This window comes from Bombina bombina, chromosome 3 (genome assembly GCF_027579735.1).
Source record: "Bombina bombina isolate aBomBom1 chromosome 3, aBomBom1.pri, whole genome shotgun sequence".
NCBI classification, from domain to species: domain Eukaryota; kingdom Metazoa; phylum Chordata; class Amphibia; order Anura; family Bombinatoridae; genus Bombina; species Bombina bombina.
Window position 1 is genome coordinate 993038335 of NC_069501.1, and position 288358 is coordinate 993326692.

Consider the following 288358-nt stretch of genomic DNA (forward strand, 5'->3'; position numbering starts at 1 on the left):
TCTGCAAGGCTAATCCACCTTTCTAGTTGCTCTATATCTGCTGCACCTCTCTGCGAGTCCCTTCATTTGGTCCCCATTCACTGCAGAATTAAATTCAAAATTCTCACCCTTACATACAAAGCTCTAACCAACGCCGCACCCTACTACCTATCCTCTCTAATCAACAAATTTACTCCAGTCTGCCCACTAAGATCCAACAATGACCTTCTCCTGCTTCGACTATCACCTCTTCCCATGCTAGACTGCAGGACTTCTGTCGTGTAGCACCTACCCTCTGGAATGCTCTCCTTCATGCTGTCAGCTTTCCCCTAATCTTTCTTCTTTTAAATGCTCCCTGAAGACATTTTTGTTCAGAGAAACCTACCACCCAACATCCCATGGGAATAGGGCCCTCAATTCCTCCTGTATGTGTTTGTCAAATTTTGTCTTGTCTCTTAAAAGTTTTATATCATTGTTTTATTTAAATGAATTAAACCCATGGACAGCATTGTGGTATATGTTTGGTGCTTCATAAATAAACTATAATAATAATAATACATTTTGCCACTACCTTTTATTGATGGTAACCCCACCACTAAGGGGAACTACCCTCCTTAGGGGCCCACACACTACTCAAACCTTTACCCAAGGGACCCCCCTAAAGGGAACACCGCACTTAAATAAACACACCCTAAAATATAAAAAACGCCCAACTGATTTACATAAAGGTGTCTCTCCACCGCTGAAGGTCTTCTCCACTGGTGGTTTTTACTGTTGTTGCAATCTTCGCACTCTGCTTTTCAGGGTCTTCCTTGATCTGTTCCCATCAAAGAATGACTTCTGGTAATTATATTTTTATTTGTGTGCCCTATTTTCACCTCCCATGATTCTCAGTCATACATATAGCACTTCGGCCAATTGAACAAAAAGAAAGTGTGGGGCTTGAGTTCATGAGTCATCACGTGTGGGAATCTATATCCAAGCAGTAAAGTCCACGAGATCACCATGAAATAGATGGACAAAAAGTAAAGGCAGGAGATTACTAATCAGGCACTATGGCCCGCAGAACTTTTTGGCCAAAAGAGGCATACACATCCAAGTTATAAAACTTTCAAAAGGTGTGCAAAGAAGACCAAGTACCTGCCTTGAAAATCTGATCAATAGAAGCCTCATTATAAAAAGCCCAAGAAGTGGCACTGCTCTAATAGAATGCACAGTAATACGCTCACATGAAGCCTTCCCCACCACTAAATATGCCTTACGAATTAAGGCTTTAAACCAGGCAGCTAAAGTAATAGCCATACCTTTCTGACTTCTTGCTTGTTTAGAGTTTTTAGTGGATGGGCAGAAAGGCCGAAAGCACAGTTTCCTGGTTAATAGTATCTGTAGATACTACCTTCAGAAGAAAACTACTAGTATGAAGAGCAGCCTTATCTTGATGAAAAATCAAAAAAGGAGGTTTGCATGACAATGCTGAAAGCTCAGAAACCCTTCTATTAGAAGAAATTTCTAGAAGAAAAAGAACATTCCGGGAAAAAAGCTGAAGGTCTAAACCATTCATTGGCTCAAAAGGAGAAGTTTAAAGAACTCCTAAAACCAGATTAAGATTCCAGTAAGTAGAAACTGGAATAATAACTGATTTAATTCTGTTATTAAGGTCTGAAAATATGGAATTTTAAAATTTTCCTACTGAAACAAAACACAAAGAGCCAGAATCTATTAGAGAACTGTCTGACAAACCCTTTTCCAGTTCCTGCAGGAACTCAAGAAGTCTGTGCTATCCTTTATGAGAACGCCACACAAAAAAGGTGTGAAAAAATGCTGTAAAGTAAAAATATTTTCAAAAATAGAAATGTTTGTTTTATTTTTATCAATTAACGAATTGCAGGTGAGCGAACAAAAGACAATTCTAATTAAAATTAATATTTGGTGGGACCACCCTTTGTCTTCGAAACAGCATTCCAAAGATAATCTTTACGAGAACACCACACAAAAAAGGTTTTCCAGACGTTATGATACATACAGTACTGTGCAAATGTTTTAGGCATGTGTAAAAAAATGATGTTAAGTAAAAATGCTTTTAAAAAATAGAAATGTTAATGGTTTAAAACCATTTATCAATTAACAAAGTGAGTCAACAGAAGAAAAACAGCATCAATTCTTATTGGTACACTTGCACAAAGTCAGGTGAGGTTGCTGACGGCAAGACTAAGCAAAGCCATAAGAGACAAGGTAGTTATTAGGGATGAGCGAATGATTCGCAACATTCGAAAAATGAAACAAATTTTAACACATTCATTTGTTTGTACAACATTATAACATTAATGTAATAGTATTTGTAATGCTTTCTTTAAATGTAATATTCAATTAAAAAAAATGTAATAATTCGATTTGAATTATGCAATATTCGAATTTGAAAAATTCAAGTCTATATATTTGTAATAGTATTTCTAATGCTCTCTTTACATGTAATATTCTAATTATGCAATATTCGAAATATAAACATTCAAATTGATATATATGTATCTATTATGTATCAATTTACTAAATTTAATTCCACATGAACTATTGAACTTCTGAATTGTATTTGTTAAAGGGACAGTCTACACCAGAATTTTTATTGTTTTAAAAGATAGATAATCCCTTTATTACCCATTTCCCAGTTTTGCATAACCAACACAGTTATAATAATATACTTTTAACCTCTGTGATTATCTTGTATCTAAGCCTCTGAAAACTGCCCCTTTTTTCAGTTCTTTTCACAGACTTGCAGTCTAGCCAATCAGTGCCTGCTCCCAGATAACTTCTCGTGCACTGGAGCAAGAAAGGGAAAGAATACACTTGAAAGCACTCACAGGTCACTTGTTGAGTGATATTAATATGAGGAAATCAAAAAATGAAATCCAAGATTAGAGGAGACACAAACTTAGCTATGATTAAAATTTAACTTTTATTGGGGTCTAAAAATAAAATAGGAAAAACTTTAAAAACACACTTATGTACCGATTGTAGTCTGCTTGGCTTAGCGTGTCACTGTCACGTGATACTTAGAATTCTTCTGCAGACACTCTTATCTGCAATTTAGGTTGCAGTTGATTTACCTGCTTGTATTCAGTTAACTAAACGTGTATGTTTACACTTATAATAAGTGTAAATTCTATGCAGTCATAATTTATAGAGTATCTTTGATTGAAAGTCTCTAGTGGTGAGAAAGTAGTTAGTATGTTCGTAAAAAACTGGAGTTCAAATAATATTGTAATAACTTTTACTGGTATTACCACATTTGTCTTCAACAATGTCTAAAGGTTATATTCATAAAGTGATGGCTAGATTATCAACCTATCTCGCTTGAGCAGTTATGCTGCAGATACGTTCTGACTGAATAAATTTAATAAAGAACTTTATCTTTCATATGTTCAATTAGCAGATTCTGAGTATGGTATTTATTGCTTGCTCAGTTGTATAAGAGGTTGGCTGTGTCTCTAGACCCACACACATGCGTGTCACAGTCTAAGTTTTTCTCATATACTCTGTTATGTGTCAGTAATTCATCAAAGTATTTGTGCCTTTAGAGTGTGCCGACATTCGCTGCTTTCTGTGTGTAATATACTTATATATACCTTAAATTAAGTATGACCGTTTTTCGTTAAGTTAGATATATTACCAGTTTTAACCATCTACAGAATATGAAAGGGCAGTTTTTAAGTATAATCTTTATTTGCTCAGTTGTCTGAGAGGTTGACTATATCTCTGTTCCCACATATATACGTGTTTCAGTCTGAATATTTAGTAATAATACAGTGTCTCGAATACACTGTTATGTAATAGTAATTCACAAGACTGTTTGTGTATTAGCGTGTGCTGATGTCACACCCACAAGCATATCAGAGATTAACTATGTCTCTGTTCCCACACGTATACATATTTCAGTCAAATTATTGAGTAATAATACAGTGTCTCAAATACACTGTTAACTATTAGTAATTCACAAGACTGTTTGTGTATTAACGTGTGCTGATGTCACACCTACATGCATATCACAATCTAAATATTTCTCATCTACTCTGTTATGTATCAATAATTCAGCAAAGTGTTTGTGCATAAGAGTGTGCCGGTATTCGCTGCTTTCAGTGTGTAATATACTTATATATACCTCAAATTAAGCAAAACCGTTTTTCGTTAAGTTAGGTATATTACCAGCTTTGACCATCTATAGATTATACAAGGGCAGTTTATAAGTATAATATTATTTGCTCAGTTGTCTGAGAGGTTAACTATGTCTCAATTTCCACACACATTTACAATTTCAGTCGGAATATTTAATAATAATTACAGTGACTCGGATACACTGTTATGTAGTAGTAATTCACAAGGCTGTTTGTGTATTAGCGTGTGCTGATGTCAGCTGCTTTATAAATGTAATAGATTTGTATATATCTCCATTTAGACAGAACCGATCTCCATTCAGTTCGGTATACTAACAGCTGTGACCATCTGCAGATCTAAAAAGGCAGATACTGAGTATAATACTTATTTACCTGCTCAATTATATAAGAGGTTGGCTGTGTCTGTATTTACACACACTCGTGTCTCATAGTTTAAATTTTTAACAATTTTGCAATGACCCAACTGCACATGTGTGACCGTAGTTCACAAGACTGTTTATGCATTAGCGTGTGCCGACATTTGCTACTTTTTGTCTATGATATGCTTATGTATACCTCAATTATGAACATAAACATAACCTGTGAGTTTCGGTATACTGGCTATACTAACAGCTGTAACCGTTACCTGCCTGAAAGAGTAATATGCTCTCAAGCGTTCTCAAGCACTAGGTTAATTAATAAAACATGATTGCCAGTGACACTTAGCTAGCCAGATAAATGTTGATATTTAAGCATTAATAGCCATCAGTAGACTCTGGATAGATACAGTGAAAAGACTACAGTAATTGAATCGGTAGCTTAAGGCTTACTAAAAACACAGGAGCTCCTAGGACTCCTCACCATTGCCCTAACGTCCCTGACATGTTTCGCCACGTAACGTGGCTTTTTCAAGCGTTTAGTTAACTGAATACAAGCAGGTAAATCAACTGCAACCTAAATTGCAGATAAGAGTGTCTGCAGAAGAATTCTAAGTATCACGTGACAGTGACACGCTAAGCCAAGCAGACTACAATCGGTACATAAGTGTGTTTTTAAAGTTTTTCCTATTTTATTTTTAGACCCCAATAAAAGTAAAATTTTAATCATAGCTAAGTTTCGGCTAGATTTAGAGTTCGGCGGTAGCCGTCAAAACCAGCGTTAGAGGCTCCTAACGCTGGTTTTGGGCTACCGCTGGTATTTAGAGTCAGTGATTAAAGGGTCTAACGCTCACTTTACAGCCGCGACTTTTCCATACCGCAGATCCCCCTACGCCATTTGCGTAGCCTATCTTTTCAATGGGATCTTCCTAACGCCGGTATTTAGAGTCGTTTCTGCAGTGAGCGTTAGAGCTCTAACGACAAAACTCCAGCCGCCGGAAAATAGCAGGAGTTAAGAGCTTTCTGGCTAACGCCGGTTTATAAAGCTCTTAACTACTGTACCCTAAAGTACACTAACACCCATAAACTACCTATGTACCCCTAAACCGAGGTCCCCCCACATCGCCGCCACTCGATTAAAAATTTTAACCCCTAATCTGCCGACCGCCACCTACGTTATACTTATGTACCCCTAATCTGCTGCCCCTAACACCGCCGACCCCTGTATTATATCTATTAACCCCTAACTTGCCCCCCACAACGTCGCCGCAAGCTACTTAAAATAATTAACCCCTAATCTTCCGACCGCAAATCGCCGCCACCTACGTTATCCCTATGTACCCCTAATCTGCTGCCCCTAACATCGCCGACCCCTATGTTATATTTATTAACCCCTAATCTGCCCCCCACAACGTCGCCGACACCTACCTACACTTATTAACCCCTAATCTGCCGAGCGGACCTGAGCGCTACTATAATAAAGTTATTAACCCCTAATCCGCCTCACTAACCCTATCATAAATAGTATTAACCCCTAATCTGCCCTCCCTAACATCGCCGACACCTACCTTCAATTATTAACCCCTAATCTTCCGATCGGAGCTCACCGCTATTCTAATAAATGTATTAACCCCTAAAGCTAAGTCTAACCCTAACACTAACACCCCCCTAAGTTAAATATAATTTTTATCTAACGAAATAAATTAACTCTTATTAAATAAATAATTCCTATTTAAAGCTAAATACTTACCTGTAAAATAAATCCTAATATAGCTACAATATAATTTATAATTATATTATAGCTATTTTAGGATTAATATTTATTTTACAGGCAACTTTGTAATTATTTTAACCAGGTACAATAGCTATTAAATAGTTAAGAACTATTTAATAGTTACCTAGTTAAAATAATAACAAATTTACCTGTAAAATAAATCCTAACCTAAGATATAATTAAACCTAACACTACCCTATCAATAAAATAATTAAATAAACTACCTACAATTACCTACAATTAACCTAACACTACACTATCAATAAATTAATTAAACACAATTGCTACAAATAAATAAAATTAAATAAACTATCTAAAGTACAAAAAATAAAAAAGAACTAAGTTACAGAAAATAATAAAATATTTACAAAGATAAGAAAAATATTACAACAATTTTAAACTAATTACACCTACTCTAAGCCCCCTAATAAAATAACAAAGCCCCCCAAAATAAAAAATTCCCTACCCTATTCTAAAATACAAATATTACAAGCTCTTTTACCTTACCAGCCCTGAACAGGGCCCTTTGCGGGGCATGCCCCAAGAATTTCAGCTCTTTTGCCTGTAAAAAAAAACATACAATACCCCCCCCCAACATTACAACCCACCACCCACATACCCCTAATCTAACCCAAACCCCCCTTAAATAAACCTAACACTACCCCCCTGATGATCTTCCTACCTTGTCTTCACCATGCCAGGTTCACCGATCCGTCCTGGCTCCAAGATCTTCATCCAACCCAAGCGGGGGCTAGACATCCACTGAAGAAGTCCAGAAGAGGGTCCAAAGTCTTCCTCCTATCCGGCAAGAAGAGGACATCCGGACCGGCAAACATCTTCTCCAAGCGGCATCTTCTATCTTCTTCCATCCGATGACGACCGGCTCCATCTTGAAGACCTCCAGCGCGGATCCATCCTCTTCTTCCGACGACTAGACGACGAATGACGGTTCCTTTAAGGGACGTCATCCAAGATGGCGTCCCTCGAATTCCGATTGGCTGATAGGATTCTATCAGCCAATCGGAATTAAGGTAGGAATTTTCTGATTGGCTGATGGAATCAGCCAATCAGAATATAGTTCAATCCGATTGGCTGATCCAATCAGCCAATCAGATTGAGCTCGCATTCTATTGGCTGTTCCGATCAGCCAATAGAATGCGAGCTCAATCTGATTGGCTGATTGGATCAGCCAATCGGATTGAACTTGATTCTGATTGGCTGATTCCATCAGCCAATCAGAAAATTCCTACCTTAATTCCGATTGGCTGATAGAATCCTATCAGCCAATCGGAATTCGAGGGACGCCATCTTGGATGACGTCCCTTAAAGGAACCGTCATTCGTCGTCTAGTCGTCGGAAGAAGAGGATGGATCCGCGCTGGAGGTCTTCAAGATGGAGCCGGTCGTCATCGGATGGAAGAAGATAGAAGATGCCGCTTGGAGAAGATGTTTGCCGGTCCGGATGTCCTCTTCTTGCCGGATAGGAGGAAGACTTTGGACCCTCTTCTGGACTTCTTCAGTGGATGTCTAGCCCCCGCTTGGGTTGGATGAAGATCTTGGAGCCAGGACGGATCGGTGAACCTGGCATGGTGAAGACAAGGTAGGAAGATCATCAGGGGGGTAGTGTTAGGTTTATTTAAGGGGGGTTTGGGTTAGATTAGGGGTATGTGGGTGGTGGGTTGTAATGTTGGGGGGGGGGTATTGTATGTTTTTTTTTACAGGCAAAAGAGCTGAAATTCTTGGGGCATGCCCCGCAAAGGGCCCTGTTCAGGGCTGGTAAGGTAAAAGAGCTTGTAATATTTGTATTTTAGAATAGGGTAGGGAATTTTTTATTTTGGGGGGCTTTGTTATTTTATTAGGGGGCTTAGAGTAGGTGTAATTAGTTTAAAATTGTTGTAATATTTTTCTTATGTTTGTAAATATTTTATTATTTTCTGTAACTTAGTTCTTTTTTATTTTTTGTACTTTAGATAGTTTATTTAATTTTATTTATTTGTAGCAATTGTGTTTAATTAATTTATTGATAGTGTAGTGTTAGGTTAATTGTAGGTAATTGTAGGTAGTTTATTTAATTATTTTATTGATAGGGTAGTGTTAGGTTTAATTATATCTTAGGTTAGGATTTATTTTACAGGTAAATTTGTTATTATTTTAACTAGGTAACTATTAAATAGTTCTTAACTATTTAATAGCTATTGTACCTGGTTAAAATAATTACAAAGTTGCCTGTAAAATAAATATTAATCCTAAAATAGCTATAATATAATTATAATTTATATTGTAGCTATATTAGGATTTATTTTACAGGTAAGTATTTAGCTTTAAATAGGAATCATTTATTTAATAAGAGTTAATTTATTTCGTTAGATAAAAATTATATTTAACTTAGGGGGGTGTTAGTGTTAGGGTTAGACTTAGCTTTAGGGGTTAATACATTTATTAGAATAGCGGTGAGCTCCGGTCGGCAGATTAGGGGTTAATAATTGAAGGTAGGTGTCGGCGATGTTAGGGAGGGCAGATTAGGGGTTAATACTATTTATGATAGGGTTAGTGAGGCGGATTAGGGGTTAATAACTTTATTATAGTAGCGCTCAGGTCCGCTCGGCAGATTAGGGGTTAATAAGTGTAGGCAGGTGTCGGCGACGTTGTGGGGGGCAGATTAGGGGTTAATAAATATAACATAGGGGTCGGCGATGTTAGGGCAGCAGATTAGGGGTACATAGGGATAACGTAGGTGGCGGCGGTTTACGGAGCGGCAGATTAGGGGTTAAAAGTGTAATGCAGGGGTCAGCGATAGCGGGGGCGGCAGATTAGGAGTTAATAAGTGTAAGGTTAGGGGTGTTTAGACTCGGGGTACATGTTAGGGTGTTAGGTGCAGACGTAGGAAGTGTTTCCCCATAGGAAACAATGGGGCTGCGTTAGGAGCTGAACGCTGCTTTTTTCCAGGTGTTAGGTTTTTTTTCAGCTCAAACAGCCCCATTGTTTCCTATGGGAGAATCGTGCACGAGCACGTTTTTGAGGCCGGCCGCGTCCGTAAGCAACTCTGGTATCGAGAGTTGCATTTGCGGTAAAAATGCTCTACGCTCCTTTTTTGGAGCCTAACGCAGCATTTGTTTGAACTCTCGATACCAGAGTTAAATTTATGGTGCGGCCAGAAAAAAACCCGCGGAGCGTTAACAGCCCTTTTACCGCCGAACTCTAAATCTAGGCCTTTGTGTCTCCTCTAATCTTGGATTTCATTTTTTGATTTCCTCATATTAATATCACTCAACAAGTGACCTGTGAGTGCTTTCAAGTGTATTCTTTCCCTTTCTTGCTCCAGAAATCAATGTTATACACATAGCACCAAACTTAGCCATTTAGTTGGCTGATAACACAAAAGGCCTCACAAGTTGGCCAGATATTAAATAAATCAGGTCCTATATATAACTGTAGTGCCATTGGTAACCTTTTTTTCATAACTTCTCGTGCACGAGCACAGTGTTATCTATATGAAATACGTGAACTAACACCCTCTAGTGGTGAAAAACTGTTAAAATGCAATCTGAAAGAGGTGGGCTTCAAGGTCTAAGAAATTAGCATATGAACCTCCTAGGTTAAGCTTTCAACTAAGAATACCAAAGTACAAAGCAAAATTGGTGATAAAAGTAAATTGGAAAATTGTTTAAAATTACATGCTCTATCTGAATCATGAAAGTTTATTTTGGCCTAGACTGTCCCTTTAAATTGAATGTTACAGTCGAAATTTCGAATGTGTATATTCGATTTACCTATGAACATTCAATTACTAATGTAACATTCGAAATCGAAAATCGGAAATAAAATTCAATTACTGAATTTGAATGGATTTTCATTCTTCTGCCAAACGAATTACACTTTCAGCACATTCGCCCATCCCCAGTAGTTATAATGCATCAGCAAGGTCTTTTTACAGGCCCAATATTTGGCTGTAGCAGAAGGTAGTTTGTTCGCTAAAAGGCTGGAGAGCAGTACAAGAATAAGTATATTCAGGCAACAGAAAAGTAGGAAGGTTGGAGATTCCTTGCAAGTTTGGGGCTGCAGTTTTGCAAATGCAGTTGGGGATTTATTAATGGTTGGAGTCAGAATGAATGGTCTCCTAAATGCTGAGAAGAACAGACAGATACTTATCAATCATGCAATACAATCAGAGATGCATCTGATTGGCCCAAAATTTAATCTGCAGCATAATAATAGCCCCAAACATACAGCCAAAGTAATTAAAGGAATGTTAAACAGTAAATACATGCTTGGCATAATTAAGTATTCAAAGCAAAGATTAGTCTTAGAATAATATGTAGATTCATTTTTACAATTATATTAGTTGTTTAAATATTGAAAATATAAGTGTAAAGGTTTAGTTTCTATAAAGTACTTTTGTTTCGGTAACGGATGCCGACATGTTTAAACTAGTTTTCTATTTATCTTTGTTTGTACATACAAAGATGTGTGGAATTACTTTTTGGACAGTCTCTTTTATTGCCTAATTGTCTTCAGCAGGGGAAACAGATAAGGGGCAACTTAAGTTCAAACATGGCAGCCCTTATTACTTTACAGAAACAAAGTGGAATTTAGAAAACCAACAATTTTGAAAGTTAAATTACAGGAAAAGGGAACAAAATAAATAATGTAAGTATATTGCAAAGTTTTTAACTACACATAACTAAACATTTTATATTACAATCTCATACTTTTTGATATCACTTTAAGAACTATACTCAGTGTAAAGAAGAACACTGAGTCTTGGAAGTAATGGTATGGCCCTCACAGAGCCCTGATTTCAACATCATTGGGTCTGTCTTGGATTACATGAAGAGACAGAAGCAACTGGGATTGCCTAAATCCACAGAAGAGTTAGTTCTCCAAGATGTTTGGAACAACCTACCTGCCAAGTTCCTTAAAAAACTGTGTGCAAGTCTACTTGGAAGAAATTATGCTGTTTTGAAGGCAAAGGGTGGTCACATTAAATATTGATTTGATTTAGATTTTTCTTCTGGTAATGTTTCCTAGCCTGAATCAAGATGTCAATAGCCTTGTCAGAAAAACCTGAGACAAAACTAATCAGTCTAGAGTCTGAGCAAATCTACGGGTTTTGGCAGTGTTCCCTGCCTTTATCAAGACTTTGACAAAGGCGGGGAACACTGCTGAAATATGTAGACTTGCTCACAGACTCTAGAGGAGTTGATTAGGTTTAAAGAGCAGGACGGGGGCATCGATCACTTTGTGAATCACAAGTGATTCAGGTATGTAAAAACCTGTTATGACGCTCACATCTTCCTTTTCAACACACTCCTGACCACTTTGTTTGCCAATAATACAGAGCAGCACGGGCTATAAAGGACTATATCAAGCCTGATGGAGGTGCGAACTGGCAATACGGATCACTGTGATTTGCTCATACACTCTAGAGGAGTGGATAAAGTTCATAGAGCAGAACGGGGGCTTAGATCACTTTGTAAGTCACAATTGATTTGTGTATGCAAAACTTGTTGTGACGCTCATACCTACCTTTTCAACACACTCCTGACCACTTTGTTTGCCATCAATACTGAGCAGCATGGGCTGTAAGGACTATATCTAGCCTGTTGGAGATACTTTGTTTCATATTTGTTTACTCGAAGACACAAATATTAAATGCTCTACCTAAGATCCCTCTGATTGGATCATCTTAGGTCACGTGACCGGGAAGAATCACACACGATTGGATTACGTCATCAGAGATTTTCAGTTAAGCATTGTATCGATTGGTAAAGGTACCTTTATAAAAACATTCACATTCTCCTCTTACAGCCATCTGATCCGCACATCATTCCAGTGCGTCGAGCAGGAACTCTGTTCCCCTATTTAGGTTAAGTACAGACTTTGTTAAACCACACTGTTGCTTTTAGCAGCAGTTTTTAACATATGCTCTAGTCTGTTCAGATGCCGGCATCTTATCTGCACTGTTATAATTACAGTTTTTATTAAATATTGTTTTCGTTAAAATAAGTATTTTTATTTATATTTTTAGCATATCTTACCACTTTATTGTTTTTTTTGACAGTCAGCTCTTCTTTTTGTATTTTACAGTACCATAAATGGAGTAAATATGTAAATCAGGTTTAATGACTAGAAAACCACTAGGGCATCTATTAGATTCGGCCAAGGGTCACGATACCTTGCACAATACAGAGGCAGTTTGTGATGCAAGTGAGACGCCATGAGATCTATCTCTGGTAGACCCTAACATCTCACAATTTGATCAAAAATGTACTGATTCAGAGACCATTCTCTTGTGTTAAGAGAATGGCAACTGAGAAGGTATGCCTCCCAATTGTTCACACCTGGTATGTGGATGGAATAAATCATGCAATGATGGCATTCTGTCCAGGCTATGATGTGGGACACTTCCCTCATCACTAAGGAACTGCAAGTTCCTCATTGATGATTGACATAGGCCACTGCTGTGATATTGTCTGACTGGAATCATAGAAAAGATTTCTGTCTGAGGTTGGATCAACTCTGGAGAGCTCTAAGGATTGCACTAAGTTCCAGTATATTTATGGATAACCACACCTCCTGAGGAGACCCAGACGGCACCCCAGCATAATAGGGTGGCATCTTTGAAAATTACTATTCACACTGGCCCAAGAAAGTAGGCCCCCTGAACCAACAAATGGTGAGGCTGCCACCAAGTTAGGGAATGTCTTGTCCTGCGATCTAACAGGATCTTCTGAGACAGATCCTTTTGATCCTCATTCCATTGATGTTGCATATGCAATTGGAGGCCCCAAAGAAGAAATCTGGCAAATGGAACTGCGTCTGAGGTAGCAACCATGAGACTGACAACTTCCATGCACTGAGCTACAGAAGAGAGGATTCCTCTGCAAAACGGCACAGGCCTGTGCAACTGATCTGTCAGGGACAAACATAAAGTCACTGAATTGATTATGAACCCCAGAAGAAACACATGGGACTGAGAAGTTAAGGAGCTTTTTCGAAGATTAATTTTTCAACTGTGAATTTGTGTGACACAACCAGATGAAAAAAGGGAGCCTGATAGTTAAAACCTCTTTTCAATAAAGGATGCTAAGAGAACTGAGAAAATTTGATAATAGAAGTAAATTGGAATGCTCTCTCTGAGGCCCGATGATTGAAAGTGCCAAGAGGTGGCAAGATGTTCAAAAGGGATCAGCATTGCTCAGAGGCGTTTTAATATACATCTCAATGAGTGGCGATGTTTGTTATATATTCCACATCATCTCCACCTACATTGATGATGTAAAGTAAAGAATCCCTTTTAAATATATCACCAAACCTAATCAACATACCTATGAATTCCTAAACCGACATAACCCCTAACCACAATAAACTCCCTACACTACTTGATGCCCTAACCGCCAATTCCCTATTGCAAACTACCCCTACACTACATAACCCCCTAACCACCAATACCCCACTGCAAACTATCCTAGACTACTTAACTCCCTAAACGCCAATACCCCACCACAAACTACCCCAACACTACTTAACCCCCTAAGCACCAATACCCCTTGGCTAACTTCCCCTGCACTACTTAATCCCATAACTGTCAATACCCCACCACAAACTACCCCTACACTACGTAACCCCCTAACTGCCAATACCACATCGCAAACTATACCTACACTACTTAACAACCTAACAGCTAGCACCCCCCAAGACCCCTAAACTAAGACTCCCTAAGTTGCACAAAATAAAAAACACTACCATTACCAAAAATTAAAAATTGCCAAAAATAAAAAAAACCCAACCAATAAGCCTATTCTAAAATGAATGCCCCCTTTAAAAAAGTCCACCCCTAAAAAAACTATACTAACACTAAAACCTACTCTAAAAATAGCCATAAAAATGGAACTTGACAGGCAGTACCCTAGTTGAAGTAATCAGCACTTGCATCCAAAATACCCTATACTAAAACCAAAGTAAATCCCACCCTACGAAAAAAACACCTACTCTAAAAATTGCCCTGATCTAAATCCTAATCTACATTCTGTGCCAGAGTTTACGTCCCCACTTTTCAACAAAGAATACCAAGAGAACTAGAAAAATTTGATAATAGAACTAAATTAGAATGCTGTTTAAAATTGCATGCTTTCTCTGATGCCCGGATGATTAAAAATGCCACGAGGCGGCAAGATATCAAGAGGCTTTTAATTATACATCTGAATGGGTGGTGATGCTAGCGATATATTCCAAGCAGCATCCCTACCTACATTGACGATGTAAAGTAAAGGCTCACTTTTAAATATATATCACCAAACGTAATCAACATACTTATTAACCCCTAAACAGACATAACCCCTGACCGCAATAAACTCCCTACACTACTTAACCCCCTAACCGCCAATATTCCACTGTAAACTACCCATACACTCAGTGGAGGCTCCTCCATAGGCGCACGTGAACCCCCAAGAGACAAAAGGAACCCCCAAGAGACAAAAGAAAAACATTTTTTTGCTGAATAAAATATAATTTTTCCAATAGCCCTCCTATTGGAAAAATTATATTTAATTACTCACCAAAAAAAGTAAAAAGCAAGACTGTGTTTTGAATTATTATTTTTTTTTTAAAAACTTTTAAACCGCACGTGCAGTAGAGCCTAGATGCCTGGCATATTCCCTCTGCACTTTATTCATGTGCCTGCAGGCGCAGCTCCAACCTAGCCCCTATACTTGCCTAACCGCACAGTTCAGCCTGTGCGAGTGAGATGCCTACGTCATAATTGAAGTCACACGATGCCGAGAGTATGCTCACACTGGCCATGAATAGCACAGGCAGGGGCGGAACAACCAGTGTCTCAACATCGCGGCTGCGACTGAGCCCTGGAGGTCCACAACTCTGGGAGGGGCCTGTTGTTGCTCCTGGCTTGCAATGCTGCCCAGCAGATTTAATAACGGCTACCGCTTCTGGAATTACGGTGCATTTTTACAGGTAGCTGTTCTGCTGCATAGAGGCCCGTGGTAGTGATGCCCCCACCCTGTAAAGCAAAATAGTTTAAGTTAAGAGCACCCTGCCATACCTCCAGGAATCATGTAATTTGAGTGCAAATACTTTTTTTTAAAAAAACTATAAACAAACTTAGCAAACAAATTAAAAACAAAATTGAGGCCTCTCTAAGAACCTGCAGATACCTCAGAGAGATGTTCCGTCTGGTCTACGGGCTTGAGGTGTGTTTTTTATTTTTTGTCTGAAAAAAAGTAAACATAGAATATCGGTGCATTCTAAAATGGCTATACGATAACACATTGCCATAATTGAATGTCATTGCTGGGTAAATCAAAGCAGTTCAACTTCACAAACGGAAATATTATAGTTTATTAGGGAAGAACAGTTACTAGTTCAGAGGCAAACATTTAAAAGTTCACTCAATATATATAATGATAGGGAAAAAGACACAATTTTACTCGTCCTCTGCAATGTTTTATTCGACTGGGGCTAGTTGAAAAATGAAGCCTTCTAATAATGGGAGTGAAGATCAGCAGATGATGTTGAGCAATTGATGATTTTGGCAGAAGCAGGACAACTACTTAGGAATAACAGTGTGAGTACTCACGTAAAATTAAACCAGTTTGAGTTTGTATGGGATAAATAGGCTTCAATGCTACACAGGAACTCTGTACACGTGTGCTTGTTATTGCCTTTGTTATTATTGCATTCATCTAAAATGTCATCAGACTTTGAACAAAACCCACATAACTGCACATTTACTAAAATTAGTGGCGAATTAGGAAACTTCCCAATATATCAATGCACCCAGGGGAGTTAATCTTCCTTCCCCAGGGTAAAAAGAAAACCTTTACAGAAATAAAGTTTAGATGTTTATATATATATATGTCACTATCGAAGAAAAGAAAGTAACTCCTAGTCCAGCACAATGGTATCTCACAAAATTGAACTGAAAGATTAAAAGATCAAACCCTCAAGTATATGAAAGCAGACACATAGAGAGAAAAAAACATTAAGGATATATGTTTATCATAAATCAAATCATAAAGTTATATACATGTATTATATGGCAAACAAATAATTCATCCGGATATTCCCTTGTAAATGAAAAAAGTCAAAAATGGTGTTAACCCTTATTAGAGGCCTCTATGATAGGGTGTAAACTAAAAGTTCATTGGCTATAATTCTCAGCCAAAGATTACATCTTCATAAGGTCTCCAAAAATATATCTATTGCACTTGATATACTGAAAAGCAAAACCAAGTTCATTTGATTGTAGAAAATATAAGGAGCTGAACCAGGACAGCAATTCCAACAATCCAAAGTGCTCTTAATAGCGTATCTTTAATAGTGAATAACAAGGATAAGGCAATTGTGTAAGCTTGATTGCAGTGATTTTCTATGCACCTAGGCTTTTGCTCAAAGCGGCGTTTACAACTTTCATGTGTACTTGTGCTTGTAGAGAGTAGAGGCCCGTGGTAGTGATGCCCCCACCCTGTAAAGCAAAATAGTTTAAGTTAAGAGCACCCTGCCAGGAATCATGTAATTTGAGTGCACATACTTTTTTTAAAAAAAAACTATAAACAAACTTAGCAAACAAATTAAAAACAAAATTGAGGCCTCTCTAAGAACCTGCAGCTGTCCTGGTTCAGCTCCTTATATATTCTACAATCAAATGAACTTGGTTTTGCTTTTCAGTATATCAAGTGCAATAGATATATTTTTGGAGACCTTATGAAGATGTAATCTTTGGCTGAGAATTATAGCCAATGAACTTTTAGTTTACACCCTATCATAGAGGCCTCTAATAAGGGTTAACACCATTTTTGACTTTTTTCATTTACAAGGGAATATCCGGATGAATTATTTGTTGCCATATAATAAATGTATATAACTTTATGATTTGATTTATGATAAACATATATCCTTAATGGTTTTTTCTCTCTATGTGTCTGCTTTCATATACTTGAGGGTTTGATCTTTTTAATCTTTCAGTTCAATTTTGTGAGATACCATTGTGCTGGACTAGGAGTTACTTTCTTTTCTTTGATAGTGACAATTAAATTATTAACTCTCCTTGCACAAGTGGGAGGCTATTTTTTGGGGGGTTCTTACCCCATCTCCCTTCCACTTTTCTGGCTCACATTACTTAGGAATGTAGTGCTGATACATTATTTCAATATATATATATAAACGGTTTATATTAAATTATCCATTACAACTCCAAATAACTGTCTTAAAAAAAAATGACAGCTCCAATAAACGCTACATTTTAAAATGAATCCAGATATTCCGAAATACGTTGTATACAGGGAAGTACCTAAGCTCCCCTACAATTAATGCTGGCGACAAATTATTGGGATACCATTTGTTGGGATGGTGGGAGCCTGGGATATCTTAGTTAAGTTTAAAAAGCTAGTTTAAAAGTCAGTTACAAAATTAAGACTTATTAAGCAGGCCCCCTTTTTTTGTATTGTGAACCCCCATTTAAATAACCCACGAGCCGCTACTGCCTCCACTACTTAACCCCCTAACAAAAATTCCTTGAGAAGGGCATTTTCAGCTTTTTTGCACCACAAAATATAAAATGTTTAAAAAAAATCCTTATCTAAAATCCCTATCCTAAAAAAAAAAAAATTCTAAACAAAAAAAACATTTAAAAAAATCCCTGGCGCTAAAGCTCAAAAGTACTCACCAATTTGAATTCAGTGGCTCCTTAGGTGCACAGCTATGGTAGCTCTCCTTTTCTGTCTTCTCCTCTGTCCACTTCAATCCGATGTCCACTTCAATCCTCCATGTTCCACTCGATCCGTCTTCTTTTTTTTCCATCCAATGTCATCTTCATGCTGTCCCTGCAGCACGCAGAAGATTGAATGCAAAGTTCCCCCTTATATAAAGGCGCCATTGCATTTCTATTGGCTGATTTTCTAATCCAAATTCAAATCAGCCAATAGAATGAAAGCTTTTTCTATTGGCTAATTTGGATTTGAAGAAAAAAAAGGTTAGGGGGTTAATGGGGTTTTATGACAAATTGGGTTTAATAGTGTAGCAGGATTAGGTTGCGCTGGGGAAAAAGGTGCATAAGGTGTTGATAGTTAAGAGGAACATTATATGTACATTTAATGGTTTAATGATATGCTTTTTCTTCTTTAATGCATATTATTTTAAGTATTGTAGTAGTTTTAAACAGCTGCATTTTTTTGAGTGTTAATTAAAAAAAATATTAAATTACAAAAGTCAGTAGCCGACACGTCAAAACATTATGCAGTTAGGTAAAACTATAGTCGCCACTACATTTATAACATATTTGTATAGCGAAAAATATTAATGTTTAAAATACATAGCATCGCATTATACAATAGGATACATATAAATGATACATTGTATATACATATATTGACATAGTTCCTATAGTTTTAAAAGAAAGGGTTTTTTGTGTCTTTATTAGTAAGGTAGATCACAGACATGACATAGATGTAGGAGTTAGCTGGGTGCTCCATGGGCGTAACCTGCATTTTACTTCAAAAACATTGCCAGTAGTGTGATATATTCCAAGCACTGCCCTGCAGGTTAGGTACAGGTATTCAGCCATATTTGTCAGTGGCAGATTTTCCAGTGTGAGGCATGTAGTGTAGGTATAGTAAAAGTAAGGTTACAATGTATTTTTGTTTCAGAGAATACAATGGGGCACATCGATAAATGCTTGTGCAATGCCACCCCCTGCACATTTGCGGCCAATAGGCTGCTAGCAGAGGGTATCAATCAACCGATCGTATCAGATTGCTGTCCGCCGCCTCAGAGGGGGCAGACGAGTTAAGGAGCAGCTGTCTTAAGACCGCTGATTCTTAACTCCTGTTTCCACAAGCCTGAAGGCTTGCACGAAAACAGGTGCATTCAGGCCTTAATAAATCGGCTACAATGTCTTTGCTGATATTGCAGACGAGTGATGATGTGGGCGGACTTTTGCTGAAGCCACAATCGGTATTTCTTCCTATGGGAGACACATTGGCACTTGTAGGCACAGCAAGATTGAACCCATTTTTTTAGTTTTTAATATCGGGGCATGAATCATGACAGAAAAAAATTGGGTTTCATGTTCATTAAAGTATCAGAGATAGACTTAGGCAAATAAGCAGTACGAAGCATATATAGTGAACCCGAAGAGAAGAAAATGCACAGCTGTAAAACTGATTACCCCTTAAGAGGGAAATAGTTACATTCATAAGGTCCTGTCAAATAAGTGCAGGTAAACTGTGAAAAAACTGTGCAAGGCTTGCACTATAAATAGCACAGTACATAAAGGGTTAAATATAATTTGTACCCCAAATTTAAAATCAAGCTCTGTTAATCAAAGTGCCTTAACACCTCCACCAGTCCTTTCACAGAGCCTTTTTTCATGGTGAATAGGTTACAGCAACACAGGAATAGAAAAAGGATTATATGTCAGAAATGGCGCGCTAAAAAGCTTGCTAAAATTGTTAACCCTTAGCACACCTATGCTATGGTGAATGCTAGAGCCAATAACTTGTAGGGAGATTTAGCACAGGGGAAGGAATATTCACTGGGCTAGATTTTATGAGTGGAGTGGTAAGTAAGCACTTTGCGCGCGTCGGGTTGCTCGAGTATTACAAGTTGAAAGTAAAAAAGTTTCACTCACACTCTAACCCGATGAGCAAAAGAAACAAACTTCAAATATCGCAACTGCATTAACGCATTCCCCATGGACTTTAATGGAGTGGGAAAAACACCTATACTCACGCGCAAACCCGATCGCATTTTACCAAGTGCACTAACCCGACATGAAATAGGAATGTTTCACATTACAGTATTCTTCACATAGCAGAATATGTTATTTTTATTCTTGTAAAAATAAATTATGCTTATCTGATAAATTATTTTCTTTCGGAATGATGATGGTCCACAGTCCTCCATAACTTATGGGATATATTTTCCGCCACTATGAGGAGGTCAAAAACCTATATCAGAGCTTAACATCCCTTCCATCTCTCTCTAGTTTAACGTATAGACGAGTAGAGAATAGGAAACATATACACCTAGATTACGAGTCTTGCGTTAGCCTTAAAAAGCAGCGTTGAGGGGTCCCAATGCTGCTTTTTAACGCCCGCTAGTATTACAAGTCAGGCAGGAAAGGGTCTACCGCTCACTTTTTTCCGCGATTTTAGCTTACCGCAAATCCCCTTACGTCAATTGCGTATCCTATCTTTTTAATAGGATTTGCCTAACGCCGGTATTACGATTGCCTGAAAAAGTGAGCGGTAGACCCTCTCCTGTCCAGACTCTTACCGCATATAAACGTCAGTAGTTAAGAGTTTTATGGGCTAACGCCGTAACATAAAGCTCTTAACTAAAGTGCTACAAAGTACACTAATACCCATAAACTACCTATTAACCCCTAAACCGAGGCCCCCCCTACATCGCAAACACTATAATAAAATTATTTAACCCCTAATCTGCGGACCGGACATCGCCTCCACTTTAATAAATGTATTAACCCCTAAACCGTCGCAATCCCGCCTCGCAAACACTAGTTAAACTTTATTAACCCCTAATCTGCCGTCCCTAACATCGCCGACACCTACCTACATTTATTAACCCCTAATCTGCCGCCCCCAACGTCGCTGCTACTATATTAAATTTATTAACCCCTAAATCTAACCTTAACCCCCCTAACTTAAATATAATTTAAATAAAACGAAATTAAATTACTACTATTAAATAAATTAATCCTATTTAAAACTAAATACTTACCTATAAAATAAACCCTAAGATAGCTACAATATAAATAATAATTACATTGTAGCCATTTTAGGGTTTATTTTTATTTTACAGGCAACTTTGTATTTATTTTAACTAGGTACAATAGTTATTAAATAGTTATTAACTATTTAATAACTACCTAGCTAAAATAAGTACAAAAGTACCTGTAAAATAAACCCTAACCTAAGTTAAAATTACACCTAACACTACACTATAATTAAACTAATTACCTAAACTACCTACAATTAATTACAATTAAATAAATTAAATTACGAAAAAAATCAAACACTAAATTACAGAAAATAAAAAAAGAATTACAAGAATTTTAAACTAATTACACCTAATCTAATCCCCCTAATAAAATAAAAAAGCCCCCCAAAATAATAAAATTCCCTACCCTATACTAAATTACAAATAGCCCTTAAAAGGGCCTTTTGTGGGGCATTGCCCCAAAGTAATCAGCTCTTTCACCTGAAAAAAAAATACAATACCCCCCAACATTAAAACCCTCCACCCACACACCCAACCCTACTCTAAAACCCACCCAATCCCCCCTTAAAAAACCTAACACTACCCCCCATCCAGACCGGCAGAAAGCTTCATCCAGGCGGCATCTTCTATCTTCATCCTTCCGGAGCGGAGCAGGTCCATCTTCAAGACATCTGACGCAGAGCATCCTCTTCATCTGACGGCCTACGACTGAATGACTTGTCCTTTAAGTGACGTCATCCAAGATGGCGTCCCTTGAATTCCGATTGGCTGATAGAATCCTATCAGCCAATCGGAATTAAGGTAGGAAAAATCCTATTGGCTGATGCAATCAGCCAATAGGATTGAAGTTCAATCCGATTGGCTGATCCAATCAGCCAATAGGATTGAGCTCGCATTCTATTGGCTGTTCCAATCAGCCAATAGAATGCGAGGTTAATCCTATTGGCTGATTGCATCAGCCAATAGGATTTTTCCTACCTTAATTCCGATTTGTTGATAAGATTCTATCAGCCAATCGGAATTCAAGGGACGCTATTTTGGATGACGTCACTTAAAGGACTAGTCATTCAGTCGTCGGCCGTCGGATGAAGAGGATGCTCCGCGTCGGATGTCTTGAAGATGGACCCGCTCCGGAAGGATGAAGATAGAAGATGCCGCCTAATCTAATCCCCCTAATAAAATAAAAAAGCCCCCCAAAATAATAAAATTCCCTACCCTATACTAAATTACAAATAGCCCTTAAAGTGAAGGTCAATTTCTGCCATTCGCAATACACTGTTTTAAACCTTATCTTCAAATTATTAAAGTCGCTGAGTTTATATTTATAAATAACTAATCCATTTAAAATAAAACATATATATAAAATACCCCGTTATCGTGATTAGCTCCGCCCCTACCACACTTCCTTACTTCTATGCTGTGACGGCGCATTGCTTCCGACAAACGGACTACGCTCGTGCACAAGTGTCTCTTTGAAATGCGCATGCGTCTCTTCAACTCAATAGCGCATGCGTTTCATTACCGACGTTACTTTGTATTCAACAATTCTGAGAGGGGAAAAACGCATGCACGTTTCATGAACGAGCATGACCAGGATGACGCGCTGTTTGTGAAATGACGAAACAGAAAAGGGGCTGGACGCCACGGGGGTAAACAATAGATTGGATCCAAAAACTGTCAATCAAGAACGGCAGTATGGCGGGCGGATTATACAAGTGAAACGGAGCTGACAGAAAAGGTTAAAAATAAAACTTTTACTATTATTTGTAAATAATTTGATGAATGAACATCATACTTAATTTAGTGAAGCTATTGAAAAATGATAACCACAACCCCAGACTTGACCTTCACTTTAAAAGGGCCTTTTGTGGGGCATTGCCCCAAAGTAATCAGCTCTTTCACCTGAAAAAAAAATACAATACCCCCCAACATTAAAACCCACCACCCACACACCCAACCCTACTCTAAAACCCACCCAATCCCCTCTTAAAAAACCTAACACTACCCCCTTGAAGATCACCCTACCTTGAGCCGTCTTCACCCAGCCGGGCACAAGTGGTCCTCCAGAGGGTCCAAAGTCTTCATCCTATCCGGCCAGAAGAGGACATCCAGACCGGCAGAAAGCTTCATCCAGACGGCATCTTCTATCTTCATCCTTCCGGAGCGGAGCAGGTCCATCTTCAAGACATCTGACGCACAGCATCCTCTTCATCTGACGGCCTACGACTGAATGACTTGTCCTTTAAGTGACGTCATTCAAGATGGCGTCCCTTGAATTCCGATTGGCTGATAGAATCCTATCAGCCAATCGGAATTAAGGTAGGAAAAATCCTATTGGCTGATGCAATCAGCCAATAGGATTGAGCTTGCATTCTATTGGCTGTTCCAATCAGCCAATAGAATGCGAGGTTAATCCTATTGGCTGATTGCATCAGCCAATAGGATTTTTCCTACCTTAATTCCGATTGGCTGATAGGATTCTATCAGCCAATCGGAATTCAAGGGACGCTATCTTGGATGACGTCACTTAAAGGACTAGTCATTCAGTCATCGGCAGTCGGATGAAGAGGATGCTCCGCGTCGGATGTCTTGAAGATGGACCCGCTCCGCTCCGGAAGGATGAAGATAGAAGATGCCACCTGGATGAAGCCTTCTGCCGGTCTGGATGTCATCTTCTGGCCGGATAGGATGAAGACTTTGGACCCTCTGGAGGACCACTTGTGCCCGGCTGGGTGAAGACGGCTCAAGGTAGGATGATCTTCAAGGGAGTAGTGTTAGGTTTTTTTAAGGGTGGATTGGGTGGGTTTTAGAGTAGGGTTGGGTGTGTGGGTGGTGGGTTTTAATGTTGGGGGGGTATTGTATTTTTTTTACAGGTGAAAGAGCTTATTACTTTGGGGAAATGCCCCGCAAAAGGCCCTTTTAATGGCTATTTGTAATTTAGTGTAGGGTAGGGAATTTTATTATTTTGGGGGGCTTTTTTGTTTTATTAGGGGGATTAGAATAGGTGTAATTAGTTTAAAATTCTTGTAATTCTTTTTTTATTTTCTGTAATTTAGTGTTTGTTTTTTGTAATTTAGTTTATTTAATTTAATTGTAATTAATTGTAGGTAGTTTAGGTAATTAGTTTAATTATAGTGTAGTATTAGGTGTAATTGTAACTTAGGTTAGGGTTTATTTTACAGGTACTTTTGTACTTATTTTAGCTAGGTAGTTATTAAATAGTTAATAACTATTTAATAACTATTGTACCTAGTTAAAATAAATACAAAGTTGCCTGTAAAATTAAAATAAACCCTAAAATGGCTACAATGTAATTATTATTTATATTGTAGCTATTTTAGGGTTTATTTTATAGGTAAGTATTTAATTTTAAATAGGATTCATTTATTTAATAGTAGTAAATTTATTAGATGTATTTAAATTATATTTTAGTTAGGGGGGTGTTAAGGTTAGGGTTAGACTTAGGTTTAGGGGTTAATAAATTTAATATAGTTGCGGCGACATGGGGGGCAGATTAGGGGTTAATAACTATAATGTAGGTGTCGGCGATGTTGGGGGCAGTAGATTAGGAGTTCAAAAGTATAATGTAGGTGGCGGCGGTGTCCTGAGCGGCAGATTATTGATTAATAATTATAATGTAGGTGTCAGCGATAGCGTGGGTGGCAGATTAGGGGTTAATAAGTGTAAGATTAGGGGTGTTTAGACTCGGGGTTCATGTTAGGGTGTTAGGTGCAGATATAAATTTCATTTTCCCATAGGAAACAATGGGGCTGCGTTAGGAGCTGAACGCTGCTTTTTTGCAGGTGTTAGGTTTTTTTTCAGCCAACTTAGCCCCATTGTTTCCTATGGGGAAATCATGCACGAGCACGTTTTGCCATCTTACCGCTACCGTAAGCAGCGCTGGTATTACAGTGAGATGTGGAGCTAAATTTTGCTCAACCCTCACTTTTCTGAGGCTAACGCCGGCTTGAAGAAAACCTGTAATACCAGCGTTGGCTTAAGTGAGCGGTAAGAAAAAAAGGCTTGTTAGCCCCGCACAGCCTTACCGACAAAAACTCGTAATCTAGGCGATAATAGGTAGGAAAGACAAAGCAGGGTCTGTAGAGGTGTCACAAGAACTGTCGCCCAAACATTAAACGGGCAGGGTCTGTAGACCATCATCATTCTGAAAGAAAATAATTTATCAGGTAAGCATACATTTTTTTCCTCATAAAATTATGATGGTCCATAGTCCTCCATAACATATGGGATTAATACCCAAGCAGATGGTCTATGTTATGGAAAGGTTGGGACAATTTTTCTGTCAGTTCTTATTTAGCCAACAATGCAGCCTGAAGGATTTTCTTGCCAAAAGCTGCTTGCAAATAAAAAAAACTCAAAGCAATAAACTCTGAAATAAGTAAGCAGAGAAGACATGTAGCTTTGTAAACCTGCTCCAAAGATGCATAATTTTTAAAAACCCACAATGTTGCAACTGCTCTTGTAGAAAAGCTAAATACACTAGGTGGTGACTTTTCTGCCTTCAAGTAAATCACTTATTTGAGCCAAGAGGTCAGTGCTACCTTAGTAGCTTTCTGCCCCTTACAAGTCCAAGAGTAGTAAAAAACAAACTAAAAGTTTGTCTGAAATATTTAGTAGCTTGGAGATAGATCTTCAAAGAGTTGACTACCTCAAGATTATGTAAGAGCCACTACTCAGAGTTTGCAGGATCTAAACACAATGAAGGAACAACCATTTCTTGATTAGTGTTTTCTTTTGAAACTACCTTACGAGGAAAATCATATTTAGCACATTAGTAGTATTCTTGTGAATAATTAGAAATAGAGAAACTCAAGACATGGTTAACAACTCAGAAACACTTCTTGTTTAAGATATTGCTAATAGTAAGAGTACTTTACAAGGTAAAAGTAGATATCAGTGGAATGCACTGGATCAAACAAAGAACCTTTTCATGCAGAGAAAAATAGATTCAGATTCCAGGGTGGAGAAATAGGAATCACAATTGGCCTAATTCTAACGAACACTTGGACAAAAGGCTGATCCTCTGAAAAAGACAGATAAAGCAGAAATTTGATCTTTTAGAAATTAGCAGAAAAAACATTGTCAAGGCTATGCTGAGAAAAATTGTAGGAATCCTAAGGGAATACACAGAAAGAACACCATTTAAAAATGCTTTGCAAATCCAGTAATATATTCTTTGTGTTATAGGCTTTCTGGCCTGCATCAAAGATTCAATAACCAAATCTAAGAAAACTCTATGGGGCTGATTTATGAAGGCCCGTATTCAGCCTAATGCTGCTGTTTCCACACGGAAACAGGAGTTAAGAAGCAGCGGCCTAAATACCGCTGCTCCTTAACTCGTCCGCCTCCTCTGAGGTATTGCATACGATTGGGTTGATTGACACCCAATTGGCCGCAAATCGATTGGCCTGCTTGTGCAATGATAACTGTCGGCATTTATCGATGTGCGACGGACATGATTCGCTACAGCCGATCATGTCTGCTCACACTTTGTTAAATCAGCCCCCAAGACTCAAAACTAAGAAATGAGAATAGTGTGCCAAAGCACACAAAATCCCATAGGGGGCGCTTCCCCCTTACTCCAGAAATCTAAACTACACAGCATATACAAACTGAACAAGAAGTCCATATAATCCCGGAAAAGGAAGCTCTCTGTTGAAGGATGGTCAAATCCTGGTACTTGGTAATCTGGAAATAGAGAGAGAAACAGAGGCGCCACAATGGTCTAGTACCACCGATACAGATGATGTTGTTGAAACAAGTTGGAAATATACTCACAAATGTGATGCTCCCAAAGGTGCTAGCGAAGCAGACTGGAGCTTTGCAGTAGTCCAGCTCACTGTTACCAACCGACAGTCTTATCAGGTCTGTTAATCTGAGCGAACGGTCCCATTATCTGTGTAAGGATAAAGAGCAAAAAACCATAGCCCAATACCATATAGACAGGGGTGAGAGAATGAGACAAATGTTTGCACTTGCAGATATAAAGCACCTCCAGGTGCAGTAAGAGCAGGCTGGGATATCACAGCCTCCCAGCTGACTGAACTCCACAGCAAACACTAGGATATGAAAAAACCTGCGGCTAGATTTAGAGTTTGGAGTTAGCCGTCAAAACCAGCGTTAGAGGCTCCTAACGCTGGTTTTGGGCTACTGCTGGTATTTAGAGTCTTGTAGGTAAGGGTCTAATGCTCACTTTCCAGCCGCAACTTTTCCATACCGCAGATCCCCCTATGCCAATTGCGTATCCTATCTTTTCAATGGGATCTTTCTAATGCTGGTATTTAGAGTCTTGGCTGAAGTGAGCGGTAGAGCCTCTACCGACAAAACTCCAGCCGCAGAAAAAAGCCAGGAGTTAAGAGCTTTATGGGCTAACGCCGGTTCATAAAGCTCTTAACTACTGTGCTCTAAAGTACACTAACACCCATAAACTACCTATGTACCCCTAAACCGAGGCCCCCCCACATCGCCGCCACTCTAATAAAAAAATTTAACCCATAATCAGCCGACCGCACACCGCCGCAACCTACGTTATCCCTATGTACCCCTAATCTGCTGCCCCTAACACCGCCGACCCCTATATTATATTTATTAACCCCTAATCTGCCACCACCAACGTCGCTGCTACCTTACCTACAATTATTAACCCCTAATCTGCCGACCGGACCTCACCGCTACTATAATAAAGTTATTAACCCCTAATCCGCCTCACTCCCGCCTCAATAACCCTATAATAAATAGTATTAACCCCTAATCTCTCCCTAACATCGCTGACACCTAACTTCAAGTATTAACCCCTAATCTGCCGACCGGACCTCACCGCTACTATAATAAATGTATTAACCCCTAAAGCTAAGTCTAACCCTAACACTAACACCCCCCTAAGTTAAATATAATTATTATCTAACGAAATAAATTAACTCTTATTAAATAAATTAATCCTATTTAAAGCTAAATACTTACCTGTAAAACAAACCCTAATATAGCTACAATATAAATTATAATTATATTGTAGCTATTTTAGGATTTATATTTATTTTACAGGCAACTTTGTATTTATTTTAACCAGGTACAATAGCTATTAAATAGTTAAGAACTATTTAATAGCTACCTAGTTAAAATAATTACAAAATTACCTGTAAAATAAATCCTAACCTAAGTTACAATTAAACCTAACACTACACTATCATTAAATTAATTAAATAAAATACCTACAATTAAATCTAACACTACACTATCAATAAATTAATTACATGAAATACCTACAAATAAATACAATTAAATAAACTAAAGTACAAAAAATAAAAAAAGCTAAGTTACAAAAAATAAAAAAATTAATTACAAACATAATAAAAATATTACAACAATTTTAAGCTAATTACACCTACTCTAAGCCCCCTAATAAAATAACAAAGCCCCCCAAAATAAAAAAAATGTCCTACCCTATTCTAAAATTAAAATAGAAAAGCTCTTTTACCTTACAAACCTTAAAAGGGCCTTTTGCGGGGCATGCCCCAAAGAATTCAGCTCTTTTGCCTGTAAAAATAAACACAATACCCCCCCAACATTACAACCCACCACCCACATACCCCTAATCTAACCCAAACCCCCCTTAAATAAACCTAACACCAAGCCCCTGAAGATCTTCCTACCTTATCTTCACCACGCCAGGTATCACCGATCCGTCCAGAGGAGGCTCCAAAATCTTCATCCAAGCCCAAGCGGGGGCTGGAGATCCATCATCCGGCTGAAGTCTTCTATCAAGCGGCAAGAAGAAGTCCAGAAGAGGCTCCAAAGTCTTCATCCCATCCGGGCAGAAGAGGAGATCCGGACCGGCAACCATCTTCATCCAAGCGGCATCTTCTATCTTCATCCGATGACGAGCGGCTCCATCTTGAAGACCTCCGGCGCGGATCCATCCTCTTCTTCCGACGTCCTAAGTCCGAATGAAGGTTCCTTTAAATGACGTTATCCAAGATTCTATCAGCCAATCGGAATTAAGGTAGGGAAAATCTGATTGGCTGATTGAATCAGCCAATCAGATTGAGCTCACATTCTATTGGCTGTTCCGATCAGCCAATAGAATGCGAGCTCAATCTGATTGGCCGATTGGATCAGCCAATCGGATTAACTTGAATCTGATTGGCTGATTCCATCAGCCAATCAGATTTTTCCTACCTTAATTCCGATTGGCTTATAGAATCCTATCAGCCAATCGGAATTCGAGGGACGCCATCTTGGATGACGTCATTTAAAGGAACCTTCATTCGGACTTAGGACGTTGGAAGAAGAGGATGGATCCGCGCCGGAGGTCTTCAAGATGGAGCCGCTCGTCATCGGATGAAGATAGAAGATGCCGCTTGGATGAAGATGGTTGCCGTTCCGGATCTCCTCTTCTGCCCGGATAGGATGAAGACTTTGGAGCCTCTTCTGGACTTCTTCTTGCCGCTTGATAGAAGACTTCAGCCGGATGATGGATCTCCAGCCCCCGCTTGGGCTTGGATGAAGACTTCAGAGCCTGGACCGATCGGTGATACCCGGTGTGGTGAAGATAAGGTAGGAAGATCTTCAGGGGCTTAGTGTTAGGTTTATTTAAGGGGGGTTTGGGTTAGATTAGGGGTATGTGGGTGGTGGGTTGTAATGTTGGGGGGGGTATTGTATGTTTTTTTTTACAGGCAAAAGAGCTGAATTCTTTGGGGCATGCCCCGCAAAAGGCCCTTTTAAGGGCTGGTAAGGTAAAAGAGCTTTTCTATTTTAATTTTAGAATAGGGTAGGGCATTTTTTTATTTTGGGGGGCTTTGTTATTTTATTAGGGGGCTTAGAGTAGGTGTAATTAGCTTAAAATTGTTGTAATATTTTTATTATGTTTGTAATTAATTTTTTTATTTTTTTTAACTTAGCTTTTTTTATTTTTTGTACTTTAGTTAGTTTATTTATTTGTATTTATTTGTAGGTATTTTATGTAATTAATTTATTGATAGTGTAGCGTTAGCTTTAAGTGTAGATAATTGTAGGTATTTTATTTAATTTATTTATTGATAGTGTAGTGTTAGGTTTAATTGTAACTTAGGTTAGGATTTATTTTACAGGTAATTTTGTAATTATTTTAACTAGGTAGCTATTAAATAGTTATTAACTATTTAATAGCTATTGTACCTGGTTAAAATAATTATAAAGTTGCCTGTAAAATAAATATTATTCCTAAAATAGCTACAATATAATTATAATTTATATTGTAGCTATGTTAGGGTTTATTTTACAGGTAAGTATTTAGCTTTAAATAGGAATAATTTATTTAATAAGAGTTAATTTATTTTGTTAGATTTAAATTATATTTAACTTAGGGGGGTGTTAGTGTTAGGGTTAGACTTAGCTTTAGGGGTTAATACATTTATTAGAGTAGCGGTGAGGTCCGGTCTGCAGATTAGGGGTTAATACTTGAAGTTAGGTGTCAGCGATGTTAGGGAGGGCAGATTAGGGGTTAATACTATTTATTATAGGGTTAGTGAGGCGGATTAGTGGTTAATACATTTATTATAGTAGCGGTGAGGACCGGTCGGCAGATTAGGGGTTAATAAGTGTAGGTAGGTGGCGGCGACGTTGGGGGCGGCAGATTAGGGTTTAATAAATATAATATAGGGGTCGGCGGTGTTAGGGGCAGCAGATTAGGGGTACATAGGTTGCGGCGGTGTACGGACCGGCAGATTAGGGGTTAAAAAAAATATGCAGGGGTCAGCGATAGCGGGGGCGGCAGATTAGGGGTTAATAAGTGTAAGGTTAGGGGTGTTTAGACTCAGGGTACATGTTAGAGTGTTAGGTGCAGACTTAGAAACTGTTTCCCCATAGGAAACAATGGGGCTGCGTTAGGAGCTGAACGCTGCTTTTTTGCAGGTGTTAGGTTTTTTTTCAGCTCAAACTGACCCATTGTTTTCTATGGGGGAATCGTGCACGAACACGTTTTTGAAGCTGGCCGCGTCCGCAAGCACCGCTGGTATTGAGAGTTGCAGTGGCGGTAAATTATGCTCTACGCTCCCTTTTTGGAGCCTAACGCAGCCCTTCTGTGAACTCTAAATACCAGCGGTATTTAAAAGGTGCGGGGGGGTAAAAGCCAGCGTTAGCTACGCGGGTCGTTACCGACAAAACTCTAAATCTAGCCGCTAGTGTTTGCTCACAAGTTCTATACCAATACACAGCACCTAAACCTATTATCACTATTAAATTGAGATAAGATATTAAAAAGTGAAGGAGTCCACATTATATACCAGGTAGTGCCATTGGTCACTGTATCTTTAATAAGCTCATAGCAATTTGTATATCCCAATAGTGTACAAAAAACTTGCATAGGGCTCCATGTACGAAGCAGCGAAAGCTGCGCCGGAGCCTTTGCGGGGCAGGTTCGCATATGTGAGCCTGCTTCCCGCAATGTAAGAAGCAGCGGTCATTAGACCGCTGCTTTCTACACCCTACGCCACCTCTTAGGTGGCGAGGCAAAATCACCGAGAGCACGCTCGCTCTCTGTTATTGACAGCCCCTTCAGTCGCGTGATTGGTCGCACGATTGAAGGGGCGGACATTACACACTCCGATGAGTGTGTAATGATACATACGGACAAGCGGATCAACAGATCCGCTGCCCGTGTGTAGCGAAGGCGGGCGGACAGCTTCGCGAGTTTAGAAGCTGTCCGTCCGCCATTTAGTACATGGAGCCGATAATGTACATACTGCAAATAATATTCCAAAGCATGAAGTACAACAGTATATAAAAAAATATCTGTTTGCATCCCCTGGCAATTATGGGAGTACAATGCTTAATTGACTTATAAATGAGTTTTAATAGTGCAGATATTATAATAAAAGATAACAGCACCACATGTCATTATGTTCAGTACAATATAAAATTGCACATATAGTAAACTGGGTACTCTGTAGATCACATAAGAATGTGATGTGGTGTACAGCTGCCTAAGGTCCTTGCAAAATACATCTTTATATAGGGTATCAAATCTGCACCTATTGGTAAGAAATATTGTGCACATTTACCTCAGGAGTTAACGCCCCAGATGTATGCTTATGCTTACTTATTTCACGGATCCAGCGCTGCGGAATCTGTTGGCGCTCTACAAATACCTGATAATAATAATAATAATAACGGATAGACATTAAATAAATTGTCAATATTTTTTATGTTATTTTTAGCTTCAGGAGTAAAAAGTAGTTTCCCCCTGAGTGACAAATACAGGGCAAATTTCCTTAGGAAAATGTACTGCTGCGGCTGATATGTATGAGAAATATGAGGTATACAATTCTCACAGATTTGAATGACCTGGTATACTGGAACATATTTGTAAAATAAACATATATATGTAGATAGAGGGATCTCAGAAAACTGATTCCTTATTAGAGATATCTGTGGGGAAAGAGGCATTTTGTTCCAGATTTTACTTATAACAAAGTATGCAAAGACACTGTATATAAGTATAAGTAGAGACAATACTTGGTAGTACACTATTTTACACTCCCTAAGACACTTTAATTATCTTTCAGTGTAGAAATTACTACAGCCCCTATATATATTATATAGCACCTGACTACCCATTGGCAGATCCTGTATGGTACTTAACCCCTTCCTGAGACTGGCAGGCACATAGGTTTAAACTGATCCGAACTGTAGTAGTAGAGAATCTAGTTACAGAGGCTCCATATAGAGAGAGAGAAAAGCCAGGCAACACTGAGGTGGTGGAGCTACAACAGGGAGCAAATATGGTGGCCATGTTAAACACTTAAAACAGTTTTGGTCCTATTTTAAATAAAATATAGTGCACCAACCATAAAACCCCCATAAAAACTATAAAACACTGGTCCCCAGCCTAACCAGAGACTTTTCTATCAAACTGCATAGTGCACTAAGCAAATGCCGGTGTTTATAAAGGGCCATACAACTACATTTTAAAAGTGCCCCCAAAATTTCCCTAGGAGCTGCCAGAGTGCTGTAAAGGGTTAGAGGCTTCCCTGATATAGTTCCCAATGATGATAGAACATTTAGGGACCTGATAGGTAGAAAACATTGTGTCACGAGGAGAGCCGATTAAGTCCCCTAGCTATGCTGTACCTGTGTCAGAGGACCTACAAATAGCCTCTGGGCTGTATCTGTGCTGTGTAAAGGCACTTACCTTATGCAGCACCCCTCCACTGGCTTACCAGCTATTTCAATGTCAATGCAGCTGCAGCAGTATCCAATAGAGAGCTCATCCAGTACAGGTATCGAGTACAGCAGAGGATTGCAGTAGGAAATAACTGAGTCCCTCAGGGGTAGACTAGGGACGAGTCCCTGCGACGCCTGGGGGTAGTTATGGCTGAAGTCCCATTAGGGAAATGCTGCGCACATAGCAGGGTATTCCTGTGTCCCTGTATTATTCAGCTGCTGTGAAGTTTCTCTTCTATTTCCTTTGTAAATATTACTCCCTAGGGACTCTGGGTCTCACATAGGTCTGAGCTCCCAATTTATAATCCATAAGCAAGTAGCTTGAAAAACCTCTATTCTCAGGCGAGGCCAAGAACAAAACTAAAAAGAGATGTGGGGGGGGGGATAAGAGGGATTTTAAGCTCTTATATGGGTTCTTAACCTCCTCCTACTGGCAGGAAATATATCCCATATGCTATGGAGGACTGTGGACCATCATCATTTTACAAAAGAAATATATATTTCTACATATATATATTTTTTTGGTACATATATATATATATATATATATATATATATATATATATATATATATATATACTGTATATATATGAATATCTATTTAAAAATACTTAGAACATATTACCCTATGTTAAGAACATTGGAATATGAAATATTTACAGTACAAGTACATACACAGTTAAACACTATGAAATATGAATATTGCATTTAACTGCAAAGGGCTCCAATGCACTTATATATATATCTTTATATGTATACCTATGTATTTATGTGTTTATATGTGTATATATATATATATATATCTGTAAATACATATATACACATACAAATTCATATGTACACACATTTAGACATGTATTTATCTCTATGTTAAAGCACTTTGCATGACTTTTTTAAACTATTACCTGAGACCTCATATCTTTGAGTACTTATAAACTTTTTATTCAATTTAAAAAAAATTTTTTTATCAGTGTTATTATGAGTGTAACTGTACTTTTAAATGTATTTATTTTTTTGTCTCCATAACAGTTAACCATAGCTTTGAGGTTTCGCTATGCCCCAACGCAGGTTAAATTTAGTTGCGCTCAAGTGAATGCATGTACATTTAACTCGTAATAAACATGCTCATTCCAACATGCTCAAAGAGCCCTGATAACCCCCTTTTTGAATTTCACGTTTTTTTACCTACACTTGTAGGGTACTACTCACAGTACTACACTTATTAATTATATATGCTCCTAGCCTAAAATCCTGAGATTTTCCTAAAAATAGTATAACCATTATAAATATTATCCTAGACTAGGTTGCTAACCGTCCACTTTATAAGACACAACTCACTTATTGTATATAAGCTGCACTCTTTAGAATAAATATAGTTACAAGTTACAACTAATTACAGTTATAACTACGCAACTCACTTTTTTTTTTTTCTACACACCCTCACATTTTTTTTTTCTTTATTAATTATCAAGGGCTGTGTTCATGGAGAGATTTATTTCCCAAGGAAAAGGTAGTTCTCCAAATATGCCTCCTAAACTTAGGGGAGACAGAAAAGGCAATAAACAAATAGATGGGTGCTCAGACATCTCACAAGATAAAGGAGGTCTTAATGTATCTAACTATGATATGATGGAATTAGTCTCAGAAATATCTAAAATGATTACACCTCAATTTGATTTACTTAAGGAATCAAACAAGAAATTAATGTGTTAACAAATGAGGTGAGACAATTTTCTTTACGATTAGATGAAGCTGAAGCCAGAGTTTCAGAACTAGAAGACAGGCTTAACCTGCAAGATCCTACTGTAACAGCCCATGCAAAATTAATATCTACATTACAAGCGAGAGTAGAGGATCTAGAGGACCGATCTAGGCGCAATAACCTTAGGGTTATTGGTCTACCCGAAACACCTGAATATCAGGATCTTATGCAATTTGCTTCCTCCAGTCTCCCCCAATCTTTGAATATTGAACAACCCCCTCAACCAGTTCATATTGAAAGGGTTCATAGAGTAGACCCAATTCGTTCTAATTCAGATGGTAAGAGCAAACCCAGACCCATTATTATTAAGTTTCTAAATTTCCAAGATAAGGTATTATACCTTAGACACTATAGAAAACTTAATCTATTCCTAATTGGTCACCATAAGATTATGCTGTTTCAAGATTTCTCAAATGAGACACTAGTGAAAAGGAGAGAGATGTCCCCTTTCTTTCTCAAACTTATGAAAGCCAATTTTAATATAAGATTAATATATCCAGCCAAACTTATTGTTTTAAGGGATGGAAAAACTACAATTTTGAATAATGTATTGGAAGATGATGCGTTTTGCAGATCACTTGGTTTGGTATAAATTTAACTCTAACTAACATAGAAACATAGATATTGACGGCAGATAAGAGCCATAGGCCCAGCAAGTCTGCCCAACCTTACCTAACAGTATAAACGTATCTAGTTCGTAGGATAGCCTTATGCTTGTCCCATGCATTTTTTAAAGTCCCCCACAGTGTTTGTTGCTACTACCTCTTGAGGAAGTTTATTCCATAAATCAATCACTCTTTCTGTAAAGAAGTGCTTCCTCAAATTACTCCTGAATCTACTACCCTTTAGCTTGAGCTCATGACCCCTTGTTCTTGAATTTTCCATTTTATGTAAAATACCCACAGCCTCAGTTTTACTAAACCCTTTAATGTACTTGAAAGTTGCTATCATATCACCTCTTTCCCTTCTCTCCTCTAAGCTATACATATTTAGGTCATTGAGCCTATCCTGGTAAGTTTTATTTTTTAGACCATGTACCATTTTGGTAGCCCTCCTTTGCACAGATTCAAGTTTGTTAATATCCTTCTGAAGATATGGCCTCCAGAACTGCACACAATACTCAAGACGAGACCTAACTAATGATCTATAAAGTGGCATAAGAACCTTACTATTTCTGCTGCAAATACCTCTACCAATACATCCAAGCATTCTGCTAGCCTTACTCGCTGCATTACTACATTGTTTACTAAGTTTTAAATCATCTGAAATAATAATTCCCAAGTCCTGTTCCTCATCTGTAACAGTCAGTAAAGTGTCATTGAGTCTGTAATTAACATTTGGATTTTTCTTCCCTAAATGCATTATTTTACACTTTGCTGTGTTAAACTTTAGATCCCAGTCGTTTGTCCAATCCTCCAATTGTTGTATATCACTTCTCATTTTGTCTACCCCCCCTGGAACATCCACTCTGTTGCAAATTTTTGTATCATCTGCAAAGAGACATACTTTCCCCTGTAGCCCTTTGCTGATATCGCAGATAAATATGTTAAACAAAACAGGCCCCATAACTGACCCCTGAGGAACACCACTAGTAACAGCCCCCTCTGCTGAATGAACTATATCTTTAAAGGAGCGTAAGACACAACGAGCTGGAGTTTAAAAAAAAAAAGAGAATTGTTTTGTTATGTTTAATTACCCGTTGTATTTTTGGTTATGGATTGTCCCCTTCTTTTTTTTTTTTTTTTTTTTTGCTCTGTCTTATTCTAGTTCTTTTATAGTTTAATGGGAACTGAACCACTCAAATTTCTTTCTTGGAATGTAGGGGGTATAACCTCACCGATTAAAAGGAAAATGATCATTAAACAACTGGGGCGATATAAGCCCGATATTGCAATGATCCAAGAGACTCACTTAAAAGATCTGGAAACAGCTAAACTTAAAATGAGGTGGGTTGGGGAGGTTATTGCCGCCTCCTATGATGGTAGGAAGAGAGGGGTGGCAATTCTTCTTAGTAAGAATTTAAATTATAAGATAGAAGCCTGTGAAATAGATCCTGGAGGGAGGTATTTGGTTCTTGAGATAACCATCAATAAAACACAGTTTGTCTTGTGCAATATATACGGTCCAAACAATTTAGATTGTAAATTTTGGAATGATTTGTCAGTGCAATTGTCAAAATATGTTGGTCAAAATCTGATAATAGCCGGTGATATGAATATAATATCTATGCCCAACCTTGATAGGTTGAGCCCAAGAATAGCTTTTAAGAGAGATAAGAAACAACGCATACTGCAGAAATTCTGATTTGAATCAGGCATATGGTGTGTACAGAACCCTGATACTAGAATGTATACATGTGTTTCAAAAGGGCATTAAACATTCTCTAGATTGAATATGTTCTTAGTATCAGAGGCACTTATTGGAATGAACATGATACCCGATATTAAAGAAATTACAATTTCAGACCATGCTATCATCTCCTTAGAATTTAATATTAGATCTCTGCGAGCTCGTAATCCTTCCCTAAATATTTAGTTAATAATTTTAAATTCCAGAATTGGCTTAAGAATAAGTGGGGGGAATTCTATAAATTCAATTCCTTATACCTGGAAAAGATTGAAACTTTCTGGGAATCGGCCAAAGCAGTTTTACGGGGGGATATCAGAGCATATCTTTGTCAATTAAAAAAAAAAACTCGATATGAAGAAACTCAATTATCTAATAATGTCAAAAATACATATAATGCTTATGTAGCTAATCAAACTCAAGTACTATGGCAGAAATATATTGATGCCAAATCAGTCCGGGATGCTTTTCTAAAACAAAAAACAACACAAGAGGATATCAAGCAGAGGGCACTTTATGGAGGTCATGCAAAATATTTAGCAAAGATTACTAAGATCACAAATAAGCACAATATCACTGCTATAAGGAATGGCACGGATAGATTTACAAATAATGTAGATATTGAAAAGACCCTTTTCAAGTTCTTTCAAGATTTATACAAAGCAGACATACTAACATCAGATAAGAAAAAATTATTTTTGGATCACATTACGCTACCTAAACTTTCATCTGCTATTATAAAACAATTAAATTCCCCTATCTCCTAAAAGAGGTTGTAGATGGAATACAGTCAGCTAAACTGAACAAAGCGCCAGGACCTGATTTTCTTCCTGCGGAGTTCTACAGAATTTTGCAGGACCAAATTGCTCCCACACTTCACAAATTATTTAATTTTTATTATTCTGCTAACGCTAAGTGCTCTCCTTATTTTACAGCCTCTAATATTTCATTAATTCTCAAGAAAAATAAAGATCCTGAATTGCCGAGTTCATACAGACCAATCTCACTATTAAACTGTGACTATAAACTCTTAACTGCCATTCTAGCCATTAGGCTTAAACCACATCTTAATCAAATAATCCACGAGAACCAAACAGGATTTATGGTTGGTAGAAATCCAGTTAAAAATATACGTAAACTTATGTTAACATTAGATTTTTTTTTTAATAAGTTTAAACATCTTTAAAAAAAAGCACAACGGATCTAGCCATATTAACACTAGACGCAGAGAAAGCATTCGATTATATCAGTTGGGAACATCTTTTTTTTACTTTGGAGCAATTTGGTTTTGCAGGTCAGTTTGCTGATTGTATTAGATTGATATATAGTAAACTGGTATCTTCAATTATTATTAATGGTTCAATAACTGAGCGCTTCAGTTTACAAAGAGGAACCAGACAAGGCTGTCCAATCTCCCCGCTTCTTTTTAATCTCTCGATAGAACCCCTTGTGATCCTTTTCCGTCAGAATTTAAATGGCATACTGGTAGGTCGGGAGAAATTTGTATTATCACTCTATGCGGACGATCTACTCTTGTACCTCAGTAATCTTAGTGTGAGTCTTCCAAAATTACTCTTAGATATTCAGTTGTTTGGTGCAATATCAGGATATAGGATTAATATAGTCGGAACTTCTATGGATCAATAAATTACCCGGTAACAAAATTAATCACCCGTTCAGAGAAACAACGCAAATTACATATTTAGGAATAGCTCTAAGTAATAATCCACAAGATTGGTATAAATTAAATTTCCCAGAAGTATTTAAATTTTGTAAAAAAAAACTAGAAGATTGGGTGCATTTACCTATTTCCTTAACAGCTAGGGCGATGTTAGTTAAAACTATTTTATTCCCTAAAATATTGTATCTACTTCAAAATATTCCAGTATTTCTATATCAATCTGATATCCGATTATTTAATGGTCTATGTACTCGGTTTATTTGGAAAGGTACCAAGCCACGTATAGCATTAAAGCGTTTAATGAACCCTAGATTAGTTGCAGGTTTAGCATTCCCTAATCTAAAACATTATTATTTAGCAGCATTAATAAAAATAGTGTTAGACTGGATTACGGAAAAAGAATACAGGTTGCCCTCATTTTACAACGGTTCAATTTACACCGTTTCAGAATAACAACCTTTTTTTCCAGTCATGTGACTGCTATTGAAAAGCATTGAGAAGCAGTGCATTTATTAAAATAGCCAGTAGGTGGAGCTGTCCGCTTGTGTTGCAGCAAAGCCAAGCAAGCTGAAATTAATCCGTTTAACCAGACCTGAGCTATCAAGCAGATTTCAAAGGAACAAGATCTTCCTGTCTATAAATCAGTCCAGATTGGAATGCATAGAAAGAACTGTTTGCAGAAAAATGCAAGTGAAGTCTGTGTTGTGTGGTTATTTTATTAGGTTTATAATGCTGTTTAGCAAATGTTTTTGTTCATTTAACTTAGTTTAATTATATATTCTGTGTTGTGTGATTATTTTATTAGGTTTATAATGCTGTTAAGTATTTAAAGTCTTCATTTCAAAGCTTTAAAAATATTGTATTAGGTGTTACTTATGACAATTTTGAGAGGGACCTGGAACCTTACTCCCTCACTTCCCATTGACTTACATTATAAACTGGGTTTCAATTTACAACGGTTTCGATTTACAACCATTCCTTCTGGAACCTAACCCCGGCGTAAACTGAGGGCTACCTGTATATTTCTTTTCTGCAGTGTGAATCTAACCTAATAGCGCCCTTTGATCTTAAAGCAATTTTACATTGTCCATTAACTCAGTTACCATCTAATGTCTGTAATTTAGTAACTATTAAAAACATAATTAGGGCCTGGCAAGAATATTGCTTAGAATGCCACATACTCCCCTATGTATCTGAGTTCCTCCCAATTAGGGGTAACCCTAATTTTATTCCTGGCTATTCCAATAGTATCTTTATAGAATTGGAGAATAAAGGCCTGAAATGGATTTATCAATTAATTAGACCAGATCTATCTGTGGAATCCTTTGCTGATATCTGTCTTAAATTTGGTCTCCTAAGGAGAGATTTTTATGCATACCTACAGATACGTCACTATATCGATGAACTGAAACAAGTATATAACCCAAAACTGGTCTCTAGGGGATTTATCCCCTATAATTAAATTATATCAAAATGGTATTTATACTATCTCTCCATTAGACACTATGCTGAATGCTCTCTCCACGAATGCACAATTAGAATTTCTACAAATTAAGTGGCAATCTCATTTTGCAAATATTACCACGCAAGATATATCTGATAGTCTTAAAATCGTAGAAAACTCATGGGTTATGACATCCTGGCGGGAGACACATCATAAACTATTGTTTGACGTATATGTTACACCAGAGAAAATGTCTAAATGGTATAAAACAAATAACTTGTGCACACGGTGTAGTACCAGTAATGCCAATATCTTTCATTGCTTCTGGGCTTGTCCAAAAATTGCCCAATTTTGGGCGAAAATTGATTACTGGATGAATATGGTGCTTCACTTAAATTTTAAGATAACCCCATTGACTGTGTTTTTTTTTCTTAAATACTCGGATCACTGTTTAAATTATAGTTTAATTAATACTATGGTTTTTATTGCACGGAACCTTATCTTAAGATCATGGAAGTCCCATAAAGCCCCCAGCTTTGTACAATTTAAAAAACATTGATAGCCCAAAGTACAACAGAACAGATGCTGATTTCTAATACTAATAACGCCCAACTAGAAATATATTTTAAAAAGTGGACAGTGGTCATTAAAATCATGCCAATTTTGGCCCAAAGACAACTAGTTAAGCCCCTGATAAACTCTGAGTTTGTCCAAATGAACATATACGCTGGACATCTCCCTAGTAATTGGCTTGATTAAAAATAATATGGCCTCCCGTTTCTGAGATAGTAGACTTCACAATCTTCTTTTCTTTTCCTTTTATTTTCTTCTCTCCCCTCTCTCTTTTCCCCTTTTTTTTTTGTTTTGTTTTGTTTTGTGTTTTTATTGTTTTTGTGTCTAATATATGTATAAAATACCAACATTGAGCACACATTATATTGAAGTAGCAATAAGGCTACTTATTATTGTTATCTATTTAATCATTTAACCATGGATAATTTTTCCTTTTCTTTTGTATTATGATAATAAGCCCTGTGCGGCATACTCTCTTGTGATCTTTACGTTTTGTACTCAATGTTGATTTAGAAAAATAAATATATAAAATAAAAAAATGATAACCCCCTTTTTGCTTGTGCACAACTGTTAGCGAACCACTCATAATCTAGCCCACTGTGTACAGCTCAGAAGTAACTTCTAAAGGAGCTAAACTGACCGAGGTAAATTTAAAGGAACAGTAACCTTAAAAAAAATCTACATTTTTAAATGTGAAATAAACTGCTAATATAAGGTCATGGTGTAAAAATATATGTCCTCAGACTATATGAAATATGTACATGTTCATACTACTGCTGGGCTATGAAGGTGCAAAGTACTTCCCTTAAGAAGCAAAAATGTTGATTCCAGCCTTAAAGCTGGTTTAAAAAGGCACTTTATTGCTCCATATCAGGGTCCAGGAAAAGAACAAAGTTTTGGGACTACAATCAGCCCTTAATCATCAGACATGAGTCCACAAGGGTCCTGGCTGACTCAGAGAGGTACCTTCCCTTTCAAATGAGGCTTTATGAATATTTACTATATACACATACTCTCTCACAGTTTCCCTATTATACTCGTATACTCCCATATAGGGACTGATTTTCAAGAAAAATCACTGGGATAAAAAGAAATTATCAGCTAAGACAATGTGCTCGATCAAATACGTCTCACACTTTCAGGTGATGCATTCTTTAACACATACTTATCCACATAAAAATATAACATTTCAAAACATGTTAAACACTATGAAAACACAATATATTCTATTAACTGCTTGCAAAAAAAAAATTGCACTGCTCTGAATAGTCACTTCCACAGGAGAGAGAGCATCTGTTCTTTACTTGCACATGAGGGCACTGGGTTGGTGAGCTTGCAGATCCTCACTTGGAACATGGGTAAATTTGGTTACATACACTTCAAAAATGCTTCCGACCACAAAGCTGAAAATGCCGCTTTTACATTCAAAAGTGGCATTGCAGGAGTGTGCATAAATATGAATGCTGCTGCAGACTCACAGAAAATTGTTATGACTCCAGGTTGCCATGACACTATTTTGATGCCAGATTGCTCCGTCTCGCATCACCTGTGATGCATCGCATAGTCTGTGACACGTTGCACCGCCTGTGACGCATCTCGTCACCTTTGGCACACTTTTTCCTTTAATTGCCATTCAGTTTCTTTATTTCATTGCCCTTGTATTGAGTTTATCTCTGGGTGTGTTTTGAGCTACATATATGGATATCGAATTTTGGCTTGTGACCTGGACCTACTTTGACTACTCTTCTGCCTGCTGATTTCACCTTGTTTGTTGCCCAATTGGTTCTGACCTTGGATTTCCCTGACTACTCTTCTGGATTCTGATTCTGCTTCCTGTGACTGTTTGGTTTGACCCCTGGCTTGTCTATTACGCTTTGACCTTCCCGGTCTCTTCCTGGTATTCAGCGCCTTATTATTCTCCTATTCAATAGTCATCTTCCTCCTGGGTCCTATCGCTACTATCCTATTAGATTTTCCGTTAACACTCCACTTGACGCCAGGATAACAAGACTACTGGCCTGGATTGGTTTGATAGCGAAATATTAAAAAGGATCCTAACAGAATACAAGGGCCATGACTAGCCCAGAAGAAGTGGCTAAAGCTGTAACACATCAAGGTCAGTTGCTTGGTGCTCATGCTGCACAATTATAACATCTGGATTCCAAGTTGAACCAAGTTATTGCTATGTTTCAGAATCTATCTCAGACCCTCACTTCAGCTGGAGTTCCTACTTCTGCGCCTGTACCTCCAGGAAGAGAGTCTGTCTCCATTACTGAATCTACTTCTCTGAAACTTCCTTTGCCAGAGAAATGCAATCAGAATCCAGAGAACTGTAGAGGTTTCCTCAATCAATGTCTGCTACACTTGAAATGTAATCCTTTCATGTTTTTATCCTCTTCAACTGTTACAATATGAGTAATTTGCTAAATATGATCAAATTATATATATATATATATATATGTATATATATATATATATATATATATATATATATATGTGTGTGTGTGTGTGTGATGTAACTACTTGATGTCCAGCTTTCTGAAAGTCTCTCAAGGACACACCTGTTTAGTTAAAATAGTTTAGTGAAAAAGTCCAGAAGTCAGAAGCCATGTAAGCAGCTGTCCAACCATCAGAAATAGCATACAGAGATAGGTAAAATGCTGAGATACAAATTACTTTAGAAACAAACATATACATTCAGCTCTTATGAACCAATCACACTCTTAGCCAACTCAAAGCATCCACCATTGTCCATTTTTGGGTTGTATTAGCTGCAGAGGCCTGTCATTATAGGTATATAAGGTATAGGGAGAAGGAAGAGAGTAGGAGTAGAAGAAAGAAAAGGAAGGAGAGAGAGGTTACAACCTCTTACTGGACCTCAGAGGTAATTATATTATGCACTTACTTACTTTATAGCTATAAGGTTGTTTTTATGTCTGTTTGCATTTAATGTAAGAAATTGTATGCAGTTATGTCAATGTGTTTTATGTAATGTATTTAATGTAACTCATATTAACGGTACCATATAAAGAAGCATAGAATATTATATCGTGTGATCTAAGATTTTGGGTGCTGTGACTAATAAAAGTTGTTATATTAAGCTGTCTTTCTCACTAGCAAATTCTTTCATTAATTATTATTATTAATATAAATATTATATTCCAAAATTAATAATTAATCTTCAATACAACTAAAGTCTCTTTCATAAACTCTCTTCTGAAAGGCAAGGCTCTGACCTGGGTATCACCTCGTATTGAGAAAGATGATCCAGTACTTAAACACTTTGACTGTTCTTCCTGGTATATCGAAGACACTCTTCATGGTAGAAAGAAAAGTCATACTGTTGAATGATCTATTCTGGATCTTTAACAGGGTAACCGTCCAGTATCCCAATATGCTATTGACTTCTGGGCCCTTGTTGCTGAGACAGGTTGGAATAACAAAGCACTAAAAGCTGCATTTTGGAAGGGATTATCTGAACGTCTGAAAGATGAATTGGTCTATAGAGAGATTCCCAAATCGTTTAACTACTTCATCGAGATGTGTATCGGTAGATAATCGGCATCTAGAAAGGATTCAAGAAGGCAAGAGATCTCGAAGGCCCAGAAGACAACCCAATAGAACACCGTTCCTTCAACCACCTACATACCCCAGCTCATTTGGTGAAAAGACTGAAGAACTTATGGAAGTCGACTCTCTTCACCTTTCAAACTCTAAGCGACATAGAAGGCGTAGCTTGGGGTTATGCTTATATTGTGGACAAAAGGGTCACCTTTTACGTAATTGTCCAACTCGTCCAGTAAAAGCTTAATTCAAGTGGGAAGAGTTGAATTAAGCCATACCAAATCTTTTATCTCTTTCAAAATAATGTTTTCTGTTCCTGTAACTCTGCACTTTAATGCTACTACCCTTCACTTACAAGCCATGATTGATTCAGGAGCTGTAGGAGTCTTCATGGATGAAGAATTTACCTTTAGGAATGGTATTCCTACTATCCTCAGGACTGTTCCTTTCTGAGCATCCACTGTTAGTGGTCAACCATTGGGTACTGGCATCATCCAATATGAAACCAAACCTTTGCATTTTAACGTAGGAGTGCTTCATAAAGAAATCTTGAGTTTCAACCTGGTCTTTTCTTCCTGATACCCACTAATCTTGAGTTTACCTTGGCTCAAGACTCATGATCCTCTTTTCTGTTGGTCTTCTGGAGATCTTTTGTCCTGGGGTGCGCAGTGCATTGACCACTGTAGTCCTGTTTCACTCAAAAGACCTTCCTGCAATATAGCCTCGGTCTCCGTACATCCAGAATTACCTCCAGAGTACAAAGATTTTGCTGATGTGTTCTCCAAATCTAAAGCCGAAGAATTACCTCCTCATCGGGTATTTGACTGTCCTATTGTTCTCTTCCCTGGCTCCGCTTTACCTAAGGGTAAGACTTATATATTATCTGTTCCTAAAACTAAAGCCCTTGAGCAATATATTTCGTAAAACCTTGAGAGAGGCTTCATTCGTCCATCCTCTTTACCGGCAGGGGCAGGATTCTTCTTCGTCTCTAAAAAAGATGGAGGATTACGTCTCTGTATCGACTATCGGGCTCTTAATAAGATTACCATCTATAACTTGATCCGTGTCCGAGAAGGAGATGAGTGGAAGACTGCTTTTAATACCAGGTTAAGACATTATGAGTATCTTGTGATGCCTTTTGGGCTATGTAATGGCCCAGCAGTCTTTCAAAGTTTCGTGAATGAAGTATTCAGAGACTATTTGAATAAATTTGTTATCATCTATTTAGATGATATACTGATCTTTTCTACAAACCCAGAGGATCACATTAAGCATGTTCGTTTTGTCCTTCAATGACTCAGGGATAATCAAACAAAAATCCCTTTCCTGGGTTACATCATATCCAAACTAGGATTTGAGATGGAATCTGATAAATGATCTGCTATTCTTGACTGGCCGCAACCCTCTACCCTGAAAGAGTTACAGAGGTTCTTGGGATTTGCCAATTACTACCAAAAGTTCATAAAAAATGTTGCTTCCATTTGTACCCCTCTTACTAATCTAACACGTAAGGGTGGCAATGTAAAGAATTGATCTGAGACTGCCATTCAAGCTTTCAAACTCCTTAAAAAGGCCTTTTGTTCTGCCCCTGTACTTCATCATCCTAAACCTGCAAACCAGTTTATCTTAGAAGAGGATGCCTCTGATGTTGGAGCTGGTGCAATCCTTTCCCAAAGAGAATCCTTTCCCAAAGAGATCCAAAAACCTCTCGAATACATCCATAAAGATGGCATTGGAAGAATGGCGACACTTATTAGAGGAGACTCATGTTCCTTTTGTGATTCTTACTGATCACAAAAACCTTCTTTATGTCCAATCTGCCAAAAGACTCAATGCCCTACAAGCCAGATGGTCGTTATTCTTCTCACAATTAAATTTCATGTTGTCATTTGTTCCAGGAATTTTTTTTTTAAAGTGGATGCATTATCCAGACAATTCCCTTATAAAGTAACCATGTCTTTTTCTGAGACCATCATCTCTCCAGATAGAATTATCGCTCATATTGATGCTCAATAGGACTGCACAAACTCGAATTCCCTCTAACATTCATCTACCTACCAATTGTCTTTATGTACCTAAGAAGCTACGTGTCAAACTTCTTGCTTGGGCACATGACAACAAACTCTCTGGACATTCTGGAATAAAATATACCCTGGAGAGGCTGAGAAGGCAAGTATGGTGGCCGACGTTACAAAATTATGCTAAAAAATATTGTTTCTTCTTGTTCTGTCTGCAACTCTAATAAGACCTCCAGAAAACCACCTCCAGGTCTTCTCCATCCACTTCCTGTTCCTCGTCTTCCTTGGACCCATATAGCTATGGACTTTATTACTGATCTGCCTCCTTCAGATGATAATACTACTGTATGGGTAGTTGTTGATTGGTTCTTCCATATGGCTCACTTCATTGCCTTACCTAGTCTACCTACAGCACAGAAATTATCCGGCTTCTTCATCCAACATATCCTCCATCACCATAGTCTTCCCACTGATATCGTTTCTGATCGGGGAACTCAGTTTGTGGCAATGTTTTCTGCACAAACTGGGTATTACTATATCTCTTTCCACTTCATTCTATCCAAAGTCAAATGGACTCACTGAGCGTACCAATCAGTCTTTTGGAAGTTTACCTCTGACACTATGTGAATGCTCATCAAGATAATTGGTCCTCCTTGTTACTTCGGGCTGAATTAGCCCACAACACTCAATGGAATGCCTCCCTAAAAACTACTTCAGCTCAATCAGCTTTGGGATATCTACCTCGAACCTTTCCCCTTGTGACTTTGGATTCAGAGGTTCCTACTGCTTCCCAAAGAGTACGCTCTCTCATCAGACACTAGTGAAACATTCATCAGTCTTTACTCCATTCCCTTACTAAAGCCAAGACTTTCGCTGATCGTCACAGATCCATTTGTGTCCTTCCTCGAGTTGGCAGCAAAAGTATGGCTCCCGACATTTGAAGTTGAAGCAACCCTCAGCCAAGCTCGGTCCACGGTTTGTTGGATTATTCTGTGTCTTACAGAAAGTGGGTCCTGTTTCCTTTAAACTAGCCTTGCCCTCTGCCTTCCGAGTACACCCTGTTTTTTTAGTCTCGTTACTCAAACCTGCAGTATATTCACAGTACTCCCGTCCAGTCCATTGTGCTCCTCCTCTTGTGGTTGATAGTCATCAAGAATACAAAGTGTCTTGTATTCTGGACTCCAAGCTCCATGACTCCAAGTTGTGGTATCTGGTAGACTGGAAAGGTTATTCGATGGTGGATTGTACCTTGGTGTTCATGCTCCTGGGCTGGTTCGTTCCTTCCACCGTTCCCATCCCAATAGCCCTGGGTCCTCTTCCTAGTTATCTTGAGGGTGGGGTACTGTGGTACGCCTGTGAGGCGTTGTGCCGCCTGTGGCTCAACTCGTCACCTTTGGCACACTTTTTCCTTTAATTGCCATTCAGTTTCTCTATTTCATTGCCCTTGTATTGAGTTTATCTCTGGGTGTGTTTTGTGCCATATATTTGGATATCGAACTTTGGCTTGTGACCGCGACCTACTTTGACTACTCTTCTGCCTGCTGATTTCACCTTGTTTGTTGCCCAATTAGTTCTGACCTTGGATTTCCCTGACTACTCTTCTGGATTCTGATTCTGCTTCCTTTGACTGTTTGGTTTGACCCCTGGCTTGTCGACTCTGCTTTGACCTTCCCAGTCTCTTCCTGGTATTCAGCATTTTATTATTTTCCTTTACAATAGTTTCCTTCCTCCTGGGTCCTATCGCTACTATCCTAATAGATCCTTTGTTATCACTCCACTTGATGCCGGGATAACAAGACTACCAGCCAGGATTGGTTTGATAGCAAAATATCTGAAAGGATCCTATCAAAAAATGCCAAATAGTAAAAATACAAACAAATGCAAGTAGAAATAGTGGTAGACAATATTTGGATGAGGAGCTCAGACTTGAGTGACAAGACAAGCAAGCCAATGAGAGTTCACTATTAATAATGATAAGATAGGGAAAGGGAGGCTAGTAAGGCCAGAAAAATAATTCTTTACCTCGGACTATATGGCAACGCCCAGGTGTAGCAAAAACCTTATATGAAGGAAAAAATGGCAAATGTGCAGACCCTTAAAATATTTAGATATTCAATATAAAGAAGAGAGATACTACAGCAACCGCAATTAGATTGCTATAAATTATAGACAGGGATTTCAGCACATATTTTTTAATTTTATAAATAGCTTAGAAAAATTCTAAAGCTCCGCTAAAATAGCGGTGCGTGTAATCTAAACTCATTCACCACATTCACATATGTCACTCAGAGTCAATGTAGGTTAGAAAGTTACCACTTAGTAAAAGAACACATGAATCAATGAGTCAGGAAGCGTGATTGGACAAATGCATAAGCACAGATTCAGCTATGCCGTTTTATTGTAGTTCACACAGAGCTAAAACAAAAAGCTAAACAGGGATTGGCTGTCTAAATTGACAACACCTCCACTAGAGGGTGGTTACGTGTAAACGTAAAATCTGCCACCATAGTGATCATTGAGGATCTATGTCAATGCAGCACATGTATTAAATTAGACAATCAATAATTGCACTCAAACAACTTTGTGAGATGTTAAATGTAATGCTTAAATCATGTGCACTATACCTGAATTTGGCCAAATTGTGCAAATAAACCTCCTCAAGATAATTCAGAAGAGAACAGTGTAGTCTGTAGGGGGCCAATGAAACAACACCAGTAACAGCGGGCACCACCAACTATATGAGAGGTATCAGGTGTCATGTTATAACATATCAGGATCTATGTTTCTTAACCCCAGTATATACAGACTAACTGTGAGAATAAACATTAAGCAATAAACATATGCTAATTTATACAATAATTCCCAAGACAAGAAAAAGTTATGGGGATAGAACATAACAACTCCAGTATTCAGCGGGCACCACCAAAGGTAAAGGTATCCGGTGTCATGAATAGTTTCTTATCTGGATCTATGTTAGGACTACCCCAGACTAAATCTTTTTCGTCTTTCACAGTTGCATATATATATTGATAATAAATTACAGAGCATTTTGACTCATTATACTTGATGCATAAAAATGCCTGATAGCGAAAGAGAAAAATGTACACAAGTAGTTGTTATAATGGTGTAGGTTGATCACCCTTTTCAGAGCTTAAATATGTCCCATAAATAGGAGCCGTGTGTACAATTGGTGCATTGAAACACTCTCTGATATCCAAATATTAATGAGCTGAAAAGTCAGATGGTAAGCGCTCAGTTAGTAATACAACCGTGTCTTAGCTTCCTGTGAAAGAACTTCCAAATGGTTTCCGTGTGTGAATAAACTTCTATTCGGCAAACATGCTACATTTAGCACAGCGTGGACGCCACAGCGATCTGTCCTTCATGCATGTCCGTCTCCACTTCCTACGTCACTGCCGACGTACGTTTCACCCCCCACGTGACAGCCAGAGAGCACAGGGGTTTCCTCAGGGCAAAAGCGGATGCTGATTCTCATTGCAGCCGCAATATATCCCTCCTTCTTTAAGCTCATAGGAGGATATAGGAAACAGTAGTAGCCAATAGTAAGCCTTTACTGAGCCGCAGCCCACTTATATATATGAAGGAGGATTCGGTGAATATATATACAGTGAAATAACTTTATATATTTAGTAAAGCAACTCTAAAGAACCTAAAATAAGAAAAAGGTATATGTATATATACAGAAAGAAAATTAAAAATAATAGTAGGTAAAGACCAATTTTCCACGATTCTTTAAAGAATTATTGCAGTGTATACTATAATAAAACCTTTTTCGTCCATGTTTATAAATTACATCAGGTTAAATGTTTTATAAACATATTATTAATCCATCGATTCATGTGTTACATAAAGTTTCTACAGAGATTAATAAATTTGTTTGTTTATTCTTAAAGGCATGGTGAAAGTGCTTTTGAATTACGCTCACTATATTTAGGAGCAGATATGTGTAACAGAAACTGCACTTATTTAAAGAGCAGTAAATATTGAATTTTTTCAAAGATAAAAAGGCAGATTGAAGAGAAACCCTAATTTGGATATACTGCATACTATATTTATGAGGATTTAGAATTATATATGATCATTTCATTTGAGGAATGCAGCAAATTCAAATTTTTCATTTAGCCCTTTGGGCATTAGAGTCTGTAACTTGTAAATCCATTCAGTTTCCCTTCTAAGTAGTATAGTATCGATGTCTCCTCCTCTACCAAGAAGGGAACAATGTTCAATACCCGTTACTCTTAGGTCCAGGGGGTTACATTTATGGTGTTTCATGAAGTGGAGAGCCACTCCACTTCTGATTTCACCATCTTCTGCTGCTTTGATATCGTCTCTGTGCTCAGAGACCCTATCTTTCAACATTCGCCTCGTTTTTCCCACATAGAATGTCGGGCAGCAACAGGAAAGTAAATAAATTACATTTTCTGTCTTGCAATTTATAAATTGCTTTATAGGATAGATGATAGAGTCAGTAGCAAATGTTTTAGTGCGCACAATAAATTTGCAGAACACACAATGTGCACATTTGAAACATCCTTTTATTTTTCTGTGTTCTTCTAGCCAGTTTTTCTCACTAGGACTTTTTACAAAGTGACTCCTGACTAATTTGTCCTTGAGGTTTGGAGCCCTCCTGGGTACCAGAGAGGGTTTTTCCCCAACAATTTTTCTAATCGTCTCATCAGCTCTAAGGAACTGCCATTTTTCATCCAAAATAGTGCGGATTTTTTCCCAATGGCAATTAAATTGGGTCACAAAACGCACTTTTTGCTCTTCAATTTTCTGATTTGAGTTATAGAGGAGTATATCTCTGTCTGTTCTCCTAGCTCTATTTCGCGCATATCTTAAATTTCGTTTAGAGTACCCTCTATTTTCAAATCTATTGGACATTTCAACCGCATGTGCATCGAATTTGTTAAGACTCGAACAGTTGCGCCTTAGGCGTAAAAACTGTCCCACAGGGATACCCCTTATTAGGGATTTTGGATGATGGCTAGATGCTTCTAAGATGTTATTAGTAGCAGTAGCCTTACGAAAAATTTCCGTGGCCAGATTTTTCCCTTCTTTCCTAATTTTTACATCTAGGAAGGTAAGTTCACTGGTGTCAAAATCAAAGGTTAAGAGAATGTTATAGTTATTTTTATTTAACACCTTTACAAAGTCCTTCAGGGATTTTTCCATCCTCCTCCAAAGGAGGAAGACGTCGTCCACATACCGTAACCAGATGAGAACGTGTTCATCAATCCAGTTTTGTAATTCGTTAAATACTGTTTGTGTTTCCCATAGGCCCAAATGGAGGCAAGCATATGATGGGGCACATGTAGCCCCCATCGCTGTGCCCCTAATTTGCCTATAGAACTTTTTGTCAAACGTAAATACGTTATTTTTTAACACAAACTCAAGAAGAGTTAATACAAATTCAGTATGCTTTTGGTAAGCTGGGCCTCTGCTTTCTAGAAAAAATCTCGCCGCTCTTAAACCCACATCATGTGGGATAGAAGAGTAGAGACCTTCCACATCCATAGACACCAGAAGTGTGTCTTGTTCTACTTCTAAACCGTCCAGTTTCCTGAGAAGGTCACTGGTGTCCTTAACATAGGAGGTAAGGGTCAGTAAAAAGGGTTTTAGAAATTGGTCAACATAGTTTCCCAGGTTCTCAGTGATACTCCCAATGCCTGAGATAATGGGTCTCCCAGGTGGTTCTCGTAAGTTTTTGTGTAGTTTGGGAATACAGTAGAAGACTGGAACTCTGGGAAACTTCGTATACAGATATCCCCATTCACTTTTACTTATTATGCCACTTTTTCTGGCATCGTTTAATAGGTGTAACAAGTTGGCTTGTATTGAGTCTAGAGGATTTTTTGGTAGACATTGGTATTGCTCCTTATTTTTCAATTGTTTATTAACCTCTTTCATATAGAGGGACTCCTCCATTATGACCAGATTTCCCCCTTTATCGGCCTGTTTTATAATGATTCCTGATTTGTTCATCAGGTCTGACAGGGCTCGCCTCTCATTGAAGTTAAGGTTATTTTTACTTATGCCGTAATAGGGTATTTTTTCAATTTCCCTTTCTACTTCTTTAACAAAAAGATGTACGGCAGGGACTAGCATTAAAGGAGGCATATAGTCAGATTTTCTTTTCAGACCGGAGTCAATTTTGACTATAGTACATGTAGTACTTGTCTGTTGCCCTTCTTGAGTATCAGAGATGGGTATTTTATCTGGTGTTTCATTTGAGTCAAGTAGATGTACAAGGTCAGAAATAGCAGCAGCATCTTCCTTGTCTAAATTACCTTCAGTACAGTCAGCACCTAAGGTGTTAGTTTGTTTCCCTCTCATTATGGAGGACAAAACCACCTTACGGGCAAAGAGGTGAAGATCTTTAATCACAGTGAATTTATCCAACGAATTTGTTGGACAAAACGTTAAGCCCTTTTTAAGTAAACTTATATGGGCATTGTTAAGAGGGAAGGTAGACAGGTTGACTATTTGTAGTTCATCACTACTTTTTTGGGGGGGATCAATCAAAAGTCCCCCCTGTAGTCCCGACGTGTTCTCATCCTCGGCCCTGCTCCTCTCCTCCAATTCCTCCCCCTTCTCTGGGGTCTGCCCCGTTCTCTGGACATCTCCAGGGAGCTTTGATTTATGTCTGTGTCTTTTCCTCCCTCCCCGTTTCCTTTCTTTTTTACCTGTCCTTTGGCCCCTTCGTTTTTTGATAACTTATTTTCACCTTCGGCATCAGAACAATCTGTACCTGAGTCATAAGAATTTTTATTCAAGTAATAAGTATATACTTGATTCTTCTTATAGTCATCTTGGTCCCTGCTCAATTTCCTACATTTTCTTTGTTTAATTTCTTGTTGTAATTTGGAAACCAGCTCTTTGGTTTCATCATTTAATTTTGAGAATTTCGAATCTCCCTCAAAGGAATTGACAATCTTTAAAGCTTCATCTATCTCAATTTTAATCTTTTCAAGTTTCTTAATATCTTTATTAACCATTCGTTGCATGAGGTCAAGAGAACACTCTGAGAGTCTCTCATTCCAATCCTCCAGAAAGTTCTCCCCATCCTCATCATCACCCCTCATGTGCATTCCTGGATCTAAATGTAACCGTAATCCCCTAGGGACAATTTTTTGTTTTATATAGTTTTCAAGACTATATTTTTCAGCTCTCATTCTTATTTGTTTAGTCAATAAATTTTTATATTTCTTGAAAGCTCCATAGATGTTAGATATATCATCTCCATCACTACTGATATTATACTGAAGGGATTCACCTAGTTCAGCCTCCCATTGTTCATCTGATACTACAAAAGCCATATTTCAATTCAATCTGCCAATTTTCCTTAAAAAGGATAAATCAATTATTTTAAATAGAACAAATAACGCCTTTTACAATATTTATATCAACTACAAGACCCGACTCTGAGAGGCACATACGTCTGTGGAAGAATGAGAAGACACAACACAAAATATAGTTGTATCAATGAGAATATTTTCCTCTAAAGGGGATACAACTTAAAAAATTATCTTATTTAGCAAAAGAAACACAACAGTGTTTATTTTAACAATTAGTAGGTAAAAAACTAGCCTCACCTAATAGAAAGTCATATAGGTATCCACCAGGAAGACTTTAATTACTTACAAAGATAAGATAGGGAAAGGGAGGCTAGTAAGGCCAGAAAAATAATTCTTTACCTCGGACTATATGGCAACGCCCAGGTGTAGCAAAAACCTTATATGAAGGAAAAAATGGCAAATGTGCAGACCCTTAAAATATTTAGATATTCAATATAAAGAAGAGAGATACTACAGCAACCGCAATTAGATTGCTATAAATTATAGACAGGGATTTCAGCACATATTTTTTAATTTTATAAATAGCTTAGAAAAATTCTAAAGCTCCGCTAAAATAGCGGTGCGTGTAATCTAAACTCATTCACCACATTCACATATGTCACTCAGAGTCAATGTAGGTTAGAAAGTTACCACTTAGTAAAAGAACACATGAATCGATGAGTCAGGAAGCGTGATTGGACAAATGCATAAGCACAGATTCAGCTATGCCGTTTTATTGTAGCTAGGACTTTGTAAAGGTGTTAAATAAAAATAACTATAACATTCTCTTAACCTTTGATTTTGACACTAGTGAACTTACCTTCCTAGATGTAAGAATTAGGAAAGAAGGGAAAAATCTGGCCACGGAAATTTTTCGTAAGGCTACTGCTACTAATAACATCTTAGAAGCATCTAGCCATCATCCAAAATCCCTAATAAGGGGTATCCCTGTGGGACAGTTTTTACGCCTAAGGCGCAACTGTTCGAGTCTTAACAAATTCGATGCACATGCGGTTGAAATGTCCAATAGATTTGAAAATAGAGGGTACTCTAAACGAAATTTAAGATATGCGCGAAATAGAGCTAGGAGAACAGACAGAGATATACTCCTCTATAATTCAAATCAGAAAATTGAAGAGCAAAAAGTGCGTTTTGTGACCCAATTTAATTGCCATTGGGAAAAAATCCGCACTATTTTGGATGAAAAATGGCAGTTCCTTAGAGCTGATGAGACGATTAGAAAAATTGTTGGGGAAAAACCCTCTCTGGTACCCAGGAGGGCTCCAAACCTCAAGGACAAATTAGTCAGGAGTCACTTTGTAAAAAGTCCTAGTGAGAAAAACTGGCTAGAAGAACACAGAAAAATAAAAGGATGTTTCAAATGTGGACATTGTGTGTTCTGCAAATTTATTGTGCGCACTAAAACATTTGCTACTGACTCCATCATCTATCCTATAAAGCAATTTATAAATTGCAAGACAGAAAATGTAATTTATTTACTTTCCTGTTGCTGCCCGACATTCTATGTGGGAAAAACGAGGCGAATGTTGAAAGATAGGGTCTCTGAGCACAGAGACGATATCAAAGCAGCAGAAGATGGTGAAATCAGAAGTGGAGTGGCTCTCCACTTCATGAAACACCATAAATGTAACCCCCTGGACCTAAGAGTAACGGGTATTGAACATTGTTCCCTTCTTGGTAGAGGAGGAGACATCGATACTATACTACTTAGAAGGGAAACTGAATGGATTTACAAGTTACAGACTCTAATGCCCAAAGGGCTAAATGAAAAATTTGAATTTGCTGCATTCCTCAAATGAAATGATCATATATAATTCTAAATCCTCATAAATATAGTATGCAGTATATCCAAATTAGGGTTTCTCTTCAATCTGCCTTTTTATCTTTGAAAAAATTCAATATTTACTGCTCTTTAAATAAGTGCAGTTTCTGTTACACATATCTGCTCCTAAATATAGTGAGCGTAATTCAAAAGCACTTTCACCATGCCTTTAAGAATAAACAAACAAATTTATTAATCTCTGTAGAAACTTTATGTAACACATGAATCGATGGATTAATAATATGTTTATAAAACATTTAACCTGATGTAATTTATAAACATGGACGAAAAAGGTTTTATTATAGTATACACTGCAATAATTCTTTAAAGAATCGTGGAAAATTGGTCTTTACCTACTATTATTTTTAATTTTCTTTCTGTATATATACATATACCTTTTTCTTATTTTAGGTTCTTTAGAGTTGCTTTACTAAATATATAAAGTTATTTCACTGTATATATATTCACCGAATCCTCCTTCATATATATAAGTGGGCTGCGGCTCAGTAAAGGCTTACTATTGGCTACTACTGTTTCCTATATCCTCCTATGAGCTTAAAGAAGGAGGGATATATTGCGGCTGCAATGAGAATCAGCATCCGCTTTTGCCCTGAGGAAACCCCTGTGCTCTCTGGCTGTCACGTGGGGGGTGAAACGTACGTCGGCAGTGACGTAGGAAGTGGAGACGGACATGCATGAAGGACAGATCGCTGTGGCGTCCACGCTGTGCTAAATGTAGCATGTTTGCCGAATAGAAGTTTATTCACACACGGAAACCATTTGGAAGTTCTTTCACAGGAAGCTAAGACACGGTTGTATAACTAACTGAGCGCTTACCATCTGACTTTTCAGCTCATTAATATTTGGATATCAGAGAGTGTTTCAATGCACCAATTGTACACACGGCTCCTATTTATGGGACATATTTAAGCTCTGGAAAGGGTGATCAACCTACACCATTATAACAACTACTTGTGTACATTTTTCTCTTTCGCTATCAGGCATTTTTATGCATCAAGTATAATGAGTCAAAATGCTCTGTAATTTATTATCAATATATATATGCAACTGTGAAAGACGAAAAAGATTTAGTCTGGGGTAGTCCTAACATAGATCCAGATAAGAAACTATTCATGACACCGGATACCTTTACCTTTGGTGGTGCCCGCTGAATACTGGAGTTGTTATGTTCTATCCCCATAACTTTTTCTTGTCTTGGGAATTATTGTATAAATTAGCATATGTTTATTGCTTAATGTTTATTCTCACAGTTAGTCTGTATATACTGGGGTTAAGAAACATAGATCCTGATATGTTATAACATGACACCTGATACCTCTCATATAGTTGGTGGTGCCCGCTGTTACTGGCGTTGTTTCATTGGCCCCCTACAGACTACACTGTTCTCTTCTGAATTATCTTGAGGAGGTTTATTTGCACAATTTGGCCAAATTCAGGTATAGTGCACATGATTTAAGCATTACATTTAACATCTCACAAAGTTGTTTGAGTGCAATTATTGATTGTCTAATTTAATACATGTGCTGCATTGACATAGATCCTCAATGATCACTATGGTGGCAGATTTTACGTTTACACGTAACCACCCTCTAGTGGAGGTGTTGTCAATTTAGACAGCCAATCCCTGTTTAGCTTTTTGTTTTAGCTCTGTGTGAACTACAATAAAACGGCATAGCTGAATCTGTGCTTATGCATTTGTCCAATCACGCTTCCTGACTCATCGATTCATGTGTTCTTTTACTAAGTGGTAACTTTCTAACCTACATTGACTCTGAGTGACATATGTGAATGTGGTGAATGAGTTTAGATTACACGCACCGCTATTTTAGCGGAGCTTTAGAATTTTTCTAAGCTATTTATAAAATTAAAAAATATGTGCTGAAATCCCTGTCTATAATTTATAGCAATCTAATTGCGGTTGCTGTAGTATCTCTCTTCTTTATATTGAATATCACTATTAATAATGTTATCCACATGCTGTCCAAGGTAAGAAAATGTAGGTTGTACAGCAGTTTACAGGGTGAAATAACTGTTGATGTTTAGAAGAAATCCTAATAGTTTGGGTATCCAAACCAGACTTGCAATGTACTTCCAAACAGTGGAGATAAACAATGGTTTTAAAAAGCCTTACTATTTTTTCCTAATGATGAGTAATAATACTAAGTAACACAGTAAAAGATCAAGACACAACATAATAACTATTCCTTCCAGCTCATGCAGGCTAGTTATTCATAAGAGTAAATATGTTAAATATAACCTTACTTCTGACTCCTGGGTCACATGTTGGGCACTCACATTCCCCATTTTCCCTTCAAAAGTTCCAGACATCAATCACAATAGAATAAAAGGCATATAAATATATTTACACCCCAAAAACATTGATCCTACTTCATCAGGCTGGAACCTTACTGCTTATTGGTAGATAAAGACCATCACAAGGTTCTCTGTTACAAGATATTCTGACAAAAGAGAATTATTTCACAGGGGCACCTTCAGTTCACACATCTGCTGCCATCTATGTGAACTCCATGTCACAGCTACAGCTTCCTTGTCAAGTACAGTACAACAGTTTTAAAATGGCTGCCAAGTAAGGGAACACAGAAGATACAGTAAAAACAGTACAACTGTTGCCTCTCTCACACACTAGGCATGCACCATAATGCACCTAGTTCTAATCTTAGGCTATGGACACTAGATTAAAATTCAATTTGTTTTCTAAACAACATGGGGGTATAGTCTGTTCAAGTTGAAAAATGCATTGCAATATGTACCTACAAAACGCTGCAGCTACTAGTATACTTTGATCTGTATGCTGCTGAGATTACAAGAGGGATGTGTTCTGTGTGTGCATATTTTTAGATTATATTATCCCAAAACTCTAGTTGTACAGCCAAGCTAGAAAAGAAAAAGGTAGGAAAAGATAATATGAGCAATAAAAAGGAGCAGGGAAAAGAAAGGAGTATACTCAAACTGCCACCAGAAACAATTTATCACAATAGGCAATAATTGGGTGAGGGCTTGTGGACTCTCAACACCATGAAATAAATCAATTTATCAGGTAAGCATATTTTTTTATTTTTTCTATGCTATAACTCAGGGCTCATAAAATTTGTTCAAAGTCTACGACCTAGCCATAGGAGTAAGAAACTATGATATATATATATATATATATATATATATATATATATATATATATATATATATATATATATATATATATATATACACACAGTATCTCACAAAAGTGAGTACACCTCTCACATTTTTGTAAATATTTAATTATATCTTTTCATGTGACTGAAGAAATGACACTTTGCTGCAATGTAAAGTAGTGAATGTACAGCCTGTATAACAGTGTAAATTTGCTGTTCCCTCAAAAAAATGCAACACACTGCCCTTGATAAATCAGCCCCTCAGTTTCCAGATTTTCAACGGCAAGGCTGTCCATTGTCCCCCTCCTATTTGTGCTGACCATAGAGTTACTTGCATGCCAAATTAGAAGCAATGATTCCATCCAAGGTCTTACAATAGGTTCAACATAATATAAAATCTGCTTGTTCACTTGTGACATATTCTTAACATTGATAAATTTAAAGAGACAGAACCTCAATGTTACTGTAAATGTATAAAAGTTCCTAAAACTGTATGTGTTATCTGGTGTATGTAAATATAGTCTATGTGAATCATGTGTATATGTTCATGATAATAGCCTGCAGGCTATGTGAGTGCAAGTACCTATTTACCTGTCAGCACTCATTCTGCTGTGCTTACCAAGCTGCAGGAGAACTTCTTCCAGTGAAAGAGATAGAAAATCTAAGGAAGAAGTACTCCAACACACTAACATGAGGAGACTGCAGGACCAGTGCCAGTGACACCTGTGGCAGGCAAAAACTCCCACAGGAGAATTACTTTCTCTGCCAATGCACCCTTCCAAACCCCTCTGTCCTATTCCTGTCTCTCTGATTGGTATATCAGGTCTCACATTAGTTTAAGAACCCCTTTCAATTGATGTGTAGATCAGCACTTTTATCATCCTGCTTGCTGAACTAAGGAATCATGGGAGGTATTAAATCTCTGTTGTGTGGGGCCGTTTTGCCTCCTCCTGTAGGAGTGGACTTTAATCCCACAAGTGATGACTTGTGGACTCTTAGCAAAGAAAATTTTGGAAATCTCCTCATTAGTAGCACATAGTCTGTCAGATGTAGATTAGAGATAATTAACAAAATATTTGTTTTACTTTTTCCTAAGACATATGACCAGTTAATACCCACCCCATCAAATTGTATTGAGAACTTGCTTTTCAGGCATATTGTGATAAAGACAGACACTGCTACTTTCTCACAGTTCAGATACCAAGAAACATGGGTTTGATTTGCTGGTATATCCATCCCTTTTATATTTTTCTCTCATTTCTTTTCCCTTTTTTTACCCTCTTTTAAATCCACAAATACCCCAAAAGGATGGTACTGTTATTACAATCAGTGAAAGCATTAAAAAGAGGGAATTCAAAGCACATTTAGAGGCCTATTTATCAAGCCGTCAACCGCAAATACGCTGGAATTCCGCAGCGTAATTGTGGCGAGCCTGATTTGACCTTATCAAAGCCTACAGACCGGCAAAAGTAGAAATCTGTGACGTAATATACGATCCGCCGGTCTCAATCCGACACAGATCGATGGTTACGTCATTACAGATGTTCCGAATACAAATTCGGCACTATCTGACAACTTTTGCCATTTATCAAATTTCAAACAGGTATGCTCGCCACTATTCCGGCCCAGCACACCTGGTTTCAATCTGCCACTCTGGAGGCCGCGGATGCCATAGAAATCAATGGGAGTATGAAAGCAGCAAAAGCTTATGTTCAATGCTGCCATATATCCCATTGATTTATATTGTAGAAAACATGTAACGTTTACACCTAACACCCTAACATAAACCCCAAGTCTAAACACCCCTAATCCACCCCGACATTGCTGCCACCTACATAATGTTTTTAACCCCTATTCCGCCGCTCCCGGACCCCGCCGCAACTAAATAAAAGTATTAACCCCTATTCCGCCGCTCCCTGTGACAACTAAATAAATGTATTAACCCTTATCCCGCTGCTCCCTGAGCCCACCGCAACTAAAGTTATTAACCCCTATACCGTCGCTCCCCTAGCCCACCGCAACTAAATAAAGTTATTAACCCCTATACCGCCGCTCCCGGACCCCGCCGCAACTAAATAAAAGTATTAACCCCTATTCCACCGCTCCCTGACGCAACTAAATAAATGTATTAACCCTTGTCCCGCTGCTCCCTGAGCCCACCGCAACTAAAGTTATTAACCCCTATACCACTGCTCCCCGAGCCCACCGCAACTAAATAAAGTTATTAACCCCTATACCACTGCTCCCCGAGCCCACCGCAACTAAATAAAGTTATTAACCCCTATACCGCCGCTCCCCGAACCCACCGCAACTAAATAAAGTCATTAACTCCTATACCGCCGCTCCCGGACCCTGTCGCAACTAAAAAAAGTATTAACCCCTAAACCTCTGGCCTCTCACATCACTACCACTTACTAAACCTATTAACCCCTAAACCGCCAGCCCCCCACATCGCCATAAACTAAATTAAGCTTTTAACCCCTTAACCTAACAACCCGCTAACTTTACATTAAATATTAACTCATCCCTATCTTATAATAAATGTAAACTTACCTGTAGAATTAAAATAAACTATATTAAACTATTAATGAACCTACCATAACTATTATACTAAAAATACATTAAACTATATTAAACTATTCATTAACCTACCCTATTATACTAAAATTACATTAAACTATATTCAACTATTCATTAATCTACCCTAATTATTATACTAAAACTACATTAAACTAACAATTAAATTAACTATATTACATATTTAAACACCTAACCCTACTCAAGTTATTTAAATCTACAATAAAGAATTACTAAGTTACAAAAAAATAACTAAGTTACACAAAATAAAAAACACTAACGGCTAGATTTAGAGTTTTGTCGGTAACGATCCGCGTAGCTAACGCTGGCTTTTTTCTGGCCACACCTTTAAAATAACTCTGGTATTGAGAGTCCACAGAATGGCTGCGTTAGGCTTCAAAAAAGGAGCGTATAGCATATTTAACGCAACTTCAACTCTCGATACCAGAGTTGCTTACGGACGCGGCCAGCCTCAAAAACATGCTCGTGCCCGATTCCCCCATAGGAAACAATGGGGCATTTTGAGCTGAAAAAAAACCTAACACCTGCAAAAAAGCCGCGTTCAGCTCCTAACGCAGCCCCATTGTTTCCTATGGGGAAACACTTCCTACGTCTGCACCTAACACTCTAACATGTACCCCGAGTCTAAACACCCCTAACCTTACACTTATTAACCCCTATTCTGCCGCCCCCGCTATCGCTGACCCCTGTATATTATTTTTAACCCCTAATCTGCCGCTCCATAAACCGCCGCTACTTACATTATCCCTATGTACCCCTAATCTGATGCCCCTAACACCGCCGACCCCTATATTATATTTATTAACCCCTAATCTGCCCCCCACAACGTCGCCTCCACCTGCCTACACTTATTAACCCCTAATCTGCCGACCGGACCTGAGCGCTACTATAATAAAGTTATTAACCCCTAATCCGCCTCACTAACCCTATCATAAATAGTATTAACCCCTAATCTGCCCTCCCTAACATCGCCGACACCTAACTTCAATTATTAACCCCTAATCTGCCGACTGGAGCTCACCGCTATTCTAATAAATGCATTAACCCCTAAAGCTAAGTCTAACCCTAACACTAACACCCCCCTAAGTTAAATATAATTTTAATCTAACGAAATTAATTAACTCTTATTAAATAAATTATTCCTATTTAAAGCTAAATACTTACCTGTAAAATAAATCCTAATATAGCTACAATATAAATTATAATTATATTATAGCTATTTTAGGATTTATATTTATTTTACAGGTAACTTTGTATTTATTTTAACCAGGTACAATAGCTATTAAATAGTTAAGAACTATTTAATAGCTAAAATAGTTAAAATAATTACAAATTTACCTGTAAAATAAATCCTAACCTAAGTTACAATTAAACCTAACACTACACTATCAATAAATTAATTAAATAAAATACCTATAATTATCTACAATTAAACCTAACACTACACTATCAATAAATAAATTAAATACAATTCCTACAAATAAATACAATGAAATAAACTAACTAAAGTACAAAAAATAAAAAAGAACTAAGTTACAAAAAATAAAAAAATATTTACAAACATTAGAAATATATTACAACAATTTTAAACTAATTACACCTACTCTAAGCCCCTAATAAAATAACAAAGACCCCCAAAATTAAAAAAATGCCCTACCCTATTCTAAATTACTAAAGTTCAAAGCTCTTTTACCTTACCAGCCCTGAACAGGACTTCAATCGGATGGAAGACCTCTTCTGCCCCGCTTGGATGAAGACTTCTACCGGATGGAGGACCTCTTCTTGCTCCGCTTGGATAAAGAATTTGGCTCGGCTGGGTGAAGACGACTCAAGGTAGGGAGATCTTCAGGGGCTTAGTGTTAGGTTTATTTAAGGGGGGGTTGGGTTAGATTAGGGGTATGTGGGTGGTCGGTTGTAATGTTGGGGGGGGTATTGTATGTTTTTTTTTACAGGCAAAAGAGCTGAACTTCTTGGGGCATGCCCCGCAAAGGGCCCTGTTCAGGGCTGGTAAGGTAAAAGAGCTTTGAACTTTAGTAATTTAGAATAGGGTAGGGCATTTTTTTATTTTGGGGGGCTTTGTTATTTTATTAGGGGGCTTAGAGTAGGTGTAATTAGTTTAAAATTGTTGTAGTATATTTCTAATGTTTGTAAATATTTTTTTATTTTTTGTAACTTAGTTCTTTTTTATTTTTTGTACTTTAGTTAGTTTATTTAATTGTATTTATTTGTAGGAATTGTATTTAATTTATTTATTGATAGTGTAGTGTTAGGTTTAATTGTAGGTAATTATAGGTATTTTATTTAATTAATTTATTGATAGTGTAGTGTTAGGTTTAATTGTAACTTAGGTTAGGATTTATTTTACAGGTAAATTTGTAATTATTTTAACTATTTTAGCTATTAAATAGTTCTTAACTATTTAATAGCTATTGTACCTGGTTAAAATAAATACAAAGTTACCTGTAAAATAAATATTAATCCTAAAATAGCTATAATATAAATATAATTTATATTGTAGCTATATTAGGATTTATTTTACAGGTAAGTATTTAGCTTTAAATAGGAATAATTTATTTAATAAGAGTTAATTAATTTCGTTAGATTCAAATTATATTTAACTTAGGGGGGTGTTAGTGTTAGGGTTAGACTTAGCTTTAGGGGTTAATACATTTATTAGAATAGTGGTGAGCTCCAGTCGGCAGATTAGGGGTTAATAATTGAAGTTAGGTGTCGGCGATGTTAGGGAGGGCAGATTAGTGGTTAATACTATTTATTATAGGGTTAGTGAGGCGGATTAGGGGTTAATAACTTTATTATAGTAGCGGTGCGGTCTGCTCAGCAGATTAGGGGTTAATAAGTGTAGGCAGGTGGAGGCGACGTTGAGGGGGGCAGATTAGGGGTTAATAAATATAATATAGGGGTCGGCGGTGTTAGGGGCAGCAGATTAGGGGTACATAGCTATAATGTAGGTGGCGGCTCTTTGCGGTCGGCAGATTAGGGGTTAATTATTGTAGGTAGCTGGCTGCAACGTTGTGGGGGGCAGGTTAGGGGTTAATAAATATAATATAGGGGTCGGCGGTGTTAGGGGCAGCAGATTAGGGGTACATAAGTATAACGTAGGTGGCGGTCGGCAGATTAGGGGTTAAAAAAATTTAATCGAGTGTCAGCGATGTGGGGGGACCTCGGTTTAGGGGTACATAGGTAGTTTATGGGTGTTAGTGTACTTTAGAGCACAGTAGTTAAGAGCTTTATGAACCGGCGTTAGCCCAGAAAGCTCTTAACTACTGACTTTTTTCTGCGGCTGGAGTTTTGTCGTTAGATTTCTAACGCTCACTTCAGACACGACTCTAAATACCGGAGTTAGAAAGATCCCATTGAAAAGATAGGATACGCAAATAACGTAAGGGGATCTGTGGTATGGAAAAGTCGCGGCTGAAAAGTGAGCGTTAGACCCTTTTTTGAATGACTCCAAATACCGGCGGTAGCCTAAAACCAGCGTTAAGTTACTCAAAATAAAAAACACTAAGTTACACAAAATAAAAAAACACTAAGTTACACAAAATAAAAAATAAATTATCAAATATTTAAACTAAATACAACAATCTAATAGCCCTATGAAAATAAAAAAGCCCCCCCAAAATAAAAAAAACCCTAACCTACACTAAACTACCAATGGTCCTTAAAAGGGCCTTTTGCGGGGCATTGCCCCAAAGAAATCAGCTCTTTTACCTGTAAATAAAAATACAAACAACCCCCCAACAGTAAAACCCACCACCCACACAACCAAAGCCCCCAAATAAAAACCTATCTAAAAAACCTAAGCTCCCCATTGCCCTGAAAAGGGCATTTGGATGGGCATTGCCCTTAAAAGGGCATTTAGCTCTTTTTCTTTGCTCTAAGTCCCTATTCTAAAATTAAAACCCAACCAATAAACCCTTAAAAAAACCTAACACTAACCCCGAAGATCCACTTACAGTTTTTGAAGACGGACATCCATCCTCAACGAAGCGGCAGAAGTCCTCAGCGAAGCCGGCAGAAGTCTTCATCCAAGCAGGCCGAAGTCTTCATCCAAGCCGGCAGAAGTCTTCATCAAGACGACATCTTCTATCTTCATCCATCCGGCGCGGAGCGGCTCCATCTTCAAGACATCCAGTGCAGAGCATCCTCTTCTTACGACATCTTCTGAAGAATGAAGTTTCCCTTTAAATTACATCATCCAAGATGGCGTCCCTTACATTCCGATTGGCTGATAGAATTCTATCAGCCAATAGAAATTAAGGTGGAAAAAATCATATTGGCTGTTGCAATCAGCTAATAGGATTGAGCTTTCATCCTATTGGCTGATCCAATCAGCCTATAGGATTTAGCTCGCATTCTATTGGCTGATTGGAATAGGAATTTGAATTTTTCCACCTTAATTCCTATTGGATGATGTCATTTAAAGGGAAACTTCATTCTTCAGAAGACGCCGGATGTCTTGAAGATGGAGCCACTCCGCGCCGGATGGATGAAGATAGAAGATGCTGTCAGGATGAAGACTTCTGCCGGCTTGGATGAAGACTTCAGCCCTCTTGGATGAAGACTTCTGCCGGCTTCACTGAGGACTTCTGCCACTTCGTTGAGGATGGATGTCCGGTCTTCAAAAACTGTAAGTGGATCTTCGGGTTTATTGGGTGGGTTTTAATTTTAGTTTAGGGACTTTTAAGGGCAATGCCTATCCAAATGCCATTTTCAGGGCAATGGGGAGCTTAGGTTTTTTAGATAGGTTTTTATTTGTGGGGTTGGTTGTGTGGGTGGTGGGTTTTACTGTTGGGGGGGGTGTTTGTATTTTTTTTTTACAGGTAAAAGAGCTGATTTCTTTGGGGCAATGCCCTGCAGAAGGCCCTTTTTTTGGTAGTTTAGGGTAGACCAGGGGTTTTTTTTATTTTGGGGGGGCTTTTTTATTTTGATAGGTCTATTAGTTTGTTGTTTTTTTGTTGTTGTTTTTTTTCCGATTAATATTTTAATTTGAAACAACCTTAGGAAGAAAACCAGGTTTGGTACGTAACACCACCTTATCAGAATGAAAAATAAGATAAGGAGAATCACATTGTAATGCTGAAAGCTCAGAAACTCTGCGAGCAGAAGAAATAGCAACCAAAAACAAAACCTTCCAAGATAACAACTTAATATCTATGGAATGCATAGGTTCAAACAGAACCCCTTGAAGAACTTTTTTTTATTTTTTTATTGAGGTTTTGAGTAAGGCATAAAGAAAATATGAAAAGTGAAACACAATGATTATGAAATACAGGTATTGTATAATACAGTTCTATATGAAAAACAAAGTACATTTCCAAAAAGAAAAATTCAAAGTATAGTGTGTAAGTATAATGCCAAATATTCTGTGAGCCCCCTAAATGACAGAAGAGGCCACTCTTGGACCTCAATTATACGCTTATAACCATAGACAGAAGGCTGTTTCTAGGAAGAGAGACCACTTTTGGATCTCCAAATGGGAACCTCTATTTTATAAGTTAATAAAGTCTTAAAATGTATATATCTGGGTAGTATAACATAATATTAAAGAGATATAACTAGAGCTTTGCCTGCCAAGTAACTAGAGTAGGAAATTTTAGCGGTTTAATATAATATAAGGAGGAGCTGCGCTATGACCCTAGAACTGTGGCTATGTGAGACATAAGGTCCAATACATATGGAAATCATGATTCACTCTTAAAATATAAAACTATCAAGAGAAAGGGAATTTCCAAAGCCGAATTAAGCTCATACAGCACAGATAGGAGCAAAAGAGACACAACCTCTGTGACTAAAGAAGGGTACAATCAGTCTCTTGGTACAATACCCATAGGAATACTGCCCTTGAGTATTAGCAATAGACTAAGCTTGTAACATTAAATATATCTTGTCCACTCAGGGGTAGAGATATGTATAATAATATGTTTCTAAATGTAGTGCTATCAAGGGGTAAGGGCATTAACAGAAGCACCAGAGGTGTAGATTACAAGCTCTAAAATACTGGGAACATTTATAACACAAGTAGGTACAAATATAGGGAGAAAATCGTCACGCCATCCTGGCCACAGATGGCAAGGCCTCCTCCGATTATTGTGAACTAAACTACTAAAGATATAAGCAGGGACTTTAACTGAGGAGGTGGCCCTAAGAGCCACATTTATGTGCATGAACAATATAGTGATCTAGACATAGGACTTCAGCAGTATAACTGAGTAGTGGTAAACAGTAACTAGGCCGTAGAGGGTCACTAAATGTGAGCAAGATAACTCTGCGTAAGCACTGTAGCACTGAAGGGATAATTTCAGAATCCCATAAAGGGCATACATAGGATATTAACAAACATATTGCTGAACCAAAGCAGCCAAAGCTGTACTCTCAAGGTAAAAGTAATATAATTGACATATTAATACTTGCATAACGAAAATTTGCTGTAATAGTTGGGAGGCCCATCATTAAGTAAAGAATAGTTAGTTAAGGTACATTTCCTCTCCCCCCCCCCCAACAGCCACTATCATTACTAATGTATAACATGTAGAATTGAAGTAACACAAAAACATTCTCAGCATGAAAAGCATACAATTAAAAAAAGAACACAAACAAGTAATTAGCAATTAGATAGTGTCTTGTGTATTGCTGTTGGTACTACCATTAGCAGTCGCTGTATATAAAGGGGTCCTCGGCGAGTCATCTCAGCCTCCTGCAGTGTTTGCTGCGTAGAGCCTAAAGCAACCCCCTAGGGAACCGCTATGTGATCTGAACCCATAAGAATATAAGAAGGGCATAGTAGCATTAAGGTGTTATAAAAATTGCATGAAAAGGTGACCTTAGAAGCTACAACTGTGCGGATAATGGTACAGAAATGCTAAATTAGGACCTTATTGAAAACAAAGGGTATTATGTATATGTAAGTGAAGGGTAGTGGACAATAAGCAGATCACAAGGTGTTATTGAATGTGAGACAGTTAATGCGTCATAGTTAGTTGAATTCTGAAAGGTGTAGTGAAAGATCCCAAAGTGGTTCTACTTGAAATGCTGGCATATATAATGGTATAACCAGGGAACCATAATCACATTCTCGCAATAAAACAGTTACCATCTATATAATGAAATCCTATGTAAGATATTAAGTAGACCAGTCACTAAACACAAACCCCTTAGATAAGGGATGTTTTGTCCTTTAAGCTTGGTGATATTCTCCAGTAGCCACTGTCTTGCTCGCGCATATAAAAAGAAAAAGAATGTCAGTGTCCCAGCTCAACTACAGCAAGCGTATGCAGGTACTGGTGTTGAATCGCCATCACTCATGTTGTAAAAGTCACAAGGAGCAGACCGATGTGGTCCGCCAGGATCCCAGCTTGAGTTCAGCAGGACTACATAGGAGCGAGCATTTAGTAAGTAAGGTATTTGTGGGATTTGCGCTACGCTTAATGGTATGGATTTGTCGGTCTGGGCATAATCTACTGCTAGGGACCTCCTGAAGGTATACTTTGTGGGTAACTGCTGCTGGCCAAAAGTTGACTGGATTTCACTAGCCTCCGTTTCTGCCGAAAGGAACACCGTTTTGCGCCTGCGAGGGTGTAGCGTCTTGTTCAACTCCTCCATGTGGAATCGCATGTGGGTCCCATTTCAGGATGTTCCAAGGCTGCAGTAGAGCTGAGCTAAGCCCTATGATTTCAACCTCCCCGACTGGGGATATAGCAACGGAGGTCCCTATGCCATTCCCTGATTGTTCTGTCTGTTCTGTTATTTTGTGTAACTTAGTTTTGTTTTGTTTTTTTGTAACTTAGTAATTTTTAATAGTAGATTTAAATAATTTGAGTAGGGTTAGGTGTTTAAATATATAATATAGTTAATTTAATTGTTAGTTTAATGTAATTTTAGTAAAATTGGGTAGGTTAATGAATAGTTTAATATAGTTTAATGTAATTTAATGTAATTTTAGTATAATAGTTAGGGTAGGTTAATTAATAGTTTAATATAGTTTAATGTAATTGTAGTATAATAGTTAGGGTAGGTTAATTAGTAGTTTACAGAAGAAAGAAGGAGGCGGCACACTTGGTAAAAGTAAACCAAACAGGAACTTTATTCCATGAGTCGCTACAAACACACTACCAACAGGAGACGGAGGAAAGGGGGCGTGTCCCCTTTCCTCCGTCTCCTGTTGGTAGTGTGTTTGTAGCGACTCATGGAATAAAGTTCCTGTTTGGTTTACTTTTACCAAGTGTGCCGCCTCCTTCTTTCTTCTGTGATGTACCGGACTGATTTTCCTCTTTTTGGTGAGCACCTCATCTCTTCCGGCTGAATTTGAGTTTTTCGCCGCTCAGTTTGAGCGTGACCTGCTTGTTGCCTGGTTTGCCACTGCCCCTCCGGGTGTTGCTTTTGGAGCCGCGCTGTTCCTCTTCTCCCTCTGCCTAATTAGTAGTTTAATATAGTTTATTTTAATTCTAAAGGTAAGTTTAAATTTATTATAAGATAGGGATGAGTTAATATTTAATGTAATGTTAACGGGCTGTTAGGTTTAGAGGTTAATAGCTTAATTTTGTTTATGGCGATGTGGGGGGCTGGCGGTTTAGGGGTTAATAGGTTTAGTAAGTGGTAGTGATGTTGGAGGCCAGGGGTTTAGGGGTTAATACATTTATTTAGTTGCGGAGGGCTCCGGGAGCGGAGGGATAGGGGTTAATAACTTTATTTAGTTGCGGTGGGTTCTGGGAGTGGCAGGATAGGGGTTAATACATTTATTTAGTTGCGGCGGTGTCGGGGAGCAGTGGGATGGGGGTTAATAACTTTATTTAGTTGCGGTGGGCTCAGGGAGCGGCAGGATATGGGGTTAATACCTTTATTAAAGTTGCGGTGGGCTCCGGGAGCAGCAAAATAGGGGTTAATACCTTTATTAAAGTTGCGGCGGGGTCCGGGAGTGGCGGGATAGGGGTTAAACATTTTAGTATAGTGGCGGTGTTTAGTGACAGGGTATAAATAAGGTTGGGAAAAGCCGAATCGCAACAAGATCAATGACAGTTAACACCAGTCCGCTGCTCATCGCCCCATACTTGGTGCGCGGCTTTTTGACAGCTTTTATAATAAATAAGGAGAGCGTATTCAGGTCCGCGGCCGTGATGTTAGGCGAGAGTATTGGTGCCGTCGAATGCAGCATAGTTGACGGCTTGATAAATAGGCCTCCTAGACTGGATGAAAATATTTGGAAAGGTATAAAGGAAAAAGTGGACTACTCCATGGTCTATCAATGATTTTATGTAGCTTGTAACACTGTCCTTAATACAGACAAAACACAACAATCCAGTGACTAAATATTATGAAAGATTGTGTAAATTAAAGCAATTAAAACATAGGAATAACACATTTGCTAAAAAAAAAATGTATGTGAATGAAGAGTTGTTGATAGCAATAGTTTAAAAGATAGTATATGGACTAGGGTTGCAAGGTGTCCAGTATTCAACCAGGCAGTCCTGTATTTTAGCAGGCTGTCCAGTAAAATATTCACAAAAATACTACTGTCCCTTAGTATTAGCTAAATGTAAAAGGCTTGGGATGCCTCAATGCATTACAAATATGGAGCAAAAAGAAATGGCTGCCAAAGGTGTCAAATCACTACTATTTATGTGTGACAACAACAAAAATAAAGTTATTGATCTTTATGTTACTGGCAGCCAATGGGTAAAATGTCTGATTAGTTGTACAAAAAAAATTTACATGGTGGGATCAAAGGAGGGGGGCTTTTGGGGAGGATATTATGCAATCCCACCCACCTACCATTGTAACCAATCACCTACATATTGTCCAGTATTTTTATGGAGGAGAACTGGCAACCCTAATATGGACTCCCTGTCTAACTACTTAGCCTTTGGAACTGCACTATCACCTTGTATTTGTAAATGTCTAATGTAATTATAACCACATTATGTCTAAATAAATTAATTTCATACACGTCATTGGCTTGTATAGCCATGGTTATTTTTATCCTAAATTGTTTATTTTTGATAGATGATTTGTGTATGTGGGATAGAAATATTACTAAGAAAAAAATGTAAAGTTATTGGCAAAATTTGGTTTTAAGGCCAAATACGGGGATATTGGAGAACAACAACAAAAAAACAGTTACATATATAATTTGTTATTGTTAGTACAAAATTCTTGATAGTTTTGCTTTTACACCAATGAGAATGGATAATCAATATGAAAAAAATGACAATAATATAAAAAAGTGCTAATGGAAAAGAATTAAAAATGTAAGAATAAAATGACTGTAAATTAAGGAAAAAATAATAAGTTAATGGAATTAAAGGGATTGTAAACATGGGTATTTAGTGCTACTAAAGGACAGGGAGGTAATACAATTTAAGAGAAGATAAATAAAAATAAAAAATATGGTGGGAAGTGAAAAAAAAGACAAATGAAGAGAAGGGAGTGATACAAAGGTTTAGAGATGAATGGTGGAAAGGGAAAGCAGACAAAAGACAGACTGAGGCAAGAGGGCATATGCATCCTCTCACTTATACAGTTTCAGGCATGTTTTGTTTATTTTTCTCTAAACGAGATGTCAAAAGTTTAACAAGCTCTTTCTTTTGTTCTGGTCACGTAGTGGGTCCAGCTTGTCAGTCACCTGATATAGTGAGACAACTGTGACCCAAATTCAGAAATGAAAAAGGGACAAAAATAAATTAATAATAATCACAAGTTTATGTGCACTAATGGAAGGGGGGATGTGGTCAGAATGAGGGCAAATAATGAGCTATTTATTCAAACCCTCCCTCCTTTCCCCCATTATCTCCTGGTAGGCCACCCACAGCTGTCCAGGGAGAGACCTTGCGCCAACTATGACATCATATGACCTCTTACCTCACCCCAACTCAAATTAGCAAATTGTCCTCATGTGACGTTCCTAGGTAACAAAGATAGAAAAATAATATATACAATGTCTGACACAAATACACAGTCAGTTTATTTACTAATGACCAGAATAATTGGTGAGCTCTTAAAATGCCTTTTGTTCAAATATAAAAAAGGATAGAATATACAATTTTAAATAAACTTGTCTGTTTAAAATAATTTATGTGTACTATTGTGTGCGTATACATGTTTTAGTGTATGTATATATATATATATATATATATATATATATATATATATATATATATATATATATATAAAATACATATGGGCAGAAGTACCCAAAGTACAGGGGTTCAGGACCATTCTTGGTGCACTACAATTGCCTGGGTATTATTAATGACAAATGCAAGCTCTCTCTGGGGAAGATCACCATTTAGTTTAGTCTGTATGAATATATTTGTTTTGTTTGTATATTATTTATTGTACCCTCTGTGTGGCATTAAAAAATTGGCGACACATTATAAAGAAAGCATTTATTAACCGTGATTGATGTTATATATTCTCATGAATTGTAGAATTATTGTGACAGCCACAGTTATCTAGTGCATTTAAAGTCACCATTTCTCTTCTACAGTTTTGTTTTTTAAAGTGCCATTAAACACAGTAGAATTGCATAATCAATAAATGTGTAATAAAAAGACAATGCAATAGCATTTTTTTTTACCATATAAGAAATATGAAAGTATAATTGTAACATACAATATAAGATTGCTCATCATATATGAGTATGTAAAGTTATCATGTTTACCTTGGTAATCCTACGCATTAGATCCATTCTATCCTGTACAACATGGACAAATAAGAAATAATCTACAAAACCATTATGAGTGACAGCAAAACTGTGTTTTGACCTTCAAGCATTCAGTCTTGGTTTTGTGGGGGGGAAGCTGATTTTAGTGGGTATACCCAGTCTGGGGTACCGAGACCCGCTATATTTGGCTGGCAGTGTTGGGATCAGTTGCAAACCACCAGTGGGACCTCGATGGAGACATTGGCTATTATCCTGAATCAGTCAAAAATAGCGAATTGGAACCGGTGAACAGTGGAACTCATGGAGGGCGATAGAGCCAGCACTCATGCCTCGTCCATGAAGGAGTGCCAGAAACAAGGATAACGGAGACTAGTTTTCTTTGGGACCAACCCTTCAGCCAAAGATGTCCAGGTGATAAGAGCTGCGGTCAATTCTCAGATCAAGGGGGAAATGGTGGCTGAATTCCAGTGAAGATTGCAGGCAGCTCTGGCCCAGTTCAATGGCCCTGTCTCGGCAGAGGGTGAACTGGCCTGGAAGGATATGGTTTGACAGAAACTCTGGTACAAGGGTCTCCAGTTCGAACAGGAAGTCACTTCCTACTCCAGAGCAGCAATACTGGTTCCAGATGGGTCTACGAATACCATTCCTGAGAAAGAAGCCCCAGAAGGAATGGATGGCCGAATTGGACGGGTTGGTTCAGACAGAGATGGAGGTGGATGAAGGGTACTGGGCCAGGTATGTCTGGAGATGGAGACGGATGATCCTACAGAGGGCTATGACTTCGGCAGCCATGGATTTCTATTTGAAAGTCTCACACAGGACCCCTACTGTGGGAGTACGGCAGAATGGTGTCAGGAGGACACAGTGGAACACCGAGACCTGAGGCTGAACCTTACAGAAGTACCCGGGCTGAGGGGCGATCTAGATTACCTAGCTGCCCACGAATGGGAGTTAGAAAAGGCATATAAAAGGCTGTTAGATCTCATTCAGCAGCATGCCTCGGAGTCTGCAGAGAGCTATGGTGTAGAGATTGGGGATTTATTGGACTTTTCCTCAGAGGAGTGGTAACCGGGATTGAGCTACCAAGTGCTGCTAAACCACAATCAGTAGCCTGGCCCCAAGCTTATGGCCTTGGACAAGGGAGCCACACTAGCAGAAGTGCTAGCAACAGGGCAGAGCGCTGCTGACCTCTGCCCTGCACCTGTGACACTTCTGAAGTCCCAGGAAGAGGAGGTAGTCGACCTCTGTCCCCATCCCCAGGCTCCAGACATTGATAATTTAATAGACTTTTCTGCAGCAGCTCCAGGAAGCCAGGGAGAGGAGGTAGCCAACCTCTCTCTACAGCAGCAGAGCCAGTTTCAGGGAGAAAGGGTAGGCAACCTCTCTCCCCAGCAGCAGAGCCAGTTCCAGGGAGAAGAGGTAGCCGACCTCTCTCCCCAGCGGCATAACCATTTCAAGGGAGAAGAGGTAGCCAACCTCTCACCCCAGCGGCAGAGCCAGTTCCAGGAAGAGGAGGTAGCTGACCTCTCTCCCCAACAGCAGAGATTAAAATAAGAGATTAGAATAAACCGCCGGCCACCCACATCGCCAACGCTATAATAAAGTATTAACCCCTAAACCTCCAGCCCCCCACATAGTAACTACTAAACTATACCTATTAACCCCTAGGTCGCTGGCCCCCCCATATCGCAAAACACTAAGTTAACCTAACACCCCATAACTTTAAATTAAAATTACAATATAACTATCTTTAAAAAAATAAAAACTTACCTGTGAAATAAAAATAAACATTAAACATTAACTATTAAATTAACCTAACATAACTATTCTAATAAAAAACACTAAGCTTACAAAAAATAATAAAACGAAATTATCAAAAATTAAAACAATTACATCTAATCTAAAAGCCCCCCAAAATAAAAACACCCCCTAACCTACAATAAGCTACCAATAGCCCTTAAAAGGGCCTTTTGTAGGGCAATGCCCTAAGTTAAACAGCTCTTTTACCTGTAATAAAATACAAAGTCCCCCCAACAGTAAAACCCACCACCCAACCAACCCCTCAAAATAAAAAAAACCTAACTCTAAAAAATCCTAAGCTACCCATGGGCATTGCCCTTAAAAGGCCACTCTTTTTCACTGCCCTTAAAAGGGCATTCAGCTCTTTTCCAAATGCCCACCCCATTCTAAAAAAAACAAAAAAAAATAACACTAACCCCAGAATATCTACTCACGGTTCCTGAAGTCCGCACATCCATCTCCATCCAGGCAGCCATCCAGGCAGTGAGAAGTCTTCATCCAGGTGGTGACACCTTCATCCATCTCAGGGATGTCTTTTATCTCCATCCCGGCGGCGCGGAGCTGAGCTATCCTGAAGCCAAAGACATCCTGTTTTGAACAGCCACTAGGATTTCAGAAGCTCTCATCCTATTGGCTGATTTGAATTTGAAGAATCAAATCAGCCAATAGGAATGCAAGGTACGCCATTTTGAAACAACTACCTTGCATTCAACTTCAGTGTACGGCGGTGACCGTATGAAGAGGACACTCCGTGCAGGATGTCTTTGGTGGGGGTTTATTTTGGGGGGTTGGTTGGGTGGTGGGTTTTACTGTTGGGGGGACTTTATATTTTTGTACAGGTAAAAGAGCTGTTTAACTTAGGGCAATGCCCTACAAAAGGCCCTTTTAAGGGCTATTGGTAGCTTATTGTAGGCTAGGGGGTATTTTTATTTTGGGGGACTTTTTTATTTTTATAATTTTTTTATTTTTGATAATTTCAGTTATTTTTTGTAAGCTTAGTGTTTTTTATTTTTTGTAATTTAGTGTTTATTATTTTTTGTAATTTTAGATTTTGTTATTTTTTTCGTAGTGTTAGGTTTTTTAAATTTGTAATTTAGATTTTTTAATTGGTAGTATTTTTTTTATTTTATTAGAATAGTTATGTTAAGTTAATTTATAGTTTAATGTTAGGTTTATTTTTATTTCACAGGTACGTTTTTTTTATTTAAAGATAGTTATATTGTAATTTTAATTTAAAGTTAGGGGGGTGTTAGGTTTTTGGTTAATAGTTTAATTTAGTGTTTTGCGATGTGGAGGGCTGGTGATTTAGGGGTTAATAGGTTTATTTAGTGGCGGCGATGTGGGAGGCCGGAGGTTTAGGGGTTAATAACTTTATTATAGTGGCGGCGATGTCAGGGAGCGGCGGAATAGGGGTAAATAACTTTATTATTGTGTTGGCGATGTCGGGAAGCGGCGAAATAGGGGTTAATTACTTTTATTAGTGTAGGCGATGTGGGGAGTGGTAGATTAGAGGTTAATTACTTTATTTAGGTGTCGGCAATGTCGGGGGCAGTGGATATGGGGTGTTTAGACTTGGGGTTTATGTTAGGGTGTTAGGTTTAAACGTAACCTTTTTTTCCCTATAGACATCAATGGGGTTGCGTTACGGAGATTTTTCATTCCACACTTCAGGTGTTTTTCTAACACTCTCTCCCCATTGATGTCTATCTGGGAAAGCATGTACGAGCACATCAAAGTAACCCTTGGCTTTTGTGTGGTATGGAGCTTAACGCCACCATATCGCACGCACAAGGAGGCTTTTCAGTAACTCTTATTGGTTGCGCTATGGAGAGTGAAATAACACAACTTTTTTGGCGTTAGTTTCACACCCTGTTTAGCGCAAAACTCGTAATCTAGGTGAAAGTGAATATCCAAAAAATGTCTTCTTTTTTTATGTATTGCATTTGACAAAGGGACCGGTCCGGTTTTGAAACGTTATGCATATTTTTATCTGATGGATATTCAAAGCTTAGTTGTAGACTAAGTCCACTGAGTGCTTATTTCTGCTACTGGATATATACATTTATATGTAGGGTGACCATATTGCCGCTTTAAAAAGGGACAGATATGAAAAATACATATGTCAGGGTTCTTTTCAGGGCTGTTTGAAGAAATGTGTTGTATAAGAACCCTGACATGTATTTTTCATATGTGTCCCTTTTTAAAGCGGCAATATGGTCACCACATATATATATATATATATATATATATATATATATATATATATATATATATAGCAAAGGAGGATGGTAGAAGCACTCCTGGTAAATTGTAAAGGCCCAAAACCGGCTCGTGGTGCCCCGGGTGCACTCCAAGTGAAATACAAATCAGCAAAGTAAGGGAGTCACTCACAGGGTCTTGTAGTGAAGAACAAAGTCTTTATTGACGTTTCAGGGTCGCCCCCGTTTTCAAAATAGGCATAATAGGCGTATGCCTATTTTGAAAACGGGGGCAACCCTGAAACGTTAATAAAGACTTTGTTCTTCACTACAAGACCCTTTGAGTGACTCCCTTACTTTGCTGATTTATATATATATATATATATATATATATATATATATATATATATATATATATATACACACATATGTAGATATAGGTATAGATATATACAGATATATACTCACTTTTGTTGCCAACGGTTTAGACATTAATGGCTGTATGTTGAGTTATTTTTACGGGACAGCAAATTTACATTGTTATACAGGCTGTACATTTACTATTTTACATTGTAGCAAAGTGTCATTTCTTCAGAGCTGTCACATTAAAAGATATAATAAAGAAATATTTACAAAAATGTGAGGGCTGTACTCACTTTTGTGAGATACTGTATAAATGTCTATATATGTGTACCTATGTATTTGTGTTTATGTCTGTAAATACATGTATACACATATAATGCAACTTTTATGTTTAAACAATTCTATATCATTGTTATGTCCCTGTAGATTAGATAGTTCAGCCAATGCCAGCCTTAATAAGATAGAGACAAGAAGAAGAGTAAACGTTTTTAATGATAGGCAATAAAAGCGCAGTAAAATATGAACGTACAGGATAATATAATAAAATAGGCACACAAACAATATCACCACAGTGTCCTCGACATCCAATGGTTCAAATAGAATCTCGGTCCGCTTCTTATTCAAACAATGATGGCAAACTGTAATAACGCCAATCGGTATCCAAGAAAGAGGATGTCCAAGAAGTATATGTAGCTGTAGTCGGATGATACCGGTGATACCGGTAAGGACCTGGGTGATCTGGAATCCTCAATGCGTTTCTTCTGTTTGCGAACAAACTTTTTCAAGAGGTCCCTCACAACTTCCTCAGCTCACCAGAGTAAGTGCTGTGTAAAAAGTTACACTTCAGTGTTTTTTTACACAGCACAAATTCCATGCACTGAGCCAAGGGAAGTGACAGGATTCAGCTGCAGAAGAGTAAAGGCATGTTGCAGCTTCAGTCTGTGCTGATCTGTCAGCAAGATGAAATGGAGGAGCCTGAACCAGAATGTCATCGAAGTAGGGAACTGCAGAAATTACTTCAACTCTGACTGCAAAAACACTTTTCGTCAATCTAAATCTAAGAAAGATGCCTCCTCTGCACACCACATTTGAAGCCCAGCTCTGATGATCAGAGTGCCTTACCACCTCCACCGGACCTGAGAACCTTCCTTCATACTGAGAATGTTTCAGCAGCACAGGAGCAGGAAAGGATTATAACACAGAAAGGGTTCACTAAAAAACACACGCTAAAACCGATAACCCTTAGCGCGCCTGTGCTACCGGTGAGAGACAAAAACTAAAACATGAAGGTAACAGACAGAAATAAAATATAGTGTGCATAGCTCAGAAGCAAAATCTAAGATCTCTAAGCCAACCATGCTAAATTTAAAGCAACATTAATATCAAAAAGCAAAGTTTTTCAAAAGTGCTAAAAACTGCTAATATAAGCTGTATGATGTATTATTTACAGCCCTAGACTATGTGATTCATGTGTATCTGTTCATACTAATACCTGGTGGGCTTGTAAGGTACAGGTATTTACAAATTAGCACCTCCTAGTGTGAGTATGATACAAAATAACAGAAAACAGGAGCGCTAAAAGCTGAAGGTGAATTAGCTCTAAACGTGATTTATTGAATGCGATAAAACCAAATGTATCCTATAAATCGCTAGTAGTATATCCTAGTGGAATAAAAGTGCTAATAAAAAACAAAATCTAAATTATTCAAGGTGCCATTCGCTAATGGTGTGTCTTTAGTAAAAAACAAAAACAAAACCAAAATTACTTCAAATTACCAGGTGTATCCCTTTAAATAGTACACTAGTGTTCTTAATATGTTAAGATACTATGGTTAAAAAAGAAGACCAAATCTTATATATAAAAAAGGGGCTATGCCAATTTAATATACTTCATAAAACACAAAAGGATAGTATTAAACAATTCTATTAAAAGTTATTATCTGTAAATGCATAAAACTAACGGACGTCTCCGTTAAAAAATAAAACTCAGGTTGCCACCACATAAAAATGTATATAGGAAGATCCGTTAATGTGGACCAGTTGAACTAATGTCAGTTCGAGTTAAAAAGTTAACATGAGTGATTTCCAGAGTCAATACTCTCAGATAGCGATCAACCGCAGGCTTACCCCCACACTGTGTGTGCTCTGAAGTCTCTGTAATCAAAGTTACCACCGTAGCGGGGTGACGTCACCTTTATGGGCGCTGTCCTGGATCAGCCTCCTGATTGGTCCTTTATCGGAGCGGCTTCAGAAGGTAACTGAAATTTTCGCTACCAAAGTATCTGCTCTTAACTGTATATCAACACGCAAGATACCTTTGAAGGAGTGATGTATAGAAAAATAGCTTTGTCCAATCCCCAAATGGGGGGCGGGCTCTGATTTCACTCTGCGATAAAGTTCTGTGCAGTATTACCCCTGTCAGACTATGCCGACCTTGTTTGCCAATGCTGTCAGTCTCTGCCGGCCCAGCTAACAATTGCCAGTTTTCGATTGTGCAAAGGGTAACAATTTCCTGCAGCAATGCACACTCACGAGTGTAGCTCCAGCTTAGAATGTAGATAGAATAACTATAGTTGTGACTTCATCAACGCATTTCTCCCTATACAGGGCTTTTTCAAGATGAGTTAGTCACAGCCTAGGCACCTTTTTAAAGGTGTATCCCAAATCTCATTGGTCCAAAGTTCATTAATAGTTTCTAAAGGTGGAAATTATCTTGAATTGCAAAAAATATTTTTCAATATTTAAGGTGGTATTGGCAAACCTAAATAGTGAGGCAACCAATCCTATACAATATATTTCATAATAATAAATAGATGATTTAATATATAAAATAATAAAATTAGAAAAATTAGAATATAAATGTACTAAATTACATACATTAACATTGTTTACTAGCAGCATAACTATAATATGTCATGAGTTGACACTGAGAAAATACAATATACATATATCGAACAGAGATAAAACAAATAAATATAGGGGACTTAAAAACTAGTATTATCTTAGTCTAACCAGTAACGACATAAACTAGTCTAATAAAAAAGGGGAGATGTTTAGACCAGAAGGATATAATGTATCATACTTGTATATAAATTCAGCCTCTTTAAGTTTTAGGAATTTTTCTATGTTTCCTCCTCTCCAATGCTGCTTGACATGCATTATCCCCCAATATTTTAGATCTTTTGTGTTCCCATTATGTGTATGTTTAAAGTGCTTATACAGATTAGTGTCCTCAACTCTTTTCTCAATGCATAAGAGGTGTTCCCATATTCTATCTCTTATCATTCTCTTGGTCTCTCCAAAATACACCAAATTACATGTGCATTTAATAACATAGACCACCCCTTTGGTTGAGCACCTGATGCATTCCTTAATGATAATTTCATCTCCTAACTTATGCAAATTTATAACACTTCTTTTATCGCTATGCTTACACACCTTACAGGAATAGCAGGGAAAGAAACCGGATATCTTTTCTCCATATAAATTCTTTTGTGTGGAACATAGTTTTTTATTTCCATTTCGAGCACTGGGTGCCAGAATGGATTTAAAGTTTTTTGTTTTTCTAAAAATCATTCTGGGTTTATCTGGAAGTGAACTTCCCAATATGGGGTCAGCTTTAAGCATGGACCAATGTTTATTTAAAATCTTTCTCATAATGCCATGGTCAATGTTATATTCCATAATACATGGGACATTGATCTTTTCTGTATTTTCGTTGGGGTGTTTTTGTTTATATGAAAGGAGTGATCCCCTATCTGTCTCCCTTGCCCTATTCACGGCCCTATTTACAACCTCATCATTATATCCCCTATCCTTAAATTTATCAATTAGAGTTATAATTTGATTCTCAAAATCTGAGAGTCTGGAACAGTTCTTTCTTACTCTCAGACTTTGGCCAACAGGGATATTATCCTTCCATTGTTGGAGGTGGCAACTATTGGCATGTATAAAATTGTTGGAGTCCACCTCCTTAAAATGTGTCCTTGTTTCCAAACTCTCATTAATAGCCATAATTTCTAAGTCTAAGAAAACAACTCTTTCCTTACTATAATCAAATGTAAAATGCATACCCATATTGTTGGCATTCATGTCAGTAAACAAATTTAATAGCTCTACTTCAGACCCCCGCCATATTATCAGGACATCATCGATGTACCGCCTATAGAGCACGAGGTTCGCACCATAGTCACCATCCTGGAAAAAAGACTCTTCCCAGCTGCCAACAAACAGGTTGGCGTAACTTGGTGCGAACCTCGTGCCCATAGCGGTACCCTCTATCTGTAGATAAAACTTGTCGTTGTACATAAAATAATTATTTTTCAATATAAAAGCTATGCTCTTTAGTAAAAAATCTTTTTGCTCTGACTTCATGTCTGGATCAGTGTCTAAATATTTCTTAATAGCCTTAATACCCTTCTCATGATCTATTATAGTATATAATGAAGTTATATCTCCAGTAACTAAAATGAGATTATCATGCCAGTCTATCTGTTCTAAAATGTTGAGGACTTGTGTTGAGTCTCTTAAATAAGAGTCTAGTTTTTTAACAAATTTCTGTAAATAGGTATCAACGTACTGTGAAAGATTCGAGGATAATGCCTCTATACCCGAAATAATCGGTCTACCCGGTGGTCAAGTCAGATTCTTATGTATCTTGGGAAGGAAATAGAATACCGGGAACCTAGGATGAACAGGGTCCAGGAACTCCACTTCCTTCCCATTTAGTATTCCCAAATTTTTTCCTTCTATTATTAACTCTTTAAGCACAGCGGTAAACTTATTTGTGGGGTTTAAATCAAGACGTTTATATGTTTTATTGTCACCCAACAATCTCATAGCTTCTAATTCATAATGACTAGTGTCCATCACTACAATCCCGCCGCCGTTGTCGGCGGGCTTGATGGTTATCTCACGATTCTTTTGTAGTTTTTCTAAAATAAATGTGTCTTTTTTTAGTCATATTCATTTTTAAAAATTTTGATGGCTGACTTTTCTTTAGATCCCTTAAGGCCATTTGCTCAAACATCTCAAGATAGTTCCCTTTTGCCGAAACTGGGTTAAACGTTGATTTTAATCTAAGGTTAGTATGGACAAAATTATCTTGTTTTGTTTTAGCTCTATTGATTGAGGCTTTTTCAAGAGGACTTTTCATGTAGAAATGTTTTAAAGTAAGGTTCCTCACAATTTTTTTTATATTAATGTGAGTGTTAAATTTATTTAATCTGCTACTGGGTGCAAAAGAAAGACCATGACTGAGAATTCTTAACTCATCATCCTGTAGGGCAACACTACTGATATTAAACACCCCATTTTTCTTCACCTCCCCCTTTTTGCTTCTTGTGTTGTTCCCACTTCCTCTTGTCCCTCTAGAGGTCTTTTTTGTTTTTGTTTGCCCATACATTTGTCTTGTTGCTTTCCACAAGTTCTTTTGAAGTGCCCTCCCTCAGAGGGCTCTTCACTAAAAAAGAGGCCTCATTTTCTCTGTGTCTTATTCCATCAGTTACATAATTGAGGGGGGTATACCTATTTCTCACTGGTGTTATACCTATTTCTACCTATTTCTCACTGGTGTTACTAGTTTTTAAGTCCCCTATATTTATTTGTTTTATCTCTGTTCGATATATGTATATTGTATTTTCTCAGTGTCAACTCATGACATATTATAGTTATGCTGCTAGTAAACAATGTTAATGTATGTAATTTAGTACATTTATTTTCTAATTTTTCTAATTTTATTATTTTATATATTAAATCATCTATTTATTATTATGAAATATATTGTATAGGATTGGTTGCCTCACTATTTAGGTTTGCCAATACCACCTTAAATATTGAAAAATAATTTTTGCAATTCAAGATAATTTCCACCTTTAGAAACTATTAATGAACTTTGGACCAATGAGATTTGGGATACACCTTTAAAAAGGTGCCTAGGCTGTGACTAACTCATCTTGAAAAAGCCCTGTATAGGGAGAAACGCGTTGATGAAGTCACAACTATAGTTATTCTATCTACATTCTAAGCTGGAGCTACACTCGTGAGTGTGCATTGCTGCAGGAAATCGTTACCCTTTGCACAATCGAAAACTGGCAATTGTTAGCTGGGCCGGCAGAGACTGACAGCATTGGCAAACAAGGTCGGCATAGTCTGACAGGGGTAATACTGCACAGAACTTTATCGCAGAGTGAAATCAGAGCCCCCCCGTTTGGGGATTGGACAAAGCTATTTTTCTGTACATCACTCCTTCAAAGGTATCTTGCGTGTTGATATACACTTAAGAGCAGATACTTTGGTAGCGAAAATTTCAGTTACCTTCTGAAGCCGCTCCGATAAAGGACCAATCAGGAGGCTGATCCAGGACAGCGCCCATAAAGGTGACGTCACCCCGCTACGGTGGTAACTTTGATTACAGAGACTTCAGAGCACACACAGTGTGGGGGTAAGCCTGCGGTTGATCGCTATCTGAGAGTATTGACTCTGGAAATCACTCATGTTAACTTTTTAACTCGAAATGACATTAGTTCAACTGGTCCACATTAACGGATCTTCCTATATACATTTTTATGTGGTGGCAACCTGAGTTTTATTTTTTAACGGAGACGTCCGTTAGTTTTATGCATTTACAGATAAGAACTTTTAATAGAATTGTTTAATACTATCCTTTTGTGTTTTATGAAGTATATTAAATTGGCATAGCCCCTTTTTTATATATAAGATTTGGTCTTCTTTTTTAACCATAGTATCTTAACATATTAAGAACACTAGTGCACTATTTAAAGGGATACACCTGGTAATTTGAAGTAATTTTGTTTTTGTTTTTGTTTTTTACTAAAGACACACCATTAGCGAATGGCACCTTGAATAATTTAGATTTTGTTTTTTATTAGCACTTTTATTCCACTAGGATATACTACTAGCGATTTATAGGATATATTTGGTTTTATCGCATTCAATAAATCACGTTTAGAGCTAATTCACCTTCAGCTTTTAGCGCTCCTGTTTTCTGTTATTTTGTATTACTAGCTTCTGACCTATATTAGGGACCTTTAGGTCTATCAGGAGTTTGGTGATTCACCCTGCGCTCATATTTAACCTTTTTTATTAGTGTGAGTATGATGCCAAGGATTTGAATTAGTTACAGAGTCTAAAACCCAGGTGATTGGTGGACTAGTCCACATTTCATCTGGGTAGGGCTGTGGATCCACAAGGAGCAGCAGCTTACTGTAGACCAGGGTATTGGTGGACAACTATACATTTCACCTGGAGGCCTGCAAAATTTCTCACTGAGCAAAGACCTTACACTGCCAGGCTGATAACTCTTTGTCTGTTCCTCTAAACGACAGATTACTATGAGGAGGATTTGGGCCTCTGATCGGTTAGTGAATCCCCTTTCAAATGGATAATAGATCTGCATTTCACTTTCTACCTCACTTCTCATCAAGGAGGCAACAAAATAACTGGGGATCATAGGAAGAAGGAGCAGGGCCGGATTTACAGCACCAAAATCTGATGTGCCCCCTGCACTACACTTCACCGATGTGTCGGCGACCTTATCTAAGATGACTGATAGCAGTAAAATAACAGCATCTCCTTAGGCCCCATACTTTCTTTAGGGGTTAGGATATGAGAAGGAGCAATGTAAATCCTGTATCTAGTTTATGAATACAGATATATTAAATTATTCAGACACATTTACCAACTAGAAACACAGCTGTGCTTATAATTACAGACTACAAAAAAATCATATCATATTCTTTAACATATAATAGCATCAATGATATGGTGCAGAGCCTATAAATTATTTGTATATAATAAATTACACAGACACATTTCCAACTAGAAACACAGATGTGTAAACCCTATTAAGCATCTGTGGGGCATCCTCAAACGGAAGATGGGGGAGCGCAAGGTCTCTAACATCCACCAGCTCTGTGATGTCGTCATTGAGGAGTGGAAGAGCACTCCAGTGGCAACCTGTGAAGCTCTGGTGAACTCCATGCTCAAGAGGGGTAAGGCAGTGCTGGAAAATAATGGTGGCCACACAAAATATTGACACTGGGCCTCTGATCGGTTAGTGGATCAGCTTTCAAATGGAGAATAGATCTACATTTCACTTTCTACCTCACTCCTCATCAACATATAATAGCATCAATGATATGGTGGTGAGCCTATAAATTATTTGTATATAATAAATTACACAGACACATTTCCAACTAGAAACAAAGCTGTGCTTAAAGTTACAGACTTCTATTTGTGGGGGCAACAACAAATCATATCATATTCTTTAACTTATAATAGCATCAATAATATGATGCAGACACTATTAGAGCATCAATCATTTGTATATTATATTATTTATGATAAATAATAATGTGCTTATAGTTACCTACATGAAGCCATCATATTATGGGTAGCAGCTAGTTCCCATCCACTTAAGTCATCTGTGATTTCAGAGTAGGCACATGACTGCTGCTAAGAAATGATTTCAGAAAGGTCATTTTAAGCTGACTGGTATTTATAACAGGCAGAGACAGGCATCCCTCTATTTAGGGTGCCTGTAGGCCCATGCCTACTCTGCCTAATTGTAAATCCAGCCCTGAGTGGGAGGGATTTCAAGATCTGATATGTTGGGGTGTCTTCTACTTCCTCCTAGTGGTCAAGAGGGGAAAATTCCCACATGTGATGGCTTATGGACTCTCACCATCTGATAAAATACATATAAATGTATTATTGATAAAAATGTATAAAAAGGGTTAAAATGGATATGATATGTGGTTAAATGTGTAAATATGTTTGTACATACATACATATAGACACATACATAAACATTTATATATATACAAATACACACACCCTTCCCAGTCAAATAACTTAAAACATCCAATATCTTTTTTAAAACAAAATTATTGTTTTCTTCTTTTTTTTTTTTTAATAGAAATACTTGTGTTCTTCACTTAGAAGAAAACCTTCTTTTTTTTATACAATATATATATATATATATATATATATATATATATATATATATATATATATATATATATATATATATATATATATATATATATATATATATATATATATATATATATATATATATATATATATATATAAAAGACCCGGAAGGAGACTGCACTCCAAGACCGGACCGGGTACATATCCAATGACTCTGCAACATCCCAGCCCTGGGTGCTTAAATAGCACTCACAAAAAAGCTGTGCTGTTACCAGAGTCACAGGCAGTTAACCCCAGTCTATAATGGGTGCAAGAAACATAGGGGGATTACAAACAAATAATAATACAACACATAGAGATACCCAACACTCACCAGCTAGCTCCCAGCTAAGATTTAAAAACACAACTGGAAAGGTTAGTTACCACATCTGGCCACATGGGAAAAGCTCAGGCACCTCGTCAAGGTCCTTTCCACTGCCTGAGTCCCTAACACAGCCACACAATGCACGCTTACAAAGCCGAACAAGGGAGGGGTGCACAGGTATATGTAATCACCCAGAGAAATACAAGACCAAAAGGAGACTGCACTCCAAGACCGGACCGGGTACATATCCAATGACTCTGCAACATCCCAGCCCTGGGTGCTTAAATAGCACTCCCAAAAAGCTGTGCTGTCACCAGAGTCACAGCCAGTTAACCCCAGTCCGGAATGGGTGCAAGAAACATAGGGGGATTACAAACAAATAATAATACAACACATAGAGATACCCAGCACTCACCAGCTAGCTCACAGCTAAGATTTAAAAACACAACTGGAAAGGTTAGTTACTGCATCTGGCCAAATGGGAAAAGCTCAGGCATCTTGTCAAGGTCCTTTCCACTGCCTGAGTCCCTAACACAGCCACACAATGCGCGTTTACAAAGCCAAACAAGCTGGCAACAAGGGAGGGGGGCACAAGTATATGTAATCACCCATAGAAATACAAGACACGGAAGGAGACTGCACTCCAAGACCGGACCGGGTACATATCCAATGACTCTGCAACATCCCAGCCCTGGGTGCTAAAATAGCACTCCCAAAAAGCTGTGCTGTCACCAGAGTCACAGGCAGTTAACCCCAGTCCAGAATGGGTGCAAGAAACATAGGGGGATTACAAACAAATAATAATACAACACATAGAGATACCCAGCACTCACCAGCTAGCTCACAGCTAAGATTTAAAAACACAACTGGAAAGGTTAGTTACCACATCTGGCCAAATGGGAAAAGCTCAGGCACATTTAGTGATTTATTCCAAGCAAACAAACATAGGTGACGTTTCGGGCAGTGCCCTGTCTCAAGCCAAGTGATTAATACATAGTTAAGCCACAAATTTATAGGCAGTGGAAAAAGTGAGTACAGGTGAATAGTGTTACTACAGCAAAATTTAAAGATACAGAAGTGTTACATTTCACACAAAAGTGTATATCATTAGTATCACCTTTTCATTGTGGTATTATTTTTTATACTATTTAGTCTCAAAATTGTAACTTCTAAACATTTATCGTGTCTTTGAAATAAAGTGTACACATTTGACTATGTCATAAGAATAATATGTAATGTGATTTAACATGTTCTGTGCATAGTTATAATTCAAAAATTATTTTAAAATGTATACATACTTTACATAATTAGGTTATTTAATCACAAATATACTTAACTGATGTAGGGAAATGGAATACACACATATCTATACTACCTCAGACCAATATGGATTTACATTTTAAAAATGTTGTTTTTATATATATTTTCTTTATTTTTTCTTTATTTAAAGGGATAGCAAAGTCCAAATTAAACTTTCATGAATCCAATAGGGCATGTCATTTTAAACAACTTCCTAATTTACTTTTATCATTACATTTGCTTTGTTCTCTTGTTATTCTTAGTTGAAAGCTAAACCTAGGTAGGCTCATATGCTAATTTCTAAGCCCTTGAAGGCCGCCTCTGCAGTTGACAGTTTTTCACAGCTAGAGGGTGTTAGTTCATGTGTTTTATATAGATAACATAGTGCTCATGCACGTGAAGTTATTTAAGAGTCAGCACTAATTGCCTGAAATGCAAGTCTGTCAAAAGATCTGAGATAAGGAGGCAGTCAGCAGAAGCTTGGATACAAGGTAATTATATAAATTATATAAATAATTATATATAATTATATAATTAAATATAAGTAAAAATTTTATTAATATAACAGTGTTAGTTATGCAAAACTGGAGTATGGTAAATAAAGGGATTGTCTATCTTTTTAAACAATAATATTATTGGTGTTTATTATCCCTTTAATGTTCTTAAAGAATATAACATCTTAATACATAACTAGATTATACTGAACGATTGATGTAATTCTTTCAGTGTTTACATTGGCATCATGCATCTCAACAATCACAATGTATAGATAATTAACCTTTCTTTTTTTACACTTTTTTTCTTCTGGTCTTATGTTGCTGGATAATTTAATTATTCCTATGAAAATCTGGATCTATACGAAGAAAATTTAAAATAATTCCAATTAGACCAATTATGAAAACAAGAATAAATTATAATCTTTATTAAGTCCCTTTGGCCACATACTTTCTAATTTATTTATCCATACCACCTCTCTTTGTTTTTATTTTTTAATTCTATCCTGACCTCTTCTGTGTTTTGGTATGTGTTCCAAAATCTGGAACCTTAGTTGACTCACTTCATGGTTCATTTGTTTGAAATGGCTAGATACTGGTAAATCCGATGTTCCCTTATGTATGGTATATTTATGTTGGGTGATCCGGTCTTTAATTTTTTCACTGGTTTCCCCAACATAAATTAAACCACATGGACATTTTAAAAGGTAAATTACATAGTCTTTCTGACAGGAGTATAAGCCAAGTTTTCTAAATATTTTTCCTGATTGAGGATGTACCATGTATCTACTCTGATAACACTGTTACAGTGTGAGCAATTATAAAATGGAAAAGTACCTTTTTTTATTAGTAGTCCATTTAATTCGTTTTTTACCTGCTAAATCAGATTTTACTAAACTGTCATATAAATTGTAGGTCTTTTATATGCTAGAATTGGCATGTTTTGAAATTCCAAGATTTCTGGGTAACTATTTCTTAAGATATACCAATATTTCTTCACTATTACTGAGATCTGTTTGCTATTTATATTGTAACTGCTAATAAATGGAATCCTTTTTTTATTTTCATTCCTCTTTTTCTTCATTAACAATTGATTTCTAGCTATTTGGTTTACCTTTTCCAATTCTGTATTTAACAATTTATAGGGGGTAACCTCTCTGTATAAATCTATTCCTCATGTCCATTAACCTAGTCTTACTAAGATCTTCATCACTCAATTATCTTTTAACTCTTATATATTGAGATTTTGGAAGAGATTTTAAAGTGTTTTCTGGATGACAGCTATATGTTTATATTTATATAGATATATATAAAAAAAATATTCAGATATAATCAGAAATATATATTTTAAAATAAAAAAAGAACATTGTCTTCTATGTGAATAATAATAATGAAAAGTAATCCTAACTCACCTTCGGCTCTAGCGCAGTTGATCTAGTGCAATCTTGGGTTAGCACTAGAATGATAACTAATAGGCATTTCTTCAGCGTGCCCCATCGAAGTCTATAGGGAGAGGGAGTTAGTGCTGAAGTTAGCGAGTCTTTCCCTCTTTTTCTTTCAATGTATAATTTGTAATGCGGCTGTGATAATTTTTTACTTTGGGCCTCTGATCGGTTAGTGAATCCCCTTTCAAATGGATAATAGATCTGCATTTCACTTTCTACCTCACTTCTCATCAAGGAGGCAACAAAATAACTGGGGATCATAGGAAGAAGGAGCAGGGCCGGATTTACAGCACCAAAATCTGATGTGCCCCCTGCACTACACTTCACCGATGTGTCGGCGACCTTATCTAAGATGACTGATAGCAGTAAAATAACAGCATCTCCTTAGGCCCCATACTTTCTTTAGGGGTTAGGATATGAGAAGGAGCAATGTAAATCCTGTATCTAGTTTATGAATACAGATATATTAAATTATTCAGACACATTTACCAACTAGAAACACAGCTGTGCTTATAATTACAGACTACAAAAAAATCATATCATATTCTTTAACATATAATAGCATCAATGATATGGTGCAGAGCCTATAAATTATTTGTATATAATAAATTACACAGACACATTTCCAACTAGAAACACAGATGTGTAAACCCTATTAAGCATCTGTGGGGCATCCTCAAACGGAAGATGGGGGAGCGCAAGGTCTCTAACATCCACCAGCTCTGTGATGTCGTCATGGAGGAGTGGAAGAGCACTCCAGTGGCAACCTGTGAAGCTCTGGTGAACTCCATGCTCAAGAGGGGTAAGGCAGTGCTGGAAAATAATGGTGGCCACACAAAATATTGACACTTTGGGCCCAATTTGGACATTTCCACTTGAGGAGGATTTGGGCCTCTGATCGGTTAGTGGATCAGCTTTCAAATGGAGAATAGATCTACATTTCACTTTCTACCTCACTCCTCATCAACATATAATAGCATCAATGATATGGTGGTGAGCCTATAAATTATTTGTATATAATAAATTACACAGACACATTTCCAACTAGAAACAAAGCTGTGCTTAAAGTTACAGACTTCTATTTGTGGGGGCAACAACAAATCATATCATATTCTTTAACTTATAATAGCATCAATAATATGATGCAGACACTATTAGAGCATCAATCATTTGTATATTATATTATTTATGATAAATAATAATGTGCTTATAGTTACCTACATGAAGCCATCATATTATGGGTAGCAGCTAGTTCCCATCCACTTAAGTCATCTGTGATTTCAGAGTAGGCACATGACTGCTGCTAACAAATGATTTCAGAAAGGTCATTTTAAGCTGACTGGTATTTATAACAGGCAGAGACAGGCATCCCTCTATTTAGGGTGCCTGTAGGCCCATGCCTACTCTGCCTAATTGTAAATCCAGCCCTGAGTGGGAGGGATTTCAAGATCTGATATGTTGGGGTGTCTTCTACTTCCTCCTAGTGGTCAAGAGGGGAAAATTCCCACATGTGATGGCTTATGGACTCTCACCATCTGATAAAATACATATAAATGTATTATTGATAAAAATGTATAAAAAGGGTTAAAATGGATATGATATGTGGTTAAATGTGTAAATATGTTTGTACATACATACATATAGACACATACATAAACATTTATATATATACAAATACACACACCCTTCCCAGTCAAATAACTTAAAACATCCAATATCTTTTTAAAACAAAATTATTGTTTTCTTTTTTTTTTTTTTTTTAATAGAAATACTTGTGTTCTTCACTTAGAAGAAAACCTTCTTTTTTTATACAATATATATATATATATATATATATATATATATATATATATATATATATATATATATATATATAAATAAAAGACCCGGAAGGAGACTGCACTCCAAGACCGGACCGGGTACATATCCAATGACTCTGCAACATCCCAGCCCTGGGTGCTTAAATAGCACTCACAAAAAAGCTGTGCTGTTACCAGAGTCACAGGCAGTTAACCCCAGTCTATAATGGGTGCAAGAAACATAGGGGGATTACAAACAAATAATAATACAACACATAGAGATACCCAACACTCACCAGCTAGCTCCCAGCTAAGATTTAAAAACACAACTGGAAAGGTTAGTTACCACATCTGGCCACATGGGAAAAGCTCAGGCACCTCGTCAAGGTCCTTTCCACTGCCTGAGTCCCTAACACAGCCACACAATGCACGCTTACAAAGCCGAACAAGGGAGGGGTGCACAGGTATATGTAATCACCCAGAGAAATACAAGACCAAAAGGAGACTGCACTCCAAGACCGGACCGGGTACATATCCAATGACTCTGCAACATCCCAGCCCTGGGTGCTTAAATAGCACTCCCAAAAAGCTGTGCTGTCACCAGAGTCACAGCCAGTTAACCCCAGTCCGGAATGGGTACAAGAAACATAGGGGGATTACAAACAAATAATAATACAACACATAGAGATACCCAGCACTCACCAGCTAGCTCACAGCTAAGATTTAAAAGCACAACTGGAAAGGTTAGTTACTGCATCTGGCCAAATGGGAAAAGCTCAGGCATCTTGTCAAGGTCCTTTCCACTGCCTGAGTCCCTAACACAGCCACACAATGCGCGTTTACAAAGCCAAACAAGCTGGCAACAAGGGAGGGGGGCACAAGTATATGTAATCACCCATAGAAATACAAGACACGGAAGGAGACTGCACTCCAAGACCTGACCGGGTACATATCCAATGACTCTGCAACATCCCAGCCCTGGGTGCTAAAATAGCACTCCCAAAAAGCTGTGCTGTCACCAGAGTCACAGGCAGTTAACCCCAGTCCAGAATGGGTGCAAGAAACATAGGGGGATTACAAACAAATAATAATACAACACATAGAGATACCCAGCACTCACCAGCTAGCTCACAGCTAAGATTTAAAAACACAACTGGAAAGGTTAGTTACCACATCTGGCCAAATGGGAAAAGCTCAGGCACATTTAGTGATTTATTCCAAGCAAACAAACATAGGTGACGTTTCGGGCAGTGCCCTGTCTCAAGCCAAGTGATTAATACATAGTTAAGCCACAAATTTATAGGCAGTGGAAAAAGTGAGTACAGGTGAATAGTGTTACTACAGCAAAATTTAAAGATACAGAAGTGTTACATTTCACACAAAAGTGTATATCATTAGTATCACCTTTTCATTGTGGTATTATTTTTTATACTATTTAGTCTCAAAATTGTAACTTCTAAACATTTATCGTGTCTTTGAAATAAAGTGTACACATTTGACTATGTCATAAGAATAATATGTAATGTGATTTAACATGTTCTGTGCATAGTTATAATTCAAAAATTATTTTAAAATGTATACATACTTTACATAATTAGGTTATTTAATCACAAATATACTTAACTGATGTAGGGAAATGGAATACACACATATCTATACTACCTCAGACCAATATGGATTTACATTTTAAAAATGTTGTTTTTATATATATTTTCTTTATTTTTTCTTTATTTAAAGGAATAGCAAAGTCCAAATTAAACTTTCATGAATCCAATAGGGCATGTCATTTTAAACAACTTCCTAATTTACTTTTATCATTACATTTGCTTTGTTCTCTTGTTATTCTTAGTTGAAAGCTAAACCTAGGTAGGCTCATATGCTAATTTCTAAGCCCTTGAAGGCCGCCTCTGCAGTTGACAGTTTTTCACAGCTAGAGGGTGTTAGTTCATGTGTTTTATATAGATAACATAGTGCTCATGCACGTGAAGTTATTTAAGAGTCAGCACTAATTGCCTGAAATGCAAGTCTGTCAAAAGATCTGAGATAAGGAGGCAGTCAGCAGAAGCTTGGATACAAGGTAATTATATAAATTATATAAATAATTATATATAATTATATAATTAAATATAAGTAAAAATTTTATTAATATAACAGTGTTAGTTATGCAAAACTGGAGTATGGTAAATAAAGGGATTGTCTATCTTTTTAAACAATAATATTATTGGTGTTTATTATCCCTTTAATGTTCTTAAAGAATATAACATCTTAATACATAACTAGATTATACTGAACGATTGATGTAATTCTTTCAGTGTTTACATTGGCATCATGCATCTCAACAATCACAATGTATAGATAATTAACCTTTCTTTTTTTACACTTTTTTTCTTCTGGTCTTATGTTGCTGGATAATTTAATTATTCCTATGAAAATCTGGATCTATACGAAAAAAATTTAAAATTATTCCAATTAGACCAATTATGAAAACAAGAATAAATTATAATCTTTATTAAGTCCCTTTGGCCACATACTTTCTAATTTATTTATCCATACCACCTCTCTTTGTTTTTATTTTTTAATTCTATCCTGACCTCTTCTGTGTTTTGGTATGTGTTCCAAAATCTGGAACCTTAGTTGACTCACTTCATGGTTCATTTGTTTGAAATGGCTAGATACTGGTAAATCCGATGTTCCCTTATGTATGGCATATTTATGTTGGGTGATCCGGTCTTTAATTTTTTCACTGGTTTCCCCAACATAAATTAAACCACATGGACATTTTAAAAGGTAAATTACATAGTCTGTCTGACAAGTGTATAAGCCATGTATTCTAAATATTTTTCCTGATTGAGGATGTACCATGTATCTACTCTGATAACACTGTTACAGTGTGAGCAATTATAAAATGGAAAATAACCTTTTTTATTAGTAGTCCATTTAATTCATTTTTTACCTGCTAAATCAGATTTTACTAAACTGTCATATAAATTGTAGGTCTTTTATATGCTAGAATTGGCATGTTTTGAAATTCCAAGATTTCTGGGTAACTATTTCTTAAGATATACCAATATTTCTTCACTATTACTGAGATCTGTTTGCTATTTATATTGTAACTGCTAATAAATGGAATCCTTTTTTTATTTTCATTCCTCTTTTTCTTCATTAACAATTGATTTCTAGCTATTTGGTTTACCTTTTCCAATTCTGTATTTAACAATTTATAGGGGGTAACCTCTCTGTATAAATCTATTCCTCATGTCCATTAACCTAGTCTTACTAAGATCTTCATCACTCAATTATCTTTTAACTCTTATATATTGAGATTTTGGAAGAGATTTTAAAGTGTTTTCTGGATGACAGCTATATGTTTATATTTATATAGATATATATAAAAAAAATATTCAGATATAATCAGAAATATATATTTTAAAATAAAAAAAGAACATTGTCTTCTATGTGAATAATAATAATGAAAAGTAATCCTAACTCACCTTCGGCTCTAGCGCAGTTGATCTAGTGCAATCTTGGGTTAGCACTAGAATGATAACTAATAGGCATTTCTTCAGCGTGCCCCATCGAAGTCTATAGGGAGAGGGAGTTAGTGCTGAAGTTAGCGAGTCTTTCCCTCTTTTTCTTTCAATGTATAATTTGTAATGCGGCTGTGATAATTTTTTACTTTGAGTGCAGTTAACACTTAAGCAAAAAAATTAGCGTGCCAAGTATTACCTGGTCCATATACAGTATGCCTCTCCAAAACATATCCCCTCAGTAGGCCATTGACAGGTTGGACTGGACATTCCTAAGGCCAACCTTACAAAAATGTGGTATCCAAGAGAGATTTATACAAGGATCACACTTTATACTTCTCATTCGACAAAACTAAAATCAATGGAGTCCCATTCCTGCCCATTATCCTCCATCATTATTTGTTGTATCAATGGAGATCTTAGATATCCCTTTGAGAGCTAACCATTAGATAGATTAATAGGGTTACCTATAGGGAACATACACTATAAATTGGCCCATTTTGCAGATGATCTTCTAATGATTCTCTCCTCTCTTTGTAAATTTCTCTCAACACAAAAACCCTCATAGAATAAGTTACGGTCTCCAACTACATTGTAAATGCCGGTAAGTCTAAAGTTCTGCAATCTTTAGCCAATTAGAGCCCATATTCCATACAAAAAGACTCCCTAAAACATATATTCCTACAACTCTTGGCAAACCTCTAACTGCTCTATGAATTAAATCATGAAATTATTCTATGGGACCTCCCAACAAAAACTACATTATGGCTCCCCAAAGCCAAATCATGGTTGGGCAATACTGCTTCTAATGCTACAGGTAATGTCTTCCTGCCTCAGTCTCCCTGGCTGCTGTTAAATGTCCCTTTAATTCCTGCTAGAATCTCTGGTAATGTCTTCCTGCCTCTGTCTCCCTGGCTGCTGTTAAATGCCCCTTTAATTCCTGCTAGAATCTCTGTTAACCATTTGCTCTGTCTCCAACTTATCTACCTGTAATCATCGTATCAGATAGTTTGTATAATTTTAATGCATCCTGTCACTCCCCCCCCCCCTCTAATTTGCAAGTGTGTAACTCCTGGCTAGCCCGACTGCTTTTAATCAGCTGCACAGAATCATTCCATTACACTCACTGCTACATATTGCAAGCCAAAAGCTCATTTGAGCCTTGGCTCTCTGAGTCTAAGGCTCAAATGGCTAAAGTCTAAGTGGCTTTTTGATTAAAATTGGTGGAGTTACTCACTGGAGTTAGAAACTGGAGGTGGAAACTGCAGACCAACTAACAGGTAAACTTAATAACTATACACCTACACAATGCTCTCTCTGTCTGCCCTTCTCCTAAAAATCACTGCATGTACCTACAACAACAAACGCCACACTATCCACATCTCACCCTTCCTTCTCTCATCCCCTATGCTGTCCTCTCATGAACTACTCTGTTTCCATAAAAACACTTCCCCTTCTAACTCTCCTGTGTCTAGTCATACACGCTCCTACAAATCTCACTCTCACCTTCTGTCACTTTCACTGCTACTACTGCTTGCTGCGGGTGATGTCTCTCCTAACCCTGGCCCTGCAGCAATCACCACACATTTACACTCTCGCTCCATCTCCCACTGCAAAAATTCTAGGTCACGCAATACCATCAATCTCATCTCTATTAACACACAGTGCCTATCCCCTCTCTTTTCTTGTGCCCTCTGGAATGCTTGCTCCGTCTGTAACAAACTTACAACTGTTCATGACCTGTTTGTTTCCAACACTTTCAAACTTTTAGCAATTACTGAAACCTGGCTATCTTCCTCTGACACTGCTTCCATTGCTGCTCTCACTCATGGTGGTCTTCACTTTAGCCACACACCTAGGCCAGGTGAGAGACATGGTGGCAGTGTTGGCATCTTACTCTCCCCCTCCTGCTCCTATCAGTACCTATCTCCATTTCCATCTCTCTCCTTTTCTTCCTTTGAAGTCCACTGCATTTGCCCCCCTCTCTCTCTCTCTCTCTCTCTCTCTCTCTCTCAGAGTGGCAGTTATCTATCGCCCCCTGGACCAACCTCCCAATTCCTTGACAACTTTGCTGCCTGGCTTCCTCACTTTCTCTCTACAAATACACCTACCTTAATTCTGGGGGACTTCAACATCCCCATTGACAACCCATCTGCCCCTGCTGCCTCTAAACTTCTCTCACTCACTAACTCCTTCGGCCTCTCGCAATCCACCCTATTCCCTACCCACTGCGATGGACACTCGATTGATCTGGTATTCTCCTATCTCTGCTCTCTCTCTGATGTTGCCTGTCACCCATTTCCCATCTCAGACCACCATCTGCTCACCTTTAATCCTAATATAGATGCTAAACCTACTTCCCCCTCTTGCCCCCGCATCAGTAGAAATCTGTACACTGTGGACCCTCCCCAACTCTCCAATCTTATTCAAATACGCCTCCCCCACACTTCCACGATATCCTGCCCTTGCTATAACCCACTATAACAATACTCTCTCCACTGCACTTGACACTCTCGCTCTGCCCCAACTTCGCAAAGCCCCACGTCGTCAGCTCCAGCCCTGGCACTCCCAAAAAACACGCCACCTACAAAAATGCTCCCGCACTGCTGAATGTGCCTGTAGGAAATCCCGCTCTGAACCTGATTTCATGCACTATAAGTTAATTCTTTACTCTTACACCTCTGCCCTTCGCTTAGCTAAGCAAACCTACTTCTCTTCTCTTATATCCAAACCCTAAAAGACTCTTCTCCATTTTCAACTCTCTCCTCTACCCACCTGCACCACCTCCTCATCTGCATTCAGTGCTCAAGACCTTGCTGACTATTTTTTCAATAAAACACTTGCCATCCGAAGAAACATCCCAACACAAACCTGCAATCTCCCAACTTCGCTCACAGTCACTCCCTCTTTCACTCTCTGCACCCTCCTCCCAACCACTGAGAGTGAAGTGGCTTCCCTTTTGTCTTCCTCACACCTCACTACCTGCCCACTTGACCCTATTCCCTCACTCCGGCTCTTACTCACATATTCAAACTATCCCTTTCTACCGGCTCATTCCCTGCCTCCTTCAAACATGCAAAGGTCACCCCCATCCTCAAAAAACCCTCCCTTGACCCTAACTCCCCTGCAAACTACCGCCCCATATCACTACTCCCGCTAGCTTCAAAATTCCTTGAAAAACTAGTTTACGATCACCGAACCCAATTCCTGTCCTGCAACTAATTGATTGACCCCCTGCAATCTGGCTTCCGTCCCCAACACTCAACTGAGACTGCCCTCACCAAGGTTACTAGCGATCTCCTTTCTGCTAAAAACAAAGGCTACTACTCTATACTCATCTTACTTGACCCTCTCTGCTGCCTTTGACACTGTTGACCATCCCCTTCTCCTACTGACTCTCAGTTCTCTTAGGCTCTGTGACACTGCCCTCTCCTGGATTCACTCTTATTTCTCTAACAGATGCTTCTCCATCTCTTTTGCTGGTGATTCCTCCTCTCTATTGCCTCTGTCTGTTGGAGTACCTCAAGGCTCTGTCCTGGGTCCTCTACTCTGCTCTATTTACACTTCTTCACTGGGTAAACTTATCAACAGCTATGGCTTCAGCTATCACCTCTATGCTGATGATACCCAGATCTACTTTTCCACCCCTGCACTCTCTCCTTCTGTCATCTCTCACATCAGCGACTGCTTATCTGGCATTTTCTCCTGGATGGCCTCTCACCACCTAACAATAAACATGTCCAAGACCGAACTACTTCTAATTCCCCCCTCTAACTTTACTCCAGCCTCTAATTTTTCTATCACTGTTGGCGGCACCACTATCTCCTCATCACCCCAAGTCCGCTGCCTCAGAGTCACGCTTGACTCAAATCTGTCCTTCATTCCCCACATCCAATTGCTCTCTTCATCCTGCCGCAACCACCTATGCAATATCTCCAAAATTCGTCCGTTTCTAAGTGCTGAAACTACTAAACAGCTAATCCACTCCCTGGCAATTTCCCGACTTGACTACTGTAACAACTTACTAACTGGCCTCCCTCTCTCCTGCCTCTCTCCCCTCCAATCCATCCTAAATGCATCTACCAGGCTAATCCACCTCTCTCGATGCTCTGTTTCTGCTGCACCTCTCTGTGAGTCCCTTCACTGGCTCCCCATTAACAACAGAGTTAAATTTAACATTTTCACCCTGACCTACAAAGCCCTCACCAATGCTGCCCCACCCTACCTGTCCTCACTCATCAACAAATATACTCCTGCCCGCCCCCTAAGATCCAACAATGACCTGCTTCTTGCATCCTCTACCATCACCTCTTCTCATGCTAGACTACAGGACTTCTCTCATGCGGCACCAACCCTCTGGAATGCACTTCCTCGAGCTGTCAGACTTGCCCCTAACCTCTCCTCCTTTAAACGTTCCCTAAAGACCTTTCTGTTCAGGGAAGCTTATCACCCGACTTATTAACAAACTAACTTCACTTAACTAACAGTTACCCTCTATCTCCTCACTAATATCATTCTCACCTTTGCAGTCCCCACCTCATGTTTCCCATCCTCCTACCCCTCTAGATTGTAAGTTCCCACAGGAATAGGGCTCTCTATAACCCCTGTATTTGTCTGTAAGATTTTGTCTTTTATCTTATTGTTTCTCCATTGTACTGTTATCCTTGTACCCATGGGCAGCACTGCAGAATCTGTTGGCGCTTTATAAATAAAGAATATTAATAATAATAATGTAATAAAAATTACCACCCTGTGACCTACCTGCTCAGATTACAAACTATCACCTAGATTATGAGTTGTGCGTTCGTGTTTTAACGCTGAAAAAATGGTAATTTCAGTGTTAAAACAGCACTGCAGCCATTACAAGTCTTGTCGGAATAGCTGTACCGCAGGCCTTTTAGCCTGTAACGCAATGTCAGTCCCGCACATGTAAAAATTATGTTTTATAATGGGACTTCCATAGCGCTGCCATTACGAGTTTTGCGGTGAGGCTAAAAAGCTTGCGTTCCAGCCTCTACCGACATATCCGTTCCGCAATCTAAAAGCAGTAGTTATGAGTATTATGCTACAAAACTTTAAAATAAAACTCATAACTAAACTGCTTCAAAGTACACTAACACCCATAAACTACCTATTAACCCCTAAACTGAGGCCCTCCCACATCGCAAATACTATATTAAACTTGTTAACCCCTAATCTGCCGCTCCCGACATCGCCGCCACTAAAAATAATTATTAACCCCTATTCCATCGCTCCCCGACATCGTTGACACAAATAATAAAGTTATTAACCCCTAAACCGCCGCTCTCCCACATCACAAACACTATTTAAATATTATTAACCCCTAATCTGCCGTCTGCTCACATCGTCCCCACTATACTTAAGTTATTAAGCCCTACACCGCCGCCACTATAATAAACCTATTAATCCTTAAACTGCAAGCCCACACAACAAAATATACTAAATAAACCTATTAACCCCTAAACCGCAAGCCCCCCACATCGCAATAAACTAATTTAAACTAGTAACCCCTAAACCTAACACCCCTTTAACTTTATATTAAAATTACAATTTCCCTAGTTTAAATTAAATTTAAACTTACCTGTCAAATTAAAAGAACTAAGTTGGGGGGCGGGTCCAGACAGCGGCCATACCAGACCACATTCTCTGAAGCTCCTAATGTGATCTCATTATTTGGCTCTTTATTCGGACTCCTATTGAGCTCTGGATACAACACATTTGATCATTTGACAGAGGAAGCTCTTCTGAAGAGATTGGTACCCCTATCTCAAAATACATGAGTACCGAGCCCAGTTTCGGACTATCATAATCCCAGGCGGTGGCCTAGTGCAGAGAATTCAAGCCCCTTCCCTCCCTCCCGGGAGTGAGATAATACAGTATTTATCAGACTACTTGATACCACAGAAAAATTAACATTTAGCATGGAAGAGCAGTGCAAACTCATACAGGCATTGCTGCTACGATTTGAAACTAAAATGGATGATTGCATGGTGGACCTTACTGCAACCATAAGAAGCACGAGTCAGGAGACAGCCATAATGATGACGTCACCGTAACAGCCTTCGGGATTTTACCCTGAGATTTTTACAAGTCCGTTCCAACTAACTGCAAAGGTTTAGATGCCCCTAAAGTATTGCATCACTTTGCCAATCAGTCTTCAGGCAACATCACGGCCCGAGATCTCAGTGAAATGTTTCTGCAACACCTGGACACAGAGCTCTATAACTTACCTTCTCTAGCCCACATTCCAGGAGAGACGCGGATGTGCATGCCTCAGCCTTGCCCTGGGGCCGGGGGGGAGCGGCCGACTCCAGCGGCCTAGGGCTGACATATACTGAAGTACTTTATGTTGAGGAGGCTACGAAGTCTCAGATCCAGAGTGTCTCTGTCGATCCATGTTGGATGTGGATAGATAAATTCAGCATCTGCGATGCCATCTATGGAGGACTTTTGCTGGAAACAATCCTCAGGAAGGGCATAGGGTGAGCTCTGGTGTGATATCTGATCACTAGCTGAGGATAGATTGCTATGCTCCCGCACTTGACTTAGGGATTTTGCGAGTGGATACAACGTGTTAATTTTTTTGTGGACGTGAACAATCTTAACTCAAGTTGGACACAAATGGAGAACTCTTTATTCATTTTATATCACTAGTATTTTTAGCTTGTTTCATTAATGCTGTGGGCTGGTGGGTAGCTTAAAGAATAATTGAGTGACATGATAAAGTTTATAAGACCATTTTCGGAGCACCGTTTGCCTTATTGGATGCCCCATGGCCTAGTCTGTTCTGCTCTACGCAATTCGCTATTTTACTGTGTGTTCTCATGATAATCATAAGCCTCAATTCCCACTACCCTAAGTGCAAGCAAATGCAGCTAATATTAGATGTCACAAAAGATTCAGTTATTAAAACATTAATGACAAATCCTTTAGGGGGCTACATGCATGTGCTAATGTTGCTATATATGTAGTTATGCCAAGCCCACTCTGAACCTCTATAAGTCCTGCCAAGTCCACTCTGAACCTCCATATACCCACCTAAGTATATGGTTACATTCTACGAGTTTGTTATATATTTTATAATGCTCTAATATCAGTAGTCTATACTATGTGACATAAGAATGTTCTTTGTTTGTTATTTATGCTACACTTGTCAAGTTGAGCTTCCATGCCACATATTAGCTATATGTTAATTTCATGTTACTGTCAGGGTATCTTTATTTAATATATGTATGGTTGTCTACACCAAATGATTAATTGATTTGTGAGACTGTAACTACAACAGACCCCTCTCTACCTTAGACATCTAAGGATTCAAAAGAAAGCATTTGGTCTAATTAGTTCAGGCAGTCATTTCAAACATCAGGCAGTTACTTCAAAGGGAATATTAGCATTTTTAAAACCCTCAGAGGTATATGCCCATATATGGGGTTCCTGCCCAAGATGGGTAAGGAACTCACAGGCCCCCTGTGGGGAATAGACGGTCCGTCTGTGGGAATGGTTGAATCTACAAACATGTTCAAGGAATTGTAGTTTTTACCATCTACTGTAAGTGTTAAATTGTCTCTGAGATCTAAATACATATAACGCATCTGAACTCAAGTTACCTACAGCACATGGGAAATTAAATCTCAGATAAAGGAATTATGCCTAATTTTCATAAGTTTAAGATACTCAAATGAACATGTATATTCAGACACATGAATCTGGGAGATTGTCTATGCCTAAGAAGGGTAATATTGGAAGCTGGAAACCTAAGAAGAAGTGACTAAAAGTAACATATTAGATAAATATTTGCTGAGCTTGATAAATACTGCAAAAAGATATATGAATGTTTGACATTTTTAACAATTATTTCTTTGTTTTGCAGACAGCAGGATGTCCTATGAAAGTTGCTCATGGGCATCAATCTATGCACTCAGAAAGAGGTGTACTGAATGTGAAATATGTTGTGTTTTTATATGAATATAAGAAAATAATCAAATGCAACTTTAAATGGATTTTAAGATAATAATACTATGATGTTAAAATGAATACTGATGTTTCATATTAAAATAAGCAGGAAAAATTACAAAATATGATCCATGTGTATTTGAACATGTGACTTATTAATGCTAGGAATTATATTATGTTGAATATAATATAAGGAGATATTTGGAATGTAGCAAAAAACATAATTTATGTTTTACCTGATAAATTCATTTCTTTCATATTAGCAAGAGTCCATGAGCTAGTGACGTATGGGATATACATTCCTACCAGGAGGGGCAAAGTTTCCCAAACCTCAAAATGCCTATAAATACACCCCTCACCACACCCACAAATCAGTTTAATGCATAGCCAAGAAGTGGGGTGATAAGAAAAAAGTGTGAAAGCATAAAAAATAAGGAATTGGAATAATTGTGCTTTATACAAAAAAATCATAACCACCACAAAAAGGGTGGGCCTCATGGACTATTGCTAATATGAAAGAAATGAATTTATCAGGTAAGTTCTTACATAAATTATGTTTTCTTTCATGTAATTAGCAAGAGTCCATGAGCTAGTGACGTATGGGATAATGACTACCCAAGATGTGGATCTTCCACGCAAGAGTCACTAGAGAGGGAGGAATAAAATAAAGACAGCCAATTCCGCTGAAAATAATCCACACCCAAAATAAAGTTTAAATCTTATAATGAAAAAAACTGAAATTATAAGCAGAAGAATCAAACTGAAACAGCTGCCTGAAGTACTTTTCTACCAAAAACTGCTTCAGAAGAAGAAAACACATCAAAATGGTAGAATTTAGTAAAAGTATGCAAAGAAGACCAAGTTGCTGCTTTGCAAATCTGATCAACCGAAGCTTCATTCCTAAACGCCCAGGAAGTAGAAACTGACCTAGTAGAATGAGCTGTTATCCTTTGAGGTGGAGTTTTACCCGACTCGACATAAGCATGATGAATTAAAGATTTCAACCAAGATGCCAAAGAAATGGCAGAGGCCTTCTGACCTTTCCTAGAACCGGAAAAGATAACAAATAGACTAGAAGTCTTTCGGAAATTCTTAGTAGCTTCAACATAATATTTCAAAGCTCTAACTACATCCAAAAAATGCAATGATTTCTCCTTAGGATTAGGACATAATGAAGGAACCACAATTTCTCTACTAATGTTGTTAGAATTCACAACCTTAGGTAAAAATTTAAAAGAAGTTCGCAACACCGCCTTATCCTGATGAAAAATCAGAAAAGGAGACTCACAAGAAAGAGCAGATAATTCGGAAACTCTTCTAGCAGAAGAGATGGCCAAAAGAAACAAAACTTTCCAAGAAAGTAATTTAATGTCCAATGAATGCATAGGTTCAAACGAAGGAGCTTGAAGAGCCCCCAGAACCAAATTCAAACTCCAAGGAGGAAAAATTGACTTAATGACAGGTTTTATACGAACCAAAGCTTGTACAAAACAATGAATATCAGGAAGATTAGCAATTTTTCTGTGAAAAAGAACAGAAAGAGCAGAGATATGTCCTTTCAAGGAACTTGCAGACAAACCTTTATCCAAACCATCCTGAAGAAACTGTAAAATTCTCGGAATTCTAAAAGAATGCCAGGAAAAATTATGAGAAAGACACCAAGAAATGTAAGTCTTCCAGACTCTATAATATATCTTCCTAGATACAGATTTACGAGCCTGTAACATAGTATTAATCACAGAGTCAGAGAAACCTCTTTGACCAAGAATCAAGCGTTCAATCTCCATACCTTTAAATTTAAGGATTTGAGATCCTGATGGAAGAAAGGACCTTGCGACAGAAGGTCTGGTCTTAACGGAAGAGTCCACGGTTGGCAAGAGGCCATCCGTACAAGATCCGCATACCAAAACCTGTGAGGCCATGCTGGAGCCACCAGCAGAACAAACGAGCATTCCTTCAGAATCTTGGAGATTACTCTTGGAAGAAGAACTAGAGGCGGAAAGATATAGGCAGGATGATACTTCCAAGGAAGTGACAATGCATCCACTGCTTCCGCTTGAGGATCCCTGGATCTGGACAGATACCTGGGAAGTTTCTTGTTTAGATGAGAAGCCATCAGATCTATTTCTGGAAGTCCCCACATTTGAACAATCTGAAGAAATACCTCTGGGTGAAGAGACCATTCGCCCGGATGTAACGTTTGGCGACTGAGATAATCCGCTTCCCAATTGTCTATACCTGGGATATGAACCGCAGAAACTAGACAGGAGCTGGATTCCGCCCATACCAGTATTCGAGATACTTCTTTCATAGCCAGAGGACTGTGAGTCCCTCCTTGATGATTGATGTATGCCACAGTTGTGACATTGTCTGTCTGAAAACAAATGAACGATTCTCTCTTTAGAAGAGGCCATGACTGAAGAGCTCTGAAAATTGCACGGAGTTCCAAAATATTGATTGGTAATCTCACCTCCTGAGATTCCAAAACCCCTTGTGCTGTCAGAGACCCCCAAACAGCTCCCCAACCTGTCAGACTTGCATCTGTTGAAATTACAGTCCAGGTCGGAAGAACAAAAGAAGCCCCCTGAACTAAACGATGGTGATCTGTCCACCACGTCAGAGAGTGTCGTACAATCGGTTTTAAAGATATTAATTGAGATATCTTTGTGTAATCCCTGCACCACTGGTTCAGCATACAGAGCTGAAGAGGTTGCATGTGAAAACGAGCAAAGGGGATCGCGTCCGATGCAGCAGTCATAAGACCTAGAATTTCCATGCATAAGGCTACCAAAGGGAATGATTGTGATTGAAGGTTTCGACAAGCTGAGATCAATTTTAGACGTCTCTTGTCTGTCAGAGACAGAGTCATGGACACTGAATCTATCTGGAAACCTAAAAAGGTTACCCTTGTCTGAGGAATCAATGAACTTTTCGGTAAATTGATCCTCCAACCATGATCTTGAAGAAACAACACAAGTCGATTCGTATGAGATTCTGCTAAATGTAAAGACTGAGCAAGTACCAAGATATCGTCCAAATAAGGAAATACCACAATACCCTGTTCTCTGATTACAGACAGAAGGGCACCGAGAACCTTTGTAAAAATTCTTGGAGCTGTTGCTAGGCCAAACGGCATAGCCACAAACTGGTAATGCTTGTCTAGGAAAGAGAATCTCAGAAACTGATAGTGATCTGGATGAATCGGAATATGCAGATATGCATCCTGTAAATCTATTGTGGACATATAATGCCCTTGCTGAACAAAAGGCAGGATAGTCCTTATAGTTACCATTTTGAATGTTGGTATCCTTACATAACGATTCAATATTTTTAGATCCAGAACTGGTCTGAAGGAATTCTCCTTCTTTGGTACAATGAAGAGATTTGAATAAAACCCCAGCCTGTGTTCCAGAACTGGAACTGGCATAATTACTCCAGCCAACTCTAGATTTGAAACACATTTCAGAAATGCTTGAGCCTTCGCTGGATTTACTGGGACACGGGAAAGAAAAAATCTCTTTGCAGGAGGCCTTATCTTGAAGCCAATTCTGTACCCCCTTATCTTGAAGCCAATTCTGTACACTTCTGAAACAATGTTTTAAATCCAAAGATTGTGAATTGAATTGATCCAAATTTCTTTGAAAAATCGTAATCTGCCCCCTACCAGCTGGGCTGGAATGAGGGCCGCACCTTCATGTGGACTTGGGAGCTGGCTTTGGTTTTCTAAAAGGCTTGGATTTATTCCAGACTGGAGATGGTTTCCAAACTGATACCGCTCCTGTGGGTGAAGGATCAGGCTTTTGTTCCTTATTGTGACGAAAGGAACTAAAAGATTATTAGACCTAAATTTACCTTTAGATTTTTTATCCTGTGGTAAAAAAGTTCCTTTCCCTCCAGTAACAGTTGAGATAATAGAATCCAACTGAGAACCAAATCATTTATTACCCTGGAAAGAAAGGGAAAGCAAAGTTGACTTAGAAGACATATCAGCATTCCAAGTTTTAAGCCATAAAGCTCTTCTAGCTAAAATAGCTAGAGACATATACCTGACATCAACTCTAATGATATCAAAGATGGCATCACAAATAAAGTTATTAGCATGTTGAAGAAGATTAACAATGCTATGAGAATTATGATCTGTTACTTGTTGCGCTAAAGCTTCTAACCAAAAAGTTGAAGCTGCAGCAACATCCGCTAAAGATATAGCAGGTCTAAGAAGATTACCTGAACATAAGTAATCTTTTCTTAGAAAGGATTCAATCTTCCTATCTAAAGGATCCTTAAAGGAAGTACTATCTGCCGTAGGAATAGTAGTACGTTTAGCAAGAGTAGAGACAGCCCCATCAACTTTAGGGATTTTGTCCCAAAATTCTAATCTGTCAGATGGCACAGGATATAATTGCTTAAAACGTTTAGAAGGAGTAAATGAATTACCCAAATTATTCCATTCCCTGGAGATTACTTCAGAAATAGCATCAGGGACAGGAAAAACTTCTGGAATAACTACAGGAGATTTAAAAACCTTATTTAAACGTTTAGATTTAGTATCAAGAGGACCAGAATCCTCTATTTCTAATGCAATTAAAACTTCTTTAAGTAAAGAACGAATAAATTCCATTTTGAATAAATATGAAGATTTATCAGCATCAACCTCTGAGACAGAATCCTCTGAACCAGAGGAACCATTATCAGAATCAGAATGATGATGTTCATTTAAAAATTCATCTGAAAAATGAGAAGTTTTAAAAGACCTTTTACGTTTACTAGAAGGAGGAATAACAGACATAGCCTTCTTAATGGATTTAGAAACAAAATCTCTTATGTTAACAGGAACACTCTGAGTATTAGATGTTGACGGAACAGCAACAGGTAATGTAACATTACTAAAGGAAATATTATCTGCATTAACAAGTTTGTCATGACATTCATTACAAACAACAGCTGGAGGAACAGATACCACAAGTTTACAGCAGATACACTTAACTTTGGTAGATCCAGCACCAGGCAGCGTTTTTCCAGAAGTATCTTCTGACTCAGTGTCAATCTGGGACATCTTGCAATATGTAATAGAAAAAACAACATATAAAGCAAAATTGATCAAATTCCTTAAATGACAGTTTCAGGAATGGGAAAAAATGCCAGTGAACAAGCTTCTAGCAACCAGAAGCAATAAATAATGAGACTTAAATAATGTGGAGACAATAATGACACCCATATTTTTTTAGCGCCAAAAAAGACGCCCACATTATTTGGCGCCTAAATGCTTTTGGCGCCAAAAATGATGCCACATCCGGAACGCCGACACTTTGGGCGCAAAAAAAGTCAAAAAATGACGCAACTTCCGGCGACACGTATGACGCCGGAAACAGAAAAAAAAATTTGCGCCAAAAAAGTCAGCGCCAAGAATGACGCAATAAAATGAAGCATTTTCAGCCCCCGCTAGCCTAACAGCACACAGGGAAAAAAGTCAAATTTTAAGGGAGGAAAAAAATTGATTTATTCATATGCATTATCCCAAATATGAAACTGACTGTCTGAAATAAGGAACGTTGAACATCCTGAGTCAAGGCAAATAAATGTTTGAATACATATATTTAGAACTTTATATAAAAGTGCCCAACCATAGCTTAGAGTGTCACAGAAAATAAGGCTTACTTACCCCAGGACACTCATCTACATGTTGTAGAAAGCCAAACCAGTACTGAAACGAGAATCAGTAGAGGTAATGGTATATATAAGAGTATATCGTTGATCTGAAAAGGGAGGTAAGAGATGAATCTCTACGACCGATAATAGAGAACCTATGAAATAGACCCCGTAGAAGGAGATCATTGAATTCAAATAGGCAATACTCTCCTCACATCCCTCTGACATTCACTGCACGCTGAGAGGAAAACCGGGCTCCAACCTGCTGCGGAGCGCATATCAACGTAGAATCTAGCACAAACTTACTTCACCACCTCCATAGGAGGCAAAGTTTGTAAAACTGATTTGTGGGTGTGGTGAGGGGTGTATTTATAGGCATTTTGAGGTTTGGGAAACTTTGCCCCTCCTGGTAGGAATGTATATCCCATACGTCACTAGCTCATGGACTCTTGCTAATTACATGAAAGAAATGAATGGTAAGACTATATTTCTGGTTGTCTTCTGCCCCCTAGGGGATTAAAACTGGTATAACAGACAAACGAATTGACTGTTTAAAACACATGCAAATCCAAATAGCCAATCAATGCTCAGCTCCGGGGGCCAATCCAAAAAGACAGCTCCGTTAAGGGCCTATCGAATTCAGATCCCCAATGATTAGAATAAGGAGGGGGAGGATTATATGAGATGTTATAACCTCAATGCAAAGGGAGAGAGATGGTCTTTTGATGTCTGCTGAAACTTGTGATTGAATAACTGGCTGCCGTACTTGGGACACAATCACTTTAAGCAAAAAGCTGAGACTAAACTTCTTGATCTATGCAATAACTTTTCTTCATATGAGCTGATCTGAATATACTTGAAAAATATTGGAATACTAAATTGGCTAATGTGGTAATGTATGACTGTTCTTTATTTTAATATTTAAATCAAGGGTATTTGGTAACTATAACTAAATTGCAGTTAGTCATTTTAAAAGGGCACTTTGCATTTTAGCTTGCATTCATAGTCCTGTTTAGTCTTAACTAGTCACTCTTGTATGCTAAGTAATTAATTTATTTGCTAGATAAATATCCTTTGTGTTGCATATTTCTTAGTCAGGCCCATTATTGTAAGTAAATCTTTTTGGTGTGCATTAAGTTATTGGTAACTATATTATATTTTAGAACTTGCCTTAATTGTAGCTAAATAGAGTTTATTTCAGCTCAGAGAAAGTGGCTGCTAAAGCATCTTGTTATATTGTTTAACTAGGCACTCTTAAGTTGGTGACCCATATTGTGGTATTTCATAGTGGTGATGTTATGCAATTTAATTGTGAATAAGGTTAATTCTAAAGGCATATTTGGTTTGCTTTGTAAAGAATATTGTAACAGTTTACGCTTATGTAGTTTGATTCATAATCTGGTTTTCTATAAATATAATTCAATGTGTCTATAAATTTTAACTAATATAAATAATTTAGGAATTTACATTAATTTTATTGTTTTGTATATGCATTTTATTGGGGGTTTGTTTAAAGAATAATTATTAAATATATTGTATTATAACCCGGCCATATACTGACATTACCCACAATTTATTATTACTACCATTGCTGATGGTGATTTTGCTAACATATGTACTTATATCCCATGCGGCTCAATAGCACATAAAAAGCCCTACTTTCCTTCTCTCAGCCGGCGAGGTTGGAAGGACTCTATATAATAGTTTGAAGCAACAATACTCAAACGCCTTAGACATTACATAATATGTAAAACTTGATGAGGAGCCACTATTAGTTGCATCAGCATTTTAACTTAGCTAATGTGGGTACATTTGTTATATGTGGGCAGAATTTTTTTTATTTAAAGCAAACTAATCATTATATTTTTATGCATTAATCTATATGTTTTTATATTCACTTTTGTATACTGTGTTGATCACTTTTTGGCACAATGCCTCAAGCGGTGCTTACCTGCTGAAGGACTTCTCCTACTAAGTATTAATAGACTCATAAACAGGACTAACAGGGTTCACCAGTGTTACCTATATAAATTGGTCCAAAAGTGACCAGCTCCTACAAAAGCTATCATAAAAACTAGAAAATGGAGGTTTCAGATGCTTACATTTTAGCATTCATTTTATCTTTCTGCCTATACCATTGTAATGTGATACATGAAAATGTTGTTATCCATGTCATAGCATTTGTTGTGTAATTTCCTTTTCTTATGTGAAAAACCTCAATAAAAATGTATTAAAATAAAAAAGAACTAAATTTAAAAAAACAATTAAACTAATATAATTATTAAACTAAAATTAAACTAACTACAAATTAAATAAAACTAAACTACACATGAAAAAAATCCTAACACTACTATAAAAATTACAAACTAATTACAAAAAATAAAAAGACTAAATTACAAAACATAAAAAACACTAAATTACGAAAAATAACAAACGAAATTATTCAAAATAAACAAGCATTACACCTAATCTAATAGCCCTATCAAAATTAAAAAGCCCACCCAAAAAAAACCCTAGCCTACAAAAAACTACCAATAGCCCTTAAAAGGGCCTTTTGTGGGGCATTGCCCCAAATATATCAGCTCTTTTCCATTAAAAAAATACAAAGACCCCCCAACAGTAAAACCCACCACCCAACCAACCCCCCAAAATAAAAAAACCTAATTCTTAAAAAAACTAATCTACCCATTGCCCTGAAAAGGGCATTTGTATTGGCATTGCCCTTAAAAGGGCATTTAGCTCTTTTACTGCCCAAGCCTAATCTAAAAAAAAAACATCCAAAAAACCCTTAAAAAAACTAACACTAACCCCCGACGATCCACTTACAGTTTTTGAAGTCCCGCTTGAACGATCTTCATCCAGGTGGCGAGAAGTCTTCATCCAGGCGGCCTCTTCTATCTTTATCCAGGCAGCAAAGTCCTCATCCAGGCAGCGAGAAGTCTTCATCCATGCGGCCTCTTTTATCTTCATTCAGGCAGCATCTTCTATCTTGATCATCCAATAGAATGAGAGCTGCTTAAATCCTAATGGCTGATTTGAACAGCAAATAGGATTTTAGCAGCTCTAATTCCTATTGGCTGATTCAAATTTTTCAGTCAATAGGAATGCAAGGGAAGCCATTTTGAAACGGCTCCCTTGCATTGAAGATTCAGTGTATGTGTAATGTTACTCTAATATTCTCTTAGAGCAAATAATGTGCTAAACGGTTTAGGAGCACAACTGCAGAATTTAAGACTGTAAATGTATATATCTATATGTAGATAGATTAGTTTTGTATCAGCTCCACGCCAAGATGCACTATGGGGAAAGTGCAAACTGCAGCAGGGAAATGAATTTAGTCTTTGAATCTCCTAGAGGGTTGCAAAGAAGTTATAATTAACCTTTAAGTGTAATCCAGTGATAGACTGGAAGAATATAACCCAGCAGTAAGTGTTCTTTGAATCTGGAGACTTTTGGGAAACAGACTGAGTATTAGAAATAGTCTCTATTAGAAGCAAGAGCAACCTTTAGGCAGGAAATGAGTGAAAGTACTTTACAACACAGTAAGGGAAACTTCTTGTTATAAGTATAGTCCATTAGATAATTCTCTTACTGTGACTCCGGATGCTGTGCTGGGTATTCCTGCGGCTGAGCTATTGCAGAGATTACAGGAGTGGTCCCTGTGAGTAACGCTTCTCCTAAGCGCTTGTGTGCTACTGCGACTGACTTCCGTGCTGTCCGGTGAGTGGGAGGAGTTGTCAGTGAAGCAGGTAAGACTGCAGTATTGCGGTTAGCTGTTCCGTAGTGGGACAAAGTGAAATAGTCCTGTCTGTTCCTGCACAGTTACCAGATTGAGTGTAGGTATATCCTTGCTGCTGAAAGGAGGTAAAACAAAAGTAACAGCCAGGTTTAACGGACTCCAGAAACTTTATAAGTAGTTGAACTGTCCAAGTTACAAAGTTCTGTTTATGCAAGCAAGACATCTGATAGATGCAGAAGGAAGGAGTTAAAGATAGCTCTTCAGTTGGTAGATAAAGCTGTAGAATATTTGTAATCCAAAATGTTTAGAGAGCTTAGAGAAACAGCAGCTCTGAAACTGCTATACAAAATACTAAGCCCAGAGGCCTGTGATCTCAGGTGTTTTATTAGTTAGGTAGGCAGGACAAGGTGAACCTGCGCTGGGTCCTAAAAGGTACAGGCTCTGACATCACCCCCTCCTCAAGCGAGCTGTTCCACAGCTCGAGGTGCAGGTCGGTCCGGATTCCGTCTATGGAATAGAGACACGAGACGTGGAGCATTCAGATTGGAAGCCGGTTCCCAGGTATCATCCTCAGGAGGATAGTCCTTCCATCTCACTAAGTATTCCAAAACGGAACCGCGGTATCTGGAATCTAATAGTGATTTTACTTCGTAAGTGTCGGTTTCTCCAGGGGACAATGTAGGTGGTAATACTGAGTCAGTGTTTCTAGTCGGTCTATAAGGTTTGAGTAATGAGACATGAAATGTGGGATGAACTTTAATTTGAGGTGGTAAATCCAACGTGACAGCATTTTCATTTACAATACGACTCACATGGAATTGTCCTATAAAACGGGAAGCTAATTTCTTGGATGGTACCTGCAGACGCAAGTTTTTTGTGGAGAGCCAGACTCTGTCCCCTATGGTATATGACGGGGGAGTTCTTCTTCGGAGGTCGTAATAGTGTTTTTGGTTTTCTTGAGCCTTTTGAATATTCTGGGTGATAGTAGAAAAACCATCAATAAGTTGTCTGCTGTAATCTTCTAAATGAGGGGAAGTAGAAGATACGTCTGAGTTAATGTGAAATGTGGGGTGATATCCATAAGAGGCAAAAAATGGAGAAAGTTTTGTTGAAGAATTCTTTAGGCTGTTGTAAGCGAATTCGGCCATGGGTAAATAATCCACCCAATCATTTTGCTGTTGATTGCAATAACATCTGAGGTATTCCTCAAGCCACTGATTCAGACGTTCAGTTTGACCATTGGTCTGTGGGTGGAATGAAGTAGTATACCTGTGGTTTATCTGTAATAGAGAACATAATTTCGTCCAAAACCTGGAGGTAAATTGAGTACCTCTGTCCGTGATTATTCTGGTCGGTGTTCCATGGAGTTTTATTATGTTTCCAAGAAATAAATTAGCGGTTTCAACAGAGGTAGGTAATTTATGATATGGGATGAAATGTCCCATTTTTGTAAACATGTCGATTATGACTAAGATGGTAGTATGTCTCCTGGAAGGCGGTAGGTCGACAATAAAATCCATGGAGATTTGTTCCCAGGGTCTTTGTGGAATAGGGAATCTCCTAGAGGGTTGCAAAGAAGTTAGAATGAACCTTTAAGTATATTCCAGTGATAGACTGGAAGAATATAACCCAGCACGAAGTGTGCTTTGAATCTGAAGACTTTTGGGAAACAGACTGAGTATTAGAAATAGTCTCTATTAGAAGCAAGAGCAACCTTTAGGCAGGAAATGAGTGAAAGTGCTTTACAACACAGTAAGGGAAACTTCTTGTTATAAGTATAGTCTATTAGATAATTCTCTTACTGTGACTCCGGATGCTGTGCTGGGTATTCCTGTGGCTGAGCTATTGCAGAGATTACAGGAGTTGTCCCTGTGAGTAAAGCTTCTCCTAAGCGCTTGTGTGCTACTGCGACTGACTTTCGTGCTGTCCGGTGAGTGGGAGGAGTTGTCAGTGAAGCAGGTAAGACTGCAGTATTGCGGTTAGCTGTTCCGTAGTGGGATAAAGTGAAATAGTCCTGTAAATTCCTGCACAGTTACCAGATTGAGTGTAGATATATCCTTGCTGCTGAAAGGAGGTAAAACAAAAGTAACAGCCAGGTTTAACGGACTCCAGAAACTTTATAAGTAGTTGAACTGTCCAAGTTACAAAGTTCTGTTAATGCAAGCAAGACATCTGATAGATGCAGAAGGAAGGAGTTAAAGATAGCTCTTCAGTTGGTAGATAAAGCTGTAGAATATTTGTAATCCAAAATGTTTAGAGAGCTTAGAGAAACAGCAGCTCTGAAACTGCTATACAAAATACTAAGCCCAGAGGCCTGTGATCTCAGGTGTTTTATTAGTTAGGTAGGCAGGACAAGGTGAACCTGTGCTGGGTCCTAAAAGGTACAGGCTCTGACAGTATGGCAGTGACCGTATGAAGAGGATACTCCGCTCCGGATGTCTTCAGGATGGACTCACTCCGCGCCGCCGGGATCAAGATAGAAGATGCCGCCTGGATGAAGATCGTTCAAGCGGGCTTCAAAAACTGTAAGTGGATCGTCAGGGGTTAGTGTTTTAAGGGGATTTTGGGTGTGGTTTTTTTTAGATTAGGGTTTGGGCAGCAAAAGAGCTAATGCCCTTTTAAGGGTAATGCCCATACAAATGCCCTTTTCAGGGCAATGGGTAAATTAGGTTTTACTTTATTTTTATTTTGTGGGTTTGGGGGGGTGGGGTTGTATACTGTTAGAGGGTGTTTTTTTAATAGCAAAAGAGCTGTTAACTTTAGGACAATGTGCTACAAAAGGCCCTTTTAAGGGCCCCCCAAAAAAGGCCCTTTTAAGGGCCCTTGGTAGTTTATTATAGATTATTTTTTATTATTTATTTTTTTAAAGGGTATTAGAATAGGAATAATTTTTATTGTTTTGTATAATTTTGTTTGTTATCGTTTGTAATGGTAGTTTTTTGTTGTTGTAATTTTAGTGTTTTTTTGTTGTTGTAATTTTAGGTTTTAGTGTAAGGCAGCTTAGGTTTTATTTAACAGGCAAGTTTGTATTTATTTTAACTAGGTAGTTAGTAAATAGTTAATAACTATTTAATAACTATTTACTAACTAGTCTACCTAGTTAAGATAAATACAAACTTACCTGTGAAATAAAAATAAAACCTAAGCTAGCTACAATATGAATATTAGTTATATTGTAGCTAGCTTAGGTTTTATTTCACAGGTAATTATGTATTTAGTTTTAAATAGGAATTATTTAGTTTATAATTGTAAGTTTAATTTAGCTCTATTTTAATTCTTAAAGTTAGGGGGTGTTAGGGCTAGGGTTACAGTTAGGGTTATGTTAGGGTTAGAGCAAATTTGTTTTTCTTGCAGCGCTTGTGTATAGGGTGACCTGTGGCTCCTGTCTGAAGCGGATCCCCAAATTTCCGCGGTGTGTGATGTAGTATAAATAGACAATAAGATAGGAGCGCCAAAGGAGGCAAGGCCGAAGGTTAAAGGGTTGGGTGGTATAATATAATCAGGATTAGAATTAGAATTAGGATTGAAATATATCCTCTGTGATGTTGGACCGCAAAAGTTGTATTAGTCCTACCCAATGCCTAAATAGATTTGTTAAAAGCGTGAAGTCCAAGCGTATAGCGCTTTGGATTGGGGGTTTAGAATCGCATGTACTAAAAAGGCAAATATAGGTGCAGGTAAATATATATTACAGTGGAGAATTTCTCAATGGGAACACTAAATAACGAAGAACATACGTTTTCCAAATAAAATATCACAATTTAATACAATTTCATACAATTCAATACAAGTTACATAAAAAAATATATGGATCCATATCAATGTTGAAATAATCTTAAAAACAATATTACGATAAAATCTAAAATAATTAAAAATGGGTGAAGTCTATCTGACAAGATCTTCACGTATATGAGAAGGAGGGCAAAAAATGTAAAAGCTGTACAGCATATATAAAATATTCTAATAGAATAACAATATAAATATGGCAGTGAAAAAATGGTAATAAAACAAATGGTTATAAAACACAAATATGTAGTGAAAAGAGATGTGATCTCTAGATAGTCGTGATGGCAGTCCAAATTAGTGGAAGGTGGTTCAATCTGTGAGAGAACAAAAAAATCAAACGGTAGAATAAAAGTTCATCAAAAAAAGAAATTCACAAAAAAATGTTTCCAAAGTGTATAATCCTTTCAAAAGTCGTGATGTCTCAAAAAGATGATAAAAGATGTAAAAATATAAAAATGTGGCTGGTGTGTGCACAAACTAGTGAGCGTGATCACTAAAAAACCAAAGAATGTAGATAAACTTCAAAGAGCCTGTGGTTCTCGATAGAGTATACAAAAATATAGAATTCAAAAATGTAATGCAAAAAATAAAACAAAAATGGAAAAAATATATAAAATAACTTGGGGAATCCTCAAAACCTGTAAACAAAAGATAACAACATAGTGTGATATTGTTATAAATATGTACTAGTCAAAAGGGATAATGCTCACCATATACTTGTCAACGCGTTTCGGTCTGCAGTAGAGGCCTTTCTCAAGACTAACATATGGTATGGGTGAGCACCAACCTTTATACCTTTTTCTATCCAATCATGATCTTCCATAATTGCGCCAAAATTTTGGCGCCAAATAATTGCTCTTCCGGGATTGTAACCCGGCAATATTACCCCGGAAGTATCTTGTGGACCTTACTTTTGTTGTTTGTCCAAATAAACATAAAAATAATTATAAAAATAATTTGGAAATGAAGGCCTATTTGGTGGGGCTAACTCGTGCTTTTGAAGCTCTTATGTGTGCCCATTGTTGTTTCAATTGTATCGGTGTAGCCCCTTTTAGAAGTCTAAACCGCTTCCTGTTGGTGGGTTTGTTTACACCGGATGCCGTATTTCATAAAACCGGAAGTCTGAGAATTGCGTACTTCCGGTTCGGTCGTTAGACCTTTTGTTATTGCGTTTAGACCTTAGTCATATTGCGTAAAACCGGAAGTGGAGGATTACACACTTCCGTTTCGGTCGTTAGACTTTTACTATTGATTTCTTCCTGGTTATAATAAATTTTGTATTATATTTTGAGTCGTTGATTGGTTAGAAAATAGATAAATCTAACCTTGGCTCCAGAATTGGAGAAAAGGAATTTTTTGAAAGGTTATTTTGTTTGTTCATGGCGATCATAATTCCTTTAAGCATATGGGAATTCGGCCTGCACCTATATGCCATTAAAAACATATAATTAAAATAATATGTTTGAGCATAAAATACTGTAATGTCTGGTATTAGGGCTTAGTTTAAGCATAAACCCATCTTATGTTGTAGGGGGTAGAGCGAAAAAGTTGTTAGATGGGGGAAAATTAGGTTGTTATGTGTACTAAATGAGGATTGGAGGATTGAGTTGTGTGTTTGTTAAACACTTGATGAGGTGTCTATTAGATATTTAGATCTAGAGATTGCGATTCTGTATGTGGGAGGTCTACCATATCTAATTCCTAAGTGAGACTTTCTGATATTCCTGGAGCTATGCAGTCAGTATAGGTGTGTTAAACTGGACAGTGATGTGGCTTATGTTGCTATAAGCTAACATCATAGTGTCACATGTCCCGTGTGTAATGGTTGTTTTATAATTGTTGCTGAGACAGTAGATCATGTTCTCTGAGTGGGTCCCTATATGTTTGTGTCGCTTGCTTCTTTAGAGGGGGGGACTTCCATCAGACCTTGGGGGGATGTCTTTTTCTCCTTGGGTTGTTATTGCTTCAGACTTAGTAGATGGCAGAGGTCTTCCTTGTTGTTTAAACCCTTTGGATGAAGACAGTCTAAATCAAAGATCCATCTTGATTCAGCAATCAAGAGTTTTCTTTCATAGTTGCCTCCCCTCCAGTTTGGTTTTATTATCTGTATTCCGTAGTATCTGAGGTCTTTGATGTTCCCTCTATGGTGGATGGTAAAATGGTTGTATAGGGTAGTGTCTGTGTTCCCATGTTCGATCTGTAATAGATGTTCTCGTATTCTGTCTTTTAGGCATCTCGAGGTTTGACCGACATATTGAAGGCCACAGCTACATTGTATTATGTAGATCATGCCTTTAGTACTGCATCTTATCAAGTTCTTAATCTCATATTTGTTATTGGAATTGTGAGAGAGGAAGTTCTTAGTCTTCAGTCCCCTTTTGCACGCCTTGCAGCTAGGGCAAGGGAAGAAACCTTTGATGTTTCTTCCTAGGACGTCCTTTACTTGGGCTGTTTGTGGACGGGGGATGCTGGGAGATATTATGTTCTTGAGGTTGTCCGATTTCCTGTATATGAATCTGGGTCTACTGGACAGTGTTTCTCCTATGATGTCGTCGGTTTTCAATAGGTGCCAGTGTTTCTCCAGTATTCTTTCGATGGTTCGCCTATTCTCGCTGTATTGGGTGATAAAAGCGACATCTATAGAGTTGGTGTTGATGTTAGTTTCCTTCCTCTTATCTCTATATCTGAGGAGCTCCTTGCGGTCTCTACTTCTCACTTCTTCAATATCCTTATTGAGTTTCTCTTCATCATATCCTCTATCCAGGAAACGTGTTTTTAGTTCTTCCGCCTGGCTCTCCCAAAGGTTGTGATCTGAGCAGTTTTTCTTTAGTCGTAGTAGCTGCCCCTTGGGGATGTTTTCCTTCCATCTTGCATGGTGACAACTTTCACTGTGGATGTAGTTGTTGCAATCTACTGGTTTAAAATATGTTGAGGTCTTTAGTTCCCCATTCTCGACTGTTATTCTGAGGTCCAGGAAGGTGATCTCAGTGTCACTAATTTCATGTGTAAATTTTAAGTTGTTGATGTTCTTATTCATGACATTTAAGGTGTGTTCCAGGTCGTCTCTGGAACCTCTCCATATCATGAGGATGTCATCTATGTATCTGTGATAGGAGACCAGGTCCGCGCCGGCTGGGCAAGATTCCCAGCACCTATTTACCTGCACCTATATTTGCCTTTTTAGTACATGCGATTCTAAACCCCCAATCCAAAGCGCTATACGCTTGGACTTCACGCTTTTAACAAATCTATTTAGGCATTGGGTAGGACTAATACAACTTTTGCGGTCCAACATCACAGAGGATATATTTCAATCCTAATTCTAATTCTAATCCTGATTATATTATACCACCCAACCCTTTAACCTTCGGCCTTGCCTCCTTTGGCGCTCCTATCTTATTGTCTATTTATGTTAGAGTTAGGTTTAGGGGTTAATATAGTTTAATTTAGGTTGTTGCGATGTGGGGGGCTGACGGTTTAGGGGTTAATAGGTTTATTTAGTGGTAGTGATGTGTGAGGCCAGAGGTTTAGGGGTTAATAGCTTTATTTAGTTGCGGCGAAGTCGGGGAGCAGCAGAATAGGGGTTAATAGATTTATTATAGTGTTGGCGATGTTGGGGTGCAGGGGAATAGGGGTAATAACTTTAGTACAGTGGCAGTGATATTGGGAGCGGCAGATTGGGGTTGATAGTTTTAGTTAGGTGGCGGCGATATCGGGGGCAGCACATTAGTGGTTAATAACTGTCGGTAGGTGGGGGCGATGTTGGTGGGGGGCAGATTAGGGGTGTTTAGATGTGGGGTTTATATTAGGGTGTTAGGTTTAACGTTAGGTTTTTTTCCCCATAAACATCAATGAGGCTGCGTTACGGAGCTTTTCTTTCCGCGATCGCAGGTGTTAGACTTTTTTCTGACCCACTCTCCCCATTGATATCTATAGGAAAAGCGTGCACGAGCACTTCAAAACAGCGCTTGAGCAGTATGGAGCTTAAAAGCACCATATCGCACGCACAAGCCGGCTGTTTGAAAACTTGTAATGGCTGCACTATAGGGGGTTAAATAACGCAACTTTTGTTGCATTCGTTAATTTCCCTATAGCGTGCATAACTCGTAATCTAGCTGTATGTTAGACACAAATACAGCTCTGCAAAAATATTAGTTTCTCTGGATTTACTATGGCCTAGATTTAGAGTTTTGTCGGTAAAGGCAGCTTTTTTTCCCAGCGCACCCTTAAGACAACGCTGGTATTTAGAGTTGTCTGAGTGGCTGCGTTAGGCTCAAAAAAGGGAGCGTTGAGCATAATTTACCTTCCCTTCAACTCTCAATACCAGCGTTGCCTACGGTAGCGGCTAGCTGGAAAAACATGCTCATGCACGATATCCCCATAGGAAACAATGGGGCTGAGCTGGCTGGAAAAAAACCTAACACCTGCAAAAAAGCAGCGTTCAGCTCCTAGCGCAGCCCCATTGTTTCCTATGGTCTGCACCTAACACCCTAACATGAACCCCGAGTCTAAACACCCCTAACCTTACACTTATTAACCCCTAATCTGCTTCCCTCGCTATTGCTGACACCTGCATTATATTATTAACCCCTAATCTGCCGCTGCGGACACCGCCGCAACCTACATTATCCCTATGAACCCCTAATCTGCTGCCCCTAACATCGCCGACACCTATATTATATTTATTAAACCCTAATCTGTCCCCCTCAACGTTGCCGCTACCTTACCTACACTTATTAACCCCTAATCTGCCGACCGGACCTCGCCGCCACTATAATAAATGTATTAACCCCTAAACCGCCGCACTCCCGCCTCACAAACACTATAATAAATTTTATTAACCCCTAATCTGCCCTCCCTAACATCGCCACCACCTACCTACAATTATTAACCCCTAATCTCCTGCCCGCAACGTCGCCGCTACTATAATAAAGTTATTAACCCCTAAACCTAACTCTAACCCTAACCCTAACACCCCCCTAACTTAAATATAATTTTAATTAAACGAAATAATATTCCTATAATTAAATAAATTATTCCTATTTAAAACTAAATACTTACCTATAAAATAAACCCTAATATAGCTACCATATAACTAATAGTTACATTGTAGGTATTTTAGGATTTATATTTATTTTACAGGCAACTTTGTATTTATTTTAACTAGGTACAATAGCTATTAAATAGTTAATAACTATTTAATAGATACCTAGTTAAAATAAATACAAAATTACCTGTAAAATAAATCCTAACCTAAGTTACAAATACACCTAACACTACACTATCATTACATTAATTAAATAAATTAACTACAATTAGCTAAACTAAAATACAATTAAATAAACTAATCTATAATACAAAAACAAACAAACACTAAATTACAAAAAATAATAAAAAATTATAAGAAGTTTAAACTAATTACACCTAATCTAAGCCCCCTAATAAAATAAAAAATCCCCCCAAAATAAAAAAATGCCCTACCCTATTCTAAATTACAAAAGTAATCAGCTCTTTTACCAGCCCTTAAAAGGGCTTTTTGCGGGGCATTGCCTCAAAGTAATCAGCTCTTTTACCTGTAAAAAAAAATACAACACCCCCCAACATTAAAACCCACCACCCACATACCCCTACTCTAACCCACCCAAACCCCCCCTTAAAAAAACCTAACGCTAACCCCCTGAAGATCTCCCTACCTTGAGTAGTCTTCACTCAGCCGAGCCAAATTCTTCATCCAAGGTGCGCAGAGGAGGTCCTTCATCCGGTAGAAGTCTTCATCCAGGCGGCATCCTCAATCTTCATCCATCCGGAGCGGAGGGGAGCCATCTTCAAAGGAGCCGATGCGGAGCCATCCTCTTCAACCGACGACTGAACGACGAATGAAGGTTCCTTTAAGGGATGTCATCCAAGATGGCGTCCCTTCAATTCCGATTGGCTGATAGGATTCTATCAGCCAATCGGAATTAAGGTAGGAAAAATCTGATTGGCTGATGCAATCAGCCAATCAGATTGAAGTTCAATCCAATTGGCTGATCCAATCAGCCAATCGTATTGAGCTCACATTCTATTGGCTGTTCGCGGATGGCTCCGCATCGGCTCCTTTGACGATGGCTCTGCTCCGGATGGATGAAGATTGAAGACGCCGCCTGGATGAAGACTTCTACCGGATGAAGGTCCTTCTCTGCGCACCTTGGATGAAGATTTTGGCCCGGTTGGGTGAAGATGACTCAAGGTAGGGAGATCTTCAGGGGTTTAGCGTTAGGTTTTTTTAAGGGGGGTTTGGGTGGGTTAGAGTAGGGGTATGTGGGTGGTGGGTTTTAATGTTGGGGGGGGTGTATTTTATTTAAAAGGTAAAAGAGCTGATTACTTTGGGGCAATGCCCCGCAAAAAGCCCTTTTAAGGGCTGGTAAAAGAGCTGATTACTTTTGTAATTTAGAATAGGGTAGGGCATTTTTTTATTTTGGGGGGATTTTTTATTTTATTTGGGGGCTTAGATTAGGTGTAATTAGTTTAAACTTCTTGTAAAATTTTTTTGTAATTTAGTGGGGTTTTTTGTATTATAGATTAGTTTATTTAATTGTATTTTAGTTTAGCTAATTGTAGTTAATTTATTTAATTAATTTAATGATAGTGTAGTGTTAGGTGTATTTGTAACTTAGGTTAAGATTTATTTTACAGGTAATTTTGTACTTATTTTAACTAGGTAGCTATTAAATAGTTATTAACTATTTAATAGCTATTGTACCTAGTTAAAATAAAAACAAAGTTGCCTGTAAAATAAATATAAATCCTAAAATAGCTACAATGTAATTATTAGTTATATGGTAGCTATATTAGGGTTTATTTTATAGTATTTAGTTTTAAATAGGAATAATTTATTTAATTATAGGAATATTATTTTGTTTAATTTAAATTATATTTAAGTTAGGGGGGTGTTAGGGTTAGGGTTAGACTTAGGTTTAGGGTTTAATAACTTTATTATAGTAGCGGCGACGTTGCGGGCAGCACATTAGTGGTTAATAACTGTCGGTAGGTGGGGGCGATGTTGGTGGGGGGCAGATTAGGGGTGTTTAGACGTGGGGTTTATATTAGGGTGTTAGGTTTAACGTTAGTTTTTTTTCCCCATAAACATCAATGAGGCTGCGTTACGGAGCTTTTCTTTCCGCGATCGCAGGTGTTAGACTTTTTTCTGACCCACTCTCCCCATTGATATCTATAGGAAAAGCGTGCACGAGCACTTCAAAACAGCGCTTGAGCAGTATGGAGCTTAAAAGCACCATATCGCACGCACAAGCCGGCTGTTTGAAAACTTGTAATGGCTGCACTATAGGGGGTTAAATAACGCAATTTCCCTATAGCGTGCATAACTCGTAATCTAGCTGTATGTTAGACACAAATACAGCTCTGCAAAAATATTAGTTTCTCTGGATTTACTATGGCCTAGATTTAGAGTTTTGTCGGTAAAGGCAGCTTTTTTTCCCAGCGCACCCTTAAGACAACGCTGGTATTTAGAGTTGTCTGAGTGGCTGCGTTAGGCTCAAAAAAGGGAGCGTTGAGCATAATTTACCTTCCCTTCAACTCTCAATACCAGCGTTGCCTACGGTAGCGGCTAGCTGGAAAAACATGCTCATGCACGATATCCCCATAGGAAACAATGGGGCTGAGCTGGCTGGAAAAAAACCTAACACCTGCAAAAAAGCAGCGTTCAGCTCCTAGCGCAGCCCCATTGTTTCCTATGGTCTGCACCTAACACCCTAACATGAACCCTGAGTCTAAACACCCCTAACCTTACACTTATTAACCCCTAATCTGCTTCCCTCGCTATCGCTGACACCTGCATTATATTATTAACCCCTAATCTGCCGCTGCGGACACCGCCGCAACCTACATTATCCCTATGAACCCCTAATCTGCTGCCCCTAACATCGCCGACACCTATATTATATTTATTAAACCCTAATCTGTCCCCCCCAACGTTGCCGCTACCTTACCTACACTTATTAACCCCTAATCTGCCGACCGGACCTCGCCGCCACTATAATAAATGTATTAACCCCTAAACCGCCGCACTCCCGCCTCACAAACACTATAATAAATTTTATTAACCCCTAATCTGCCCTCCCTAACATCGCCACCACCTACCTACAATTATTAACCCCTAATCTCCTGCCCGCAACGTCGCCGCTACTATAATAAAGTTATTAACCCCTAAACCTAACTCTAACCCTAACCCTAACACCCCCCTAACTTAAATATAATTTTAATTAAACGAAATAATATTCCTATAATTAAATAAATTATTCCTATTTAAAACTAAATACTTACCTATAAAATAAACCCTAATATAGCTACCATATAACTAATAGTTACATTGTAGCTATTTTAGGATTTATATTTATTTTACAGGCAACTTTGTATTTATTTTAACTAGGTACAATAGCTATTAAATAGTTAATAACTATTTAATAGATACCTAGTTAAAATAAATACAAAATTACCTGTAAAATAAATCCTAACCTAAGTTACAAATACACCTAACACTATACTATCATTACATTAATTAAATAAATTAACTACAATTAGCTAAACTAAAATACAATTAAATAAACTAATCTATAATACAAAAACAAACAAACACTAAATTACAAAAAATAATAAAAAATTACAAGAAGTTTAAACTAATTACACCTAATCTAAGCCCCCTAATAAAATAAAAAATCCCCCCAAAATAAAAAAATGCCCTACCCTATTCTAAATTACAAAAGTAATCAGCTCTTTTACCAGCCCTTAAAAGGGCTTTTTGCGGGGCATTGCCCCAAAGTAATCAGCTCTTTTACCTGTAAAAAAAAATACAACACCCCCCCAACATTAAAACCCACCACCCACATACCCCTACTCTAACCCACCCAAACCCCCCTTAAAAAAACCTAACACTAACACCCTGAAGATCTCCCTACCTTGAGTAGTCTTCACTCAGCCGAGCCAAATTCTTCATCCAAGGTGCGCAGAGGAGGTCCTTCATCCGGTAGAAGTCTTCATCCAGGCGGCATCCTCAATCTTCATCCATCCGGAGCGGAGGGGAGCCATCTTCAAAGGAGCCGATGCGGAGCCATCCTCTTCAACCGACGACTGAACGACGAATGAAGGTTCCTTTAAGGGACGTCATCCAAGATGGCGTCCCTTCAATTCCGATTGGCTGATAGGATTCTATCAGCCAATCGGAATTAAGGTAGGACAAATCTGATTGGCTGATGCAATCAGCCAATCAGATTGAAGTTCAATCCAATTGGCTGATCCAATCAGCCAATCGTATTGAGCTCACATTCTATTGGCTGTTCGCGGATGGCTCCGCATCGGCTCCTTTGACGATGGCTCTGCTCCAGATGGATGAAGATTGAAGACGCCGCCTGGATGAAGACTTCTACCGGATGAAGGTCCTTCTCTGCGCACCTTGGATGAAGATTTTGGCCCAGTTGGGTGAAGATGACTCAAGGTAGGGAGATCTTCAGGGGTTTAGCGTTAGGTTTTTTTAAGGGGGGTTTGGGTGGGTTAGAGTAGGGGTATGTGGGTGGTGGGTTTTAATGTTGGGGGGGGTGTATTTTATTTAAAAGGTAAAAGAGCTGATGACTTTGGGGCAATGCCCCACAAAAAGCCCTTTTAAGGGCTGGTAAAAGAGCTGATTACTTTTGTAATTTAGAATAGGGTAGGGCATTTTTTTATTTTGGGGGGATTTTTTATTTTATTTGGGGGCTTAGATTAGGTGTAATTAGTTTAAACTTCTTGTAAAAAAAATTTGTAATTTAGTGGGGGTTTTTTGTATTATAGATTTGTTTATTTAATTGTATTTTAGTTTAGCTAATTGTAGTTAATTTATTTAATTAATTTAATGATAGTGTAGTGTTAGGTGTATTTGTAACTTAGGTTAGGATTTATTTTACAGGTAATTTTGTACTTATTTTAACTAGGTAGCTATTAAATAGTTATTAACTATTTAATAGCTATTGTACCTAGTTAAAATAAAAACAAAGTTGCCTGTAAAATAAATATAAATCCTAAAATAGCTACAATGTAATTATTAGTTATATGGTAGCTATATTAGGGTTTATTTTATAGTATTTAGTTTTAAATAGGAATAATTTATTTAATTATAGGAATATTATTTTGTTTAATTTAAATTATATTTAAGTTAGGGGGGTGTTAGGGTTAGGGTTAGACTTAGGTTTAGGGTTTAATAACTTTATTATAGTAGCGGCGACGTTGCGGGCGGGAGATTAGGGGTTAATAATTGTAGGTAGGTGGCGGCGATGTTAGGAAGGGCAGATTAGGGGTTAATACATTTATTATAGTGGGGGCGAGGTCCGGTCGGCAGATTAGGGGTTAATAAGTGTAGGTAAGGTAGCGGCGACATTGGGGGGGCAGATTAGGGGGTAATAAATATAATATAGGTGTCGGCGATGTTGGGGGCAGCAGATTAGGGGTTCATAGCTATAATGTAGGTGCAGAAGTGGTCCTATTGCATCAACCAATTGGATTTTTTCTACCTTAATTCCGATTGGCTGATAGAATTCTATGGAATTGAAGGAACGCCATCTTGGATGACGTCACTTAAAGGTACCGTCATTTAGTGTTAGTCCTCGGAAGAAGAGGATGCTCTGCGTCGGATGTCTTGAAGATGGACCCGCTCAGCTCCGGATGGATGAAGATAGAAGATGCCGCCTGGATGACGACTTCTGCCTGTCTGGAGGACTTCTTCTGCCCGGATAGGATGAAGACTTTGGACCGTCTGGAGGACCACTTCTGCCCGGTTGGGTGAAGACGTCTCAAAGTAGGGTGATCTTCAAGGGGGTAGTGTTAGGTTTTATTAAGGGGGGATTGGGTGGGTTTTAGAGTAGGGTTGGGTGTGTGGGTGGTGGGTTGTAATGTTGGGGGGGTATTGTCTTTTTTTTTTTACAGGTAATAGAGCTGATTACTTTGGGGCAATGCCCCGCAAAAAGCCCTTTTAAGGGCTATTTGTAATTTAGTATAGGGTAGGGATTTTTATTATTTTGGGGGGCTTTTTAATTTTATTAGGGGGATTAGATTAGGTGTAATTAGTTTAAAAAATTTAAATTATTTTATTTTTTTCTGTAATTTAGTGTTTGTTTTTTTCGTAATTTTGTTTATTTAATTTAATTGTCTTTAATTTAGGTAATTTATTTAATGATAGTGTAGTGTTAGGTGTAATTGTAACTTAGGTTAGGATTTATTTTACAGGTATATTTGTATTTATTTTAATTAGAAAGTTATTAAATAGTTAATAACTATTTAATAACTATTGTACCTAGTTAAAATAAATACAAAGTTGCCTGTAAAATAAAAATAAACCCTAAGATAGATACAATGTAACTATTAGTTATATTGTAGCTATCTTAAGGTTTATTTTATTGGTAAGTATTTAGTTTTAAATAGGAATAATTTATTTAATAATAATTATTTTATTGTGATTTATTTAAAATATATTTAAGTAGGGGGGGGTTAGGTTTAGGGGGTAATAACTTTATTATAGTGGCGGCGACGTTGGGGACGGCAGATTAGGGGTTAATAATTGTAGGTAGGTTGCGATGACATTGGGGAAGGCAGAATAGTTGTTAATAAATATAATGTAGGTGTCGGCTATGTTGGGGGCGACAGATTAGGGGTTCATAAGTATAATGTAGGTGGCGGTGGTGTCCGGAGCGGCAGATTATGGGTTAATAATATAATGTAGGTTGCGGCGATGTCGGGGGCAGCGGATTAGGGGTTAATAAGTGTAAGATTAGGGGTGTTTAGACTCAGGGTTCATCAATGGGGCTGCGTTAGGAGCTGAACGCTGCTTTTTGCAGGTGTTAGACTTTTTTTCAGCCGAATCAGCCCCATTGATTCCTATGGGGAAATCGTGCACGAGCACGTTTTTCCAGCTTACCGCAACCGTAAGCAGCGCTGATATTGAGGTGAGAAGTGGAGCTAAATTCTGCTCCACGCTCACTTTTTTTGCGGCTAACGCCGGGTTTGTGAAGGCCCGTAATACCAGCGTTGTCTGTGGTGAGTGGTGAGGGAAAACTGTGCGTTAGCACCGCACACCATTACCGACAAAAACTCGTAATCTAACAGACTGTGTTTTCAGACCTTGAATAATGCAAAGAAAACAGGCTTATATTATTTATTTATTTTAAAATTGTCATCACTTTATTAAGTCAAATACATTTACAGGCATGTTTATTCATATTGGAATTTTTTGTACATGAGGTTTATACCTGCTTTGGTTATGAGTGGCAAATTTATCATTATAAACATAAAACATAAGAATAACAAAAATATAAGAACTAGTTTGTGCTCGCTCATTAATCTGAAAATATTTAATGAGATCTTTAGTCTCAGAAAGTCCTTTAGTAGTCTGTTTGTTTAGTCTTACTCAGTGGCGTCACTAGGGTTGGTGTCACCCGGTGCGGTAAGTTATGGTGTCACCCCCCCCCCCAGAAAGCAGACACACACAAAAACACAGGCAAACACACATACAAACACTCAGACACACTTAAAAACATACTCAGATGCACACACAAACACTCGGAAACACACTCAGACACACACACAAAAACACACACACAAAAACACTGAGACACACACACACACAAAAACTCAGACACACACTTACAAAATATGTAAACTGCACTGCATTAATTATAAAGCGCATGCCTAGAGCTGCTCCCTGGCTCAGCAGTGCATCAAATGAAAGATAAACAGAGCACTCTAAAAATAAATCACTAAAGAAAAGGTTTAGGCGCAAACTATGAAAATTCTGCTCTCTGACTCTGTTCCAAGCCTGTTAGTGCACAGCCCCGGGCCGCGTGCCTACCGCTTCTTATGGCCAATCACCTCTGCACTCTGCCCATCCCCAGACCCCCGCCCTCCTACCTGTTCAGTGTGCACTTAGTGTACCGTAACCGTAATGGTCTGGTGGGCATCATACATGGCTCCTTCACTTTAAAGACAGTGTCAAACAGTCATGCGGTCAGGTGCCAGGCATCCCCTCATGATTTGCCAGTTCCCGTTTAAAGAGACAGCACAGCAGTGAGTGACTCCACTGCTCCACATGTCACTGAGCAGTGAGCACAGATAGGCAGGCAGGTTTAGGCTAGCAGCGCAACTTTGCAAGCCCCACGGCATGCCCACAACATTCATAGCGAAATTGGGCAGGGGAGAAGCAAAGTACAAACAAGCAAAAGCAGCCGGGAAAACTATTTGTTGAAATTGCAGCACTGGCTCAAGGGGCAAAAAAATTGTGTGTCTACAACTTCCCCAGTCCCACCAATGTTCACAAATGCCAGCCCCTCTAATAAAAAAAATCTATGCATCTCAACATTGTATTTCTTTGAATTTCAATAAAATTTAAAAAAAAAAAAAATAAATAAATTTTTTTTTGGTTTCACCCCTTGGAGGGTGTCACCCGGGTGCGGCCCGCCCCCCCCCCCGCCCCCCCCTAGTGACGCCACTGGTCTTACTTTTCCTTCTTCTTGTCTTATTGGGATCCTGAGCCCTCTCCTGGGGTTATGTAAAGGGAGGCTCTTTGGTGATTGCAATCTTTTTCTTGATAATGCTTAATAAAAACTAAAGATAACCAGATTGTTTCCGTATTCCTGTTATTGAGAAAAAAAGCGTTAGCTTTAGAGCAAGGAAAGATATGAAAGGACCATAGGCGGAAAAGAAAGAGGTAAATTACACTGGAGAGGAGGTAACTTAGCTCAACAACTAAATCAAAGAGAGCTAAAATGGATACATATGCTAAAAACATATGCCCACTGGGGTCTGAATAAGGACACAAAAATTGTTGCTTTTGTGTAAGAAATAAACATTTAATCAGAAAAATGCCATGTTTATGTAAGAAATCTATCAAGTCAGTATATGGAATTAATTCCACCACTTTGTAATATCTAAAGAACTAGGATAATTTTTTCCATTCTTCCCATGTTAATAACCGTATCGAATTACATAAGGTATTTCTCCAAATAGCTATGATATAAATTAATTATATATGTATGCTAAGAATAAGCAATGTATGCAACAGCACTATTTAGGTAGTCTTCACAAATCATCATCATGAGAGATTGTAGTTTATAATTGACATTTGCAGTTGATACTAGTAAAATTACACTGTTTTAAAATAATTTTTTGTAAAAATAAGTGATATATTTGATAAGATGTATTTAATATATGTATTATTATAATGAGGAATTTCATATATTTCAAATTAATGTAAATTTGTTTCAAATTAATGCAAATCTCATTCTATCTGCCATTTAGCTCATAACGGCATTTGCAGCCGATGCTAGGAAAATAAGACTATATCTCGAAGAAATCACATATGCCAAAATAAGTTATGTATTCAATAATATGTATGAATTATATATGCTCAAATATGTTAAAAACAAGCCATACAAAGATTGTCTTTATAAATCATCAGTGTTATGAACAAGCTATGGTTGGACTTTGAACATCATGTGATTATGCTATCCACGAACGGACCTGATAGGAGACTAACAAAGAAGATACGGCTCGAAAGGGAACTACACGGCAAAGAAACTTCAATAAGCAACTATTTTTATTAGAACATTTTTTATTATATGTATTGATTAATGGATGAATCTTGGAAAATTCTAACTGTTTTTTTGTTTTAGGTTTTATTTGTAGATTTATGTGTTTTATCGAGTGTAAACCAGGCCTCAACCAATGGGATAACGGGTAGCGCTTTTATATCATAACCCTGTACTCCTGCTCTGATGAGGCGGACAGGAATCACCACAATTCAACCTGATTGGGTTGTTTGACACCTCCCGAGTCTGCAGGGGGCGGCGTTGCAGCAAAGTCAGTAGTTATGGGTTTTATGCTACCACGCCGTAACATAAAACTCATAACTAAAGTGCTAAAAAGTACACTAACACCCATAAACTACCTATTAACTCCTAAACAGAGGCCCTCCCGCATCGCAAACACTAAAATAAAATGATTAACCCCTAATCTGCCACTCCGGACATCGGCGCCACTTGAATAAACATATTAACCCCTAAACCACCACACTCCCGCATCGTAAACACTAGTTAAATATTATTAACCCCTAATCTGCTGTCTCTAACATCGCCGCAACCTACATTACTGTTATTAACCCCTAATCTGCTGCCCCTAACATCGCCACCACTATACTAAAGTTATTAACCCCTAAACCTAACCCTAAGTCTAACCCTAACCCTAACACCCATTAACTTTAACATAATTAAAATAAATCTAAATAAAACTTACTATCATTAACTAAATAATTCATATTTAAAACTAAATACTTACCTATAAAGTAAACCCTAAGCAAGCTACAATATAACTAATAGTTTCATTGTAGCTAGCTTAGGTTTTATTTTTATTTCACAGGTAAGTTTGTATTTATTTTAACTAGGTAGACTAGTTAGTAAATAGTTATTAACTATTTACTAGCTACCTAGCTAAAATAAATACAAATTTACCTGTAAAATAAAACCTAACCTGTCTTACACTTACACCTAACCTTACACTTCAATTAAATAAATTACATTAATTACATACAATTAACTAAATTACAAAATAAAACAAACAATAAATTACACAAAATAAAAAAGAAATGATCAAATATTTAAACTAATTACACCTAATCTAATAGCCCTATCAAAATAAAAAAGCCCCCCAAAATAAAAAAAAAACCCTAGCCTAAACTAAACTGCCAATAGCCCTTAAAAGGGCCTTTTGCGGGGCATTGCCCCAAAGAAATAAGCTCTTTTACCTGTAAAAAATAATACAAACAACCCCCCAACAGTAAAGCCCACCACCCACACAACCAAACCCCCCAAATAAAATCCTAACTAAAAAAACCTAAGATCCCCATTGCCCTAAAAAGGGCATTTGTATGGGCATTGCCCTTAAAAGGGCATTTAGCTCTTTTTTTGCCCAAACCCTAAGCTAAAGATAAAACCCACCCAATAAACCCTTAAAAAAACCGAACACTAACCCCCGAAGATCCACTTACAGTTTTTGAAGACCGGACATCCATCCTAAACGAAGCGGCAGAAGTCCTCAGTGAAGCCGGCAGAAGTCTTCATCCAAGCGGGCCGAAGTCTTCATCCAAGCCGGCAGAAGTCTTCATTCAGACGGCATCTTCTATCTTCATCCATCTGGCGCGGAGCGGCTCCATCTTCAAGACATCCAGCACGGAGCATCCTCTTCTTACGACATCTTCTGAAGAATTAAGTTTCCCTTTAAATTACGTCATCCAAGATGGCGTCCCTTACATTCCAATTGGCTGATAGAATTCTATCAGCCAATAGGAATTAAGGTGGAAAAAATCATATTGGCTGTTGCAATCAGCTAATAGGATTGAGCTTTCATCCTATTGGCTGATCCAATCAGCCAATAGGATTGAGCTCGCATTCACTAACCCCCGAAGATCCCCGAAGATCCACTTACAGTTTTTGAAGACCCAACATCCATCCTCAATGAAGCGGCAGAAGTCTTCATCCAAGCCGGCATCTTTTATCCTCATCTATCCGGCGCGGAGCAGCTCCATCTTCAAGACATCCGGCAGGGGGGAATCCTCTTCAATCGACGGCTCTTCCAGAATGAAGGTTCCTTTAAGGGACATCATCCAAGATGGCGTCCCTTGAATTCCGATTGGCTGATAGAATTCTATCAGCCAATCGGAATTAAAGGTGAAAATTTTCTATTCGCTGATGCAATCAGCCAATAGGATTGAGCTTCAATCCTATTGGCTGATCCAATCAGCCAGTAGGATTGAGCTCGCATTCTATTGGCTGTTCCAATCAGCCAATAGAATGCGAGATCAATCCTATTGGCTGATTACTTAGTTATTGTGGTGGTGGCGACATTGGGGGCCGCAGATTAGCGGTTAATAACTGTAATGTAGGTGGCGGCGACATTGGGGGCGGCAGATTAGGGGTTAATAAGTGTAGGTAGGTGGCGGCGATGTCGGGGGCAGCAGATTAGGGGTTAATAAGTGTAGGTAGGTGGCGGTGACATTAGGGGCGGCAGATTAGGGGTTAATAAGTGTAGGTAGGTGGTGGAAATGTCGGGGGCGGCAGATTAGGGGTTAATAAGTGTAGGTAGGTGGCGGCAATGGTGGCAGATTAGAGGTGTTTAAACTCTGGGTTTATGTTAGGTGTAAACATAACTTTTCCTTCCCCATAGGAATCAATGGGGCAGTGTTACGGAGCTTTAAGCTCCTTTATTGCAGGTGTTAGGCTTTTTTTTAGCTGGCTCTCCCCATTGATGTCTATGGGGAAATCGTGCACGAGCACGTAAAACCAGCTCAAAGCAGCGCTAGTATTGGAGTGCCGTATGGAGCTCAATTTTGCTCAACGCTCACTTATTGCCTGCTAACGTCGGGTTTATGAAAACCTGTAATAGCAGCGCTATAGGGAGGTGAGCGGTGACAATAACTTGCAAGTTAGCACTGAGCAGCTCTTACTGCAAAACTCGTAATCTAGCCGCAAGTTCTTTCAGACCTGGCTAGAGCAGTCAATTAGTGAAGACTGCTCTATTCAATCCGAGCTATGACTTGTGGAAACAAAAGTCATCAGGTCTGTCTCTAGAGACACCATTGTTCCACAATCTAGTAGCAAACTACCTGATGAAGAGATCAATCCCGTGAAAAGAAATTGCCAACTAATTAAATCAGCTACACAGTGATCCTTCTTGGGTTGTGAAATTCTGAAAATTAAACAGAAATTTTTCTGTATCCAAATTAAAAATGCCTTGAGACCTCCTTCATTGTTAAGGAACTGCAAGTTCCCCATTGATTAATGATAAAAGTTACAGGTGTAACATTGTCTGATTAAAAACTAAGATTAGCTTCTCCTTTCAGAAGATGCCAGTTCTAAGATAATTATTGGAAACCTTACCTGCACAGAAAACCAAACTCTAAGTATCAGTGCTCACTCCAGGGTAACGTCACGTGCATTAGCTCAATGTTATCTATATGATAGACATGAACTAATGCCCTCTAGTGGTCAAAATGCATTCAGATTAGAGGCAGTCTTCAAGGTCTAAGAAATTAGCATATAAACCTCCTAGGTTTAGCTTTCAGCTAAGAATACCAAGAGAACAAAGCAGGATTGGTGATAAAAGTAAATTGGAAAGTTGTTTAAAAATACATTCCCTATTCTGGAGAGGTGTGCCTGTTCTGGAGAGAGATCCGGTGGGAGGAGTTCAGGTGTAAGGTCAGGTAGACACCTGCTCTGCATTTCCTAATGAGCTATTGGCAGCGGGAAAGCGTGCTGAACACCCCAGACCTGGGGCGGCTTACTCAAGCAAACTGTAATCATCTACCGGCTCTCCTAAAGTGCTAAGACACCGCACTTAAAATTTGCAGATGGGTTATATGGTCTGAACCTATGATATAACATCAAAAGGTGTAAGTACCTGCTACAGATTTTACCCCTACTGTGATCCTGGGAAAGGAGAAAAAAAAAAATAAAGCAGAAGGGGCAGCGTTACCTGAAAGACTCAAGCTCTCCTGGTAGAGCAACAGGTAGAAAAAACATAATTTATGTAAGAACTTACCTGATAAATTCATTTCTTTCATATTAGCAAGAGTCCATGAGCTAGTGACGTATGGGATATACATTCCTACCAGGAGGGGCAAAGTTTCCCAAACCTCAAAATGCCTATAAATACACCCCTCACCATACCCACAATTCAGTTTAACGAATAGCCAAGAAGTGGGGTGATAAAAAAGTGCGAAAGCATATAAAATAAGGAATTGGAATAATTGTGCTTTATACAAAATCATAACCACCACAAAAAAAGGGCGGGCCTCATGGACTCTTGCTAATATGAAAGAAATGAATTTATCAGGTAAGTTCTTACATAAATTATGTTTTCTTTCATGTAATTAGCAAGAGTCCATGAGCTAGTGACGTATGGGATAATGACTACCCAAGATGTGGATCTTTCCACACAAGAGTCACTAGAGAGGGAGGGACAAAATAAAGACAGCCAATTCCTGCTGAAAATAATCCACACCCAAAATAAAGTTTAATGAAAAACATAAGCAGAAGATTCAAACTGAAACCGCTGCCTGAAGTACTTTTCTACCAAAAACTGCTTCAGAAGAAGAAAATACATCAAAATGGTAGAATTTAGTAAAAGTATGCAAAGAGGACCAAGTTGCTGCTTTGCAAATCTGATCAACCGAAGCTTCATTCCTAAACGCCCAGGAAGTAGAAACTGACCTAGTAGAATGAGCTGTAATTCTCTGAGGCGGAGTTTTACCCGACTCAACATAGGCAAGATGAATTAAAGATTTCAACCAAGATGCCAAAGAAATGGCAGAAGCTTTCTGGCCTTTTCTAGAACCGGAAAAGATAACAAATAGACTAGAAGTCTTTCGGAAAGATTTAGTAGCTTCAACATAATATTTCAAAGCTCTAACAACATCCAAAGAATGCAATGATTTCTCCTTAGAATTCTTAGGATTAGGACATAATGAAGGAACCACAATTTCTCTACTAATGTTGTTGGAATTCACAACTTTAGGTAAAAATTCAAAAGAAGTTCGCAATACCGCCTTATCCTGATGAAAAATCAGAAAAGGAGACTCACAAGAAAGAGCAGATAATTCAGAAACTCTTCTGGCAGAAGAGATGGCCAAAAGGAACAAAACTTTCCAAGAAAGAAATTTAATGTCCAATGAATGCATAGGTTCAAACGGAGGAGCTTGAAGAGCTCCCAGAACCAAATTCAAACTCCAAGGAGGAGAAATTGACTTAATGACAGGTTTTATACGAACCAAAGCTTGTACAAAACAATGAATATCAGGAAGAATAGCAATCTTTCTGTGAAAAAGAACAGAAAGAGCAGAGATTTGTCCTTTCAAGGAACTTGCGGACAAACCCTTATCTAAACCATCCTGAAGAAACTGTAAAATTCTCGGTATTCTAAAAGAATGCCAAGAAAAATGATGAGAAAGACACCAAGAAATATAAGTCTTCCAGACTCTATAATATATCTCTCTAGATACAGATTTACGAGCCTGTAACATAGTATTAATCACAGAGTCAGAGAAACCTCTTTGACCAAGAATCAAGCGCTCAATCTCCATACCTTTAAATTTAAGGATTTCAGATCCTGATGGAAAAAAGGACCTTGTGACAGAAGGTCTGGTCTTAACGGAAGAGTCCACGGTTGGCAAGAGGCCATCCGGACAAGATCCGCATACCAAAACCTGTGAGGCCATGCCGGAGCTACCAGCAGAACAAACGAGCATTCTTTCAGAATCTTGGAGATTACTCTTGGAAGAAGAACTAGAGGCGGAAAGATATAGGCAGGATGATACTTCCAAGGAAGTGATAATGCATCCACTGCCTCCGCCTGAGGATCCCGGGATCTGGATAGGTACCTGGGAAGTTTCTTGTTTAGATGGGACGCCATCAGATCTATTTCTGGAAGTTCCCACATTTGAACAATCTGAAGAAATACCTCTGGGTGAAGAGACCATTCGCCCGGATGCAACGTTTGGCGACTGAGGTAATCCGCTTCCCAATTATCTATACCTGGGATATGAACCGCAGAGATTAGACAGGAGCTGGATTCCGCCCAAACCAAAATTCGAGATACTTCTTTCATAGCCAGAGGACTGTGAGTCCCTCCTTGATGATTGATGTATGCCACAGTTGTGACATTGTCTGTCTGAAAACAAATGAACGATTCTCTCTTCAGAAGAGGCCAAAACTGAAGAGTTCTGAAAATTGCACGGAGTTCCAAAATATTGATCGGTAATCTCACCTCCTGAGATTCCCAAACTCCTTGTGCCGTCAGAGATCCCCACACAGCTCCCCAACCTGTGAGACTTGCATCTGTTGAAATTACAGTCCAGGTCGGAAGCACAAAAGAAGCCCCCTGAATTAAACGATGGTGATCTGTCCACCATGTTAGAGAGTGTCGAACAATCGGTTTTAAAGATATTAATTGAGATATCTTTGTGTAATCCTTGCACCATTGATTCAGCATACAGAGCTGAAGAGGTCGCATGTGAAAACGAGCAAAGGGGATCGCGTCCGATGCAGCAGTCATAAGACCTAGAATTTCCATGCATAAGGCTACCGAAGGGAATGATTGTGACTGAAGGTTTCGACAAGCTGCAATCAATTTTAGACGTCTCTTGTCTGTTAAAGACAGAGTCATGGACACTGAATCCATCTGGAAACCCAGAAAGGTTACCCTTGTCTGAGGAATCAATGAACTTTTTGGTAAATTGATCCTCCAACCATGATCTTGAAGAAACAACACAAGTCGATTCGTATGAGATTCTGCTAAATGTAAAGACTGAGCAAGTACCAAGATATCGTCCAAATAAGGAAATACCACAATACCCTGTTCTCTGATTACAGACAGAAGGGCACCGAGAACCTTTGTAAAAATTCTTGGAGCTGTAGCTAGGCCAAACGGCAGAGCCATAAACTGGTAATGCTTGTCCAGAAAAGAGAATCTCAGGAACTGATAATGATCTGGATGAATCGGAATATGCAGATATGCATCCTGTAAATCTATTGTGGACATATAATTCCCTTGCTGAACAAAAGGCAAGATAGTCCTTACAGTTACCATCTTGAACGTTGGTATCCTTACATAACGATTCAATATTTTTAGATCCAGAACTGGTCTGAAGGAATTCTCCTTCTTTGGTACAATGAAGAGATTTGAATAGAACCCCATCCCATAATTACTCCAGTCAACTCTAGATCTGAAACACAATTCAGAAATGCTTGAGCTTTTACTGGATTTACTGGGACACGGGAAAGAAAAAAAACCTCTTTGCAAGAGGTCTCATCTTGAAACCAATTCTGTACCCTTCTGAAACAATGTTCTGAATCCAAAGATTGTGAACAGAATTGATCCAAATTTCCTTGAAAAAACGTAACCTGCCCCCTACCAGCTGAGCTGGAATGAGGGCCGCACCTTCATGTGGACTTAGAAGCAGGCTTTGCCTTTCTAGCTGGCTTGGATTTATTCCAGACTGGAGATGGTTTCCAAACTGAAACTGCTCCTGAGGATGAAGGATCAGGCTTTTGTTCTTTGTTGAAACGAAAGGAACGAAAACGATTATTAGCCCTGTTTTTACCCTTAGATTTTTTATCCTGTGGTAAAAAAGTTCCTTTCCCACCAGTAACAGTTGAAATAATAGAATCCAACTGAGAACCAAATAATTTGTTACCCTGGAAAGAAATAGAAAGCAGAGTTGATTTAGAAGCCATATCAGCATTCCAAGTTTTAAGCCATAAAGCTCTTCTAGCTAAAATAGCTAGAGACATAAACCTGACATCAACTCTGATAATATAAAAAATGGCATCACAGATAAAATTATTAGCATGCTGAAGAAGAATAATAATATCATGAGAATCATGATGTGTTACTTGTTGCGCTAAAGTTTCCAACCAAAAAGTTGAAGCTGCAGCAACATCAGCCAAAGATATAGCAGGTCTAAGAAGATTACCTGAACACAGATAAGCTTTTCTTAGAAAGGATTCAATTTTCCTATCTAAAGGATCCTTAAACGAAGTACCATCTGACGTAGGAATAGTAGTACGTTTAGCAAGGGTAGAAATAGCCCCATCAACTTTAGGGATTTTGTCCCAAAATTCTAATCTGTCAGACGGTACAGGATATAATTGCTTAAAACGTTTAGAAGGAGTAAATGAATTACCCAATTTATCCCATTCTTTGGAAATTACTGCAGAAATAGCATTAGGAACAGGAAAAACTTCTGGAATAACCACAGGAGCTTTAAATACCTTATCCAAACGTTTAGAATTAGTATCAAGAGGACCAGAATCCTCTATTTCTAAAGCAATTAGTACTTCTTTAAGTAAAGAACGAATAAATTCCATTTTAAATAAATATGAAGATTTATCAGCATCAACCTCTGAGACAGAATCCTCTGAACCAGAGGAATCATCAGAATCAGAATGATGATGTTCATTTAAAAATTCATCTGTAGTGAGAGAAGTTTTAAAAGATTTTTTACGTTTACTAGAAGGAGAAATAACAGACATAGCCTTCTTTATGGATTCAGAAACAAAATCTCTTATGTTATCAGGAACATTCTGCACCTTAGATGTTGAAGGAACTGCAACAGGCAATGGTACTTTACTAAAGGAAATATTATCTGCATTAACAAGTTTGTCATGACAATCAATACAAACAACAGCCGGAGGAATAGCTACCAAAAGTTTACAGCAGATACACTTAGCTTTGGTAGATCCAGCACTAGACAGCGATTTTCCTGTAGTATCTTCTGACTCAGATGCAACGTGAGACATCTTGCAATATGTAAGAGAAAAAACAACATATAAAGCAAAATTGATCAAATTCCTTAAATGACAGTTTCAGGAATGGGAAAGAATGCCAAAGAACAAGCTTCTAGCAACCAGAAGCAATAAAAAATGAGACTTAAATAATGTGGAGACAAAAGCGACGCCCATATTTTTTAGCGCCAAATCAGACGCCCACATTATTTGGCGCCTAAATGCTTTTTGGCGCCAAAAATGACGCCACATCCGGAACGCCGACATCTTTGGCGCAAAATAACGTCAAAAAAATGACGCAACTTCCGGCGACATGTATGACGCCGGAAACGGAAAAGAATTTTTGCGCCAAAAAAGTCAGCGCCAAGAATGACGCAATAAAATGAAGCATTTTCAGCCCCCGCGAGCCTAACAGCCCACAGGGAAAAAAGAGTCAAATTTTTGAAGGTAAGAAAAAAATGATTAATTCAAATGCATTATCCCAAATATGAAACTGACTGTCTGAAAAATAAGGAAAGTTGAACATTCTGAGTCAAGGCAAATAAATGTTTGAATACATATATTTAGAACTTTATAAACAAAGTGCCCAACCATAGCTTAGAGTGTCACAGAAAATAAGATTTACTTACCCCAGGACACTCATCTACATGTTTGTAGAAAGCCAAACCAGTACTGAAACGAGAATCAGCAGAGGTAATGGTATATATAAGAGTATATCGTCGATCTGAAAAGGGAGGTAAGAGATGAATCTCTACGACCGATAACAGAGAACCTATGAAATAGACCCCGTAGAAGGAGATCACTGCATTCAAATAGGCAATACTCTCTTCACATCCCTCTGACATTCACTGCACGCTGAGAGGAAAACCGGGCTCCAACTTGCTGCGGAGCGCATATCAACGTAGAATCTAGCACAAACTTACTTCACCACCTCCATCGGAGGCAAAGTTTGTAAAACTGAATTGTGGGTGTGGTGAGGGGTGTATTTATAGGCATTTTGAGGTTTGGGAAACTTTGCCCCTCCTGGTAGGAATGTATATCCCATACGTCACTAGCTCATGGACTCTTGCTAATTACATGAAAGAAAGACCGGACTCACATTACAGCTTTTTTTTTCTCCTAAAACCTAGACTTGATCATTAAGACATATGACAGCACTGGTAAACCTCCCTGAGCAGCGGACCTGCTACCTTTATGCATAAATATCGGCATAATAGTGCTGCACAGTTTACCTGGAACATATCGACGAGATCTTGGATTTACCTGCTCGAGAGGTCTGAGGAGAACGACTCAAGTTGATCTGTTTTTTGCTGCATTCGGGGGATCGCTGGACCGGGTGGCCCCTGACTCGTTTCTTCCTTGCCTCTCTTACGGACCGATACTCTGATTGGCGGAGTGATACCCCTCTGGACTCCCCGAGACTGACTGTTGTAGGTCACAATTAGCTACCGTGGGCCATACAGCTTAGCTAGTGTGGAGTGAAGGGGAAGCCTGGTGGCGAGGACCCTGGTCTGCTCCTTTTTGGGCTCCTGAGTGAGACTTTGCTTATCCGAAATACAGCGCTACTTTTCTCCTGCTGGGGAGCTGTTTATGAGGCAGCTGCAGCCGGAGGCTGCTTGTTCGCTCCTGAAGAGAAAGGCTGGAAACCTGACCATACAGCTCTTTCCAGTACCGATTTTTCTCTCCCCACCGATGTTGCGTGGAGAAGTACCGAATCAACAGGTCTGGTTAAAGAGCCAGCATAGAGCTTGAACTATTGAAGATAATACTATACCCTTATGGACCAGGGACAGGTATTCTTTCTATGTTCTTGGGCAGCTCTCCCATCCACTCTATAACACTTATTTGATACCCGCTAGGACTGGCTTAGAAAAATTGTGATTACTGATTCTATGTAAATATATACTAAATCCTTATGATCAGTTAACTGAATAGTACAAGTTGGCTAATTAGCTAAACTGAAGGTGGCACAATTGTGTAAAATATTACTATTGCTGTATGATTGTTTCCTTTGGCTCTCTGGCGTTTGCCTTTCTAGTATGTATTATGTGATTTCCCCTCCTTAACCGGGCTATAAGGGTCTCATTGAAAGTTAAGCAGTAAAACAACTTCTCTGCTAAAAACAACTGGGTAAAGGCAAACATAAGTTATATACAATAGAGCTGTGAATTTTATCATTTGCCTTGAAGAGGTATCTTTTGTAATTTATCAGGGGAAAAAATAGGCTTAGACTATTCTCTTTACCTGTTAAATCTATTTGTGTAACAAAATATTGTGTATGAAAATGATTATTCTTCATTTGTATATGACTTCTATTGACAAAAAGAGGTGTAGCATTGTTTAAGTTTGAATCAGTAGCTCTGCTTATCCTAGAAATATCCTGAGCACCCTGTATGATACTTTAAATATTTAAGATAGGCAGGGCATTTTAGTGCTATAAGATATTGAAACAAACTATAAAAAGAATATTCTTGCAAGTCTCAGGCTAAGAGAATGTTAATGACAACATAGAACTCACTACACAAAGTATTTGATTTAATCACTTCCCTCTCACCTACACTCACCCCTTCCCTGTGTGTTTTTTTTGTTTTTTGTTTTCTTTGCCCATTCACTCATATATGGACAAATTTTGTACCTCACATACTAAAACACCCCCCTCCAGCATGGCTGGGAGGAATAGAGAAAAAAGGAATAATAAAACCACACCAGTCACGACAGATACTTGTTCCACTAGCACAAATATGACCCAGATAAATGATTCTATAGACTTACAAGCCTTAGTCACAAGTATCTCTGAAGCATTGACACCCAAATTCGATACTCTCAAAGATGAAATTAAGCAAGACATACATGCACTAAAAACTGAGTTTCGCCAGTTTTCAAATAGACTAGCAGAGGCGGAGCAAAGAATCTCTGACTTAGAAGATAATACGATAACCCACAACACCTAGTTAGATACTATAAACTCTAAACTTACAAAAGTCCAGCTAAAACTGGAAGATTTTGAGAATCGTGCTAGACGAAACAATTTTAGAGTTATTGGTATACCTGAAGAAAAACAATATGAAGATCTTGATAAATTACTCATGGAAACTCTACCACACTTACCACAAATTCCTCAATCCCATCCACGTATAGTGTTAGAGAGAGTGCATAGATTGGGGCGGCAAACCACAGAGAATGAAAATCCTAGACCCAGACCAGTTATTGCCAAAGCCCTTAACTATCAGAACAAACTCTTATTACTACAGTATTTTAAAAAGAATCAGCCTATATTCCTTGGGGGAGCTAAAATCATGCTCTTTCAGGATTTTTCTGCTGAAACCTCTGCCAAAAGAAGGTACCTGGCCCCGATATGTACCAAGCTAATAAAGCAAGGCCATCGGGCTACTATTATTTATTCCAGCAAAACTGAAGATAACAGTTAATAATAATACACATTTTTTTGACTCAGCCAAGGATGCAGAAAGGTTTATATTGCAACAGTTTCCCCTAGAACAGGTTGGGGCATAGAATTTAGCAGATATATACTAGTATTCATTTATTATATGACATCTGAATGACAGGCTGTCATGAGGGTTCTGACATACACACAGGTTTTGGGCCATAATTTCTGTTTTCGTTTTGTTATGTCTTGTTTTGTTAAGTGTAGTTTTGTCTTGTCTTGGAAGGTTTTTTTTTTTTTGGTTTTTTTTTTTTCCCAGTATCTATGAGCTATTTCAGTCTTTTCTTGCATGACGATAGATATTATAAATGGTTTTAAACTAACCTCTTGGAATATTGGGGGCATTACATCACCTATCAAACGCAAAACAATAATAGCACACCTAAGAAAAATTCACACAGATATCGCTTTTTTACAGGAAACCCACCTAAGAATGGAAGAAGTCCTTAAGCTTAAGTGCTCCTGGGTTAATGAAGTTCTTGCTTCACCCAGTGCTCAAAGAAAGGGAGGGGTAGCGATCTTGTTAGGTAAAAAGATAAAATACCAAGTCCTCCATACTAAGGCAGATCCGGAGGGGAGGTTCCTAATGGCCAAAATTAAAATAGATAAGACATTATATACATTTTGTAATATATACGCTCCTAACGTTTTTAGCCCTCTCTTTTGGGAAAAATTTCAAGGTGACTTACTATTTTTTACAGAAGGTTTTTTAATTTTAGGAGGGGACTTTAATATGGGCCGCAATATCCCTTAGACAGGTTAAGGCACAAGAGCTCCTCTCTCAGAACCAAAAGAGATAGCTTGGAATCTAAGTTGTTTCTTAAACTTTCTCAGAACCTCAGAGTTAGAGATATATGGAGGATGCATAATCCAGATTTTAGGGATTACACTTGCCTTTCTAAGGCGCATAAGTCACTCTCAAGAATTGATCTGTTTCTTCTAGACGATAGACTATGTAAAATAAGACTGACTACTAATATTCTCCCTATCTGTATCTCTGATCACGCCCCGATCTCCTTAGAGTTCTATCCGACTAATCCAACTCCAAGATATTCCAGATTCTTTTTCCCAAATTGCCTAGCTTCTGACCTTAAATTTAAAAATTGGCTTAATACTAAATTTCAAGAATACACGTCCTTTAATAAAGAATATATTAATCGCCCCATGATCTTTTGTGAAGCTGCCAAGGCCGCACTGAGAGGAGAAATTTTAGCTTACACTATAAGTAGGACAAAGAAATTTAAGATCAGGGAAAGGGAAATCATGAAATCTATTTCTAACTCTTATAACTCCTATTTACTAGAGAAAACGCCTGATAAATGGGGATGTTATACCCAAGCTTTAAAGCAGAGAGATTCCTTTCTTTTACTTAAAACTTCTCAGAAAGACCTAAAATTACAAGCTAAACTATATAGACATGGAAATAAAACAGGAAAACTCCTTGCAAGGTTAGTAAAAAGAGAAAAGACTTCATCAGTGATTGATTCATTACAGGTAGAGGATAAAATAATAACATCTTCTGAAGACCTTATTCATTCTTTTTCAGAATATTACCAGGACCTATACTCTTTAAAAACCTCAGATGTTCATAAGTGGGAATCCATTTGGGATAGAATCATTTATAATATGGTACCTGCGGATTTAGCTGAAACTCTTAACCTCCCTATATCTGAGCTTGAGATTTCAAGAGCAATTCAAGACCTCTCCTTAAATAAAGCCTCGGGCCCTGATGGCCTTCCTAATGAATTTTATAAAATACTCTCTACAACAATTTCACCATATCTATCTTTATTATATAATGATATCTATATTAAAGGCAATACTCCTTCACCTACTTTTGCTGCATCATTAACAACTTTAATTCTTAAACAGGGAAAGGAGCCTGATAGAAAGGAATCATATAGACCTATAGCACTGCTTAATGTGGATTATAAAATAATGTCCTCTATCTTAGCATCAAGGCTTCAAGGGCTTCTTCCTAATATAATACATAAAGATCAAGCAGGCTTCATATTTAAAAGAAACTTGTCAGCTAAGATAAGGGAACTCAGATAATTTCTGTGTCCCCCTATATTCAATGTAGTGTAGGTTTGTTTATTCGATTATTATAACCACATCAGGAGACTCTATGTAAACACTGTATGATTATCTAAATTTTCTGTGTACTAATTAGTACCTTGCGGGGTGGGTCCCTTGTAACCAATGGGAAGCTGACTGCTAGCCTTTTTAAAGAGCACGCACAAACATTTTTAACCAGGTAATGAGTAAGGCAATCTGCTGAAACGCGTATACCGGTCTATCTTTGCAGTCTGTATCCAACAGTAGATTTACTTAGTTCAGTATTAACCATGGGGAGGTTGTTTTTTCCCCCCCCTCACACTGTTTGTTTTGGTTTGTCACAGACTCACCACTGTGTGTAAATCTCACTCATTTGCGCTGTTGCGTGATTGGTTTTGTTTAATAAACATTTTATTTTTGCAACTCATTCATACCTGTGCTCCTCGTATTCTCTTTTGAACTCTTTCTTACCATAGACTACTTTAAAAACAAGGGAGAGATGGAAGGGGGGGAGAGAGGAGACACCCCTGACTCTGCAATTATTTCGATAGACGCTGAGAAAGCTTTTGATTCAGTCCACTTTGATCATTTGTTATATTCTCTTCAACAATTTGGCATACAGGGTAACTTCCTCAACTTTGTTAATAACTTATATAAAACAGCTTCCACTAGGATATTAGTTAATGGTTTAACTTCCCCAAATATCTTTCTCAGAAGAGGTACCCATCAGGGGTGTCCTCTCTCCCCCCTACTTTTTAATATCTCAATCGAACCTTTTACTATCTATATTAGACAACATCTTGAGGGTATTAAGATTGGTAGGAAAAAGATGAAAATAGCACTATATGCTGACAATATTTTAATTTACATATCTAAAACCTCTATTAATATCCCCAAACTAATATTAATTATTGAACAATTTGGTGCTTTTTCCGGTTATAGGGTAAACATGATGAAGTCTGAACTGCTCTGGATAAAACAATCCAAGGACTCTATTGTTAACATTTCATTTAAATTGGTGGCTGGCTCCTTCAGATATCTAGGTATCATGATCTCCTCCAATCCAGATATGTGGTATAATCTTAATATACTTCCAGTATTGAATAAAATTAAAGAGAATTTGAAAAATTGGCAAAACCTTCCTCTTTCTTTGTCGGGTCGCATTGCTTTATACAAAATGGGATACAAGCAAGAAAAATACAAATGTGTTAGATGTTAACAACACTATAGAACAAAAAACCAAGAACTGATACTCTCCTTTTAGGATAGACTGCAGCCTTCTTACAGTCTCTCCTCTAGGACTGTATAGAGAATTGAATAGTAGAAGATAGATGACGCTGGTCTGTAGAGTGATTTTTCTCTAATGATGAAGAGAAAAACAGGGCTTGAGGTGTATGTAGCAACCAAATTACTATGAGTGCAGTATACTCACTCCATATGCTGCAGTAGTTCAGCTTCAAAATCGTGTGTCTCCAGGTAGGGGTATGGTAATCCCATATGTTGCCTGCTGTTTGGCTGTGAATAAATGGAGACTCAAGTGACAAAGAATCCAATGTGCAGAAATAAAAAAGTAGTAACTTACTCCATATATTTGGAGAGTTCGGCTTGATACAGCAAATAGAAAATTCAAAAATCTTCCAGTTTTGATTAAAAAATCTCTTTTTATTAGCTCAACGCGTTTCAACGTTACAACGTCTTTGTCAAGAGCAGAATTAAAAGCAAATATAAAATGATAAAAACAAATCACTGAATATGTCTGCTGTATCAAAAAACCCGGTTTGTATACAGGTGTACTTATTATCCAGTTTCCTGTTCTGAACAGGAAATTGGATTTACAATGTGCTAGAATAAAAATAAATATACATTGGTGGTGAACTAAATTTCAAATTGAAATAATATCTAATGTCAAAATGCCGATTTTTGTTAACAGTGAGTTATGAAAAATAAATTTGCCGATTTTATGTTTAGTTCAGCATCAACACGATTTTAAACCAATCAGATTTCGAATTCATTACGTTAACCAATGAAAAAGAGTAATTTCATAAGTCCTCAAACAGGTAGTCCACAATCTATAGTTCTATTTCAGGTCCGATGTGTGCTCACGTGATCCATACAGCCAATCCTGGTGATGTTGTATAATAGAAAGCCGAGGACGTATCCAAAACAGCGTGGTGTGTGGTCACATGGTTGCAGTATCCTATCTGAACGAAGATGTATAACAAAAACCTGTTCGTCTGTTAGTTCTGATTGGTCCGTCTTTGTTTTGGGGAGTGTTTAGAGTTGGAAGTCCGTAAAAACATTATGTTAAAACAACAATATGAACAGTACATGTTCTTCGCTTATTGCAACAACAAGTGCAGACAACAACATTACAAAAAACTCCATATATAAACTAGCGAAATACATTGCGGCAGGGACAAGTCAATCAGGTCAAGATCAGTATCTTACATATATATCAATTCTAATGTCTCTTAAAAACCAAAAGAGTAATTTGAACACCCAAAAGAGTATTTACTTGGATTGAATATAGCTATCTTAAGTTAAAGTGTATCCCAATACATTAAAAAGAATATTATCAAAAAATTGATGCGAACCTTGTATGTGCATTTATACTGGAATTATAGTAGGTGCAATATGTGAATTGTGTATGAAAAGAACCTTGTTTTTGGTATATTACATTATAAGGGTAAAAGGACGAAACTAATCTAGTGTGAATAAAAATAAATGGTTAATACCATATTCTATAAGTGTGTAGAAATAATTATATGGTGCCTATCTATAACTAAAATAATAATTATTATTAGTTCTAGTTGAATGTGTGTGGGATCCAGTGAACAAATAGTGAAATTTAATGAAATAGGGTTATATAAATAAAAAATAAATAAAATAAAATAAAAATAAAAATAAATTAAAAAAATAAAATAAAAAATAAATAAAAATAAATATAAAAATAAAAATAAATAAAAATAAAAATAATAATAAAAATAAAATAAAAATAAAACTAAATAAAAAATAAATAAAAATAAAAGTAAAATAAAAATGAAAAATAAAAATAAAAATAAAATAAAATAAAAGTAAAAATAAAAATAAAAATAATAAAAATAAAAATAATAAATATAAAAATAAAAATAAAATAATAAATAAAAATAAAATGTAGTTAAGAAAAGGATAAATAAAAGGATAAATAAAAGTGCCAATGTGAGATTAAAGGTAATATCATTGTATGAAAGCTGCTATCCTAATGTCCTTATTTAGTCCCCAATTATTATATGTCCTCATGGTGTGAATCCACCATAATTCTCTTCTATCCATTTGTGTTTCAATTTTGCCTCCTCTCCAATGGGTAGATACCTTCTCAATCCCTAACCAGAGGAAATTATCTTTTTTGAAGTCTTTACAAGAATTGCAATGCAAAGGTACCCCATGGTTGTCGTGTTTCTTTTCGATTTTATTGAGATGTTATAGAATACGTGTTTTCAGAAATCTAGTGGTTTGTCCCAAATACTGAATTTTACAATTACATTGCAAGAGGTAGATAACATTGGTGGTTTTACAGGTTATGAAGTGTTTGATGGTAAAAGTTTTTCCTGTCACAGAAGAGGTAAAGATTTTATTAACTCGTTTGGTGTAATTACACCCTTTACAGTGGCCACAGGTATAAAAACCTTTAAGATTACCCATAGATAGAGGAGCTTCTGGGCTCATTCCTTTTATTAATGAGGGGGCTAGTTTTTGTTTTAGATTATGGCCTTTTCTAAATGTAATTTGTGGTCTGGGCGGTATGATGTCATTTAAGATGTCATCACTTTTAAGTACATGCCAATGTTTATTAATGATATTTTTTATTTGATAGTGACCTGAATTATAAGTAGTTATAAAGTGAGGAAAAACATTTTCTTGTGTAGGCTTATGTGATTGACCTTTTAGTGTAGATTCTCGATTGAGATTCATAATTTGTTGTCTATGTATTTCCAATTGTTTAGGCTCATAGCCCTTCTGTAGAAATCTAGTTTTAAGCATAGAAGATTGTTCTTCATAATCTGTCAAAGTATTACAATTGCGCCTAATATGTTGAAACTGTCCCTTGGGAATGGCACAGAGCCATGTAGGATGATGTTGACTGTCGTGTCTAATATACGTATTAGTGTCACATTTTTTAAAGAAGGTTTTCATATAAATTACACCTTCTTTCACTGAAATGGATAGATCTAAAAAAGTAGCTTCTGTTTTATGTATATCTGGAGGGAGAATAATGTTCATGTCATTATTATTAAGGTGAGTGATGAACATTTGTAATGACTGTAAATCACCTTTCCAAATGCATAGTACATCGTCTATATATCTTTGCCAGGACACCAGGCTCGCCCCAGGTATCACACTGGATCAAACATATAAATGTTCAAAATGGTCCATGTAGATGTTGGCATAACTTGGGGCGAACCTGGTGCCCATGGTGGTTCCACATGTTTGTAAAAAATATTTTTGATCAAACCAAAAGAAATTGTGGCTTAACATGAAGTCAATAGCTGTAATGATAAATTCTAGCAAAGAGGCTGCTAGATACGTATCCTGTTTTAATTTCCATTCAATGGCTGATATTCCCTTCTTGTGATCAATAATAGAATATAGGGAAGTGACATCCAGATTTACCCAATAATAATCTGTTTCCCATTTGATGTTGCTTATTATTTTTAAAGCATGTGCGGTATCTTTCAAATATGATCTAGAATTTTGTGCATATGGCTGAAGTAGATGATCAATGAAAGATGACAAATTAGCTGTTAGAGAGTTGATTCCACTGATAATGGGGCATCCTGGGGGGTGGGTGGGTGGTATTTTTATGTAATTTGGGCAAAAAATAAAATATGGGAGTTTTAGAATCATTTTTAAACAGAAAATCAAATTCTTGTTCGGATATAACTTTTTTGTCTAAAGCTTGAGTTAAAACTTCCTGTATTTCTTTACAAAATTATTTTTTAGGTGATTTATCTAAAACTTTGTAAGTAATATTATCTGTCAGTATATGATATGCTTTCTGTAGATAGAATTCCCTATCCATTATGACTACCCCTCCGCCCTTATCGGCCTCCTTAATCACAATATCCTCTCTCTTATTGAGTTGTTTTAGAATCTCTGCTTCTTGTTTAGTTAGATTGTGAAACTTAGGTTGTTCTCTTATGTTCTCAATATCTCTGAGGATTAATTTGCCGAAGACATCTATACTTGATCCCTTGCAGTGGCTGGGGTAAAAACGTGATGGATTCTTAAATTTTGACCTTGGTTCAGGGGGATTATAGCTAATTGTATCCTTCTTCGCAAAGAAGCATTTAACTGTTAGATTTCTAATAAATTTCTGGGCATCAATGAATAATTGAAAGGTGTTTACACCTTGTGTGGGAATGAATTTAAGGCCTTTAGCAAGAATTCATTTCTCCTGTTCTGTGATATTTTTAGATGATATATTGTAAACTCCTATTCCATCTGTCTCCTTTGTCTGTGTCTTTCCTCTACCTCCTCTCCCTCCCCTGTACGATCTGGTGTTCGTTCTCTTTTCTTTTGGTTTGATCTGTCTGTTTTTTGTGTGTGTTGATTGATTTGTCTGTCTGGCCTGATCGGTGAAAATCTGTTCGGATGGGACCAGTACTGTTGGTTGGATGTGTGTGTGGATCCTGTTTTGTGTCTGTCTCGATTGGACTGGTTCTGAAAAGAATGACTGTGCTCCATATTTTCTCTGTTTTGATGTCTATTATCTTGATTAGATTGATCATATGTTTCATAATGGTTCCTAGAGGAATTATTTCTACTGTCTTGAGGATATTGATTATGATATCCATAGTGATTCCTAGACTCGGAATTGTGTCTATAACTATCTCCTGTGTGATGTGTTGAATGGTTAAAGGAATGAGTGTGTCTCGGTTCTTCTTTCAGTTTAGTGTATTGATAATTATTTCCCCTTGGTTGATATGTATTCCTGGAGTGAGTTTGTGTATATAAATATGTTCTAGGTTTTTCCCAGGGTCTTGTATTGGAGGGTAACCTCCCTCTATTTGAAGGGTGATTATTAACAGACGTATTATTTACCTGCTTATGGGAATTACCATTAACTGGCTGTAATTGTACATATTGTGTACCATTAGAAAAATCCTCTTTATCTCTGAGATATTTATTGTACTTAGAATCCCCAATTTGTTCATCTAGTTCTTTTAATCTCTTCAAATTTTTCACTACAAACTTTATTAGATAAAAATGGGTATAATTCCATAAGCTGGTACTTTATAGACTCTTAAGCCTCTTGGTACAATATTTTCATTTAAGTACCTACTCAAAAAGGTGGTTTCCCACCATTTTTTAGTTTCTTTGGAATAAAGTTTCTGTAATTTATTTAAAGTGGATTCCCAGTTTTGTGCTTCCTGGTGGTTATCTTTAAAATTACTATTGTATTTATTTTGTCTCGCTGCCCTCCAATCATTAAGAGTGTTCTTAGACATGTAGGAGAAATATACAATACAGGATACAAGCAAGAAAAATACAAATGTGTTAGATGTTAACAACACTATAGAACAAAAAACCAAGAACTGATACTCTCCTTTTAGGATAGACCGCAGTCTTCTTACAGTCTCTCCTCTAGGACTGTATAGAGAATTGAATAGTAGAAGATAGATGGCGCTGGTCTGTAGAGTGATTTTTCTCTAATGATGAAGAGAAAAACAGGGCTTGAGGTGTATGTAGCAACCAAATTACTATGAGTGCAGTATACTCACTCCATATGCTGCAGTAGTTCAGCTTCAAAATCGTGTGTCTCCAGGTTGGGGTATGGTAATCCCGTATGTTGCCTGCTGTTTGGCTGTGAATAAATGGAGACTCAAGTGACAAAGAATCCAATGTGCAGAAATAAAAAAGTAGTAACTTACTCCATATATTTGGAGAGTCCGGCTTGATACAGGAAATAGAAAATTCAAAATTTTTCCAGTTTTGATGAAAAAATCTCTTTTTATTAGCTCAATGCGTTTCAACGTTACAACGTCTTTGTCAAGAGCAGAATTAAAAGCAAATATAAAATGATAAAAACAAATCACTGAATACGTCTGCTCTTTTTGAGTAAGTATTTAAATGAAAATATTGTACCAAGAGGCTTAAGAGTCTATAAAGTACCAGCTTTTGGAACTAACGATAAAGAATTTATGGATAAGTGGAATGCAGCATTACATAAATGCTCCACTGAATTGGTTAGTCTATTATATGAATTACAAGAAATTAATTTAAAACATATAGAAAAAGAAATAATAGCTCTAGAAACTGAATTAGACCCATTTTTATCTAATAAAGTTTGTAGTGAAAAATTTGAAGAGATTAAAAGAAGGGCAAAAGAACTAGATGAACAAATTGGGGATTCTAAGTACAATAAATATCTCAGAGATAAAGAGGATTTTTCTAATGGTACACAATATGTACAATTACAGCCAGTTAATGGTAATTCCCATAAGCAGGTAAATAATAAGTCTGTTAATAATTACCCTTCAAATAGAGGGAGGTTACCCTCCAATACAAGACCCTGGGAAAAACCTAGAACACATTTATATACACAAACTCACTCCAGGAATAGATATCAACCAAGGGGAAATAATTATCAATACACTAAACAGAAAGAAGAACAGAGACACACTCATTCCTTTAACCATTCAACACATCACACAGGAGATAGTTATAGACACAATTCCGAGTCTAGGAATCACTATGGATATCATAATCAATATCCTCAAGACAGTAGAAATAATTCCTCTAGGAACCATTATGAAACATATGATCAATCTAATCAAGATAATAGACATCAAAACAGAGAAAATATGGAACACAGTCATTCTTTTCAGAACCAGTCCAATCGAGACAGACACAAAACAGGATCCACACACACATCCAACCAACAGTACTGGTCCCATCCGAACAGATTTTCACTAATCAGGCCAGACAGACAAATCAATCAACACACACAACAAACAGACAGATCAAACCAAAAGAAAAGAGAACGAACACCAGATCGTACAGGGGAGGGAGAGGAGGTAGAGGAAAGACACAGACGAAGGAGACAGATGGAATAGGAGTTTACAATATATCATCTAAAAATATCACAGAACAGGAGAAATTAATTCTTCCTAAAGGCCTTAAATTCATTCCCACACAAGGTGTAAACACCTTTCAATTATTCATTGATGCCCAGAAATTTATTAGAAATCTAACAGTTAAACGCTTCTATGCGAAGAAGGATACAATTAGCTATAATCCCCCTGAACCAAGGTCAAAATTTAAGAATCCATCCCGTTTTTACCCCAGCCACAGCAAGGGATCAAGTATAGATGTCTTCGGCAAATTAATCCTCAGAGATATTGAGAACATAAGAGAACAACCTAAGTTTCACAATCTAACTAAACAAGAAGCAGAGATTCTAAAACAACTCAATAAGAGAGAGGATATTGTGATTAAGGAGGCCGATAAGGGCAGAGGGGTAGTCATAATGGATAGGGAATTCTATCTACAGGAAGCATATCATATACTGACAGATAATATTACTTACAAAGTTTTAGATAAATCACCTAAAAAAGAATTTTGTAAAGAAATACAGGAAGTTTTAACTCAAGCTTTAGACAAAAAAAGTTATATCCGAACAAGAATTTGATTTTCTGTTTAAAAATGATTCTAAAACTCCCATATTTTATTTTTTGCCCAAATTACATAAAAATACCACCCACCCACCCCCCAGGATGCCCCATTATCAGTGGAATCGACTCTCTAACAGCTAATTTGTCATCTTTCATTGATCATCTACTTCAGCCATATGCACAAAATTCTAGATCATATTTGAAAGATACCGCACATGCTTTAAAAATAATAAGCAACATCAAATGGGAAACAGATTATTATTGGGTAACTCTGGATGTGACTTCCCTATATTCTATTATTGATCACAAGAAGGGAATATCAGCCATTGAATGGAAATTAAAACAGGATCCGAATCTAGCAGCCTCTTTGCTAGAATTTATCATTACAGCTATTGACTTCATGTTAAGCCACAATTTCTTTTGGTTTGATCAAAAATATTTTTTACAAACATGTGGAACCGCCATGGGCACCAGGTTCACCCCAAGTTATGCCAACATCTACATGGACCATTTTGAACATTTATATGTTTGGTTCAGTGTGATACCTGGGGCGAGCCTGGTGTCCTGGCGAAGATATATAGACAATGTACTATGCATTTGGAAAGGTGATTTACAGTCATTACAAATGTTCATCACTCACCTTAATAATAATGACATGAACATTATTCTCACTCCAGATATACATAAAACAGAAGCTACTTTTTTAGATCTATCCATTTCAGTGAAAGAAGGTGTTATTTATACGAAAACCTTCTTTAAAAAATGTGACACTAATACGTATGTTAGACACGACAGTCAACATCATCCTACATGGCTCTGTGCCATTCCCAAGGAAAAGTTTCAACGCATTAGGCGCAATTGTAATACTTTGACAGATTATGAAGAACAATCTACTATGCTTAAAACTAGATTTCTACAGAAGGGATATGAGCCTAAACAATTGGAAATAGATAGACAACAAATTATGAATCTCAATCGAGAATCTAAACTAAAAGGTCAATCACATAAGCCTACACAAGAAAATGTTTTTCCTCGCTTTATAACTACTTATAATTCAGATCACTATCAAATAAAAAATATAATTAATAAACATTGGCATGTACTTAAAAGTGATGACATCTTAAATGACATCTTACCGCCCAGACCACAAATTACATTTAGAAAAGGCCATAATCTAAAACAAAAACTAGCCCCCTCATTAATAAAAGGAATGAGCCCAGAAGCTCCTCTATCTATGGGTAATCTTAAAGGTTTTTATACCTGTGGCCACTGTAAAGGGTGTAATTACACCAAGCGAGTTAATAAAACCTTTACCTCTTCTGTGACAGGAAAAACTTTTACCAGCAAACACTTCATAACCTGTAAAACCACCAATGTTATCTACCTCTTGCAATGTAATTGTAAAATTCAGTATTTGGGACAAACCACTAGATTTCTGAAAACACGTATTCTATAACATCTCGATAAAATCGAAAAGAAAATCGACAACCATGGGGTACCTTTGCATTGCAATTCTTGTAAAGACTTCAAAAAAGATCATTTCCTCTGGTTAGGGATTGAGAAGGTATCTACCCATTGGAGGGGAGGCAAAATTGAAACACAAATGGATAGAAGGGAATTATGGTGGATTCACACCATGAGGACATATAATAATTGGGGACTAAATAAGGACATTAGGATAGCAGCTTTCATACAATGATATTACCTTTAATCTCACTTACTATCACATTGGCACTAATATTTATCCTTTTATTTATCCTTTTCTTAACTATATTTTATTTTTATTTATTATTTTATTTTTATTTTTATATTTATTATTTTTATTTTTATTTTTATTATTTTTATTATTTTTATTTTTATTTTTATTTTATTTTTATTTTTCATTTTTATTTTACTTTTATTTTTATTTATTTTTTATTTATTTTATTTTATTTTTATTATTATTTTTATTTTTATATTTATTTATTTTTTATTTTATTTTTATTTTATTTATTTTTTATTTATATAACCCTATTTCATTAAATTTCACTATTTGTTCACTGGATCCCACACACATTCAATTAGAATTAATAATAATTATTATTTTAGTTATTGAAAGGCACCATATAATTATTACTACACACTTATAGAATATGGTATTAACCATTTATTTTTATTCACACTAGATTAGTTTCGTCCTTTTACCCTTATAATGTAATATACCAAAAACAAGGTTCTTTTCATACACAATTCACATATTGCACCTACTATAATTCCAGTATAAATGCACATACAAGGGTTGCATCAATTTTTTGATAATATTCTTTTTAATGTATTGGGATACAATTTAACTTAAGATAGCTATATTCAATCCAAGTAAATACTCTTTTGGGTGTTCAAATTACTCTTTTGGTTTTTAAGAGACATTAGAATTGATATATATGTAAGATACTGATCTTGACCTGATTGACTTGTCCCTGCCGCGATGTATTTCGCTAGTTTATATATGGAGTTTTTTGTAATGTTGTTGTCTGCACTTGTTGCAATAAGCGGAGAACATGTACTGTTCATATTGTTGTTTTTTTCCGCAGACAGCTCTATAACATAATGTTTTTATGGACTTCCAACTCTAAACACTCCCCAAAACAAAGACGGACCAATCGGAACTAACAGACGAACACGTTTTTGTTACACAGCTTCGTTCAGATAGGATACTGCAACCATGTGACCACATACCACCCTGTTTTGAATACGTCATCGGCTTTCTATTATACAACATCACCAGGATTGGCTGTATGGATCACGTGACCACACATCGGACCTTAAATAGAACTATAGATTGTGGACTACCTGTTTGAGGACTTATGAAATTACTCTTTTTCATTGGTTAACGTAATCAATTCAAAATCTGATTGGTTTAAAAAATCGGCAAATTTATTTTTCATAACTCACTGTTAACAAAAATCGGCATTTTGACATTAGATATTATTTCGATTTGAAATTTAGTTCACCACCAATGTATATTTATTTTTATTCTAGCACATTGTAAATTCAATTTCCTGTTCAGAACAGGAAACTGGATAATTAGTACACCTGTATATAAACCGGCTTTTTGGATAGAGCAGACATATTAAGTGATTTGTTTTTATCATTTTATATTTGCTTTTAATTCTGCTCTTGGCAAAGATGTTGTAACGTTGAAACGCGTTGAGCTAATAAAAAGAGATTTTTTTATCAAAACTGGAAGATTTTTGAATTTTCTATTTGCTGTATCAAGCTGGACTCTCCAAATATATGGAGTAAGTTACTACTTTTTTTATTTCTGCACATTGGATTCTTTGTCTTTGTCACTTGAGTCTCCATTTATTCACAGCCAAACAGCAGGCAACATACGGGATTACCATACCCCAATCTTGAGACACACGATTTTGAAGCTGAACTACTGCAGCATATGGAGTGAGTATACTGCACTCATAGTAATTTGATTGCTACATACACCTCAAGCCCTTTTTTTCTCTTCATCATTAGAGAAAAATCACTCTACAGACCAGCGCCATCTATCTTCTACTATTCAATTCTTTATACAAAATGGTTTGCCTTCCAAAGTTACTATATATTCTACAAAATACCCCTTTGATACTTAAAACTAAAGATGTTTTGATATTTAATACTGCTCTGAGAAAATTTATTTGGCAAAATAAAAAGCCCAGAATTTCGCTATCTAAATTATCTCTTCCTAGAAAATACGCGGGGCTAGCTTTGCCAGATATCAAACTTTATAATTATGCTTTTCTGATTTGTTTGATCATGGACTGGATGTCGGGGGGAGACTATGTCACCAATAATGAGCTTGAGAAAAACATACTATATCCATATGCCCCACTAGCAGTCATCCATTGCACTAGGAATTCCCTACCAAAAGAAGTGAAAAAAATGAAAACGATCCTCAATCCTCTACAGGCTTGGTGGAGAGTGTGCAAACTCCTTAACATGGAACAGGAAGTGTCTAAATACATACCGATAATAGGTAATTCTCAATTCCAAGCGGGCCTCTACTCGTCCCCTTTTCAAAGATGGGAGGTTTTGGGCTTAAGTAAAGTTTATCAATTGTTAGATTTTGATAGGAAGTGTATAAAAACTTTTGGCTCTCTGAGAGAGGAATTTAATCTTTCCCATAAAGAGTTCTTTGCTTATTTACAAGTAAGGCATTTTGCCTTAAGTTTAGTAAATAAATTTGGATGGACCTGGACACTGGGGGCTGTAGAGAAATGGTTATCCTTAGCTAAAAATGGTTGTATGTCAATCTCCCTTAGCTATCTAGATTTGAGCTCCCTAAAAGGTAATCTAAATTTAGAAAAAATAGCGGCTAACTTGGTGGAGGCTTTAGCACAAAATCTTGGAGATACCAGATTGATCCAGTCCTCAGTGTCTGAGGTTGCAAAAATCACTCTCTCCTCTTCTTGGAGAGAGTCACATATAAAATTATTATTTATGACCTTTTTCACCCCTGGGAAAGCCGTCAGGTGCAGGAACTCAGATTTCAACTCATGCCCCAAATGTTCCCTCACATCAGCCAATCTCATACACATGTTCTGGAATTGCCCAACTATTCAACAGTTTTGGTTGAAATTACAATACTGTCTTGGGACAATGGGAATCTCCCCTCTGACTCTATCGCTACTACACATTGTTTTTTTGTGGAAGGACTCGGAGGATCGATATGTAAATACTAAAATTGTAAACTTAGCTATTTTAGCAGCAAGATACCTAATCCTTAAAAAATGGAAAAACAGAGCAACCCCCAGTATCCAAGAGGTTAAAAATTGTCTTAAAGAACAATGCATTCTTGAGCAGCTAGATACTGATCTAAAGGATGAAAAGGACGTCACTTTATTCTTTAGAAAGTGGTCACTTTTCATCAAATCTTTTTCTCTGGGTGAAATTGATAATCTAATTTACCCATTTAGAAATACTGAACTAGTCCTGCTGGGGTTATGGTAACAATATATCCCCCCCCCCCCTTTTTTTTGTTTTGTTTTGTTATTTGAGTTTGGTTATGTGGTGTTTTGTTTTGATTTGTGTTTGGTAAGAGGCTGAAGAGGGAAGGAGGAAAAAGAAAAAGAAAATATATATATCTCAACAGTAAATCATAAAGATAGAGGAATATTAGATCGAAATCACATAATAAGATTATTATGGATTGAAAGAGTCTGCAAAATATAAGAAGGGTTTCTTTTTTGTTTAGTGTATTATTACAATGGGCATAACATTTTGTGGAAATGAGCAGTATTGTTTGGTTACTAACTATTGGTATTGTTGCTATATTTCTTTTTTTATGTTTTTTTCCTCTGAAACTGTATGAAAATGTATAAATCTGTTGATATATAATAATAAAATCATGAAAGTTTTTTTTTGGACTTGACTGTCCCTTTAATACAGACAAGAGAATTCCTATTAATTTTCATAAACATTCCATAAACTGAAGAGAAAATCTTAGGAAACTGGAGATGGTCTACGAATAAGAAAACAATCATCTTTCAAATTAAACCTGAACATAAATTAACTCTATTGACTAAGGGGAAGAATAGTCAATTTAGCTCATAATGTAGCTAAATTAGTGTCTATGTTAGACACTAATGCCTAGATTTAGAGTTCTGCGGCCAAAGGGGTGCGTAGCTAACGCTTGCTTTTTTCTGGCCGCACCTTTTAAATACCGCTGGTATTGAGAGTTCACAGAATGGCTGCGTTAGGCTCCAAAAAAGGAGCGTAGAGCATATTTAACGCAACTTCAACTCTCGATACCAGCGTTGCTTACGGACGCGGCCAGCTTAAAAAAAGTGCTCGTGCACGATTCCCCCATAGAAAACAATGGGGCTGTTTGAGCGGAAAAAAAACCTAACACCTGCAAAAAAGCCGCGTTCAGCTCCTAACGCAGCCCCATTGTTTGCTATGGGCAAACACTTCCTACGTCTGCACCTAACACTCTAACATGTACCCCGAGTCTAAACACCCCTAACCTTACACTTATTAACCCCTATTCTGCCGCCCCCGCTATCGCTGACCCCTGCATATTTTTTTTAACCCCTAATCTGCCGCTCCGTAAACCGCCGCTACTTACATTATCCCTATGTACCCCTAATCTGCTGCCCCTAACACCGCCGACCCCTATATTATATTTATTAACCCCTAATCTGCCCCCCACAACGTCGCCTCCACCTGCCTACACTTATTAACCCCTAATCTGCCGAGCGGACCGCACCGCTATTATAATAAAGTAATTAACCCCTAATCCGCCTCACTAACCCTATAATAAATAGTATTAACCCCTAATCTGCCCTCCCTAACATCGCCGACACCTAACTTCAAACATTAACCCCTAATCTGCCGACTGGAGCTCACCGCTATTCTAATAAATGTATTAACCCCTAAAGCTAAGTCTAACCCTAACACTAACACCCCCCTAAGTTAAATATAATTTAAATCTAACGAAATAAATTAACTCTTATTAAATAAATTATTCCTATTTAAAGCTAAATACTTACCTGTAAAATAAATCCTAATGTAGCTACAATATAAATTATAATTATATTATAGCTATTTTAGGATTTATATTTATTTTACAGGTAACTTTGTATTTATTTTAACCAGGTAAAATAGCTATTAAATAGTTAAGAACTATTTAATAGCTAAAATAGTTAAAATAATTACAAAATTACCTGTAAAATAAATCCTAACCTAAGTTACAATTAAACCTAACACTATACTATCAATAAATTAATTAAATAAACTACCTACAATTATCTACAATTAAACCTAACACTACACTATCAATAAATTAATTAAATAAAATACCTACAATTATATACAATTAAACCTAACACTACACTATCAATAAATTAATTAAATACAATATCTACAAATAAATACAATGAAATAAACTAAAGTACAAAAAATAAAAAAGAACTAAGTTACAAAAAATAAAAAAATATTTACAAACATTAGAAAAATATTACAATCAGCCAATAGAATGCGAGCTCAATCTGATTGGCTGGATTCCATCAGCCAATCAGAATATTCCTATCTTAATTCCGATTGGCTGATAGAATCCTATCAGCCAATCGGAATTCGAGGGACGCCATCTTGGATGACGTCATTTAAAGGAACCGTCATTCGGCGAGTAGGCGTCGGTTGGAAAGAAGATGGCTCCGCTCCGCTCCAGAAGAAAGAAGATTGAAGATGCGGCTTGATAGAAGACTTCATCCCGATGATGGACTTCCGATTTCAGCCGATGATGGATTTCTTCAGCCGCCGCTTGGATCCAGACTTCAGCCCGAGGATGGATGTCACTCTTCAGCCCCCCGCTTGGGCTTGGATCAACACTTCCGAGGACCGATCGGTGAACCTGGTATGGTGAAGATAAGGTAGGAAGATCTTCAGGGGCTTAGTGTTAGGTTTATTTAAGGGGGGTTTGGGTTAGATTAGGGGTATGTGGGTGGTGGGTTGTAATGTTGGGGGGGGTATCGTATGTGTTTTTTTTACAGGCAAAAGAGCTAAATTCTTTGGGGCATGCCCCGCAAAGGGCCCTGTTCAGGCCTGGTAAGGTAAAAGAGCTTTGAACTTTTTTAATTTAGAATAGGGTAGGGCATTTTGTTATTTTGGGGGGCTTTGTTATTTTATTAGGGGGCTTAGAGTAGGTGTAATTAGTTTAAAATTGTTGTAATATTTTTCTAATGTTTGTAAATATTTTTTTATTTTTTGTAACTTAGTTCTTTTTTATTTTTTGTACTTTAGTTAGATTATTTCATTGTATTTATTTGTAGATATTGTATTTAATTAATTTATTGATAGTGTAGTGTTAGGTTTAATTGTAGATAATTGTAGGTAGTTTATTTAATTTATTTATTGATAGTGTAGTGTTAGGTTTAATTGTAACTTAGGTTAGGATTTATTTTACAGGTAATTTTGTAATTATTTTAGCTATTAAATAGTTCTTAACTATTTAATAGCTATTATACCTGGTTAAAATAAATACAAAGTTACCTGTAAAATAAATATTAATCCTAAAATAGCTATAATATAATTATAATTTATATTGTAACTATATTAGGGTTTATTTTACAGGTAAGTATTTAGATTTAAATAGGAATAATTTATTTAATAAGAGTTAATTTATTTCGTTAGAATAAAATTATATTTAACTTAGGGGGGTGTTAGGGTTAGGTTTAAAATTAGCTTTAGGTGTTAAAAAATTTATTAGCGGTGAGCTCCGATCGGCAGATTAGGGGTTAATACTTGAAGTTAGGTGTCGGCGATGTTAGGGAGGGCAGATTAGGGGTTAATACTATTTATTATAGGGTTATTGAGGCGGGAGTGAGGCGGATTAGGGGTTAATAACTTTATTATAATAGCGGTGCGGTCCGCTCCGCAGATTAGGGGATAATAAGTGTAGGCAGGTGGAGGCGACGTTGTGGGGGGCAGATTAGGGGTTAATAAATATAATATAGGGGTCGGCGGTGTTAGGGGCAGCAGATTAGGGGTACATAGCTATAATGTAGCTGGCGGCGGCATGCGGACGGCAGATTAGGGGTTAATAAGTGTAGGTAGCTGGCGGCGACGTTGTGGGGGGCAGATTAGGGGTTAATAAATATAATATAGGGGTCGGCTGTGTTAGGGGCAGCAGATTAGGGGTACATAAGGATAACGTAGGTGGCGGTCGGCAGATTAGGGGTTAAAAAAATTTAATCGAGTGTCGGCGATGTGGGGGGTCCTCGGTTTAGGGGTACATAGGTAGTTTATGGGTGTTAGTGTAATTTAGAGCACAGTAGTTAAGAGCATTATAAACCGGCGTTAGCCCAGAAAGCTCTTAACTACTGACTTTTTTCTGCGGCTGGAGTTTTGTCGTTAGATTTCTAACGCTCACTTCAGCCACGACTCTAAATACCGGAGTTAGAAAGATCCCATTGAAAAGATAGGATACGCAATTGATGTAAGGGGATCTGCGGTATGGAAAAGTCGCGGCTGAAAAGTGAGCGTTAGACCCTTTCCTGACTAACTCCAAATACCAGAGGGCGGTAAAAACCAGCGTTAGGAGCCTCTAACGCTGGTTTTGACGGCTACCGCCAAACTCTAAATCTAGGCCTATATTAGTGTCTCATCCACTATCAAACAAGTAGCAGAGAGCCAAACCAGTACTGAAACATATCAGCAGAGGTTATGAAATAGGAATATAATGTAGATCTATAAAGGGAGGCAGAAGACACGTCCCTGCGAACTATTACAGTGGGCCTCTGAAGGATTTCCCATGACCAAATACATTCCTCTGACAAGCACTGTACTCTGAGGGGAACCAGTCTTCAACAAAGACTGAAAACCCCTTTCTCTGAAGAAAACTTGTACATCTCCATTCTTTTTATAAGTCAAAATATGCTGTTTGCAATTTATAGACATATCAGTATAAGTGGGACACATTCTAAGAGGGGGTTCCACAATGGCTTCTAAACAATTTGAGCAATGAGTTTCCTCAGTGTCAGACATGTTTAACAGACTAGTAATAAAGCAAGCAAGCTTTCATTATTTAATGAAAAAACACAATTTGCAAAAACAGTACTGTGCCTTTAAGAGAAAAAAAGGCATACACAAACTGCAAAAAAGGTTAAAATTGCTTCAATTTTTCAGAAATTTTAACAGTGTACCCACTAAGCTTTAGAAGGATTGCACCACAAGTTAATAAGCAATAAACCCCCAAATGAAAAAAACGGATTGAAATTTGTCTAAAACCAGTTAAAAAACCCTATAAGCACCTTGCCACAGCTCTGCTGTGGCCCTACCTGCCCTTAGGAACGATAATATGGGGTTAAAGCTTCAAATAGGCCCTCAGAAGATTATCAAGACCTCAGGAGAAGTTGCTTGCTGCTTGTCTGTATAACTAAATGCGCAACTGAGGCGCGAAAATAGGCCCCACCCACCTCACTCGATGTTGCTGGGGCCTACACAAATCTAACAAACCTAGTTTGAAAACCATGTTGGTTATAACAACCCCAAATAAGCCAAATGACCCCTCAAGCAAACGTCCCATAAACATAAAAAAACGTTACTCCCAGAACACACAAACGTTTGTCAAAATTTTTCATAAACAAACTGAGTGCCCAAAAATTTTAGCCCTTTATGCAAGCTAGTAAAGCCTCTCTCACACTAGGATTACTGCTTACCCTTCCCCTAAAGGGGATACTGTCAGCCTTTCTGAGTTAACACAGTCTCTGCAGAAAATATGACTGAACATACCTCATTGCTGTATAGCAAGAAACCGTTCCTCACACTGAAGTTTTCCTGTACTCCTCAGCTTCTGTGGGAACAGCAGTGGACCTTAGTTACAAATGCTAAGATCATAATCCTCCAGGCAGAAATCTTCATCAATTTCCTGCCTGAGAGTAAATAGTACAACACCGGTACCATTTAAAAATAACAAACTCTTGATTGTAGATAAAATAAAACTAACAGCTTAACACCTCTTTCACTTTACCCTTCCTGCTTAGAGCCGGCAAAGAGAATGACTGGGGGGTGGAGTTAAGGGAGGAGCTATATAGACAGCTCTGCTGTGGTGCTCTCTTTGCCACTTCCTGTTAGGAAGGATAATATCCCACAAGTAAGGATGAATCCGTGGACTCGGTACATCATGCAAAAGAAAACCCTTTCTCTGAAGAAAACTTGTACATCTCCATTCTTCAACCACCTCCAGCAGAGGCAAAGTAAAGACTAAAGTATGTGCAAGGTGAGAGGGGTTTTATAGGGCTCTTGGGGTTTGGGAATCTATGCCTCCTTCTAGCGGTAGAGAAGAGTAATTCCCATGAGTAATGGAACATGGACTCTCATCACCTGTATGGAAGAAATATAATTTATGCTTATACAGTACATTAAAAAAAAGCATTCTACAAGGTATGAACAACAGTGTGGTAGCTTGTTCTATGGCGAGTTACCAACTGAGAGTAGCCTTTTATAGCCAAAACGATAATCTGGGGTTGCTATGTTCCTTGTTTATAGGAGAATTGCCTGATATTTTGGGCTGGACTGACCTTGTTAGGCGGGGTCAGATTGATATACTTCAGGAAAGTTCTCCTCTGTGAAAAGCACAAATGGGGTAAAAGATGTTGATCCCAGGTGGTAACTCGCCACTTGCTCTATGTATTTAAATAATTTATGATTGGTTGATGGAGCCTACAGCTGTTGCGGCAGGACGTTGTTATTTTCTATATTCCACTTACTTTTTTGACATTCCAAGCTAAACCAACCTGTGAAAGTGAGGAGTCTGGAAATATCCAACATAAAGCGGACCTACCTATGTTCCTCAGCTAACTTCAAAGCGACCAGCCACAAGGTCAAGGCCTCTCTAAATCTGACTGCCTGTGCTGTTGAGGCTGCCGCATACAAATCCCCCCAGGATTCAGGGTTACTACACCAGTTGGTTAACACTGGACAGATCTTTCGTCTATTAGTTCACCTAGCTAAGTTAGTGCTTTTATGAAACAAGATATAAGCCACTATTATACGGAAAAAAACGTGTACTATTAACGTTAAAAAAGATGGATGCACTCTATAAATCGTAGACAAAAATCCTTCAGTTACTGCAAATCCACTTTTCTACTCTGGAACAATGGCTGTCTCAAATCCTTTGCCCCTCAAGTGTAAGACTACCATCTGACGAAACTGAAAAAGAAAAGCTTGCCCAGCTTAACTGGAGTTCCGAGGAGTGTGCAGCAAAGAGAGAGAAGGGAACTTCCCCCACCACAACCATTAGCTCTGAGGCAGGTATTCAACTTTTATAGCGCTTACTAGAAACACCCAAGGACACCACCGGAGATGAGAGCCACTCAATAACCATATACAACATACAGCAGAGAGTATGTGGAATAGAAGAGATGGATTCCGATACAATTACTATCCCCTAATGTTGTAGATCTAAACTGTCAGTATCCAACTAGGTCTTTCATACAGCGCTTTCGGATTCTGCAGTTAAAGCACAAAGTGGATACGCAAACCAAGACTTGGGAAACGAGCGTCTTTACTCTGAAAGACTGATTAGCTCCTGGCCGTCAAAATTTCCCCTAACAGTATGTATAGACAAGTCTGGAGTGGGCTAAATATAATTAAGAGTCCTTGACAGGATTGAGCTACTTCGATCTTCATGATTAGACTTTCATTCATTCTATCATCACTTCTAGGAGACTTAGCTGGACACATTATATAGACCAGTGTTTTTCAACCAGTGTGCCATGAGAGATCCACAGGTGTGCCGCGGCAGACTGACTACAGTGTGACATATTTTTTAAAATTTTGTTTGTTTTTTACTCTTAGTGCAGGGGTGTCCCTCTTTGAAATTTTGAAATATTGGGAGGTATGTGACAGGCTCATTAGGCAGACAGGCAGGCATTATTTACAACCATGACATATTTACATTCATTCACAGACAATCATTATGATTGTTTGTGAATGAATGTCAATATGTCACATATAGTCTGTAGGAGGCATGACATCACAGCACAATATATACAGTATGTGTGTGTGTGTGTATATATATATATATATATATATAAATATATGGTGTATTAGGCTACAATGTGTGATTTTATAAAATTTTGGGATGGTGGTGTGCCACAGGATTTTTTTATGTAAAAAAGTGTGCCACGGCAAAAAAAAAGGTTGAAAATCACTGATATAGACTATACGGTTGAAATATGCAGTACATTGCCATTGTTATGTCACTATGGTATAACTTAATTTATGTTTTTAATCATCTGCACCTTCTCTCACTGTGTATAATAGCTATTTTGTTATCGGACAATTCGATGTATTATAAGTAGCTTCCCCACTGCGGTTCTTAACTGCCTAAATAGTTCTATATAATATTAATTAGCGATAACCGCTAAAGCTGAACTTCAAGTTTTAACGGTGTCTTTAATCACAAAAGATACTACCCCACTGTCTGCAGCCGGGACGGTGGAGCAGAATTCTAAATTTTGTCTCTAGATGTTGCCCACATTAAAGCCATAAATGAGTGTAGTCACGCTGAGCCCTCACCTATGAATGCGGACTGTCTATACCCACTTATTACAGAATATGATTATTCTAGCCACCTGACAACATTAGCCAAATTATCATGGGAAAAGTTCATAGTATTTGTTTAACATGTTTCCCTTCTCCAATAGGTAGCCTATCAGAGTGTTGTGATTGTCTTTCCATAATTTACTGGTGGATATGTGTATGTATATGTATGGGTTTGTTAATTTATTTTGTGCTAGCTTTGTTACTATTTTGTAAATACTATTAGGTGGGTCCAAAATAGGCCCTTCTTTTAAGCTATCATTCTCACCCCCTTCCAGTTCCCCATTTAGAGTAATAATATTTCAGGGGCCCAAAAGAGACCCTTTCTTGCTTTTGGGGGAAATAACTTTCGTACATACCCTTTTATAACCTAAGAGGGCATATAAGCAAATAAATAAACAAGGTTTTCTTTCTATATGGGCACCTGTGTTGTATTGCTATATTACAGTGGTCTTGTGATATCTAAGTATTTTGTTTAACTTTTTAGACCAATCTTAAATAATGTTCACCAATTACTGTACTAATATTACTTGCTTGTTATGTTTTTTATAAATTTTGATTACCTGATAAATGAATTTCTTTAATGGGGAAAAGGTAAAAGAGAATAAGAGCAAAAAATGAGCAGGGAAAAAAAGAGTTGCATACTTGGACTGCAGCCAGAAAAAATACAATAAGAAATCTAACTCTATCCCCAAAAAAGGGGGGGGGGGGTCTCACCACCATGAAAGAAATGACTTCATCAGGTAAGCATAATTATTCCCCCCATAAAGGTGATGAGAGTCCATGAGCTATTACTTCTGGGAAAATAATACCCAAGCTGTGAAGTACGCAAGTAATGAGCATGGGACTTAATTAGATTTATTCTTTATTTTATAAATATATTTTTATGCTGACAAAATAATATCTATACAATAATTCTCGATGTCCATAAACAACTGCTTGAACAACTTTCCTACCAAAATTTTGTTCAGAAGGTATGTAAGGAAAACCAAGTAGCAGCCTTGCAAATTTGAGCAACAGATGCCTCATTGTTAAAAACCCTGGAAGTAGCAACTGACCTAGTAGAACATATAGTAATATGTTTAGGAGGAGACTTTCATGCCTTACGAATCAAAAGCTTGAGCCCGGAAGCTAATGAAAAGGTTATAGCCTTCTGACCTCTGCTGGATAAAGAGAATTGGCAACTGAGAAAATCAGCTTCTCAATTGCTCACCCCTGGAATATGCACTGCAGAGACTGTATAAAGATTGCTCTCTGCCCAAGTCCAGGACACTTCTTTCATCAACAGGGAACTGTGAGTTCATCTCCCCCTGATGATTTTTTAAGGCACCGCTGTGACGTCTGTCTGGAAAAGCAGATAGGGCTCTCTTTTCAAGAGAGGCCAGTTCTGAAGGGCCCTGAAAATTGCATGGAGTTCTAGAACATTTATCTGTAACTTTGCCTCCCAAGGCAACCAAACTCCCTGGGAACCCCCAGAATGCACCCCAACCTGAAAGACTTTCATCTGTTATGATCACAGCCCAATGTGGACAGGATGTGCCAAGAACAATGGACTGATGATTTATCCACCAACAAAGGGATTATCTCGCTCTGAAATCCAGAAGATTCTTCTGAGATAGCTTAGTATAATTCATGCTCCACCCTGACTTAGCATGCAAAGCTGGAGAAGTCTCATGTGAAACCAAAAAAAAAAAGGAATAGCATCTGATGCTGACCTAATACACTTCCATGCAAAGAGCTACAGAGGGAAAAGGAATGCGGACTGTCTATACCCACTTATTACAGAATATGATTATTCTAGCCACCTGACAACATTAGCCAAATTATCATGTGAAAAGTTCATAGTATTTGTTTAACATGTTTCCCTTCTCCAATAGGTAGCCTATCAGAGTGTTGTGATTGTCTTCAGCCTTCTTTGATTCATCAAAGAAAGTCTCATGGACACAATCTTTTCTCATACCTAGGAAAGTAATCCTGGACTGAGGAGAAAGAGAACTCTTTGAAAAATTGATTCTCCAACCATGCTCTTGAAAAAACAACAAGACTCTGTTGGTATGAGATACTGCTAAATGTAAATATGGAGCCTGTTCTAAGACATTCTCCAAGTAAGGAACTACCGAAAAACCCAGAGCACTTATCACAGATAAGAGTGTTCCCAGTACCTTCGTAAAAATTCTGGTAGCCAGACCAAATAGAAGAGCAACCAATTGAAAATGCTTGTCCAGTAATGCAAAGCTTTAAAACAGATGATGGTCCTTGTGAATAGGGCTATGAAAATAAGTATTCTCCAAATATATTGTGCAAATAAACTGTCCTTGTTGAACAAGAGGTAGAATAGCCCAAATTGTTTTATTCTTGAAATAAGGAACCCTGAGAAACTTGTTTAAGGTCTTTAAATCTAGAACATGTCTGTAAGTTCCCTCCTTCTTGGAAACAAGAAGAGGTTGGAATAAAACCGCAAGCACTGGTTCAAACCTTGGAACTGGGACTATAACTCCCATAGAAACCAGATCGAAGACTGATTGAAAAAAGTTTCTCGCCTTTACAGGATTTTTTTGAAACATGAGACCTTCACCTGGGAGGCTTCAATTTTAAACTAATTCTATACTGGGAATCTATATTTAGAACCCATGGATCTTGACAAATTTGAAACTAAAAAGGCGTAATCTACGCCTACCAGAAGATCTAGTTCGGGGGCTGCACCTTCATGCTGACTTAGTACAGGAGACAGGTTTTTTAGACTGTTTTGACTTGTTCCAATTAGAACTTGGCTTCTAGGAAAATCTGGAAGGATTCTGTTTTTGTGAGGAAGAGGAGGACTTTTGGTTCCAAGATTGACAAAAGTTTAGAAGACTTGATTTTACCCTTAGACGTCTACTCCTGAAGGAGAAAAACCCCTTTGCCTCCATTCATGGTAGAAATAATAGCATCCAGACCAGGCCCAAACAAAAGGAAGAAACAAAAGCCTAGACTTAGAAACAATGTCAGCTGACCATGATTTAAACCATAAGGCCCAGTGGTCATAAAAGGTAATGTCATATTCTTGACATTTATCTTAATAATGTTAAGAGCAGCATCACAAACGAAAGCATTCTTAACTAGCAGGAGTGCTCAGATAAAAAGGCTGCAGCAACACAAGCAATACTAATTGATAGTCTGAAAAGAAAACTTGCCTGGTTAAAGGCCTTTCTATGAAAATACTAACTTTCTATTTCATAGAATCTTAAAAAGAGGTATGATTCTCAAGATGAATAGTAGTACATTTAGCCTAAATAGAAATAGTTCATATGCTAATTTCTAAGCCCTTGAAGGCCACCTCTCATCTGAATGCATTTGACAGCTTTTCACAGCTAGAGGACATTAGTTCATGTGTTTCATTTAGATAATACTGTGCTCACGCACGAGAGTTATTAAAGCATCAGCACTAATTGCCTGGAAATGCAAATCTGTCAAAAGATCTGAGATAAGGAGGCAGTCAGCAGAAGCTTAGATACAAGGTAATTACAGAGGTAAAATGCATATTAATATAACAGTGTTGGTTATGGACAACTGGGGAATGGTAAACAAAGGGATTATCTATCTATTTAAAGGACCAATCAATGCAGTAGGATTGCATGATTAACAAATACATAATAAAAACACAACAATTTAACACCTACTCTGAATTTCAAATAAGCAGTAGATTTTTTTCTGACAAATTTATTTTTTCTCCCATTTTACGGCCTCCTGTATCATGTGACAGACGTCAGCCAATCACAGACTAGTATACATATACCCTGTGAGCTTGTACCCCCAGAAAGTGTGAAAATAAAAAGACTGTGCAAAATTTGAAAATGGAAGTAAATTGGAAAGTGTCTTAAAACTGCTGCTCTGTCTGAATCATAAACGTTTATTTTGACTTGAGTATTTTTGGTGTTTACTATCCCTTTAACAGACTTATCCTCAGCAACCTAAAACGTCTCTTAAACGAGAATGAAGATGTTCAAGTTTAAACACAAAAGATGATTCATATTTTGATCAGAGCCCGACTCCTGATCATTTGAAAATAACTCACCTTCAGGGATAAATCAGATTAACCAGTTTCAGTTCATGTAGCTTAAAGGAATATTTTATTGTTGTAATAAAAAAGCACTAAACAGTTGAAATCATTGCAACATGTATTATCTATTTAAATGAAATTTACCTTCTATTTATTTTTTTACACTACATTTGTGCTTCCTCTCACAACCTTACGTGGAGGAGGAGGCCTTGCAGGAAGTTTTATCTTAGCCTGAAGTCATAAAATGTCTAGGCTAGTAAATAGACTAGATAACAGGGAGTCAGATGTGCACATGCCCAGAAATAACAAAATAAAAACATAGGTTTTGAAAATTATCTGCTCTTAAAAAACTGGGGGCAGGGATACACTGAGAATTTCTAAATGCTAATTGAAAGAAAACAAGTAAGTTATTTGCTGTGTTTTTACACAGTCTTTTTCTTTTTATATTTACTTTAATTTACCATATTTGTTTTTACCAAAGAAGCACTGTTGAATATACCTTTAACAGACTTAGATTTATTTAAATTAGATAAGCTAGATGAGGGATTATCAGAAACCAATTTGTTAAACTTACTTGGGGGAGGCATAGCTGCCAACATTATAATTGGCTTGATAGTGGCTTGTTTTCAACTTCTCTTTTGCGTTGTCCCTGTACCTCCCTCAGATGGATCTTCTGGCTTGACCCTGGCTTGTCCTGAGTTCAGCATCGGATTCTCCCATCAATGTTTTCCAGCCCTCTTGCCTACTTCTGTCTAGAGAGTCTGTTTCCACTCCAGGCTCCTTAGTAGGGCTCTAAGTAAGGGAGTGCTAATACCTGCTAAGTGGATTCCCAACAACAACTTCAGGTAAACCTCACAGGCAGGCTGATGAAAATAACTCCTGAAGGAGAATAAATTTATATAGCATTAATACTCCTCAATAACGCTTTCTTCTTATCGTAGTTTTCAGAGGGGAACTAATTAGTTAAAAAAAAAAAAACACATCTAGAGGAGAAAACTGTAGCACCTCAATTCTTCACCTGCGTCTGTAGAGGCAACGATAAGACAAGAATACCAAAGAGTTGAGAGGGATTTTGTGCTCTTAGAGCTTTGGGAAGCATTTTACTCTTCCTAGTGGCTAGGAGTCGAATACCAGGAAAAATGGCTTGTGGACACTCACCACCTTTTAAAAGAAAACTGTGTTAAAGGGATATGAAACAGTATGAGATTGTAATATAATGGGTTTACTTTTAGGGGGGACTTAGTCATTTTTTTTAATTTAAAAGAGCTGTTTAACTTGGGGCAATGCCCTACAAAAGGTCCTTTTAAGGGCTATTGGTAGTTTATTGTAGGTTGGGGGGCTTTTTTATTTTTATAGGGCTATTAGATTAGATGTAATTGTTTTTATTTTTGATAATTTTGTTTATTATTTTTTTTAATCTTAGAGTTTTTGATTGTTTCATAATTTAGTGTTTAGTAATTTATAGTTTAAACTTAGATTTTTTTTTATTTCACAGGTAAGTGTTTATTTATTTTATGATAGTTATATTGTAATTTTAATTTAAAGTTAGGGGGGTGTTAGGTTTAGGGGTTAATAGTTTAGTGTTTTGAAATGTGGGGGGCGGCAGTTTAGGGGTTAATAGGTTTGGTTTAGTTGTTACGATGTGGGGGGCTGGATGTTTAGGGGTTAATACTTTATTATAGTGTTGGTGATGTGGGGGCCCGGTGGTTTAGGGGCTAATAACTTTTATTAGTGTCAGGGAGCCACGGAATAGGGGTTAATAATTTTTATTAGTGTCTGCAATGTCGGGGAGCGGCGGAATAGGGGTTAATCATTTTTATTAGTGTCGGCAATGTCGGGGAGAGGCAGAATAGGGGTGTTTAGACTTGGGGTTTATGTTAGGGTGTTAGGTTTAAACGTAACTTTCTTTTCCCCATAGACAGCAATGGGGTTGCGTTACGGCGATCTCCATTTTGCGATCGCAGGTGTTTTTTTTCTAACACTCTCTCCCCATTGATGTCTTTGGGGAAAAGTGTGCACAAGCACATTAAGTCAGCCCTTGGCTTTTGTGTGGTATGGAGCTTAACGCAATTTTTTTGGCGTTAGTTTCGCACCCTGTTAAGCGCAAAACTCGTAATCTAGGTGTATGTCAGTATGTTAATGGTCCTGAAGGTATAACAATATAACCAGAAATAATTCTCAGAAATATAATAAGCTTAAATGTTACTTTATAATAATTTTAAATGAAACTTTATAATAATTAAGAGTACACATAAATTACACATAAAACAGCTGTGTTGACACATAAAAATCACGGACGTCCGCTCTAAGAGCAATATTTATACAAATAGTATTACACGTTGATTAGCAATTTGTGTTACAAGCAATTGAACAGGTGTACCTAATAAAGTGGCAGGTGAGTGTATATACCACTTATGCTTTTATAATGTCCTTGAAAAATATTTTGAGATTCTTATCACTCCTATGCTAGTTACCACTGAGAACTCTATGACTTTGTGATGTTTTGCAAAAACTCTACTTTAGTCTATTTGTTCCAATATACCATTATAAACTGAGGTTTATCATATCCTTTTGCCATTATAATGTCTTACATGAGATCCATAAGTAGTCTCCTGAGTTCACGGAAAGGCACAAAGACTGTATGGCATGCTATGCTATTGTTTTGTAGCTTATTGAAACTATTCTTTGCTTTAGTACTGTAATTGTGTTTCATTATGATATCATATGTGTATGCCTAATAAAAAAACCTCAATAAAAAAAAAGTGAGGCTCCAAAAGATTAACCATCATTAATTACTCATTAGCCCCCTCTTGTGGACCTAATACACTATTCAAAATAAAATAAAGATTCTTTTTTTTAACAGCTATTCCATTTATATTGTTAACATACCACCTAGCAGTGATCCATAATTGTATCTTGGAATCTTAATCTCAAAAAACACCTAGGTTAATTATACAAAGACACAATGACCCTTCAATAAAAGGGTGACCAATCTATTTCCTTATTCATGCTATTGGGGATCAAAGTATTCAAATGAAAGATCCAAAATGTTTTCCTTCTCTTTAGCAATTGTTCCTTATCACCCCCTTGTCTGTGAGGTTTAATTTGTTCAAAAAGTTGGAAGAGTAATTGGGATAAATTATGTTTAGCTAACAAAATATTATGTGCCACTGGAGCATCCTCTTTCTTAGCTCTAATATTGGCCTTACATTCTATTATGTGATCTCGTACTCTATGTGTCATCTCCCCTATGTACATTTTGCCACTTGGGCATTTAATAAGGTAAATTGCAAGTAAAATATCCATTAATATTATATTTTTTGCCCCACATGGGGTGAAAAAAATATCTACCCTTAATTATGCTACTGCAATTAACACATCCCAAACAGGGGAAGCAACACTAGATTTGGCTAGTAATATATCCAAAATCAATATGCTTACTAGTCTAGAACACGTTTATACGCTATCATTGGTGTATTTTGAAAAACTTTAATGCCAGGGTTACCAGTGTTTTTTTTTATAATTTTGGCTATTTTTTCACTTTGATTGCAGTATTATGACATGAACATAACCCTAACCATTTATGTTTTTGATACTATAGATTCAGCAGAGTATCACTCCTTTGAATTTCCATAATTTCCTTAATACTACTATCCATTAGGGTATCCCCTTGCTTAAAACTGTTGATCCATCTCATCTAATCTCTGTTAAAATTTAATAACTCTTCTAGCAGAAGAAATAGTCAAAATAAACAAAACCTTTAAAGAAAAAAGCTGAATATCCTAAACATTCATAGGTTAAAACGGAGGAACCTGCAAAATTCTTTAAACCAAATTAAGATTCCATAGAGGAGAAATTGGTAGCAGTGTTTTGCAACATTGTATACCAAAGTTACAAATAATGTTGCAAAACACTGCTGCCATAGACTACTTAAGTGCACACTCCTGAGCTCTTATGAGCCTATCTAGTTTTACTCTTCAATAAAAGATACCAAGAGAACAAAGCAAATTTGATAACAGAAGTAAACTGGAAAGTTGATTAAAATTGCATGCTCTATCTGAATCATGAAAGTTTAATTTTGACTTTACTGTCCCTTTAAGGAACTAGCGGATAAACTCTTATCCAAACCATCCTGAAGACATTGAAGAATTCAAGGAACTCTAAAAGAATGCCAACTGAACCCATGTTCCAAACACCAGGAAATAAAAGCCTTCCCGACCTTGTGATAAATCTTCCTTGTAACAGGTTTATGGGCCTGAACCAAAGTTTCAATGACAGAATCAGAGCCTCTCTGTCTTAAAACTAAGTGTTCAATCTACAAGCCATAAAGTTTAGTGATTTTACATCCTGATGAAAGAATGGACCTTGAGACAGAAGGTTATGATGCAGAGGAAGTGGCCATGGAGGATAACTGGACATCTGTACCAGATCTGCAAAAAAAGTCCAGCGAAGCCAAGCTGGGGCAATCAGGATTTATTGATGATACTTCCCTGATTGATCCTGGCTATTACCCTTGGTAACAGAACAAGAGTTGGGAAAATGTAAGCCAGACAAAACAACAAGGAGATACTAGAGCATCCACAGACTGTGCCTGAGTATCCCTGGACCTCACAAAATATCTGGGGAGCTTTTGCTCAAACAAGAAGCCATCAGATCCATTTCTGGATGACTCCACAGGTCTACAATTTGAATGAAAACTTCAGGATGAAGAGACTATTCAGCTGGGTGAAGGGATTGAGGACTGAGAATGTCTGCTTCCTAATTGCTCACCTGTGGAATATGAACTGCAGAAATGATACAGAAATTGCTCTCTGCCAAAGTCAGAATTCGGGAAACCTCCCTTATCACAAGGTAACTGTAATTTTCCCCCCTAATAGTTGATGTAAGCCACTGCTGTGACATTGTCTGGCTGGAAATGCAAATAAGTCTCTCTTTTCAGAAAAGCCTAAACTGAAGGGCCATGAAAAGTACCAGGATATTTATAGCCAACTTTAACCTCCCCAAATCCCTGTGCACTGTGAAACCCCCAGATTGCACCCCAACCCGAGAATTGCTTCTGTCAAAATCACAGCCCAATTTGGATGGACAAAAAATGCTCCCAAACCAATGGACCATTTTATGATCCACCAAGAAAAGTATTGTCTTGTATTGGCATCCAAAATAATCTTTTGAGCCAACAGTAATCACTGGACCACTAAAGAAGCATACAAAGCTGAAGAGGCCTCATGTGAAACTGAGCAAAAGGAATAGCATCTGAGGCAGCAATCATCAGACCTAAAACTTGCAAACAAAGAGCCATAGAAGGAAAAGGAACTGACCTAAAATTTACAAAAGCTGAGAGTAACTTCAGTATTCTCTGTTCTGTCAAGAAAAGTCAAGAAAAGTCTCATAAAGACTGAATTAATTATCATACCATAAATGTAATCCTGGATTGAGGAAGCTTTTTGTTAAATTTACTATACAACCATGCTCTTGAAAAAAAGAAAACGAAAAAAGTCTGTTGTATGAGATATTGCTAAATGTAAAGATGGAGCCTGTACCAAGATATCGTCCAGGTAAGGAACCACCAAAAACAATGAGAGACCCCAGAACCTTCATAATTCAGGAATGAAAATCTTAGAAACTGAAGACGATCCCTGTGAATAGGGATATAAAGATAAGCATCTTTCAGATCTATAAGGACATGAACTGTCCTCTTTCAACAAGAGGAAGAATAGACTCCATCTTGAAAGAAGGAACCCTAAGAAACTTGTTTAAAGTTTTTAAAGTTCAGTACAGGTCTGTAAATTCCTTCTTTCTTGGGAACAATAAAGAGGTTGGAATAAAATCCATGACCCTGTTCCAAATCCAGAACTGGAACTATTACTCCCATAGATTCCAGATCTGTAGTCAACTGAAAAAAGGCGATCTGGAAAAAGAAAAACAGAGGCGCCACAATGGCCTAGTACAACCAAAAAAGATGATGTAAATTAATATAGTAAGAAATATAATCACAAGAGTATTGCACCCAATGGTGCTATTCAGGCAGGCTGGAACTTTTGCAGTAGTCGAGCTCACTGATTACACTCATCCGTCATGTCAGGTCTGGAACATATCAGATAGTAGTCTCCTTGTAGAATTTGAAGCACCTTCAGGTGCAGTAAGAGCAGGCTGGGATTTCACAGCCTCCCAGCTGACTGTACTCCACAGCTTACTGCACACCTAGGAAAACAGTGATGTGATATCCAAAAAAAGGACAGATTGATGTTTGGATAGACTCCACCAGAGCAAGTGTATATTAAAAACTATTTTATTAAAAGCGACGCATTTCTCAGCCTCTGCAAGGGCTGTTTCCTCAGGCTATACAAAAATTAAATTAAATACACTTGCTATATAAAGGGATAAAAAACTCAAATAAAACAAACCATTAACCAGATACACCTGTATGTGTCATCAGTAGGTAATTCATTGGCATGGTAACCAAAACAAACATACCCTTCCAGCAATGACCTCACAAGAATAAATTAACATAAGTTATACATAGTTTTAGTCTGCAACCAGCATGAATGAGTAAACATATACATAATTCAGAAAAAACTTTTGGCATAAATAAACCCCAATGTACTTTTTTTGGCCCATATAGATTGCAGCCCTATGGTAATGTTTCCCAACACAACATAGAATCAATAACAGTAAAATAATACTAAAAACATATATTCCCACAGTTGTGACATGAAATAGACTAGGGATTTGTCTATACTCGGCATAAGCACATAACAATCAGTAAACCCATGCATGATTCAGGCAAAAGCATTTAGCAAAAAATAGCTTTGTACTAGTCTCCATATACAAAACATTATGTAAAATAACAATATAAAAAGATTCATTAAAATAAAACAAAACATTAGTTAAAATGAAACAAAACATGTTCCCCATAATTACACCATATAGCATTCTAAGTAGATGCATCTTCAATATATATATACAAAATATATTGTGCCACCCCTACCCTTACGATGGTACATTCAATCCTGCTAATAACGGATGACTTTCAAACATGAGGGGGGAATCAGACCAGCAAAAGAGGACTGACTTCGCCATATGGCTAAATGGGCAATTGAAAATGTTTTACTGGATATTAGTCCACAATCAACTTGTAGCGTCATCACCATCCGGTATTCAGATTGTGACAGAACAGCAACAAAACCCCAAATCCACCAATCGCAAGGAGACGACTCCTGATGGGAGCGGAGCCTATATGTGTTCTGACTGCTTGCGCATCAGCACGCAACTCGCATAGGGGGGAAAAAAAGCCTGATAGGCTGTCAACTGTGATACTGGCCAGAATGGCCAAACAGGCATTTGGCCATTCTGGATTATTTGGAACATGAGACAGAAAAAACCTTCCCCTAGGGGGTCTTGATCTGAAATCGTTTCTGTATCTTTGGGAAATAATGCTCAACACCAATGCACCTTGAACAGAATAAAACCAAGCACCTGAAAAAGGCATAATCTGCCCCCTTCCAGAAGAACTGGATAGGGGGACGCACCTTAATGCAGACTTGGTAGTGGAAACAGGCTTTTTGAATTGCTTAGCTCTGTTCCAAATAGGGTTTGGATGCCAGGAAAACAGGAAGAAACCTGCTTCTAGGATTAGACAGAGGTCTTCTGGTTCTTAGATTGACAAAAGTAACGAAAATAGTTAAAAGCCCTTGATTTACCCTTATACTTCTTATCCTGAGGGAGAAAAGCTTCTTTCCCACCATTCATGTAGAGATAATGTCATCCAGACCAGACTCAAACACCTTCCCTTTAACCCTTTGAGTGCAAATGACGGATCTGAGCCGTCACTAGCACTCTCCCACCTTAAGGGAGATCTGGGGGCTCCCACCCGCTCCTACGTCACCACCCAACTTTATTTTATACTTAACAATGTTAAGTATAGGAGCAGGGGGGCATGCTGCTTAGAAGCCTGTATCAGGCATCTAAGCAGCTACAGACCCCCAAGACCCACCATTGGAAAGGTAATCGTCTAACCTTTCCAACAGTGTAAGTCTAGGGGGTCTGAAAAATCTTAGCAACCAGGTGGGAAAGTGCTTAGCACTCAAAGGGTTAAAAGGAAGAGACAGAAGTCTAGATTTAGAAATCATGTCAGCAGTCGATGATTTCAACCTCAAGGCCCTTGTAGTTAAAACTGCTAGAGCAATATACTTAGCTTTGATCTTATTGATATCAACAACAGTATCACAAATGAAAGCATTGGCCGTCTTTAAGAGTTTAAATTGATTAATAAACTCTTCACCAGCAGATTCCTCAGAGAGTTTCTCAGATAAACCCTCACACCAAAGGGTAGAGGCTGCGGAAACACAAGCAACTCACTTCTTCTTTCAGCCTGTCCCAATGGACTGACTCTCCCACTCACAAAGATGGTCACTCCCTTGATCTGATTTTCAGCTATCGATGCACTATCTCAAACTTTACAAACTCCCCATTTCCTCTTTCTGACCATCACCTCCTCACTTGTAACATCACTTCCCTCCCTACAACTCTCACTCCGTCTACCCCTCACACCAAACTTCACAGAAGAATCAAGTAATTAGATCAGCAACAGCTTGCTAGCTCCTCGAACCTCTCCTCTCTTCCATCCCCTCCTTTTCCTGCCCTGATCAATCTATTTGCCTCTATAACTCCTCGCTTACATTGGTCCTTGACAATCTGGCCCCACCTACCATAGCTCTGAAATTATACACTTATCCTCAGCCCTGGCATACTCCTCTGACACGGTACCTATGCAGATGTTCCCGTACTGCTGAGTGACACTGGAAGAAATCTTGGAGTTCAGCTGACTTTCTTCACTATAAGTTCATCTTGAACTCTTACTATTCTGTCCTTAATCTATATAAGCAACATTACTTCTCTACTCTTATCTCTACTCTTTCTTCAAACCCAAAACATCTGTTCTCCATATTCAATACTCTTCTCCGCCCACCCTCACCTCCCACTACAAATTCTCTCTCAGCTCAAGATTTTGCCAGCAACTTCAAAAACAAAAATGAAATCGTCTCTCAACATACTACTGGTCTCCCACCCCCCCAAAAGCTCACAATCATCCAAACCCCACATAGCCAAAAATGTAGTTCTTTTACCCCTGTAAAATCCTCTCATCTCACTACCTGTCCGCTGGTCCCCATCCCCTCACAGCTACTCCCCTCCCTCTCTTCTACCTTACCCCTATACTCACAGACATCTTCAACCTCTAACTCAGCACTGGTATATTTTCCTCATCTTTTAAACATGCAATGGTCACACCTATCCTTGAAAATGCTGGTATATGCACGTCTATTACCATTTCCTTACATTAAACTCCCTCTTTGACCCACTGCAATCTGGATTTCACCCCTACACTCCACAGAGACAACAATTGTTGAGGGTACCAATGACTTACTTACAGCAAAATCCAAAGGTCACTTCTCTCTGCTTATCCTCCTTGATCTGTCTGCAGCCTTTGATACTGTCGACCACCCTCTTTTGCTCCAAACCCTCCATTCCTTCGGCATCTGCGACACTGCTCTCTCGTGGTTCTCTTCCTATCTGTCTAACCGTACCTTTAGTGTAGACTTCTCTGGGGCATCCTCTGCCCCGTTACCTCTTTCTGTTGGGGTACTGCAAGGCTCTGTCCTCGGTCCTCTTCTCTTATTAATCTACACGTCATTAGGTTCCTTAATAAAGTTCCACGAGTTTCATTATCATTTGTATGCCGACGATACCCAAATCTTCCTCTCTGCAACAGAACTATCTCCTTCCTTGCTAACCCGTCTCACTAACTGTCTCCCTCATATCTCATCTTGGATGTCCTCTCATTACCTCAAGCTAAATCTCTCCAAAACTGAGCTCCTTATTTCCCCCTTCTTCCAAAATCTCCATCCCCCATTTCTCTATAACTGTTGATGACTCCATCATTACCCCAACCCCACATGCCCGATGTCTTGGGGTCACACTTGACTCAGATCTCTCTTTTACTCCTCACATTCAGTCCTTGGCTAAAGCCTGCCGCTTCCACCTTAAAAACATCTCTAAAATTAGACATTTCCTTACACAAGACACAACTAAGATTTTAATCCACTCTCTCTCATTCTTTCCCGCCTCGACTACTGCAACTCCATCCTCTCTGGTCTTCGTAGCTGCTGCCTAGCGCCTTTACAATCCATAATGAATGCCTCTGCCAGGCTCATCTTCCTTACACTTCACACTTCATCTGCTGCACCTCTCTGCCAGCCAATCCCTTCACTGGCTTCCTCTTGCCTCCAGGATTAAACACAAAATTCTCACTCTAACACACAAAGTCCTCAACTGCACTGCTCCTCCCTACATCTCAGACCTTGTCTCCAGATACTCTCCCTCCCGTCCCCTTCACTCTGCTCATGATCTGCTACTCTCCTCCTTTCTTGTTACCTCCTCACATTCCCATTTACAAGACTTTTCCAGACTGGCTCCTATCTTATGGAACTCTCTGCCTTGCTCCACAAGACTCTCCCCTAGTTTTGAAAGCTTCAAGCGCTCCCTGAAGACTCTACTATTCAGGGATGTATACAACCTACACTAACCTTCCTATCACCACTGCTATCCCCTTAAACCCCATAGCATGTAAGCCTATGAGCCCAGCTGTTTGTAGTTCACATTCTCTTATTAATCTACACGTCATCAGATTCAACTCTTGGCAGGGCACTCTACCCACTTGACCCCAGTTAATGTTATTTTGTATACAACCTATGTCATAGCGCTGCAGAATCTGTTGGTGCTCTACAAATACCTGATAATAATAATAAGCAATACTAATTTCTGCCCTTAAAAGAAAACCTGCTTGCAAAAAAAGGTCTGTGTAAGAAAATAATTTCCTATCTATGGGGTCTCTAAAAGAGGTACTATCCTCAAAAGCGATAGTAGTATGTTTAGCCACAGTAGAAATAGCCCCATCCACCTTAGAAATAGCTTCCCAAAGCTCTAAACTAGGAGTAGGCAAAGGAAAACGTCCTTTTAAATCTTTCAGCAGTATAATAGGGATACCAGGCTTAGATCACTCTTTAGAAATTATCTGAGAGATAGCATCAGGTAATGGAAATACTTCAGGAGACTTAAAGGGACAGTCTAGGCCAAAATAAACTTTCATGATTCAGATAGAGCATGTCATTTTAAACAATTTTCCAATTTACCTTTATCACCAATTTTGCTTTGTTCTCTTCGTATTCTTAGTTGAAAGCTTAAAGTGAAGGTAAAGTTACCTTCATGTCTATGTCTAATATAACTCTTTGTTTAAAATCAATAGCACTTTAATTCATGAATTTTCTTAAAACGTAATGTAAATCAAGATATCGCTGTTTTAACTCACTTTCTTAATGACCGCAAAAACATCCCGTTATTTTTTATTGTTTTCCCTTCTAGATCACGTTTTCCTTTGCGCCAATTGAAAATCTGGCCGTTAGGCGGCCGTCACCACCACGTCACCCCCCCTACTTAATGTTATGTGCATGCTCTTCAATTTATTTCTTATTATCTAAATCCACGCGCGCTCCTGTTTCGCGCATGCATACTGGGATTACTTAGAAAATCCCATAATACGTCATCGTATTATTATTACGGGCTACTCCGATATGGACAAGTGCATCACTTTACCCCTCAAACTGTAAATTGGAAGTACCGCTTTAATCTAATAGTTTATTAACATATTTTATCTCTGACAGTATAGTAGTCAATGAATATAGTAATTCATTGACTACTATGTGTCAATGGCAATTGGCGCATGCGTAGTTGGAATTAACTTTGTGAACGCGCTTTGGTGGAACCGAAGATGTCACACTCAGGAGAACAAGGAAGTAGCGGAAGGGAGGAGTCTGCCGCAAGACGGTACAGACTTTCAAACAACTAATTTATGTAAGAACTTACCTGATAAATTCATTTCTTTCATATTAGCAAGAGATCCATGAGCTAGTGACGTATGGGATATACATTCCTACCAGGAGGGGCAAAGTTTCCCAAACCTCAAAATGCCTATAAATACACCCCTCACCACACCCACAATTCAGTTTAACGAATAGCCAAGAAGTGGGGTGATAAAAAGTGCGAAAGCATATAAAATAAGGAATTGGGAAGAATTGTGCTTTATACAAAATCATAACCACCACAAAAAAAGGGCGGGCCTCATGGACTCTTGCTAATATGAAAGAAATGAATTATCAGGTACGTTCTTACATAAATTATGTTTTCTTTCATGTAATTAGCAAGAGTCCCATGAGCTAGTGACGTATGGGATAATGACTACCCAAGATGTGGATCTTTCCACACAAGAGTCACTAGAGAGGGAGGGATAAAATAAAGACAGCCAATTCCTGCTGAAAAATAATCCACACCCCAAAATAAAGTTTAACGAAAAACATAAGCAGAAGATTCAAACTGAAACCGCTGCCTGAAGTACTTTTCTACAAAAACTGGCTTCAGAAGAAGAAAATACATCAAAATGGTAGAATTTAGTAAAGTATGCAAAGAGGACCAAGTTGCTGCTTTGCAGATCTGGTCAACCGAAGCTTCATTCCTAAACGCCCAGGAAGTAGAAACTGACCTAGTAGAATGAGCTGTAATTCTCTGAGGCGGAGTTTTACCCGACTCAACATAGGCAAGATGAATTAAAGATTTCAACCAAGATGGCCAAAGAAATGGCAGAAGCTTTCTGGCCTTTTCCTAGAACCGGAAAAGATAACAAATAGACTAGAAGTCTTACGAAAAGATTTCGTAGCTTCAACATAATATTTCAAAGCTCTAACAACATCCAAAGAATGCAACTATTTCTCCTTAGAATTCTTAGGATTAGGGACATAATGAAGGAACCACAATTTCTCTACTAATGTTGTTGGAATTCACAACTTTAGGTAAAAATTCAAAAGAAGTTCGCAACACGCCCTATCCTGATGAAAAATCAGAAAAGGAGACTCACAAGAAAGAGCAGATAATTCAGAAACTCTTCTGGCAGAAGAGATGGCCAAAAGGAACAAAACTTTCCAAGAAAGTATTTTAATGTCCAATGAATGCATAGGTTCAAACGGAGGAGCTTGAAGAGCTCCCAGAACCAAATTCAAACTCCCAAGGGGAGGAGAAATTGACTTAATGACAGGTTTTATATACGAACCAAAGCTTGTACAAAAACAATGAATATCAGAAGAATAGCAATCTTTCTGTGAAAAAGAACAGAAAGAGCAGAGATTTGTCCTTTCAAAGAACTTGCGGACAAACCCTTATCTAAACCAATCCTGAAAGGAACTGTAAAATCTCTGTATTCTAAAAGAATGCCAAGGAAAAATGATGAGAAGACACCAAGAAATATAAGTCTTCCAGACTCTATAATATATCTCTCGAGATACAGAATTTACGAGCCTGTAACATAGTATTAATCACAGAGTCAGAGAAACCTCTTTGACCAAGAATCAAGCGTTCAATCTCCATACCTTTAAATTTAAGGATTTCAGATCCTGATGGAAAAAAGGACCTTGTGACAGAAGGTCTGGTCTGTACGGAAGAGTCCACGGTTGGCAAGAGGCCATCCGGACAAGATCCGCATACCAAAACCTGTGAGGCCATGCCGGAGCTACCAGCAGAACAAACGAGCATTCCTATCAGAATCTTGGAGATTACTCTTGGAAGAAGAACTATAGGCGGAAAGATATAGGCAGGATGATACTTCCAAGGAAGTGATTAATGCATCCACTGCCTCCGCCTGAGGATCCCAGGATCTGGACAGATACCTGGGAAGTTTCTTGTTTAGATGGGACGCCATCAGATCTATTTCTGGAAGTTCCCACATTTGAACAATCTGAAGAAATACCTCTGGGTGAAGAGACCATCTGACGCCCGGATGCAACGTTTGGCGACTGAGATAATCCGCTTCCCAATTGTCTACACCTGGGATATGAACCGCAGAGATTAGACAGGAGCTGGATTCCGCCCCAAACCAAAATTCGAGATACTTCTTTCATAGCCAGAGGACTGTGAGTCCCTCCTTGATGATTGATGTATGCCACAGTTGTGACATTGTCTGTCTGAAAACAAATGAACGATTCTCTCTTCAGAAGAGGCCAAAACTGAAGATCTCTGAAAATTGCAACGGAGTTCCAAAATATTGATCGGTAATCTCACCTCCTGAGATTCCCAAACTCCTTGTGCCGTCAGAGATCCCCACACAGCTCCCCAACCTGTGAGACTTGCATCTGTTGAAATTACAGTCCAGGTCGGAAGCACAAAAGAAGCCCCCTGAATTAAACGATGGTGATCTGTCCACCATGTTAGAGAGTGTCGAACAATCGGTTTTAAAGATATTAATTGAGATATCTTCGTGTAATCCTTGCACCATTGCTTCAGCATACAGAGCTGAAGAGGTCGCATGTGAAAACGAGCAAAGGGGATCGCAGTCCCGATGCAGCAGTCATAAGACCTAGAATTTCCATGCATAAGGCTACCGAAGGGAATGATTGTGACTGAAGGTTTCGACAAGCTGCAATCAACTTTAGACGTCTCTTGTCTGTTAAAGACAGAGTCCATGGAAACTGAATCCATCTGGAAACCCAGAAAGGTTACCCTTGTCTGAGGAATCAAAGAACTTTTTGGTAAATTGATCCTCCAACCATGATCTTGAAGAAACAACACAAGTCGATTCGTATGAGATTCTGCTAAATGTAAAGACTGAGCAAGTACCAAGATATCGTCCAAATAAGGAAATACCACAATACCCTGTTCTCTGATTACAGACAGCAGGGCACCGAGAACCTTTGTAAAAATTCTTGGAGCTGTAGCTAGGCCAAACGGCAGAGCCACAAACTGGTAATGCTTGTCCAGAAACGAGAATCTCAGGAACTGATAATGATCTGGATGAATCGGAATATGCAGATATGCATCCTGTAAATCTATTGTGGACATATAATTCCCTTGCTGAACAAAAGGTAAGATAGTCCTTACAGTTACCATCTTGAACGTTGGTATCCTTACATAACGATTAAATATTTTTAGATCCAGAACTGGTCTGAAAGAATTCTCCTTCTTTGGTACAATGAAGAGATTTGAATAAAACCCCATCCCCTGTTCCGGAACTGGAACTGGCATAATTACTCCAGTCAACTCTAGATCTGAAACACATTTCAGAAATGCTTGAGCTTTTACTGGATTTTACTGGGACACGGGAAAGAAAAAATCTCTTTGCAGGAGGTCTCAACTTGAAACCAATTCTGTACCCTTCTGAAACAATGCTCTGAATCCAAAGATTGTGAACAGAATTGATCCAAATTTCCTTGAAAAAACGTACCTGGCCCCCCCCTACCAGCTGAGCTGGAATGAGGGCCGCACCTTCTTGTGGACTTAGAAGCAGGCTTTGCCTTTCTAGCTGGCTTGGATTTATTCCAGACTGGAGATGGTCTCCAAACTGAAACTGCTCCTGAGGATGAAGGATCAGGCTTTTGTTCTTTGTTGAAACGAAAGGAACGAAAACGATTATTAGCCCTGTTTTTACCTTTAGATTTTTTATCCTGTGGTAAAAAAGTTCCTTTCCCCACCAGTAACAGTTGAAATAATGGAATCCACTGAGAACCAAATAATTTGTTACCCTGGAAAGAAATGGAAAGTAAAGTTGATTTAGAAGCCATATCAGCATTCCAAGTTTTAAGCCATAAAGCTCTTCTAGCTAAAATAGCTAGAGACATAAACCTGACATCAACTCTGATAATATCAAAAATGGCATCACAGATAAAATTATTAGCATGCTGTAGAAGAATAATAATATCATGAGAATCACGATGTGTTACTTGTTGCGCTAAAGTTTCCAACCAAAAAGTTGAAGCTGCAGCAACATCAGCCAAAGATATAGCAGGTCTAAGAAGATTACCTGAACACAGATAAGCTTTTCTTAGAAAGGATTCAATTTTCCTATCTAGAGGATCCTTAAACGAAGTACCATCTGACGTAGGAATAGTAGTACGTTTAGCAAGGGTAGAAATAGCCCCATCAACTTTAGGGATCTTGTCCCAAAATTCTAATCTGTCAGACGGCACAGGATATAATTGCTTAAAAACGTTTAGAAGGAGTAAATGAATTACCCAAATTATCCCATTCTTTGGAAATTACTGCAGAAATAGCATTAGGAACAGGAAAAACTTCTGGAATAACCACAGGAGCTTTAAATACCTTATCTAAACGTTTAGAATTAGTATCAAGAGGACCAGAATCCTCTATTTCTAAAGCAATTAGTACTTCTTTAAGTAAAGAACGAATACATTCCATTTTAAATAAATATGAAGATTTATCAGCATCAACCTTGAGATAGAATCCTCTGAACCAGAGGAATCATCAGAATCAGAATGATGATGTTCATTTAAAAATTAATCTGTAGGGAGAGAAGTTTTAAAAGATTTTTTTACGTTTACTAGAAGGAGAAATAAACAGACATAGCCTTCTTTATGGATTCAGAAACAAAATCTCTTATATTATCAGGACATTCTGCACCTTAGATGTTGAAGGAACTGCAACAGGCAATGATACTTTACTAAAGGAAATATTATCTGCTTTAACAAGTTTGTCATGACAATCAATACAAACCAACAGCTGGAGGAATAGCTACCAAAAGTTTACAGCAGATACACTTAGCTTGGTAGATTCAGCACTTGACAGCGATTTTCCTGTAGTAACTTCTGACTCAGATGCAACGTGAGACATCTTGCAATATGTAAGAGAAAAAAATAACATATATATAAAGCAAAATTGATCAAATTCCTTAAATGACAGTTTCAGGAATGGGAAAAATGCCCGAAAGAACAAGCTTCTAGCACCAGAAGCAATAAAAAATGAGACTTAAATATGTGGAGACAAAAGTGACGCCCATATTTTTTCGCGCCAAATAAGACGCCCCACATTATATGGCGCCTTAAATGCTTTTTGGCGCCAAAATGACGCCACATCCGGAACGCCGACATTTTTGGCGCAAAATAACGTCAAAAAATGACGCAACTTCCGGCGGGACACGTATGACGCCGGAAACGGAAATAGAATTTTTGCGCCAAAAAAGTCCGCGCCAAGAATGACGCAATAAAAATGAAGCATTTTCAGCCCCCGCGAGCCTAACAGCCCACAGGGAAAAAGTCAAATTTTTAAGGTAAGAAAAAATGTTAAATTAAAATGCATTATCCCAAATATGAAACTGACTGTCTGAAAATAAGGAAAGTTGAACATTCTGAGTCAAGGCAAATAAATGTTTGAATACATATATTTAGAACTTTATAAACAAAGTGCCCAACCATAGCTAGGAATGTCACAGAAAATAAGACTTACTTACCCCAGGACACTCATCTACATATAGCAGATAGCCAAACCAGTACTGAAATGAGAATCAGCAGAGGTAATGGTATATATAAGAGTATATCGTCGATCTGAAAAGGGAGGTAAGAGATGAATCTCTACGACCGATAACAGAGAACCTATGAAATAGACCCCTTAGAAGGAGATCACTGCATTCAATAGGCAATACTCTCCTCACATCCCTCTGACATTCACTGCACGCTGAGAGGAAAACCGGGCTCAACTTGCTGCGGAGCGCATATCACGTAGAATCTAGCTAGCAAACTTACTTCACCACCTCCATCGGAGGCAAAGTTTGTAAACTGAATTGTGGGTGTGGTGAGGGGTGTATTATAGGCATTTTGAGTTTGGGAAACTTTGCCCCCTCCTGGTAGGAATGTATATCCCATACGTCACTAGCTCATGGACTCTTGCTAATTACATGAAAGAAATAAATATTATAAATACTATAGCTAAAAGATAAAAAATATATTAGCGACTGGATTAAGGTGCTATAAATAAATACTTGGCCAATTTCAATAGCTGTCAAATTTACCTTCACTTTAACCTAGGAGGTTCATATGCTAATTTCTTAGACCTTGAAGGCCACCTCTTTTCAGAATGCATTTTAACAGTTTTTCACCACTAGAGGGTGTTAGTTCACGTGTTTCATATAGATAACACTGTGCTCGTGCACGCGAAGTTATCTGGGAGCAGGCACTGATTGGCTAAAACTGCAAGTCTGTCAAAAGAACTGAAATAAAGGGGCAGTTTGCAGAGGCTTAGATACAAGATAATCACAGAGGTTAAAAGTATATTAATATAACTGTGTTGGTTGTGCAAAACTGGGGAATGGGTAATAAAGGGATTATCTATCTTTTAAAACAATACAAATTTTGGTGTAGAATGTCCCTTTAAAGGGACATTTTACACTTGATTTTTCTCTGCATAAATGTTTTGTAGATGATCTATTTATATAGCCCGTCTGGGTGTGTTTTTGTAAAAATGTATAGTTTTGCTTATTTTTAAATAACATTGTGCTGATTTTCAGACTCCTAACCAAGCACCAAAGTTTTAGATGTATATTAATGTATACAGACTCAGACTGCTTCTGTTTGTATAATTGGTCTTTTCATATGCAGGGGAAGGACAAGTTTCTGCTATCAGCCCATTTCAGTGGGTGTCCCAGGCTTATCTCATTAACAGTATTATATTGAGAGCTTCTAAGTAAGTTTTTAAAAGGTTTTACACTGGATTTTTATATCAGTATCAGTTCATATTATTCTTTATAGTAGTGCCTATTGCATGCAGTTAAAAGAAAATTGGTGTATACTGCCCCTTTAACAGAGAATTTAAAAAATAAATTCAGCTGTTTAAAGGGACAGTCAACACCAGAAAAGTTGTTGGTTAAAAAGATAGATAATCCCTTTATTACCCATTCCCCAGTTTTGCATAACGAATACAGTTATAATAATACACTTTTTATCTCTGTGATTACCTTGTATCTAAGCCTCTGCAAACTGCCCCCTTATTTCAGTTCTTTTGACATACTTGCATTCTAGCCAATCGTTGCTCACTCCTAGGTATTTTCACGTGCGTGAGCTCAATATTATCTATATGAAACACAAACTAATGCCCTCTAGTTGTGAAAAAACTGTCAAAATTAGAGGCGGCCTTCAAGGTCTAAAAAATTAGCATATGAACCTCCTAGGTTTATTATTATTATTATTATTATTATCATTTATTTGTATAGCGCCACCAAATTCTGCAGCGCTGGGTACAATGATAGGTGTATACAATGACAAAGATTTTATAAAATACAAAACATAACAAAACTAAACAAACAGGAGGAAGAGGGCCTTGCTCCGGAGAGCTCACAGTCTACAGGTTTAGGGTGCAGAGACATAAGGTTAGGGTAGCTTGTTTATATCGGTTGTTGTCTGCAGCAGTGAGTCCACGCAGTTCATGTATTAGTTTGGTTCAGATGAGGGATGGAAGAGAGATGGTACGCCTCTTTGATAGGTGGGTTTTCAAGGAGCATCTGAAGCTATACAAGGTTGGAGACAGTCTTATGGGGCAGGGGTAGAGAGTTCCAGAGGACAGGAAGCAGCGCTTGTGAAGTCTTGGAGGCGGGAGTGGGACGTAGAGATAACAGGAGTGGAGAGACATAGGTCAGAGGTTGATCGAAGAGGACGGGATGGGGAATATTTCACGATGAGAGAGGAAATATAGTGGGAGCTTAGGTACTGTTTAGTGCTTTGTAAGTTAGGGTTAATACTTTAAATTGTATTCTGGAGTGTATGGGGAGCAAGTGTAGAGACTGGCAGAGGCGAGCAGCTGATGTAAATCGGCGACTTAGGTGGATGAGTCTAGCAGAAGCATTCATAATAGATTGGAGGGAGGAGAGGCAGTGTTTTGGAAGGCCATTTAGAGTTAGATTTGCAATAATCAATGCGTGACAAAATGAGGAATGAATAAGTAATTTTGTATTATTTTGAGGGAAGGGGACAAATTCTGGAAATGTTGCGTAGGTGTGAAGCGGCAGGATTTGGTAAGTGCTTGTATAATGTGGTTGAATGTGAGATCCCAGTCTAGTGTGACCCCCAAGACAGCGGACCTGGGGTGAGGTGTTGAGAAGAGAGTCTCAAACCGTCAGAGAAATGTCAGGTGTGTATGGATGTCTCGAAGAGGGTGGGAATAAGAAGCAGGCTCAGTTTTGGACAGAATTGAGTTGGAAGTAGTGTGAAGACATCCAAGAGTAAAATGCTGAGAGGCAGGTGGAAATCTGGTAAAGAGGAGAGATATCAGGAGAGGAAAGATAGATTGGGTATCATCAGGCATATAAGTGATACAGGAATCCAAAGGAGGCTCTAGGTTTTCCAAGGGAGGATGTATAGAGAGAGAAAAGCAAGGGGCCCAAGACAGAGCCTTGCGGGACTCCAACTGAGAGAGGCTATAGGATCGCAAGATATGTTTGTTAAAGGAAACTGAAAAAGAGCGGTTTGAGAGATATGAGGCAAAACCAGGAGAGGGCGTGTCTCGGATGCCAAATGAATGTAGTATTTTTAGGAGGAGAGGATGGTCGACTGTGTCAAAAGCAGCAGATAGGTCAAGAAGAATTAGTAAGTAGTGGCCTTTTGCTTTAGCTGATAACAGGTCATTTGTTACTTTAGCAAGAGCGGTTTCTGTTGAGTGTTTAGGGCGGAAACCAGATTGTAGTGGATCAAGTAAGGAGTTAGTTGTGAGAAACTGAGTTAGTCAATTATAGATCAGTCATTCCAATAATTTTGAAGCAAAGGGAAGTAAGGAGACCGGTCGATAGTTAGAAGGCGTGGAGGAGTCAAGCAAGGGATTTTTAAGGATTGGTATGATTGACATATTCTTGAATGTATCCGGAAATGTGCCAGCGGTGAGAGATTGGTTAAAGAGATGAGAAATGGTAGGGGTTAGTGAAGCAGAGAGAGAGGGAAGAAGTCGTGAAGGAATAGGGTCAAATAGGCAGGTTGTGAGATGAGTCAAGGATAAGAGTACATAGACTACTTTGTTAATAGAAGGGAGTGGGTAGGATTGCTAGGTTTGAAGGATGTGAGGTGAAGATATCTTTTCTAATGGTGTCAATTTTATTTTTGAAGTGAACAGCAATAATCTGAGCAGTGAGGTTGGTAGGGGGGCTGGGGGTGCATGTGGACGTATAAAGGAAGTTAAAGGTTGAGAACAGCTTTCTGGGGTTCAATGCATGAGATGAAACAAGGGAGGAACAAATAAACTATGTTTTGCCAGGCTGAGCAGAGAGTTTTAGACTTAAGGATGAATTTATAATGCCGGAAATCAGCACAGTGTGCGTGATTTCCTCCACTGCCGTTCAGCAGCCCATGAACATCACTGAAGATATCTGGTTTGTTTGGTGTTGCCACGGTTGCCGTTGAGTGATTGATGTACAAAGAAAAGTGGAGGTGTGCAGCTTTGTCATTGCTGATTTTAGTGCCGAATTTTACTGTAAAGCAATGAGGTTTGGGCAGAGAGGGATGAAGATTCAGAGGATTCAGTTGAGTGGAAAAGTCTGTGAGATCCAAGTCATTTAAATTTCTGTAAGGCAGCAGTTTTCTGGGGGCTTGCAAAGATGTAGCAGGTAGAGTAATAGAGAAAGTTAGTAGATGGTGGTCAGAGAGAGAAAAGGGGAAGTTAAGGAAGTTGGAAACGGCACAGAGATTAGTGAAGACCAGGTCTATGGAGTTGCTTTCATGATGGGTTGCAGATGTTGTCCACTGGGACAGGCCAAAAGAGGTGGTAACGGATAGAAGTTTAGCGGCATGTTAGGATTATCAAGGGGTATGTTGAAGTCCCCTAAGATGAGAGAAGGGACATTACAAGAGAGAAAAATGTGGAAGCCAGGCTTCAAAGTTGTCCAGAAATTGTGATGCTGGGGCCAGGGGGGCCTATAAATAACTGCAACATGAAGATCTAGAGGGGAGATGAGGCGGATAGCATGAACTTCAAAAGATGAAAAGGAAAGAGAGGGGGGTGAAGGAATGCAGTGAAAGGTACTGTGTGGAGACAGGATAATTCCTACTCCCCCTCCTTGTTTGTCTCCTGGCCTGGGAAAGTGGCTGAAGTGCAGGCCGCCGTAGGACAGAGAGGCTACAGCAGTTGTGTTAGAGGAGGAAAGCCAAGTTTCAGTGAGGGCTAACAGGTTAAGTGAACTTGAAATAAATAGGTTGTGAATCAATGTAAGCTTATTGCATACAGAGCGTGCATTCCAAAGGACACAAGAGAATTGGGGTGTACTAACAGAGGTGCAGTTAATGAGGTTTAGAGGTTACGTGGGCAAGGTGAATGAGGTGTCATTTGGAGTAGTGAGCTGAGGGAAGCAGAGGATGGACCTGCGTTAGGCGAGACATCCCCAGCTGTAAGAAGAAGAAAGATGGTGAGCGAAAGGAGATGAGAATGTTTCTTACGTGAGTATTTAAGTTTAGGATCAGTAAAGCATGGCTGGCTGAGAGATGTGAGATAGGAATAGAGTATATGTATGTTGTAGAGGGGGGAAGGTAGAAGAGAAGGAGAAATATGATTTGTCTGAGTGCTGTTTATGAAAGGAAGAGCTGTGACTTAAGGAGAAGGAAGGAAAAGGTTAATGCAGACATTAGAAAGTGTAGCATGTTTGCAGTTAATTTGGGAGATTTGAAAGCACTTATTTCTGTTGTCCACTCCTTTGTCTAACTCCCTTGTTATAACTCCCTACACTTATGAACTAACACACTTAGAGAACTAAGAATACCAAGAGAACAAAGCAAAATTGGTGATTAAAGTAGATTTGAAGGTTGGTTAACATTATATGCCCTATTTGACTTGATTGTCCCTTTAACTGAATTTTTACCCTCAGAGAATAAATCAGAAGAACAAGGGCCTGGAACATTCAGTTTAACAGACTTTGACTTACTTAAATCAGATAAGTTAGTAGAGGTATTTTCAGAAACCACCTTCTTGCGCTTACTTGTAGGGGTCATGGCTCTCAATATCTCAGATATAGTAGAGAATACAAAATCCTGTAGCAAAATCTGAAGAACTCATGTGTGTAGGACAAACAGAGGGAGGACAGATACCCTTAGAAGCAAGAGGAGCATTAGTTTGATTAGAATGCATACGACGATCCAAACATGATTTGCAAAGCTGACCAGAGGGATTTACATCAATCAACAGCTTGCAACAAAATACACTATATATTTGTAGAAAAGTGTTCAGAGGATGTAGCTTCTGAGATATTAGTAATAACAGAAGAGGGGACAGAATCAATATGCTCCATAATGAAAAGGAAAACAACAAGCAGTCAATGAAAAAATCAATCTACAGACATTTATTTAAACATAGCAATACAGGCAGGGTAAATAAAGCAACCTTAAACCCAAATAAAACAGCTCTTGGAAGTAATAAAAGCATGAAAAAAGCTGATGGCCGCATAAGCAGAAGCCTGTTAAGTAAAGGTGCGAAATAAAAGACAACATGCCATGGTCTTGTTCAGGCGGTCAACATGGCTGGCAGTATTTCCCTTAATGGAGAGGAGAGATCTCCGTTAAGCCACAGAATATCAGTATGTTTTTCCTACCATCAAAGCCTGAAAACTACTTCATACAATGTCTAAACACGGATATATTATTATTTTTTTTTGATGAAAACATTTTTTATTAAGATTTTATAGAGTTTTATAAAACAAACAAACAATCAGCACTACATGTATATTAAGATAGATGTACAAGCATTTCAACAATGGTCGTCTTAAATTTCAAATCCACATGGGATTCCATATAACCAACATACCCCGGAACATGATCACAAGTGTAACACTCCATCCCTCCCACAATAGGCCTTCGCTCCTATTCAGTCTGTATTCCCCTTCTAACATTACTTCTCGTCTCTTCATAATACATTATGTATGAATCCCAAATCATGATAAACTGATTTTGTCTGTCCAGCAAAGTTGCTGATAAGCTACTCATATGATAATGATATTCGAGGTTTTTGAAGAATAAAAGCAAATGTGGGGGTTCTGACCTCCAGAATCTAGCAATACTGAGCCTTGTAATTGTACATATCATTGTAACTAGTTTGTGCTGGTAAGTGAGGATGTTTTTCTGCTGGGAAAATGGAGTAGTGCCTTCTCAGCGTGTGAGTGTAAATATCTTTTGAAAATATTCGGCTAATGAACCTAGAAGTCTGAATCCACAAATCCCTAATCTTAGGGCATTGCCACCACATATGGATATATGTCCCTTGCTCCCCACATCCTCTATAACAGGAACTATTTGGGTTATCCATATTATGGAATCTTGTGGGGTAAAAATACCATCCGAATGCCACCTTCATAAAATTTTCTTTTAAAGAATGCATTAACTGAGAAGGATGTGCCTTTATATAAATTTGTTTCCCATTCTTCTATTGTCCAAGTTTTTTGCCCAACTCACGTTCCCATCTTAGTATAAATGCAGGCTTAGTGTTTTCCATTCTCTCCTTAAAAATGGAATATAACTTAGAAATTGTGTTATATGAGCCTTGTGTATCTAAGTAGATTGTTTCAAATTTAGTCTTGGCTAGGTTTATCTCCCACCCAGAACCTCTCATATCCTCGATATTAACTGTAATAATGGAACCATTGATGTGTCTCAGTGTTCCTAGTCAGCATACTGTTCTAATGTGATAGGTTACTTTGTCTAAGGTGTCGTGCAATTCTATAAAGCCCCTTATTTGACCATGTTGTGTCTGACAACTTTATCAATTAAAGATCCCAATGTAATCAGTGGCGTTAGTACCGATTTAGGGAAACTACGAATTGAAAAGTCCACAGTCTAATGGTGTGTTCTATGGCAATAAACATTTTCTCTACTGGATCTGTTTTGCTTAGGGGCCCATAGGATGGAAAATATCTGATCTATTTCTAACATATTGGATTCCATCTTAACCCACTGTTTGGTGCTATTAGGAGTACTCCAATGTAATGTCTGTGCCATTCTGGCTGCAAAAAAGTATGACACCAAATTAGGCACTCCCATTCCTCCATCTTTCTTATGTCGCATCATTAGGTTCTTATTAATGCAAGCTTTTTTCCCTTGCCAGATGAAGTTAAGTACATCCTTCTGCATCTTACGGAGTTCATTTAATGGAATCGAAATTGGTAGAGACCTAAAGAGATATAAGAGCTTAGGCAGAATCGTCATCTTAGCAGCGACAATCCTACCATATAATGAAATTTTGAATGTGGACCATCTTTCCATTAGTTTTTTTAATTGAGCGAATATCGGGTTATAGTTTTCTTTAAATAAATTGTATACGTTAGCTGTTAAGTGTATCCCTAAATATTTAAGAGCTTTCTTGGCCCACTGAAAGGAAAAGTTGATTTCTAATAGTTTTTTCGTGTGTTGGGGGATTTGTATGCTTAAGGCTTCGCATTGCCCTTCATTGATCTTGTAGCCTGATAAATGGCCAAATTTCTGTATAGTTGCATAGAGTGGAGGGAGTGACAGTAGGGGTTTGGACAATGATAGGATGATATCGTCTGCGAATAAGGAAATCTTGTAATTTTGTGAGTTTAGCGTGATTCCTGATATATCTGGGTTGTCTCTAATCTTAATTGCCAAAGGTTCAATACTCAATGCAAACAGGAGAGGGGACAGTGGACACCCCTGTCTAGTTCCGTTTCGAATAGTTATTCTATTAGATTGGTATCCTGCCAATCTCACAAATGCCTCTGGGTGTGAATATAGTCCATAAACTGCATCATGAAAATCCCCTGTGATTCCGAATTTTGTTAGAGTGGTATGTAAGTAATCCCAATTTATTCTGTCAAATGCCTTCTCTGCATCCAGTGACAGGAACAGAGACGACATTTCTTTGATTTTAGCATAGTTTATCAAATTAATTATTTTCCTAATATTATCTGGTGCTTCTCTTTGTCTAATAAAGCCGACCTGATCTGTGTATATTCGTTTTGGGATGATGGTGTTTAGCCTGTTTGCTAATATTTTGGTGAGTAATTTAATGTCTTGATTGATAAGGGAGATAGGTCGGTAATTCTGGCAAAATTGTGTGCTTTTACCAGGTTTCGGAATGACTGAAATATGGGCTAATAACATATCCGGAGGGATTGCTGTGCCCTTCATAATTAAGTTAAACAGTATTACTAGCTGTGGGGCAATGAGAAGCTGAAGTTCCTTATAGAAAGAACCTGCGAACCCATCTGGACCTGGTGTTTTATTTTTCTTAAGGCTTTTAATGGCTAAGGTGACTTCTTGGATCGTCATTGGGGCATTTAAGAAATCTCTATCTTCCTCCGTGACTTGTGGTATTTGAGAGTCCTCCAAGAAACTCTCCAGGTCTCTATCCTTGGTTGTGTGTGCATCGTTACCAGGGAGATTATAAAGGTCTCCATAAAATGCAGCAAACACGTTTGCAATCTTTAAAGGGTTGTTAGTGGTCAATCCATTATCTAATGTTATTTGAGGGACTGAAGTATTTCGGGTTATCTCTTTTAATTTGTTGGCTAACATTTTGTCTGGCTTATTACCATATATATAATATTGGGTGTCTATAAGTTTAATAGCTTGAACCGCCTCTTTGTCCATAATTTGGTTTAAAGTTTTGTATAGCTTGCGTCTTAAGTGTGGCTATTTCTGTTCTTAGCTTATCTATTGTGATTCTATTTGATCTTTTTATTTTGTTAGATTCCGAGATCAAGAGACCTCGGATAAAGACCTTCAACGCTCCCCATACATAAATTGGGTTTGAGGTGGATCCTTCATTTATTGAAATAAACTCTGAGATCTCTTGTTTAATTTTTTGAAGAACCAATTTATCCTTAAGTAGACTAGGGTGAAGGGACCAATATCTAATTCTATTCGGGTTAATTATCCCCTTTAATGTTAAATCCACTATTGAGTGGTCTGACCAGGAGCAGTCTACAATAGTCGCAGACTGTATAAGGAGTATCAAAATTTGGCTTATTAAAATGTAATCAATTCTTGAGAATGTATTATGGACTGTAGAAAAATATGTATACTCTCTTGAGGTTTTATTAATGGTCCTCCAACTGTCTATTAGATTATGATCCAAAAGAAAGTCCTTCAAAATTTGTTGGGACCTTCTATGTAAAATGAAGTGAAGTAAAATCTTTAGTGGTTCTATCTAACTGATTGTTTATCGACATATTAAAATCTCCCCCTATGATGGTTTTGTATCTTTTCCTGCAATAACCCTAATTCCCTTTTTTAGGATAAATGTATGAATGTAGGTATTCCTATTTATACAATTCTCAATGAGCAATGAGAATTGATACCTCTTAGGAATAACAATTGTAAATAATAAAAGCTGGTGTGAGATTGGAGTCACAAGTAATAAGGTGGTATTTACTTGGACAGATTGTACTCACAAATTGATGAAAGAGATACTATTGTATAAGAGTAGTTTCTAACATAGGAATTATCCTTCCTCTCACAGTTATTAGTAATGAGAGTTTTAAGTCTTTGTTAGAATTAGTTTCAGGGTAAAGAGGATAAAGCAAATATGAATGAACATAAATTCAGTATATCATATAACTCTGAGAACTTATGAATCTTTATGAGTACTAATACTGTGATCAGATGTAGCAGGTTTTGTATGGAGACCGTTTTGACAGAAAGAGATATAGCCTGGCTGACACTGTTTACAAACAAATGAGGATAGCAGACCTTCAGCAATTCCGGTGTTAATACAGACAAGTAGAGAATGCAGAAAGCGTAACTGAGATTGAAAGTCTTAAGAGTAAATGATACTTGCGGTTTCCTTGGCTTGTTCTGGTAGCGTTGTAGCGCTAAACTTATCCGATATTTGTTTAGTAACCCCGCTGTGAGCTGTGTTTGTTCAGGCAGCTTGTCGGGTGTTCCGTCTCCACACGCTGTCAGCGATGACGTCAGTGAACGCCGAGATCTCCCGTTTGATAGAGAGACACTCCTTGCTTATGCCTTTTCACACAAGCGTTCTGTTTAACCTTTTGGGATAAACTGTAGAAGGTTTGTAAAGTGGAAGGTGATAACTCAGAGTTAGATTGATTAAAGATTCTTTGAGTTACTATAGGTTAATCCAGGATTTAGGAGTATGGTATCTAATAGTTTTAGAGAGACGTGGATACCACACACTTGCAATAATCAAGCAATTGTATATTGCTTGAGTCCCTCCTTAAATAGGTGTTCCGGTTTTCAGCAGAGGTATTCTTAAAGGGGCAGGTTATACCAATATGATATGTCTTAAAGGGACATAGAATATGACAGATCCCCCCACTCAGGATGCCCTTCACCGTTCCGCAATTCCTGGTTTGTTTGGATGTTTGGCATGAAAATCTGAAAGAAGACGTGGAGCGTGAATATTAGAGTAAGGAATCCAGGAATCCTCCTCTGGACCATAACCCTTCCAGTGTACCAAATATTCAACTCTTCTCCACCGTACACAGGAGTCAAGGATTTCTTCTATTTCGTAATCCAATTGATCTGGTTCAGTTATATCAGGAGGATTTGCATTGCTGACTTGTCCGTTGTCTTTTCCAAGATAGGGTTTCAATAGAGACACATGGAAGGACGGATGTATCCTCATTGCATTAGGAAGTTTCAGTGTAACAGCATTAGGATTAATGACCTTTATGATTGTATAGGGACCAATGAATTGATTTGCTAGTTTTTTACAAAGTACTGTGAGATTAAGGTTTTTTGTGGAAAGTAGAACACGATCTCCGACCTTGAATGTAGGAGGAGTACACCTTTTGGTATCATAGTATTTCTTTTGTGTGGCTTTGGCTTCTTCTAGATGACTTCTTAGAAGAGTAAGTGAGGACCTAATGTTTTGGGTGTAATCCGAAACAGTGGGGTTGATGGATACAAGGTCTCGGCCTGGAAGAGACTTTGGATGGTATCCGTAGGTGGCATAGAAAGGTGAGGTTTTTGTGGAGGTATTCATAGAGTTATTGTATGCGAATTCTGCGAGTGGTAACCAATCCACCCAATCATCCTGGAGATGGGAGATATAACATCGAAGATATTGTTCCAGGGTTTGGTTGGTATGTTCAGTCAACCCATTGGATTGAGGGTGGAATGCAGTAGTAAGTCTTGATGATATTTGAAGAATTCGGCACAATTCCTTCCAGAATCTGGAGGTGAATTGGGTGCCTCGATCTGATACAATGGAAGTGGGTAATCCATGAAGTTTCACGATTTGTGAAATGAATATCTTAGCTGTGGTGATGGCAGTAGGTAGAGATTTCAATGGTACAAAATGAGCTAATTTGGTGAGATGATCAACTACCACTAGAATGGTTGTAAACTGGTTAGAGGGTGGTAAGTCAACGATGAAGTCCATGGCTATCATACTCCATGGAATCTCAGGGATTGGTAATGGGCACATAAGACCAAATGGTTTATGGTGGTCTTTTTTGTTTCTTGCGCAAGTGCTACATTTCGTCACGAATTCCGCTACATCTTGATTTAGATGTGGCCACCAGAAAGTTCTTTGAAGGAGTTCCATGGTTTTTGTTATTCCAGGATGTCCGGAAAGGGGTGAGTCATGGTAATGTTGTATGAGTTCCTGGCGTAGTGATGCTGGTATGTAGGTTTTACCTTTATATAAGTACATTCCAGATGTTTTGTCTTGTTCACAGAAGGAAGGAATTTCTGTGTCTGAGTTTAAAGCTGATATTATATCTGTGAGTAAAGTAGTTGCAGAAGCTACAATTTTGTGGGGAGGAATGAGAAATTTTGTCTCCGAATCTTCAGTGATTGGTACAAACGATCTGGAGAGAGCGTCGGCCTTTACATTCTTTGATCCGGGTCGATACGTAATAAGAAATTCGAATCTGTCAAGGAATAGCGCCCATCTGACCTGTCTTGAAGAAAGTGTTTTATTATTCCTAAGATATTGAAGGTTTTTATGGTCGGTAAAGATGTAGAATGGTTTAGAAGTGCCCTCAAGTAAATGCCTCCAATGTTCCAGAGCACATTTAATTGCCAACAGTTCCTTGTCACCCACAGAATAGTTTTGTTCAGCGTTTGTGAGTGTTCTTGAATAATAGGCAACAGGATGTAGGGTTGGATTAGTCAAACTTTGTTGGGAGAGAACAGCTCCAATTCCAGTATTGGATGCATCAACCTCTACTGTGTACTGGTAATCTGGGTGTGGAAGCTGTAATATTGGAGCTGTTGAGAACTTCCTTTTTAAAAGTTGGAAGGCATCTTGAGCTTCTTTGTTCCATGAAAATCTTTGGTTACCTGTTAGTCTTGTTAATGGTTTGACAACTGTGGAGAAGTTTTTTATGAATCGTCTGTAAAAGTTTGCAAATCCCAGGAATCGTTGTAAGGACTTTACAGAAGTGGGGTTTGTCCAATTGATTATGGCAGACAATCTAGCTAAGACCCACCTAACGTGTTTTTATGTGTTCGGTTAGATTACGAGAATAGATTAGAATGTCGTCCAAGTATATGACTACGCACACATCCATAAGGTCTTTAAAAATATCATTTATAAAATATTGGAATGTGGCTGGAGCATTTGTGAGGCCGAAAGGCATGACATTATATTGGAATAACCCATAACGGGTCCTAAAGGCCGTTTTCCATTCATCCCCGCTCTTCATCCTGATAAGGTTATATGCACCTTTTAGGTCTAATTTGGTGAATATTTTAGCTTCACTTAACCTTTCTAGAAGTTCTGGGATGAGAGGAAGAGGATATCTATTCTTAATGGTTATAGAATTAAGAGCTCTGTAGTCAATAATTGGACATCTGGTGCCATCTTTGTTTGTAACAAAAAAGATGCCAGCTGCTGCTGATGAAGTACTGGGTGAAATAAAACCCTTTCTCAGGTTGTCATCTAGGTATTCTCTCAAGAACTGTAACTCTTTTTGTGATAGGGGGAATATCCTACCAAATGGGATGACTGCACCAGGTTTCGTGTCTATTGGGCAGTCATATGGTCGGTGAGGAGGTAAATTCTCTGCCTCTTTTAAATCAAATACGTCAGAGAATTCTGAATATTCTGGTGGTAAAGCATTTTCAGCATGGTTGATCTGTATATATGGATAACAGGTTAGTGAACAGTAGGAAGATTCAAATTTTATTTTATTATTAGACCAATCAATTGTGGGGTTATGTTTTTTTAACCATGGGTATCCCAGGATGATGGGATGTATGGAACCTGGAATAATGTCATAAGTTATATATTCTTTGTGGCCAGTTTTAGTTGTGGTGAGAAGTGGAATGGTGTGATGTGTAATAGGACCTTTTAAATAATTAGAACCATCAATAACTTTCACAAAGACAGGTATATCTTTCAACACACAAGGGATTTTATTTACAGTGACAACTTTTTGGTCTATGAACATTCCGAAGGCTCCGGAGTCAATCATAGCCTCGCTCTGGTAGAGGTGTTGGTCCCACTGTAAAGACATAGATATGGTCAAATTGGTATTTTTATTTGTTGAGATAGTGGTAATACAGTGAAAAATCTTACCCTTCTTCTGACGGAGAAGAGGACATGTAGACACACCATGATCCTTGTTTGCACAGTACATGCACAGGTTAGATAATCGACGTCTTGTCTTTTCGTCTTGAGATAGAGGACCTTTTATAGCACCGATTTCCATAGCGACTGATGGAGTGCTGGGTTTATCATAATGTGTAACATAATGTTTTCTCCTATATGCTTCAGGGTGTTGTCTTTCCAACTTCCTTTCCCTGTAGCGGCGGTCCATTGAGATACAAACTTTTATTAAAGCATCTAAGGTTTTGGGTAACTCTATCCTGGAAAGTTCATCTTTGAGGTGTTCCGATAGCCCCAGCCTGAATTGATTCTTCAAGCTAATTACATTCCATTCAGAATCGGTAGCCCAGAGTTGGAATTCAGCTATGTAGTCTTCTACCGCTCTTTTACCCTGTTTTAAGGATCTCAGGGCTTGTTCAGCGGTACTTTGTTTGTTGGTATCCTCATATAGGGTAGACATAGCTGTGAAGAAATTGTCTAATGAATCTAATATAAGATCCCCAGACTCGAAGAAACGATCTGCCCATGCTCTGGGTTCCCCACTCAAATAAGAGATAGTCGTACAGACCTTAATTCTCTCAGTACTGTACGTTTTAGGCTTCATGTTAAATAATAACATACATGAATTCTTAAATTCTCGGTATTTAGAACGAACCCCTGAGAATGGGTGAGGTGGATTAATTTGGGGTTCAGGATGATAAGTAGGTTTCTGTGTAAAGTAATCATTCATCAAACGTTTGAGAGTGTTATTCTCGGTTTGTAGTTCAGTTAGACCTTGTGCAAGTAATTCAACCTTTTGGTTAAGGGAGCCAATTTCATTGGACATTTGTGCAGGATCCATAATAATTCTTTGGCTTGATTATTCTGCAATAACTCTAATTCCCTTTTTTAGGATAAATGTATGAATGTAGGTATTCCTATTTATACAATTCTCAATGAGCAATGAGAACTGATACCTCTTAGGAATAACAATTGTAAATAATAAAAGCTGGTGTGAGATTGGAGTCACAAGTAATAAGGTGGTATTTACTTGGACAGATTGTACTCACAAATTGATGAAAGAGATACTATTGTATAAGAGTAGTTTCTAACATAGGAATTATCCTTCCTCTCACAGGTATTAGTAATGAGAGTTTTAAGTCTTTGTTAGAATTAGTTTCAGGGTAAAGAGGATAAAGGAAATATGAATGAACATAAATTCAGTATAAATATCATATAACTCTGAGAACTTATGAATCTTTATGAGTACTAATACTGTGATCAGATGTAGCAGGTTTTGTATGGAGACCGTTTTGACAGAAAGAGATATAGCCTGGCTGACACTGTTTACAAACAAATGAGGATAGCAGACCTTCAGCAATTCCGGTGTTAATACAGACAAGTAGAGAATGCAGAAAGCGTAACTGAGATTGAAAGTCTTAAGAGTAAATGATACTTGCGGTTTCCTTGGCTTGTTCTGGTAGCGTTGTAGCGCTAAACTTATCCGATATTTGTTTAGTAACCCCGCTGTGAGCTGTGTTTGTTCAGGCAGCTTGTCGGGTGTTCCGTCTCCACACGCTGTCAGCGATGACGTCAGTGAACGCCGAGATCTCCCGTTTGATAGAGAGACACTCCTTGCTTATGCCTTTTCACACAAGCGTTCTGTTTAACCTTTTGGGATAAACTGTAGAAGGTTTGTAAAGTGGAAGGTGATAACTCAGAGTTAGATTGATTAAAGATTCTTTGAGTTACTATAGGTTAATCCAGGATTTAGGAGTATGGTATCTAATAGTTTTAGAGAGACGTGGATACCACACACTTGCAATAATCAAGCAATTGTATATTGCTTGAGTCCCTCCTTAAATAGGTGTTCCGGTTATCAGCAGAGGTACAGTATTCTTAAAGGGGCAGGTTATACCAATATGATATGTCTTAAAGGGACATAGAATATGACATTTCCATAGTGTAATCTGTTTGCTTAGTTTGGACATAAAAGGACCCTGTCCCTCATTGGGTGCATATACATTTGCCAATAAAATTGGGGTTTCTTGGAAAGATCCTCTTACAATAATGAACCTTCCCTCCTTATCTCTAATAACTTCTTCTTCCTTAAAATTAAGGGCCACATGTATTAATATGGAAACCCCACATTTTTTCTTTCTATTCGTGACATGGTATTGTATCGGGAATATTTGATCCCAGAATTTGGGTGTATTTTGTGAGGTGAAATGTGTTGCAACATAACTATTTGAGCTTTCATTGCTTTATATTCAAGAATGGCCTTCTTCCTCTTGGTGTTTGAGTTTAAGCCTCTAACATTATGCGAGATTACATTAATCGTCATTATAACAACCTAATGTGTGGGGTAGCTTAATCTGACGTAATGTAAATGTTAACATGGTAAGTGATCTAACCTGTGGACCTCGAGAAAGGGTTGATGTTCCTACCTTAAAACATAATGAAAGGTGTGTTTCACCCACCTGTAATCTGAAGAAGTAGACCCTCACAATTCGTATATGTTCACCCATAGTAGTATCAGGACCAATGCAGTACTTAATAATTCTGATTAGATAGTGCTGTAAAACCAACTCATTGAAAAGTTGAAAAACCTTCCAACAACCATAACATATCAGTAACATATAAAACAAACAGTGTAGAAAAAAATATCATTTTTGACCAAGTCAAGCCTGGTGACGAATCAATTATTTCACAACTGTATGACCTGAGGGATTAGGGAAGGCGGGGGAGGGTTCGAATATTGGGCAACCAGGTAATGGGATTAGGGGGGAAACTGTTAGGAAGGGATGAATGAGAGGGAGTAAAAGGAAAGAAGGGAAAAGGGAAAAAAGCAAGGCAGGAAGAGAGAGAGTCCTTCAATGTATTCAAATAGGGTTATAATTTGGAATCAGGATTATTCCCCTTATTTAATCCTTCAGGGAGGTGGTGTCTTTTCTTTGGCAGAAGGTTTAGTTCCATGTTCTTTGCCTATTGTAGTTCATTCTTTTTGGAAGGATTTTCTTTGTTGTGTTGGTGAAGAGTTGAGTTCAGTGGGTTCTTGGATGATCTTCAAAAGGGTTAGCATCTGCATCCCTTCTTCTATCGATGTACAGGAATGTGTACTATTTTGGTGGACAAAAGTTAGCTTAAATGGGAAGTTCCAGCGATATTTGATATTTTTCTTAATGAGGGCTTCTACTATTGGTCTTAACTCTCTCCTTCTTCTTAGAGTAATTGGTGACAAGTCTGCGTATATCTGGATATCATTTCCTTCATATTTTAGGGTTCGCTTGGTTCTTGCCGCTTTCATTATTTCCTCTTTAATGTGATAGTAGTGCATTTTCACAACAATGTCCCGAGTTGTTGACTGTGAGGGTTTGGTTAGTGCCCTGTGAACTCTGTCCATAAGCAGCATAGAGCCCTCAATCAGGGACCAATCAGTGAAACAGTTTAGTGATATCCTCTTGTAGAGATTTATAACTTTCTGGTAGATTCCGGATTCTGATAGTTGAACGGTGCGACCTATTTTCAAGGTCTTCTACTTGATCCTCTAATTTTCTGATGTAAATGGAGTGGTCAAGTAGTGTGGTTTGGATTTGTGGGATCTATTCAGTGATATCTTCTAGTTTGTCTTCGATATCAGATGTATCTTTTTTAATCTCGGTTAACGCTGATTTAAATTCTTCCTGAATGATAGATTTTATTTGAGCCAGGAGATCCTTATTTGTTGTCCCTGAAGTGGTGATGTTCTCCTCCTCTTCTTGGTCTTGTAGAGGGTTACCCTTTGTTGGGGACAAAGATTTGTCCATGGTTTTTTGTTTGGATTGGGCTCTTGCCAGATAATCTTTGACTGATTGATTCCTGCTCTTCATTCTGAACTTGTCTCTGACCTATAGTATCACTATGATTTGGTGTAATGTAAGATTGGACCTCTGTACTGATATTTGGCTCAATAATATATAAAGATAGCTCTCCACCCCGTTATAGAAGGTCTTGTAATAATGTAGTATTAAAATCAGGTCATTATATGTTTTCAACACCAAGGCGTGTCATTAGTTCATGTAGTTAAGTGGAATTTAGCATTCTTCAACTGCTAAGGTCTGTGAACCATCCCTTAGTTTGATGTAAATCAGCTGTAGGTAGTGGAAGGTCAGATTGTATGCACCACAGCACAATGTTATCTTGAATACTCCTCCTATACTTATCCCAACTCTATATTTATCAATATTGTGGGTCAGGGACGGGAGTGAAGCACCCACCAGATGTAAAATATGGGTAAAGAAAGGGGAAAACCCTACAGTCTTTATTCAAGATACTCTGAACCTCTCACTTTCAGTGAGGAAAGGGAGGGGGAGAGTACACCACCCCCAGCGGAGTTAATATTATTAAGCAACCTGCCACAGCTGCAGTGAGATTTTTTTCTTGAAGACCTTAGCTGTCTTGCATTAATAGAAGTGCAAAATACACCACCCTGATTCTGCAGTATTGAGAGTTACTAGCAATCCCCTCCCTAAGAAACAATGTGGCTTGCTTTTAAGTTGAACTGCAACTACTGTACTTTAAAGCGTGACCCAAGCCTCCTGTGCAAAGTGTCCTTATCCAGAACCCTGGCTCGCACTGACTGTGAGTTGTCCTCTGCTTGTTAGTGTGTTGAAATTTGGCTAAATAGCAGCATGTCCAGTCTTATTCACTATGTGAAACATGAGAAAGAAAATGGAGATTGGTGTCGGCAATGATTGTGTCCATTTTTATTCCCTCTCTGATCACCAACAGTGCTATTAACCTCTAGGACATATTTAAAAATCCTCTTATTTAATTCACAGCCTATCCAAGGTCTTAATGCTCGCTTGCGATGTTTACTTGAACACTTAGGCATACGTGTCTAAAGCCCACGTGGTAAGTCTTATTGTAATAGATTCACATCCACTTAACTTTGGGGCAAAATATAGAGCTTATATAACTAGGGGACTCCAACACTCCCAATCGATCAGTCATTTAATTTAGCCCCAAATCACACTGTAGGACGGATCAGTTACTCACCGATGTAAGTATGCTGAGCCGCAGGGCCAGACAAGATGGTTTCTTTTCGTGCCAAAGCGCTCTTTACACAAAGCGCTCTTTTCAATGTGCCGGACAGTGAGCCTCCTTTCTCTTGCCCATCCGTCGCTTCTAAAGTTAATTTTTAAGACTCCTGTGTCAGCGGGTCTCTAATGTGGTCACCTCTGAGCCGACAAACCGTGAGTCTATAATCTATTGGTGGTCCCTGCAATCTCCTCTCAGTCAAGCTAGTCTGCTCCCAAATCTGCGGTCCCCAACTGTCCCACAGTGTCCTAATCGTCTCCAAATGCAGAGACACTTACTTGGCCAGACCCGGAGCGGAGCCCCAACCCTCCGGTGTCTGAGTTGGGACCACACTGTTTAGCCGCTTCAGATCAGACGGCTGCATCCCCAACAGATCTATAAGTTTCATGATGCCGGCTCTTCTTAATGTCTCTAGCTTCAGCAAGACACAGCCAAGTTGTGTTATAAAAATAATTTATATTTTAGCCTAGTTTTGTTCACTAAATCACTCTCCTTTACACGGAGCTCTGCAAAACTGCCACGGATATATTATTTTGATCCCACTCTTACGAGTAACAGCACTGAGGGAAACTGGATTGTTGAGATCTGCGGTGGCCACGGCTGTGAAGGCCTCAACCCCTCCCCCCCCCAGCAACGGGGTAATCTAAGAGCTAACATCGCTCTGCAAACTGCAATCTTCACTCCTCGTCCTCTGTTGCTCATTATTTTATTCCAACATGGATGCGCAACTATCCTATGATATTATCAGAACTATGCTTACAAAGCTAGAAAAGAAAATGTGCAAGCGGTTTGTTGATCTTGTTCAGTCACTTCATGATGTGGACATACCAGCTGAAGATGACACAATAGCACACGAGACAGAGAATTGGCAGTTCGGACTTAGAAAAATCTATTACATTTTTAGTAAGAAGGGTTGTAAACAAAAGTGTGGTTTTTTTCTAAACTCTATAGTTAAAAGAAGGGGACACTCCTGGAATCAATTTACTTACCAACCCAGACACCAAGACATTTGATATCTATTTGATATCTATCACATATCGCATGTTGCTATCACATAAGGAGGCACCTCCCCTCAATTATGTGAGTTATTGGAACAGAGAACTTGTGCACCCTCCTACTAACGAAGATTGGAATAAAATATTCCATAACCACATAAAGGCCTCGATCTCTGCTAGAGTTCTCGAAGCTAACTACAAATACCTATCTAGATAGTACCTCACCCCTGATAAAATCAAAAAGAGATATATAAACACACGGACGGGAAGTGCTGGAGAGGCTGTGGGGAACAGGGCTCATTTCTCCACATAGGGTGTTACTGTGTATTAATAGAACCATTTTGGAGATTAGTGCTAGATACCTATAGAATCGAAACTAAATATTACTATTACCAGGTCACCCAACCTCTTGCTTTTCCACAATCTTCCCAAGTTAAAAGACAAACCCAGAAAACACCTCCTTTTTCTTATGCTTAATAGCGCCAAGTCCCTTATTCCCAGGCAATGGAAAACATCCAATATCCCTTCCTTAACTGACTGGGAAAACCAAACTGAAAGATACTTACAATTAGAAAGATTTAGATACGAGAGGACATAACATAGAAATTCACGATTACATGCTAGACCTCTGGAAACCTCCCACGACTGACTAAATTATAAGATACAGGCTAATATCTATAGGGCCCCCCTTCCCTGGTGTAAACCCAACCCACATACCCCCCCCTCATCATTTTCTAAATTATTTTTCCCTCTTTAAATTTTTCTTTCTCCAAACTCTTAATCCCCTCCCTCTATTTTACTGTCAATATCAAGATTGCTGTTAATATACAGTACTCATGTAACCAATTGCTGTTTTTCTACAAGTTTGAGTTAAACATTATGCAGTTTATAATGACAGAACTAAAGGACTTACAAATGTTGGATCAGAGACTTACCACTTAAAGGGACACTGAACTCAATTTTTTTCTTTTGTGATTCAGATAGAGCATGCAATTGTAAGTAACTTTTTAATTTACTACTATTATCAAATTTTCTTTATACTCATACGGCTAGATTTGGAGTTTTGTCGGTAACGACCCGAAAAACTAACGCCGGCTTTTTTCTGGCCGCACAATAAAAATAACTCTGGTATTGAGAGTCCACATAAAGGCTGCGTTAGGCTCCAAAAAAGGAGCGTAGAGCATTTTTAACGCAGCTTCAACTCTCAATACCAGAGTTGCTTACGCAAGCGGCCAGCCTCAAAAACGTGCTCATGCACGATTCTCCCATAGGAAACAATGGGGCTGTTTGAGCTGAAAAAAAACCCTAACACCTGCAAAAAAGCCGCGTTCAGCTCTTAACGCAGCCCCATTGTTTGCTATGGGGAAACACTTCCTACGTCTGCACCTAACACTCTAACATGTACCCCGAGTCTAAACACCCCTAACCTTACACTTATTAACCCCTATTCTGCCGCCCCCGCTATCGCTGACACCTGCATTTTATTTTTAACCCCTGCCGCGCCGTAAACCGCCGCTACTTACATTATCCCTATGTACCCCTAATCTGCTGCCCCTAACGACCCCTATATTATTTTTATTAACCCCTAATCTGCCCCCTCAACGTCGCCTCCACCTGCCTACACTTATTAACCCCTAATCTGCCGAGCGGACCGCACCGCTATTATAATAAAGTTATTAACCCCTAATCCGCCTCACTAACCCTATAATAAATATTATTAACCCCTAATCTGCCCTCCCTAACATCGCCAACACCTAACTTCAATAATTAACCCCTAATCTGCCGACCGGAGCTCACCGCTATTCTAATAAATGGATTAACCCCTAAAGCTAAGTCTAACCCTAACACTAACACCCCCCTAAATTAAATATAATTTTAATCTAACGAAATTAATTAACTCTTATTAAATAAATTATTCCTATTTAAAGCTAAATACTTACCTGTAAAATAAACCCTAATATAGCTACAATATAAATAATAATTATATTGTAGCTATTTTAGGATTTATATTTATTTTACAGGCAACTTTGTAATTATTTTAACCAGGTACAATAGCTATTAAATAGTTAAGAACTATTTAATAGTTACCTAGTTAAAATAATTACAAAATTACCTGTAAAATAAATCCTAACCTAAGTTACAATTAAACCTAACACTATACTATCATTAAATTAATTAAATAAAATACCTACAATTACCTACAATCAAACCTAACACTGCACTATCAATACATTAATTAAATACAATATCTACAAATAACTACAATGAAATAAACTAACTAAAGTACAAAAAATAAAAAAGAACTAAGTTACAAAAAATAAAAGAATATCTACAAACATAAGAAAAATATTACAACAATTTTAAACTAATTACACCTACTCTAAGCCCCCTAATAAAACAACAAAGCCCCCCAAAATAAAAAATGCCCTACCCTATTCTAAATTACTAAAGTTAAAAGCTCTTTTACCTTACCAGCCCTGAACAGGGCCCTTTGCGGGGCATGCCCCAAGAAGTTCAGCTCTTTTGCCTGTAAAAACAAAATTTATGCTTACCTGATAAATTCCTTTCTCCTGTAGTGTAGTCAGTCCACGGGTCATCCATTACTTATGGGATTATATCTCCTCCCTAACAGGAAGTGCAAGAGGATCCCCCAAGCAGAGCTGCTATATAGCTCCTCCCCTCTACGTCATATCCAGTCATTCGACCGAAAACCAAACGAGAAAGGAGAAACTACAGGGTGCAGTGGTGACTGGAGTATAATTTAAAATTTAGACCTGCCATAAAAAACAGGGCGGGCCGTGGACTGACTACACTACAGGAGAAAGGAATTTATCAGGTAAGCATAAATTTTGTTTTCTCCTGTTAAGTGTAGTCAGTCCACGGGTCATCCATTACTTATGGGATACCAATACCAAAGCTAAAAGTACACGGATGACGGGAGGGACAGGCAGGATCTTTATATGGAAGGAACCACTGCCTGAAGAATCTTTCTCCCAAAAACAGCCTCCGAAGAAGCAAAAGTGTCAAATTTGGAAAATTTGGAAAAAATGTGAAGTGAAGACCAAGTCGCAGCCTTGCAAATCTGTTCAACAGAGGCCTCATTTTTAAAGGCCCAAGTGGAAGCCACAGCTCTGGTAGAATGAGCTGTAATTCTTTCAGGAGGCTGCTGTCCAGCAGTCTCATAGGCTAAACGTATTATACTACGAAGCCAGAAGGAGAGAGAGGTAGCCGAAGTCCTTTGACCTCTCCTCTGTCCAGAATAGACGACAAACAGGGAAGAAGTTTGTCGAAAATCTTTAGTTGCCTGTAAATAAAATTTCAGGGCACGGACAACGTCCAGATTGTGCAGAAGTCGTTCCTTCTTTGAGGAAGGATTAGGGCACAATGAAGGAACAACAATCTCTTGATTGATATTCCTGTTAGTGACTACCTTAGGTAAGAACCCAGGTTTAGTACGCAGAACTACCTTGTCTGAATGGAAAATCAGATAAGGAGAATCACAATGTAAAGCAGATAACTCAGAGACTCTTCGAGCCGAGGAAATAGCCATTAAAAACAGAACTTTCCAAGATAACAGCTTGATATCAATGGAATGAAGGGGTTCAAACGGAACACCCTGTAAAACGTTAAGAACTAAGTTTAAGCTCCATGGTGGAGCAACAGTTTTAAACACAGGCTTAATCCTGGCCAAAGCCTGACAAAAAGCCTGAACGTCTGGAACTTCTGACAGACGTTTGTGTAAAAGGATGGACAAAGCTGAGATCTGTCCCTTTAACGAACTAGCGGATAAACCCTTTTCTAAACCTTCTTGTAGAAAAGACAATATCCTAGGAATCCTAACCCTACTCCATGAGTAACTCTTGGATTCGCACCAATGCAAGTATTTGCGCCATATTTTATGGTAAATTTTCCTGGTAACAGGCTTCCTAGCCTGTATCAAGGTATCAATCACTGACTCCGAGAATCCACGCTTTGATATAATCAAGCGTTCAATCTCCATGCAGTCAGCCTCAGAGAAATTAGATTTGGATGTTTGAAAGGACCCTGCACCAGAAGGTCCTGTCTCAGAGGTAGAGACCATGGTGGACAGGACGACATGTCCACTAGATCTGCATACCAGGTCCTGCGTGGCCACGCAGGCGCTATTAGAATCACCGATGCTCTCTCCTGTTTGATCCTGGCAATCAATCGAGGAAGCATCGGGAAGGGTGGAAACACATAAGCCATGTTGAAGACCCAAGGTGCTGTCAGAGCATCTATCAGAACCGCTCCCGGGTCTCTGGACCTGGATCCGTAATAAGGAAGTTTGGCGTTCTGGCGAGACGCCATGAGATCCAGATCTGGTTTGCCCCAACGCCGAATTATTTGGGCAAAGACCTCCGGATGAAGTTCCCACTCCCCCGGATGAAAAGTCTGGCGACTTAGATAATCCGCTTCCCAGTTCTCCACGCCTGGGATGTGGATCGCTGATAGATGGCAAGAGTGAGACTCTGCCCAGTGAATTATCTTTGAGACTTCCATCATTGCTAGGGAACTCCTTGTCCCTCCCTGATGGTTGATGTAAGCCACAGTCGTGATGTTGTCCGACTGAAACCTGATGAACCTCAGAGTTGCTAACTGAGGCCAAGCCAGAAGGGCATTGAAAACTGCTCTTAATTCCAGAATATTTATGGGAAGGAGACTCTCCTCCTGAGTCCAAGATCCCTCAGTCTTCAGGGAATTCCAGACAGCGCCCCAACCTATCAGGCTGGCGTCTGTTGTTACAATCGTCCAATCTGGCCTGCTGAAGGGCATCCCCTTGGATAGATGTGGCCGAGAGAGCCACCATAGAAGAGAATTTCTGGTCTCTTGATCCAGATTCAGCATAGGGGACAAATCTGAGTAATCCCCATTCCACTGACTTAGCATGCACAATTGCAGTGGTCTGAGATGCAGGCGTGCAAAGGGTACTATGTCCATTGCCGCTACCATTAAGCCGATTACCTCCATGCATTGAGCCACTGACGGGTGTGGAATGGAATGAAGGACCCGGCAAGCATTTAGAAGTTTTGTTAACCTGACCTCTGTCAGATAAATCTTCATTTCTACAGAATCTATAAGAGTCCCTAAGAAGGGAACTCTTGTGAGTGGCAATAGAGAACTCTTTTCTTCGTTCACTTTCCACCCATGTGACCTTAGAAATGCCAGTACTAACTCTGTATGAGACTTGGCAGTTTGGAAACTTGACGCTTGTATCAGAATGTCGTCTAGGTACGGAGCTACCGATATTCCTCGCGGTCTTAGTACCGCCAGAAGAGAACCCAGAACCTTTGTAAAGATTCTTGGAGCAGTAGCTAACCCGAAGGGAAGAGCTACAAACTGGTAATGCCTGTCTAGGAAGGCAAACCTTAGATACCGGTAATGATCTTTGTGAATCGGTATGTGAAGGTAGGCATCCTTTAAATCCACTGTGGTCATGTACTGACCCCTTTGGATCATGGGTAAGATTGTCCGAATAGTTTCCATTTTGAACGATGGAACTCTTAGGAATTTGTTTAGGATCTTTAAATCCAATATTGGTCTGAAGGTTCCTTCTTTCTTGGGAACCGCAAACAGATTTGAGTAAAACCCTTGTCTGTGTTCCGACCGCGGAACCGGGTGGATCACTCCCATTAGTAAAAGATCTTGTACACAGCGTAGAAACGCCTCTTTCTTTATCTGGTTTGTTGACAACCTTGAAAGATGAAATCTCCCTTTTGGAGGAGAAGCTTTGAAGTCCAGAAGATATCCCTGAGATATGATCTCCAACGCCCAGGGATCCTGGACATCTCTTGCCCAAGCCTGGGCGAAGAGAGAAAGTCTGCCCCCTACTAGATCCATTTCCGGATTGGGGGCCCTCACTTCATGCTGTCTTAGGGGCAGCAGCAGGTTTTCTGGCCTGCTTGCCCTTGTTCCAGGTCTGGTTAGGTTTCCAGCCTTGTCTGTAGCGAGCAACAGTTCCTTCCTGTTTTGGAGCAGAGGAATTTGATGCTGCTCCTGCCTTGAAGTTACGAAAGGCACGAAAATTAGGCTGTCTAGCCCTTGGTTTGGCTCTGTCTTGAGGCAGGGCATGGCCCTTACCTCCCGTAATGTCAGTGATAATTTCTTTCAAACCGGGCCCGAATAATGTCTGCCCCTTGAAAGGTATGTTAAGCAATTTAGATTTAGAAGTCACATCAGCTGACCAGGATTTTAGCCACAGCGCTCTGCGCGCCTGAATGGCGAATCCGGAATTCTTAGCCGTAAGTTTAGTTAAATGTACTACGGCATCAAAAATAAATGAATTAGCTAGCTTAAGGGCTTTAAGCTTGTGTGTAATCTCATCCAATGGAGCTGTGTCAAGGGTCTCTTCCAGAGACTCAAACCAGAATGCCGCCGCAGCCGTGACAGGCGCAATGCATGCAAGGGGTTGCAATATAAAACCTTGTTGAACAAACATTTTCTTAAGGTAACCCTCTAACTTTTTATCCATTGGATCTGAAAAGGCACAGCTATCCTCCACCGGGATAGTGGTACGCTTAGCTAAAGTAGAAACTGCTCCCTCCACCTTAGGGACCGTTTGCCATAAGTCCCGTGTGGTGGCGTCTATTGGAAACATTTTTCTGAATATAGGAGGGGGTGAGAAAGGCACACGGGTCTATCCCACTCCTTGTTAACAATTTCAGTAAGTCTCTTAGGTATAGGAAAAACGTCAGTACACGTCGGTACCGCAAAATATTTATCCAACCTACATATTTTCTCTGGGATTGCAACCGTGTTACAATCATTCAGAGCCGCTAACACCTCCCCTAGTAATACACGGAGGTTCTCAAGCTTAAATTTAAAATTTGAAATGTCTGAATCCAGTTTATTTGTATCAGATCCGTCACCCACAGAATGAAGCTCTCCGTCTTCATGTTCTGCAAATTGTGACGCAGTATCAGACATGGCCCTAGCATTATCAGCGCACTCTGTTCTCACCCCAGAGTGGTCTCGTTTACCCCTAAGTTCTGGCAATTTAGATAAAACTTCAGTCATAACATTAGCCATGTCTTGTAAAGTGATTTGTAATGGCCGCCCTGATGTACTTGGCGTTACAATATCACGCACCTCCTGAGCGGGAGATGCAGGTACTGACACGTGAGGCAAGTTAGTCGGTATAACTTCCCCCTCGTTGTCTGGTGAATTTTTCTTAACATGTACAGATTGGCTTTTATTTAAAGTAGCATCAATGCAATTAGTACATAAATTTCTATTGGGCTCCACATTGGTCTTTGAACATATTGCACAAAGAGATTCCTCTGTGTCAGACATGTTTAAACAAACTAGCAATTAGACTAGCAAGCTTGGAAAATACTTTTCAAATGAATTTACAAGCAATATAAAAAACGTTACTGTGCCTTTAAGAAGCACACAAAAAAACTGTCACATTGAGATAACAATGAACCGGTTTAGTTATAGCAATCAATTTTTCACATGAAATGCATTAATTTAGCAAAGGATTGCACCCATTAGCAAATGGATTATTAACCCCTTAATACCAAAAAACGAATAACAAATAAAATAAATACGTTTTTATCACAGTCAAAGCACAGTCTCACAGGTCTGCTGTGAGTGATTACCTCCCTCAAACTAGTTTTGGAGACCCCTGAGCTCTGTAGAGACGTCCTGGATCATGCAGGGAGAATAAGGAAGACTGTGACTGAATTTTTAATGCGTAGTAAAAGCGCCAAAATAGGCCCCTCCCACTCATAATACAGCAGTGGGGAAGCTCAGTAAACTGATTTTATTCAAAATAAACGACAGCCAAGTGGAAAATAATGCCCATAAATTTTTCACCAAGTACCTCAGGGAGAAAAACGATTAACCTGCCAGTAAACGTTTTAAATATATGAAATGATAATAAAAGCCTGTTGCTAGTCGCTATCACTGCAGAAAGGCTATAAGTTATATGTATACCGTATTTTCTTAGTGAAGTGCCATTCCCCAGAAATACTTTAGTGCCAACATACATACATAACAGCCTGATACCAGTTGCTACTACTGCATTTAAGGCTGTACTTACATTATATTGGTATTAGCAGTATTTTCTCAGTCAATTCCATTCCTTAGAAAATAATATACTGCAACATACCTCCTTGCAGGTGAACCCTGCCCGCTGTCCCCTGTTCTGAAGTTACCTCGCTCCTCAGAATGGCCGAGAACAGCAAATGGATCTTAGTTACGTCCGCTAAGATCATACACAAACTCAGGTAGATTCTTCTTCTAATACTGCCTGAGAAGAAACAACACACTCCGGTGCTGTTTAAAACAACAAACTTTTGATTGAAGAAATAAAAACTAAATTTAATAACCACACTCCTCTCACACATCCTATCTATTAGTTAGGTGCAAGAGAATGACTGGATATGACGTAGAGGGGAGGAGCTATATAGCAGCTCTGCTTGGGTGATCCTCTTGCACTTCCTGTTAGGGAGGAGATATAATCCCATAAGTAATGGATGACCCGTGGACTGACTACACTTAACAGGAGAAAAAAAACATACAATACCCCCCCCCAACATTACAACCCACCACCCACATACCCCTAATCTAACCTAAACCCCCCTTAAATAAACCTAACACTAAGCCCCTGAAGATCATCCTACCTTGTCTTCACCTCACCAGGTATCACCGATCCGTCCTGACTCCAAAATCTTCATTCAACCCAAGCGGGGGTTGGCGATCCATCATCCGGTGGCTGAAGAGGTCCAGAAGAGGCTCCAAAGTCTTCATCCTATCCGGGAAGAAGAGGCGATCCGGACCGGCAACCATCTTGATCCAAGCGGCATCTTCTATCTTCATCCGATGACGACCGGCTCCATCCTGAAGACCTCCACCGCGGACCCATCTTCTTCCGGCGACATCCAACTGAAGAATGATGGTTCCTTTAAGGGACGTCATCCAAGATGGCGTCCCTCGAATTCCGATTCTATCAGCCAATCGGAATTAAGGTAGGAATATTCTGATTGGCTGATGGAATCAGCCAATCAGAATCAAGTTCAATCCGATTGGCTGATCCGATCAGCCAATAGAATGCGAGCTCAATCTGATTGGCTGATTGGATTGGAGTTTTGTCGTTAGATGTCTAACACTCACTTCAGAAACGACTCGAAATACCGGAGTTAGAAAGATCCCATTGAAAAGATAGTATACGCAATTGACATAAGGGGATCTGCGGTATGGAAAAGTCGCGGCTGAAAAGTGAGCGTTAGACCCTATTTTGAGTGACTCCAAATACCGGAGGTAGCCTAAAACCAGCGTTAGGAGCCTCTAACGCTGGTTTTCACGGCTAACGCCAAACTCCAAATCTAGGTCTTGGTATCTTTATGTGAGAAGCAAGAATGTAAGTTTAGATGCCGGCCCATTTTTGCTAAACAATCTGGCTTGTTCTTGTTGATTGGTGGATAAATTCACCCACCAATAAACAAGTGCTGTCCAGGGTCTGAACAAAAGATCGTCTGGCTCCTTAGCATAGATGCCTTCTTTTTCAAATAAAGATAGCAAGAGAACGAAGAAAAAAATCATAATAGGAGTAAATTAGAAAATTGCATGCTCTATCTGAATCACGAAAGAAAAAAATTGGGTTCAGTGTCCCTTTAAAAGAGACTTCACCAGAGGGGAGTAAGAGTTGAACATCCCCGCAAAGCACTTATCTATAAACTGGTGTTACACTGCTCCGGATCTCTAAACTGCATAATAACTGTTTACTTTCATTACTGTATTGTTATATGACATCTCAATGAAAGCATTTACAAAAAAATAAATAATTAGGGCCTTTTGGTATACATATATAACTTTGATTTGTACGTAGGGGCTCCCATAAGCCTCTTCCCAAATAAATGCACATTTATTCATGCCAGGTGACCACTATTAACCATAGTAATTTACTTATAGGGGGCATTATTTTAAAAATGGGCTTCTGGGCTTTAAAATAAGGGGGTATGGGGGTCTCTAGGCCTTTTTGATGGACTGTTATAATGTGATATGTAGGTGTTTTTAAAAAAAAAATGTTAAATTTCAAATTAGTTGTATTTTATACCTCAAAAACCCACACAGTTTGAAAGAGTAGGCAATTACCTTTCAAATGGTGGGGTCCTAGGGGAGCTGAGATAGAGAGGTTAAGTCCTGTGCATCTAATGTGTACTTAATGTGCTCTAATTTCCTGAGCTTGGTGATGTCACAACATCCATACGAGTTGAAGCTACCGGCATATCTGGTTTCCCCTTGGAACACAGGGCCACCTTGTAGAGCCTGGTAAGCACATGGGGGGCTGCAATTAGCCATGAAAGCAGCCTCCTGAATGAAGACAAGTGGTCATCATGCACGCTGAAAGCATTGTCGTAGCGCACGGTTAAGGAGCTAAAGAAAATATACCTACTAATAGCCTGTGGGCTATGTGAGTGTACATAATTTCCTGACAGACACACAATCTACTGTGCTTACCCAGCTTCAGTTTTTCTGCCTTCAGTAGAGAGCCCATACAGTACTGTATAAAACAGCATAGGATTTTGCATAGGAGAATAATGGCAAGGCCAAATAGGAGGAGGCTAAAGACCAGGCCCTGCGACACCTGTGGCAGTGTCAGCGTTACGTGCATTGGGTTAGTGCACTAACAAACTCTCCTCCTCCAATATCAACTCAAGGTGTGCTAATCCAGTGCGCTGCTTCTTCGGTGAAGTTGGGCCAGGACGTTCAAACTCAAAACACAGCAGAGTCTTGGTACACTATCCGCTGATGAATAAAGTGTGCTATGCCTGTCTGCGTTGAAGCCAAAAATTCTGCTGGCCGCATTATCCATGATCTCTGTTGGTCTTAAAGGCACACTAAGTGATGTTCATGCACGGAAGGCTGCACTATTATTAAAATACACCACTACTGGGTTAGTGCGCGCACCATAAACCTTCAACTAATCAAGGGATGCTGCAATACCTCAAAGTGACATCATTCAATGCCTTATAAATTCCTGTGACACCTTTCAGACATTGATTGGATATTGTAGTGTTAAGGCATTGGTTTCTCCAGCTCCTAACTCTCCTAGTTGGTTTTCCTGCTTATTCAGTCTTCCCCATCTGCTTCAAGTCCTCTGTTTTATTCTGGCTTGATAGTGGCTTGTTTTCAACTTCTCTTTTGCCTTGTCCCTGTACCTCCCTCAGATGGATCTTCTGGCTTAACCCTGGCTTGTCCTGAGTTCAGCATCGGATTCTCCCATCAATGTTTTCCAGCCCTCTTTGCCTACCTCTGTCTAGAGAGTCTGTTTCCACTCCAGGCTCCTTAGTAGGGCTCTACGTAAGGGAGTGTTAATACCTGCTAAGTGGATTCCCAACAACAACTTCAGGTAAACCTCACAGGCAGGCTGATGAAAATAACTCCTGAAGGAGAATAAATTTATATAGCATTAATACTCCTCAATAACGCTTTCTTCTTATCGTAGTTTTCAGAGGGGAACTAATTAGTTAAAAAAAAAAAAAAAAAAAACACATCCAGAAAAGAAAACTGTAGTACCTCAATTCTTCACCTGCTTCTGTAGAGGAAACGATAAGACAAGAATACCAAAGAGTTGAGAAGGATTTCGTGCTCTTAGAGCTTTGGGAAGCATTTTACTCTTCCTAGTGGCTAGGAGTCGAATACCAGGAGAAATGGCTTGTGGACACTCACCACCTTTTAAAAGAAAACTGTGTTAAAGGGTTATGAAACAGTATGAGATTGTAATAAAAGGTGTAGTTAACTTTGCAATATACTTTTGTAATTTATTATGTTCCCTTTCTTGTAACTTAACCTTGAAAATGATTGTTCTTCCACTGAGTTTCTGTAAAAGTAATGGGTGCTGCCATGTCTGAACGGAAGCTGCCCCTTATCTGTTTCCCCTGCTGAAGACAAATAGGAACAAATGAAAAAAAGGTAATAAAATAGACTATCCAAAAAAGGGATTCCACAAATATTGAAACATGTAATATAATTGTAAAAATGCATCTATATATTATTCTAAAGCTAATCTTTTCTTTTAAATGCATAATTATGCCAAGCATGTATTTACTGTTTCACACCCCTTTAAATAAGAATTTTCCTATTCATAGGAAAACCATTGCTGAGTTGCTCACCTGCAAAGCATGGGGAAGGGTATTTTCGTTCTACAAAAAAACATTAGAAAATAGTTAAAGGGATAGTTAAAGGGACACTGAACCTACATTTTTTTCTTTCATGATTCAGATAGAACATGCAATTTTAAGCAACTTTCTAATTTACTTCTATTATCATTTTTTCTTTATGCTCTTGCTATCTTTATTTGAAAAAGAAGGCATCTAAGCTAAGGAGCCACCAATTTTTTGGTTCAGAACCATGGACAGCTCTTGTTTATTGGTGCTGTCCAATCAGCAAGGACAACCCAGGTTGTTCACCAAAAATGGGCCGGCATCTAAACTTACATTCTTCTTTTTCAAACATACCAAGAGAATAAAAAAAATTTGATAATAGGAGTAAATTAGAAAGTTGCTTAAAATTGCATGCTCTATCTGAATCACGGAAGAAAAAATTTGGGTTCAGTGTCCCTTTAACCCCTTAGTGACCAGGCCACTTTTCAATTTGTTGACCATCTGGGACCAAGGCTATTTTTGCATTTCTGCGATGTTTGTGTTTAACTGTTATTTTCCTCTTACTCATTTACTGTACCCACACATATTATATACCGTTTTTCTCGCCATTAAATGGACTTTCTAAAGATACCATTATTTTCATCATATCTTATAATTTACTATAAAAAAATTATAAAATATTAGGAAAAAATGAAAAAAAAACACACTTTTTCTAACTTTGAGCCCCAAAATCTCTAACACATCTACAGCCACCATAAAATACCAATGCTAAACAGTTTCTAAATTTTGTCTTGAGTTTAGAAATACCCAATGTTTACATGTTCTTTGCTTTTTTTGCAAGTTATAGGGCAATAAGTACAAGTAGCACTTTGCTATTTCAAAACCATGTTTTTTCAAAATTGGCGATAGTTACATTGTAACACCAATATCTGTCAGGAATCCCTGAATAACCCTTCAAATGTATATATTTTTTAAAAGAAGACAACCTAAGGTATTAAACTTGGGGTATTTTGACTTTTTTCATGCAACCATTTTACCACCAATCTATGCCAAAGTTTGGGGGGGGAAAAAATAATTAGATTTTTTGACAAATAGCAATTTAAGAATACATTTACTGATAAAATGGTAAGGGTTACTGCCGAATAACACCCTAATATGTCTTCAGTAGCATCTCCTGGGTACAGTGATACCACCCATGTATAGGTGTGTCGGGTTCTCTGTGGGCTAAAAGCCCTTATTTTTAGAGAGCGCATTCCAGTTTTTCAACTTGGAATTTTCACATCGGTCATCATGCACCCATGTCCTATTTGGGACATTTCTGAAGCTGGCCAATGGAATTTACCCCCATCAAACCATATATTTTTGAAAAGTAGACACCCTAGGGTATTTCAAATGCTGGTATTTTAACACTTTCCATGCACTAATTCAACCACTAGTCTTTGTCAAACTTTTGGGTAGTCATTTTTTTGTGTTATTTTTCACACACATTGTACTTTAGGCATGGATTTTCAGTTCCTGTTATGTGTTACTGCCAAAAACCACCTCAATATGTGTTCAACAATATCTCCTGAGTACAGTGATACCACCTATGTATAGGTGTGTCGGGTTCTCTGGGGGCTAAATGGCCTTATTTTTAGGTAGCGCATTCCAGTTTTTCAACTTGTAATTTTCACATTGGTCATCATGCACCCATGTCCTATTTGGGACATTTCTGAAGCTGGCCAATGGAATTTACCCCCATCAAACCATATATTTTTGAAAAGGAGACACCCTAGGGTATTTCAAATGCTGGTATTTTAACACTTTCCATGCACTAATTCAACCACTAGTCTTTGTCAAACTTTTGGGTAGTCATTTTTTTGTGTTATTTTTCAGACACATTGTACTTTAGGCATGGATTTTCAGTTCCTGTTATGTGTTACTGCCAAAAACCACCTCAATATGTGTTCAACAATATCTCCTGAGTACAGTGATACCACCTATGTATAGGTGTGTCGGGTTCTCTGGGGGCTAAATGGCCTTATTTTTAGGTAGCACATTCCAGTTTTTCAACTTGGAATTTTCACATTGGTCATCATGCACCCATCTCCTATTTGGGACATTTCTGAAGCTGGCCAATGGAGTTTACCCCCATCAAACCATATATTTTTGAAAAGTAGACACCCTAGGGTATTTCAAATGCTGGTATTTTAACACTTTCCATGCACTAATTCAACCACTAGTCTTTGTCAAACCTTTGGGTAGTCATTTTTTTGTGTTATTTTTCACACACATTGTACTTTAGGCATGGATTTTCAGTTCCTGTTATGTGTTACTGCCAAAAACCACCTCAATATGTGTTCAACAACATCTCCCAAGTACAGTGATACCACCTATGTATAGGTGTGTCGGGTTCTCTGGGGGCTAAATGGCCTTATTTTTAGGTAGCGCATTCCAGTTTTTCAACTTGGAATTTTCACATCGGTCATCATGCACCCATGTCCTATTTGGGACATTTCTGAAGCTGGCCAATGGAATTTACCCCCATCAAACCATATATTTTTGAAAAGTAGACACCCTAGGGTATTTCAAATGCTGGTATTTTAACACTTTCCATGCACTAATTCAACCACTAGTCTTTGTCAAACTTTTGTGTAGTCATTTTTTTGTGTTATTTTTCACACACATTGTACTTTAGGCATGGATTTTCAGTTCCTGTTATGTGTTACTGCCAAAAAACACCTCAATATGTGTTCAACAACATCTCCTGAGTACAGTGATACCATCTATGTATAGGTGTGTTGGGTTCTCTGGGGGCTAAATGGCCTTATTTTTAGGTAGCGCATTCCAGTTTTTCAACTTGGAATTTTCACATCGGTCATCATGCACCCATGTCCTATTTGGGACATTTCTGAAGCTGGCCAATGGAATTTACCCCCATCAAACCATATATTTTTGAAAAGTAGACACCCTAGGGTTTTTCAAATGCTGATATTTTAACACTTTCCATGCACTAATTCAACCACCAGTCTTTGTCAAACTTTTGGGTAGTCATTTTTTTGTGTTATTTTTCAGACACATTGTACTTTAGGCATGGATTTTCAGTTCCTGTTATGTGTTACTGCCAAAAACCACCTCAATATGTGTTCAACAACATCTCCTGAGTACAGTGATACCACCTATGTATAGGTGTGTCGGGTTCTCTGGGGGCTAAATGGCCTTATTTTTAGGTAGCACATTCCAGTTTTTCAACTTGGAATTTTCACATTGGTCATCATGCACCCATGTCCTATTTGGGACATTTCTGAAGCTGGCCAATGGAGTTTACCCCCATCAAACCATATATTTTTGAAAAGTAGACACCCTAGGGTATTTCAAATGCTGGTATTTTAACACTTTCCATGCACTAATTCAACCACTAGTCTTTGTCAAACCTTTGGGTAGTCATTTTTTTGTGTTATTTTTCACACACATTGTACTTTAGGCATGGATTTTCAGTTCCTGTTATGTGTTACTGCCAAAATCCACCTCAATATGTGTTCAACAACATCTCCCAAGTACAGTGATACCACCTATGTATAGGTGTGTCGGGTTCTCTGGGGGCTAAATGGCCTTATTTTTAGGTAGCGCATTCCAGTTTTTCAACTTGGAATTTTCACATCGGTCATCATGCACCCATGTCCTATTTGGGACATTTCTGAAGCTGGCCAATGGAATTCACCCCCATCAAACCATATATTTTTGAAAAGTAGACACCCTAGGGTATTTCAAATGCTGGTATTTTAACACTTTCCATGCACTAATTCAACCACTAGTCTTTGTCAAACTTTTGTGTAGTCATTTTTTTGTGTTATTTTTCACACACATTGTACTTTAGGCATGGATTTTCAGTTCCTGTTATGTGTTACTGCCAAAAAACACCTCAATATGTGTTCAACAACATCTCCTGAGTACAGTGATACCATCTATGTATAGGTGTGTCTGGTTCTCTGGGGGCTAAATGGCCTTATTTTTAGGTAGCGCATTCCAGTTTTTCAACTTGGAATTTTCACATCGGTCATCATGCACCCATGTCCTATTTGGGACATTTCTGAAGCTGGCCAATGGAATTTACCCCCATCAAACCATATATTTTTGAAAAGTAGACACCCTAGGGTTTTTCAAATGCTGATATTTTAACACTTTCCATGCACTAATTCAACCACCAGTCTTTGTCAAACCTTTGGGTAGTCATTTTTTTGTGTTATTTTTCGCATACCCCACTTTTATTTATTGCCATGAAAGTGTATATTTTTTAAATGTTGACACCCCAAGGTATTGTATATGGTGTGCTTTGATGCCTTTGAAGCAACCGTTTTAGCCCAAAAAATTGGAGAAAGTGTATGGTGGTAATTTTTCAATTTTCATTTTTACAGACATATTGCTTTTTGACTATGATTTAGGAGAGACTGTTGTAAGTTATTACAAAAACATACTTCAGGTTGTTTTTTGCAAGGCACCCTGAGAACACCTATGTCCCCCATGCATAGGTTTGACAGGGGTTTTGGTTAAAAAAAAAATAACAGGCCCAATTTTAGAAAAAAATAGAGTAGTGAAATGTAAAAATCTGGCACAGTAAAAGTAAAAAAAACAAAAACCCATCTAACAGTAAACATAACTAAAAAAAATATATATATATATATATATAACCCCAAATGTATTTATTTTTTTAAAAATTGACCATTGTATGGTACCGCTTGAAGCAGTCCCCAATGCAGAGTGCAGGCTGTCCAGGGCAATCAGGACAGTGATATATGGTGTCCCTTCTCTTCCCCCTCTTGGTACAGACTCTGCATTTTTTTTGTGGTTTCTGCTTTGCGGCAGTAGGGGGGGTTTTAAAAATAAAATGAGTAGCCCCAACTCTGCTCTCTCCCATCACAGCCCGGGGAGCAGGTGCATCATGGTACAAAATCCCAGTAATAATCTGGAGCTGAAACTGTAAAAAAGTTTTTTTAACTCTGGGGTTTGCTTTTTTGAACAACAAAAAAGCGTTGTGGGTTGCAATCTGCATTAGATAAATTGCAACCTTTTTGTACCAGGCCCTTGTCTTCCGCATAATTAGGTAGGGCTGCAGCAGCTGATCAGCCAGATCAACCCCACCCATATGCCGGTTATAAGACTTGATGCACACTGGCTTCCTTATGATCTCAGCTCTGCCACGTACAGAAACCGCCACCGTCCTCTCTGTGTGGATGGTGGTAAGAAGGTATACATCCTTCTTGTCTCTGTACTTAAGTGCCAACAGCTCCTCTTGGCGCAGAGCTGAGGTCTCCCCCCTTCGTAGCCGGGTGCGTACAAGTTGTCCTGGGAAACCTGCGCGGTTCTTTTTAATTGTACCGCAAACTACTGTATCAAAGCAATACAGTAGCTTGAACAAAAGGACACTTGTATAAAAATTGTCTAAGTACAAGTGATACCCTTTGTTCATTAGGGGTAATATCAGGTCCCAGACAATCTTGCCAGTGGTTCCCATATGTTCTGGGCAACCTGGAGGGTCAAGGTGGCTATCCTTTCCCTCATACACCCGGAAGGCCTGAGTATACCCAGTCTCGCTGTCACAGAGCTTATACACCTTTACCCCATATCTGGAGCGTTTGGAAGGAATATACTGCTTGAATCCCAGCCTTCCCTTATACTTCATTAGGGATTCATCAACGCATATATTCCTTCCAGGTGTATAAGCCTCTGCAAACCTGGCAGAAAAGTGGGTTATCAGGGGGCGGATTTTATACAGCCTGTCAAATTGGGGATGCTCCCTAGGGGGGCACAGGCTGTTGTCGCTGAAGTGCATGAAATGCAGAATCATTTCATACCTCTTCCTCGACATAGTCTGGGAGAAAATGGGGGTAGAGCAGATGGGGCTACTACTCCAGTAGGAGCGAATGGAGGGTTTCTTTATGATGCCCATCAGCATAGTCAATGCCCAGAATTTTTTGAATTCTGGCACATTGATGGGGGCCCATTGCTGCTTTGCCAAATATGTTCCAGGCTTTGCAGCACGGAACTGATGGGCATATAAATTAGTTTGGGCGACAATGTTCCCCAATATATCATCGCCCAGAAACACTTCCAGAAACTGCTGGGGGCTAAAACCTGCCACATCTATATTTATGCCAGCATTTGCTGTGAAGGGTGGAATATCTGGCCTCTGGAGATGAGGCGTTACCTACTCTTCAGCAGCAATGGCAGCAACACGCTTCCTTCTGGCAGGGGGGCTAGCAGGGGGGCTGGCAGGGGGGGTAGCAGGGGGGCTGGCAGGGGGGCTAGCAGCCACAGATACATCACTATCAGTTGAGACTGCATCTAGTGATGTATCTGAGCACATGGCAGGGTCAAAATTGGGGTCTGAGTCAGAAATAGAGGCATCTGACTCTGACGCAAGGATGGCATACGCCTCCTCAGCACTATATCTTTTCTGTGACATTTTTGTATCTGTCACAGAAAACAATTACTAAAAAAAATTAAATTAACTAAATTAATTAACTAAATTAACTAGCAAAAAAGTACAGCTATGCTACTGCCAGTGATTTATAGCGATCACTGGCAAGCTAGTGGTTAATGGCTCTGAAAATTAAATTAAATAAATGTTTCTGAAAAGAGCCTTTGGGTTTTTAAAAAATTACAACAACAAAATTAACCCCTAAAAAAATGCACAGACAGCAAAAAAGTACAGCTATGCAACTGCCAGTGATTTATAGCGATCACTGGCAAGCTAGGGGTTAATGGTTCTGAAAATTAAATTAAATTAACTAAATTAATTAACTAAATTAACTAGCAAAAAAGTACAGCTATGCTACTGCCAGTGATTTATAGCGATCACTGGCAAGCTAGGGGTTAATGGCTCTGAAAATTAAATTAAATTAACTAAATGTTTCTGAAAAGAGCCTTTGGGTTTTTAAAAAATTACAACAACAAAATTAACCCCTAAAAAATGCACAGACAGCAAAAAAGTACAGCTATGCAACTGCCAGTGATTTATAGCGATCACTGGCAAGCTAGGGGTTAATGGCTCTGAAAATTAAATTAAATTAACTAAATTAATTAACTAAATTAACTAGCAAAAAAGTACAGCTATGCTACTGCCAGTGATTTATAGCGATCACTGGCAAGCTAGGGGTTAATGGCTCTGAAAATTAAATTAAATTAACTTAGGCCTAGATTTGGAGTTCGGCGGTAGCCGTCAAAACCAGCGTTAGAGGCTCCTAACGCTGGTTTTGGCCGCCCGCTGGTATTTGGAGTCAGTGATTAAAGGGTCTAACGCTCACTTTTCAGCCGCGACTTTTCCATACCGCAGATCCCCCTACGCCATTTGCGTAGCCTATCTTTTCAATGGGATCTTTCTAACGCCGGTATTTAGAGTCGTTTCTGAAGTGAGCGTTAGAGCTCTAACGACAAGATTCCAGCCGCCTGAAAATAGCAGGAGTTAAGAGCTTTCTGGCTAACGCCGGTTCATAAAGCTCTTAACTACTGTACCCTAAAGTACACTAACACCCATAAACTACCTATGTACCCCTAAACCGAGGCCCCCCCACATCGCCGACACTCGATTAAAATTTTTAACCCCTAATCTGCCGACCGCCACCTACGTTATATTTATGTACCCCTAATCTGCTGCCCCTAACCCCGCCGACCCCTGTATTATATTTATTAACCCCTAACCTGCCCCCCACAACATCGCCGCCAGCTACTTAAAATAATTAACCCCTAATCTTCAAACCGCAAAGCGCCGCCACCTACGTTATCCCTATGTACCCCTAATCTGCTACCCCTAACACCGCCGACCCCTATATTATATTTATTAACCCCTAATCTGCCCCCCACAACGTCGCCGACACCTGCCTACACTTATTAACTCCTAATCTGCCGAGCGGACCTGAGCGCTACTATAATAAAGTTATTAACCCCTAATCCGCCTCACTAACCCTATCATAAATAGTATTAACCCCTAATCTGCCCTCCCTAACATCGCCGACACCTACCTTCAATTATTAACCCCTAATCTTCCGATCGGAGCTCACCGCTATTCTAATAAATGGATTAACCCCTAAAGCTAAGTCTAACCCTAACACTAACACCCCCCTAAGTTAAATATAATTTACATCTAACGAAATAAATTAACTATTATTAAATAAATGATTCCTATTTAAAGCTAAATACTTACCTGTAAAATAAATCCTAATATAGCTACAATATAAATTATAATTATATTATAGCTATTTTAGGATTAATATTTATTTTACAGGCAACTTTGTAATTATTTTAACCAGGTACAATAGCTATTAAATAGTTAAGAACTATTTAATAGTTACCTAGTTAAAATAATAACAAATTTACCTGTAAAATAAATCCTAACCTAAGATATAATTAAACCTAACACTACCCTATCAATAAAATAATTAAATAAACTACCTACAATTACCTACAATTAACCTAACACTACACTATCAATAAATTAGTTAAACACAATTCCTACAAATAAATACAATTAAATAAACTAGCTAAAGTACAAAAAATAAAAAAGAACTAAGTTACAGAAAATAAAAAAATATTTACAAACATAAGAAAAATATTACAACAATTTTAAACTAATTATACCTACTCTAAGCCCCCTAATAAAATAACAAAGCCCCCCAAAATAAAAAATTCCCTACCCTATTCTAAATTAAAAAAGTTACAAGCTCTTTTACCTTACCAGCCCTGAACAGGGCCCTTTGCGGGGCATGCCCCAAGGATTTCAGCTCTTTTGCCTGTAAAAAAAAACATACAATACCCCCCCCCCAACATTACAACCCACCACCCACATACCCCTAATCTAACCCAAACCCCCCTTAAATAAACCTAACACTAATCCCCTGAAGATCTTCCTACCTTGTCTTCACCTCGCCGGGGTCCGGACCGGCAAACATCTTCTCCAAGCGGCATCTTCGATCTTCTTCCATCCGGAGCGAAGCGGCAGGATCCTGAAGACCTCCAGCGCGGAACATCCATCCGGACCGACGACTAAACGACGAATGACTGTTCCTTTAAGGGACGTCATCCAAGATGGCGTCCCTCGAATTCCGATTGGCTGATAGGATTCTATCAGCCAATCGGAATTAAGGTAGGAATTTTCTGATTGGCTGATGGAATCAGCCAATCAGAATCTAGTTCAATCCGATTGGCCGATCCAATCAGCCAATCAGATTGAGCTCGCATTCTATTGGCTGATCGGAACAGCCAATAGAATGCGAGCTCAATCTGATTGGCTGATTGGATCAGCCAATCGGATTGAACTTGATTCTGATTGGCTGATTCCATCAGCCAATCAGAAAATTCCTACCTTAATTCCGATTGGCTGATAGAATCCTATCAGCCAATCGGAATTCGAGGGACGCCATCTTGGATGACGTCCCTTAAAGGAACAGTCATTCGTCGTTTAGTCGTCGGTCCGGATGGATGTTCCGCGCTGGAGGTCTTCAGGATCCTGCCGCTTCGCTCCGGATGGAAGAAGATCGAAGATGCCGCTTGGAGAAGATGTTTGCCGGTCCGGATGTCCTCTTCTTGCCGGATAGGAGGAAGACTTTGGAGCCTCTTCTGGACCTCTTCAGCACCGGATTATGGATCGCCAACCCCCGCTTAGGTTGGATGAAGATCTTGGAGCCAGGACGGATCGGTGATACCTGGATGGTGAAGACAAGGTAGGAAGATCTTCAGGGGATTAGTGTTAGGTTTATTTAAGGGGGGTTTGGGTTAGATTAGGGGTATGTGGGTGGTGGGTTGTAATGTTGGGGGGGGGGGTAGTGTATGTTTTTTTTTACAGGCAAAAGAGCTGAAATCCTTGGGGCATGCCCCGCAAAGGGCCCTGTTTAGGGCTGGTAAGGTAAAAGAGCTTGTAACTTTTTTAATTTAGAATAGGGTAGGGAATTTTTTATTTTGGGGGGCTTTGTTATTTTATTAGGGGGCTTAGAGTAGGTGTAATTAGTTTAAAATTGTTGTAATATTTTTCTTATGTTTGTAAATATTTTTTTATTTTCTGTAACTTAGTTCTTTTTTATTTTTTGTACTTTAGCTAGTTTATTTAATTGTATTTATTTGTAGGAATTGTGTTTAATTAATTTATTGATAGTGTAGTGTTAGGTTAATTGTAGGTAATTGTAGGTATTTTATTTAATTAATTTATTGATAGGGTAGTGTTAGGTTTAATTATATCTTAGGTTAGGATTTATTTTACAGGTAAATTTGTTATTATTTTAACTAGGTAACTATTAAATAGTTCTTAACTATTTAATAGCTATTGTACCTGGTTAAAATAATTACAAAGTTGCCTGTAAAATAAATATTAATCCTAAAATAGCTATAATATAATTATAATTTATATTGTAGCTATATTAGGGTTTATTTTACAGGTAAGTATTTAGCTTTAAATAGGAATCATTTATTTAATAAGAGTTAATTTATTTCGTTAGATAAAAATTATATTTAACTTAGGGGGGTGTTAGTGTTAGGGTTAGACTTAGCTTTAGGGGTTAATCCATTTATTAGAATAGCGGTGAGCTCCGATCGGAAGATTAGGGGTCAATAATTGAAGGTAGGTGTCGGCGATGTTAGGGAGGGCAGATTAGGGGTTTATACTATTTATGATAGGGTTAGTGAGGCGGATTAGGGGTTAATAACTTTATTATAGTAGCGCTCAGGTCCGCTCGGCAGATTAGGGGTTAATAAGTGTAGGCAGGTGTCGGCGACGTTGAGGGGGGCAGATTAGGGGTTAATAAATATAATATAGGGGTCGGCGATGTTAGGGCAGCAGATTAGGGGTACATAGGGATAACGTAGGTTGCGGCGGTTTACGGAGCGGCAGATTAGGGGTTAAAAAAAATATGCAGGGGTCAGCGATAGCGGGGTCGGCAGATTAGGGGTTAATAAGTGTAAGGTTAGGGGTGTTTAGACTCGGGGTACATGTTAGAGTGTTAGGTGCAGACGTAGGAAGAGTTTCCCCATAGGAAACAATGGGGCTGCGTTAGGAGCTGAACGCTGCTTTTTTGCAGGTGTTAGGTTTTTTTTCAGCTCAAACAGCCCCATTGTTTCCTATGGGAGAATCGTGCACGAGCACGTTTTTGAGGCCGGCCGCGTCCGTAAGCAACTCTGGTATCGAGAGTTGCATTTGCGGTAAAAATGCTCTACGCTCCTTTTTTGGAGCCTAACGCAGCATTTGATTAAACTCTCGATACCAGAGTTAATTTTATGGTGCGGCCAGAAAAAAGCCCGCGGAGCGTTAACAGCCCTTTTACCGCCGAACTCCAAATCTAGGCCTAAATGTTTCTGAAAAGAGCCTTTGGGTTTTTAAAAAATTACAACAACAAAATTAACCCCTAAAAAATGCACAGACAGCAAAAAAGTACAGCTATGCAACTGCCAGTGATTTATAGCAATCACTGGCAAGCTAGGGGTTAATGGCTCTGAAAATTAAATTAAATTAACTAAATGTTTCTGAAAAGAGCCTTTGGGTTTTTAAAAAATTACAACAACAAAATTAACCCCTAAAAAATGCACAGACAGCAAAAAAGTACAGCTATGCAAATGCCAGTGATTTATAGCGATCACTGGCAAGCTAGGGGTTAATGGCTCTGAAAATTAAATTAAATTAACTAAATGTTTCTGAAAAGAGCCTTTGGGTTTTTAAAAAATTACAACAACAAAATTAACCCCTAAAAAAATGCACAGACAGCAAAATGCAGCAAAAAAAAGTGCACCTATGTTACTGCCAGTGATATATAGTGATCACTGGCAAGCTAGGGGTTAATAGCTCTGAAAATTAAATTAAATTAAATTAACTAAATGTTTCTGAAAAGAGCCTTTGGGTTTTTAAAAAATTACAACAACAAAATTAACCCCTAAAAAATGCACAGACAGCAAAATGCAGCAAAAAAAAAGTGCACCTATGCTACTGCCAGTGATATATAGTGATCACTGGCAAGCTAGGGGTTAATGGCTCTGAAAAGAGCCTTTGGTTCTATATTTTTTAACAAATAAAAGAAATAAATCTCTCTCTCTGCTAAATACAGGTCTCTCTCTCTCTCCAACAAAATGGCAAGTGAGGAGATGGAGGGAGATCCACACTGATCATAGTCAATATTTACAAATATTGACATGATCAGACAAATGGGGTATTTTATTATTATTATTTTTTTTAGGGTGGGAGGCTCAGATTGGGTGACCCTAGCTTGCCCCTATGATGATGCAGGCTAGGGACACCCCCAGAGGCCCCATGATGCACTGGGCATCGCCATCTTGGATGCCTAGTGAAGGGGGAGGGGGGGGGGCTATTTAGGGCTTTTTTTATTTTAATTGTTTTTTTTTTTTTCTTTTTTAATTTTATTTTACAAGTAACTAAGTGCCTCGACCCACCGAGGCACTTAGCACACAAGCAGAGCATCGGAAGCGTGTCCGATCGCTTCCGATGCTCTGAAACACTGCCGGGCTCCACGTGGAGCGAAACCAGAAGTGATCACTCGTGGGGGAGTGATCAATCCGGTCCCGGCACTCGGGAACAGTATTGCAGGATGCCTAGACCTCAAGGCAAGCCTGCAATACTGTTAGAGCAGCTGGAAGCGATTTCGATCGCTTCCAGTGCTCTGTTAAACCGACTACGTATGCCATACGTCCTCGGTCGTTAAGTGCTTTTTTTCTGAGGACGTATGGCATACGTCGTCTGTCGTTAAGGGGTTAAATACATTTTAAAGTTTTATAGCACACTTTAAGAACAGATTGGAGTGGATTAAAACAAATTAAGTCATGAAATGCACTTCATTAGGCTCAAAGTAACAGGCATTCAATAATAATAACATGCATACATTTAAAGAGACATTCTAATTTAATGATGAAATTGCTTAATTTTCCTGTAAATAATTTGTACATCCCTTCCCCTTGTTTAATTTATAATTTTCTATTTAATTTAACAAAAACCTCCAAGATTCCTGTGAGTGGAATAAATGCATTTTGAATAAGGGGGTAAAATAAGGTGAAAAATCTCCGCTTTCTCCCATGCTGTTTTATAAGGTGTGAACCTGAGGCCCTACTAATTCCGGTCTCCTTGCAGGTGCCTTTAAATAAAACATTCCACCTGTAACCTGGCTCCAGATGTGTCCCTTGACCTTAAAATCATCGAGGGAACCAGCAGGAGAACTTTACAGGGATTTTATATAGTTTGCCCTTGAATTTTATGTAGCAAATTTGCTGTAGAAATTATACTTTTAAACTATCACCTCAGTAAAGAGAACTTTGTATAATTTTAACAGGCAGAATAAAAACATTCCAGATAATGTACACATATTAAAAAGTACCACACTCATTTTCACATTATAGTTCATGTTTTTTGTTTTGTTTTATTATATTAGCCATTCTCTAATAATCATCAAACATTATTGTTTGTGTGAAATGTAAAACCTTGTGTATATATATATATATATATATATATATATATATATATATATATATATATATATATATATATATATATATATATATACACACTGTATATATATAAAAAAATATCGGAATATAAAAATAAAATGTACTGTAATAGGACAGTGTTTAGACTGTCTACCGTCTATAAATAAAACAATTACCAAAAAACAAAAAACAAAATCAGATTATTTACAACAGATATATAAATGTTCCCTTATACATAGGGTGACCATATTGCTGCTTTAAAAAGGGACACATATGAAAAATACATAAGTCAGGACTGTTTTCAGGGCTGTTTAAAGAAATGTTTTGAATAAGAACCCCGACATATGTATTTTTCATATGTGTCCCTTTTTAAAGCAGCATCAATATGGTCACCCTACTTATACACAGTTTGAAATGTATGATTTAGAATCTATGGGATTTTTTTATTTTTTTTTAAATATTTTTTATTGAGGTTTCCAAAAAAATAGCAGACATTGTTACATAAAACACAGTGAAAAGCAATAACCTTCATGTCTGTAATAAGATAAAATCAACCACACATTAGACGGTAGACCTCAAGTTTGGAAATTAGACTCCTCCCATGAATATACATGTCTTCTTGTGATGAATGAACTTATATTAAATATAGGATTTCTCATGGACCCTAATAGAATATAATCATTGAAACAGACAACATTTATCTTAAAGGGACACTCAAGTCAAAAATTACACTTTCCCGATTCAGATAGTGTAAGTACCCCAACAGTCATGGTTTTCATTATAGCTGAACTAGAGCACAGGTGAAATAATAGGCTGATGGATGAGAGCTGGTTGGTTATTGATCATCTGATTACTTCACCTGTGCACTGGTTCAGCTATAATGTCATGTGCAATATAGTAAAGCTGTAGATTAGAAAGATACCAAAAAGTGGGGCTGAAATATCATAATATGGGAAGATTATATAGTACACATACGGCTAGATTTAGAGTTCTGCGGCCAAAGGGGTGCGTTAGCTACGCATGCTTTTTTTCCCCCCGCACCTTTTAAATACCGCTGGTATTTAGAGTTCACAGAAGGGCTGCGTTAGGCTCCAAAAAGGGAGCGTAGAGCATATTTAACGCCACTGCAACTCTCGATACCAGCGGTGCTTACGGAAGCGGCCAGCTTAAAAAACGTGCTCGTGCACGATTCCCCCATAGAAAACAATGGGGCAGTTTTAGCTGAAAAAATAACTAACACCTGCAAAAAAGCAGCGTTCAGCTCCTAACGCAGCCCCATTGTTTTCTATGGGGAAACACTTCCTACGTCTGCACCTAACACTCTAACATGAACCCCGAGTCTAAACACCCCTAACCTTACACTTATTAACCCCTAATCTGCCGCCCCCGCTATCGCTGACACCTGCATATTATTATTAACCCCTAATCTGCCGCTCCGTACACCGCTGCAACATACATTATAGTTATGTACCCCTAATCTGCTGCCCCTAACACCGCCGACCCCTATATTATATTTATTAACCCCTAATCTGCCCCCCACAACGTCGCCGCCAGCTACCTACAATAATTAACCCCTAATCTGCCGATTGGAGCTCACCGCTACTATAATAAATGTATTAACCCCTAAAGCTAAGTCTAACCCTAACACTAACACCCCCCTAAGTTAAATATAATTTAAATCTAACGAAATAAATTAACTCTTATAAATAAATTATTCCTATTTAAAGATAAATACTTACCTGTAAAATAAACCCTAATATAGCTACAATATAAATTATAATTATATTGTAGCTATTTTAGGATTAATATTTATTTTACAGGCAACTTTGTATTTATTTTAACCAGGTACAATAGCTATTAAATAGTTAATAACTATTTAATAGCTACCTAGTTAAAATAATTACAAAATTACCTGTAAAATAAATCCTAACCTAAGTTACAATTAAACCTAACACTACACTATCAATAAATTAAATACAATACCTACAATTATCTACAATTAAACCTAACACTACACTATCAATAAATAAATTAAATAAAATACCTACAAATAAATACAATAAAATAAACTAACTAAAGTACAAAAAATAAAAAAAGTCATCGAGGGAACCAGCAGGAGAACTTTACAGGGATTTTATGTAGCAAATTTGCTGTAGAAATTATACTTTTAAACTATCACCTCAGTAAAGAGAACTTTGTATAATTTTAACAGGCAGAATAAAAACATTCCAGATAATGTAAACATATTAAAAAGTACCACACTCATTTTCACATTATAGTTCATGTTATTTGTTTTGTTTTATTATATTAGCCATTCTCTAATAATCATCAAACATTATTGTTTGTGTGAAATGTAAAACCTTGTGTATATATATATATATATATATATATATATATACACTGTATATATATATAAAAATATCTGAATATAAAAATGTACTGTAATAGGACAGTGTTTAGACTGTCTACCGTCTATAAATAAAACAATTACCAAAAAACAAAAAACAAAATCAGATTATTTACAACAGATATATAAATGTTCCCTTATACATAGGGTGACCATATTGCTGCTTTAAAAAGGGACACATATGAAAAATACATAAGTCAGGACTGTTTTCAGGGCTGTTTAAAGAAATGCTTTGAATAAGAACCCCGACATATGTATTTTTCATATGTGTCCCTTTTTAAAGCAGAGTCAATATGGTCACCCTACTTATACACAGTTTGAAATGTATGATTTAGAATCTATGGGATTTTTTTATTTTTTTTAAAATATTTTTTATTGAGGTTTCCAAAAAAATAACAGACATTGTTACATAAAACACAGTGAAAAGCAATAACCTTCATATCTGTAAAAAGATAAAATCAACCACACATTAGACGTAGACCTCAAGTTTGGAAATTAGACTCCTCCCATGAATATACATGTCTTCTTGTGATGAATGAACTTATATTAAATATAGGATTTCTCATGGACCCTAATAGAATATAATCATTGAAACAGACAACATTTATCTTAAAGGGACACTCAAGTCAAAAATTACACTTTCCCGATTCAGATAGTGTAAGTACCCCAACAGTCATGGTTTTCATTATAGCTGAACTAGAGCACAGGTGAAATAATAGGCTGATGGATGAGAGCTGGTTGGTTATTGATCATCTGATTACTTCACCTGTGCACTGGTTCAGCTATAATGTCATGTGCAATATAGTAAAGCTGTAGATTAGAAAGATACCAAAAAGTGGGGCTGAAATATCATAATATGGGAAGATTATATAGTACACATACGGCTAGATTTAGAGTTCTGCGGCCAAAGGGGTGCGTTAGCTACGCATGCTTTTTTCCCCCCGCACCTTTTAAATACCGCTGGTATTTAGAGTTCACAGAAGGGCTGCGTTAGGCTCCAAAAAGGGAGCGTAGAGCATATTTAACGCCACTGCAACTCTCGATACCAGCGGTGCTTACGGAAGCGGCCAGCTTAAAAAACGTGCTCGTGCACGATTCCCCCATAGAAAACAATGGGGCAGTTTTAGCTGAAAAAAAACCTAACACCTGCAAAAAAGCAGCGTTCAGCTCCTAACGCAGGCCCATTGTTTTCTATGGGGAAACACTTCCTACGTCTGCACCTAACACTCTAACATGAACCCCCGAGTCTAAACACCCCTAACCTTACACTTATTAACCCCTAATCTGCCGCCCCCGCTATCACTGACACCTGTATATTATTATTAACCCCTAATCTGCCGCTCCGTACACCGCCGCAACATACATTATAGTTATGTACCCCTAATCTGCTGCCCCTAACACCGCCGACCCCTATATTATATTTATTAACCCCTAATCTGCCCCCCACAACGTCGCCGCCAGCTACCTACAATAATTAACCCCTAATCTGCCAATCGGAGCTCACCGCTACTATAATAAATGTATTAACCCCTAAAGCTAAGTCTAACCCTAACACTAACACCCCCCTAAGTTAAATATAATTTAAATCTAACAAAATAAATTAACTCTTATTAAATAAATTATTCCTATTTAAAGCTAAATACTTACCTGTAAAATAAACCCTAATATAGCTACAATATAAATTATAATTATATTGTAGCTATTTTAGGATTAATATTTATTTTACAGGCAACTTTGTATTTATTTTAACCAGGTACAATAGCTATTAAATAGTTAATAACTATTTAATAGCTACCTAGTTAAAATAATTACAAAATTACCTGTAAAATAAATCCTAACCTAAGTTACAATTAAACCTAACACTACACTATCAATAAATAAATTAAATACAATACCTACAATTATCTACAATTAAACCTAACACTACACTATCAATAAATAAATTAAATTAAATACCTACAAATAAATACAAATAAACCTAACACTACACTATCAATAAATAAATTAAATTAAATACCTACAAATAAATACAATGAAATAAACTAACTAAAGTACAAAAAATAAAAAAAGCTAAGTTACAAAAAATAAAAAAATATTTACAAACATTAGAAAAATATTACAACAATTTTAAACTAATTACACCTACTCTAAGCCCCCTAATAAAATAACAAAGCCCCCCAAAATAAAAAAATGCCCTACCCTATTCTAAATTTAAAAAGTTCAAAGCTCTTTTACCTTACCAGCCCTGAAAAGGGCCCTTTGCAGGGCATGCCCCAAAGAATTCAGCTCTTTTGCCTGTAAAAAAAACACATACAATACCCCCCCCCAACATTACAACCCACCACCCACATACCCCTAATCTAACCCAAACCCCCCTTAAATAAACCTAACACTAAGCCCCTGAAGATCTTCCTACCTTATCTTCACCTCGCCGGGTATCACACCGATCCGTCCTGGCTCCGATGTCTTGATCCAAGCCCAAGCGGGGGGCTGAAGATGTCCATGATCCGGCTGAAGTCTTCATCCAAGCGGGAGCTGAAGAGGTCCATGATCCGGCTGAAGTCTTCTATCAACGGCATCTTCAATCTTCTTTCTTCCGGAGCCATCATCTTCCAGCTGACGTGGATCCAACCTCTTCTACCGACGCCTACTCGCCGAATGACGGTTCCTTTAAATTACGTCATCCAAGATGGCGTCCGTCGAATTCCGATTGGCTGATAGGATTCTATCAGCCAATCGGAATTAAGGTAGGAAAATTCTGATTGGCTGATGGAATCAGCCAATCAGAATCAAGTTCAATCCGATTGGCTGATCCGATCAGCCAATCAGATTGAGCTCGCATTCTATTGGCTGTTCCGATCAGCCAATAGAATGCGAGCTCAATAGCTCAATCTGATTGGCTGATTGGATCAGCCAATCGGATTGAACTTGATTCTGATTGGCTGATTCCATCAGCCAATCAGAATTTTCCTACCTTAATTCCGATTGGCTGATAGAATCCTATCAGCCAATCGGAATTCGAGGGACGCCATCTTGGATAACGTCCCTTAAAGGAACCTTCATTCTTCAGTTGGACGTCGGAAGAAGAAGATTGATCCGCGCTGGAGGTCTTCAAGATGGAGCCGTTCCTCATCGGATGAAGATAGAAGATGCCGCTTGGATCAAGATGGTTGCCGGTCCGGATCTCCTCTTCTTCCCGGATAGGATGAAGACTTTGGAGCCTCTTCTGGACCTCTTCAGCCGCCGCTTGATAGAAGATTTCAGCCAGATTATGGATCGCCAGCCCCCGCTTGGGCTTGGATGAAGATTTCGGAGCCTGGAGCGATCGGTGAACCTGGCATGGTGAAGATAAGGTAGGAAGATCTTCATGGGCTTAGTGTTAGGTTTATTTAAGGGGGGTTTGGGTTAGATTAGGGGTATGTGGGTGGTGGGTTGTAATGTTGGGGGGGGTATTGTATGTTTTTTTTTTACAGGCAAAAGAGCTGAATTCCTTGGGGCATGCCCCGCAAATGGCCCTTTTCAGGGCTGGTAAGGTAAAAGAGCTTTGAACTTTTTTAATTTAGAATAGGGTAGGGCATTTTTTTATTTTGGGGGTCTTTGTTATTTTATTAGGGGGCTTAGAGTAGGTGTAATTAGTTTACAATTGTTGTAATATTTTTCTAATGTTTGTAAATATTTTTTTATTTTTTTGTAACTTAGTTCTTTTTTATTTTTTGTACTTTAGTTAGTTTATTTAATTGTAGTTATTTGTAGGTATTGTATTTAATTAATTTATTGATAGTGTAGTGTTAGGTTTAATTGTAGATAATTGTAGGTATTTTATTTAATTAATTTATTGATAGTGTAGTGTTAGGTTTAATTTTAACTTAGGTTAGGATTTATTTTACAGGTAATTTTGTAATTATTTTAACTAGGTAACTATTAAATAGTTATTAACTATTTAATAGCTATTGTACCTGGTTAAAATAATTACAAAGTTGCCTGTAAAATAAATATTAATCCTAAAATAGCTACAATATAATTTTAATTTATATTGTAGCTATATTAGGATTTATTTTACAGGTAAGTATTTAGCTTTAAATAGGAATAATTTATTTAATAAGAGTTAATTTATTTCGTTAGATAAAAATTATATTTAACTTAGGGGGGTGTTAGGGTTAGGGTTAGAATTAGCTTTAGGGGTTAAAAAATTTATTATAGTAGCGGTGAGCTCCGGTTGGCAGATTAGGGGTTAATGCTTGAAGTTAGGTGTCGGCGATGTTAGGGAGGGAAGATTAGGGGTTAATACCATTTATTATAGGGTTATTGAGGCGGGAGTGAGGCGGATTAGGGGTTAATAACTTTAATATAGTAGCGGTATGGTCCGCTCGGCAGATTAGGGGTTAATAATTGTAGGTAGGTGGCGGCGACGTTGGGGGGGCAGATTAGGGGTTAATAAATATAATATAGGTGTCGGCGGTATTAGGGGCAGCAGATTAGGGGTACATAGGGATAACTTAGCTGGCGGCGGTGTACGGAGCGGCAGATTAGGGGTTAAAAAATGTAATAGAGTGGCGGCGATGTGGGGGGACCTCGGTTTAGGGGTACATAGGTAGTTTATGGGTGTTAGTGTACTTTAGAGCACAGTAGTTAAGAGCTTTATAAACCGGCGTTAGCCCAGAAAGCTCTTAACTCCTGGTTTTTTTCTGCGGCTGGAGTTTTGTCGTTAGATTTCTAACGCTCACTTCAGCCATGACTCTAAATACCGGCGTTAGAAAGATCCCATTGAAAAGATAGGATACGCAAATGGCGTAGGGAGATCTGCGGTATGGAAAAGTTGCGGCTGTAAAGTGAGCGTTAGACCCTTTCCTGACTGACTTCAAATACCAGCGGTAGCCCAAAACACTGGTTTTGACGGCTATCGCCCAACTCTAAATCTAGCCGTAAGCTAGCTGGCCTTACTATAACATGCACTCTCTCAAGTTATATAAAATACTGTCAAACTGAAGCATAATATAACTACAGAATACTGTGGTTCAACAAAAGAGAGATGTAAACGAAAATTACAGTAATCAAAAGGGTTTCTGCATAGTCACTAACATGCTCTGAGGGCAATGGTAATCTTGCAGTAAAACATCTTTCCTCTTTCATAAGAAACATATTTCTAAATTATGCAGTATAATATTTAAGGTAAATACTCAAGAACAGAACACTAAATGTTGAGGGACACTACAAAGGGACCATAATCTCTTGATTAATATTAAGAGAAGAAACTTCCGGCTAGATTACGAGTTGTGCATTAGGGTTAAAAAGCAGCGTTGAGAGGTCCCAACACTGCTTTTTTTTTATATATATATATAAGTTTTTATTCAGTTTTAGAAGTATAAGTAACAATTGGGGACACGCAGGACTCCCGCTCCTATAGACACATACATATGATACGGACATGCAGGTCCGATTAAAGTTATTGTCAAGACATTGATAAGTCAGGGAACCCTTACTTAGTGAGGGAAGGGGGCTTTAAACCAACTCCCCCAAGGTCAAACCAAGAAATAAAAGTTCGGACAGTCATAGGTGAAGGACATCAGATCGACACATATTTTCCTGTTTCAAATAAGTCAAAATAGATCCGACCATTGGGGAATTCACGTTTCTAAAACACAAAGGGGAAGGATGGGTAGGATAGGGGAGTTTGTGGTGAAAATAGTTCACCTAACTTGAACCCTGGTGTGGACTCTAAATGGGGGGGGGGGGGAGAGCTATGACATATATATATAAAGTTTAGTCCTCAAAAACCCCTAGCACAAGGTATATGGGAGATAAATAGGGGTCCTGAGAACAAAAGCTATTGTACTTCAGGAGGGGATTGTATACAAGAGGTACACAGTATAATAGACTCTCAATAAACTATTAATATAAACTGAAGCAGCAATGCATAGCAACATGAGGAAGGTCACGAGATAATCTTAAAACTGTACTTAGCATACACCATACCTAGAATCAACAGTACCTAACATATACTGAAACTAGCACACACAGTACCTAGTAAGCTCTGCTCCCGGCACACAAAGTGCCTAGCACATCCAGTACCAAGGGCAAATAGCACCAACAAATAGTACCAAGGACAAATAGTACGAAAATCTGTACCTAGCACAAACAGTACCTAGCACAAACAGTCCCTAGCACAAACAGTCCCTAGCACAAACAGTCCCTAGCACAAACCGTAACTAGCACAAACCGTACCTAGCACAAACAGTACCTAGCACAAACAGTACCTAGCACACGCAGTACCCAGTAAACCTAGTATCTAACACACACAGAACCAAAAACAAACAGTACCCAGCTCAAACAGTACCTGGTACAATCTGTCCCCATCGCAAGAATTACACAACACAATCCCTAACAAACACAAGTAGTGTCTAGCACAGTAAGCACCTAGCACAAGCAGCATCCAGCGCAAGCAGTGCCTAGCACACACTGAACCTAGGATAAACAGTACCTGGCACCAAAATCATGTAAATTTAAAGTCACGTCAGAGCCATACCATGAGAAAACAAACAAGTAGTGTAGAGAACCAACATTAACCAGCTATATGCTAAAGAACTCTTCTAGTATTACGTATATATTTAAATAACCCTATAAGGCACTTTAAACCTAAGGTACTGAGTTGGTGTATCAACAGCCTTATCTGCTTCACTGTCCCTGCACAGTTCTCCAGGGGCGACCCGCCAACCCCCGAAGACTGCTAAAATGTAGAAGTAATGTGCCTATGTATAACCTTAGATTAATTAGCAAATAAAGCATTAAGGCAGCATGGTTCAAGTGATATAATAGATGACAGCCTTGGCACTTTTGCTTTATATCTTAAAGTGCAAACTGCATTAATACTTTTGGATGTAAAGTTAGAGCATAAATAAGTAAAAATGGTTAAATTGGGTGTAGTGCACTATAAGGTGTATAGTTAATTTAATGAGTTATAGCTGGCAAATTGAAATATATAGACCAGAACTATTCTAGGGGAATAAACAATGAATATCTCTGGGTTTAAAAAGGGTATGGAAAGGACATATATTTGAATAATGGGCAGAGCATATAAGAAGGAAAATCTGATTCTTACCTCTTTCTAATCACTGTGACGTGAGAAACAAGGATTAATATGCAATGTCATATGATAATATATACTCTACCTACATCATAAACTATAGGTCAACTTAGGTACACTTTATAGATGAAACGGCTTTACTTTTTCCTTCAGAATCCCAAACACATTGTAAGACTGAGTGTCACTTAAGGATAAAATACCTACGTGTACATTACACATCATATAAGTAGACTATAATACATTAATACATGTATATAATATAGGATCAGTCACATGAGTAGCTAACATGGACATCTAAGTTTGAAGTCAGAGCCAGTCAGAATAGTAACTGACCCCAGGTTCCCAGAGATACAACCAAAACGTAAATAGATTGTTAGTGAAACATCAGACCCAAAAGGAGGGTAAGCCACCAAACTTTCAACCCAACTACCCAAGGTATTGCTCATTATACTGATGTGGAAAACAAAGGGGTATCGGTGAAGTGTATACATAGCCAACTCAAATAACCCAGCTCCAGGAAATTGCCATGGGCAGCCTAGGTATATGAAAAAACATATAGCATAGAAAGATCAGTGTTGAAGCACAGAAGGGAGCACTATATAGATCTGAAAACTAAGTTTGCAGCTGTAAGCGTCACCATTGCTCAAGATATAGAGATACAGAATGAGCAAGTGTTAAGTGAAAGTGCCTTATTGACCACTAGTGCTTTATTACTCAAAAGGTAGTAGGCAACATGTTGAGTGTTCTTTCGAAACGGAGCTCAGCACTCCTGTATCTAGTGATCTAAATAATGTACCGTCTTAACATATGCCTAATCCGCCACACACTGCCATCACACTTGCATAAAACCATGTTCATCTCAGTAACAGCGTGTCGGTACGAGGAGTTGATGAAAAGTTCCCTGTACGACTCGGGCCCTGCTCCAGCTCGGCTGCAGCAGAACGACTCAGCAGCTCTTCCAGGTCTCCGCATCTCTACCACATGAGAAAAGATGCCCCAGTCTCACAGGCACATAACAGGAGCTTCTCACCGCTAGGCTCCCATGCACCGGACAGTGCTTCCAAGATGGATGCCCCAGCAACAGGTACAATCTCCAGTATAGTAAGCCAGGGAAGAGGTAGGCACATCCACTGTTTGTGGGCTCGTCGTGAAGAGCTGGGTAAGCTTCTTTGCAGGGACCACCACAATAGTATTAGATGTCTGGCGGTGTGAATTTATCAGCCCTGGAGTAGTCTCATTTCGGTTAGGGATAGCAAGTGAAGTTATCACATTTATTAGATTTAGTTCAACCCTTTGCAGACACTGTTCAAACGCATGTTGCACTTTCTCTTTCCAAGTTACCGGCGCCGCCATCTTAGCAGTGTTAACCACATTGTCTAATTTCCTCCAAAAGATAGCAGTAAAGTAGGGAATTAAATGAAAGTCCAAAAATAATGATATAGCTGCACCACCAACTGTATTAAAACATCATGATTTTATTGTGCCACTTAAAACAGACAACGTTTCGGACCCATGTCCTTATTCATGTCTGAATTAAATGAAAGATCACCGTGATGGATGTGTGTGGTAGCCGCAATCATACAATTCATATAACTTAGGAAGTTAATGTCCGTGTTCCAAGTGCTGGCAATCTATGGGTATCATTTTTTCCCCCCAACCTTTTCTGAAGAGCCCAGGTCAGGTTGCCGTCAGTATATCAGCTCCTGTAAGCTGTCAAGTATTTGCAGAGTTAGTCTGACTCTAAATACATAGATAACACCATATCTGTTTTAAATAGATAAGCAGATTGCTATATTTAACCAGGTTTTTGTAGATTATTAGCAGGAGCTCAGATCCTGGACGTCTGCTCTCTTTGCAGGCTAGCTCCGCCCCCCCAACGCTGCTTTTTAACGCCCGCTGGTATTACGAGTCTTGAAATGACAGGCTCACCGCTCACTTTTTTGGCAAGACTCGGAAATACCGCAAATCCACTTACGTCAATTGCATATCCTATATTTTCAATGTGACTTGCATAACGCCGGTATTACGAGTCTAACCAAAAGGGAGCGGTAGACCCTCTCCTGTCAAGACTGATACCGCATTTAAAAGTCAGTAGTTAAGAGTTTTACACTACAACGCCGTAGCATAAAACTCTTAACTAAAGTGCTAAAAAGTACACTAACACCCATAAACTATCTATAAACCCCTAAACCGAGGCCCCCCCACATTGCAAACACTAAAATAAATATATTAACCCCTAAACCGCCACACTCCCGCCTCGCAAACACTAGTTAAATATTATTAACCCCTAATCTGCCGGCCCTAACATCGCCGCCACCCACCTACATTTATTAACCGTTAATCTGCCGCTCCCAACGTCGCCGCCACTATATTAAATGTATTAACCCCTAAACCTAAGGTAAACCCTAAACCTAACCCCCCTAACTGAAATATAATTAAAATAAATCTAAATAAAATTACTATCATTAACTAAATTATTCCTATTTAAAACTAAATACTTACCTGTAAAATAAACCCTAAGATAGCTACAATACAGGGAGTGCAGAATTATTAGGCAAATTAGTATTTTGACCACATCATCCTCTTTATGCATGTTGTCTTACTCCAAGCTGTATAGGCTCGAAAGCCTACTACCAATTAAGCATATTAGGTGATGTGCATCTCTGTAATGAGAAGGGGTGTGGTCTAACGACATCAACACCCTATATCAGGTGTGCATAATTATTAGGCAACTTCCTTTCCTTTGGCAAAATGGGTCAAAAGAAGGACTTGACAGGCTCAGAAAAGTCAAAAATAGTGAGATATCTTGCAGAGGGATGCAGCACTCTTAAAATTGCAAAGCTTCTGAAGCGTGATCATCGAACAATCAAGCGTTTCATTCAAAATAGTCAACAGGGTCGCAAGAAGCGTGTGGAAAAACCAAGGCGCAAAATAACTGCCCATGAACTGAGAAAAGTCAAGCGTGCAGCTGCCAAGATGCCACTTGCCACCAGTTTGGCCATATTTCAGAGCTGCAACATCACTGGAGTGCCCAAAAGAACAAGGTGTGCAATACTCAGAGACATGGCCAAGGTAAGAAAGGCTGAAAGACGACCACCACTGAACAAGACACACAAGCTGAAACATCAAGACTGGGCCAAGAAATATCTCAAGACTGATTTTTCTAAGGTTTTATGGACTGATGAAATGAGAGTGAGTCTTGATGGGCCAGATGGATGGGCCCGTGGCTGGATTGGTAAAGGGCAGAGAGCTCCAGTCCGACTCAGACGCCAGCAAGGTGGAGGTGGAGTACTGGTTTGGGCTGGTATCATCAAAGATGAGCTTGTGGGGCCTTTTCAGGTTGAGGATGGAGTCAAGCTCAACTCCCAGTCCTACTGCCAGTTTCTGGAAGACACCTTCTTCAAGCAGTGGTACAGGAAGAAGTCTGCATCCTTCAAGAAAAACATGATTTTCATGCAGGACAATGCTCCATCACACGCGTCCAAGTACTCCACAGCGTGGCTGGCAAGAAAGGGTATAAAAGAAGAAAATCTAATGACATGGCCTCCTTGTTCACCTGATCTGAACCCCATTGAGAACCTGTGGTCCATCATCAAATGTGAGATTTACAAGGAGGGAAAACAGTTCACCTCTCTGAACAGTGTCTGGGAGGCTGTGGTTGCTGCTGCACGCAATGTTGATGGTGAACAGATCAAAACACTGACAGAATCCATGGATGGCAGGCTTTTGAGTGTCCTTGCAAAGAAAGGTGGCTATATTGGTCACTGATTTGTTTTTGTTTTGTTTTTGAATGTCAGAAATGTATATTTGTGAATGTTGAGATGTTATATTGGTTTCACTGGTAAAAATAAATAATTGAAATGGGTATATATATTTTTTTTTTAAGTTGCCTAATAATTATGCACAGTAATAGTCACCTGCACACACAGATATCCCCCTAAAATAGCTATAACTAAAAACAAACTAAAAACTACTTCCAAAACTATTCAGCTTTGATATTAATGAGTTTTTTGGGTTCATTGAGAACATGGTTGTTGTTCAATAATAAAATTAATCCTCAAAAATACAACTTGCCTAATAATTCTGCACTCCCTGTATAACTAATAGATACATTGTATCTAGCTTAGGGGTTATTTTTATTTTACAGACAACTTTGTATTTATTTTAACTAGGTACAATAGTTATGAAATAGTTATTAACTATTTAATAACTACCTAGTTAAAATAAAGACAAATTTACCTGTAAAATAAAACCTAACCTATGTTACAATTACACCTAACACTACACTATAATTAAATTAATTACCTAAACTAAATACAATTAATTACAATTTAAATAAATGATCTAAAGTAAAAAAAAATAAACACTAAATAACCGTTAAAAAAAAAGTACAACCCCCCCAACATTAAAACCCACCACCCACACAACCAACCCTACTCAAAAACCCACCCAATCCCCCCATAAATAAACCTAACACTAACCCCTTGAAGATCACCCTACCTTGAGAAGTCTTCACCTAACCGGGCCGAAGTCCTCCACAAAGCCGGCAGAAGTGGTCCTCCAGACGGGCAGAAGTGGTCCTCCAGACGGGCAGAAGTGGTCCTCCAGACGGGCAGAAGAGGTCCTCCAGATGGGCAGAAGTCTTCATCCAGGCTGCATCTTCTATCTTCATCCATCAGGCGTGGAGCGGCTCCATCTTCAGCCAATCGGAATTAAGGTAGATCCAATCAGCCAATAGGATTGAGCTGGCATTCTATTGGCTGATTGGATCAGCCAATAGAATGTGAGCTCAATCCTATTGGCTGATTGCATCAGCCAATAGGATTTTTTCTACCTTAATTCCAATTGGCTAAGCCAATCGGAATTGAAGGGACACCATCTTGGATGACGTCATTTAAAGGAACCTTCATTCTTCAGTCAGCCGTCGTTTGAAGAGGATGCTTCGCATCGGATGTCTTAAAGATGGAGCCTGCCCGTCTGGAGGACCACTTCTGCCGGCTTCGTGGAGGACTTCGGCCCGGTTGGGTGAAGACTTCTCAAGGTAGGGTGATCTTCAAGGGGTTAGTGTTAGGATTTTTTAAGGGGGGATTGGGTGGGTTTTAGAGTAGGGTTGGTTGTGTGGGTGGTGGGTTTTAATGTTGGGGGTATTTGTACTTTTTTTTTTACAGGTAAAAGAGCTGATTACTTTGGGGCAATGCCCCGCCAAAAGGCCCTTTTAAGGGCTATTTATAATTTAGTGTAGGGTAGGTTTTTTTTATTTTGGGGGGCTTTTTTATTTTGTTAGGGGGATTAGAGTAGGTGTAATTAGCTTAAAATTCTTGTAATTATTTTATTGTTTTCTGTAATTTAGTGTTTTTTTCGTACTTTAGATAATTTATTTAAATTGTAATTAATTGTATTTAGTTTAGGTAATTAATTTAATTATAGTGTAGTGTTAGGTGTAATTGTAACTTAGGTTAGGTTTTATTTTACAGGTAAATTTGTATTTATTTTAACTAAGTAGTTAGTAAATAGTTAATAACTATTTAATAACTATTGTACCTAGTTAAAATAAATACAAAGTTGCCTGTAAAATAAAAATAAACCCTAAGATAGCTACAATGTAACTATTAGGGTTTATTTTACAGGTAAGTATTTAGTTTTAAATAGGAATAATGTAGTTAATGATAGTAATTTTATTTAGATTTATTAAAATTATATTTCAGTTAGGGGGGGTTAGGTTTAGGGTTAGACTTAGGTTTAGGGGCTAATACATTTAATATAGTGGCGGCGACGTTGTGGGCGGCAGATTAGGGGTTAATAAATGTAATGTAGGGTTCGGCGATGTTGGGGGCATCAGATTAGGGGTTCATAAGTATAATGTAGGTGGCGGCGGTGTCCGGAGCAGCAGATTAGGGGTTAATAATATAATGTAGGTGTCAGTGATGTCGGGGGCGGCAGATTAGGGGTTAATAAGTGTAATATTAGGGGTGTTTAGACTCGGGGGTTCATGTTAGGGTGTTAGGTGTAGACATAAAATGTATTTCCCCATAGGAATCAATGGGGCTGCTTTAGAAGCTGAACGCTGCTTCCAGCGATGTCTGCAAGTGAGCGTTGAGGGAAAACTGCTTGTTAGCACCGCACCCCTGTTAACGCAAAACTCGTAATCTAGGTGTTTTTTGGTAAAAAATCATAGTGAGCTCTTAATACGGGTATGCATCGCTTAATGTCCACAATACTGTATAAAGTACTGTATACATAGTTAACAAAGTACAGGGCAATTTGTAATATGTAATCTGTACTTACCACAATTGGAACTTGCAGGGCTAACAATGAGTTTGTAGGCTGTTGCTGGTACAAGATACTGTAGGTTATGTACACAATCATACACAGTACAACTTATTTTTTACTCTTCACTTTTTAAACTTTATAAACTCTTGAAACACATAATTTAACTATGAGGAGCAAGATCATCCACATCATTGTCCTCAGCTTCCTCATGGTGTTCGATTGTAATAATTTCAGGATCTATAATTTCCACTAATGAACTGTCACAAATAATGACAATATCTTGTCCTGTTATGGCTGAAGCACCTGTATGAAGCCCATCTTCTGGAGGTGTGATATGTCCTGCAATGCCTGAAGGAACTGGCTCTTCTGGAAGTGTTGGCTTCTTCAGGAATATGTCAAGTGCTGTCTGCCTAGTTTGCTTTACTTTATCTTCATATATTTATATATATGAAGCAAACACTGCATGAGCATTTCTCTCTATCAATGAAAAACGTTCAGTGTTTGGGTCCATCTTTTCAGTACTCTTCAGCAAGCGGTTAAGGTCTGCAAAGAATTTTGCTAACCCATTAACAGTGAACTTCTTCTGCACCTGTTCTTCTCCTTCTGCAGTTTCATTTTCCCTTGCCTCTTCTTCAGCTATTCTCTCTTGTTCTAGGTTCAACTCTTTATTATTCAGGTACCACCTCAGGAGTTCTTCAATATCCTCATCTATGTCAAGGTTCAGACTGTTTGCCATTTCAACAACATTTCTGTTAATCTTTAAAAGCTCCTCATCCGTTTCAAAACCTTTCACATCATGCACATACAGCTTCAGTATTTTTCCCCCATATTCCTTCATGCATTGTGTGGCCACATTATCCTAAGACCAAGCAAAGTTCTTTATGCTGTGTTATATTTTGAATTACTTCCAGAACTGCATCAGTGTCTTCAGTTGCAACAATAGCTCAAGCAAACATCCTCCTCAAGTAGTAGGCCTTGAAAGCTGAAAGAGGTGGTGTTTGGTGGGAGAAACACCACTTTAATGTTGCTGCGAAGGTCACCAATGAAAGGGGGATGTCCTGGAGTATTGTCTATAATAATTAAAATCTTGAAAGGTATGCCTTCTTCCAGGCAGTACTTCTTCATTTCCCTGGCATAGCAATCAAGGGCATCCTGGAAAAGCACTTGTGTCATCCAGGACTTTCTATTGGACGTGTAATAAACAGGTAAGGGCTTCTTAATTAATGTTCTTGAAAGCCCTGGGGTTCTCACTGTGCCAAATAACAGAAGGCTTTAATTTATAGCCAGCAACATTGCCCTCTAACAACAGTCAGTATGTTTATAAAAGCCTTAACGCCTGGCATTGACTTGGCCTCCTTATGGATGAAGGTCCTCTCAGACATTCATTTCCAGAATAATGTGGTTTCATCCACATTAAAAAAGTGCGGGGGGCAAAAAATCTCCCTCTACAATTGCTATTAGCACTTGCAGACTCAAGACTCACTTTCACATTATGCAGGGAAAAATGTTGTTTGAAACACTTGAACCACCGAGAACTAGCATTAAACTCAACATTGTAGTCTGGTCCTGCTTTTTCTTTAAGCATCTGGAATAAACTTAGTGCTTTAGCAGTTGTGGTCAGTGTGCTCAGTGGGATTAGCTTTTAAGTTTGATCCTCAATACATGTAATTAACAATTTATCCATATCAGATATGGGCCCCTTTTTCATTTTGAGATATAAGGTCTGACTTTAGAGGGAGAGACCAAGGAGTACAACTGAACATCTGAACTAGATCTGCATACCAAATCTTGTGAGGCCAAGCTGGGGCAATTAGGATCACTGAAGACTTTTCTAGACATATCTTGCAAACCACTCTGGGTAGGAGTATAAGCAAGCTGAAACAACCAAGTAGCTACTAGAGCATCCACTGACACTGCTTTACTGTCCCTGGACCTTGCAAAGTTTCTGGGAAGTTTGTTGTTCAAACAAGAGGCCATCAGATCTATCTCTGGAGACCTCAAATATCCACAAGAACACATTCTGGAGAAGAGACCACTACCCTGGATGTAGAGACAGACAACTGAGAAAGTCTGCCTCCCAGTTGTTCACCCCTGTAATAAAAATCGCAGTGACTGGACTGGAATTGGTCTCTGCCCATGAAAGAATTCAAGACACCTCCATCATTGCTAGGAAACTGTGAGCTTCCCCCTGATGGCTGAAATAAGTTACTGCTGTGACATTGTCTAACAGGCCAAGCATTTATTGGTAACTTTACCTCCCGAGAATCCTAAACACCCTGTGCTCTCAGAGAGCCCCAAACAGCTCCCCAACCTGGGAGACTTGCATCTGTAATGATCACAGTCCAGGTAGGACTAAAAAAAGGCTAGAAAAAGAAGCTGCCTGAATAATGAATTGATGAACCAGCCACCAAATTAGAGACGGACTTGTACTGACATTCAAAAATATCCTTTGAGGCAGCTGAGCATGATCCATGCACCACTGACCAAGCATACAAAGCTGAAGAGGCCTCATGTGATAATGAGCAAATGGAATAACTTCCATAGTTGCCATCATGAGACCTAGGACTTCCATACACAGAGCCACTGAGGGAAAGAAGAGAGACTGAAGGTTCAAACAAGCTGACACCAATGTTTTTTTTGTTTAGTTTTTTTTTAATCAGCTTTATTTCCATAAAAGTTGTTTACACAGGGTGGAGACGCAGCTCCGTGTCATAACAATGGGCTGATTTATTTTTCAAACGATCAAAAATTGAGTTCGTGCCACACATCTAATTATAAATGTCCAAAAGTCAGTTTTCTGTGTGTGGATATGGGTGACCATATGGTTTAAGAAAAATGAACATACATAAAACATAAACAATCAATAAACAATAACTTTAATTATCGATTAAACATACCTTGACGGATTGGAATGATTTATCGCTAGTAGCAAACTATTTCCCTACCTATCATGTATTATCTTAATTAGGATGTCTCCTTACAGTCATTTAGTAAGTCAATATAATGTTCCCAAAGTGAGGTTAGTTTTGCGTAGATATGTAATGTATTTTGTGTTATATAATACCCTTCTTCTAGAGCTATCAGTTCTGAAGTCTTTTGTATCCACATAGATTTACAAGGGGGGTCTTTACCTCTCCAGTTCTTAGCTATTAGAAATTTCACACTATTCGCAATTATAATGAACAACTTCAAAGATGGTTTGTGTTTTAATGGGGGTGGTTTGTTCAGTATCCAGAGTAAGGGGTCTAATGGAAATCGAGTATCAAGGATATCTTCGATCTCCACGATAATTTGTCTCCAACATGTTCGTATTGTCGAACACCACCACCACATGTGTGCCATATCACTCCCCACATGGCCGCATCTCCAACATTTATTATTAGACTTATGGAAGAGTTTATGGAGTCTACGGGGCGTATAATACCATCTATGTAGTATTTTAAGATTTAATTCTACTATGAGCGGGTATATAAGTCTAAGACTCTCTGTAGGAAGATGGTAGTCCTATATGCCTGTAAGTTAGGCATGCCAAGTCCACCTTGTCCTCTATGTAACATCATGATATTTCTATTGATCCTAGGATGCTTCCTATTCCATGTGAATTTGCTGAAAGCAATTTGTAAGGTGGAGATATAGGTTTTAGGGACATGGATCGGCAAAGTCTGTAGGAGATACAAGATGCGGGGGAAAATATTCATCTTGATTAAGTTAATTCGACCTAACCATGAAATGTGTTTGTTCCTCCATCTAGATAGGTCGTTTATTATTTTGTCTTTTAATGGGATGTAGTTGAATTCGAATATTGAGGAAATCTTGGGGGTCAAATTAACACCTAGAAATTTAAGGGATTGAGGGCACCACTTGAAGGGGTTGATTTTTTTAACCATCTCTAAGGATTCATCAAGTAGAGTAATATTTAGGATCTCGGACTTAGGTAAATTTATTAAAAAATTGGAGAGGGTGTGGAAAGTCTGAAGTTCGTCAATTAAGGCGGGGATTGCTCTTTCTGGATTTGTCAGTGTAAGAAGGATATCATCGGCGTAAAGGGAGATTACGTATTTTTGTTCTTTAATTGTGATGCCCTCTATGTTAATGTTAGTTCGAATCTTGGTGGCTATGGTCTCGATCATGCATGCAAACAATAACGGGGATAGTGGGCATCCCTGTCGTGTACCATTTGATATATTAAAGGGTTCTGATAGTATTCCATTTATATATACCCTAGCACTCGGTTGTGTGTATAAGGCAAATATACGGATTAGCATTTTATCTCCGAAACCCATAGATTGTAATGTGATCTGCAGAAAATCCCAGGCGACACGGTCAAAAGCCTTGTTGGCATCTGTGGACAATATGACCAAAGGGATGTTAGTGTCTTGTGCATGATGTATAAGATTCAGAGCCCTGACCGTGCCGTCCTTCGCCTCCCTGCCAGGGATGAAACCTACCTGGTCTGGGTGGATTAGATCCGTAATATGTTTATTTATTCTTGTAGCCAAGATTCTAGCATAAATTTTAAGGTCTGCATTTATTAAAGAAATTGGGCGGTAATTGGCTGGGTTATCAGTAGTTTTTCCTGGTTTAGGGATCATGATGATATGGGCTTCTAGAGCAGGTTGAGAGAAAGATTGTGAGTCCTCAATAGAGGAGTAATATGACAAGAGGTGGGGGGCAATGAGGTCTTTGAATTTGGTATAATAGGAGTATGAAAAACCGTCAGGGCCAGGTGCTTTTCCCGATGGAAGATTTTTGATAGTGTCGTTTATTTCTTCTATGGATATTGGTTCTTCTAATTGGTCTTTCTGGTCGGTCGTGAGTGTTGGGAGGTGTAATTGCGAAAGAAAGTTTTGTATGCAGTCTCTACGGTGGATGTTTTCAGTAACTTGTGTAAGGGGTAGATTGTATAATTCTTTAAAGTAGTCATGAAAGGTTGCAGCTATGGCTTGGGAGGAGTGATGGGATTGTCCTCGTTTATCTTTAATATATAAGATATATCTAGCTCTTGATTTTTTCTTTACCAATCTAGCTAGAGCCCTGCCAGGTTTATTTTATAAACCAAACGCGTGCTTTTTTTGTATATAATGCTGTCTGTGAACCTCCTTATTAAGAGCAGAGGCTAATTCTCTTTTCTTATTCGATAGGAATTCTAAAATTTGTAGATTAGAGGGATCTTTTTTATGCTGTAATTCTATCTCTTCTATGGTTTGTACCATAAGGTTAATGGAATCTCTTTTGGCTCTATTTATCCGGGCTTTTTGGGCTATCAGTATCCCTCTGATAACAGTTTTATGTGCTTCCCATAAACTGTTCGGGGAGATGTCGGGTGTGTTATTTAGATTGAAATATTCTGTAATGTGTTCTGTGATTTTGAGTTGTGTCTCAGGATCCGTGAGCATATGGTCATCTAGTCTCCATATATAGTTTCTAAGGGGTTTAGATGGCCAGTTTAATGAACATTGTATTATATTGTGATCAGTCCATGTCACTGGGGACATTTTTGTACTTCTGAGCATGGTCATACTGGTCACGTCTGTGAAGATGTAATCTATACGGGTGTAAACCTTATGAGGGTAGGAATAGGAGGAGTAATCTCGAATTTCTGGGTGTAGGGTTCGCCATATGTCTTTTAAGGTGAGTCTTTTTAGTAGTTCATTAATTTTTCGTGTCGTGGATGTTGGTGTAGAGGAGTGTGAAGAGGAACAGTCAATCTGTGGTTGTAGTGCTACGTTAAAGTCTCCTCCACATAAGATGGTGCCTGTAGCGAAATCTAATATGTCATTGGATAATTTTTTTAAAAACTGAAATTGTCGTGTAGGTGGGGCATATAGAGATATAATGGTCACCGGGCGACCATACAGTAAACCATTAACCATTATATATCGACCCTCTATATCTCTGTAGATTTTGGTTTCTTGAAAGGGTGTTCCCCTCTTAATAAGAATCCCCACCCCTTGGACCTTCCGTTTAGGGTTAGAGGCATAATAGCAAGTACCAAATTTATACTGAAATGTTTTAGGTTCTCTACCTTTTAGAAAATGGGTCTCTTGTAAGAGAATGATATCTCCTTTCATCCTTTTAAACTCTGTAAGGGCTATATTTCGTTTGATGGGTGAATTTAGGCCTTTGGTGTTCACAGATAGAATATACATAGAATTATCTAAATTATTCGACATCATGTCGGGTGTATATGTGGGTCTTGCAAGTTGAAGGAGAGTTCAAGTTTCTTATGTAAGATAGTGTGTAAGAATTATGGAAGAGTGTACTAGCGTACCATTCTTTAAATATTGTGTCCGACAAGGTAAGTAGCAACAATTGTGTTAAACAGTTGAACAATAATATTACATACATTAATCCTAACATAGTAAACATAAACATAAACATAGAACTGAATTGGTTTTGCCAATGCCTGGACAGGACCAAAGTCCTCATCCCACGCATACGCAAAAGAGGGGAGAGAAATAGCTCTCTCCACTGCGGCTTCTGAGCTTGGTATTGCCTTGCTCTCTAGATCAGGTAGTGGTGGAATTTCATAACAAAAACAACAATTAAGGAACAGTAACCTTCAAGAGAGACCATCACTTATAGGTACCATTCTAGTGTGTATCCAACATGTCCGGCACCCCGCCCCGAGGGGGGGGCGCCGACCACATCAGACCACATCATAGGAGCACATTTGTATTATATAGAGTCATTTAACGTGCTTTTGGAAGACAATGTCTCTGGTATCAGTTATAAAAGCAGGTATAACTTATGGTTCAGAAAGTACTTATCTGTCCTGAAGAGACGTGGGCAAGTAGATAATTTTCCCTTCCTCCGATTATTCACATCGGAGGGAGTTAAGCGGTGTCTGGTTGTCTGGGTATTTTCTTTCTTTGGACCGTTGTCCATTGTTGTCTCCTTTCTTTTGGTAGATTGTGTTGCGACGACGGGTGTGGAGAGATATCCCCATCCGTCTCTTCGCAAGGTGGGTGAAAGTTCACGTTAAGTGCCCTTGACAATGATTCCAAATCTGAGAGATCCTTGTAGACTAGATGTTTTCCCGCATGAGGAATGATGATGCTAAAAGGAAATCCCCAGCGATATTTGATTTTATGTTCTTGGAGAGTTGACGTAATAAATCTTGCTGCTTTTCTCTTTTCTATGGTTGCGGAGCATAAATCTTGATAAATTTGAATATCTTGTTCCCGAAATCTAATCGTGCGTGATGTTCTGGCCGCAGTCCATATTAGTTCTCTGTCTCTGTAGTGCAGAAGTTTCACAATAACGTCTCTCGGTGGAGCAGACGCAGCTGGTCTAGGGCGGAGAGCCCTATGGGCTCTTTCAATAGAGATCTCCGATATCTGGGTAGTCTGAGTGAGGGTGTTGAAGAATTCTATGAGATAGGGCAGTAAGCTGTTAGAATCCACTTCCTCGGAGATACCCCTGATTCTCAAGTTATTGCATCGTCCCCGATTCTCAAGATCCTCTATTTTTTCTTGTAGGGATTGTAGGGTTGTGGCATGCTGTGACAAACATATCTCTGATGAAGAAACCATGTTGCTTAGAGTATCTTGACCTGCTTCTAGATCATCCAGTCTAGAGCCCAGTTCGTTTATATCTCTCCTAATTGTAGAAAGTTCAGATTTTATAAAGGTTTTCAAGTCTGCTATATCGGACTTAGATGACAAATTCTGCATAGTAGTTTGGATGTTTAGTAATTGATCTTGTGATAACGGTATGTTGTGTGGAGGTATTTGAAGCTCTATAGCTGTGGATGCTTTACTTGGCGGCGAGCTTCTGTTCACCTCATTTGAGGGTTCTTGTGTGGCAAAGAAGGAAGTCAAATTGCCTGATTGAGTAGGAGTTTTGGTATTTTTCTCTCCTTTTGGGAGGCGTTTAGAGGTCATAATAGAAGGAAAGGTTTCACAGTGCTGCAATGAATTAAAAAGATTAAAGCTAGAATAGTGTGTACTTATTTATGTTGTGCCTTTGTTTTTGATCTCTCTCTTTTTTTTTTTTCCTTTTTTGTCTCCTCACTGTGCTGTTTCCCTTCTTTACCCTGCTGTGGGACCGGCCGTGATGTTTACTTAGGTTTTGGGGAAATTATGATAATTAGGTCAGTGTGGGTTGACAACCGTGTCCAGTATTTTTCACTTGTGCCTCTTTCTTAGTGTATACTGCGTTCTAGTTTTAGGGAAGAGCCACGTGACCGCATCTAACTTAAGTGTAAAATCTTCTTTTGAGACGGCCTTACCAAACAAACCAATACAGCGTGGCAGTTATAGCTGGGTTGGAGTTATGATGTGTGCCAGGTTCTGTCTCTTACTTTGCTATCAGTAGCGCTGATGTAATGAACCAAGCGGTGTATCTCCCACAGCTCTAAGTTCTGATGCGAGTGAGTGTGGCAAGATGGCGGCGGTCTGTATATGCGGTACGGTCCCCGTGGCGCCCCAGTTATGTATTTACCTGCTCCGGTCTTTATGGGCACACGGAGTCAGGTCTAGGCTAGCGGATTATGTTGAGGGCGAGTAATTTACCTTCCGGTGTTTGAAGTAGTCAAACCGCCAATGTAGAACGCTGTCCTCTTCTGGTTAGGGTTCAGTGGCGGTGCATATTTCTTATTATCTTACCAACATTTGCTCCTAATGTCTATGAGAGCTAGTTAGATATAAATTTTCTTTAAAATTGTTAAATTAAGGCGTCTTTTAGCCAGCAGTGGAGAGCCAACTATACGGAGCTATGCCTCTGCACGTCCATGTACCAGCATGGTCAAGCTCCGCCCCCCAAGCTGACACCAATGTTAACCTTTGGAAAAAGCTGTAACGCAAATGGCGAAACATGTTAAGGGAGGGGAATTAAATGTATCACTCTTTTTAAACCCTTAACGACCAGCACTGTACCCTGTACAACGCTGGTCGTTAAGCCCTTAAGAACCAGCGTCGTACCCTGAACGATGCTGCTGTCCTGGGCCTCTCTTTGCTGCAATCTCACTAAAAGTAGCGAGATTGTGACAGGCAGAGTAACCAATGTAGAGAGGGCCACTCTTTCACCCTCTCTTCATCAGACAGCGGTGGTGCCGATCGTTGGTGGTGTGGGAGGGTTAGGAGGGAGGCGGGTGGGCGGCCCATCACTGGAGGGGGGTGGGAGCGACTGCTACACTACAGAATTTTTTTTTAGAGTGAGCAGTGTGTGGGAAGGAGGGTGGGGGAGGAGGGAGAGGGGGATTTGAGAGGGATTAGAGAGTGGGAAAGCAATCTGGAAGGTGGTAGGGTAATGAGGGGGGCAGCTACAGTACAGAATTTTTTTTTTAATAAAAAATAAAAATGATAGCAAGCTGTGTCCTGGCAGCTGCCAGTACCTAAGATGGCGGATAATAGGTAGAGGGGGGAAGTTTAGAGAGCAGTTTGGGGGTGGGGGAGGGATCAGGGAGGTTGGGGGGTAAGTGGGAATTCCTACACTGCAGAAAATTGAAAAATAAAAAGCCTTATATTTTTATACTGGCAGACTTTCTGCTAGTACTTAAGATGGGGGTGAACATTGGGGGAGAGAAGAAAGCTGTTTAAGAAGGATCAGGTAGGGATCAGGGGGTGGGGAATGTCAGGTAGGAGGGTAGTCTCTACACTAAAGCTAAAATTAACCTTACAAGCTACCTTAATAACCCCTTTATTGCAATTTGTATTATTAATTTTTCTTCATTCTCTTGCTCTTGCTGATTTGAATAGCCAATAGAATGTCAGTAGCTCTTATTCTATTGGCTATTCAAATCAGCCAATAGAATTACAGTAGCTCTCATCCGATTGGCTGATTTGAATTTGAAGGCTCAAATCAGCCAATAGGAATTCAAGGGACGCCATTTTTAATCGCGTCACCGATCTTCAGTTCCAGCATCGACGGTCTTCAGCTCCGCGGTCATCGGTCTTCAACTCCTCCGCTCCGCGTCGGCTGGTTCCTGGAAGAAGAAGAGGTCGCCGCTTGGAAGAAGACTTCACCGCTTGGAACAGGACCTTCTCCGCCAGTCTTCATGACAGGTAAGGACCACTTGGGGGTTAGACTTTTAAGTTTTTTAAGGGAGGATCGGGTGGGTTTTAGAGTAGGGGTGTGTGGGTGGTGGGTTGTAATGGGGGGGTTATTCTTTTTTTTTATAGGTAAAAGAGCTGATTACTTTGGGGCAATGCCCCGCAAAAGGTCCTTTTAAGGGCTGGTAATAGAGCTGATTACTTTTTTAATTTAGTTTAGGGTAGGGAAATTTTATTATTTTGGGGGGCTTTTTTATTTTATTAGGGGTAATTAGCTTAAAATTCTTGCAATCCTTTTTTATTTTTTGTAATATAGTTTAGTGTATTTAATTGTATTTTAGTTTGAGATAATTGTAGTTTATTGAATTTATTGATAGTGTAGTGTTAGGTGTGATGTTAACTTAGGTTAGGATTTATTTTACAGGTAATTTTGTAATTATTTTAACTAGGTAGCTATTAAATAGTTATTAACTATTTAATAGCTATTGTACCTAGTTAAAATAAATACAAAGTTACCTGTAAAATAAATATAAACCCTAGGCTAGCTACAATGTAATTTTTAATTATATTGTAGCTATCTTAGGGTTTATTTTATAGGTAAGTATTTAGTTTTAAATAGGAATAATTTAGTTAATAATATTAATATTATTTAGATTTATTTAAATAATAATTAAGTTAGGGGGTGTTAGGGTTAGACTTAGGTTTAGGGGTTAATCTATTTAAAATAGGTGGCGGCGGTGTAGGGGGATTAGATTAGGGGTTAATATAGTTAATATAGGTGGCGACGGTGTAGGGGGCTCAGATTAGGGGGTAATACATATAATATAGGTGGCGACGGGGTCCGGGAGTGGCGGTTTAGGGGTTAATACATTTATTATTAGGAGTGAGAGGGGGGATTGCGGATAGAGGGGTATGCGTGTCGGGCTATTTTTGGGAGGCGTGTTAGACAGTAACGGGAGATTTTATACTTTAGTTAGTTTTTTATGCCGCGGCAGTTTCTAAAGTGCCGTAAGTCACTGGCGACTCCAGAAATTTGTACTTACGCTTATTTCTCTACATATCTAGTTTGTCCGACTTACGGCACTTTAGCAACTGTCGGCGCCGTATATGTGATAGCTCGATGTGCGAGGTGAAACTATGGTTGAAACCTGCGCCGTATATCGGATCGCGCCCTATATCTACCTTCGAAAAATCATATTACTACTAGTGGGAAATCTAAGCATCTAATAGTACTGGCCCATATTACCATTACTTTATATATCAAAAAATAATTAATTTGAAGTGGAAGCTCATTAAGTGGTGAATAATGGTTTATGTCTCTCATATTAATTTTTATAGGAAACAATGCCAGTCCAGGTTTGTGTTTAGCCCTCTAGGGCTTAGTGTTCCTAGGGTATATATCCAGCGCAATTCACACTACAGTAAGATCTTGGCTCTATTGCTCCCTGTTGTAAGTGGGGGATATGATCAATAATGATGTATTTTAATTCTGAGACTTTATGTCCTGCTTCAGCAAAGTGCTTTGCGACCGGTTGGTCATCCGTATGGCCGCTCTATGATTGGCCATCCTTGTTCTAAGTGTGTCCACCGTTTTACCCACGTAGAACATCCCACATGGGCAGTAAAGTAGGTACACTTTGTGTGTAGTGGTGCATGTGGTAAGATGTCTGAGGTAGAACTTTTTATTTTTATATGGGTGGTGAAGTATTTTCCTGTGGTTAACCCATTACAGGTGACACACTGCAAACATCTCTTGCAACCCTTGGTGTGTGTAAACCATGTACCTGTTATATATCGGTCTCTAGGGTCAGCTTGTATGAGATGGTTCCTCAAAGATCTGCCTCTGTGATATCTGATCGTGGGAGATCTCACACCCCTGAAGGGAAGGGTAATGTTGTAGCTGACTCAACTATAGTCCAATACTTATTGATGACCCAAGGTATAGTCTATAGTCATAGTTAATGCCATTGTAAGGGTATCATCATCCTCTTTTGATTGTAGGAGCGAATCTTAAAGGGACAGTCAACACCAGAAATGTTGTTGTTTAAAAAGAAAGATAATCCCTTTATTACCCATTCCCCAGTTTTGCATAACCAACACAGTTATAATAATACATGTTTTACCTCTGTAATTATCTTGTATCTAAGCTTCTGCTGACTGCCCCCTTATTTCAGTTCTTTTGACAGACATGCAGTTTAGCTAATCAGTGCTCACTCCTAGATCACTTTACGTGCATGAGCTCAATGTTATCTATATGAAACACGTGAACTAATGCCCTCTAGTGGTCAAAATGTATTCAGATTAGAGGCAGTCTTCAAGGTCTAAGAAATTAGCATATGAACCTCCTAGGTTTAGCTTTCAACTAAGAATACCAAGAGAACAAAGCAAAATTGGTGATAAAAGTAAATTGGGAAGTTGCTTAAAATTTCATGCCCTATTTAAATCATGAAAGTTTTTTTTGGACTTGACTGTCCCTTTAAGTGTCATCTTGAACTTTCTCCCTACATTCCTGTAGTGTGGTTTGTTTGTAACCCCTCCTCTGAAATTGTATATTGAGCTCCTGTAGTAGTTCCATTTTCCTTTGCTACAAATTATTTCTGATCAAAATCTTCATTTGTGAGATAGGTAGTGCCTTTATTAGAGCCGGAGGGTGACTACTACTAGTATGTAATATAGAATTTTTGTCAGTCTCCTTCTTGTATATTCTCCTTATCCATAACACATAATGTAAGCCCTACATAGTTAGTCCTTTCATCAGAAGTAGTCATTTTAGTTTATTAGTTAATCATTTGGCCACTGACAGCACATCATTATTCTGCATTAGGTCCTCTTTTATGACTTTGCTAACATAGAGCTAGCCCCTATAGAATATTACTTCATTGAACTAATATATACTAATATATTCTCATAGGATGGATTTGGATTGTATAACCACACTATATTAATCATCAATATCTAGCATATTTTTGTCTTTGTTTTATTACAGGCATTGTAACCTTTCTATGCTTTCTATTTGACACACTATTTACAGGGTGATTGATTGATTTATTTTTTTTTAAATTAAGATTTGGCTGTTCTGTCTGACAGCGTCTGGTCTCCATGGTAACAGGGATCTGCCGTGAGTCATCGCCTGTTGCGGAATGACAACGTCATTTTCATCCGGGACGCTGCCAACAGCGGGGATAACACCAATGCGCGGTGGAAGGTATAAATAAAGTAAGACTTTGTATGCTATGTATATTCTTTGTGGTCTGAAGACGGGGCGACCCCAAAACGCATGGAAAATAGCAAAAGGAATTATGTATATATCATAATTTATATAAGAACTTCCCTTATAAATTAATTTATTTCATAGTGGCAAGAGTCCATGAGCTAGAGACATATGGTATATACATTGTTATTAGGAGGGGCAAAGTTTCTCAAACCTCAAAATGCCTATAAATACACCTCCCACATACCTCATTTTAACATATAGCCTAAATATTGAGGTATAAAAAAAGGAGTAAAAAGCATACAAAAAGAGGAACTGGAAAAATAATGTGCTTTATACAAAAAATCCTAAGCACAAAAAATAGGGTGGCTCTCATGGACTCTTGCCTCTATGAAAGAAATTAATTTATCAGGTAAGTTCTTACATAAATTATGTTTTCTTTCATGTAAGTGGCAAGAGTCCATGAGCTAGTGACATATGGAATATAATACCCAAGATGTGGAAGTTCACGAGTCACTAGAGAAGGAGGGATAAAATTAAAACAGCTATATCCGCTAAGAAATTAAATAAAAAAATAAATAAAAAAAAAAAGGTAAAACAACTCAAATCAATGGCACTAGAATCAAACTGAGACTGCTGCCTGAAGAACCTTTCTACCAAAGGCTGCTTCCAAAGAAGCAAACACATCAAAATGGTAAAATTTAGTAAATGTATGCAAAGTAGACCAAGTTGCTGCTTTGCAAATTTGATCAACTGAAGCTTCATTCTTTAAAGCCCAAGAAGTGGCAACTGATCTAGTAGAATGAGATGTAATACTCTGAGGCGGAGACTGCCTGCCTCTAAATAAGCTTTGTGAATCAAGTCTCAACCAAGATGCTAGAGGCTTTCTGACCTTTCCTGGAACCAGAAAAAATAACAAATATGCTAGAAGTCTTTCTAAAATCTTTAGTAGCCTCAACATAATATTTCAAAGCTCAACCCACATCCAAAGAATGTAAAAACCTTTCAAGAGTATTCTTAGGATTAGGACACAAGGCGGGAACAACAATTTACCTATAAATGTTGTTAGAATTCACAACTTTAGGCAAAAATTTAAATGAAGTCCGCAAAACAGCTTTATCCTGATGGAAAATCAGATAAGGACAATTTACCTATAAATGTTGTTAGAATTCACAACTTTAGGCAAAAATTTAAATGAAGTCCGCAAAACAGCTTTATCCTGATGGAAAATCAGAAAAGGAGACTCACAAGAGAGAGCAGATAATTCAGAAACTCCTCCAGCAGAAGAGATAGCAAAAAGAAATAACACTTTCCAAGAAAGTAATTTAATATCCAGAAAATGAATGGGTTCAAAATGAGAAGCCTGTAAAATCTTCAAAACCAAATTGAGACTCCAAGGAGGTAGAAATAGATTTAATAACAGGGTTGATACGAGTCAAAGCCTTAACAAAACAGTGAATATCAGGAAGCTTAGCAATCTTTCTATGAAATAAGACAGAAAGAGCAGAAATTTGCACTTTCAAAGTATTTGCAGACAACCCTTTATCCAAACCATCCTGAAGAAACTGTAAAATCCTAGGAATTCTGAAAGAATGTCAAGAATAATCATGGGTGGAACACCATGAAATATATGTTTTCCAAAGCCGATGATAAATCTTCCTTGAAACAGACTTACGAGCCTGTATCATAGTGCTAATCTGAGTCAGAGAAACCTCTATGACTAAGAGTTCAATTTCCATGCCTTCAAATTTAGAGATTTGAGATCCTGATGGAAAAACATCCCTTGAGACAGAAAGTCTGGCCTTAAAGGAAGTGGCCAAGGCTGGCAACTGGACATCCGGACAAGATCCGCATACCAAAACCTGTGAGGCCATGCAGGTGTTATCAGAAACATAAGATTGTTCCATTATGATCTTGGAGATCACCCTTGGAAGAAGAACCAGAGGCAGAAAAATGGAAGCAGGTTGGTAAATCCAAGGAACTGCTAAAGCCTCCACTATTATTATTATTCTTTATTTATAAAGCGCCGACAGATTCCGCAGCGCTGCCCATGAGTACAAGGATAACAGTACAGTGGAGAAACAATATGATATGACACAAAATTTTACAGACAAATACAGGGGGAATTGAGGGCCCTGTTCCCGTGGGAACTTACAATCTAGATGGGTAGGAGGATTGGAAACAGGAGGTGGGGACTGCAGAGGTGAGAATGATATTAGTGAGGAGATAGAGGGCAACTGTTAGTTAATTGAAGTTAGTTTGTTAATAAGTCGGGTGATAAGCTTCCCTGAACAGAAAGGTCTTTAGGGAACGTTTAAAGGAGGAGAGGTTAGGGGCAAGTCTGACATCTCGAGGAAGTGCGTTCCAGAGGGTTGGTGCCACACAAGAGAAGGTGATGGTAGAGGACGCAAGAAGCAGGTCGTTGTTGGATCTTAGGGGACGTGCAGGAGTATATTTGTCGATGAGTGAGGACAGGTAGGGTGGGGCAGCATTGGTGAGGGCTTTGTAGGTCAAGGTGAGAATTTTGAATTTAACTTGAATGGGGAGCCAGTGAAGGGACTCACAGAGAGGCGCAGCAGAAAAAGAGCGTCGAGAGAGGTGGATTAGTCTGGCAGATGCATTTAGGATGGATTGGAGGGGAGAGAGGGAGGCCAGTTAGTAAGTTGTTACAGTAGTCAAGTCGGGAAATTACCAGGGAGTGGATGAGCTGTTTGGTAGTTTCAGCACTCAGAAACGGGCGAATTTTGGAGATATTGCGTAGGTGGTTGCGGCAGGATGAGCACTATCTGCCTGAGTATCCTTGGACCTGAAAAAATACCTGGGAAGCTTCTTGTTTAGACGAGAGGCCATCAGATCTATTTCTAAAAGACCCCACATCTGTACAAGATGAAAAAACATCTGGATGGAGAGACCACTCCCCCGGATGTAAAGTCTGATGGCTGAGATAATCCGCTTCCCAATTGTCTACACCTGGGATATGAATCACAGAAATTTTACAAGAGTTGGATTCGGTCCAAGAAAGTATCAGAGATACTTCTTTCATTGCTGAAGGACTGCAAGTCCCTCCTTGATGATTGACATATGCCACTGTTGCGATATTGAAAGTACAGATAGATCAATAAGGGGGCGCTCAATGATGTAGTATACAAAATTATCATATGTTTAAAAGGACAATAGAACATTTAGCAGATGTAATATATATAGCAAACCATATGTTCCATTAGCAATAAATATGGAAGTCCTATAGGAAATGTCATATTATACAAGTCAAAAGTATCCCAAATGGTGCAGTAATCCAGCCCAGATGGTGAACCACATAGACTATGGGCTGCTCTCTTCCTCACAGATTAATCCGGGAACAACTATGAAGAAAACATAAGGATAGAGGGGCGCCTCATGTGCATATCAGTATATTCATACAAGATCAATCAAATTAAGCAAGCCAAATGGGTACTCACATATGGCCCAAGTACACTTATGTACTAGTAGATGCAGGCTGGTGATTAGGGGTATACCAGCTGACCCTCTCCAAGCGCAGGAAGAATTCAGGGGGATCCTGCCAAATTCGAAGTAATCACATAGGCCAGTAGCAGAATTTCTAACTGCTCAGTCCACAGCACCTTCTTGCAAAATGAAGCTGGCTTGTCCAAATGTGCGTTTGCATACCTCAAGCGACTCTGTGCGTGTGTGCAGAAAAGGCTTCTTCTGCATCACTCTCCCATACGCTGAAAAAATAAATTCACAAAAAAATAAGTCTCATAGATTTCAAGAAAAAAACTTAAAACATAAGCAGAAGAATCAAACTTAGACAGCTGCCTGAAGAACGGTTCTACCAAAGACTGCTTCAGAAGAAGCAAATACATCAAAATGGTAAAATTTAGTAAATGTATGCAAAGAAGACCAAGTTGCTGCTTTGCAAACCTGATCAACCGAAGCTTCATTCTTAAAAGCCCAAGAAGTGGCGACTGATCTAGTAGAATAAGCTGTAATTCTCTGAGGCGGAGACTGTCCCGCCTCCAAATAAGCCTTGTGAATCAAAAGCTTTAAACCAAGATGCCAAAGAAATGGCAGAGGTTTTCTGACCTTTCCTAGGACCAGAAAAAACAACAAATAGACTAGAAGTCTTCCTGAAATATTTAGTAGCTTTAACATAATATTTCAAAGCTCTTACAACATCCAAAGAATGTAAAGATCTTTCAAGAGTATTCTTGGGATTAGGACACAAGGAAGGATCAACAATTTCCCTACTAATGTTGTTAGAATTCACAACCTTAGGAAGAAATTTAAACGAAGTCCGCAAAACAGCCTTATCCTGATGGAAAATCAGAAAAGGAGACTCACAACAGAGAGCAGACAATTCAGAAACTCTTCTAGCTGAAGAGATAGCCAAAAGAAACAACACTTTCCAAGAAAGTAGTTTAATATCCAAAGAATGCATAGGCTCAAAAGGAGGAGCCTGCAAAGCCTTCAAAACCAAATTAAGACTCCAAGAAGGAGAGATTGATATAACAACAGGCTTGATTGGAACCAAAGCCTGAACAAAACAGTGAATATCAGGAAGTTTGCTCTGTTTTATTTCATAGAAAGATTGGTCCCTTCAAGGTACTTGCAGACAAACCTATATCCAAACCATCCTGAAGAAACTGTAAAATTCTAGGAATCCTAAAAGAATGCCAAGAGAATTTATGAGAAAAACACCATGAAATATAGGATTTCCAAACCTGATAATAAATCTTCCTTGAAACAGATTTACGAGTCTGTAGCATAGTATTAATTGTCAGTATATGGTCGGGTTATAACAAAATATATTTAATAATTATTCTTTAAAATAAACCCTTAATCAATATGCATATACTAGAAACCATAAAATTAATATAAATTCCTGAATTCTTTTTTTATTAGTTGATATCTATAAACACATTGAAATATATTTGTAGGAATCAGAATATGAATCAATACTATACACGTTTGAAACTATTAAAATATGCTATGCAAAGTTCATAAAAGTTGCCTTATTCACAATAGCCTCCCAAATCAGAGTTACATTTAAAATATCACAATATATTCAGCTACTAACATTCAAGCAATGCACTCAGCTATTTAGCTACAATTGATTCTAATACAATTCTAATTAGGATACTAAAAGTACATATATTCTTAATGTAAACAGTTACTTTAAATGTCCTTTTATTTAAAAGGAAATAAATTCTCAGTTACTTATAATTAAAACCAATTCTAAGATATATATATATATATATATATATATATATATATATATATATATATATATATATATATATATATATATATTGCAAAGATAAACAACTTAAAATTTAGGATTAGTTTAAAATATACAGGCTATGCATATAAGCTAAAATACAAACTGCTCTCTTTAATCTATTACTTATAATTTGACTATGATCTTACCAATTACCTTTGTTTAAAATATATAACAAAAAAATAGAACAACCATACATCACCAGTTTGAACCAAATTGTTGTTCAATCTCCCAAAAACTTCTTTATTTATCCAATTCGCCTCAGAATACCAAAAACATAATTTATGTAAGAACTTACCTGATAAATTCATTTCTTTCATATTAGCAAGAGTCCATGAGCTAGTGACGTATGGGATATACATTCCTACCAGGAGGGGCAAAGTTTCCCAAACCTCAAAATGCCTATAAATACACCCCTCACCACACCCACAATTCAGTTTAACGAATAGCCAAGAAGTGGGGTGATAAAAAAGTGCGAAAGCATATAAAATAAGGAATTGGAATAATTGTGCTTTATACAAAATCATAACGACCACAAAAAAGGGCGGGCCTCATGGACTCTTGCTAATATGAAAGAAATGAATTTATCAGGTAAGTTCTTACATAAATTATGTTTTCTTTCATGTAATTAGCAAGAGTCCATGAGCTAGTGACGTATGGGATAATGACTACCCAAGATGTGGATCTTTCCACACAAGAGTCACTAGAGAGGGAGGGATAAAATAAAGACAGCCAATTCCTGCTGAAAATAATCCACACCCAAAATAAAGTTTAACGAAAAACATAAGCAGAAGATTCAAACTGAAACCGCTGCCTGAAGTACTTTTCTACCAAAAACTGCTTCAGAAGAAGAAAATACATCAAAATGGTAGAATTTAGTAAAAGTATGCAAAGAGGACCAAGTTGCTGCTTTGCAGATCTGGTCAACCGAAGCTTCATTCCTAAACGCCCAGGAAGTAGAAACTGACCTAGTAGAATGAGCTGTAATTCTCTGAGGCGGAGTTTTACCCGACTCAACATAGGCAAGATGAATTAAAGATTTCAACCAAGATGCCAAAGAAATGGCAGAAGCTTTCTGGCCTTTTCTAGAACCGGAAAAGATAACAAATAGACTAGAAGTCTAACGAAAATATTTCGTAGCTTCAACATAATATTTCAAAGCTCTAACAACATCCAAAGAATGCAACTATTTCTCCTTAGAATTCTTAGGATTAGGACATAATGAAGGAACCACAATTTCTCTACTAATGTTGTTGGAATTCACAACTTTAGGTAAAAATTCAAAAGAAGTTCGCAACACCGCCTTATCCTGATGAAAAATCAGAAAAGGAGACTCACAAGAAAGAGCAGATAATTCAGAAACTCTTCTGGCAGAAGAGATGGCCAAAAGGAACAAAACTTTCCAAGAAAGTAATTTAATGTCCAATGAATGCATAGGTTCAAACGGAGGAGCTTGAAGAGCTCCCAGAACCAAATTCAAACTCCAAGGAGGAGAAATTGACTTAATGACAGGTTTTATACGAACCAAAGCTTGTACAAAATAATGAATATCAGGAAGAATAGCAATCTTTCTGTGAAAAAGAACAGAAAGAGCAGAGATTTGTCCTTTCAAAGAACTTGCGGACAAACCCTTATCTAAACCATCCTGAAGAAACTGTAAAATTCTCGGTATTCTAAAAGAATGCCAGGAAAAATGATGAGAAAGACACCAAGAAATATAAGTCTTCCAGACTCTATAATATATCTCTCGAGATACAGATTTACGAGCCTGTAACATAGTATTAATCACAGAGTCAGAGAAACCTCTTTGACCAAGAATCAAGCGTTCAATCTCCATACCTTTAAATTTAAGGATTTCAGATCCTGATGGAAAAAAGGACCTTGTGACAGAAGGTCTGGTCTTAACGGAAGAGTCCACGGTTGGCAAGAGGCCATCCGGACAAGATCCGCATACCAAAACCTGTGAGGCCATGCCGGAGCTACCAGCAGAACAAACGAGCATTCCTTCAGAATCTTGGAGATTACTCTTGGAAGAAGAACTAGAGGTGGAAAGATATAGGCAGGATGATACTTCCAAGGAAGTGATAATGCATCCACTGCCTCCGCCTGAGGATCCCGGGATCTGGACAGATACCTGGGAAGTTTCTTGTTTAGATGGGACGCCATCAGATCTATTTCTGGAAGTTCCCACATTTGAACAATCTGAAGAAATACCTCTGGGTGAAGAGACCATTCGCCCGGATGCAACGTTTGGCGACTGAGATAATCCGCTTCCCAATTGTCTACACCTGGGATATGAACCGCAGAGATTAGACAGGAGCTGGATTCCGCCCAAACCAAAATTCGAGATACTTCTTTCATAGCCAGAGGACTGTGAGTCCCTCCTTGATGATTGATGTATGCCACAGTTGTGACATTGTCTGTCTGAAAACAAATGAACGATTCTCTCTTCAGAAGAGGCCAAAACTGAAGAGCTCTGAAAATTGAACGGAGTTCCAAAATATTGATCGGTAATCTCACCTCCTGAGATTCCCAAACTCCTTGTGCCGTCAGAGATCCCCACACAGCTCCCCAACCTGTGAGACTTGCATCTGTTGAAATTACAGTCCAAGTCGGAAGCACAAAAGAAGCCCCCTGAATTAAACGATGGTGATCTGTCCACCATGTTAGAGAGTGTCGAACAATCGGTTTTAAAGATATTAATTGAGATATCTTCGTGTAATCCTTGCACCATTGCTTCAGCATACAGAGCTGAAGAGGTCGCATGTGAAAACGAGCAAAGGGGATCGCGTCCGATGCAGCAGTCATAAGACCTCGAATTTCCATGCATAAGGCTACCGAAGGGAATGATTGTGACTGAAGGTTTCGACAAGCTGCAATCAACTTTAGACGTCTCTTGTCTGTTAAAGACAGAGTCATGGACACTGAATCCATCTGGAAACCCAGAAAGGTTACCCTTGTCTGAGGAATCAAAGAACTTTTTGGTAAATTGATCCTCCAACCATGATCTTGAAGAAACAACACAAGTCGATTCGTATGAGATTCTGCTAAATGTAAAGACTGAGCAAGTACCAAGATATCGTCCAAATAAGGAAATACCACAATACCCTGTTCTCTGATTACAGACAGCAGGGCACCGAGAACCTTTGTAAAAATTCTTGGAGCTGTAGCTAGGCCAAACGGCAGAGCCACAAACTGGTAATGCTTGTCCAGAAACGAGAATCTCAGGAACTGATAATGATCTGGATGAATCGGAATATGCAGATATGCATCCTGTAAATCTATTGTGGACATATAATTCCCTTGCTGAACAAAAGGTAAGATAGTCCTTACAGTTACCATCTTGAATGTTGGTATCCTTACATAATGATTCAATATTTTTAGATCCAGAACTGGTCTGAAAGAATTCTCCTTCTTTGGTACAATGAAGAGATTTGAATAAAACCCCATCCCCTGTTCCGGAACTGGAACTGGCATAATTACTCCAGTCAACTCTAGATCTGAAACACATTTCAGAAATGCTTGAGCTTTTACTGGATTTACTGGGACACGGGAAAGAAAAAATCTCTTTGCAGGAGGTCTCAACTTGAAACCAATTCTGTACCCTTCTGAAACAATGCTCTGAATCCAAAGATTGTGAACAGAATTGATCCAAATTTCCTTGAAAAAACGTAACCTGCCCCCTACCAGCTGAGCTGGAATGAGGGCCGCACCTTCATGTGGACTTAGAAGCAGGCTTTGCCTTTCTAGCTGGCTTGGATTTATTCCAGACTGGAGATGGTCTCCAAACTGAAACTGCTCCTGAGGATGAAGGATCAGGCTTTTGTTCTTTGTTGAAACGAAAGGAACGAAAACGATTATTAGCCCTGTTTTTACCTTTAGATTTTTTATCCTGTGGTAAAAAAGTTCCTTTCCCACCAGTAACAGTTGAAATAATGGAATCCAACTGAGAACCAAATAATTTGTTACCCTGGAAAGAAATGGAAAGTAAAGTTGATTTAGAAGCCATATCAGCATTCCAAGTTTTAAGCCATAAAGCTCTTCTAGCTAAAATAGCTAGAGACATAAACCTGACATCAACTCTGATAATATCAAAAATGGCATCACAGATAAAATTATTAGCATGCTGAAGAAGAATAATAATATCATGAGAATCACGATGTGTTACTTGTTGCGCTAAAGTTTCCAACCAAAAAGTTGAAGCTGCAGCAACATCAGCCAAAGATATAGCAGGTCTAAGAAGATTACCTGAACACAGATAAGCTTTTCTTAGAAAGGATTCAATTTTCCTATCTAGAGGATCCTTAAACGAAGTACCATCTGACGTAGGAATAGTAGTACGTTTAGCAAGGGTAGAAATAGCCCCATCAACTTTAGGGATCTTGTCCCAAAATTCTAATCTGTCAGACGGCACAGGATATAATTGCTTAAAACGTTTAGAAGGAGTAAATGAATTACCCAAATTATCCCATTCTTTGGAAATTACTGCAGAAATAGCATTAGGAACAGGAAAAACTTCTGGAATAACCACAGGAGCTTTAAATACCTTATCTAAACGTTTAGAATTAGTATCAAGAGGACCAGAATCCTCTATTTCTAAAGCAATTAGTACTTCTTTAAGTAAAGAACGAATAAATTCCATTTTAAATAAATATGAAGATTTATCAGCATCAACCTCTGAGACAGAATCCTCTGAACCAGAGGAATCATCAGAATCAGAATGATGATGTTCATTTAAAAATTCATCTGTAGGGGGCGTGTCCGAGCTGTGACTTAGAGAAGTCGCATTTCTCCTTGGCTCCGTCTGAACTTTATATAATCCGCCGATTATAGGAAGAACTTGACAGTTATCTCACAGAAATTCACCTACTACTCAATTGCATAGCTTAGCTGTGTATAGACTGCTAAGTTCATAGCTGTATTTATGAAGACTTAAGCCAGAGATCGGATCAGGAAGGTCTGCAGCGGCGGCAACCTTGCAGGCAGCGCACCCCCCTCGGATACCCGAGGTTTTCAGCCCAAATTGAACTGTTAACATTAATGAAAGTTGGGTCACGGTGCCTATATCTCCCCTCCCGACTCTACGGAAGGCAGCTTAGCAGACAAAGAGAGGATTGGCATAACTGAATCTGCATCACAACACATTATGGCTGTTGAGAGTGAGATGGAATTGCAAGATCGCTTTATCTCCTCATTAGAGAGGATGGAGAGAATCATGGAGAGACTCATTGAAAAAGCACCTTTTGACTTCTTATTAGACAGGATTCTTAGCCTCAATGCACCCCTCACTGGGAATGACGGAGTTCTAATTCCTGATGCGCAAAATGGCGCCAACACTGCGGTATTAGGAACATCAAGTGCAGAACACAAAATGATCACAGCAAACACGCAGAATAATTTCATCTACTCTGACATGCCTTACTATATCACGAGGCAAATGAATACTACGGAGGGCGCTATAAATGAAAAAGTGAAGATGGCTCTTACTTATCCGGGTAAATGTCCACTGACCGCTTATCCAGCACAAGCACCAGATAAAACCATAAACAGGTCTCAACCTGCGAGCCAGCTTTCCATGCTGGATGCACCTGCCGGAAGGCTTAGAGGGGGCTCTGAGAAGGCCGCGACCACTGAACCTCATCATGGCAATAAACGGGACACGCTTGCTGAGAATATTTCCAGAGGTAACAACTACCATCATGAAAATGCTGTCCAGAAGCCTGCTGCCATAATAAAGATAACAAAACCGGACTCACAGGTGGGAAAATTGTCTCCTCATTTGGGTCATGAACAGACCTCCAAGATACAGAAACTCTTGGCCACTGTAAAGACTAATGCTTACCGGAAGCCTAGAGACATAACTATCTACTCCGGCCATGGTCATAAGAGACATGCCAGCCCTACTTAGAAATATGTGTTTGCCTGGGAGATGATTTAATGGTTTATTGGTTATGTTAGGTTTTATAGTTAATGTTGCTTAATAGTTTACAAAACCTGTTTCTGCAGTTACTTACTTATGTTTCTATGGTGTCCGTTAACTCTGATAGGGGGAAAGTATTAATTCAACTTGTATGTATAAATTGTCTATAATCTCCACTGTCTTTTAAAAGTATTGACCACAAAGTTAAAACTTTTATCTCCTCATCTCTTGAATGAAGTATGGTAGTGTATAAGCCAGAATGGAAGGAATATTTCATACACATCATCCACCACGTGGCCAGCGGCCGGGGCCCAAGATAGGTGGAATAGCTTGCATTTTTGCTTTTGTTTCTTGCTTAACAATCCTGGCTTTTCGCTAACCCCTAAGTCATGAAAAGTTTTATATCCAAAACGTAATTTCCTACTTTATGTGTTAAAATCGCCTGGCATTTGGGAGAGATCATGAGATCACTGATACTGTTGATATGAATATATTTGTCACTGCCCGGAACATGTCATGACCTCTCTCAATCTCTTGTTTTTATTCCGGTACTTTTCTGGTGCTTGAATGGCGCTATAATCAATGTGTGTGGGTAGTGTAAATTGTTGGTTAATGTCAATAATTCAAAGATCTTAGACGCTACTTTGACTTTATAGCAATTGATGGAATGTTGGCTTCTCTAACACTTCCAGCAATATGGATAATGCTCCTTGCCACCCATAAGTGACCTAACCTTAACTTTAAAATCTGTGAAAGAGAGTTTAATTTGGGCATTTGTTCCCTTGCCCCCTATTCCCCTTCTATACTACATAGCCTATTCACAGGTATGTCCTAAATGGTCCATCACTTAATCAATTATTGACCTATGGGAGGTCTCCATAAATAAAATTTAGGCATCAAAGCAATACACTGATGTGAAGAGAATAACCTAATACACTAAAGTCATAACATACAATGTATTTTACAGGTTGTTATATACATAATGTAGTTAATCAACATGATATAACGTTATGTCTTATTATCAATGCAAAAGCTACATGTCCAAGTTATATGTATGTATTTCTCTTTTTTTAACATCAATAAAGCTCTTTTGAAAATTAAAAAAAAAAAAAAAAAAAAAAAAAAAAAAAATTCATCTGTAGGGAGAGAAGTTTTAAAACATTTTTTACGTTTACTAGAAGGAGAAATAACAGACATAGCCTTCTTTATGGATTCAGAAACAAAATCTCTTATATTATCAGGAACATTCTGCACCTTAGATGTTGAAGGAACTGCAACAGGCAATGGTACTTTACTAAAGGAAATATTATCTGCTTTAACAAGTTTGTCATGACAATCAATACAAACAACAGCTGGAGGAATAGCTACCAAAAGTTTACAGCAGATACACTTAGCTTTGGTAGATTCAGCACTTGACAGCGATTTTCCTGTAGTATCTTCTGACTCAGATGCAACGTGAGACATCTTGCAATATGTAAGAGAAAAAACAACATATAATAAAGCAAAATTGATCAAATTCCTTAAATGACAGTTTCAGGAATGGGAAAAAATGCCAAAGAACAAGCTTCTAGCAACCAGAAGCAATAAAAAATGAGACTTAAATAATGTGGAGACAAAAGCGACGCCCATATTTTTTCGCGCCAAATAAGACGCCCACATTATTTGGCGCCTAAATGCTTTTTGGCGCCAAAAATGACGCCACATCCGGAACGCCAACATTTTTGGCGCAAAATAACGTCAAAAAATGACGCAACTTCCGGCGACACGTATGACGCCGGAAAACAGAATTTATGTTTACCTGATAAATTACTTTCTCCAACGGTGTGTCCGGTCCACGGCGTCATCCTTACTTGTGGGATATTCTCTTCCCCAACAGGAAATGGCAAAGAGCCCAGCAAAGCTGGTCACATGATCCCTCCTAGGCTCCGCCTTCCCCAGTCATTCGACCGACGTAAAGGAGGAATATTTGCATAGGAGAAATCATATGGTACCGTGGTGACTGTAGTTAAAGAAAATAAATCATCAGACCTGATTAAAAAACCAGGGCGGGCCGTGGACCGGACACACCGTTGGAGAAAGTAATTTATCAGGTAAACATAAATTCTGTTTTCTCCAACATAGGTGTGTCCGGTCCACGGCGTCATCCTTAATTGTGGGAACCAATACCAAAGCTTTAGGACACGGATGATGGGAGGGAGCAAATCAGGTCACCTAGATGGAAGGCACCACGGTTTGCAAAACCTTTCTCCCAAAAATAGCCTCAGAAGAAGCAAAAGTATCAAATTTGTAAAATTTGGTAAAAGTGTGCAGTGAAGACCAAGTCGCTGCCTTACATATCTGATCAACAGAAGCCTCGTTCTTAAAGGCCCATGTGGAAGCCACGGCCCTAGTGGAATGAGCTGTGATTCTTTCAGGAGGCTGCCGTCCGGCAGTCTCATAAGCCAATCTGATGATGCTTTTAAGCCAAAAAGATAGAGAGGTAGAAGTTGCTTTTTGACCTCTCCTTTTACCAGAATAAACAACAAACAAGGAAGATGTTTGTCTGAAATCCTTTGTAGCATCTAAATAGAATTTTAGAGCACGGACAACGTCCAAATTGTGTAACAAACGTTCCTTCTATGAAACTGGATTCGGACACAAAGAAGGTACAACTATCTCCTGGTTAATATTTTTGTTGGAAACAACCTTCGGAAGAAAACCAGGCTCAGTACGTAAAACCACCTTATCTGCATGGACCAGATAGGGCGGAGAACACTGCAGAGCAGATAACTCAGAAACTCTTCTAGCGGAAGAAATTGCAACCTAAAACAAAACTTTCCAAGATAATAACTTAATATCTACGGAATGTAAGGGTTCAAACGGAACCCCTTGAAGAACTGAAAGAACTAGATTAAGACTCCAGGGAAGAGTCAAAGGTCTGTAAACAGGCTTGATTCTAACCAGAGCCTGAACAAACGCTTAAACGTCTGGCACAGCTGCCAGCCTTTTGTGAAGTAAAACAGATAAAGCAGAGATCTGTCCCTTCAGAGAACTTGCAGAAAATCCTTTCTCCAAACCTTCTTGTAGAAAGGAAAGAATCTTAGGAATTTTTATCTTGTTCCATGGGAATCCTTTAGATTCACACCAACAGATATATTTTTTCCATATATTATGGTAAATTTTTCTAGTTACAGGCTATCTAGCCTGAATAAGAGTATCTATTACAGAATCTGAAAACCCACGCTTTGATAAAAACAGAATTTATGTTTACCTGATAAATTACTTTCTCCAACGGTGTGTCCGGTCCACGGCATCATCCTTACTTGTGGGATATTCTCCTCCCCAACAGGAAATGGCAAAGAGCCCAGCAAAGCTGGTCACATGATCCCTCCTAGGCTCCGCCTACCCCAGTCATTCGACCGACGTTAAGGAGGAATATTTGCATAGGAGAAACCATATGGTACCGTGGTGACTGTAGTTAAAGAAAATAAATTATCAGACCTGATTAAAAAAACCAGGGCGGGCCGTGGACCGGACACACCGTTGGAGAAAGTAATTTATCAGGTAAACATAAATTCTGTTTTCTCCAACATAGGTGTGTCCGGTCCACGGCGTCATCCTTACTTGTGGGAACCAATACCAAAGCTTTAGGACACGGATGAAGGGAGGGAGCAAATCAGGTCACCTAAATGGAAGGCACCACGGCTTGCAAAACCTTTCTCCCAAAAATAGCCTCAGAAGAAGCAAAAGTATCAAACTTGTAAAATTTGGTAAAAGTGTGCAGTGAAGACCAAGTCGCTGCCCTACATATCTGATCAACAGAAGCCTCGTTCTTGAAGGCCCATGTGGAAGCCACAGCCCTAGTGGAATGAGCTGTGATTCTTTCGGGAGGCTGCCGTCCGGCAGTCTCGTAAGCCAATCTGATGATGCTTTTAATCCAAAAAGAGAGAGAGGTAGAAGTTGCTTTTTGACCTCTCCTTTTACCAGAATAAACAACAAACAAGGAAGATGTTTGTCTAAAATCCTTTGTAGCATCTAAATAGAATTTTAGAGCGCGAACAACATCCAAATTGTGCAACAAACGTTCCTTCTTTGAAACTGGTTTCGGACACAGAGAAGGTACGATAATCTCCTGGTTAATGTTTTTGTTAGAAACAACTTTTGGAAGAAAACCAGGTTTAGTACGTAAAACCACCTTATCTGCATGGAACACCAGATAAGGAGGAGAACACTGCAGAGCAGATAATTCTGAAACTCTTCTAGCAGAAGAGATTGCAACTAAAAACAAAACTTTCCAAGATAATAACTTAATATCAACGGAATGTAAGGGTTCAAACGGAACCCCCTGAAGAACTGAAAGAACTAAATTGAGACTCCAAGGAGGAGTCAAAGGTTTGTAAACAGGCTTAATTCTAACCAGAGCCTGAACAAAGGCTTGAACATCTGGCACAGCTGCCAGCTTTTTGTGAAGTAACACAGACAAGGCAGAAATCTGTCCCTTCAGGGAACTTGCAGATAATCCTTTTTCCAATCCTTCTTGAAGGAAGGATAGAATCTTAGGAATCTTAACCTTGTCCCAAGGGAATCCTTTAGATTCACACCAACAGATATATTTTTTCCAAATTTTGTGGTAAATCTTTCTAGTTACAGGCTTTCTGGCCTGAACAAGAGTATCGATAACAGAATCTGAGAACCCTCGCTTCGATAAGATCAAGCGTTCAATCTCCAAGCAGTCAGCTGGAGTGAAACCAGGTTCGGATGTTCGAACGGACCCTGAACAAGAAGGTCTCGTCTCAAAGGTAGCTTCCAAGGTGGAGCCGATGACATATTCACCAGATCTGCATACCAAGTCCTGCGTGGCCACGCAGGAGCTATCAAGATCACCGACGCCCTCTCCTGATTGATCCTGGCTACCAGCCTGGGGATGAGAGGGAACGGCGGGAACACATAAGCTAGTTTGAAGGTCCAAGGTGCTACTAGTGCATCCACTAGAGCCGCCTTGGGATCCCTGGATCTGGACCCGTAGCAAGGAACTTTGAAGTTCTGACGAGAGGCCATCAGATCCATGTCTGGAATGCCCCACAGCTGAGTGACTTGGGCAAAGATTTCCGGATGGAGTTCCCACTCCCCCGGATGCAATGTCTGACGACTCAGAAAATCCGCTTCCCAATTTTCCACTCCTGGGATGTGGATAGCGGACAGGTGGCAGGAGTGAGACTCCGCCCATAGAATGATTTTGGTCACTTCTTCCATCGCTAGGGAACTCCTTGTTCCCCCCTGATGGTTGATGTACGCAACAGTTGTCATGTTGTCTGATTGAAACCGTATGAACTTGGCCCTCGCTAGCTGAGGCCAAGCCTTGAGAGCATTGAATATCGCTCTCAGTTCCAGAATATTTATCGGTAGAAGAGATTCTTCCCGAGACCAAAGACCCTGAGCTTTCAGGGATCCCCAGACCGCGCCCCAGCCCATCAGACTGGCGTCGGTCGTGACAATGACCCACTCTGGTCTGCGGAATGTCATCCCTCGTGACAGGTTGTCCAGGGACAGCCACCAACGGAGTGAGTCTCTGGTCCTCTGATTTACTTGTATCTTCGGAGACAAGTCTGTATAATCCCCATTCCACTGACTGAGCATGCACAGTTGTAATGGTCTTAGATGAATGCGCGCAAAAGGAACTATGTCCATAGCCGCTACCATCAACCCGATCACTTCCATGCACTGAGCTATGGAAGGAAGAGGAACGGAATGAAGTATCCGACAAGAGTCTAGAAGCTTTGTTTTTCTGGCCTCTGTCAGAAATATCCTCATTTCTAAGGAGTCTATTATTGTTCCCAAGAAGGGAACCCTTGTTGACGGAGATAGAGAACTCTTTTCCACGTTCACTTTCCATCCGTGAGATCTGAGAAAGGCCAGGACGATGTCCGTGTGAGCCTTTGCTTGAGGAAGGGACGACGCTTGAATCAGAATGTCGTCCAAGTAAGGTACTACAGCAATGCCCCTTGGTCTTAGCACAGCTAGAAGGGACCCTAGTACCTTTGTGAAAATCCTTGGAGCAGTGGCTAATCCGAAAGGAAGCGCCACGAACTGGTAATGCTTGTCCAGGAATGCGAACCTTAGGAACCGATGATGTTCCTTGTGGATAGGAATATGTAGATACGCATCCTTTAAATCCACCGTGGTCATGAATTGACCTTCCTGGATGGAAGGAAGAATAGTTTGAATGGTTTCCATCTTGAACGATGGAACCTTGAGAAACTTGTTTAAGATCTTGAGATCTAAGATTGGTCTGAACGTTCCCTCTTTTTTGGGAACTATGAACAGATTGGAGTAGAACCCCATCCCTTGTTCTCTTAATGGAACAGGATGAATCACTCCCATTTTTAACAGGTCTTCTACACAATGTAAGAATGCCTGTCTTTTTATGTGGTCTGAAGACAACTGAGACCTGTGGAACCTCCCCCTTGGGGGAAGTCCCTTGAATTCCAGAAGATAACCTTGGGAGACTATTTCTAGCGCCCAAGGATCCAGAACATCTCTTGCCCAAGCCTGAGCGAAGAGAGAGAGTCTGCCCCCCACCAGATCCGGTCCCGGATCGGGGGCCAACATTTCATGCAGTCTTGGTAGCAGTGGCAGGTTTCTTGGCCTGCTTTCCCTACGAAAGGGACGAAAATTAGGTTTATTTTTTGCCTTGAAAGGCCGATCCTGAGGAAGGGCGTGGCCCTTACCCCCAGTGATATCAGAGATAATCTCTTTCAAGTCAGGGCCAAACAGCGTTTTCCCCTTGAAAGGAATGTTAAGTAGCTTGTTCTTGGAAGACGCATCAGCCGACCAAGATTTCAACCAAAGCGCTCTGCGCGCCACAATAGCAAACCCAGAATTCTTAGCCGCTAACCTAGCCAATTGCAAAGTGGCGTCTAGGGTGAAAGAATTAGCCAATTTGAGAGCATTGATTCTGTCCATAATCTCCTCATAAGGAGGAGAATCACTATCGACCGCCTTTATCAGCTCATCGAACCAGAAACATGCGGCTGTAGCGACAGGGACAATGCATGCAATTGGTTGTAGAAGGTAACCCTGCTGAACAAACATCTTTTTAAGCAAACCTTCTAATTTTTTATCCATAGGATCTTTGAAAGCACAACTATCCTCTATGGGTATAGTGGTGCGTTTGTTTAAAGTGGAAACCGCTCCCTCGACCTTGGGGACTGTCTGCCATAAGTCCTTTCTGGGGTCGACCAAAGGAAACAATTTTTTAAATATGGGGGGAGGGACGAAAGGAATACCGGGCCTTTCCCATTCTTTATTAACAATGTCCGCCACCCGCTTGGGTATAGGAAAAGCTTCTGGGAGCCCCGGCACCTCTAGGAACTTGTCCATTTTACATAGCTTCTCTGGGATGACCAACTTGTCACAATCATCCAGAGTGGATAATACCTCCTTAAGCAGAATGCGGAGATGTTCCAACTTAAATTTAAATGCAATCACATCAGGTTCAGCCTGTTGAGAAATGTTCCCTGAATCAGTAATTTCTCCCTCAGACAAAACCTCCCTGGCCCCATCAGACTGGGTTAGGGGCCCTTCAGAGATATTAGTATCAGCGTTGCCATGCTCTTCAGTATCTAAAACAGAGCAGCCGCGCTTACGCTGACAAGTGTTCATTTGGGCTAAAATGTTTTTGACAGAATTATCCATTACAGCCGTTAATTGTTGCATAGTAAGGAGTATTGGCGCGCTAGATGTACTAGGGGCCTCCTGAGTGGGCAAGACTCGTGTAGACGAAGGAGGGAATGATGCAGTACCATGCTTACTCCCCTCACTTGAGGAATCATCTTGGGCATCATTGTCATTATCACATAAAACACATTTATTTAAATGAATAGGAATTCTGGCTTCCCCACATTCAGAACACAGTCTATCTGGTAGTTCAGACATGTTAAACAGGCATAAACTTGATAACAAAGTACAAAAACGTTTTAAAATAAAACCGTTACTGTCACTTTAAATTTTAAACTGAACACACTTTATTACTGCAATTGCGAAAAAACATGAAGGAATTGTACAAAATTCACCAAATTTTCACCACAGTGTCTTAAAGCCTTAAAAGTATTGCACACCAAATTTGGAAGCTTTAACCCTTAAAATAACGGAACCGGAGCCGTTTTAAACTTTAACCCCTTTACAGTCCCTGGTATCTGCTTTGCTGAGACCCAACCAAGCCCAAAGGGGAATACGATACCAAATGACGCCTTCAGAAAGTCTTTTCTAAGAATCAGAGCTCCTCACACATGCGACTGCATGCCATGCCTCTCAAAAACAAGTGCGCCACACCGGCGCGAAAATGAGGCTCTGCTTATGCTTTGGGAAAGTCCCTAAGGAATAAGGTGTCTAATACAGTGCCTGCCGATATTCTTATATCAAAATACCCAGATAAAATGATTCCTCAAAGCTAAATATGTGTTAATAATGAATCGATTTAGCCCAGAAAAGTCCACAGTCTTAATAAGCCCTTGTGAAGCCCTTATTTATGATCGTAATAAACATGGCTTACCGGATCCCATAGGGAAAATGACAGCTTCCAGCATTACATCGTCTTGTTAGAATGTGTCATACCTCAAGCAGCAAGAGACTGCATACTGTTCCCCCAACTGAAGTTAGTAGCTCTCAACAGTCCTGTGTGGAACAGCCATGGATTTTAGTTACGGTTGCTAAAATCATTTTCCTCATACAAACAGAAATCTTCATCTCTTTTCTGTTTCTGAGTAAATAGTACATACCAGCACTATTTCAAAATAACAAACTCTTGATTGAATAATAAAAACTACAGTTAAACACTAAAAAACTCTAAGCCATCTCCGTGGAGATGTTGCCTGTACAACGGCAAAGAGAATGACTGGGGTAGGCGGAGCCTAGGAGGGATCATGTGACCAGCTTTGCTGGGCTCTTTGCCATTTCCTGTTGGGGAGGAGAATATCCCACAAGTAAGGATGACGCCGTGGACCGGACACACCTATGTTGGAGAAATCAAGCGTTCAAACTCCAAGCAGTCAGTTGGAGGAAAACCAGATTCGGATGTTCGAATGGACCCTGAATAAGAAGGTCCTGTCTCAAAGGTAGCTTCCATGGTGGAGCCGATGACACATTCACCAGGTTTGCATACCAAGTCCTGCGTGGCCACACAGGAACTATCAAGGTCACCGAAGCCCTCTCCAGATTGATCCTGGCTACCAGCCTGGGAATGAGAGGAAACGGTGGGAATACATAAGCTAGGTTGAAGATCCAAGGTGCTACTATTGTATCCAATAGAGTCGCCTTGGGATCCCTGGATTTGGACCCGTAACAAGGGACCATGAAGTTCTGACGAGAGGCCATCAGAACCATGTCTGGAATGCCCCATAATTGAGTTATTTGGGCAAAGATTTCCAGATGGAGTTCCCACTCCCCCGGATGCTCCTCCATCGCCAGGGAACTCCTTGTTACCCCCTGATGGTTGATATATGTAACAGTCGTCATGATGTCTGATTGAAACCTTATGAATTTGGCCTTTGCTAGTCGAGGCCAAGCCTTGAGAGCATTGAATATCGCTCTCAGTTCCATTATGTTTATTGGGAGAAGAGAGTCTTCCCGAAACCATAGACCCTGAGTTTTCAGGGGTTCCCAGACCGCGCCCCAGCCCACCAGACTGGCGTCGGTCGTGACAATGACCTATTCTGGTCTGCGGAAGCTCATTCCCTGTGACAGGTTGTCCAGGGTCAGCTACCAACGGAGTGAATCTCTGGTTATTTGATCTACTTGTATCGTCAGAGACAAGTCTGAATAATCCCCATTCCACTGTCTGAGCATGCACAGGTGCAATGGTCTTAGATGAATTCGTGCAAAAGGAACTATGTCCATTGCCGCAACCATCAAACCTATTACTTCCATGGACTGCGCTATGGAAGGAAGAAGAACAGAATGAAGTACCTGACAAGAGCTTAGAAGTTTTGATTTTCTGGCCTCTGTCAGAAAAACCTTCATTTCTAAGGAAACTATTATTGTTCCCAAGAAGGGAACTCTTGTTGACGGGGACAGAGAACTTTTTTCTATGTTCACTTTCCACCTGTGAGATCTGAGAAAGGCTAGGACAATGTCCGTATGAGCCCTTGCTTTTGACAGAGACGACACTTGAATCAGGATGTCGTCCAAGTAAGGTACTACTGCAATGCCCCTTGGTCTTAGCACCGCTAGAAGGGACCCTAGTACCCTTGTGAAAATCCTTGGAGCAGTGGCTAATCCGAATGGAAGTGCCACAGGTAATGCTTGTCCAGAAAGGCGAACCTTAGGAACCGAAAATGTTCCTTGTGGATAGGAATACGTAGGTACGCATCCTTTAAGTCCACCGTGGTCATGAATTGACCTTCCTGGATGGTAGGAAGGATCGTTCGAATGGTTTCCATTTTGAATGATGAAACCCTTAGAAACTTGTTTAGAATCTTGAGATCTAAAATAGGTCTGAATGTTCCCTCTTTTTTGGGAATTATGAACAGGTTGGAGTAAAAACCCATCCCTTGTTCTCCTAATGGAACAGGATGAATCACTCCCATGCTTAACAGGTCTTCTACACAGTGTAAGAATGCCTGTTCGAAGATAATTGAGACCCGTGGAACCTTCCCCTTGGGGGTAGTTCCCTGAATTCCAGGAGATAACCTTGAGAAACTATTTCTAGCGCCCAAGGATCCTGAACATCTCTTGCCCCAGCCTGAGCAAAGAGAGAAAGTCTGCCCCCCACCAGATCCTTCCCAGATCGGGGGCCAACACTTCATGCTGTTTTGGTAGCAGTGGCAGGTGACTTGGCCTGCTTACCCTTGTTCCAGCCTTGCATCGGCCTGCAGGCTGGCTTGGTTTGAGAAGTATTACCCTCTTGCTTAGAGGGTGTAGAATTTGAGGCTGGTCCGTTTCTGCGAAAGGGACGAAAATTTGGCTTCTTTTTAGCCTTAAAAGACCTATCCAGAGGAAGGGCGTGGCCCTTTCCCCCAGTGATGTCTGAAATAATCTCTTTCAAGTCAGGGCCAAACAGTGTTTTACCCTTGAAAGGGATGTTAAGCAAAAGCGCTCTGCGCGCCACGATAGCAAACCCTGAATTATTCGCCGCTAATCTAGCTAATTGCAAAGCGGCATCTAAAATAAAAAAGAGTTAGCCAATTTAAGAGCTTGAACTCTGTCCAAAACCTCCTCGTACGAAGATTCTTTATTGAGCGACTTTTCTAGTTCTTCGAACCAGAAACACGCAGCTGTAGTGACAGGAACAATGCATGAAATTGGTTGTAGAAGGTAATCTTGCTGAACAAACATCTTTTTAAGCAAACCCTCTAACCTTTAATCCATAGGATCTTGAAAGCACAACTATCTTCAATAGGAATAGAAGTGCGTTTGTTTAGAGTAGAAACCGCCCCCTCGACCTTGGGGACTGTATGCTATAAGTCCTTTCTGGGGTCGACTATAGGAACTAATTTCTTAAATATAGGGGGAGGACAAAAGGTATGCCGGGCCTTTCCCACTCCTTATTTACTATGTCCGCCACCCGCTTGGGTATAGGAAAAACATCGGGGGGCACCGGAACCTCTAGGAACTTGTCCATCTTACCTAATTTCTCTGGAATGACCAAATTGTCACAATCATCCAGAGTAGATAATACCTCCTTAAGTAGTGCGTGGAGATGTTGAAATTTAAATTTAAAAGTTACAATATCAGGTTCTGCTTGTTGAGAAATTTTCCCTGAATCTGAAATTTCTCCCTCAGACAAAACCTCCCTCCTGGCCCCTTCAGATAGGTGTGAGGGTATGTCAGAACAGATATCATCAGCGTCCTCTTGCTCTTCAGTGTTTAAAACAGAGCAATCACGCTTTCTCTGATAAGTAGGCATTTTGGAAAAAATGCTTGCAATAGAATTATCCATTACAGCCATTAATTGTTGTATGGTAATAAGTATTGGCGCACTAGATGTACTAGGGGCCTCTTGTGTGGGCAAAACTGGTGTAGACACAGAAGGGGATGATGCAGTACCATGCTTACTCCCCTCATTAGAGGAATCATCTTGGGCAATATCATATCTATGGCATTATTATCCCTACTTTGTTTGGACATTATGACACAAATATATCACATATATTTAAATGGGGAGACACATTGGCTTTCATACATATAGAACATCGTTATCTGATGGTTCAGACATGTTAAACAGGCTTAAACTTGTCAACAAAGCACAAAAAACGTTTTACAATAAAACCGTTACTGTCCCTTTAAATTTCAAACTGAACACACTTTATTACTGAATATGTGAAAAAGTATGAAGGAATTGTTCAAATTTCACCAAAATTTCACCACAGTAACTTAAAGCCTTAAAAGTATTGCACACCAAATTTGAAAGCTTTAACCCTTAAAATAACGGAACCGGAGCCGTTTTTACATTTAACCCCTATACAGTCCCAGGTATCTGCTTTGCTGAGACCCAACCAAGCCCAGAGGGGAATACGATACCAAATGATGCCTTCTATAAGCTTTTTCAGTGGTTCTTAGCTCCTCACACATGCATCTGCATGCCATGCTTTCCAAAAACAACTGCGCATTAGAGGCGCGAAAATGAGGCTCTGTCTATGACTAGAAAAGGCCCCCAGTGAAAAAGGTGTCCAATACAGTGCCTGCCGTTTTTATTAAAACAATCCCCAAGATTTAACAACTATTAAAAGTAATAATCTGCCAAATATACTTAGTAAAGTAATCGTTTTAGCCCAGAAAAATGTCTACCAGTTTTTTAAGCCCTAATGAAGCCCTTTATTCTTTTACTTAAACTAAGAAAATGGCTTACCGGTTCCCATAGGGAAAATGACAGCTTCCAGCATTACCGAGTCTTGTTAGAAATGTGTCATACCTCAAGCAGCAAAAGTCTGCTCACTGTTTCCCCCAACTGAAGTTAATTCCTCTCAACAGTCCTGTGTGGAAACAGCCATCGATTTTAGTAACGGTTGCTAAAATCATTTTCCTCTTACAAACAGAAATCTTCATCTCTTTCCTGTTTCAGAGTAAATAGTACATACCAGCACTATTTTAAAATAACAAACTCTTGATTGAAGAATAAAAACTACATTTAAACACCAAAAAACTCTAAGCCATCTCCGTGGAGATGTTGCCTGTACAACGGCAAAGAGAATGACTGGGGAAGGCGGAGCCTAGGAGGGATCATGTGACCAGCTTTGCTGGGCTCTTTGCCATTTCCTGTTGGGGAAGAGAATATCCCACAAGTAAGGATGACGCCGTGGACCGGACACACCTATGTTGGAGAAACGGAAATAGAATTTTTGCGCCAAAAAAGTCCGCGCCAAGAATGACGCAATAAAATGAAGCATTTTCAGCCCCCGCGAGCCTAACAGCCCACAGGGAAAAAGTCAAATTTTAAGGTAAGAAAAATGTTAAATTAAAATGCATTATCCCAAATATGAAACTGACTGTCTGAAAATAAGGAAAGTTGAACATTCTGAGTCAAGGCAAATAAATGTTTGAATACATATATTTAGAACTTTATAAACAAAGTGCCCAACCATAGCTTGGAGTGTCACAGAAAATAAGACTTACTTACCCCAGGACACTCATCTACATATAGCAGATAGCCAAACCAGTACTGAAACGAGAATCAGCAGAGGTAATGGTATATATAAGAGTATATCGTCGATCTGAAAAGGGAGGTAAGAGATGAATCTCTACGACCGATAACAGAGAACCTATGAAATAGACCCCGTAGAAGGAGATCACTGCATTCAAATAGGCAATACTCTCCTCACATCCCTCTGACATTCACTGCACGCTGAGAGGAAAACCGGGCTCCAACTTGCTGCGGAGCGCATATCAACGTAGAATCTAGCACAAACTTACTTCACCACCTC